The sequence below is a fragment of the Lonchura striata genome, chromosome Z, assembly GCF_046129695.1.
Source record: "Lonchura striata isolate bLonStr1 chromosome Z, bLonStr1.mat, whole genome shotgun sequence".
Lineage (NCBI taxonomy): Eukaryota > Metazoa > Chordata > Aves > Passeriformes > Estrildidae > Lonchura > Lonchura striata.
In genome coordinates, this window is record NC_134642.1 from 5,381,696 (window position 1) to 5,670,053 (window position 288,358).

The following is a 288,358-nucleotide window of genomic DNA, read 5'->3' on the forward strand; positions in this document are numbered from 1 at the left end:
TGTTTACAGCACTCCTGTAACATCCAACCCAAAATTCAAAGTCCCAAGGTGCATACACCAACCCTTGTGAAACATGCCATGAAAAAAAAAAGATGCTGAAGTTCCAGTACTTCAGAAGATACAGCAGATTCATGCAGATGGTTGCCATTTTCTATGACAAATAATTCTTACAACATCTGTATGCCACAAAAGTGGCTTCCCATCTACCTAGCAGGAATTCAAGTAGGATCAATTCACTTGCTTTGTGTGTAATGGCTGCACAAGCTGGAAAGATGTCTCGTCTTTTAAATCTCTCCAGATATGTGGTCAAACCAGGGGACATGGAAAAAGATTTGTTTCTTGCTAAATTAAAAAATCCTGCTGAGAATAAAAATATATACATTGTAAATTCAGTTTTTGAGTTCCTCATGTGACACAGCCTTCTTTAATCTGCTCTCATAGAGGTCTGTATTGCAGCTATACATCCCTTTGTCTAATCTTTTCTTGTGATGATCACCTTTTTCCTGCCTCATTCTCACTTAATATCCTTCTTTTTCAACACAGTAAAGCCAAACTTGTGCTTAAGGGTCTTTGCACTTGAGTAAACCATCTCAGTAAATAACTGCTTAACAACCAAGAGGAGAATCAGGCCTATTCCCCTCTAGCCTCGAACTTGTTTAAACCCTAGTCTGATGTTTTGTTCCAAGACCTTACACCATCCTTCCTCTATCTACACCCACACTCATTGGAAAATCAGCCTCTTCCCCAAGGATAGAAAAGGGCTATCTCAGTCCCTTAGGAGTCGAATCATGACCTTTTAAAAAAGTTAGAGGCCTTTCCTGCATGACACAATACCCTGGAGAGAGTACACACTTGGAATTGCATGAACTGTGCTTGCACTGCAGCCAGCCTTGCCAAGTGATTGCTAAATGGAACTCAGCATCCATGGCAGATGACTATCTACATCCTGCAAGCACCATCCCTCTGCAGTGAACCTGGGAGCTGGTGCAGCTTTGGAGACAAGTATTTGAGGCAAGGTTGATGTGCACACCACAGACTGAACACACTCCATTGTAAAACTACTCCTTGAATACAGCTGCAGCAGGTCCTCACCATGCTCTGAGACTTCCCATTCATTTCTTGGGTCTGGGCATTTTGATTGTCTCCAATGTTTGTGTCTGTTTCCACACAGGCTTATGGGAGCAACTCACTTGGTTATTGGATACCTTTCCTGTGAATCCTCACCACGAGTTTCAAGGAGGGCCTTCAAAGTGCTTCATGCCCTTACACAGAATGTCCTGATCCAGCCCAGGCTTAGGACAGCGAAGCATTTCTGTGCATCTGACTGGAAACACATCAACCTCAGTCTTTGGCTGACTGAAGACCACCCAGTGAGGCCTGCTGAGAAATGAGCAGAAAACGTGCCTGAGTATCATATCTTGCATGTTTTCCTCCTCTTCCCCCACAGAGGGCCAGTACTCACCACTTTAAGCCCCTCCAAGCCCTGAAATGCCATGGCAATCAGTCGGCACTGCAGCCCTTCCCACTCACATGGTCAGCCCTGCAAACCCCAAGAGAATAAACTGGAACAACTCTCTGGGAGAAAGACAACTCTGCTGCTATTCCTCCACCTACTCAAGTCCCTGCCACCAACTTTTGGCAGTTGTCTTCTAAATTTTTCCCTTGCTCCTTGTCCCTTAAGAATATAATTCAACTCCCAGAAAGACAATCACAAGCTTTAATTCAGTGAGAGGAAAGTTCCAGTTGTTTTTCTTAGATTACACACAGGATCTGATGATCTGGAAAACAAAGCCATTTTAGGGCCTCATTCAAATCAGAGAGTTCTCTCACTGTAGTCTATGTGAAATCGGATGTCAAGACACATAACTCATACTGAGAGACGAGAGGTTTCACTGTTTCTTAGGGGAATCCTTGACATACATTTATTTCTAAGATGGGCACCTAAATCCATTAACTATTATGGATTCACTCTGCATCTCTAGAGAGTACCAAACACAAATATGCCATTAAGGAAGGAAGTGTTTGCAGGAAAAGCATGGAAGTTCCTGTATGTTCCAGGCTGGGTGTCCAGACACGACTGTTAAAAGGACACAGCGCTCTGGAAAATCTGGTTTTCCATGCCCTCGACAAAGAACTCAAGAGTATTCATGTTATACCAGGTGAGAGCACAGAAATACTGAGAAATTTAAAAAGAGTTTGCAGCCCCAATACATACATCATTAGCTACAAAAGATAAAGGAGGAACCCTCTTGGCAGCTACTGACAAGACAGCAAGTTAAAGGTAAAGGAGGTGCAGGCATTCCCCTAAGTCTGTATCATAAGCAGTGAAATGTGAAATGTGAAAGAAGAATCAAAAATCTTCAGACAGAAGACCATCATTGTGCTACAGAAGTATCCAGACTGTTGTGAAAATTCAGGAAAGAACGGCATGAATTGGTTAATTTTGCAATAGAACATAAACTCCTACCATTCATCCCTAGTGTACAGTTAGGAGAAAGACAGTATTACACAAATTACGAAACATATTGCTAGTCCTGATCTATTTTAAATTTTCTTCATTATTACTTAAATTAAATGCAAGCTAAGAAGTTCAGAAATATTTCTTAATATGTTTTTGCCTCAGGAAGGTCATCTGCTGCAGGAGAATTTATTCCAATGGGGTTGATCAGTATCTAACAAACACACTGTTAGAACAATTTACCACTTTACATCCTGTACATCCTTCTCTTTCAGCCATCAGGTTCTCACTGTAACCAAACTGACCCTGGACAAATTACTATACTGTGGATAAAACAAAGTCTTAAAGCTACTGGAAGCAAGCAACCCTGTCCTAAAGCAAGTAATCCCAAATCCTACCTTCACTCAGGTATAATGTTCAATATTGAGACTGTAAAATTCTCTGAAGTAATTCTATTTCATATATTTTTTCAGAGGTATCCCGGCAGGGATACCTTGGTTATGGGCATTTCAGGTCTGCAGGAAGGAGCAGATGTGGCCTTCCAGTGAATACTGGGTATTATTTTTTGGTGAGCTGTTGAAGAATTTGTGGCCCTCAGGAACTGAAATACATTTGTACAGTCCTACAGATGTGCTGAAAGACTATCTGACATGACCCTGGAAGGAGAAAGGATAGCATGGGGCAAATCTTAATTTCAAACTTAATCTGAGAGACCTTGATCACTAAAACTGCTAACACATGACACACAGGCTGACACAAAATGTTCATTATGGACAAAAGATCTTGTACCACTTTCTCCCACTCTGGGGCCACAAACACTATCGAAAGAGGTGAAACATTTCTCTATGCCTCAGTTTCCTCCCTTGGGTCTTTCATCTGCCAGACTCTGTGGGAGTCACACTGAGATTCACAGCACTACACAGCTGAGGTTCTTGGCCAATTGGTATTTCTAGGAGAAGAGCAATCACAGGCATATTCAATGTGCATTCTTGCATTGTTCTGAAAACACACAGCTCCTTGCCAAACACAGCCATGGCAACTCATTACCAATAGCTGACATGGCCTTAGAAGGACTTACTCCTGAACTGAAGGAGAAAGCCCTTGAAACCCAGTTCAGGGGAACTCCATCGCTCCTGTCATAATTTGATAAGAGGTTGGGTCTCTGGTTTTGTGCTCACAAAAACTTGAGCTCCCTGGCTACAGAGGGCAACACACAACTTTCCCAGGCATTGTCCTGGGGAAGGCTGTGAGAAGATCAGAGAAAAGAATGATAAATAATTCTTATCTTCACTTGTGAAGATCTGTTGTTGTGAACACGTGGGATGTGTTATGGAGATTTGTTTACCAAAGGTGGTTTCTTGACTGGCCAGTGGTGATGGTATTTGGACTGCAGTTGTGGCTGTCAGTGGAAGTAATGTGTTTCTTACTAGGTACAGTATAATAAAAAGATTAATCAGCTTTCTGAGAATCATGGAGTCAATGATGGTTATTACCTGGCTGGGGGCCTGCAATGACACTAGACCTCAAGGACATTGAAAAATCCTTTCACTATGTGTGTAGCATGTGAAAACAGCAGAAAGAGGACCCCAGTCTCAGACAGCACCTCCAAGTTCTAGCATGGTGCAACCAGCAGTGTCTGGCACAACTCAGGTCAATGCCAGTGCATGGTAACAGGCTGTAAATGAAAGAAGAGATTTCTGAAATTCACTGACTACAGGTACAAAAGAACCCCCAGGTCCTTCTCTGGTATGTCCTGACCAGCTTCTTCTTTCTTTGTATCATTTTCTACTGCTGGGTGGGATTTTTTTTAACTTTCAGGACTCAAGAGAGGTCCTAAGGACATATCAAACAGCAGAACAGGCTCTCAGCCAAGTCTGAAGAGGAGACATCACACGTTTTGTGCTGCTGCTGCCTCAGGACTCTCTTAATCAAAGGAATAGGCCTGTCCACAGCAGACTGACCAGTGAGATTTGCAGCCAAGACCATTATGACCACAGATAGAGGAGCTGAATTTCTTATCTGCAGACAAAAAAAAAAAATGGGCATGACACAGAATATGGAAATTATGAGCCTAGAGGGCCAATTTCCTCTGCAGACAATAGTCTGTGAATCCTGTGGACCCACAGGTGCCACACCAGATTTCTCCACTATTTTGAGTGGAGAGTTTGGACACCCTGGATCCATCTAAAATGCTGCTGGGTACATTTGGTTAGGAATCTGAATCGCTCTCAAATTTTCTTTGAGAGTCTGCAACCAAAAATGGTAAAGTGACCACGTAAGAAGACAGTCTGAATCCGCTCAGGAGAACATCCCACAGCTTGTCATACATCACTTTCTGAGAAGAATAGACTCTAGTGCTTTGCCACAATTTAAAAATAAATCACAAAAATGTAATGTAAGTAGGCTCCCTAGAAATTATATACAATGGAATCAAAAATGTTTTAATTCACAGTGAACATCACCTGATCCTAATTATATTTGTCACTCAGGAATCTTCATTATGGAACAAAGGAATATTATGAAACAAACTGAAAGGTATTTAATAATGGTCATCTGATACCTGAAGTGCATTCTCCATGCCTTGCTCTTGCTGCACAGCTGATGCTCAGGGGCCAAAATCATTACTTCTAGTCAGCAATTTGAGGCAAGAAGTAGAACATATAACCTTTCAGGTATGGGGGAAGAGGAGGTCCTAAAGTCATTGTCTGTATCCTCAGAGTTCCTGATGGGATGTTTCCCACATGGCTTAGGTTCCCTGGCCAGAAAAGCCATACTCCTACTCCAGCAAGACCAAGAGAGGCATCTCACTGGATCAAGGATCCAGTGGCATAGGAGAGATGACATAAGGTCTGGTCCATTGGAGCTATTTGAACTCCTGAAAGAGCAGACATGCACCCTACCAAGCCATTCCTAATCAGAAAACAGGGACAGCGTGTAGTAGGAGAAGATCACTAGAGCCAGGAATGGCCTGTTTGCCTTTGCCATGGGCAGATTGCACAATATGCAATCAATATTCCATATTTGCCCAATTTGTGTCAGATGCCATGCATAATTCAGAAAACAGTGGTTCACCTGCTGTAAACAAAGGCAGAGTCATCCTGGGTACTGGAGCTAAAGCACTGGCATGGGGTACTGTGCAGTGTTCCAGAGCCAAGCTGCTCAACATTTCTGTGCTCTGTCCTCTGGCAGCAGGTGAACTCAGCGTGCTCAGAGCAGAGCACATGAGCAGGTGCAATGTGCACATCCCAACATGTGATGACACAGAAATGACTGGATAAAAGCTGTTCCTGGACCTCCACTTCCCTGAGCCAGCATGAACTGCAAGATGGTTAGCCCCTTGCTTGAGGCTGGTGTCCAGGGTGATCTTGGGCAGGTCACACATCCTATCCATTTCAGTCAACAAGGATATGTCTTCTGCTCATAAATCTAATCTGGTGGTATTGAGCACTCTGAGTCCTCCAGGAGACTCCTTGCCCACAAAGAGATAAGAGAGGCTGAAGTTTACCCTGGAGTCATGTATGTGTGTGTCTGTGTAATTTTTCCTGGTGCAAGACAACACTGAAGGCAGTTTGCATTTAGACTTCAATTGCCTTTGTGCTGCTTGCCTTTCTCCTCATACACCACCCCTCTCCAGGAGCCTGTAGGGAGTGATCTCCTGTGATGACACCACAGCCATCCCCAGCCTGCCAAGCCCTCTTTCCTGGAGTGCTGATTTGCACAAACCTGCATTTGCAGGGCCAGGAACTTTCAACAACCACTTGGGGAAATCTCTCCAGTCTTACTGTGATGAAGAGATGATGTCCCATGTGCTATATTTTCAGGACAGGAAATGGTTATTCAAAGGGAGCAAGATGGCAAGGCCCCATCTTTGTCCATCTGTGCCACGGAGTGACATAACATGATTGCAATCAGGGTTACAGAGCAGCACAAGATGGAGCAGTAGTTGCCAGTGGCATGGCTCCATTGAGCAGAATGCAGCAGCACACCACTGTAGCAGTGCCAAGGCCATGGACTGCTGTTCTATCATATCATATGTAATCTTACCATGCCACCTTGTTCACACATTTATCATGTTATGACATAAAACTACCCAATTCTTCTGCCCCTGTAATTTCACCGGGGAAGCATTAATACAACCTCACTCCTCTTTGGGCTAGAAACCAGGCTGATTTCCAGCCAAAATTTAGATGCTGGATTTGGAAACTGTTGCAGTGTTGGGAAAGACCATGACTTTCAAACTAGGTACTACTTCTAAAGGCTTGGCCAAATGTTTTGCTTAACTTTTGGGCATTTACGAGAGTAAGCAATGCCACCTACTGGCATACAAAAAGGAAAACTTAACTGCTCTGGTGGGTTGGTGTGATGGGAAGATCATAAGGGAGAAGGCTGTCAGGGTTCTTCAGATGACCTTTTGCAGCTGAAAGTGAGGCAGAGACCAGCAGGAGCTTTTCTCTTCACAAGTGTTACTTGATTAAGCTCAGTAGGAAACACTTAGAAGTTGGGTCCCTTGCTTTCACCATTTGAGAATGAATAATGAGCAAAGTAGCAACTAGACCTTGTGTTGATGTGGAGCCTGCATGCCAAGGCAGTCCCTGAACTTCCCCAGAAGGTGAACATGCAATGATTAGGTGAAAGTACACACTTGCCTAGCAATATTTGTGGATGAGTGCAAACAGGGCATAGGAGAAGCCTCTGAGAAAGGCAAGAATCTCATACAGTTTTAGGGACTGAAGAACCAGGACTTCATTTCAGACGGAGAAGTCATAAATGGAAATTTTAGGCAATGTCTCAAACATTTAATGGCTTGGTGGATGGGCAGGTGAGTAATTCCATTCTCATAATAACACAGATGCAGAGAGATTTGCAAATAATAGGCTTAGAACACATGAAGAGAAATAACAAAGGCTGTAATTAAACTACAGGATATCCTTGAGGCAACCACACTGTTTGTGTGGTTCCCCCCATCCTGTGTCCGCCATAAGGTGCACTGAGGTAAGCACTTACACAAGAGTTAATGCATCAGTGGAGAAAATTTCCAAGGAGTTGATTATTTCCCAGTCCAGCTCACTCTGACGTCCAAGGAGCAGAGGACACAAAACCCCAAGGAACTAATGCCAGGAGCCAAGCCAGAGATCAGCTGGTGTCAGTCTGTCCTCTGGCACAGCAAAGGAGAGTGCCAGTACTGAAGAAGCCGTGGCAGGGCAGACTCCCTACTCTTCCCTCAGCTGTGGCCATCCTGCTTTTCCATGACCCTGTTAAAGGTAACTCTGACCATTGTGTCAGCCCCTGTTGCAAGCCACAGACACCTCAGAGCCAGGCCTATGCTCCTGGCTGCACTCAAGAAGCACTTTCCCTTGGTTTGTCAAAGTTTCCTTTCCCCATCCTCCTTTATGCCCATGGCATGGATAGTCAAGTTGTAGCAGGGATATACACAAAGCCAGTATGTTAGCACAGGACAGGAAGGGGTCCTGCATTCCTAACTCTGACTCACTGGCTGAGTGAAAGCACACAAATATTTGTCCAGTTTCTGGTGCAAAAAAATGAGTGTAAGGTCTAGAAAAGGGTGTTATTCTTTGCCTATCTCCCATCCTCCAGGAGATGCTGCTCTCTGTCTCCTTAGTACATTATCACAGAACAGGGCTTTTGGTGGGTGTATTTAAACAAGTTACGCTGGTGCTGCACAACCATACCCTCTGACTGTGCCCCATGCTCAGAGACAGACAGCACCAGGCAGTTTGCAAAGATCTGAGACAACTACAGGCACACTGGGAAAGGGCTGCAGTGACCCTAGGGCTGTGACCAGATTGCTGCAGAGGTGACACACAGAGCACATTGGTGCTTGAACTCAGTGATCCTAGAACTCAGTGATCATGGAGGCTGTTTCCAATCCTAATGATCCTGTGATTCTGTGCCAGCTTCCCAGAAGACATATCTGCTTTTGTCTCTCTCAGTCAGAGGCTTGTCAGCACTGGCCACAGAATGCCAGAATTCCTGATGCCCCAAAGTCCTTCTGGGTTTCCACCATTCTTCCAGTGCCTTCAGGTCCCACTGCCTTCTGCTACTGTCACCAGTGGGGTGAGACTGTCAGAGCTGCCTAGAACATCTGGGCTAAGGCAGCAGACAATGATGATGTACTACCACCAACAGGTCTTTTTCCCAAAAGGTTTCCATATGGTGAGCACTGGGAGTACACAGCCTGAACAGCACTGCTTATGAAACCTCATGATCACAAACCTGTAAGGACTGCTCCATCTTTTGTGTTGGCTCCCCTGCCCCATAATCTCCTTGTCCACTTCTGGGCCCAGCCAATTGCACAGCTAGAATAATCAGTACAAGTGCTGCTAGGTCCATGGAAAATCCTTCTTGTTGCATTTTAGACATACAGAAGATCAAGCCTTGTGGCATCTTGCTAATGGCTGCTTGCATTGACGTGGAACAGGAAAAAGCCCTGAGGGGTTGCAAGCAGCGAACTCAGAAGTACATAAAGCAAAATAAAGCACTGAGCTGTGACAATGAGGTGGTGCCAGGGAAGCAAAACAGAGCAGCATGTGGTACAGGAGACCCCACCAGCTGCTGTCAGTCCTTGCAGTCGGTGTATCTTTGGCTGCCGGTGTACATTCTGCTCTTTCCTGCAAAATTAATTATAGAATTAAAACACCAGTACTCCATATGTGCAGGTTTTCTTCTTCCAGTACCCTGGCTGGATCCTGCCCTGTGTTTTTTCATAATTTTCCTGCCTGTCCTTAATAGGGGAAATCAATAAATGAGCACTGAAGTAAAACTGGCCCCAAGGAAAAACAGAGAAACACTGAGAGACCTCAGTGACTTAAAAGACAGAGTAACATATATGAGGTTGCATCATTTTACACAGTGCAGTGTCTTCAAATTATATGACAGCCATAATTTAATAAACTGCAATTTCAGTCAAGTGCATACAGATAGTTTGTTGTTGCTGAATTCCCTGTTCAGGTCTTGTTAATATTTTGTGATACTAGACCCTACATAAGTTAATAATAAATTAGAAAAGAGTACAATTAATTGCTGTTTAAGTGGCTGAGATTGAAGACATCTCTATAGAAGCATTCACCTTCTTCCCTACCACCTGTTCCTGAAATAATTAGTTGCAAAGGAAAAAAAAATAACAAGCAAACAAAAAAAAATACAGAATCTGAAAGAGTACAAGTCACAGCTTTGCTAAGAATTGCTTTATTTTCATGCCAGTTCAGTTCAAATTCATTTAAGCACCGGCTAAAATTACACTGAAGCAAAAGGAGTTGAAGTAATTCAGAATCAGCAGCCAGAATCATTGTAATACAATAATTTATCCATGACATGAAGTGGATTTAGACAGTGGTTTAGAAGAGACAAATTCATTTTCCTTCTCTGCCATAATATTTCCTGCATGGAGTATCACTCCTGGACATAATAGGATATGTACTTCACAGCCTAGTTGTTTTAACGCTACTTCAAGTAATTGTGGTGCAAGATGAACCATGCCTAAATGTACTGCTTCATCTCCAGTCCAGAGATGGACTGGGCATCCAACTTCAGTAATGTCATAAGTCACCTAAACCTAAATTAAAACAATATCATACAGAGAGTGCAGGTTAGCAGGGTGTTTGCATACTGCCAGGATAAGAAATAAAATAGTATAGTAGTAGAGAAAACCCAGACTAAGACCCTCGTGAGCAATGGAGACAGCATGACATCAGACACAAAAAACTCTCCATGGATGCAGGGGGAAGAGGAGCAGAAAGATCCCCCTTCTCCTTGCCCACAAGACAACCTGGCAGAGCTGTGGCTCACCTGGGCTGCAGCAGAGCCCTCCACTCAGCATCACCATCCAGGCCCTGGGTGATGTGCCTGGCACACACACCAGTCTCCAGCAAAAGCATTGACTCTCAACAGCATTTAGGCACAGGCTCCACACATTTAAACAACTGATAGCACGTTGTGGGTAACCCAAAATGTTGTTGTATTCCGTATCTATCTGTGCCCAAAAATTTTTAGTCTCTCTAAGACCCTGCAGGAAGGAAATGGAACAGGTGGAACAGGTGGAACCGGGTTGAGGGAGGGAGCTGGTATTGCAGGCACTTTAAAAATCTGCTTAGACAGGCAGCTTGGCTTCTTGTGCCCCATTAGTTCTGCTTTTTCACTTATTTTAACTCATATTTGTTCCTTACTGGTGAAAAAGGGATTGGCTGAAACTACAAATGGAGGCAGCTCATTTGAGAGCATTCTCCTTTAATTTGTCTAAAACCCAGACATAGCACTATGGGCATGAAACCCCAGACTATTTCCCCAGTATTACCTCTGCCCAGCTGCTGTGCTCAACAGCTCAGTCCACCAATTTTGTTCACCTGTGAGGCTTGCCAGTGTACTGCCTTGTTGGACTGATGTTTATGGATGTGTTAAGCTGCTGACAGACTGAGCACAGCACCTACTGCAGCTCAGGAACTCACTGGCAACACCTAAATAACTCCAGGAGGGATATGAAATCAGCTGCAAGCTATCAAGGATATGCTGCCCATGAAGAGACTCAAAATCATGCACCAAAAATCATGCATGCAGAGATGTCTCCAGACCTAACTGGCAAGCCATCCAGCCTTTACAAACAGCCAAGCATGGGCTCATGCTGATTGTTTCACCACCATGTATTTTTCCTGAATTTGGAAAAATATTTCAGTTATGATGCAAGAACAAGAAGTTCTTTTCCAAAGAACTGAATACATCAGTTCTTTGGGAAAAAAAAAAAAAAAAAAAAAACAAAACAAAAAAAAAAAAAAAAAAAAAAAACAAAAAACAAAAACCAAGGAATAATTAGTTCAACACAGTGCCAGCAGAAATAATATCACCTACATATTTTCATTGCTGAGGGCAAGCAGAATCTCAGGGTCATCCATCTGGAGCAAATTCATCCAAAGACCACAGTGGAGCCCAGAAAAAAATGTAATGTTCTGTTCTGGATATCAACACCAACTATTAAGAGCAGTTTTCCTGCCTCTGCAAAATCTCTGCACAGAGGCAAGGGGTAGGACAAGAATTGTGTTTCTGCACCCCATGTAAAGTAAACAAAGGGTGTAATAACTGTGTCTGTCCTTTAATGTCCATGAATAGGAACATCGAGAAAACTAGAATGGGCATTTGAGGCTAAAATCAAAGCAGATGCCTGGTACTGAGAAATGGTGAGAGCTCAATCTGTTTAGCTCTTCAAGAAATAACTAAATAGGCCATGACTGCACTGCAAAAACACCTCTGCAGGACAGAAAATTCTGGACAGGCTGTTTAATCAAGCAGAGAAAGGTACAATAGGAACCAACAGCTGGAAATTGAAGTCAGATATTTACAATGGTAAATACCTTACTTCAGTATCTGGAAATTAACCATTTGTGGGAGGTAACAGCAACATTTAGACCTCTTCTGGGAGTGCAAATCTTGCTTGGCTTATCCATTGTACTGACATGCACGATATTGAGGCAATAAAGGCAATGTAGAGCAAGTCCAAATGGTACCACAGCACCTCCATTGCACCTTCCCCACCTCTGATTTAATTCACATTAGACACCACAAGAAGTGAGTGAGGCTGGACTGTTCAGAAGCACCATTACCAGCAAGCTTCTCTTTAGCCATTACAGCCCATTGTAGCACTTTTCAGTTGTAGCATGATATTTCCCTTATGGGAATTCCTTGATTTCTCTTCTTACCTCCTCTTCTAAAATGATAGAACACATCCAGGAGCCCTGAAATATTATCCATGTTTTTTTTCCCTCATGGCTCTTGCTACGCTTTCCACACTTCTGCTCTTAGGAGAGCAAACCTTCATTCCCAGTTCAGCCCAAAAAAGTGAGAGAACGACACCTTCAGTTAATTTACATCTAAGTGAGCATTTGTCAGAGTAAAGAATAAAGGTCTTACTGTGCAGAATGGTTCCTATGGCAGCACTAATCAATAGTTGCTTGATGGATTGCCTGCCAGGAATCTTTCAGGCACATCATTTCAGCTGCTAGACTTTCTGCTTGCTCACTGCTTAACAAAATAAATAGACATGAATCATGATATTTAACATAAAGCTCCAACTCAAAATCAAAGCTGTTTAAAATGCACAGTGGTTTGCCCCACTCCATCCCTCTGTTCCTTTGCTCACAAACAATGCTAAGTCCCAGCTTTTCTGGAACAGGCACAAAGCTTGAATGATAACCTCTTCACCAAGGACTGCCTTTTCTTCTGCAATCAGTGATTGCATTCCCTATACAGCATTCCATTCCTCATTGCCTCCTGAAAAAGGAGACATTTGGAGACAAAAGAATGGAGATGTACGTCCATGTAGCTGATGGGAGGCTGGTATTTCACATATGGCTTTCTTAGCTGCTCTGATGCAATGGCACAAACTGTTCCTTCTGCTCCTGCACCAATTGTGCTACAAATCTGAAAGCACCCACCACTGAACTGTCTCCACATGCAACTGCATCAGATTTCAAAATATAAGAAGCAGCAAGGAGCCCAATTTTTCAGAAGCAAATGGCTTCTCAGTAATAATGAATAAGTGTTTGTCTCTCCAGAAGTTCCTATTTCTATTCAGAAACATAGTTTGTTTCAGATTTTTCTTAATCTGACTTTTAAATGGATAATGCTTTTCCTGAAACCCTGTACGCCTACAGACCACTAATAGCCTCAAAAAGGGTGAATAATCATAGCATCAACTTTTTTTGGCCAAAGAGCAACATCCAGCTCCATCTAGCAAGTTCTGCCCCCTCTTCTATCTTGCCAACCCCATCAACACCCTCTGGCACAACTTGATCAGGTGGGAAGCTTGAAGTGATGTAGGATGCATATTCAGGCTCTGAATAATGACTCATGTCTTGCTGCCACCAACACCAACAAAAGACTTCCAGGCCAAGGCTTGGGGCAAAGGATGGAGGTGTCACTGTTCCTCCCATCCTGCTTCACTTTCCCCCTGCAGTCTTTGTAAGCCTCCCCTCCTGCTCCCTTGTCCTCTGACAGCCAGGAAAACTTGTCATGCTCCTCCGATCCAGATTTTTTCATAGCACTGAGTTTGGTTCTTGCCCACTGCTCAGTCCTTCAGCCCATTCTGCCTTTCAAGCTCTCTAAAGGCAGATTTCCTTTGCCACTCTCCCAGAGCACCACAACCCCTTGGACTGTGACCAGTTTTTGTTTTCTGTCAGGACATTTTCAGTTCTGCTCTGGCCCATTTAAGGGGTTCCTGCCTTTTCCCCTCCCTCCCCATGGGCATCCATGGCTGTGGCCACCAATTTCTCATCCCTGCCATGCAGCCACCCAGAAGGGAGGTGAGCTCTTCATCTCCCTCTGGGGAGAATTGCTCACTACTGCTCTGATCCTTCTGACTCTTCCAGCAGCATTAGCAGAGCAGCACAGGCAAGTGCCAGGCAGGGATACTTGTTCTGTGAATGGTACAGATCACAGATTCCCCTCCCTGGCAGCTGAGTTTGGGGGAGATTTCCCAGTTCTGTGCCAGGCGACTGCCACTAGTGGGAGAGCTAACAGGGAGAAATCTGGGTGCTGAATGTTGGAGCATCAACAAGGATGAACCTCAGTAATCTGCACTCAGATGAGAGCAGATGTCTAAGAAAAACAGCACTGCAGCTGTGTACCCACAGAGAGAGTCCAGGTAGCTGGGAAATCCACAGGAGAATGATGGAGAGTGAGTTTGGTAGGAAAGAGGTGGTGCACCCTGTTGCAGCTCAGGATTTTGGAGCCTAGCACTACATGCTGGCATGCTGTGGGGCAGCAGAAGCACACAAGGTCTGGATGTTCCTTGGGCCATGCAGAGGGGCATGTCAGAGGGGAAATCTGACTTGGAAAAGTTAACGGGTTACAGACATAGCTCACTGCCATGAAGAAGCAAGAGGGACTTTCAGCTTGAAAGCTCTTCCTCTGCAACCCCACTTCACCTTCCTCCACTTATAAGGGAGGCACATGGAAAGCCAGTAAGAGCACAGCACTGGGAGATATCAGAACTATACACTGCTCACTGCTGCATGGAGTTCTTATTTTTGACAATGCTACACATACCTTATGGCAACACGGTGCATGAAGAGCACCTCTTTTCCAAGTGAAAAGCAGTTTAACTAGGCACAAGATGGGCCCCTTGAGAAATTTCCACCAGGGCTTTCCAAGCTCAAATGTGTGGGAACTACAGGGTGATGCTGTCTGGAGCAGGCTTTGCAAAAGCTGTGACTGCAGGAAAGCACACCGTGTAGTCAGCTAATCTGCTGTCATCATGCAATGAGAGATAAGTGCCAATAATAATAACCCCATCCAGTGCTTTGCAGACTGAGCAGTGCTGGCTCTATCACATTATCAACAAGGTCATTCCTAGCCACGGTATTAGGGATATTTCTTATTTGCATCACGCAAGGAAAAATCTTGCATTCAAAACATTTTGTTATAGTTTTGGAAAATCCTTCTGGTTCCAGTATTCTTGTCCCTCTTCTTCAGCTTAGCTGTCATCTAATATATTCATGTTTAATAATTTCTGTGTTAAAGACTTTAAATTATACATAAGAATTCAAAACCAAACAGAAGACCTTGAATATTTCATGTTAAAACTAAATGCTTTATGAATGCTTATAGAGTGAAATTAATAAGGAGACTGTGTCAATGCTGTATAATTTACATTGTGCTTAAGGAGAAAAACAGAAAGGCTCTAGGGCTTAGCTCTGTTTGAAGTTTTCTTACCTGGCAGGATAGAAGTGCTAGGGCAGAACTGCTAGGGCAGAGATAACCTCCACTTTCAATCAAAAGAGCTCCTATTTTTGTTTACTGTGAGTAAAATCAGCTCTAAGAACAGTTAAAAGTAACAACCATCTCATCAGAGGCAAATAATCACAGTGTTTCTTGTCTTTGTTTTCTCTCTTTCCTAACTATTTTGTCTACTAATCTTCATGCTCTGCAGCCAGTCAGTGCACCCTGACCCTACTAAAATGTAATGGCAAAAAGTCAAATAAACCTCCATCCCTGAATTTCAGTTTGGGCATAAATCTTTGGAACAAATCCACAGTCTGGAGGTATGGGAAGCCTACACATTGCTTAGCATAGCAGAACTCTGAACTCAGATGGTGACTGCAGCACAGGTGACCACAAACACATCTGTTGAGTTCTACTGCTCGCTTCAAAAATGGGGTTCTGCACTGAGCTGAGAGAGCTCTACCCAAAACAGAGGTGTTAATCAGAACTGCAGAGATTCAGCCAGCTGCTGAAGTCTTCCCTGATGACAATTCATAACTAAACAAGCTGAGAGCAATAATGAAGGATAAGACCAAGAAGGGATGATCTTCATAAAGGAGGTGAAGCTGTCAAAGTGCTGGAGGCAGCTAAAAAAGGAGTGTGACACAAAATGATTCATTGCTTTTTCTGGAATAGGGGAATTCACCTTCCAGATGTGCTCATAAATTCCTGTGTGACCCAGTTACTTAGGCTTTTTGTGCTTTGTTTTACCTGTAGAGGACATAGAGACAATAGCTCACAGAGAAGCTACAACATGATGTGGCCAGTTAGAACAAAAATAAAAGCACTAAGGGGCACAGCTAAGTAAAGAATTACATATTCCAATAACACCAGTAACACCAGCAGGCAGAACAGTAACAGCAAAAACCACAGTGGCATTATACCATTCAAGGTGAGACAGGGCAAGGACTACAGAAATTTATCAGGCCTCAAGGCATACATGCTGAGGAAATAGGGAATAAAAGGTAGGCACCTTCAACAAGAGGTACCTGAACAGAAAATAAGGGGTCACGGGCTTTTTTCCTCCCTTCTCATTTTAGCACCCTGTGGCAAAATCAGGTTTCCATGGAGTCAAATGGGAAACCTGAAAATTCCATTACTTGGTGCAGAATTTGGCTTTCTTCATCTTTTTAAAGCCATTTAGATGAGAGACAGAAAAGAGCCAATTAACAGGGGAGGTTTTTTGGGGTTTGGCACCCCAATGAATCAACATGCTTTTTTTCCAAAAATGCTCAATTTTCAGCTGATGAAAGCTAGGACATATTCTCTCTCTTTAACTTCTGGGAGCTGGGGTCAGTTGCTCCAACTGTGATTTCAGCAGCCAGAATTTTTAAGTCAAACTCCTTAAACGCTTGAATCAAGTGGATATTTAAACCCCTCAAATTCAAGGAATCAGCCTTGGTGAGTCAGAAGGAAAAGACTGCTCCTGTGATTGATCACATTAATGACTCAAAGCTCAAGTACACATTTGAACAAACTAAACTGTCCCCAGGGCTCATAAAACACCATGCCAGGTGTTTTGCATTGAAGTCATACCAGTCTCTGGAAGCCAAGCAGTTTGGAAAATATTTGGATTAATGTTTATTGGTATTGAATGTACACAGCCAAAGCCCCTGCCCTGAAGAGTTAAATAGTATAGGCAGAACTGGCAGGCACACATGCAGCTCTGGCCCTGGTCTGCTCCTGGGAAGCTGAAGGAGATAGGGAACCTCTCAGGCTCCTGGGCACAGAGGCACATCACAGTGCAGCTGTGCTGGAGCTGATAGCTAATAGGATATTACACACCCTTCTCTGTAATCATGAGAGGCTGGGCCCCAGACTGCACTGTCAGCACACAGGAACCCCTGCAGGACTTTTGCAGCTCCTTACACTTGGCAAAAGAGGCCCTGTCAGTCGTGCTGCACACTGAACTAAGCATCAAGACACGTTTGATGATTCACAAATGCAGCAAGAACTCAGAGGGCTGCAAAATACCTCCAGAGACTTGTTTGTGCCAAATTTCTTAAGTTTGAATTAGCTGAAGATGTGAATCAAATTGCTGTGGAATTTAAAAACGAGATTGAGATTTTATGTCATATCTCAAATATGAGGTATTTTGAAAAGGGAATTATCTCGTCTTGTCCTGGAAGCTACATGGAGGCCACCCTGCCTCTGAACTGGGAGAATTACACCAGTCTTCAGTGCAGTGCAGCTCATCCATTTTAAAACCAGAATTACCTCACTTGTGGTCCAGTCAACCCTTTGTGGTGACATCAAACATGGGAGTGGGGCAACCTTGACTCACAATGGAGCTCAGCTGTTATGTTCATAAAAATTGTCTCCACTGAATGCCATTGTGGGTTCAAAGGACAACTCAACTTACCTTCCCGACTGAATTTTGTGAAGCCCGAATAGAAACAAGAAACCAAATCAAAAGTGAGCAGGCAAGTCAGTGTAAACCAAGGGTGCCCACCAGGACAGGTAGATATATTCTGGGAACAATACAACAGTCTCCAGTCTTGACACACATGGCAGTGTAAACACTACAGCTATGAGATCTAAGCACCAGATTGATTAGAAATGTGATGTCTCAAAATCCCCACTTGCAATGCTTGTCAGCTGGATGGAGCCCAGTGCCCCAGGACAGAGAGAGGCAGAGCAGCTCACTGAAGTAAAGCCATACTCCAAGAGGAGCTGTTACAGATGGAGCTCCCAAGGAGACTGAAGCTGTACCAGAAGCATGACTTACTGGCTGACTGGGCCCTTCCCATCTACGGGCAAAAATTCCCTTTATATTGCCAAAGCCCAACATTTTGGTCTCTCAACCACCTTCACGGCATTCAGAGGGTTATGTACTCACCTGCAAGGGAACAAGCACCTGGGGATTATTATGTACCTTGAGCAGCTACCTCTGTGGCTTCACGCCTCTTCTCAGCTCCCAAAGTTGGATTTTCAGACCCCAGAAAGATCTAGTGAAGGATGGCCAAAAGACTAGCCTGAAAGGAGTTTGGAGAGAGAAAGAAAGCAGCAGAAAAGGAAAACACAGCTCTGTAAGGTTTCAATGTACCAAGTCCCCATCATCTGCCTACATTTTGCCCACACACCGTTTAATCAGCGTGCCAGGGAGCCTGGCTCCCTGCCAGTGGGAATGCGGATTCTGACAATTTGTCCAAAGTGCAGTCAGAAATTGCAGCTAAAAGGAAAGAGCGCTTCATTTTTTAATTCTGCGTGTGTATGTATATGGGCTTTCTTTCCCCCATCAAACAATTACAACCTCTGACTGCCGCCCACACTGCAGTTGCCTGAGAAACGCAGCGTGGGTACGGCTGTGGTAACAGGACTCGGGTTTTACACCATTCCTGCTATCATTGGCAGGCTGCAAGGCCCCCACAAAACTGTCCCAGCAGCTAGACATGGAAAATATTCCTGTCCCAGGCACAGACCACTGCAAATTTCCGCCAGGGTGAGCATCTCTAATGTCTTTATTACTCAGGTAATTATGCTGCTGATGGCACTGGCTCCATCCAGCCCTGTCTCAGTACTTGTACTTACAGGGTGCTCAGCACAGCTCAGCCCAGCATGGGATGGAACAGGAAGCAGAGCACACCAAGAGCTGAGTATCACACATGCACTTCTGACTGGACAGGAGCATTTTCCACACCCACCCTCACAGCAGCATCCCTGCCACTTCCTTGATCAAAATAATTTCTTCTCAAATGACACGGCACATGTCTGTGCCAAAGACTACACTCACAGCAAGTGTTCAACACATCTTGGTTTACAAGTCCTGACTGGAATTACCCTGAAAAGAAGAAGTGTACTTTTTTTTACGCCAGACATTTGGGCAGAGGAGAGGGTTGCCCAAGCTCACTAAAAATATTCACCTTCCAAAGAATTGATGTGGCATACCTACACTGCACTTCTGAGCGAGGTAGAGTAGAAAGATGATTTCTGGCTGAACAAAAAACATTTTCTCAGAGAGGAAGAAAGCAAACCATATCCACCCCCTTGAACACTTATTTTGAACAATCTTAGTATAGTGATGATGGAAAACAAGCTTCAGCAGCGTTTTGGGTTTTCTTTCTGTCCTTTCTGCAAAAACACGCCCCATCCAGCAGACAGTGTGCAGCCCCAGGGATGCTGCTGTCTTCCAAGCTACCAGGTGCAGGAAGGAATATCTACCTTGGCTAACTGAGAATTACCCCTGAAGGCCAGTGCAGAGCATGCTTTTGACACTATAGCAAGCCCTGACAGTATTCAAAATGCCTCTGCCAGCAATGGGGGAATAAGAACTTTTCACCCAAGAGCACTCTGGTAAAGGGAGTGGTTAGGCAGCCTTCACAAGCAGCTGGTCCTTTCCTATTAATGGATTGTCTTTTACAAGTGTAAATGAATTTGTGTACTGTTCAGTTGCCTCCCATGCTTTTTCTTTATAGTCTTGTTCAGTTTTTGTCTTTACGTCTGCCTTTCAAACAAGTCCTCTCCCTTTCAGCAAACCCTCCTTGCAATCTTCTTTTCCACAGAGTTTTCAGTCTTTGATGCTATATTCTGCTCTCTTCCGCAGATTTTCTGCTCTCTTCTACCATCTGCACATTTCTCCTACATTTAAGACTGTGCATCATAAAGATAAAGGTCCTTCAGTACCTTTACACATGCAAACAAGCAATTTTAGCTGAGGAAATAGTGCTTGTACACTATGAAAATCTTTCCCTGAGATTTTAACTCACAGACCTCTCTTTCCCAATATGCCATTTCTATGCTGTTTGCATTGTTGAGACTCATTTAGCTTGTGGTTTGTGGTCATTGGCATAATTCAAATATTGACAAACATTACTACAAGTGTCCTTGCAATGGTCAGTGTGTTGTGGCTGAAGCAAGTTAAGACTAGGTAGGAAATGTACTTTCCCTCAATGAAAGGGAAACCAAATAAAGAAAGAACCCCCCTCTGTTTAGATTGCAAGGTCAAGATGTAAGTGCTATAACAAAATTACAGGCTTTAGTGATTAAGTGACACACTCCTAAGGAACTGGTCAATCTATTAAGTAATCAATATCCCGATTATCAAACAAACACACCACTACTGCTAATCTGCAATTATATTATTTTCCACCCTATTACACACAATTACAAAAAGTGCTTATTTCACACTCTTAGATCTTATGAATAACATACATCAACTATGAACTTACAAAACCATCATTTTACCTCATTATATGACATATGACCACAATGGAACCTACCCCTCTGAAGCCTACCCTCTCACATCAAGTTTTTCAGACACAGTCCTCCTGAAGGGCAGATCAGGCTGCATATCAGCAATGCATCTGTAGGCACCTACACTCATCCTTTCAGAAGGTTCCCTCTCCTTTTGTTCTTTATCTTATTTTTTTGCTTTATTCACTACTGTTTCTATTTCCTGGAACAAGATTTTTGCCACTCTTGTGCTTCCCCTCCTCTGACCAGGTTCCTCCCTAAGACACACCCCTTGTTAATTCATCCTCACTGGCCAAATTCAACAAAACCAGTTCCAAAGTCTGAACTTCCCAAGGTTATTTTTGGTCAAACTTGGCCTTTTGTTACACCCTGCCTGGGAAGTGGGGACAAAAACAACCCCACAAACTTCCAGTTGATAACAGCAACATATTAGCTCCACATTCTCCAAGGCAAATGATACTACTTAGTCGTGATTCCTTCATCTGATCCCAGTTTAGCTCCTAGACTTTGCATCTTACTGCGAGGAGCAAGCCATCAAAACAAAAAAACTGTATCATTTACATGCTGATCCATCCAAAAGCTAGCTGTGGAATGGCACCAGAAAAAATGTCCTAAAAAGAATGTGACGACGACACAGAAAATCTGGCAAGGTAGATAGCTCTTCTGCAGCAATTCATGCTTTCTAGGATGGCCCTTTTTCTGGGAGAAATAGCTAGCATAGTGCCTAACTATAATTTGGCTAAACCAACCAAACCATGTGGCTAAACATCATTTAAGAAATATCAATTTAGTAGCAAACATGGAAAGAAACCAATGCAATGTGCAATGACCTAAAAAATGAAAACCTGGGTTATCACTATGTGATTTCTGTTCCAGCTCTATCTTAAAAGCCATTGGGTATTTTTGCCCTTACCTTGTAGATTAGGAGGCCACTGCAGTACATCAGTGCTCTGATGGGTAGGAACTGTCTTCTCATTTCCAATCTAGAGATAATCATGACAATTTCAGACCAAACTTTGGACTAAATCTCATTCTCATGTTACATTATTCATAAATACCCAAAAAAATGTGTAGCAGCTGTAGACTGTGGAGGTTTCTCCTGCATACACAAACTAGCCTTTTCAGTCTTCCTTGGCAATTATATTCTGTACTTGGAAACTTGAACTGAAAACGGACAATAAAGAGAATATAAATGCATTTGTCTTTCAGTTTGCACCTGTTCTGTCATTTTGTTCTAGCTCACTGCATTGTGAGAAACGTGATGTGACTAATGATTCCAGGTAGAAAAACCACCAGCAAATGCTCAGCGTTGATTCTGTCAGCTAGGAAGAAACAATAAGAAAAGATGTGGTGAGCAGTACTGACATTAACATTCAGACACAGTTAAAACATTCATTTGGGCTTAGAGGAGGCATTTAATACATCTTTGTAAAATACTCCCACCATCCTTACTACCACTTTGTTTAGTCTTTTCATTAAAAACATACTAATCCAGAAGCCTGCATTGGAAGAAAATAATCCCAAGGGCTTTGAAGCAGCCAGGATGGTACAACAGTGAAAAATCTGATACCCCAAGGCATAGTGTGGAAAAATCAATCAACAAACAAACAAACAAACACACAGAGCTATCTCAAGTGTGAAAGTCTTACCGTTTATCTAAAGGCAACATCCTGAGGAAAAATATAAAGAAACAGTCACCTCAAGGTTGTCAAACATTCACAGAAATCTTGGTTAAGAAACGTCTTCCTTATTATTGTTCCAAGTACAAGCTGCTAGCCCTGTCGTAAATTTTGGTCATGCCCCACCTGTGTTGGACACATCCTCTGTTTTAAATCTCGGGCATGCCCCACCTGCGTTGGGCACATCCTGTTGTAAATTTGGGCATGCCCCACCTGTGTTGGACACATCCTCTCCATCTGCCCTGTGACCCCCTCTCCACACAGCAGACTAACTTCCCATGTTGAGTTATGTCCAACACAAGAACTGCAAGGATAACACTGTTTGCTGTGTGTTGTAGAGTGTTTCTCTTTACTTTGGATAGGCATAGTTTCTTCACCACTCCCACCTCTGCCTTTTTACACTCCATCTTTTTTTTTTAGTGTCTGACTCTTTGGCCTTTCAGGGGCCCTTTCTTCCCATGTGCCATGTCAGCAGCAATTCCCAAACTCAACAATGACCTCCTCATATAAATGTTGAGATCAACTCCCAATCATTTCTGAACAGCTGTTTGCTGCAGCTTCACTCCTCTAATCCACATGCTGGTAAACACATTTTTAATCAATTAATTCTCCTGCTGCCTCTTCACAGCAAGCTGGCTACAAAGCTGGAAGGGATGCCACCTCTTGTACAGGTGCAGAAGAGAGAGAAATGTGCTCCAGCTGCCCTCACACAGCACTAATGTGCACAAATTGCCACTGGCTCCATTGGTTACCCCAACTGCAGGTCAGATCCAGACTGTAATGCACAAAGTACACATATGCTTCAGCTCAGGAAACCTTGAAACTAATGACTGCCAGGAGTCAGAAACAGGACAGTCAGCCACTGTAAAGCCACCTTTTTTCTGTTCTTATTTGCAGGAGCAACTGTCAGGGTTCAAATAAAAAACATTCAGCTGCAGAACTTGAAATACATTTGGTTTATTTCTTTCTAAAGTTTGTACATATACATATATCATTATACATATGTGAGATCCTTCAACAGGGTTGCTTGAGTTCAATGACAAAAATTATTGGGAAGCTTGCAGGCTCTTTGTTGCCCGTAAGCAACATTTATTCCAACTTATAAAAACACAGAGGAACAGAGTTATAGTCAGGAACATGGACACAAGAGAGAAATCTACTTTATATCTCACAGTTTCAATACATCAAAGGCAAATTATTTGTCTGTATACTGTAGGCTTACTTTATCAGCAATGATAAAATAGAAGAAAATATTTATATACAGTCACCTCAAGTGAAAAATAAAGCAATGTAAACTTAAATTCCAAAATATTATTTTAAATGATATAACAATATCCCCAAAAGTCCTTCTTCCAAGGGGAAGAGGACTGATTAAGTGCCTTCATTTATCAGGAAATGATCATTCTAGTACCAGATACATGAAGCAGATTAAGGGAGGGCATCCTGTGATACCTGTAGAAAAGAGTGACAACTCTGCTTCAGGAAAGCATCTCTGTGTAAGCAAGTATATGTTTGAGTCCTTATGGACATCAGCAGCACATGGAAAAATCTTCCCTGAACCAGGGCTTGACTTAAGTCTGCACAGCTCTGACTCCATCCACCTAGTATGCTTTTCTGGCCATGCCTATTCCCAGGGACAAAACACGGTGTCCTGATGGTAGGATGGTGTCAAACCTGAGATTATGACCTCCCCAAGAGTCAGAACAGCAAGTTCCATGCTGCTGGAAAAGATTTAACGGCTACCTCAATGTTGTTGCTTCACAGCAGACCAAGAAGTTACCACAAAGCGGTGAGACTGGGACTGTCTCTAGTGTATTACATGAAAAACACTCCAGCAATTCAGTGATTAGAGTAAACTGAATGCAAGGTTGCCAGAAAGGAAGTTCCTACACATCACAGAAGCAACTGAAGACCACCCAGAGGAAAGGTCTTGCAAGGACCATTGTCAGGTCCTGTAAGGTTAGTTCTGCACACAAGAGATGTATAAGGTGTATGTACACGCATGTGCAAAATGTTTTTCTGCATCACCACTGCTGAGAGTTACGCTTCCCATTGGCTACCAAACAACATTGACTAAAAATTCAGTCCTCTTTCTCAGCCTAAGGGAAAACAATAAAGCAACAGCTCAGGTGGAGGGTAAATGACATTTCTTAACCACAACTCTGAAACTGACAGTGCTCACCCACATATTCCCATCACCATGGAGGGTAGGAAACCCAAGGAAGAAGCCCAGTACCTAAATAAAAATTACAGGACTACAGGTTGCCCAGAGCAAAGTGACAGGGTGGTCTCCTTAATTTAATTCTGAGCTGCAGTTCATTCCCATCTCAGTTCTGCAAGGCGCAATCACTCTGGCTGTGATCCACAGAAGTGCAAAGGCTTCACTACTGAAGTTGCTCAAGTGCTTCAACCTAACTGCATGATAAAAACTCCAGGTACAAATCACACCCTCAGCTTTTGCTCTCTCTTTCTAAGAATAATGCAGATCATGCTCTTATTGTCCTTACTAGAATGCAATAGCTAGAATGCAATAGTAAAACTCACCAGGATTCCCTACATCGTTTTTCCTCAGACCAGAAACTTGTTAAAAGGTTGTTCAATGTTCTCAGAAGAAACCTCTGGAAGGCATAAGAGATGCCCAAGACAGATATTTCAGCCCTGCTGCTCTTCTCTTCCCTACTGATGAGCCACTCCTCTAGAAATTTGAACAGCTGTAGGAAAAAAAAAACCCTCACTACTGCTGTACAGCTGTATCTGTAGGAGACATCACAGGCACCTGTCCTTCTTGGACACTTTGCACATCATGTCCCTTTGCTGAATTTTCACAGAACAAGGTCAACATTTTCAGAAGTAAAGCTGTGTATTAGATCCCCAGAGCATGATTTTCAGAAGAAGTCAGCATGGATGCTCCTTGTACAGGCATCAGTTGATACAGACAGGGAGAAAGTCAGCCCAGTGTTAAACTAGCAGAAAATTCCACCCACGAGCTCTTGCTTAGACTCTCAAATACCTTGCTTTCAACATGCAAAACAGGCAGCCCCTGGTGGACACCACATGAAGATCAAGGCAGCTCAGAGTATACCTTAAATCTGCAAAAGCTCTGTTAGCTGTTTAACCTCATTTGAGAGCAATTAGAACAAGCATCCTAACAATGTTTGCAGCTGCTGAAGTGCTTTGACCAAGCAAGCCTCAGAAAAGAACAGCAGTTTCTGTACTGCTGAGCCACAGAAGCCATACTATACTTAGGAAATACACACATCTATAGGCATCACTTAAACATGTTCACCAAGTAATGTAAGTCTCAGTGTGTACCTCACACAGAGGAGTCATTTCAAAGTTTTTCAACAGCCAAAAAACTCTGTCCTTTTAGCCAAATTATAATTCTAGACTCAAGTAAGAGGACACAGTTGTTATGAATATGTACAAATTTTTAAAAAAACCCAACCACAACCCACCCTTGTTCTCATCCTACAGTCTTTCAGAATCTGACAGCTCTGAGTATGAGATTTTCATAAGTGTGTGAGTTAAGACTTATATTACCAGCAGAATTTGCCCTGTGTGGTGACATAGACTCAACTGCATTTATCTCCCTCTTCCCAGCAAGAGGCTAAGAGGAGTTGGAGGATTTTGTGTCAAACAAGTCTTCACGGCAGCTTAGCTAGTTGCTCTGTCACTACACCATGATACTCAACTGGCCCAAGATGAAACTTTGCCTGTTTAGACAAAAATTATCTTCTTGTGCTAGTCTCATTTAGGTGAGTTACAGACAGGATCACTGCTAGAGTGGCTACCAATTACAATTGTTTACGTCAGAGAAAAATCCTGCCCTTGTGGTCTGCTGCACTTTCAATGCTTGTATTGCTAAGTGATGTACCTTTATTGGTCCAAATAAACCTCTGGCCTGTACCCCAGCTGGTTCCTGGCTCGCTTTAAAAGCAGATGCCATGGGAGGTCCCTCACTGATTAAACATCTGTAACTTTTATGGAATAATTAAGTGTTCAAAGGCAGGCAAGAGAGAATGCCTTGGACTAGCCTAAATTTGCTCCTTCTGACCACAAGGGCAAGGTCAGGTCAATGGTCCAACCTTTATGAAAGTTTCTTGCTTGCATTTGGTAAGGGGTGGGCTCTAATAAATAATTAAAACCCAACCTTAATTCAGCTAATAAAATATTGGAGCAAGGGCCATTCTCTCAGGCAAGGCTGCGCCTGCTTCCTTTCAATGTTCCACTATATGTTGCCATCAGCAGAGCAGATATTCCCAGATGGCATCCAGACTGTTTCCAAGGACCTCTCCTCTCTCCTCTCATTTAAACCAGTCTTCTCACAAAGGGACTGTGGTAACCCTGGATAAGGGAACTGCTGTCACAAGGGAGAAAAGCAGCAAGTGCTAAAGACAGCTCCTCAAGCAGCACAGATTAGAGGGAAAAGAAAACCAGCATTTCTCATTACCTCCAACACCAAGGGCTGTGCTAGAGCTCACAGTCTCCAGCAGGTGACCAGCCACGGAGGGTGGCACTGGCTTTTTCAGACAGTATCATCATTGTCCTGTGCATTGATGCTCAGCTCAGGTGGTGGCATTTCTCTAAAGGCTGACAAAGCCTCTTCTTCTGGAGCTCAGGTCTCCACAGTGAAGCTCCAGGTGAAGCAATCTACTATTCTACACCTATGCTCTTGATGGGAGAGAGGAGAGGCTAGACATACTGCTTCTATATGCACTAAAAATATCCTTTAAAAAGCACAAGCTGCACACTAGCTTTTTCTGAGACAGCTTCTATGGTTCATCCCTCTAGGAAGCCTAGATACCAGATGCTGAGAACACATGCTGGTGACCAATGATAGTGCACAGACAAGAAATGTGAACTTCTTAACTGGCCCCTCAGAGCAGATGTGATGTCCCAGAGCCTGGGGAGAGCAATACTGGAGAAAATTTAAACAAGCAGCAGATTGTTTAAAATTGCTTGGCATCAGATGTGTATACTGCCTTTGAACCTGCAGAAGCAGCCAGTGTTTCCAACAACCTGGGTACTAGAAGAGTAGGAATGTTGCAAGTATCTGGTCTAAGTGTGGGAAGGGGCACTTTGCATCTCTGCAGCATACAACTAGAGGATCACAGCAGTCTAAAATTCGGTCTCACACCTCCCAGCTATAACTGTGGCTGGAAACTCAGGCTACCGACAAGCAGAGTGAAAAAGCTGTTCACAGGGCCATTCAATGCAGCACTGCTTCAGAGAAGGTTTTCTCAATCCAAGATGGGAGAGTCAAATTTTCTGAATTTCTGCAAGCATGGAAGGAAACAGACCTGTTATACAGAAGCAGCTGAGGTGCTAAGATGACAGACAAGAGCAGCTTGTCAGAAAAGGAGGAGGAGCTGTCAGACTAACTGCAATAAGACCAAAATTCATTTAAAAATGGAGAATGCAGACACAGTAAGCAGTAAGCCATCTGCAGAAAAAAGCCTTTCAATTTTCAAGAAGAACACTGCCATACAATGCCTCCGAGTAGCCTGATGATAAACCTGTCATCTCTGACTTCTTCCACTGCCATAACCACATCTTCACTGAATGGCCTACTCTAGTCAAGCAAGAACCTCATTTCCCCATTGGAGAAAGGCAAAAGATCCTTTTCAAGCCAGAGGAGCAACCAGCCTTGTTATCTGAAGGCACTGGAGCTGTGAAAAGTCACTGAACAATTCCAGTCCCTGGAGGTCTGTTAGGACAAAGTCCCCCTCAAAGCAGGGCAGTGCAGATCACAGACTGCAACCTGGGAGCAGGTAGGGTCAGAGGGAAAGTATTTTAGTGAGGAGCTGTTACTAGATATTTGAAAGTTTCTGGTAACCATTTACAAGTGACTGGCTACAGATGAAAAACTGAGTCGGCAACACAGCTGAAAAGCACTCCTGCAAAACTGATGCATTAATCACTCTGCTGGATGACTTATCTCTCTACATCAACTAAAGACACAACATAAATACTGGATTTAGAAGCTGTAATCATGTTCACTGGTTCATGGGTAATTTATCTGCAAGATGCAGACAAACACACAGCTAGCCCAGGGAGTCTCTTTTGCAGCCACTGATGAACAAAATCTATCTGAAACAGTCCCCTGCATCGTGCTGAATCATAGAGGAGAGTATGGTTTTGGCTTCAAGAGAGTATTTCACCTGCTTTGGTTGCTGGGTGGGGAGAGGGGAAAGCAGTTTTCCCCTTCTCCATCAGCCCTCTGCTGTCAGGTGCAGACTAGTGGGGCCTGTTCCTGTCTCTCCTTCTTTAGTTGGGGATAGCAGTTCAGCCCCAGAAGCCAGCAACACTTCAGAGCCAGGTGGGTCCTCCCAAAACCACTGTCTGCACCTTGAGAAAGGGGAAGTAAGGAGGTGTCAGCCTTAGCCTGCTCCCCTCTTTGGATTCCCACTCCCTACATGCAGGCAGAGGCTTCGCCTGAGCAATGATAGCTCACTAGAGCAGGGAGGGTGACAAGGAAGGATGACACCTCACTGCATCACCAATGCAAAGGCTCTCCCACATGCACACATGCTCATGGCGGCCAGCCAGTAACTCCTTACATGGAGCACACCCAGGAAACTGCGGGCTGCTCCAGTGATTTGCAGCTCAAGTCCCAGAGGCAGGCTGGAAACCAGCAGAATATCCTTACTTGCTGCAACCAGAGCTCCTGAGTCGCTGCAGTAAAGCACTGATCTCCCCTAAAGGCAAATGTTTCAGCAAAGAAAGGCAGGGTGCAGGGTACCACACTAAGCTAGCTACCTGGTCAGACTCGTAATGGTGCTATTCAAGGAAATGCACCACTCCAACCACCTGAGAACCTGCCCTATCCTTTATAGTGTCACCAGGAGGGAAAAAAATTACAGTACTGACTGGTAGATGAACCTATTTGCAAGGGAGGGCAGAAGTCTTAGACTTTTGCAACAGGATCACATTTTTTTTCTTGTTCTCCAAAGTGTGCATTTCTACACAGGAGCCTGGGATGCTTATAAATTGTAAAGCAACAAAGGAAAATGACATTAATTAAAACTGTAGCAGAAACTATAAATTCTGGATAAACTGACTTGCACACCTCAGCAGTCTCAGCAAGACTGCTCTAAGCTCAACAAATGTTTAAAGACCAAAAAATGCAGTGGAAAAATTGCATTTGATACACTCAGATGAGACCCCCCAAAAAATCCTATCCGTTTACAAGCATACAAGGAAATAGATAATAAATAATGAAAAAAACCAGTATTTTTGCAGTTCACTTTTTGATTTTTCCTATTGCTTCAAATCATCTTTTCTGCAATGACTTTGAAGAGGAATTACCCAGTTTCTGTGTCAAAGCTGGAAAACAGGAGTAATTTCTTTTTGAGCTCAGCAATTTAGCTGGAATTTTCGGCAATGAAAATACATTTAAAGCCAGAGAAGAAGAAAGTTAAATGTCACCTCTTTGCCTTTTGAAGCATTGCACTCCATAAACACAAGAGGTTTGCCAAGCATGTTCTAGTCTGCCTTTAAAAAGATCATCTACTCAAACCAACCCTGACAGCAAAGCAGGGCCATTTATATATCTGCACCTTTTTTGGGTTTTGTTTCTGCTGCACATATTCCTATTGGTATTTAAAATAATTCAAGTAATGATGTACTGGTTCTGGCCAGGATGGTGTTAATTCATGCAGTAGCCCAGCAGGAGCATGGCTTGGTCTTGATGGTTATTCCATACCACCTCCTGTCATTTTCCAGGAACCAGAGAAGATACCCCTTCTACGTCGGGGTATTGGGAAGCAAGTGGTTAGGTATCGTTGGGTTCTGCGTGGTGAGCATTCTTGAACACTCTGGTTTTAATACTGTTGCTGTTTACCATTCATTTTCTTATCTCATTGCCTTTTCCAGTAAATTGTTGTTACCTCAATCTGTGATCTTTGCCTTTTATGCCTCTAATTCTCCTCTCCAGCCCACTGCAAGGATGGGGAGGGGAAGGAGGGAGTGATCAAGGGCCATATCGTTTGAGAGTCTCAGTGAGAACACTAAATACCACTCCTTAATCATAACAGAGGTCAAGTTTTCTTCCCAAAGGTGCATTCAGCATTCCCCAACTGAATTTCTTCCTCTGTTCTGCTTGTTCCTTTTCAACCTCCAAACCATGACAAGCAGCTGCAGAGATCTGTGTTTATCTCCCCTCCATGAGCTGTTGATCTACCACTCTTAAGTACTCCAAACAATCCCTCCCAATGAGCACAATCATGCATCTCAGCTGAGTCTCCCCACACAATAAGCTGCACCACATAATGTTGGCTGCAGCAGCAGAAGACACCTCTCATCTTCAAGAAGAGAACTGAATGTTAACTCCACCTCAGTCAGAATGCACAACTTCTGAAACCCCAGCACTTAGGAAGCACTGCCAATTTCTCAGGACTCTGCAGCTTTTAGCAACGTTGTCAAGGTTAGGAGCCAACCTCCTGACTTTTAGCACAGAGCGGCCACTCTCAGTGGCAGATGCCAGATGGATGCGCATCACTTGTGAGAACAGTCTCATCTGGCTTTGCTGCCAGGCTGCAGCTGCAAGGATCAATTTGCCCCAAAACTTCACATTTGAGAGTGTAACATCATGGTTACAGCCAACAGTCAGCACAACACCAGAAAAGCTGCTGCTTTGGTGGTACTTGGTACTGGAGGCAAGTCATGCAGTGCCTGTTAAGGGCCTTTTCTCTTTAATCACTACTAGTTCTGCTCATTGGACTGGCAGGTCAATAAAACTAGATTAATTGACTTGGACCCTTAGGAAGCCTGACAGAACACACATCCACTCAGACAGCAATTTTTTTGATGTGTGGCACTTTGACTACTTGGGCTGAAAGCACCAGAGCATTTCTAAACAGTCCTTGCATGGATCTTGACATTTCTCTATGCATCAAGAATTGCATTCAACAAGAAGGCTGTCCTGTGCCAGGCATAACAGAATGAACAGCAAGAAGCAATTTTCAACTGGCCCTCAACATTATCTCCCAAGGCGCTCTGTGGTAAAGGCCAGTTTGGTAGTACTACTTCATACAGAGAAAAGCTGACACCAAATGGAAGAGACCTGTCCAAGCTCACCCTGTGGGCCAGTACAAAAATTGAGATTAAAACTCAGTAACAGAGCCATGACACTGCCCAGACAAGAGGGGCTAGGAAGCAGGAAAATTATTTCTATGTCATCTTTCTGTTGTCTGTGCCTGAAAACTGCTGGTCACTCCAAAGGTCTATGGCACAAACAGGGGTCTTTCAGGTATGGAAAGACCTACCCATGGTGGTCTCTCTCAGACATGTGCTCCCCTTGGAAAGCCTGGTACAGGGTATGCAGGAACTGTGAGCAGGCACCAGCCTCTTCCACCTATATATCAGCTAAAGAAGGAAAATGGAGAACTGAGGAGAATCCCATTCTGAAGAAAAAAGGCCAAGTGCTTTGTCACTATGAGAGGAATTGAAAGCAGCTCTCTGTGCACACCAACAAGGAAACCCCTTGAAGGGGAAGCAACAGGACACAATATATCATAAGGCTCTATATAGCAGCTAAGTGAGAGCGTATAGTTAAAAACTACACAGAGGCCCTTTGTCTTTAATATATATAATTAATATATAATGCTAATGGCTGACATCTACAGCAGCCTTCTCTGCAAATAAATGTGAAGCCCAGATAGCCATTCCAACTGGGTAATCCTTAATCTTCCTGACTGCAGAGACAGCATGGGTTTGGATGCCTTCCAGCCTGCAAACTCAGGAGAAGGCTCTCTGCTTGGAAGGAAGCAAACAAATTATTCCAATGCCGTCATCTCAGCATTGCCAGAGGTTTCCAGGTTTCATTCCTTTACACTCGTGAAGTGTCCAGGGTCAATGCAGTAACAAGAAGCAACAGTGACTATTTACTGTACCACCTGCTGCTAAGTACCAGTACCAACAAGCCCCATATTGTCAGGAAACTAGTGTTCCCAGCACCCTAGCCTCTAGTTAGCCTTCTGCAGCCGCATGTTTGCACAGCTTTTCTCACAGCTACAGCTCACATTCACAGCACTGCAGCACTTGTCCAGTTATTTTTCCCACCTACCACGTAAATAAAGTGACAAGTGACTTGAGAGATGAAAGCCACATGCCGATGGGAGGAGATAAATGGGGAGGAGACAGAATAAACGTCACAGCACTCTATCCCTTCCCCAGCTCCTTTAGAAACAGAATAACACAAAAAAGTCCCGATGCTTCAATTGCTAAATGATAAATTAACAAAGCAAAGCAAAGCAGGAGCAAAGACATCTCCCACAATCTGCACAGAAACAGCAAAATATACAATAGAAAATGTCACTAACACCCCATTCAGGCAGATGCACTTATTTTTTGTGAATGACAGGTTATTAAATGAAAAAATTTTGACCACCAATACTTTGCTGCATGGCTGTTCCCCTAGTTGTCATTTCCACCCTAAGTAATCTTCTGCTTAATGCTGAGTGTTTCTGGCCTGTAGTCCTTCCTCTCTGAGACATTGCGTTTCACCTTGGCACTAACTGGAGACTCCTGATTCAAAGAAGGACTTGAGTGGGATTTCTTCAGTCCTGGTGCGTCGTTCTCTCCTCCGCTCAACAGCTCCTTCACCCCTTCTTTCAGCAGGCCAACATAGATCTCATAGCGGTTTTTCTGGGAAATGAAAAGAAAAGCCCAATCAGTCTGGAAGAAACTCTGCAGGAGCACATGAGAGACCACTTAATGCTTTCTGCTTGAAAGCCAGGAGCTCGACATGTATGCAAACAATGGAGCCTAATGTGGATATGAACAACAGTGGCTAATGTAAATTAAACAAAGAGGATTTCAGGCAGACTGAGGGCTGGGGTGCTGTGTATAGAGGCACTCAGTTCTGCAGCACACAAATTCCGACGCTCTGAGGAGTGGTGGCTCCCATTCCAAGTAACACCACCAAACAAAAGCTTGCTACTTCAGTCATGTTGAGACCAAAGTGGTGCTCACACACACTGAGATCCAATGTGCCCAGGCACACATGGAGATAAAGTGCACTAAACTAAGGGACAATAGAAATCCTGCCCTGCAGCAATCCTCCACTCCCACCAGCAGGTCCTGCTTCTGCTGCTTTTCTTATCCATGGGGGAGAAAACCAAAGTAGGGTCTAAGTTCAGACTGTACTAGCACACGGGAGAATCTTCTAAAAGGCCAGACCTTGACAAAAAGGAGCAGATGAGAAGGCTATGACAGCAGCCTGGCATGTTTCTCTGCTACATCACTCACAGGGAATGGTGAAGGTTGCTGTCTGTCCAGCACTTTTCAACTTGTATTTTTCAACTGGAAAAAGTTCACTTTACTCTCCCCTCTGCCCATTTGTTCTATTCCTTGCCTGGAGCAGGGTTTTCCCTCTCCAACAGGAAGATTTCATTCTGTTTGTTACAACTGCACCATTTTCCAAAAAAACAATTCAGCAAGGAAGAAAATGAGGGTACAGTAACAGAAGACCCCTGAAGGGTCTCAAAACCAGATGTTGGAGCAGGAGGTCATGAAAATAGAGCAATCCACTTCATAGGATTTATTTAAAAACCTGCCCCTGATATATCCACTAAAGACATGGTGCAGGCATTGTAATTACAGTGATCTCAGTGTGCTGGGAGTCAGGAAGGTGGATGTAAATATCTGTACTGATTGTTAAATTGTATTTGAAAGTAGCAGAACAGCAGCCAAGCTATGATGTTCCTGACAAAGGAAAAAGTATTTAAGAAAACATTTTACATTTTCTAATAAAATAATAAAGTTCTGGTAAAAACATTTATTTAAGGGCAGGAAGTCAAAAAGCTTGGTAACTGCGTTGAAGTGTGAAATATAAAGGGGGAAAAAAAAAGAAGAAAATGTGACTGGCTTTTGAAAATCCTTTGAATAAACAAACCCCGATAGAGGAGAATCATAACAGAATCCTCCTACAAATTAAATAAATAAGTATTCCTATGACTTCCATATCTGGAGATGGAGCTCCACAACGTGAGAGACAAACACATGAAGCAGGTAAGATGTGTCATTTAATAAAAATGGAAATGGAGAAACGGCAAGAAGAACTCTGACGATGATGCACTGAGCTGATGGATGATTCATCACAAGATGAACCAGACGCTTCTGTAAAAGGCCAGCCAGCGCTCTCACAGCTTGGGAACAGCGCAATATCATGAAATGGAGAGGGGGGCTTTACTGTTGTACAGATTTATGCTTTTACTGGTCCAGTAAACACCACCAGAGTCTCAAGACTCGGCAATCCGAATGGAAATCCAGGACCTGCGTCTGTGCAAATGGCCATTTTTCCCTTTATTTCTATTATAATTAATCAACACATTTCTACTTTGAATTCAAGCACAACAAAGTTGGTCTTTCAGTGACCTGACATTTCAAGTTAGGTAAATGCTAGTGGAAATCTTGTCTTGAAAGAAATTAATTTGGAAATTTCTGTCAAGAAATAAAACTACATAAGTTGAAACCATTCAAAAACTTCTGCAAAATTATCGCTAAAGAATGAATGCACATAATAAGGAAGTATGAGGTAGCCACACATCAGTATTCTGGCTTCACCTCTTACTTGACAGCACTCAAAAGATCTTTCTATAATTATAAATTTTCTGCAATAAGCAACAATTTTTTGCAATCTGATGCAGTACTTTCTCAGAGAGAAGGTAATGAGAGCTGTTCTTTCCATGGTGTGTATATGCAAAGACACCATCAAAAACAAATGCTACTGGATGTATACCTGAACAAGGACCAGTTACCTCCTGGTTCACCTCCCCTCCATCTCATTGTCTTTTGTCAGGAACAAGAACGTAGGCATCACCAGTGTGTAAACAAAAACAAATTGTACAGAAAAGGAAAATGGCATCTTCCTTCCTGGTACAATGCTACCTTAGGGATGCACAGGCCCTTTGGGTGTGTTTCCCAAGATGTATCAGCATGGCCTTTTGTACACAGACACAAGGTTTAGGCTGCTGTCTCAGCCTGCAAGGGACAGTTAAAAAATCCTATCTCACATGCCCCTTGCCTTTTTCATTTAACCTCATGCAGCAAGCTCTTTCACCACTCCTATCAACCCTGACAGGGCATTGTTCTAAAGGGAAGCTTTCCATTCACAAAATTTCCATTCACAATTTTAATACAATTCAACATTTAGGTTTGGTTTGGGATTTTTACTGCCTCACAGAATAACAAAATAAATTGAGTTGGAAGGGGACCACAAGGATAACCAGTCCAATTCCTAGCCCTGCACAGGATCATCCACAAGAATCACACCATGTACCTGAGAGCATTGTCCAAATGCTTCTTGAACTCTTGTCAGGCTGGTGCTGTGATCATTTATTTCCCTGGGGACCCTGTGTCCAACCACCCTCTGGGTGAAGAAGAACCTCTCTCCAACGTCCAGCCTAAATCTCCCCTGACACAACTTCAGGCCATTCCCACACAGACAGATCAGTGCCTCTCCCTCCTCTTCCCCTCACAAGAAAGTTGTTGACTGCAATGAGGTCCCCCCTCCGTCCCTCTCCACCAGGCTGAACAAACCAAGGGACCTCAGCTGCTCCTCATAGGGATTCCCCTTAAGGCCCTCCATAATCTTCACTGCCCTCCTTTGGAGGCTTTGTGGTTTCATATCTTTCTTATACTGAGGGGCCCAAAACTGCACCCAGCACTTGAGGTGAGGCTGCCCCAGCTCAGAGCAGAGCAGGACAATCCCCTCTCTTGCCCAGCTGGTGATGCTGTGCCTGATGCACCCCAGGACAGAGCTGGCCCTCCTGGCTCCCAGGGCACTGCTGGCTCATGTTCAACTTGCCCTCGACCAGGACTCCCAGATCCCTTTCCATGGCACTGCTCTCCATTTCCTCATTCCCAGGTGGCCCACACACCCAGGGTTGCCACATCCCAGATGCAGAATCCAGCACTTTCCCTTGTTGAACTTCACACAGTTGGTGATTGCCCAGACCTCTGATTTGTGAAGGCCTCTCTGCAGGGCCTCCTTGCCTTCAAGGGAGTCAACAGTTTCTCTTGGTTCTGTATCATCTGAGAACTTGCTTAGTATCCCTTCCAGTCCTGTGTCCAAGTAATTTATGAAGATGTTCAAGAACACAGGGCTAAGGATGGAGCCCCCTGGAACCCCACTAGTGACAGGTCACACCAGTCTGATGTCACCCCATTCACTGTTGCCCTTTTTGACTGACCCATGAGCAGCTGCTCACCCACCACATGGTGTGTTTATCCATCTGTGGGCTGCACATTTTCTCCAGAAGGGTCCTGAGAGAGACAATATCAAAAGCTTTATGAAATAAAAGAAAGATTGCATTAACTGGCTTCTGTTGATTAACTAAGTGGGTTATCCTGTCATACAAGGAAACCAGGTTGGACAAGCCTGACTTTCCTCTCATGGAAAATGTGATGATGGTCCCAGTGTCCTCCAGGTGTTTTCCAGTACTCCCCAGAATAATTTTCTGCAATTTTACCAGGCACTGAAGTGAGACTGACAGACCTGTAGTTTCCAGTGACATCCTTTTTGCCCTTTTTGGAAATTGGGAAAACATTAGATAGTTTCCAGCCAATTGGGATCTATCCAGATTTTTCAAATATCATCAAGAGTAGTTTCATGATGACATCAGAAAACTGTTTGAGGTTTCTTGGATGAATCTCATTAGGCCCCATATATTTGCAGGGATCCACCTGGAACAGCTGATCCCACACAACTTCAAGGTTAGATGGAAGCTGCTCATTCTCATAGTCATGGTCCTTCTGCTCAGGGCACTGAGATCCCCCTGGTTTGCCACCCATATTGCAGACAGAGGCAAAAACTGCATTAAATACCTCTGCCTTGTCCATGTCCCTGTTTGTGAGATGACTATCTTAATCCTGTAAGAGGCTGATACTATTTCTACACTGCCTTTTGCCATTACTATATTTCAAAACACTCTTTTTATTGACACTCTTTTTAAAACACTCATTTTATCCCCCATAGTTCTGGCCAGATGCAACTGAAATTGAGATTTGGCTACATGAATTTTCTTGTTACAATGGTGAGAAGCACCTCTCTCTGTATTCTTCCCTTGCCACTTAACCTTGCTTCCACTCAGCATAAACCTTACTTTTTTGCCTTAGCTCCAGAAGATCTCGGTTAGCCTTCTGCCTCATCTGTTTGACTTCCAACATTTGGGAATTGCCTGCTTTCATGACCCTTGGAATGGTGTCTTGGTAGTTCAACATGGTCTGTGAAATCTGTGCTTACTGTGAAGGTAACACAGCAGAGCAAACCAGCACCCTGAATTACCATTTCTCCCATGTAACTGAAGCTGTTTCCACAACTTGGCTGCTTAGATGAGCACTCGTGCAGAGCTGATCACTAATCTGAACTGCACAGCTCAAATGCTGTTCAAGACTCTCACTCGTGAAGAGGACACCTTTTGTTTCCTGGGCTATACTGGTTCTGATTTGTACTGAGGTACCTGAGAAATATCCTTAAAAGATAAAGGATGTTATCCCTGATAAATTCACAGGAAACAAACAAAAAAAACCCACAACAATCTACTACCTCATCAATTTTTCTATAAACTTTTAACACTCCAGCCTACATTTCATCCTAACTCATCAAACTTCTCAAAGTGATAGAAAATAAACTTTATGTCAAGAACCCAAAGCTAAGAAAATGCTCGATCTTCCAAGTTTTACAAGATCCCCTCCAGAGAGAAAGTGTGTGGTTTACTCTACATCTGAGTTCTCTGTTCAAAACTAACTGACACTGTGCCATTGATCACAATCCTTTGATCTCTATTGTTCACCTCACTGTCAACTTCCTAATCCACTTAATCCACGACTACAAGGTCGTTAGAGGTAACAATGTCAGAATTCTTGTCAAAGTAAAGAACAAGCAACAACCACTGCTCTCCCCTCTTCCATCACACCGAATATCACATCATAAAAGACTATCATGTTGGTCAGATTATGATTCCTCCTTCATAACGCCATGCTGATGGACATTGCAACAGCAAAGTGAAACTCAACACAGTGGTCACACAGTGGTTAACTTTCTGCAAAAGCAAAAGTATGCAATGATTTAAGTCCAGGAGTAAAAAGAGTCCCTCTAACAGAAACTGGCAGCATGGGGCAGAAGGCTTACTTCAGCTCTGGAGGCTTGTACTGTGTTGCCTCCAGCATCAGCTCTGGTGGTCTCATCTGTCTTATCTGCTCTTCCTCTTTCTCAGACTATGTATTTTCCTTGCCAGGCAGTGCCTATTTAGAGTAGGATCCTTTCAGACCCAAGGCAACATTGACTTGCAGTCCTGGGGGAAAAAGCTCAAAGGTGTAGTCATAACAAATACCAGTCATCTGCTGGGTTGCCCATTCATTCCTACAGTCCTAAAACATGGCATTCACCATTATAGATAAAAGCTGCTGTCAGATACTTAAAACAATCCCCTAATGCATCTGCCTAAGTTGCATCACTCAACCCTGTGATCTTTATTCTACCATATTCCTTCTCATCCTGACATCCATTTCAACACAAACAGCTCTGATGAGGGAGGCATGCCTATGACAATAACTCCAGCACATCACTTCCTTCACAACCTACCAATGGAAGACAATTACCATTATCTGCATTCCTGCAGAACACAGTCATTCTTTAGAGACTGAGGTTCCAATACTCTAGGCAACACAGTTTTACAACATGAGACACTTTGTACATGAAGATCTTTAAATCTCTTAATCAAGAAGGACAGGAGTCTTATTTCTATCCTCCATGTTACAGACTGGGAGCTAAATTCACCAAGGAAGTTCTCACCAGAAAGAAGAACCATATCCCAGCATCTGCAATTGCTGTGACTTTTCTGCCTAGCAAGAACACACTTCCTGGGGAAGTAAAGTGAAAAATGCAAATATAAGACCATCCACACCTAAGAAGTAAAAGTAATAAGGTTTCCCACATATACCTCAAACTCCAGATAGTGGTCCTTCAGTTTGTAATCATCTACTTCCTTGCCTTTGAGCTTCTTGTCAGGAGGATAGGAGCGATGTTCAGCAAGCTCAGTGGAGATCTGCTTCAGCTTAGCTTCATGGGACTTCAGCTGTTCATCCTTCAGAAACACATTAGGCACTTAAGTGACAGAATCTAAAATATCCAGTCAGCAAAAAAAATTAGAAAGGTTCCTGTACAATAATACCTCATAGTTTCTTTTTCTTAGATTGGTAAGGTCTGCCATCCCAGAGCACTGCTACCAAAGGCACGCTCTCTCAAAGGCACTCAAAGTGGCCAAGCTTGCAGAAAAACTCAGCAGCTAGCAGATGCCACTGGGAAGGAGAGCAAACTTGTCATCCATTGCCTTGCTGTGAGCAACAGAAGCAGCTTGCTGCCGAGCAATACTGACAACATGACACTTTTGCTTTAACACTTCTTTTGTATATTAATTAAGACTGTTGTGTATGCAGACAAACTAAGGGCAGAATGAGACAGGTGAAGGCCCTGCCTCAGGTCATTACAATGTAAAAGGAATTCCTTTCAGGATAGAAAGTCATAGAGCCAGGGCCCCTCCTTCTATTTCTGCACTGCCAAAAGCTCTCTGGTGTGTGGTTTGTATTTGTTTAGAATAATACAATGCATTCAGAAGAGGAAGGGCTGTCCAGACCCCAAAAAGTATCTCATTTTGCTAAGCTGCTACCAGCTTTTATCCCACTGTGCAGTCAGAGAAAGTGAGGAGCTGCTACTCCCACTTTCTAGGCAATTTCCTTTATGATAATCCCAGGCCCACTCACTTCCTCCAGTCCATCTGTCAGCTAACCTTCCCTCATCTCAGGTTTCCATCTCCTGCAGGATGGCCTTCTGTCCATTTCTAGGCTTGGATCTGAAATCATGTTTGAATTAGGTAAGTCCAAAATAGACACATGATCATGCAGATATTGGTGAATTAGCCAAGAGGTAGTACCCAGGTGTAAGCACCTCACCTCAGAGGATGGAACAGCTGCCAGTGCTGTCCTTCAGTGGTGGGGTTCTGAGCACAGCCCACAGCTCAGATGAAGCCCACAGCTTCAAGCTTAGCTCAGAAATGCCTGCAATGCACTGAGTCACGCTGGGGACTGAGCATCTTGGCTCACTGAGCTGGAGCTGCGGAAAACAGCAGCAAGGGGGGAAACTTCTGAGACCCAACTAATCTTGTGTTTCAATTCTTTTGCAGGAGTACTGAAGAGAGAAACATGTGGGATAATTTGCCTCTGCCTAAACATGGTAGGGTTCTAAAGAAAGAATTTGCCAAAAATTCTTGTTGCTGTTAGTTACTACCCTAAATGTGCATGCTTGCTCATCAGTGCCCTCACTCTTTATGTTCTGCTGATTCCCTGGTCCCAGGGACATCCTGTGGTAGTGAGTTCTACAGCCTGATGACAGGAGGTCTTTGAGCAGCTATTAATACAGCACTTGTCATTTCCAGGGCACCAGCTTTGGAGCTTTTGTGTGTGCTGCGCATATTCAGAAAAAAAGAAAAAACGCAACACCCTAGTAGGTCTTTTCTAGACTGGTTGCTCCTTTATATATGGCTTTGTCATATCCCTCTTTGGCTGGACTAACCAAGATCATACACTGCTCTGCTTTTGAAAGAAAATCTGGTACAATGATCTTGCACAACCTGTCATCATGTCCAGCCTCTCTTCCTTACCCATGCTAGGTCCTCACTGCAACTCAACTTCTGGCTGGGCAGGAACAGACTGCTTTGAAGAAGTAGTGTCCATCATGATTCATCCCATAAAATCCTAAACATCAACCACAGGCATCTGACAATTTGTATTTTTTTTAATGAGAAACAGCCTGCTGGCAGGTTTTCCACAGTGACAGATGAAAGCAGACATGTTTCTACTTCCCTTTGAATTTATCTATTTTGAACACTTAACATTCTTCTGCTTGCCGAAAACAGCTTATCTTATTCCACTTTTCATGTCTCTCCTTCTTCAAGATACAAACCACAGGGTTGTGATCTATCATTTCCCTTTCCAGATTAAATGGAAACAGTGAGACTAGAAAACAACATGCTAAATGGAACAATCATACAGAACAACAAGTAAAAAAGTTTCCCTTGGTGACTGGAGGTAAATTATGGAAGCCTCATACTGTATTTTTAAAAAGGTATGCATGAGCAAAAACTAAAACCAAAAGGATGAAACAAGTTAGTATCATTTTTTTTACATAACATGCCTTAAACTTTAGCCCAGAACAAAACGTGCTAAGTCAGTAACCACGCTGTAAGAAGAAAGGCTACTGTCATGGAGAGAGAAAAAGCACAAGCAACCTAAAAACCCCACACCCTTAGAGAAACACAGATTTTGAGACAGTGGTTTCTAAGGATAGTTGCTAAGCTATGAAGACAGTAAAAAAAAAACAAAAAAAAAACAACCCAACAAATGCATTTAAGAAGCAATACAACATGGGCAAATAATTTTAAAAGCTACAGGAAGATGTCATGAAGTACAACCTCTGTCAATCTGATCAACACAATCAGTATCATGTTCCTGCCAATGCAGGAGGAATTCCAGGCAAGCATTGCATCTCCCAAAATACAAAAAGCTATGGGCACAAGCATCTGACACAGTCAGTCTGAGACAAGCAGAAAATACGTGTGTTTGTGCAAGAAGCAATAGAGCTGTGAAACTCCTTGCCATGGGATACTAAAAGCTTGTGTGATCACAAGGGAGAATGAAGAGATTAATGCAAGACACAGTTTATAAATATATATTATACAGGAAATTCCTGAGCTGATAAATGAAGTCTGGAAAATCTAGTTGGAGAAATATAATTGATTCTTGTCTGATGCATCAAAAGTTTTCACCTTTTATCAATTCAATATGCCAAAGACCAGGAATATGTCCACTTAATCTGAAATGAGTGGCTTTCATAAGCACTCAAATCCAAAAAAGCCTCATAAATCTGTATCTGAAATGTCCTCTGAGGGGCAATAAGCACAAGAATAAAATTCTTTATCTAATTCTTTATCTATTTTCTTCAGAAACATAGATCAGTTGTATTTGCTCCTCTTTCAAATCTTGCACGAGGAAATGACCAGAGATTTACTATGCAAGCCTTCTCCTCCTAGGACTGCTAGTGGCAACAGTTATAAAACAGTGACAAGGACCACCATCCAGTGTCCAGCCAGAAAGAGAAATCATCATCACCTACCCTCTATATAAAAATGTCTCACCTGAGATAGCTTTGTTGTGGTGGCTGGCAGGAGTGGGCGACTGAACTTCTTCTGAGAGCCAATGGCTGCTGGAAATGGTGGTGCAGAGAAGACAGCAGCCACACAGTTTATCTTGTTGATCCAGGTCTGCATTTCTTCTTGGCTCCTGAGGAAGCAACACATATTAAGCACTGCTGACTCAGCCTTATCTACCTATTTCCATCCCTTCTATAGTATTTTAAAAGTCAGAATAACCAAAACTAGACAATTCTTAAGAGTCTGCTCCATCTTCCTGCCTATGTTTGGAAGCAGTTAGTGCTAAGTAGCTCAGTCACAGGCTGGCTTGTGGTTTGGTCCATACCCCAGCACACATCTTTCCCTAATCCAATCCTAGTAACACAGCTGACAGAGTCAACTAATGCCCTTATTCAGACATATGTCCTAAGGTCTCAGCTGTGCTGGACACCAGAGATCTCTAGGAGGTTTAATATGGATCTCAGTAGAAAAGGGCTCAGAAGCAAAAGGCAGGTCATCTGTTATGTCTGGATATCACAGCATGAAAAACTTTATCAAATCATTCTTGTATTAAGTAGTAACTTTGTTTCTGACCACAGCATTCCTTCTAGAAAGACATCTGGCTAGGACTTGATGACATCAGGAGACAGACAATCCAAGGCTACCCTTGGTCATTTGCTTCAATGATTAATCATCCTGACAGTTATAAGTTTGTGCCTTGCTTCCAAATTGAATTTCCTGGAGCTTCAGCTTCTAGCTGCTGCATTTCGTTATGCCTCTCTCAGCTAGATTAAAAAGCCTCTTAAAACGTGATGTTTCTTTCTCATGCACTACTTGTGCACTGTAATCACATCATTACTTAATCATATTTCTGATCAAATAAACAGATTGAACCTCTTAAGCCTCTGCTTTAACCTGTCCAGGCAAGAATTTATTCATTTTTCAGCACTGCTTTCTCTCCTCAATAAGTAGCACAAGGAAAGCACTTACTGGGCTTGGAAAAGCAGGACTCTCCAATCTGCTGTTTTAAGCTTGAGGACATTGGGTTTCTTCTCATAGTCTGTTGCCTTGGATGCCAGCGCATGGTGCACACTAACCGCATTCTTCAGATCTTCCTCAGACAAAGCCTTTTCTGGCTTATATTCATCCTGCAGGAGATAGCAGGGGGAAAATTTAGGGCTTTTAATTTCTGCATGAACTATTCCTTTTTCCTTAGCCTAGGGAAAAAACCTTATTCCAGAGTTCAGAAATAGTAATAGAGTATATGAACTAAGTGCAACTTGACTTGTGGTTTCCACTATCCTTAACATGTTCTACTTTTTCTCTCTTTCTTTCTTTTTCTGTTTTGATGTCTTTCCAAGGGAGAGAAGTAGTTCTACTACCTGCGTGACAGGAAGAGATGTAAACAGGAAGTATTTGACTGTGACAACAGCTGTGGATTATTTGTCTTAATTTCAGGAATCCTTCATAATCAGCTCCCCAACTCCACTGCTCAGCTACTTGTGTTCTCAGCCTCTACTGCCTGATTTTAATTTTTCTCAACCAATTACCTTTGTAGGTCCTCCTAGGCAAGCCTCACACATCACGGAAGCCCCCTTACCATGTCCACAAAGAAAATTACAGCAAACTCCCTTACATCTCTCTGATGAGGGTCTAAAAATGGAAAGCACAGCTGTATCTGGGTTACTGACACAGTAACCATACCACTCCTAACACCAGATGACAAAAACAGGGACTCTTGTTTGCAAGCATCAGCCTGGAAGCAGTCTTTGATCTTCTCAGTGATGGAAGCAGGACAAGGGCATGATGTAGCCACAAATTCCATCCAAAGCCCACGTGACTATAAATGGCTTGGGAAAACCAGGAACTTTTTGAAAGAAAAGTGATTTTCTAGCAAGGCTGCATCACTTTTTTTCTGAAGGGCAGGCCAAAGCAGCCTGTAATTGACTCCATTTCTCTCCCTTAGTGTATCACAGAAATCAGTCTCACCTGCAATATGCACCAAGTGTGACATCTGCAAAGCAGTGAAATAACTCCCTGCAGGCATTGTAACTATTGATTCTGCACTTGAACACAATTTATGAGATGAGGTTTATCAGCAAACACAGTGCAGGACACAGAGTGTGTGCAGGGATTAGTACTAGCTTCAACATCCAGGGAGGCACCCACCTGAGAGAAGAGCTGGATAAAGTGCATGAAGTAATTTACAGAACTTTTCTGGCAGCACACCAAACAGGATTGCAGCCAGAGGAATCCATGCCACTGACAAAGGTATCTGAGCTTTCAGCCAGGCTGGTCTGGGGCTCTCCAGGTTGACTTTCAGTGGATAGGGAGTCACCAGATGTGGTGACCATCTCTTGGAAGGTGGGAGAAAACATCTTGCTCCTTTGCCTGTCTGGAATTTGTTATCTTGCATCCTTTCTGATGGAGGTCCTGCTAGTGCAGGCCCACAACTTCCCACACTGCTGCTCAGACAAAGAGGAAGCTACCCAGCAGTCCTGCCACACCACCACCTCTATCTGGAGCTAGGCAAGGGCACAACCCACCATGGGTATGGCAGGCCCAGCAGAAAGGCAGAGCATTACTGCACAGGTGACCAAAGGGCAGCCTCGAACCTGAAGATCTAAGGGGTGATATAAGGGGTTTATAAGGACTGGCAGTGAGCAAAGATAAATGTCCTTCCTCTCTCATAATTTGAGACTCAGTGATATTTGGAGGCATCTGTCTGTCTTGAAGGATTTTGTCTATGCCCACTTAGGGCATTTCATTAAACCTTTTTCAAGAAGTCTGGTATACTCTGTTTTGAAGATGGAGGAGGTAAGGCCTCAGATCAAGCCCCTTCCTGTAAGGGGTCAAAAGCTGATTTATTTGGTGGTAGTTTTGGGGGAAATGACTGGCTCTATTGTCCAGGAAGACTGGGAAAACCTCAGAGCCAGGAAATGAAATTAGACAGGCCTCAGACATATGATACTCTATTTTACCTTGTATTACTGCCTAGAGACAGTGTCAACTATCACTGACCTTGTTGTCTCCTAGCTTCCTCTGTGAGTTGCATCCAATGTCTGCAACTTACTCTGGTGACTAAACCTGTTTCAGAAGAAGTCCACATTTGGGCAGCCCCAGAAGCAGTTCTGGCTGATAAACCCTCCTTTCCAACAGAAAGCATTCATGGTAATCCTTGCTAATCCCACCAGATCAGTTGGCTGCAATCTACCTTGACAGCTGGGGCTCTGCCAGCTTCTCCAAAGGCTCTGATCAGCATACCGGAAATGTCTCTACATAGCTTGCCAGCCTCAGAGAAAGCATGCAAAGACATGAATGTGCTGCCAAAATTCCTTCTCCAAGGCCTTCAACTCTTTTTGACTGGTAGGGAATGCTAGGGGAGTAGGAACATCCATTTTTGCTTAAGCTGTCAAGGACAGTATATGCTGATGTGAGCCTTCAGGTTGAGCCGAAATGGAAGGCAGATCTCTAAAGTTAGACCTAGACAGTGGCAAGAAATATATGGAGCCAGAAAGAAACTATGATCTGTCTGTCAGATGAAGGCTGATGTGAGTGCTGCATACAATGCAAGGGCATGCTGAATTCATCCTTCTCAAACTCCTGGAGAATTACTTTACCACATCTCGATGACCCAGAGTCAGCGTATTTCTAAATACATTTTTGGTAAACCAGAGAATGACATTTGTCTTTTCTTATCAATCACTGTACCATACATGGGTATCTCCATGCAGCTGCATGTGACAGCTACAAGATTCTCTTTCAGAAAGTCTCACTACCAAACACTTTACATCAGTCTGGCCTTTTTCTATCTTTTTTTTTTTTTTTATTTTGAACACAGGAAATTTGACAAAATTTATATAAAAATATCCGAAGCCTGCAAGATTTTGAGGTGCCACATCAAAGAACAAAGATGTTGCAAACCTCACAGAAGAGTCCAAACAAAACATGGAGGTTTGTGTCGTGCACTGTTTGCCCAGAAGCAATTTCTAGAAGGGAAGCGAGGTCAGCCTTATGTCCCCTCCTTATAAGCTTCTCTTGTGTATGCACATCACATCCCATGTCAGTCTAGTGAACAGACATTCTGTCAAGCTGCTACTTTGCAATTTCCTCTTGCTATGAACAGAGGGCAGGAAATTAACCTTGGCCTGAGGATGCCCAGAGACACAGCCAATGTCCCTACCATGTCAAACTTCTTATTTTATATAATACTGCACAGGCATGTTTAGTTGGCTAATTGTGGACATTTCCACTGAGCTCCTCCAGTGCCCTCTGTGCTCACTAATTCAGAAACCATCTCTCCTAAATCACTTATTTAAGAACAAAACAATACACACCAGAGGAACTGGAGTAAGTCCAATGGGGAAAAAAAAGGTGGGCAGAGAGACAAGGCTGTCCAGAAAAATCCTCAGTAAATCTCGAGTGACCACCATTTACAAATCACTCTCATACATGGCCTTTGACAGCAAAACAAGGAGAATAGCAATGCAAACAGAGAGACAGCAGAATTGGGGTCACACTGCCCACTGGGGGATTCACAGCTGCTATGAACACTTAATATTTATATTACAATAGTGTATTGAGGGAACAGCTAAGTTACAAATGAACACAGAAAGCAATACTGCAGAGGTCTGTACGTGTGTTTGTGTGTACACAGCACCTGTACAGTGAGATTTCTCTTGATCCTGCTCGAATAGTGCAATGAAACCACCATCACAGATATCTCCACAGGTATAGAGGGACTGAGAGAAAAAGGACGTGCTTGTGAATGCACCCCGCCCTACTGCACTATGTCAGCTTCACCTTCTTAATAACCAGGAGAGAAGGAGAACTGAGACAAGGCAACCCTTTGACCAGGACTATTGCCAGGACTATTTTCAGAACTATGCACTTCTGCAAAGAAATCGAATTGTTCTAAAATGTTTCACTACTTCCTAAAATTAGGATAATTCAATCCCTACAGAAGGAAACAGCCTCTCACCAACCTTTATTATAACAACTTGGCCTAGCTGTGTATTTTTTAATGCTGGCATCTTCACCTTCTATGATACAACATCCCTAGCAGAGTAAAGTTTGAGTGCTGAAGGAAAGCCCTGGTGGACCCTCTGAAGCTGAAATCACAGGTGTTTTCACAGCTGCAGTATGTGGCTGAGCAGGGGCCAGAGGCACCCTGGGGAGGCTCACAGCTGCCCTGTCACTCTTGCAATGAGTTACCTCCCATCACAGTCTTCTCACAGCACAAAAGCAAAAGCCTTGCTTTGGCAGTGTGCTACATTTACATTCTGTAAATGAATTCAATGCAAGGGATGAATCCCATGCAAATGGGAAAATGCAGCTCTGCAGAATACTGCCCTGTAACCACTGAATTTAAGTGCTCTGACAAGTGCAAAATACACAGTTAACAAACAAATAAGAACACGAATTCCAACAATGCATTTTGTTCTGCAAAGATGCAGTCATATGTGAAATTACTCCCTGCTTCTGAAAGCATGGAGGGTAACAGGGTGAAGGGCAGCATTCTCTACAAAATTTGCATCCTATGTCAGCATCTCTACATTTTATTAAACAGAAAGCATTTTAAACTAATATGCCAGCAATACTCATAAAAATATTTAATTAAGGTGCTAAAATAGAGAGTAGTTCTTTCCCTTGAATACCAAATCAGAAATTAATTCTTTTATTACAAAAAAGGAGTCTTCTTCTTTCTCAGAGAATCATACAGTTTTTTCAGGTGAACATTAAAGATTACTTGTTTCAGAAACTGAAGCAGATGAATACACTTTGGTCAGAAAAGGGCAAGTACAAGCCTGCCATTAAGGCATTTTAGTAATACCTGAACGTGCTCCCAGCAAAAGGACTTGGGATTCAGCAGACTTGGTTTTAGTGTCTTGCACTGGCTCTGAGCATATCACATCCATATTTCAGCCCGAATCTTGTATACTGACTGCAGTTTTATCTGTTTCAAGATTTCAGCACCCTCAAAAATGTACTGCACCCCGAGCATTCCTCTTGTAAAACTCAGGCTATAATATCCTGATTCAAATCACTCTTTCTTCTCAAGAGACTATTGAGGTTGGCTCCAGTGAAACCAACAACTTCAGAAAGCCACAGCAGGGGAGGAGGAAACAGCAGTATGTACTTGCACTCCTGATAGTTACAAAATTATCAGTTTTTGAGTGAAAATGTAAAACAGCTTTCAAAGAAGTATACTTCTGCAATATAGGGCAGTCTGGACAAGCAGCACCTATTCCATGAATATTTCATCTATACTGGAGGGCAAAAAGCCTTAACAACCTACTTAGCTGCTGCCATTTATTTGATTTTGACAGTTCTCACTCATATGTTGCATTTTATGTTCTAACAGTGTAGTTAAAAATGTACTATAATATATTTAAGCTTGCAACAAAAGGCTTGAAGGATTTAATCTAACTTTTTTTTAGACATCTTGCTGTCAGGAAGCACATTTTGTTAGAAACCAGTCCTTTCTTGCTTTGTGGAAAAAAAGTATCCTTTTATCCTTCAATTTTGCAAAGGAACAGAAGCTGCAGATTCCTACCAAAGCCAAGCTGTTGTTCAATAGTTTTGCAGCTGGTCTTGCAGGCACTGCAGAAAAGCTTAATATGAAAAGGTGGGAAAGGAGGACAACCTTACAGAAGGGAAAGTCATATATACGAAATGCAAAATTAGAAGCAGCCTAGAGGAATGTGTGCACAGTGCAGAGAGGTGACACTGTCTTTGCTGGTGAAGCTGGCTGGTTTTTCTGCTGCGTGAGACAGCAGTGGCATATGCTGGAACCTACAGGGTGCACATGTGGATGTGGGCAGAGGAACTGAACTTGAAATTGTGAAAAGGGACAGGGTGTCAATGAGAGGATTCATGCCTGAATGTGTGTGTTAATAGGGTGGGGGTAGGGAGATCAGCCATGCTGTGCATCGGAGGGAAAGGAGCCTGGAGGTGCGCTAAGAGAGTGGAGAGGATGCATGCTGCTTTATCCCTCTTTTAATTAGTTTTCAAAAGACAGTGATTTCCCCTACCTTCTGCAAGTACAGGACTGTCCCCTTCAGCACAGCGTAAAAGGTTTTCCAGCCTCGTTTTCCCCGGGGAGCTGGAAAGAAAACAAATGAAAACCCATTTATATCAGATCCATTTTTATACTTTGTCTATGCTACGGGAGAGCTGTAGGACATGTTAGTCCTGTGTTAAACCTCCTTTGAACTATCTTTTTCAAAGGACAATGCAACTTAGCACTGCATGTCATAGTGCCTGCATGTACCTGCTGTGAGACACAGTAATACAACAACCCTGACGACAGTCCTGGACTGGATCAGAAAGGAACAGAAGCAATGCAAAAAGCAGGCCACAGAGAGACACAGAGATCCAATCTTTGTGCTCTTGAAGACAGGCAGACATTGCCCCTACACAACTACGCCTGAGCTCTGCACCACAGCAGTTTTCAGAAAGAAGCAGTCTTTCTATATGCCACAGCAGGCTGGCAGGAGCTGCTCAGAACCAGTGGGATACTACACAGAAAGCACTGTCTCCCCAGAGCATCATTCCCCTTTACTGCTGCTGCAGTCCCAAGGTGGCATTAAGAAAGGAGAAGGGTGCCAACCAAAATCATACGTAAAAACGCCCAACCCCACAAGAAAGCCGAAGTCAGTTAGAGGTTGAAGAACATAACAGAGACAACATATCTAGCCCATAAATTCCTAGAGACAAGCAGTGGCTGGGGGGGGGAAGTAAATTCAGCCTGAAGGCTGAAGGATCCAGTCTGGAATTCAGGTGTGACAGAGGGAGAGAATTATGTGCAAGCCCTACAGTCACCAGAGACCAGAAGCCTACATCTACACTCACTCCTCACCAAATATCCATATAGTGTATTACTGACACTATACTAAAATTAATACACACACAACTAAAGAATGACACTCAGAAAGGCACCCCATTCTGATCTGAAGACAGAAAGTGAAGATGAAGAGGTTACAAGTCCCTTGTCCCAGAGGTTAATAATTCTCATCTTGCAAAATGGGCCTTACTTCTAACTGGCATTTGTTCAGTTCAGTTTCCAGTCACTAGCCCCTGTTACACCTTTCTCCTCTAAGTGCCTAGAGTGCTTTAGCCCTTAGAACTAGGTTCCTGAAAAATACAGATGACCATTCTAGCACATCACTTAATGAGAAATCCCACACAAGTTAATCTCTGCCCTGCAAGGACTCCAACAGAAAATGAAACATGAAACATGAAAAAGTCTAAGAAACAAACAAACAAACAAAGTTTTATTAGCACCTGGAAAGCCAGAATGTAACTTTTTTTGAGGAAGGCAGACCTTTAAATTGTACAGGAACTTCTTAAAACATGGTCCTAATTGCATTACTCACAAAAGAGGTATCTCCAGAATGCCAGTGACCAGTATGCTAAATAATGAGCAATTCTGGTATTTATAATTAAAGAAATAATTTAATAAAGGCAACCAGATACAATTACTCATTAAGGTTGAATAAGATGTTTAATGAAGACTAGTCTATTTAGAGTATCCAGTCATCACAAAGAATTAGGTCAGCTTGATTTTGACACCTCTGTCTGAATCCAGTAGTCCAGCTGTGTGCTTCCATCTTGAAAATACTGACCTCCAACTGTACCTTCTAAAATAGACTAGCAAAACATGTGAACACCAAAGAGCTTAGCCGGAGAGAGACTGGCTGCTACTGGAAACCCATGATGAAGCCAGACTTTTGTCTTTGGGATTTAGCCTACCAATGTGAATCATGAGTAGGCAACCATCAACAGTTACTGGGGAAAACACAGATGCTCTGACTAACCTCAGCTTTTTCCAAGATCTATAGACAACAAATGAAGATATACAAACAACAAAACACACACAGGTGCATCAGAGGCCCTGGATGATTAGTGCAACACAAACAGAAGTAGGACAAAAAGGGAAGAAGGTAAGTAAGGGACACAGCAGGATTATTACAAGAAAGGGGCAGGGAGGAACTGCATACTAAAAAGCTGTCTGTTGCCAAAAGCTGCTACCCTTCACTGGATATGTGATCCATGGCTGGGAAAATAGGGAACAGCATCTTCTAAACAGAGGTAAAGAACAGCCTTTCTTTAAAGACAGACCCAGAGAGAAGGGGAGATCTGGAACAATCTGGTGTCACATAAGGAAAAGGAGAATTATCGTATTACTGCAGAACAGCTACTGTAATTCACTTGAAATTATTTTGTATCTGTAAACCACTATATTAAGGTTTTTTTAGCCCAAAAATTCACATTGCTTTGCTGTATCACATTATTTCTTATACTTATGCATTAGAGCTTCTGCAAATGGGACTGAACATTGCAAATTCTAGCATAACAGTGAGAGTGTGATAATGCAGTTGTGTTACCTGTTATTGCTGCTATTTCCCCTAATGAAGCACCACTATTTGCTTTGAGAAGTACATGGGTTCATTGGTAAGTGGCATTGTGAAGACATAACAAGAAAATAACATTAGAATTGAAAAATTACTCACTTTTCTTTCCATCCATATCTGCATGAATTTTCCGTGCCAGAAATCCAGTTTTATACACGGCAGCACTGGGGTCATGAGGGATGTCCAGGAACGGGTTATTTGAATTGCCAATTCGACTGACAGCCTTTGTCTGGTTGCCATTATCCTTTTCATCTGTACCATCCGAGTGAGATTTTTTTTTCTCTTCTTCATCCCTTAAAAAGCAGTGAAAATCAGGCATGAAGGACAGACTGACCAGCAAAGTTTCATTTTAGCAATTTTTGTCAAAATATACCTCTCTCTTTATAGGGGGCCATATTTAGGAAGAAATCTAGAAATATATCAAAATATAGACATATTATAGCAGAGCTTCAGTTCACCTACTTTACCAGCACAGGACACAGATTTTCAAAAAGCCCATTTCATTGTTGTCTCAAAAGATAAGACTTCAAGAGTATTCTGTGTCCTCCAACTTTGCCTATTTTTAATTCCATGCATTTGAGTGCTAAAATGGGAAATATATGCCTGCTGGGTTCAGCTGAAAAACCCCCAATTTTTTCATGAGCTTATATGTAAATGAAAAGAATTAGAGTACTACAGATCACTGTGGCTTACCCCTTAACTTAGCATATGAAACACAGACTCTACCTCTTTTTCTTTATTTTCCTCTGCAGACTAGCATAAAATTAGTAATTTAAAAATAAAAACGACACTAGGTGAATTATATCATCTTTACTTTGGAAACAAAATGCTGCTGAAAATGTTACTTATTAGGGCAATGTATTCCACAGAGCTCCTGGGGACAACAATGCAAGTCACAAGAATTGCCTGACTAATAAATACTTTTTGCTTGTCACAGGCAAAGGCTAGAAAGGACTAGGCAACCTGGAAAGTAAAGGGTGTCCATCACAAGAGTAGGACAACAGTTTTCAGAGAACAGGCCAGGTTACAGAGTAGCTCTTTATGCTTTGAAATCTGCATACAATCCCCTCCAGGTGCTTGGTGTGTCAGGGAGTATGAAGGCTGTCATTGGAAAGTCGTGGTAGCAACACCTCCTCAGACCAGCATCTGATTTAAATTTTTAAAAAATCATTTGAGCATAATGATGGTTAATACTGCCAGCCCACTGGGGGTGGACCTCAACTTGATGCATCTCACTGGCAGATGACTGGCAGAGAGAGCAAGTTCAAGCAGATCTTCCAAATGCATTTCTATGCTCAAAGGCACGTACTATGTGATGATTAGCAAGGCACACATCAATCCAGAACCTCCTTTAGGAATAAAGTGCTACCATGGCTGCTTATGGGAATGACCATTCAAAAATATGTCCTCCAAGACTGCAGGCTACAGACAAATCTATCTTATCCTCAGCTCTGCTGCTGTGGAAGCTTATTATCACCCTCTACAACTGCCTGAAAGGAGGTTTTAGCCAGGTGGGGGTTGGCCTTTTTTCCCAGGCAACCAGTGAATGATGAGAGGACATAGCCTCAAGCTGTGCCCAGAGAGTTTCATGCTGGACATCAGGAGAAATTTCATCACTGAAGGGTGGTTAAGCACTGGAACAAACTTCCCAAGGAGATGGTGGAGTCACCATTCCTTCAAGTGTTCAAGAAACAAATGGATGTGGCACTTGGTGAAAGGGTGATGTTCAGTTAAAGATTCCACTTGATGATCTTGTAAGTTTTTTCCAAACTAGATGATTCCAAAAAAAATTATTCTATGATTCTATGAAATGGTCTTTGGGGAAATAATTTAGTCTAAGGAGGTAAAAGGCTAAGAGGCTGGTCTGACAACAAGGAAAACAAATCCAGAAACATGGGGCTGAATCAGTGAATTCTGTAGTAGCAAGGAATGCTCTCAAGCATTTGATTTTGATCACCTCATAAAAAATTATAGAAATACAGTCAGGAGATGCACCATATCTTCATTATGTTGTCTTGCAAGGTCTCCTAATTAAGAGGAATTAAACTTTTACTTGAAGATCTGCTTCCTTCAAGGAAAAGCAGTCCTTGCATCTTTAGCCTACAGTGTGCTTTCCCACTCCAGCACATAAAGTTCTACAAAAATTTTTTATTAGCCAAAGCAGTAAGGACTTCTTCAAGTATGCTTTAATTGAAGCCCTCTCCCAGTTGAAAAGGTGTAGGTGTTTCTGACAATTTTGTTTGTCCCCACGCTACATGAGTCTACTCACTGGCTGCTGGTAAGTCTGAGCCACTGTGTGTTATATGTTCCTTAGATATATGTCCATTCCAGAAGCAAATTCTCTCAACATGACTCTGGGGCACTTAATCCAGACTAAAATCTCTCAAAGGGCATAAGCACACAGGTTGATTTGTCACACAGAAATGCCTTGTGAATTCTGGGATTTTAGCCAAGGACACAGCAGATTTCTCCTTGTCAGCAGAGATGAATTGCAGTAAAAGGCTTAACACTTTCTTGGAATAAACTATGTCCTTTGGAGCTATAGGAATGAATTACTGTACACTGATCAATTGTCCTGTGAGAATATACAAGTGCCCTTAACCAAGCAGCCACAGCAGTGTGATAAGCAATCCTGTGGGGGATCCTGGACACCACTAAGAGCTGGGAGCACTGCTCTTAAACTCAGCACTTCTAGGGTAGCTGCTAAAATAGGTATTCCTCAAAAGACATAGTGGAAAGGATAAAATAATATCTGCTGTCATAACTGCTGGGAGCACTGAACAAACCTTTAACTGGTCTTTTGTTCTATCACGAAAATGGGACTTTTTTGATACCCAGAAGCTTCATTTCTGAGAGCTGAGTGCTCTGACAAGATGCATGAGGGCAAGATGCACAAGTCTTCAAGAGGCAATGAAGGGAGACAGAGAGGCAGGAAGGACTCATTACAAACAGAATGTGGATGAAAACCAGGGGATCTGGGACTCATTTGCTCAAATGCTCAACTCCATGTTACTTCAGTGGTCAAACATAAGAAGAAAGCAAGATGATTTGGAGGAATGTCAAAATAGCAAAAAAAAAGTTCAGGTATTAGCTTTCCCTCAGGTATCTTCCAAAGCTGGCTGAATAGATAGGTCCCAAATACTGTTTATCAGGGATTTAACCATTGGAACTTACTTCTAACAAGCCTTTAGTGTACTTTTGCAAGAAAGAACTGTAGAAAATTCAAAGGGGGGGGGTCCTCTGGATACATAAATCTGAAAATTGATCTTTGTTTGAAACCCTAAAGTGTGGGGAGTGTGGCTACCTGCCCATTCTCAGATGGCGCTCACAGATCACCCATGTGCTGTAACATCCCCAGTGTGAAAGCCTCCAGTGATGTGGGATCACTCAGTGGTGATCTCTACACAGGTACGTTCAAAATCATGGATGTGGTGTCACACAGGCGTTAGCTCAGGTCCTTCTGAAGGGCAGGACCACTGCCTCTCTTTTCCATTTCATACAGGAAATAACACATTCCTTGTGCCTTTAGGGAGGGAAAAACCCACAACGGTTCCAAAACCTTTCAGTATGCAAACCACCATCATGAAGGTTCAAATTAGGCTTGCAGAAGTCTTAGGAGATTTTCTGCCCCTGATCAGCAGAGGAAAATCATTCCCTGCTCTGGGTCTGGAAGCAATTGTTCTGGTGACTCCTCCTCGATGACTGAAAAGGGTTGCTAGCTGCAAAACTTCTTTTAAGTCCCACTGTCCATTCATGGGAAATGGGATCCACAGTGTCTCTTCTCTGCAAGGTACTGGTGACAGGAAAAGGTTTACCATCTGTAGAGTTTCTCTAAGATTCTGTTTATGGCACATGATGTTTCCAAGGCCTCCCAAAACAAGAAGCTTCAGTTCCACTTCTGTAAGCTTGTCTCATTGAAAAAGGACCTAAAGAGAGAGCAGTCCTCTGGCTGCCCATGAGAACCAGCACACCAAACTCAGGACCTGCTTGTGCTATCACTTGCAGCCACAGCACTGAAACAGCAATGTTTTCCTTCCCAAATACATGATAACTGACAATTAGAAAGAGTTTGCCCCTTATTCTCAAACACATAGATGTGGAAAAAAACAGAAAATTCAGATGTTGTAATTTTGGTGAAGAAAAGCATCTTCTGCCTCTCCCATCAAGACTCTATAAAGGATGTCCCATTTCTGTCTTCTGCGAGAAAAGAACTATCCGATTCTCTCAGTAACAAAATTATTTCTGTACAATCTATGGTCTGATTTGAGGCTCTGCCTCAGAAAATTCTGAAATTACTGATCTGGAACAATTGTGGTCAAGCTCTTAATTTTTAAAACTCTGCTTAATCTCTGCATTTGTTCAAATAGCAACCTTATATGACACAGCAGAAGGTTGAGTTCATTTAAATATTGCAATTGAAAAAAAATTCAGGTTTGTAACATGCATCCATGAAACTAACAGCATCTGTATCAGGAAATTGACTTGAGACAAGTTTTGGTATCTTTCCCAGTGGGAGGAGGGAAGAAGGAGAACCAGGTTGAATACCACCTGACCCCATCCTAAAACCAATCAAGAAGTTGCAAGCAGGAACCATCCTAGAACTTGGGAGACAAAAGTTAATTCTAACAGGGAGAGATTTCTCAGTTTGACCTAGAAAAAGGTGAGCCCCAGCAGAGATGTCTTTTTAACTACCCTGATCTCAGCATCACAGTTTGATTTGGCAGCATCTCTTTTCCACCATCACTATCTGAATGACCTCTTTTGTTTAGGCTGAAAGGACATGATTTTTCAGTGTAGCCTAGATAAACAAAAAAAGAATACACTATGTCCCTGTAAACTTCTCTGGTTAGAGAAGTATGTAATTGGCTAGTTAAAAAACAAGTGATTCTCCTGAACTACACTGTTCTGCTGAGAGAAAGCTTTTGGGACACAATTGGCCCAAATGCAGCCATTTGGCTTTAGCAATTTTGTAAGCAGTACTTTGGGAATTCATATATTAATTCTAGATCACCTATTTTAAGATGATGATGTTTTTATTTCTATTACTTTCAACAGTAAAGACACAGTATTACAAAGGAAAACAAAAATGGCCACCATGACATTTCCATGTAGACATCATGCAAACAAAACATAATTTAGCTCTGGCACTTTTGTAATCAAATGGTTTTTTCTTTTTCAGCTTAAAGCTGACAATGATCAGTGTGAAAGCCAAAGAATGAAAAACACCTGAAACCTTGGGATATACTATTACAGACAATGTAGGGATGTTAGGACGCCAGGCAATCTCTTTCCCTCTATGGCTGGATCTCCTCTTCTTAACCCATTCCAGACAGAACAACCAGTTCAAAAAAACCTCCAATGAAAGAACTTCTGTACTTTATCCAGGCAAACCTGTGCCTTGGTTTAAATTCATAACCAACCTTTTTAAAGGTTGATTTCAAATTTCCCTTGTTTCAAATTTAAGCCCATCCACAATAGACATGAAGAACAGTTCACACCTTTGGGGCTTGCAGTGTGGAGCTGAAGTGTGCTGTCAAGATCCCACATTCACCAGACTAGTGTACATTTCAGGTCAGATCTCTTTATTTTACAGATTATGGTATGTGATTCACTTTTAACTTTGTGGAGAACTTGAACCAGGCATGACTGCAGAAGAAAAACTGTAATGCAATTCTCTCTTCACAGCTGTACTCATGCTTTCCTGTTCAAAAAGGATAAATGAACACTCCTACTGAAAGTCTCTGGAGAACATCTGCTGATTAAGGTGTCACTTCTCGTGATTACAAAATTGAAGTCAATAGTAGCCTTTTCTTTGCGTGGGCTTTGGATCAGACTGTAATTCTACTGGAAATGTACTGCAAACTGCATAAGATGATAACACACCTAGCTCACAGCTAGTAAGATAAGGATTGGATAGCAGTCCTTCCCCATCTTATGTTTCACCATTACCCTTTCCTGCCTATGGACTTACTGATAGCCATTAATCCACTAAATAATGTACTTCCAGAGTAGCTCTTAAACCTTTGCTTAGCTGATGAGCAAAGGATCCTCAAAGGATTTCTGGCTGGAGGAAAGGCATTCCTTCGAAATGCCAGCATTGCAGGAGAGCTTATACTGGGGTTTGCAGACCTATCTTCACCTTTGCCTCACCTCCTTCTTCTTAGCCTGCCAAGTGCACTATGGAAGCAAAGGAATAATCTTTGGAAGGGAGACAGGATTTTCTTTGGTCCCACCAGAACAAAACTGACTATGCTTCCTTCCTATTCAGCTTTCTTTGCAGATCACAACAGCAGAGCAAGAGATATATGTGCCTCCTCCCTCAAGCTCAGGCAGTCCCAGGGCTTCTTGGGGTTATTATTTTACGCCAACAACACATCTCTATAAAAATGAAGAGAAACATCTTCACACTTCCTCTTCCAGCCAGTACTCTCAGCTCTAAAGGTACTGACAATGCCCAAAACGAGCTTTGTTTTTCATCATGGAAATTAATTGTAACATTAGTCCTAGCTATGTGTCAATCTCAGATTGGAGCAGACAACTGGCATTCTGAGCATTTTCCTGTAAGAAAGTAGCTTTATATCCACTCAAAGCTTTATTTAAGAAAGAGTCTGAATTATCCCTCTTCAGCCTGCTTGGAATTTTCCCCCAAAGGACATGGACTAGACTATGTAAATATCAAAGCAGTTACCACCTATACAGGAGCAAGATCTCATAAATCACCTTGACTGAGGTTCATGGGAGCAGAGCCAGTCATGAGCCAGTTCCCACCTGGAGGCTGCCCAAGTGTATTAGACACGGTATAGTTTCTTGGCAAGAGCTGGACAAAAATTCTGACATTGAGAAAGTCACATAATGGATTCTGCTGGTTCTAAAGTACCTGTGACAGTGTCTGGCAAACAGCTTCAGTGTGACATGTAAGATTCACACAGCATGTTCCAGGTCCAAGACACAGTCTGTGAAAATGTCTCCCACCATGACTTTTAATGCTCATCAGAGATGGCACTTCTTGCTGATTCTCATTAAAAGCACACCTTCTTTACTACTCTGACACCACCTAACACATTTCTAAACTGGGGCAGCAATCCCACTTGGAACCAGCTGCCCTTGTGAGACTAAACACCCTAACAAGAAATTTGTTTGCAGATCATGAACTAAAAACAATGAAGATCAGAAGCCACTGGGCCTACAAGACCTATGGCAGTTGCTAGAAACTCTAGAACAAGAGGTGCAGGAACATGCATTCCAGACATACGCTGTTCCCAAGAAGGTGAGGTTTCAGATATGTAAATATGTGTAGGGAAATACCATTGTATAGCTGAAACATATATAAGACATCATTTTCCTATTTTATACCAAAATCCACTGTTCTGCAAGTGGCAAAATAAAGAGTAGACACTTCTGCACCTTCCTGGCATAACTAGACCACATGAAACCTAAGCACAGAGAAATGTCAGTTTAACACAATCAGAAACTGAAGCTTTTTCTTGTCTGCAGCATTTACATAGTTAACAAGTGTTATCCTGTCAAAAGCAACTAAGGATTGGAGGGAGTGATATCAGACTTTGTCCATTTATCATCTTTCACATTAGGTTGTTGTCAAGTTATGCATAGTTAATCAGGAGATAAACCAAGACAATAAACCAACAGCAGGAAACTCAATCCAAGAAGTGTGTTTCTATTCAGCAGTTCTGACACAATGAACAGAAAGATAAAGGGAGACGTCAACTTCTGTTTTATTTATGCAGCCATAGAACAACAGAGGATTTAATTTCTCTCTTTTCAGGCTGAAGTTTCCTACTAAATGAAATGTCCTCTTTCCTTACAAATGCAGTTGGCTCCTATTATTAACAACTCCCCTTGCTGGAGAAACAGATGATGCTGTATTGCCAGGTCATTCATTAGCAAGAAAGCAAACTCATTATGTACGTTGGCTATCTTCTACAGGTTTTGGAGCCCACACAGACGATGACACAGGACGTATAAACAGATTACTACACAGGTACTACTGTTAAACTTCTAATTTCTACAACAGAAGTATACTTACACTGCCCATTCCAACTTCTCATTCTTGATTGAATTGTAGAGGGCCTACAAAGGGAGAGAAATGAGATGGAATTATTGTTAGACCCCTCCTACACATACATTAATATGCTAAGGAAAGATACCCAGCTAATATCAGCAAGCAGGCGGTCTCTGATCAAGAAAGTCCTGTATCTGCTAATGGTAATGTGAAAATCTTCAGCCAGAAATTCCACCTAAGAAAAAAATACTGAATGTGTGTTTTGAGATTACAGTCATTTTTCTCAAGCAATATTTTGGGGTTTGTAATTTGTGCCTTTTTAAGAACATAGAATCATGAAATACCCATGGAAGGGACCTTAAAGACTATCTAGGTCCAACACTCCTGCCATGGGTAGAAATACCTTTCACTAGACCAGGTTACTCAGAGCCCCAGAATACTTCCAGTGATGGTCATGTACAGCTTCTGAGGGCAACCTGTTCCAGTGGTCACCACCCTCACAGTAAAGAATTTCTTCCTAACATATACTCTAAAGCTATTCTCTTTCAGTTTGAAGCCATGGCCCCTTGCCCTTTCCTTATATGCATTTGTAAAAACTACCTGTAGGCTGCCTTCAGGATCTGGAAGGCCACATTTAGATTGCTTTTACACCTTCTCTTTTCCAGGCTGAAAAAACCCAGTTCTTTCAACCTGTCTCCATAGGAAATGTGGTCCATCCACCTAATCACCTTGGTGTCCCTGTTCTGGACTCACTCCAGCAGTTCCATGTCCTGTCCCTGTGCTGGGACACCAGAGCAGAGCAGAGGGGCAGAATCCCCTCCCGTCCCTGCTGCCCACGCTGCTCTGGATGCAGCCCAGGACACCTTTGGCTTTCTGGAGAGCCCATAGCTGGGTCATGTCCAGCCTCTCACCCACAGCACCCCCAAGTCCTTCTCACAGGGCTGTTCTCCATCTGCTCATCCCCAGCCTGTGCTGATACCCAAGGGTTGGTCTGACCCAGGTGCAGCACCCTGAACTTGGTCTTGTTAAACCTCTTGAGATTCCCATGCACCTACTTTTTTATTTTAGCCAGGTTACTCTGGACACCATCTCATCCTTCAGCTGAGTTTCACCTGCAGATATCCCAAGGGTGCATCTGATCCCTTCATCCATGTCATTAATGAAGATATTAAATAGTACTGATCCCTGGTCAATGACATTGTGCCATTGACCATTACCTTCTGGATGTGACCATCCAACTACTTTCTTAGCTGTCTAACAGTCCATGCATAAAATCCATCTCTCTGCAATTAAGAGACAGGCATGTTGTGAGGAACTCGGTCTAAGGCTTTATAGAAGTTCAGATAAATGACATGTGTAGCCATTCCCTTGTCCACTAACATGGTCACTCCATCATTCAAGGCCACTGGGTTGGTCAGACAGGATTTGCCCTTGATGAAGCAGTGCTGGCTGTCTTGAATCCCTGTTCTCCATGTGCCAGAGCACAGCTTCTAGGAGGATCTGCTCCATGATATTCCCATCCAGGCAGTGAGGTTGGGAGGTTCCTGGTTGCCAGGGTTCTCCTTTCCACCCTTTTAAAAGATGGGTACCATGTTTCCCTTCTTCCAGTTACCTGGGACTTCACCAATACAATGGTGAATTCATGACTACAGTGACTTTACGAATACCATGGAGAGTGGCTTGACAACTACATCAGCCAATTCCTTCAGGACTCCGGGATACATCTCACTGGTTCTAACTGACTTAGGTACATTCTAGCTCCTCAGGTGGTAATGAACCTGAATTTTACTTAGTTTGCAAAAGCCACAGGACTATTGCATTGAAATTCAAAGTTCAGTCTGATTCCTGACAATCAATGAGACCTTTTGGTCAATAACTTTAATGGAGACTTTAATATTTCACCGTATGGGCCAATCTGTGAAAATTTGCCAGAATAGCTATCCAAAGTCCCTAAGCTTCACAGATGCCTGAATGCTTTCCCAGTCACACACCTAAACATAAAACATGATCCGTTTCTAAGTGCAAAACAGAAAATTAATGTTAAGCAACTTTTGTGCTTGAAAATCACTATCTGGGACTGCTGTCCACTAACACTGTTCCTCTTTCAATTCATAGAAAAGGTGCCCAGTAAGTTTGACACCAAAGGTAACAGTTCTGTTTTTGATACAAGCCTGCAAAGAAAAGGGTCTGAAACCTGACTTTAAAAAAAAACAAAAACAAAACAAAACAAAACAAAACAACACTGAACCCAGTTTCAGACAGTTGGGATGGATTTTTTTTTTTTTTTTTAAAGAAATTACATATATCAAGTGGATAAGTATGTCTTATTTCAGCCCTCCATGAGCTGATGTATACAACGGATAAACCCCTGGTATTACCAAGGTAATGGAGCTCTTCAAATAGGTCAGTTAACTCAAGTGAAGTATTTTGGTATGGAATGTCCCTGATTCTCACACGCATAATCTGCATTTGTAATTCACCTTATATACATAGCTAGATTTACTCCCTCTGGCACATAACTCCTACACAGCCTCAAAATATGTTAACGTGTAGAAGAACTGTTGATGCACATGATTAGCAAAAAGTAGCACATCAAGTATGAACAAGGCTGAAAATCACATACTATAATAGCTATGACATGATGCTCAACAGAAACGGTAACATTTAGATAGCCTTAATGCTGACCCAAACCAAAAATAATTTGGAAACTTAAGAGTTGAAATTAGTCTTCTGCATATGCCACAGCTGAATTCACATGAGCATATCCCACTCTTCATCCTGTCATCCACTGGCTCCTTTTTGGATCTGGAAGTCTTATTTGAAGATCCTTAATATTCAGCTCTGTGGAAATATGGCTTAACTGAACCATACACAAGCAGATCAAACATTATGGTATAATTCAAGCTGATGCTACACAGGCAGCAACTCTTGGCCACAATGTGCATAGAAGGTAGGTTTCTCAGACCAATACAACAGATATTAACACAAAGAACACTTAGGCCTCATCCTACTGACACTGAGCTAGCAAAGAGAGGTCCTCACCACTAACTCGAGCTTCAGTGTGCCCTTCAGAGAAATATGATTAAGTATTTCCAAGTCTGGAGTTTTCACTGTTTCTACAGATCCTATCTTCTCTAAAGTTGTGTAAGGCACTCTGAACCAAAGGCAAACAACCAAAGATGAACAGATGGGCATTTCTGACAATTTGTAGGCACTCGCTTAATTTTCAGGTGAAAGCTATCAAGAGATTTTAAGAGCACTCTGCAGAAAGAAAGCAAAAGAAAGAGTTAATATTTCTCCTGCCAGTTCAGCAGAATTAGACACAACACCATTTTTCTACACGAACCAAAGCTGATACTGGTTTCTGCAGTCACTGAGTATTTCTTACATGATTTGGCCAAAGCCCCTGTCTTATTCTTTGACTTGTTCTTTTCTTCCTGGTATGACTAAAATATTCTCTTATATTTTGAGCCAGAAAATTACTCCAAATACAAAGCGAAGCGGCTGCATACTTCCTCCAGCTTTTCATAACCAGTTATTTTTTTCCTCATCGAGCCCAATGTGTTTCAGAAACAGCAAAAACCTGGCTTGAGGAAACATTTGTTTCCCTCTGGCCAAAATGCCGACAAGATTGGGTCAAAACCTCTGAAAATTAACACCTGCCTTGTGCAGGTTTTTATGAGATTTCACTGCTAAGCACGTCTCTAGGGATCATTGCAGCCAAAGAGCAGAACACACAAAAGCAGCAGTCCAGATTGGTGCAGGGATAACAAATGCCCCAGGCTTGTGCCTTGTGAAAAGAGAGCTGTGTTTGTCCCAACCTTTACTAATAAGCCAGACATCATCTTCCTTCTTTAGGGAGTAACCGACAACAACCCAGTCATATGGCACACATCTGACCAAGGACATGGTGCCCCCCACAGACCATCAAACAGAGCCTGTCAAAAAGTTTCTTGTATTTACAAAACAGAAAGAAAACTATAGAGGGTATGCATAGCCCAGACAGCTGTATTCTGTAAACCTGTGCATGTTCTGTGTGTCTACCAGGCATGTTCACTGAGACCTCAGCAAGCAGACCTCTCCAGAGATGCAAACACACGAGTTCTCATGCCTGTTCCCCAACCTACCTCTCTGGCAGAGACTCTGGAGAGGCTGCACACTTGCTGCTGGACTCACCAGCCTTTCAGAGCTGCTGTATGTCACTTCTCCAAAACATTTTCTAATTTAACATTTTCCTGATGTCTGCCTGGGCTCTCATATGTTCCAGAGAAGGAAAATTTTTTCCTGCCGTGTTCTGTAACCAGAACTATACATGTACAGCAACCTGCTCCCTGATTTACCTCATGGCTATTCCCCAATGCCCTGATTCAGACAGTAGCTCTTTTCAATAGACATTTTTTCCGGAGTATGACTAAATCAAACAAACTTGGAGACAAGCACTTAAATTCTTCATGAAATTGCAACAAAGCTCACCAGAGATTATGGCATGGTCATGACTCTCACGGTACTTAGCTAGCTGCAAGGACAGATTTTATTAACTCATGTTTTCTCTCTGGGAAATGGAGAGAAAAAAAAAAAAGAGCTCTAATTTGAAGCACTGTTACAGATTGACAACAAAACAATCACCACTTCCTACCTGCTAGTCTGGGAAGTGTTTTGCAAATTTGCTGTGTAAGACAGAAACAAGAGGTTGATCCAGAGCAGTAAATGATAGAATGAATAATGCACAGAATGTCATCTTCCAAGCTGGACTGACACCAGTCCGGAAGTGGAAAGACCTTTTATCTCTTTTGTTACCCAAGGCTACTCTAAACAGGATCCAAACCCCCAGGTACCAACTACTCAGCAGTGTCTGACTTTAGTGCTTTGACTTTTTATCCCTGGTCCTTACAGCTTACAGCTTTCCCCTTTCTGGTAAGTGTTGATCTCTAGGTATATCACACCTCAGGCTCTGCAAGGCTATAAACTCCTTGGAGAAACAAGTGCAATTCTGAAGGAAGAATAAAAGAAATTGACTACTGCATAAGCAGAACAGCAGGCAAAATCCTAGGCACCTTCCTTGTTTTAACTCCAGTGCTGTCTCCTACAGTTCAAATCTGACCCTTAAAAGACTGAAGTATTAAAAAATGAGTTTCTTATGTGTTTGTGGGATTTGCTTGTATTTGTTCATAAACTAGGCAAGAAACACTTTCCTTTTTAAGTGGAAGGCTGTAACTAAAAAACTGCATAATTCCACCCCCATTTCCCCTTTGGTAAGCAAGTGGGTCCACAAAAACCCCAGATTTTCACAAACTCTAACTAGTTGGTACTTTTATTCCAATTGGAAAGAAAAGCAAAACTATGGAGAGCATGCTCCTGAAAAGTCTGGTTTATTTTACAAAGCTACCAAGGGTAAAAAGGTCATTCACCACCCTCATATTCCTCAAAATCTTGTCACATGCATGAACCACTGGACCTATTTAAAAAGGCTGCTCTTGTCACCTGCCGGCTGCCAGTGATGCTGTGAGTCAGCCTCTGCATGCAGAAGCAGAGCACAAAAGAAAGGCACAACCAGGTGTGTACGCAGGGACAAGGACATAGCAAATTACACAGATACTGAGAGTGGTAAATCATCTAAGTTATAGGTAAACACACGGCCCCCAGAGCCTGGCCACTAGGCTGCAAGATGCTTGAAGAGATCCCAGAGCACTGTACAATTCCTCCCCTTAAAAAGCAACATAGGGCTGGCTCTTGAAGAAAGCTGTTTGCACTAGCCCATGCAGAAAAGCCTGCCAAGAGGGAAAAGAATATACCACACATTTTTTACACCTGCGCCACGCACAGAAGAGGAGCCAGAAACACCTGCTGTGAACCGGTGAATAGGCAAAACCAAAACTAAGTTCATAGAGACAGCAGGGATGACCCAGACTGTCTTTTCCAGTTCTTGTCTTCCACAGTCTTTGTTTGCATCCAGCTCCTCCCTGATTTTTGGAGTCATTATTGGAGGAATGATCATCTGATCATTGCAGAGGATAGCCTGGGTGGCTTTTGATGCCCTCAGAACCGGGATGCACATGTGTTCTGAGCCAGGCCTTTGCCACACTTCCCTGCTGCCACTACCAGAAGCAGCCCTGCCTAGATACACTTCTTCACCTCCAGCTGATAATGGCATGGTTGACTTCAACAGCAAGGAAGCCCCAGAAACACCTGAGGGCAAAGACATGCCCAGTCTCTGCAGTCACAGCACCTCTCCCAATCACTCAGCACCCGCCCATTGGCTTTGCCCTTTGGAGCTGAGCAGTCAGATAGGCATCAGCTCTGGCTGCTGCCATATCTGCTTTACAGGAGGGAGAAAGAACAACAGAAGTAGCAGAACTCTACAAAAAATAAAACATGTTCTAGAGGCAACAGATACCAGACATTACAAATGTTTGCATGGAGACCTAATAGCTGTTAATGTGCTCATCCTTTGGACCAGGGCATAGCTCAGTACCACTGCCTTCTGCCAAGTCTGCATGCAGAGCTATATTGGTTGCTATATATCACTCGTAGCTTGCTGTTTAGATCACTATCTGAAGGCTGGCCCTCACTCAGAATACAAATCTACACTACTCCACCACCTGCTATTTGCCACCCTCCTTCAAAACCCAGATCTTGACATTTTCTCCTGTCCTCATACACAGATCTGTAACACCTGGCAAAGGGAGGATAAGGGTTCTGATCACTGAGTGCCTGTAGCTCATTGCCAGATTCAAAGCCCACACACCCTCTATTTCTCATGCATTTTCCCCTCTTCTGATGGGGATGCAGCAAGGATGCTAGAATAGTACCCCAAGAAGCCTGTACATTAGTGCATGGCATCACATGTCTGCTGATATTGCTCTCAATTTTAAATTCCACTGGTTTGTACAACAAACGTTCTTCTAACAAGCCAGCATACATTATTCATAGAACAGCACAGAGCTGTTCAGAAGCATATGGAACTGATGAATGCTGTTTTGGTGTAGGAGGAGATAGGGTTGATAGGAATGTTTTAGAGGGAAGGAAAGGAGATCATTTCACCCAGGGAATTTCAAGTGCGTCACCAACTGGAGGAGAACATTTAGAAGAGAAACTCCTCTGTTAAAAATCTGGTTTGTATGGAGAAGGAGGGGGAGGGGGAGAAAGAAAAAAAGGAAAGAAAGATTGTGCCAGATACATCATCATAACACAGAAAAGGATGGTTAGCTGTGGCTCCAGAGACCCAAGAAATTAATGCCACACAAGAAATGCATCCTCTGTATTAATACATACATCTTGCTTTAAAAGATTTTTTTTCTGCACTTCCTGAAGTGTTTAACCAGTGCTATCATAAAGGCAGCATATTGAATTATTACAGATAAATAGAGAAAAGGCTAGAGAAGTACTTCTTGATAGTGGAGCACCTCCACAGCCTATTTTTACACAGCCTATTTCAAACTGTTTTATTGGCCCTGTGCATTGGCAGGCAGGACAGGTGCAAAGTACTTGGCAATTCAGTCCCTGGCTGCAGGAAAAAAGTCTGTCAGAAAAAGAGACTACAGAGCATGCTGGGTCACAAGGATTGTCCTAAAATCCTTTGACTCACCTTGCATGTAGTCTGGACTTGAGCCTGCCCTCCACAGAACAATGGTACACAATTCACAATATCCTTTTCACAGGTTCTTCTGCTGGCCTAAAGCTTTGGTACCTGCCTATAATACACATTCAGGATGCATCCCCCTAGTGAAGCCTGTCCACAGAGAGGCACTGCCTGATGTGAGTCAAGGAGATAAAAGATACTTGGGCTACCTAGCTTCTCTGACACTGGCAGCAGGCAGACCTCATCTGCAGGCACCATGCTGGCGCTTTGTTCATACTAAAGCATGTGGATACATAATACTCTCTAGCTTACCAAAATAGGCTGAGTCATATAAGTGAAAAGTAAAAGAGGAGTATGTTTCTGAGGCACAAATGGTTTAAATCTATCTTCTGTCCAAAGTTAGCTGAAGCAGTCCCAGGAACAGGTCTTGAGCATTGTAATCACTTTATATGAGGAGCAGATAAAATACAATGCAGTCCAGACACAAAGAGGGAGACACACCCACAGAAATATGAAGTCTACAAACCAAACCTTACTTAAGACTGAGGAGATCTACATGGCATCAGTGTCCTGAAAAGCCCAGCTAGAACTGAAGACATTTCCTGAGAAGTGATGCACAAACACATATGCACAGTTACACTAATAAAAAGAGCTTTGCCACACTACAGATTAAAAACCTCCAGGTTCTTCCACCAACACAACAGTATCAAAGAGCCAAGGCTCAGTTATAAATTGGTTCGCTAAATCAGCAATGTCTTAGCAAAAAAAAAAAAAATAAAAAAATGGGCAAAGATCAGAAGGGGGAAAGGGGGAACAGAGAGATGGAAAGAACAGAACTGACCAAAATCACACACCAATCACTTGCAGAGCCAATTGTCATCTTATCAACCAGGCAAGCACCACTGAAGAGAATGCAGGGATCTTCTCAGCCCTCCATAACACAGCTTTTATGCATCTCAGATGCCCTACAGATACAAAAACCTTTGCTTGAAATAAAGAAACAGTAAAATAAACTGAAACGAAGCTGCAGTGTTCTTTCCATCATATTGAGATAGGCAGGAAAAGAAGTGGGTATCTCTCAAATAGCAACCTACATCACCTAAAAGGAAGAAAAGTAAATTACAAATGCCACAGAGGAATGAACACAGAGCTTTCATTACTGCAGTAGTTAACTGTGTCAGACACCATCCCTGGGAGAAAGTCCCTGCCCTGAGGACGCTACACCATGCATACAGAGTAGACACAAAGCCTGGGAGAGGAAGATATAGAGATTAAGTAATTCATCCAGTGTCAAAAGACTTGAGATTTTACCAAATGCAGGAGACTTTTCATGTACAAATCCTCCCACCAAATACCGTGCAATTATTCCCATGCTTAGGGTGAAAGTGATCACGAGAGCAGGGTCCCAGAGCACATGCAAGATGCAGCCTTTACTTTGACATTTGTTGAAGAAGCACATACTGCATCAGCAACAGCCTGAAAATGATGGCTGTGATATTTCTCTGCCCTAACTCAGTAATGCACTATTTCTTAGACACAATTTATAAGGTCCTGAAAACAGAGGCTCACTTAATTGAACTGAAAAAATACTTGACATTTATTTCTGTTTGCAAATCACCCTGTGATTTAAGTTACACAGCTCAGGCTCTAAAATGCCATACAACCTGTAAGCTAGCAGAGAGTGTTTTGCTAGGAACTACCGTGCAGCACTGGGGTCTTTTCACCATGGCAGAGCAGAGGTTTCTCACAGAACAGATAGGAGATTTAGGGAAGGCACACCACAGGAAGATCCATGCATGGTGCCTGCTTTGTATGCACATGGACGGACCCAAGGCATAGTTAAACGCTTGGTAGATGCTTTGAAATATTTCACCCTGATTCAGCACACCTTTGCAAATGGTTGTATCTTTTAATCCCAAGGTCAGAATCAACTGGCAGTAAGAATGAAATCAGAGGCTTATTTTTGTCACTGCATAAAGTTCATCTGACCCTTGGAGATAGGGAGCACCTTAGAGAGGGAGACAGGTCTTAAAACACTTGCCAGGAGTTCCTGGGTGCCTCTCCATTATTGTGTGGGTGAGAGGGATGAGGAAAAAAAAGAGATATTGCATGGCGTGGGGGCTGTTTGCTTAGGAACTGAATAACTGGGCTGGGCTGGGTGAGGAGATGCTGCACACAGTCACAGGGAATAGCCTGTGCTATCAACCATTACAATACATTAATGTATTCCTACAAATGCACAAGCAATGCCTTCCTAACAAATACTTGACAGCAGTATTTAATCACACATGCAATTTAGACAATATTTTCACCTAGCACCTACACCTACTAAACCACAGAGCTGCAGGTAAGGACTAAAAATTATTTTTCTATAGAAAACAATTCCTGTTAAACAAATAATCCCAAGGACATCACCTGCCAACTCTGGCACATTTCCCAAGAGTACAGCTCCAACCAGCACTGTCACTAGCAAGTTTTCCCTGTTTACTACTGCACCAAGCTCAGTGACAGGGCATTCAACTAAGACCTGATCATTATAACACCAGAGTTCTTTCACCTTCAGGTCTCTCCTCATATGCAGAGATTTTTTTTCATGACCTGACAGCAGTTTTCTGATCACTGCAGACCATCCAGAGCTCTTAACTCCTGCAAAGTGTAACCTTTTCCCAACACCAACCCCAAGCCTAAACAGGCAAAACACTACTAATATTTAGTCATTTACCTTGCTTTCTTTAGTAGAAAACTCGGAGGAGTTGGATATTTTCATAGATTTTGACCGATGGGACTGCCGCCAGAGAGATTCTTCTCGGGAGTATTTCACCGAACCTGTGGCTCTCACCCGGACTTTGCTGGTGCTCTGAACACTGTTAACTCCAATCATTTCCAAAAGTGAGGGGACGGGATAGGAAAGAAGAAAGCTAATGAAACTTCCCAATCCCCTGCAGAGGAACTGGAAAATGTCACGACTGGAGAGCCCAGGCTCAAGCAATCAGTGTTTGCTTAAAGCACACTAGGCTGTTTTCTCCAGCATCTTCAGGCACAGTGTATGGAGCCAGCCTGATTGTTCCAGGCATTGCTCACGTCACTGGATGGGAGAAAAAAAAAGAAAAAGAAAAGGAAGACGCTGATAGAAACTCCTCCCCTGCTCTGCTCTGCTCCCCTCTCCAGCATCAGCTCCCCCTTCACATACACACCAACAGTGAGAGGGAGAGAGGTGGAGAGAAAGATGCTGGTACAAATGCCAGCAGATCAAGCCAAGATATTATTTTCAGTTCATGCAGCCACAATTCCCTGCCTGCAATAGCCTGCCATGCTCATTACTGCCTGCAATAACAAAGAACGCTGTAAAAAGAGTCTTCAATCACCTGCCAGAAGCTACAGGATGTGAGAAATACTGATGGATTCTCAGAGCACTGAAGAAATGAGTGAAAACCTACAGCACCATAAAAAAGTACTGGCAAGCCCCAGAGAGACAAATCAGCAAATTTCCACAACTCACTATTTGCACTCACTAGCCAGAGTCCTTGGGGTGCCTTCCCAAAGTGCAAGAGAGAGCAAGACCACTTTCATACTCTTAAAGGGGCTTAGTGGAAAAGAAATTATTTTCCCAAGATGATCAGTGCAAACCAGCGTCAGAGGAGGTGTGAACAAGCACCTAGGAACTCATCTCCCCACTCAGCAGCCAGGAGAGCTGTATCCATACCCCCACACAGGCAAACCACATGCTCCAGTGGCTAACCCCACAAATGATGCAGCTCCCAAGTGGCACTCTGTTTCTCCCTCATGGTAAACCCATACAGCCTAGTGATGGGAGGGCTATTACCACTGCCAGAGGCACCATCCAACCACACGAGCCTGGCTCCAGAGGCTAGGCACGCTCTCTTTGCCTGGAACCACCTGCCTTCATGCAGGGGACAAGGGGAGGCCAATGCCAGAAGGAGCTAGTACTCTTACTGAGGGGTGGATGCACTAAATACAGGAAAAGAGAGACATTTACCTCAATGTTGCAAAAGCACCATCATTTCTGGCTCCTGGAGACCCAGAGTGCAGCAGACTGTGCATTGCCATGGAAACGTGCTCCAATGTGAGAGAGAGATTGCTCTGCTCTGCTCAACACAGGATCGTGGCAGCTGCAGACACACACTGGACAGGTGGAGCAGCTTGTGTGAGCAGCAAGGGAAAAGTGGACAGTGGGGACATTGTGCCAAACCCCGAAAAGGCAAACGGTGCAGAGGGTGCATGAGGAGCTGGAAGACTGCAGCAAGGCTAACACTAGGTTCAGCAACCTGCCCCATACCATCATACCACAGGCAAGGCAAGGACAGCAGCAGTGATGCTGGGTTGTGGAGGACATGAGGGCTCACATCCCATTCACACTGTCACACACAGAGCAAGTCTGCATGCAGGCAGCATTGAGGCAGCACTGCCCTGGCATGCTGACATGAATGTCCCATGCTGAGCTACTTCAGACAGCCAAAAACTGGGTGAAGAGGCTCCAGTCTCTATTCACATCTGAATCCTGTTCCATGTCTGCCAAGCCATGTGAAAGCAAAATGAGAGTTTTCATGCCCCATGTCATGTGCCCAACAGCACCCCAGGGTAAATAAGATGCATATAAATGGATGGACTTTCCCCTGGTTACATCTTCCCAGACTCTTACAATCAGAAATTTACATCCTTACAGGGCAACTGGCTAGACAGCCACATGATGGTCCTAGATCCATTTTGCTCACAAAAGATACTGCTGTCTCTCCAGTATGCAGCAGCCTTTCTAATAGCATTAACCCTTTGCTAATGTTGTTCCCAATGATGCTACAAGGTGTGTATCTTTCTCACAGACTGTAAAAGGTGTGGACCCTGCTGAAGGACAACAGTGGAACAGGGAACAGGTTACCTAAGTATCAACACAGAAACTGTCCCTGGGGTGGGAAACTTCTGATTCCTCACAGATTCTGCCTCCATTCTGCTTGAGGCACAAATACCTTCCCTTCTGGCCAACAAGAAAAATATATTTCCATTTCCACCCATTCAGATCTAGCAAGCCCATCACTACCTCTCCCATTAAGATCAAACCCAAAATGTGCCCCTTTTTTACAGAAATCTGTCATTGCTAGATGATAACTGAAAAGAACCTTTTTCTCGGCAATAATCATGCTCTGAGTTACTTCTGTCACTTCGCTGAAAAGATTTTATATTACTTAACCCATGTGAAATTATCCACTGCTTGTGTGAAAGCTTTTCAAAGAAAATCTCTTCTTAGAGGAAATTTGCACTGCAGTCAAACCGCTCCAGATGAGCTAAGCAGCAGGTCCTGACAGGTGCTACGTAAATGGCCACAAATCAGTCTCTATCCTAGCAGCCCCCTGCCTAGCAGATTATTCTTGCTCTCAGATTTATAGGGCCAACTCCCTAAGCACTCTCAACATATCAGAAATAATTATACTCCCTAAATATCACACACAGACCTAGGCCAGTATCAATTATACAGAGCAATTTTATTATTAAATACAAACTAGACTGAATCAAAGCAGTATTTCTTTTCTCTTGTGTTACCCACAGCACCATCACTGCTGCAGCAGTTCATCTAGCACTCTGAGCTGAATTTAGCAGATACTCAGGTAGAACAGCAACCTTACTTCAGAAAGGAACAAGTCTGTTTCTGCAGCAGTCCAAAACTCCAAGGATGTTCTTTCTTCAGTGTTTTCTGAGAAAATACTTCTCAGTTCACACTCTCCCAAAGAGAGCCTCCTGAGAGAACATATTTGAAGCCTTAAATATCTTCAGACTGAGGATTCAGTCTAGATTTCATCAGTGTCCCTGATTTTCATCTGCAAGTGATAATACAATCTTGTACTCCTTACTGAGCCAGTATTCTGTGTACACACTTACTGTTATTCTGGGGAAAGGCCATGCTTTGACACTAGAGAAGACCCACCATTTTAGAAATTAGTAGGCACATAGGATTGATTTACGTCTATAATTGAGCAACAGGAATTTCTAAGGGAAAAGTGTTTTGAGGGACAGAGGGATAGAAGGGATGTTTTTAAAGAGGGGCTGAAATAGCTGCACAGTATCAGAAAAATCAGAGGTCACCACAGCCAGGGAACTCTCCAAGTGTGTCAAGAATTCAGAATCTTCCTCTTGTTCAGAGGTCAAGTGGTAGGAAAGGGGTAGAATGTAAATATTCGTTTAGTCAGTGACACAACTGGGGTGACCAAAAGGACTGTGACCCTATATAGGGACCTTCCCTATCAGTTCCTCTAAGGAACAAACCATGAAACAGCAGGAAAATTTAAAAATTTGAGTCAAAACAAATGCAGAAGCAGAAAACCAGAGTTACTATTATTCCTTCCATCCTATCCTTTTAAAAGTATACAAAAGATTTTCTCTTGTCACAAGGCACTGTCAGACCCCATCACCCACAGAGGAAATGGGCAGCTGTTCCAATTTACCCTGAAATAAGCTCCTTCCCATCTGTTCCTCCCACCAGTCAAGTTTCCCTGGGAGGCAAAACATACTCAGTCCTTGCTTGGTCTTCCTAATGTCATTCAGCGAATCAACAACACAAGAAGAAAAACTGCAGAATTAAAAGTAAAATTCAATACTGGCTTTTGGGGTACAAACCTAAGGACCACATCACTGTATCTGAAGAACTCCAAAGTCCTCAAACAGAATCACAGGAATCCATTAGAATAATTTAGGCCTGATGTCAATAACAAATACAAACAACACAAGCTGACAAAATACATAAACACATGCATACCAATTACTTTAAATATATCCTCAAAAGCTAGTAACATATTTGTGCAGCACAGAAAGGCAGAACTACTTAATACTGCCACTAAATGCTGTTTGTTAAATAAACAACCATAATTAAATCTTTCCTTCATCCTTCATGTTTCCTTCTTTCATGGTTTTTTTTCCCTTCTCCCCACAACAGTAGAGAAGGGGAAAGTAAATTCTGATGGATAAGCTACTCTTATACAATGGCTACAGAACTAGGGCTTAAAACTGATCAACAGTAAAATTCCTGTAATATTCAGATAACAATTTCTGAGGTCTGCTGACTAGGGGGAGCTGACAATCAACATTAAATGTCTCCTGTGAACAGCAGAAATACTAGAGCAACCACTTAATTTCTACATTCACAAGCAACCAGGTCAACTGGAATCTTAGCAGAGTAACAGCTGGAATGATGGGAGAATTATGGATGACTGCATGAGGGCAACTGAACTATCTCTGGCTTAAGTTACATGAGAAGAAGGCAAAAAAGAGCATCCACAGCCAGCTGCTCATGGTCACCAGTCTTTACAACTGACTTTTTATATCAGTAAGCACCTAGAAGTGAGCAGAATGACAAAAACACAACGACTGGTGGAAGATCAAATAAATCTTGGTATCACTGTATCTCTGGGATCCACAGTGCATTTTGTGCCAAAAGAAACCACTCCTAAGGTAAGTCCCCTGCTTTAATGGAAACAAGCCATTGGATAATAACAGGGATGCAAAGAAATCATGCACCCTGTTATCCTGATCAGACTGCAAGTGATGTCTTCAGCCATCTTCATGTTCCTCACAGCAGATCTGAAAACAGCTGTTTCACAGAATAGCTGTTTTACTTCCTGGCAAAGCACTACAGTATCCAAGGGGAAAAGCTCCTCTTCTTGAGTTCCTCCTTTTAGGAATTATCATCTGCTGTCAACAAAGCTCACAGAAATTAAGTGAGCCATACAGTAGGCAGACTAACACAGACCACCAAGTTCCTTAACTTAAAGCTGACAAATGTAGTTACAGAAAAGAGAGAAAAGCGCAGCACTACAAAAAAATCCATAAAAGCATCAAAACCCTAAAATTCTGCATAGGTGTGACAGAAATCCACAGGAAAGTGATTAGAGAAGTGATGCAAAGTCTACAAACGATCTCAGATCCGCTGCAAACAATCTCTGCCTCCATCCCTGCAGTGAGCATGATTTGAGTCAACATCACTGAAACAAACCTCTCACCCTAGAGATCTGCATTAAAAACAAAAAAGGAAAAAAAAGAAAAACACCCACCCTCCTAGGCTTCTCTCTGACTCAAACAGCAAACACAACATCAAAAAAAAGGAAAAGAGGAAAAGGAAGGGTAGGACAAGGAAGTTGGGGATGAGAGGAAGAAGGTGAAGGAAGGAAGAAGGCAAAAGGATGAGGGCAAAAAGAAAGGGAAGGGGCATAATATGGAGAAGTGTGAGAAGAGACAGGGAGGAAGGAAATTGAAGCCACTCTAAGATCCACACAGGTTGTAAGTCAGTCCCAGGTGTGGCTGTAGGCATTGCACTATGGAGGAGGGGAAAACAGGCATAGACTTTGACATACCTTTTCTCCACAATTCCATATGCCTATGGAGTCATGTCCAGCTACCTTGCCCCAAAAGCAGATTAAATCCTTCCTACTTCTCTTGACACATTCCAGAACCCATCTGTCAACAGGGCAGAAAACTAGTATCTTGGATTTGCCCCATACTTGTACAAGGATCTTGTGAATACTTAATCGTCCAAGAAAGCATGACTTTGGAAGGAAACAAAATATTCCATTTAACATCACAGGAAAGGAGAAAAAAAAAATCCAAATTCAAGGAACAGCCTAATACTCTTTTTTGAAAGAAAACAGTGTAACTGGGTCAGAGAGAGAATAGTCCAATACTACTTGAAAAGTGTGGTGACAAGCAGAAGGAATACCAAAGATTTATTCAACAATAATCCTAAAGCTTGTGGAAGGAATGTTCTCTCTTCTTCTTCTTTTTTTTTTTTTTTTTTTTTAAATATGGTATAAATTATATTCGTACTCTTCCTTCCCTTGAGATGCAGCACAGAAGTTAAATTTCAAGCAGATCAGTGGGTGGAAGATCAAAGAATGTTTTTCAGAATTTGTTTTCTACCTACATGGAGGTGGGAGTAATAAGTCATAGGGACCAAAATGTATGTATGACATTGTATTAGAGAATTCCCAGTCTGAAAAGAGCCCAAAATTCCTCTTTTAACGTGGCAGAGTGCATCATTCCTGGAGACTACCAGTCTGTATCCTCCATACTTGACAGCTGACCTTCATCCTTGGGACCTGCAGTGCATTTCAGTCATAGCCAGAGACAAGCTGATGACCTTGGCTATCTAACAGGCTGGAGAAGTCAAATAATTCCCTTGTCTGATCAACCTGGACAAGACACTAGACAGCTTGCCTCCACAGATGAAAATTAACCCCTCAAATGTTCATTATGAGGCTGGTATTGAGCCACATAATGGCAGCCAGAAGCAATGGAAATTCTTAGCTGACTCTGCCTGAGTTTCATTCCTTGCTGACCCAAAAGCCTGGTAGGCCAGGTGAGACGTTTTGAATAACAATTGGGAAGTAAAGAGGTGAAAGGTTGAAGGAGCAAAAAATAATTCAGAGAAATGCAGGTTGTCAAAGCAGAACAGGTCCATCCTGAAATCAGCCTGCTTCCTAAAAAAAAGCAATCCCTTGTACCACCCCTAGATTATGCAGAGCAATCCTAATTCTTGGATCACCTTCAAAAAATGTTATGTTTTAAGACTTGTTTAAAGTTCTGCTTTCCCTGCTCAGAGACAGCTGGTATTAGGCTTCTGCTATTATAAGGCTTTCTTCAACTCAGATCTGGGTTTGACTTGAGAAAAAATATATAGATTATAGATTTTTCTTTTTATATGCACTGAGCTAAGTTCCTGAAATGCAAAAAGAAAATATATTTGCATTTCAACAGGGCAGGAAAGTGTCAGGAATCGCTGTAATTCAAGGGACAAAAGCAATACCCACACCATCATAACCTGGTCCAATTATCAGTTCTCCACTGGCATGCTTTAAATGGTTATTGCTCTTGAATAGGACAAATGACAACACCCAAAAACCCCCAAATTGAAGGAAACAAAGGTTATCATGGCAGGAAGGTTCTAAGCAAGGATGGAGAAGAGTGAAGACAAGCCAGGTGTTCCCTACAGTCACCTACAGTTCCCTATAGATCTGTGGCTCCTCTGAGAGCGAAAGCAAAGTATGCTTTCACAAGCAACTTTTTAAGACAAGGATTAACAATTTAATCCTGCATTCCCTGACTTTTATACTACCAGATTAGACTCTGTTGTCTTCTAGCATCTGAAAGGGGCCTTCTGTAACCAATCTTCTATTTCATACAGATAAAAATGCCCCAAAAATACTATTTCCAACAGAAGTATTTTTTATGAGAAAAAACTTTACTTTGGGGAAGAAACAAAGAGGCAGAGCTCTGTCTTATTCAGTGAAGCAAAGAAACTTGGTCCTCTCCTTCCTCTGCCCACTGCTGCAGGGTGTTGTAGCAGTCAATGTAGTCCTCCTGGGGCCATTCTGGCATGCTGTCACAGGCTCTCATTTCCCCAGCTTCATCAGGCTTCCCTCGAAGGTGGGAATTTCTTGCCAAAAAGCCACAAAGTGGATGAAGTACAGAGACTGCTGATGAGAGCAATTAGGGTACACACAGCAGTCCAATTAGTTTGAGTTCCTCTCCACAAAGGGGAGCTGAGGCTGTGCAGGGAGAAGTTAGCCACCTGATGCTCATTCTCTCTGCTAAATACCTGAAATGATTGGAATGGATGAAGTAAGATGCCAGTAATTCTCTTTAAATTGAGTATTTGCTTTGGATGGCTTTCAAAGGGAATTTAAAGAAAAGAAAGAGAGGGAGAGCAAGAGGAGGCAGAAAGACAGTGGCAAAAACACCCCGCAATTAAAGTGCAGGGAACTGACAGCAACATGAGATAAACCCTACTTTGCAGCTTCTATAGGAAATTACATATCCCAGGAATCCTAATCAAGAATTCAGATCATTTAGGAAATTAAGGAGGACGGGTTCTTCAGAAGAGTTCAGCACCAGCAACTCCAAGTTAATTTGGTCACTTCATTACAGTGCTTCTGCAGGAGATAAGGCCTACCCAAATAACAGTATTTGAGAAAAAGCAGATCTTTTATGAAGGATTGGCATCTTATCTCCACCAGCAGTGTCCCTGAAAGGATGAGTCTAGCCAAGTGCATCCCAGGTACCTCAGCATGATGGAGGTTCCCAGACAGTACAATAGGTCAGTGAAGAGCTAAGAGCTACCACCTCCTACCAGAAAACACACAGCCAGGTATGACTTCCCCCTTGATGTCATGGGGCATCACCACCACCAGTCAGCCCATGTCAGAGGTTGGGTGATGCCTATATGTCCATGAATGAGGTGTGCTGGATGCTGTAAATGCAGAGGACATTTACTTATGCAGGACAGCTGGTACTTTGCACACAGCCTAACAACAGAGTACTCCTCCCAGAACACTGCTAACAAAAGCAGGGATCCAATTCCTCAGTGATGCCTTCTTGCAGGTTCTCTGTGGACCACGGGAGACATTTTCTCTATTTACATATGAAAGGCCTTGTTAATGCTATCTTCCTGGAGTGGACTCCCATGCACCTTGTCTCAAGATGACAGGAGGAAAATATTGTGGCCAGCACCATGCCAGCACTTTATTTATGGGGACCACACTGCCCTCAGGCATTGAAGCAAGAATGTATGGCCAAAATTAGGCTCTTTCCAAGCCAATCTCCTCCTCATTCCAGAAAATCTTGTGAAGCCCAGCTCTGAACAAGGCTACAGTCACACAGTATAATTCCCTAGCATATAATTGTGAAGATGGTATCACTACAGAAGATTAAAGCTGGTGTGAGCATGTGAGAAATAAACCACTCCTACACTGTCATCATGAGGTTCTTGACACTGCCAAAATGTCAGACAGATTTTGTTTTCTTTCCAAGGAGGGAGATCCTAGCCATGGCTTCCCTTTCTACATATGTATGTGTGATGAATACTTGAATATTACAAGCAGACCCCATGAGGAGAAGTGCACTTTTAATCACAGTTTGGCGTACTTGTCTTTATGAGCCCCAACTGTAAAAGCAACCTCAGATCTGACTAAAGGAGGGAGGAAAAAGGCAATGATTCTTTGTGCAGACAGGTGTACAAAAGCAAAACCATGTTCAATGTTAAATGAACAGACAGCAAGATACAAGGTGAGGAAGATCACATTAGCATTTCTTATTTCTACTTTCAAACCAGAGTGAAATAATTTGTTGTCAAAGTACAACTAGTGACACACAGAGAGTCAGGTCATGAAGGCCTTGTGGTTTGTATGAAAAGTGTTCTCATTGTTGGAAAAAAACTTAATAAAACATAGAGATAGCTCCCCCATGGAGGTGAAAGAAAGGAGTAACTTGATCCAATGTCCGAAGTTTTCTGAGGCTGATCACACAAAAGTGTGTCCCTCCTCACGTGTTAATGTCTGGCCCCTGATGTGCTATTTTCCTATCTAGACAAAACACTCAGGGACACACTCCACACTCAGGGTGAAGGTGACATCTGACTGATGCCTGTCCACCAGCTGTCCTGGATAGCACAAGCATTTGCATTTGCTTGACTCTGGGAACTGGATCCACAATAAATGCTGCACAGAGCTTCACAAGCCCTGGAAGAACACTCAGCTCTCCACAGCCTTCCTTCCCCTCCACCACTGCTCAGCTTCACTCTGGGGCTCAGCAGAGTTGCAGAAGTTCATACAAGGGTGCAGCAGGGCCACGAGGAGAACATGGAGAAACTGCAGAGGCAGAAAAGCTCACTTGCTTCACCACATTAGGCACCAGTGGGTGCTCAGGACCTCACTCCCACAGGGATACACTGCCACCCTGTGGAAACCACTCTTCCTCTCCCAGACAGCTGGGCAAGGATGCAGGGAGAAGGCTTGCAACATCACCCATGCTCAGTAGATACACAGCTAATGCAGCAGCAAGCCACATGCACTTTGGTGCTGTGCTGAAGAGGTACAATGAATTTAATTTATTAAGACTAATGCAAAAATTTATTTCCGCTGATTCTTTCTAATCTCACATTTAGTGGCAGCATGGCTGCTGTGAAGTAGCACAATTACTTGTACTCACTCCACTCCCCTCCACCAATAAATTAAAAAACAAGGATTAGTTTATCAAATCTTCTTGGGTGCCAACTCTGTCCCAAAGACATCAAGGCATCACACAGAAAAGGGCAGAAAGCCCGAAGCAACATGGGACACCAACTCCAAACTTCTTCTGTCTGTCTACATCCAAAAGATCCTGAGCCCTGGTATTGCTTTGAGTGAAGAGTCAGACATCCCTAGCATTAGCAGGTGAGCACTAAACACAAAGGTACAACCCCAACTACATAATTCTGTGAGCAGGAAAACAAACAGCAGGTGAGCACCATTGGAAGTCTCTTGTCAGTACAGTCAGGTTATTTAAACAGGTTATTTAAAATAGTCTGGAGATCTATTCATTCAGTAAGGGCTGTAATTAGCCTGCAAATTAATCTCAGCACATCCTTCTATGGCAAACAGAGAAATGAGATTCCTTGGGGGAAAAAGTAATTTAAGTGTGGCTGTTGACAGATATACAAATTCAAAAATTAAAGACATTAAATCTAAAATTTCATATTCCCCATTGCTTAGTAAGAACTGAAGCAGGAGGGGCCAACAAAAATCTCCTTGAAAAAGATGAAGATGATGAAGAAATAACCAGCACTAAATGACAAATTCTGCTGCTTTCAACTATGCAGGTATATCTGTATTTCACAACGATCATGACACAAAATTTACACAAGAGATGGCAACTCATTTCGTTCGCTTCAACAGGCATTGGGTCAGCTCTCAGATGTGGCACCCTCTTATTTTTATTTCTATTACAAAAAAAAAAAAATTAAGAACTCCAGTGTATGCACACCTGTCTTCGTTTAAACAAAGTGCTGTTTCATGCTAGCAATCAGAATAAAAAGAAGCAAAACATTCTCATTATTACTGACAATAAAACAAGGTTTGTCCTGCTCAGCCTCTTCCCCCATTCTTCAGATTTAACTCCTGGCACAAACTTAATGAACAAAAGCTGAAGCAATGCAGCCTGTGCCAGATAGCACATTATAATCTGAAATTACATCTCCAGCTCTAATGCGAATACCCCAAAGCACCTTTGATGAAAAAACACACACGCCTTCCAGATTGTACACAGAGATCAGGCTTAGCCTTTAATGTATTCGCATTCAGAGCCAACTGGCTGCTTCTGTCTGCTGTAATCAGGAGACAGCACTCTGGGCTGGCATAACCACAGGAGTTTACAAAGCACACAGCTCTGGGGCGAGACCTGCTGCAGCTCAGTTTCACCTCTCTGTGCTGCAGAGTCTCCTTCACTATGAAGTGAAGGCAAGAGGGAAAACAAGAAAATAAACATTATATATATTGTGTATGTTCTGGAGGAGAAAGGTGCCCATCGCTTGTCATGTTTGACAATTAAGATTCAGAGATGGGTTTTGCTTTGAACCATCTTTCAGCAGAAATGAAACCCACATTCTGCAGTTAATTCCTTACCTTCAAGAGCCCTCTCGGGAAGTCTCTGCCATCATTCATCCCCTGGAGGTTAGCAACGAACTCTTGGCAGGTCATCTTTTTCCCAATGTTCTGAAAGGAGAGTCAGAGAAACACAACATCATATTCCTGCTGCTTTCCATAATGACAGGAACAAGCAACATCAGATTAAATGCATCTTCCTGCTCTCCCTTAAGCCCAAGGCAGGCAACACTAAGAACGCATTCATGAGATTACTCACAGATTAGCATCCTTGTATGCATATAGTTAGAAAAGGGGAAGTACTTTTGTACCCAAAGGCCCACATACAGCCCCCAAAAAAATCCCATCTTAATACTGGGGGTAATGAAGAGGATAATGATGAAGATCTCTGTTATTTGCATGGTCCTTATATCCCCATATCTTCAAAAGCTCTACCAGTCTCTGATGAAAAAGCTCTACTTAAATCTGCTGTGGGGCACCAGGAAACACCTGACTGAGGCCCTTTCTACACCCTTCTCTTACAATTTCATATGCCTCCTTTCAGTGGCAAGTGCCCTGAGCTGAAGTGTGGTGCCCAGATGTGGCCATTACCTTTTCTGATTCACAGGCTGAGGCTGCTTTGACATTTCTATAGGCTCACTCTCTTTTCTCTCTTCCTGTCTAAGCCTCAGACTGAAAGTTGCCCAAATAAGCCACAAACAGAAAGGAACAGTTTGGCTGTTCCTACATGTCTGTGTAGGAGCCTAACTATATCCAGAAGTTTGAGGCTGCCCTGAACTACTCTTGAATCCCTGCCTCCATCACCCCTCAGAAAAAGTGTCTGTACTCAGTCCCCCAGGAGCTAGAAGGCCCCTGCTTAGCATGCGGGGAGCCGTGTGAGTAGGCAACAATTATAACACTGCATTGATGAAAAAGGACACCAAAGACATCTGAGAAAAGGAAAGCAGCCTGAGGTGAGGTGTGAAATGCACTAGACAGAGAGGAAAATAGGGCTCTGTGATAGTCACGGTATCTTTGAGGATAGCACCACTCTCAGTCATGAGATGGAAGTGAAGACTTTTCTACTGTCAGGGCATGTTTTGTCTGTAGAAATACAACAGAAGAGCTCTCTGTGAGCTTTGTCTTCGGCTAGAAGCAAGAGCCCAAATTAAAACAGGACTGGAGCCCAAGCAAGGGCACCAGTTGGTAATACAGGCATTCGATGTTATGAGTTACATGACAGCTTAAAGTGCATATCCTCTATTGCCCTTCCATAATGTATGATCAGGAAAACCACCAAATCTTGGCCATCAGCCTCACCTTGCCAATAAGAACAGCCCACAGCCTGCAGCCAGCATAAACCCACAGAAAGAAGGCAAGCAGTAGCCCTGGAACAATTCATGGCTTCCCACAACAGGCTGGCTCCTGACAACAAGGCTGGAGCTGGTCTAGTAGATTTACAAGTGCTTTCTTTTCTCCCTGCAACTTCAGCCTACTTCTACTTATTTCCTCCAAGCAGCAGTTGGCAGATTTCCCATGCTGACCAAAGCCAACAGCAATGTGGCATTGCAGACAAATGTCTGTTTTGCTGCAGCATCAAAGCTAACATCTCCATACAGTGCCACAGAAGATATGCCTGGTGGTCTGGAGAGATTGAAGAGATCTCAAAACTCTCTAGCACCAATGTGAGTGATGACCTCTGTGCAGAGAAGCAAGCATGCATTTCCAAGACACACCTAGCAAAAACTGTTTAGTTACAAATAGAAGTGTGGCAAGACAGGAAACATAAAGGGGATTAAGAAGGAGTTTGTCTACAAGAGTTAAAGGCAAGTATGAACTGAAGGCAGAGCAGCTGCATAACAGCCCTACAAGCAGTGGAGCTGACTGTCAATTAGAAATGTCTGTGCTTATGATCAGTATGTCAGTAACAAATAGAGCTCAGTGTATAGACAAGCCCTGGGACTCATTTGCTTCTTGCTCTAGCAGGATCCTGGTAAGGATGGGGCAAAATGTTATCTTTGTTAGAAAACAGGCAATTAGGCGTATCTTGCAAGGGCTGCATTCCAAGTCAAAAACGCCAAACTTACCACCTGCGTGGAAAAATGCAAAGCAGTAAGAGAAAGACCAAAATTAGAGGAAATCGGAAGTGTTTGAGGGAACATGATGACACACCCACGGACATAATACAAGTAGGAGTCTGGCAAATACTGCAGCTGCATATACATAACAACACATTCAACTGCCAGTGGGATAAGCCTCCAAAGTTGCACACTGCAACAACCAGAGTCCACAGCAGCAATGATGGGTCAGAGCCAGATCCTTTATTCCAGTATCTACTGAAGACAGTATGGCCCAGTAAAGCATCACAGGGAGCAATGGGAATTGCTCTAAGGCTGATGCGTGACCATTATTTGATCTTTCTCCCTGGACTGTGAGGCCAGACAGACTGTAAAGCAGGAGCCCCAGGCTGCTCACCACTCTGGGGAGTGGGATACCTGTGCAGAAAGACTCAGGTGTCCTCAAGAGAAGCCAAGTGTGCTAAGAGACGAACTGCAGCACTCTCCTGTACACCCCACATCTGGTCACGTCACACATGACTTACAAGGATGGTTAAGCCTTCAGAGAAAAAAATTCTTCACAACTCCCTACCCCCTCTTGCTTCTACAACCTTCAGACAAAGGCATTCAATTAATGGGAGATGGGTCTCAGAACTCATTGTGAACACTCAAGCCTTAGTTTTATTACCTGCACCCCCACAGGGGCTAAGCAGCCCTTTGAGATAGATCCAGGATGTCTCCATGTCTTGCTGCCCAATCCAACACCCTTGATGCGTAAGAGTTCCCAACAGACACCCTCCTGGGAGAGCCTTTGCAAGTACCGTGGAGAGCCAGAGAGAAGCCCCAGAGCCATTTTGCTGAAGCTACTGCTTTTGCATACTATAATCCCATGCTCCCTGTGTTTTTATACACTCCATCCTAACTCCAGGGCAGAGGAAGACTCCCATCAGCATGGGAATACCTTGCATAGCAGGTGTATTGCACCATGGGTGCTGAAATACCCACCCTAAGGCTGCTGGCACCCTGCAGCAGTGTGACTAAGAGGACTCAAACCAGAATACCATTTCACCCAGGCAGGCAATGGGGAGAGGTGTGCAGCACAGGAATACAGGGCTCCCACTCAGCATGAGCACATCCCCCCTCCATTCTCTTAGCTCTGAGTACACCCATCATTTGTCTGTGCAAAACCCTGCTACCACCAGATCTGCCCCCTGCAACTAAATGCCCACAAACACCACTTTCCCTCTGTGACCTTCTTGAAATTTCTTCACCTCCCATCTCTAGTCTGCCTTCCCACAAGTTTGTACATACTGCAAAGAGGAAGCCAATCCCAAGCACAGCTTCCCCATCAGGGCCTGCTTCAGGAAGGACAGTAAGCACACCAGAAAGATGGCCCTGAGGTCAGGGAGTATGCTCAGACAGTATGGCAAATGCCAGGCAAAATGCCAGCTTACACATGGCTGATCAAGGCACGCTGGAAAGGCCTGCCCAAGACAACAGCCTGGGAGTGCAGTCTTCTCGCTGTTTGCTGTCTGCAGGGGCTTCAGAAGAAGGCACCAGCACAGGGACTGCCACAAGACTATCCAGCATGGCGTGGATAGGAGCAGTCTACACAAAGCTGTGCATACTCACATGGCCATGGAGGTCTGTGTTCAGCAGCATCATGGCACACGTGAGACAGTGAACTCCATCTGCAGAAAGAGAAATAACCAGTCACATGCAAAACCACATCTGGATCTTTAAGAAGCTGAAACTGAGACTCATAGACTAATTGAGTCTATTCCTTTCATAAGAATCTGTTTTATCAAGAAATATACATAATTAAATAAATTAACAATGAGGTTATCACACAGCTGCCAAACCATAACAGTCTTTCTTTCATCTTTTAGTAATTGTCAAAACTGTCTTGCAGCACCCATGGATGAGGCAAGCAAGACAGGAAATCATGCTATCACTCTTAGCTTCCTAATATCAATATTACAGTCTGAATCAACACCTTCTTCTTCATTTACTTCAGTGCAGAAAGGGAAAAGTAAAATACATTCGTTCTTGTGTAAGGAGTGGGTGCAGCAGGGCATTCTGGTTTTCTCCCCCTCTGGCTTACTACTCATTCAGAGCTCAATCAGACCTAATTTTGGAGAAATACAGTCAGATACTTATGCTGCCTTGGCTCCATGTTGGGTAGAGAGCACTGCAGGGGTTTCTAAGCTGGTTCTGTGGCCAAGGCCCTCAGCAATAAGTCAGATTCATAGAACCATAGAATAGAGCTGGAGGACTGAGAGACTGAAAAAAATTATTACTGTCTCAAAAAACTGGAATGTATGTGTAGAGGGAGCAGCTCTGCAGAAAATGGGATGGTACACTGCTCCACACCCCACTCTCTGGAGCCTCTAGTTCAGAACTGCCACCAATCACTGGCACACTGAAAGCAAAGCCCCACACTCTGCCCTGGAGCCCCAGCCAAACCCTGGAATGGCCAGATGACTGGAAGCACCCCAAGGGGTTGCTTGCCACAAGAAGCCAGAGCAGACCCCAGGACGTGTGGTTCTGTCCCTATTGTCTTTGGACACCAGGATCCAGGGCACTAGCTATATATTGGTTTTTGCTCTTTCTTTTTGCCTCTTTTTCCTCTTTCCTACTCCTAATTTCTGTTTTCTGAAATGAAATGGGTAATTAAGACTAGATGAGTAAGGTTTGCTAAGTCAATGCTCTGTGAAATGCTTTATTTTGATTGAATGTTTGTTTTAAATTCCTGCTTTTCTAGGGTTTGCTAGGAAAGTTTGGTTGTGAGCATTCTGGGAACTTTTTTCATGCTCTTCTTTGCACCCAACTCAGGAAAAAAGTAGTAGTACTAGTTGCAATAACCTTTCCAAGCAAGTTTAGAAGGCACCCTACAAGGATCATGGAGTTCAACTTGTGGCTCTGCACAAGATATTCCTACGAATCACACCATGTGCTTGAGAGCATTGTCCAAACACTTATTGAGCTTTGTTAGGCTGGTGTTGTGATTGCTTTTCTGGGGAGCCTGTTACAGTGTCCAACCACCCACTGGAAGAAGAACCTCTCTCTGATGTCCAACCTAAACTTCTGCTGACACAACTTTAAGGCATTCCCTCAGCTCCTGTCACTGTAACCACAGAGAAGAGATCAGTGCCTGCCCCTTCTCCTCCCCGTGTGAGGCAGCTGTAGACTGCAATGAGGTCTCCCCTCAGTTTCCTCCAGGCTCTGCAAACTATGCGATCTCACTGCTCCACATTTGGCTTCCTCTCTGGACCTTTCTCCATCTTTGTATCCTTTTTCAGGATACTCTCGTATAGGTTCATATCTTTCTTATATTGTGATGCCCAAACTTGAGCATAGTACTAAGATCCTGGGTTAAGTGTGCAGGATTCAAATGCTTACTCAGGGTCCAAAGTCGCAATATCCCTCTTGCAGTCTTGACTAGAGTAAGGCAGCCACATCATCAGGCAAGTCATTATTTCACTCTGGACTTGACGTACGTGTTCTACCTGACTGCCTACAGCGTCTTGAAGAAAGGCAACAGGCTGAGTATAGAGACAGCACAGGAGGAGATCCTGTCTTACTCCTAACTCTTTCCCTCCCCTGAATGACAGCCAATAAGCTGAAGAGGTCCAAAGTGCCCAAACATTATCTCACTGAAACAGGGGTAGGTCACAAAGTAAGGGGTAATGAGGTGTAGTGGTACTTCCAACTGTAGCAGCTCTTTCTCACACTTGAAACTAAAACTACAGCTGAACTGATAACTGCCTCCTCCTTCAGTATGTGATCAGCATGTGCTACAATCACAGGGCCACAAGGCTCTGCCAGCATGTCTGGCTGAACACAGCATTATGCCAACAGACAGTTTGTCCTCTTCTGCAATCCCAGTTTTCTCAGGTTTGATCTATGTGCTTGTTTGTTTCCATCATTTATTTCCAAACTGACTGAAAACATTGGCAAGGAGGAGCACTCTGACTGATGTTAGCTAGCTGAGATGAAACCATGCCAGGGTCTGGATACAGCACCCAAAATTCACCCCCACAACTGGCAAGAACTGGCATGCCTGATGCCAGTGCATGCAGATACAAGCACTGAATGGAGCACGGAAAGCGAACAGTCTCTCTTTCACCTGACACGGGACCTGCTCCTGTCCACATGAGTGCAGCTGGAGTACTATCACCCACACACCGAAGCCAGCGAGACCAGAAACCACAACTGAGGACAAATCTGAAGGTGCCACAATTGAGGATTTATACTGAGGACCTATTTCTATTGAACACCTTTCGTGCTGAGGGTTTTGATGCTTACCAGAAACAATCTCTAAATCTGAAGCTGTGTAGTCACTGTGGTACAGTGACCACACAGCTTCATTTTCCAGGCAAACAGCATATGTGTGTGCTGTTGAAAGTGAGAATTAAGGAAGACAGCAACAAGCAAAGAGCTCGGTATCAGAAACAAAGTTACCTTGAGAAGAAATGGCATTTGGGTTGCACTGGTAGTATCTGCTGGAGAAGTGGATTAAAACTCTCTCTCGTTCCTGAGTTTCTCCAATAAGTGAAAAGGCTTTAAAGAAACTCCTAAAAGAACAGTAGGGAAAAAAGTGAAAATAAGGTAATAAATCTCTTTTTGCTTCACACAGTACACAGAGCAAAGCACACATCACAGCAAGAAGTACATGAGCACACATTCAGTTCCAAGAAGCCTTTCCAGGAAATTGGGCTACCATTCTGCATGCAACTCCAACATTTTAGTAAATGAAAGATTTAAATTACAATTCGTCTCAGTCACTGAATATACAAAATAGTAAGTAATTCTCATTTGAAAGAGCTGTTCTTTTATTTTTTTTTTCTATGCGCAAGGGATTGGAACATGTGTGTTTTATGCATGATAAGATATCCAAGATGTTACTTATTCTCTTCTAATTTCCCACCACCCCTGCACCTTTTAACTTTACTCATTAGTACTGCGCTCCTAATCAGAAAAGCTACTCCAGTGGTGAAGTCAAGCAAGTGCACAGCACTCACAGCTAGCACCAAATGGTGGTCACTTATCAGAATGGCCAGGACCACATCAGCCGGGGAGGAGTTTGACTACTTGGACCTGCAGAAAATATCTGAGCAAAAGGGTAGAAGACTTGCAATATCTCCCACTGAGCTTCAACAACAGGAGGAGGCCCTGCTGAGGTTCTTGCTCAAGAGAGCCCAGGGTACAGGGCGGGTGCACATGTGGGCACACTCACTGGATACAGACAGCAAGTCTGTGCAGAGAGGTGGGGAGGACACACATCTACTTCTACATGACCAGACCTCCTCTTAACCACATTGCTGTTCTGCCCGCATAGAAAAATGCATCTCACAGCCAAAGATGACCTCCTATATTCACTTACCAGAATGCTTCCAAGAAAATACTGAAAACACAAAACTTCTGGATCTGAAGTAAGACATACAGAATGACTAACAGACAATTTTTAAACATCACATTAGACAGAAACTAACACCAGATGTGAGAGGAATGGAATATATTGCTGGAACATTCACATCTATCTAGTCTTGATGCACAAACTTTAATTTTTTTCTCTCTGATATAAGGTCAGAGATTGGCTGTACTTTCAACAATCTCACACCTACACAGAGTGTGATCTGCATGGTAGTACCTTAATTTCACATGTAATCCAGTTCAGAAGTAGATACAAGCGAATTTTGACAGGGTTTCTGACCTTCCTTACTTTGTGCTCCTGTCCTGGTTCTGGTCAGGACAGAGTTAATTTTTAATATAAGGGCTGACATTACTTCTGATCCTCTTGAAGGGACCTCCAAGTCATATTTACAAGTGAACAACATGTACTATTAGTAGAACTACAGAGGCCCCACCCAGGTTTCAGAAGAAAGGTTCAATCAGATCTACTGGACTGTGTTGCTCCAGTGCTCTGGCACATCAGACACACAAGAGTGTAAGGCTTTAGCTCACATTGGCACATGATGTACCCTGATACCACCAAGATATGTGGGGACAGAATCCATCTCTTTCTCGGTACCAAGGGGATCCCAAGCTGACAGGACAGGAAGGTGGAGAGAGCATGATTCAAAATGAATGGCAAAAGCATCCTACTGTGACTGGCCCAGAGGCCCTGTGCATCCTTAGCATAGGTTACCCAAAAAAGGGTATTTCAAGGACCCAAAAAGGCATTGTTAGGCTTTTTGGGATAGTTTCTGTGGAGACAGAGGCAATGAGACAGCTGAACACCTTGCTTGATGTCTCAGAGGACCCCTCTGTTCAGGGCCTGCTGAGGGCTGAAGAACAACAGGTACAATTGCTACTGCATCGCTGCTGCACCATCAACAATGCTGCATCACCTGGGACACTGTGACCCCAACCAGGAGATGATCTGTGAACTGGAGAGCCAGGGAGTGGTCAGCAAGGCTTGTTAACCCTTTAACAGTCCTACATGGTCAGTGTGTGAGCCCAGGAACCAACACATTATCATGGCCTGAATGAAGTCACACCACCACTTAGTGCCACTGTGCCCAACATGCTCGGACTTCAGTATGAGCTGGAGTCCAAAGCAGTGAGGTGGTGCCACCATCAACATTGCTAACATGCTGTTCCCAATTCCTTTAGCAGCAGGATGCAGGCCTCAATTTTTTAACTGGAGGGGTGTGACATACACCTGGAACTGACTTCCCCAGGGGTAGAAACAGAACCCTATTATTTATCCTGGACTAATCCAGACTGCACTGGAAAAAGAAGTGAGGAAAAGGGTGAGGTCCTAGAATACTTGCAACCTACTGACAACATGATCATGCAGGACAGCACAACAGGAGTTTTGAGAAAGGGGAGAAGGCAATACAAATTCTCCTGATGGCTGGTTTTGCCACACAGTGAAGTAAGATCAAAGGACCTGCCCAGAAAACTCAGTTTTTAGAAGTTAAATGACAAGATGGATGTCATCAGATTCCAAAGGACGTGGTCACTGGAACAGCACCTATGTCCCCACCAACTATCAAGAAGGAAACACAGGTTTTCCTAGGCACTGTGGGTTTTTGAAGGATGCATATTTCACATCACAGTCAGATTTTTAAAACCTCTCTATCAAGTGATACCAAAGAAGAATGATTTCAATCAGGGTCCTGAACAAGAATAAGATTTTGAACAAATTAAAGAGGAGACTGCTCATGCAGTTATCAGTCGGGACACTACAAGATGTAAAAAATATGCTCCACAGTGCAGCCGGGAAGAATGGTCCTTCTGGAAGTCACTACCAAAAGGGTAAATGTGAAGATTCGACAATGACCCCTGGTGTTCTGGAGTTGGGAATACAAACATTCCACCATACAAAGGATCTGAGACCAGCTACACCCCCACTGAAGCAGAGACATTGGCAACTTACGAAGGGGTTGGAGCTGCCTCAGAAGTGATTGGCACCGAAGCACAGCTCCTCCTGGTGCCCCAGCTGCCAGTGCTGGGCTGGATATTCAAAGAGAAAGTCCCTGCAACACATCATGCCACTGTGGAGTAACTGGACTACTCTGACCACACAGAAAGCTTGGATATGAAACTCCAATCACCCAGGGATCTCGGAAGTCATCTCTAATTGGCCTGAAGGTGAAAATTTCAGACTACCATCATCAGAGGAGGAGGGGGAGATGACACATGCTGAGGAGGCCCCACCATATACAATCAGCTACCTACAAATGAAAAAGCATACGATCTCTTTATTGACAGTCCCTTTTCTATCACAGGGACAAATCAAAACCAGAAAGCAGCCATAGATAGATATGACGAGTCACAGAAGCTACTGAAGGACAAGGTGGATCAAGTCAGGTTGCAGAGCTGAAAGCCATCTAGCTGGCTTTAGTATCACTGAACAAGAGAAATGGCCAGCAACCTACCTCTACACTGAGTCGTGGATAGCGGCAAATGCTGTGTTGGGGTGACAGGACTGACAGAAAAAGGCCAGTCAGCAGTGCAGATGGAAACTCATTTGGGCTGATGAAATGGCTGCCCTGGTGGAGAAGTTGGCTGTAGAAGAACATCATGAGATGCACATGTGCCCAAGAGTCAGGCTGCTGAAGAACACCGCAATGATGGAGAGGTGGATCAGGCTTCCAAGATTAAAGCGGCTCAGGTTAATCTGGACTGGCAATGTAAGAGCAAATTACTTCTGACTCAGTGGGCTCAAGATGCCTCAGGTCATCAGAGAAGAGACATGAAATACTTGTGGACTTGTGATCAAGGGGCAGACTTAGCCATGGACAACACCTCTCAGTTACCCATAACTGTGAAACATGCACTGCAATCAAGCAGGCCAAGCAGGTAAGGTGGTACGGTGGGTGATGGTTGAAACACAGATATGGGGCAGCCTGGCAAATTGGTTGCATCACACTGCTGCAAGTGCTTACAACGGTGGAAAAAAACACTGGGTGTCTGGAAATTAACCCTGTGCCCACACCAGGGCCCAAAACACCATCCTGGGCATGGAGATGCAACGTCTGTGGCAACATGGCATCCCAAAAAGAACTGAGCTGGAATAATAGGACTCATTTCAAAAGGAGCTCCACAGACACATGGGCCAGAGAGCACAGGATTGAGTGGGTATAACACATCCCCTATTATGCACCAGCCTCTGAGAAAATTGAACAGTACAATCAATGGACTGTTGAAAATGACATTGAAAGCAATGGGTGGGGAACCTTCAAACATGCGGATCTGCATTTAGCAAAGGCCGTCTCATTAGTAAATACAAGAGGCTCTACCAATCAAGCTGGTCCTGCCCAATCAAAATTACTATGCACTGTAGCAGGGGATGAAGTCCCTGTGGTATGACATAGAGAAACGTTTTAGGGAACACAATCAGGACTGGTCCCGCCTTTTCACAATGGCAAATCCATTCATGGGATTGGTTTTGCGCAAGGACCTGATGGCACTTGATAGGTAATGTAGAGGGACAGGGAAACATGAGGTGTACCCCAAGGGGATCAATTTTTGGGTGAGAATGGTCTGTAATGTTCAATTGTACCATACTGTTTGCTGAATGGCACTGCCACTGTATGCTGTAACCACTATGGAGAGTGAATATACACTGTTCCAGATATACCAGTCATGAGCTCCTGATGCAGACTGCAACCAGGTGAAAGCAAGCAGCCCTCTGGCCATGGAAAACATCTAGAGCAGATAGAACCCACAGTCATGGACTAAACAAACTCAACAGACATCTTGAAAGGACAGCCACTGACTACAGAAGTGATACTCATGCATTGTGTTTATATATACACACACAGACACATATATGTAGCTGGGAGGTGTAGTACCTGGACATGATGTAAGTGGTACAGCATAAGAGATGGAAAACATACTGATTCTGGCCAGGCCAGTTAATTTTTGCAGTAGTCAGGAGGAGTATGCCTAGGAGCCTGATGTTACTCTGTACCACCTCAGGTACAGGTTGTGAGGGAGAGGCGTTCCTTCTGGTCAGGTAGCATGGTGGAGCAGTCAGGGTATTGCTGGTCTCCACATGGTGACTGCCTGCATGTGAATGATTCACCTGTATTGTACACTCTCTTATTAATATTGCTACCCTTCGTTTTCTCATTTAATTTACTGTTTCCAATAAATTGTTCTTATGCCAACCCTAGATCTTTGCCATTTGTGCCTCCAGTTCTCCTCTCCAGATGCCCCACTGGGGGGGGTGGGGGGGAAGGGAGCAAGTGGCACATGTTCTGGAGTGTTTCAGTGGGAATACTGAACTGGGGAACACTGTTCCTAAATCCCCAACAGCTCCTAAGGCATATTTTAAGAATTAGAATCTTTCTGTCTCCTGCCCCAGACTGGGCTCTTTCCAGAAACACTCCCTGCCCATGCCAGGTACCACTGACCTACACCTTTTCCTCCACTGCAGCACATTTACCCCCTTGGAGGCTAATCTGGAGAGGAAATTAATGAAAGAATATTTGGTAAATAAACAAGACAGTTTCCTCACTCTCAGAGCACAATGCTACAGCCAAGGGTCACAGGGATTAGTTTGTGCCCACCAATGAACATAGAATACACTGAGCTGGAAGGCACCCAACAATGATCATTAAGTCCAACTTCTGGCTCTGCACGGAACACCCCTAAGAATCACACCATGTGCCTGAGAGTGCTGTCCAAACACTTCCTGAACTCTGTCAGGCTTGGTGGTGTGACCACTTCCTTGGGGAGCCTGTTCCAGTGCCCAATCCCCTGCTGTGTGCAGAACCTCTCTCTGACGTCCAGCCTAAGCATCCCCTGACACAACTTTAAGCCATTCCCTTGCATCCTGTCACAGGTCACCACAGAGAAGAGATCAGCCTGAGCCCCTCCTCTTCCACTTGTGAGAAAGCTGTAGACTGCAATGAGGTGTCTCTTCAATCTCCTTCAGGCTGAACAAATCATAGAACCTCAGCCACTTCTTTGGCTTCTCCACCAGGCACTTCATCATCTTAGCAGCCCTTTTCTGGATACCTTCTGGTAGCTTCGTATCTTTCTTATATTGAAGGGACCAGAACTGGCCCCAGCACTTGAGGTGAGGCCGCTCCAGTGTAGAACAGAGCAGGACAATCCCCTCTCTTGCCCAGCTGGTGATGCTGTGCCTGATGCACCCCAGGACAGAGCTGGCCCTCCTGGCTGCCAGGGCACTGCTGATCATGTTCAACTTGCCCTCCATAAGGACTCCCTGGTCCTTTTCCATGGTGCTGCTCTCTAGCAGCTCATGTCCCAGTCTATCCCAGGTGCAGAATCCAGCACTTGCCCTTGTTAAATTTCACAGAGTTGGTAGTTCCCCAGACCTATTGTTCATTAAAGCCTCCCTTTGACGGAGGACCTCTCTTCCTTTGAGGGAGTCAGTGGCTCCTCCTAATTTAGTATCATCAATCTTACTTATTATATGTTCAAGTTCTGTGTCCAAGTCATTTATAAAAATGATGAAGAGCACAAGCCTACGGATGGAGCCCTGTGGAACCCCACTAGTGGCAGGTCACACCAGTCTGATGTCACCCCATTCACTGTTGCCCTTTTTGACTGACCCTTGAGCCAGCTGCTCACCCACCACATGGTGTGTTTATCCAGCTGTGGGCTGGACATTTTCTCCAGAAGGGTCCTGAGAGAGACAATATCAAAAGCTTTACATAAATCAAAAAATATCACATCAACTGGGTTCCCTCTATCGTCTAAGTGTGTTACCATGTTTTAAAAGGAAATTTGGTTGGGTAAGCAGGACTTTTTCTTCATGAAGCTCTGGTGGTTGTGGCAAATCACTGCATTGTCTTTCAGGTATTTTTCAATACCTCCCAGAATAATTTTCTCCATTATTTTACCAGGCACTGAACTGCGACTGACAAGCCTATAGTTTCCAGGGTCATCCTTCTTGGCCTTCTTGAAGGTTAGACAGTTTCCAGTCAATTGGGACCTCTTCCGATGCCCAAGACCTACCAAAATCATGTGAGAGATCTCACAATGACATCAACCAGTTCTTCAAGTATTTCTGGATAAATATCACATGACCCCACAGACTTATGAGGATCCAGATGGAGCAAGAGATCCCACAGAACTTCAGGGTCAGCTGGGAGTTTATCATTCTCACAACCATGGTCCTTCAATGCACTGAGCCATTCTGCATTGCCTTTTTCTATTGACTTATTTTTAAAAAATATTTTTGTTGTCCCATACAAGTACTAGCAATGTTCAACTCCAGCTAAACTTTGTCAGCTGAAATTCAAATTTATACTCTTCCACATCACCTGACCTTTCTCACATTTGACAAACACCTTTTTTTTGTTAGTTCCAGAAGATCCCTGGTCATTCAAGTTAGCCTTCTGCCTTGTCTGGATTTGCCTGCTCCTGTGCCCTTAAGGAGGTGGTGACCAGTACTGATGGATTCCAGCACTTTTGAAAGCATTTTCCTAGGGAACCTTACAAACTAGTTCCCTGAGCAGCCTTAAGTCTGATCTCCCTATGTCCAGGGTTGGACTCAGAATGAACACTGAGAGGAGCTGGAGCAGCACCACATTCCCTCCTTCATCCTGCAGAGGCTGAAAGAGATGTACTCAGGAGGAGCACGGGCAACATGGATCCAGGGAGTGGACAGTGAAGGAACAACCCTTCCCAGTCTCAGACTTGTCACTGATGCTGCACTGATGCCTCCCACAGCTGCAAGGTAGCACAGATCTCAACAACCGCCCCTAAAATGCTCAATAAACCACAGCTTGTCAGTGAGCCAGCAACAACAGCACTGTTTCCTCTCATTCTCTGCCAAGTGTGAGGAAGCATGTCTCAGTTTTCCTCGGGCTTTGGGACAATTCTTTGTCCCCAGCTGCTGCTGCATGCTTAGGGCATGTTGCTGGCAATTACTGCAGCTACTTTTGAAACTTCAACAACCCCTTGGCTTGTTTAAGTCCTACATGAGCCTGGGCACATTTTAGAGAAAGTCCTAACTACTAATATTAACAGAAGATCTACAGGGAGCAGAGACCTCCTAAATACGTGCCACAAAGCAATTGTGTTGGATTTCACAATTTATAAGAAGGGCATATTTAACATCACACTTCAGGGGTGCTGAAACCTGAAGCTGAGCAACACCCCTCCCACTGCCCAGCAGCTCCCACCCCATGCTGAGCAGGTGCTCCAGCTTGGCTCCACTACCCCTGCCTCAGGACCAGGCAGTTCATGTTTGTGCAGGCATGCTCCACTTCCACCACCTTCAGAAAGCTTGACTTTGTGGGTGCCTTTCATCTGCTATGGTCTCATGGCACCAGACCCCTAGAAATGCATTTGTAAAGGAGCTAAGAAGTGCATGCACGCCCTCTAGATTTTCATTAGGAAAAAAATTTCCACTTAAGTAACCTCTGTCAAATGAGTTAAACTCATTTAAATCCCCTCAAACACCAGAACACCAGCAACTGCGCACTGCTACACACACTTAATGGTTTTGACTTCTGAGAAAAAAAGCACTGAAAAAAAAAAAAGTTGAGGTCTGATTCCAGTGTAAAAAGGAAAGAAAATGAAAGGGCTGGGTCTTCAAACACCCACACCAACAGTTATCAAACTCACTACAGCTTTTTCCACGTAGAAGCTTTTGCTGTTCTGCATATTTCTGGATTCCTCAGAGAGACACAGCGAGGGAAGCCGCCCAGCCACACCAAACCCTGGTCTTAGAGCACTGCAGCAAAGCTGGGTAAGCTCTAAAAGGCATCAGCCATAGAGTCTGTGTAGATCAGTTGTGAGCAACACTGTAATTCCTCACTAGCACCTGGCAGACTACAAGTCTGTGTTTTGCCAGTGACTGGACATTTTTCTCCACCTTCTCAAGGACCATCCTAGGCAGGTCCACTCATGTATTTCCCTCTCCACATGGCCATCACTCCAGTAGCACTAGAGTAGGGTAGCACACCAAGCCAAACAGAAGAAGAAAGTTCTGTCCCCAAAATACATCACAGTCCTATTCTCATCTTCTTATATCCCAAAAGGACAACCATGTAAATCAGGACAATACTGCAAACAGCACTGTTAATAAAATAAGAATATGAAGTCCATAAATGGAATTGTACCTGAGCGAACAGTCCAGGGTCATGCCTGTGAAGTCAAAAAATTTAAGATATTCTTCGGCCACAAGCTTGCTGAATTCATTGCTAAAGAAAAGCGAAGAAATAAGTAAAGGTTATCATTCAAGAGTGAACCCCTCCAGAATCATCAGTAAGAATGTGGCCAAGCACGTACTCATATCAGCACATACTTTTTACCCAAATGTTTTGCCACATCAGAGCGTTTGAACCTGTCCAGATGGTAGAGGCGCTTAGCCAGGCGCCTGGCTGCTTCCAAATTGCTGCTGCTGCCATTGCTGAGGTCGTGGCCAAGGGCTCCAGTGGCATCCTTCTCCTGAAGTTCATTGCTCCCCATGGCTGCACTGGAGTCTAACACCACATTCTGCAGGTCGACATTGCTGTGAGATTAAAAGAATATGGAAAGAAGAAAAGTAAGATTGCATTAGTGCTTCCTCTTATAACAGCAGGCAATTAACTGTACTGAGGCAAGAGGACAGAATGTAAGAAAATCCACTTAATTAAATGAGCAGTGTAGAACAGGGACATTCACTTAGCAGTCAGCAGAAGTTAAGGGTTTCTAACAAACATGGACTTTCCTTCTGACTGTGCTATCCTATCCTTAACTGGGGCTCACTTCAGAGAGAGCTCTTTGCTATTATCAGCCTACAGCTGCAACTGCACTAATGCTTCTTGCATTAGTATTTTTTTTAACCCAGTTGCTTGCTTGGCTTGAAGAGGCCTCTTTAAAAGCAGGAAATTAACCATTTTCCAGGAGAAATGCAGTGATTAAGCTAGGGTGATCAGCTGAGTCAGAACAAGTCCCTTCCTCATTCTTCCCCAGTTGTCCTGGAAACAAAACAACTTTAAATCTAAAATAATATCACCAGAACTCTCAGTGGCTTCTGTGTTGCCCATGAGCAGTGGACATCCCACAGGAATGCACTGCTAGAAAAAGTAGGATTTGGAGCAAGGAACCCAGTTTGGATTATGACAGACACAAACCATCCACGTCAGCCTGGAGAACTCCTTCCTTCCTTCCTTCCTACTCCCTCCTGGTGGCAATTATTTCCCTCACCTGCTCCTCAAAGTCAAAATGCTCAGCATGGTAGTCCCAGGGCACTTCAGATAAATCATGCACTTACAGATTCCTCCCACCTCTAGTACAATGGGAAAGCTCTGGCTGAGCTGTGTGCCTGCTTTGCTTCACCCATGAAAGAGGCAAGAGCCCACTGCACCAAAAAGTGCACTCCCAAGTACACATCCTTGCACAAAGGCAGACTTTTAACTTTAGAAGAGTTTTTCTTTGACACTGGCATGAAAATTTTTGCAAAATCTCAGCTCTGTGTATATGTGTGTGTGTGCACGTGACAGCATTTCTATTTTTATTTCTATATTTTTATACTATATAGAAATTCTTTTTACTAAAATGCCATTTACACAGGGATAATGAATGATCAGAAAGGGTCATGCACAGGACAGATATGAGTGGAATGAGTTAAAGATGACTTTGTGCACACAGCACTTTAAACAACATACCACAGCTTCACATACCACTGTAATTTTCAGACTTGACAAGCCATGGTTAAAACAACTGATCACTGTGCTCCAGTAACAATTGTCTAGCCATTTACTCAAATGTCTGCTAGCCACTCATTAACTCCTCACAGATGAGATTTCATATAAGGTGAGCTTAAAATAAAAAAAAAATTGTGTTCTGCATCACCTGCTTTCTACGTCTCTTCTCATCAATGGTTTAAGAGAAGGACATGTACAGAAAAGATTTGCCCATTTTACCTCTGTTTCCATTATTTCAGAGCTTCTACAACATCAGAAATATCACACATTCACCCTGTGAGTACAACTTCTTTATCAAGTATCTGGGCAAAACAGAAATCTAACCTGTCCCTGCAAGAACTGGGGATTTACACTGGTTTGCATTTATTTCAGTGTAAATAAAATGGTACTTTAACAAAAGGGAGTCAGCCTCAATGCCTAGTAGGAAATTAATACTGTAAATATAATTCCAACAACACTAATATTACTGGCCATCAGTTATCCTAGAAAATAAAAAAAGATAAAAAGCCCCTCCTGCCATCATTGTTGTGTAAAATGCCTCCTTGGCCCTATCCAAAACCACTAGCAAATGTCTGAAATTCTCTAAATTTGGCCTAAACCAAGCTCGTGAAGAAAGCAAATGACAGAGTACCCTGACACAAGCCCTGAGCAACACCTTGTCCATTCAAATCAGGCACAACTCATTCCAAATTCCCATCTCTAACAATTGACAAGAGCAAGGCATACTCAAGTGAGCTAACAAATCTACCGAGTCTTTAATGTAAAAATGTTGCTTCAAAAGCCATGCCAGCTCACAGAGCCTCCCCTCACTATACATCACAGTCCTCTTTCACCACTGCTCTTTATTAAAGGTAGTATTTATAGCCCTGAAAGATGGCCAAAGCTGACAAGAAACATCTGTACCCTGCTAGGAACCAGAGCACTACAAGATTCAACATTACCACAAACCACCAAAAGTTTAGAAAGGAAGTGCCAGCATCTGCAACTTAGTGAAATTAAGAGTACAGCACCTCCCAGCTTCTGCTTTGTCTCTAGGAGCCATGGCTGGGATAAGAAGGAGGAACACCCAGCAAGAAGGAGAGTGTTTTCTTTCCCCTGTTTGCCAAAACTAGTCCACAGGGCTGCATAAGAAAAACTATCTTCCAACTTTTCCATTCTAAAGCTTCATACTTTAAACCATACTTTAGATCCTTCAGATCAAAGGTGCCCATACATGCATTGAAGAATAAGGGATGCTTCCTTCTGCTATTCCAGTAGTTAATTCTGACAGTTGATTAGCTTATTACTTAGTACAAAGGGGGAGTAAGTAAGTACTTTTTGTACCTAGTACAAAAAGTAAGTACTAAGTGTGAGTATAAAAGTACAAGTACAAAAAGGCTGTCAAATCAATACAGGTTGTCTGTAACATAAGCCTCTTGTTCAGGGGAAATGACAAATTCTTAGCAGTAAAGTGAGACTTCAGTTCTCAAGTGGCCTTAGGTGGCTCAAAGACTCAGTGCTCCTGTCACTGAGGGCTTTGGAAATGCAGATGCCCTGTGCATGGCTACTGTGCAAGCTGCCTTCAGGGCAGGATATTTTAGCAGGGTCCAAGTGGTGTTGTTCTGGGAAAAGGCTGATGTCTCCTCTTACTTTCAATGCTTTCCAGGTTCATCATTTTCCCTTCACACCTCAGTTTACTAATCTGCTGAACTCAGTAACGCTTGCCTCCCCCTGTGCTTATAATGAATTCTAATCAAGAGCTAAGAGCAACCAAGGCTTAAAATAGGTCTCTCTTCTGTAGTCTATAGTTTCTACACATAAAGAATCCATAGCGGCATTACCATCAAAATAGTGCCAAGAAAGGGCTTTGTGATACAAAGCAAAACTGGGCATAGATTTCTCAGGCAGCTTTAGTCTTTATCACATAAAAATGAGAAACCTCCACTGAAAAACACAGGCTGAAAAATGTAATAGATTATACTCCCCCTAATCCTAGATTCAAGGCTAAAAGGGATTGCAATGATATTGCTGGTAAATGCCTGTCCAGCAATGGCCGCTGATTTTTACCCAGAGACACATTAATCTCTGCTATCAGAAAGCACAGAAAACAGAAGCTACAAAAAACCTCCAGACCTCTCTATTCTCACAGCACATCAGCTGTGGCCAGAAACCAGGTCTACAGACTGTGGTATTTCTGTCCCCAGCAATGCACTCCTGATGCATCCTTTCTCCTTCTGTCAAAGCATCTCCACACCCACACGGAATGCACAGAGGCTGTGACCACCATATCCAGCAGAAATTACAGGAATTCGATAAGCAGCTGCTGTGGTAAATGCCATACTTTCTAACAGCTCTCCAAGCTCATAGATAAAACACGTAAGCTGTAGACTCTAAGCTCTGCCAGGCTTTCCAGCTTTCCTGTAATACACCATAACTGCTAGGCATTTTGTTCTGTTTTATTCACTTATTCCAGTATACACCAGTTCTACAGCGAGTTAGCTCCCAATACCAAACTACCTCCATCTTGCCACGTTCAGCATTTAGCACACTTGATCTGTTTTCGAATATTCTAGATTCATTTACTGCCTCCATCTCCCATTCCAGATCCCACCAAAACTGAAACTCACAGTAAATGGCTGACTGAAGAATAGCTGCAATTTTCAGAGAAAACACAGCAAGGCCAGTAACATAACGATAATGATACAGGCATCTCATATCTCAGTGGTCTACCCTCCCAGCCAACTAAGCTTTAAGAGGAAACCTCAGCCTGTGTGTGAGTTTATGATGCTTTAAACTTTGGTATGCTCTTCATTTTGTAGCAAATCCATCGAGAAAAAACTCTCTTCTTCATCCCAAGGAAAAATGCCTATTAGCATTTTCCTTCATGGAGTACAGGCTCTGATCAATTGGCCCAGCTGCTAACAAAGAAGTGATGTTCAGAGTTGACACTGAGTGGCAGGATGCGACAACTCAGCCTAAGTGCTGTCCTCATCACAGCCACTTCAGTGATCCCAGCTTGCCGCTTTTTCCAGACTGATGCACAGCATATGCTCTGGGCACATGGACTCCCTTGATGCATATGTTCCTTCCCCAAGGAACACTAATTCATCTGGCATACATGTCTGTAGGGAGTGCACTGGTTGCACTAATTGCAGGGGAGCTTGGATTAAGACAGGGCTGGAACCTTCACAGACTTTTTAGAAATAGAGGAGGAGGGAACAGGAGGAAAACCAACCTTTTCTCTCAAATAAATGTGCATACCTTTAACATCAGCTTTACTCCAAGGCAAGCTGTGTCTGGCATTTGCTAGCAAAACCCATCAGAGCAAAATATTTTAAATGCTTTCACTCTGAGCCTTCTCCTCCTGGTTCTGAAACAGGACAGCATTCCATCCATAACCATCAACTCTGTCCATGAAAAGCATGCTCTAATACTACTTCAACAGCCTCTCATGTCAGGGACAAATCAGAAACAGTCAGGTGCCTGCCCCCACTCCTCCACTCCACCCTCTATGTCCTGCCCTACGGAAACAAATCCCTGGTCTGCAACCCTTCAGAGAGATGTGGCTGTTCAGTGAATGATATCCTTTCACATTTCAGAGCAGACCAGACATAACCAGTGGCACAGTGTGCATTTTGTTTAAAAGGACCTGAAAAGCTGTGCTTGAACAGTCCAGCTCTGAAAGGAACAGCCTCACTGAAGAAAGTGAAGAAACCCCGGCAGCAGTGGGATGTGATGACTCAGTTCCTGCTGCAAATGACCCGACCACACAAACGCGCTGGGAACAGCTGTGCTGCAGTTTTGCTCGAAACCAGCTTCTGCAGGGCCAAGAGAGAGTGAGCATAAAAGCACTTCAAGCAATGATTTACCTTGCCAGTTACCTTCAGCTCCAGGGCTCATCCAAGAGAGGATGTAGGAAGAGGAGAAAAATAATAAAAAAATAAAAATAATGCCCTTTTCTAGCAGATGATTCAGTGTGCTATTTTACTCCAAATGGTTCAAGCAGCTTTGAAGTCCCACGTACGGGTTCTCTTCAAAGACTTGCTTTGAAGTAGATCCCTCTTTGAGGACTGACACAGCTGCACTTTGCTGCAACTCAATTCAGTGGGTGTCTCACAAGCACAGCATCAGCCAGGACATACAAAGTGAGGACGGGATCCAAAAACCAGAGTAACCACCAAGCATCGATTAAAAAGCATTTCAGCCTTGTCAGATCATAGGGAGAGGAGCAAAAGTTAAAAATAATAATCCCTGTAATCCCCTATTGGCTATCAATAAAATACATATGCAAAGTCAATTTCATGGGCTGAAATACATACTGCTGCTCAAAAATAACTTCTTCTTTCTGGTAATAATTTGTGTTTTTCTTTCATTAAAATAATTCCTACTGATTGTAAAAAAGGGAGCTAGCAGCTAAAGCATTCAGAAAACACCATTTCTGTAGGCTTGTATACAGCAAATGCAATTGTCATTACAGGATCACAGCATTAGAACAAGAGGTCCCACCACATGCAGGGACAGGATTGCAGCCCTTCTGAAAGACAGCACATACGTTATTACACAGACATGCTGGCCTGCTGCCACCTGAAGTACAAATGTCTTGCTAAAAATACTTCAGGTTTGACTCCATTTTCACCTCAGGCTTCATACATTGCTATGGCATGGGTTAGTGTTTGCTAATGGACATTCAACACATTAATGTCACCATGCCTAGAAAGTGAAAACCTGGTCCTCACCACAAGGGATATCCAAAGGCTCCTCCCTGCAATGGATATTTCTGACACGCACAGACACATAGACAGGTCTCTTGAAAGCACTGGGATTGTCCCATATTCAGGATCTGATCCACCTGCCCCCAAAAAAATAAAGAACAGACCCAACAAATGCACTGCACACCCATGACCTTGCTCAGAAAACACTCAGCCCCTACATGTTCCAGGAACACTCAGGCTCTCACCTCAGAGCCCACCTGCTCCAGGTACTAAGAGCCACCATCCCTGTGTTCAGCACCCATCTGACCCTCATTCCCTAAAAGGCTCCTGCTGGGTTCTCCAGGACAGGATCAAAAGTGGGAAGACATCAGAGATTTTTTCCCCCCCATGCTTCGGCTTGTTTTAACTGTTGGGAGACTGGCTCAGGAAAAGCATATTAAACAGGCAACTGGTCCTCCCTGGCAAGGAGCAACACAGATGCATAAAAATACATGTGTTGACACCTTTTGGTTCAGGCTTCCCTGCAAATTTGCAGATGAAGCACTTGAGCACCGGCACTAGTATCACACAGGAGCTTTACACTGAAACCATGCAGCAAAATGAACCACCTGTCCTCAGAATAGTGAATAAAGAAAAAAAAACCACTAACCAACCCACAGCTCACCCAGCTGTGTTAGCAGGGAGTCTGCATGCCCTGTGTGCCCTGTTCTTCTCCACCGCTGCTGCAGCATCACATCCGAAGACACGCATGCCTCTCTATGCCATCCTGCCAGCTGCCAGGCTCCGTCTCTCTCTACCCCAGCACACACACAGAGGAAGAAGAGACTTAACTAACAATAACGTGTAGAGGGGCCTGACTAGCAGCCAGTCGTGGCTAATAGATGAGACAGCACGGCTGCACTTCGGGACCAGCTCAGAGCTGGCAGAGGTGCCTTAGTTTTGGTGAATCAAGCCTTCCTGACCTAAATGGCTTTGACTTTAATGGAGACGTGCCAACAGATGCCAGCTTAAAAGCTGAGCTGCTGACAGCTCTATACTGAGGAGCTTTGTGTAGCAAACTGATCAGCTGCTCCACTTTTTTTTTCCTTTTTCTCTTCTGTCTCTGTCAGCTCCTGGATTTTTGTTTTGTTTGTTTTATTTTCAGAGGAGGCTGGGAACTGAAGAGGCGAAAAGTCAGCAGCCCTTTTTTTCTGTAAAACAACAGTTTATTTAGGAACTAGAAGCAGCTTTACAAACTCTGACTAAACTGGTGCTCCAAGGACCTCACGAGCCAGAGCAAAGGCGAACTCTGTACAGCCTATCTCCAGAGCCCTGCTAAAGTGATGACACCTTCCTGGAGGGAATACCAAGGTGAACAGTATAGCATAATATTTTAGAAGTTATTAGGCTGTGAAATAACAAGGCAAATCTTCAGCTGTCAAAATGCCAGTGGTGTCAGAAATTCACCCTGTGAATTGTGCCACTCATCTTTACCTGGATTCAACATACACCCATGCCAGCATATTGTGGTTATCAGTGGCTAACCACAACTGACAGATGCATTAGCCCATGTGGTTAACGTAGAGCCCAGCAAATGAGCTCCAGTGCTTGTTTGCTTGCTCACCAACTGCAGATGCATTTGATGCATTTGCTTTTCTAGGACAATAACCAATTTCATCCCTCTGAATAACCTTTCTTATGCTGAGCATATGGTTGGCAGCAAATATGAAGTACCATGTCCCTGACTGATATATGTCTCCTAGGTCCCATATTCTGCCATGAGCTGAGGCATGTCTGAAGGTGAAAAAACATCCACTCAGAAAAATAGGGATTTCAGCAGATTTCACACTATATGAAAAAATTCAACTGAGTCTCAAAGCAAATCTTCAAAGTGAAAAAAAACTCTACCAGACCTCTATCAGACAGACTAATAAAATGAACGTATAAAGGTTACATGTTACATTCTTAAGTATTTAGTCTTGTAACTGTATTGAAAAATCAAATACAAGGTACTTCGGACAAAAACACCAGTGCACAAACTGAAAACCAAAATTGTAACTGGCATGCGGGTACTCAAAAACTGGGAGGAGATTTAGAGAATCAACTCGGACAGAGGAATCAAAACTGGATTTATTTGTCAACAACGCTTATTGTCTTAAAAAAGGAATAAGCAGAGCGCCAAATAAGAAACTGCTGGAAATGACCTATACAGAGAAGAAAAATATCCACCATGGGAACTACTACAAGAGGTCCCAACAATTAAAAGTAACCTGGTACCCATGGGAATTTCAGGCTACATTCTTGTAAATTTATTTTGAGAATCACCAGATTGCTTTAGGGAGTTTGTTTTCCTCCCCTCTTGAATACATATGCAACTAAATTTGTGTTTTCATCTCTAGGAAAAAAAAATAACAGGACTTGCAGAATTTGCTGAGCACCATGAGTTCTTTGAAGATGATGGCAGGTGGCAAATATTTAGCATTTCTGAGGATTAAGAGTTGCAATACACATTTTTTATATTCTCTCTGGATTTACAAAAATCTTGGGCAATGTCTTGCCAACATGGACAATGCTTCCCAAGACAACAGGAAAAGGCACTTATGACAGAAAAGAAATGCCGAAAGATTTTTGTTGTTGTTTTGTGGGTTTTTAAAAATTTCTTACTCTGACTGTAGCCTACAGGGGAAAGGGAATGGAAAACCTGCAGTAAAGTGTGCAGTAAAGCACTAAAAGAAGTCTAGTCCTTAAAGTCTGGAAGCACAGAGATCATCACAGAGATAATTTCACACTTCTCATTTAGTCACGCAGATGCTTTGTCTGTGGTATACAAAGAAAAGATAACTCCTTTTCCCCTCAAGAATATCTTACTGCTTTGGAAACTCATCCCTTTCGCCCCACTCTGACTTGGATCACCAATTTCAATCAACTTGCAAATGATTACACCCAGTCCAGGCAACACAAACTCAAGCTCAATGTTTAGTTAGCAGCTTGCTAACAATGTTGCTTACTGCCTCTAAAAGTAAGACTAGACTCCCACGCTGGAAGGCTGAGCCTTGCTCGCCTTGACACAGCATGGGAAGGGAGGAGTACAGCACCTGGAGCATGGGTGTGGCAGTGGGGACTGCATGCCTCTGCAAGGATAACAAACAGACAAGGGCATCAAACGCCGTCCAAGTGCAGCGTCCTTACTGTCGTTACAAAGCTTCATTACACTGGCAGCCTGCGGTTCAGCCTATTTCATGAGGATCCCATGGTGCCCTGACACCAGAAAGGCTGTCACTCGGCTCTGAAACCTCACACACTACCCTCCTCCCCCTGTTCTCCGACCCCCTCCTGTGGAAATTCAAGGCTATTTCAGCTGCAGATTTTTTTTCCCCCTCAGAGGGTTAATCACTACAGAATTACAGAATATTCTGCATTGGAAGGGCTACAAAAGGATCATTGACTCCAACTGTTAAGTGAACGGCCCGCAACAGAGATCAAACCCGCAATTTTGGCATTATTAGCGCCATGCTCTAACCAACGGAGCTTATCTCAGAGAACTGAAAGAGAATAAACTCCACCCCAAAGACACGAAGACTCCCAAAGGAAGGCAAGCTGCACGCTCTTCTCCCCCAGCCATCCCTCCTCCGCTGGCCAGGTACAAAGGGCGCCTAAGCTGTGCCAGGAAAGGGCTACTTGAAAAAGTAATCCTGCCTGCTCTGCAGGAAGACCCCGGAGCAGTTGACATTCCCCTACCCTAAGGAAGAATGGCAGGTGGCTGTCAAAGCAGGCAGGTCCATCACACAGCTCTTGCCAGGACTTACTGCGTTTAACCACGGCCAGCAGCTGACAGGGAGGACAGCATGAATGAAATCTTCAGACACCTAGGAGCTCATGGAACTCGCAGCCTGGAAGCCTCTAGTAATACTTTTTCCTCTTTTTTTTTTCAGTTCTGAAGGCATGTGACCGGCCCTCACATACCAGAGCTGACCCCTCCCAAAGCCAGCAATTTCCTAAGAGCGGAGAAGGATGTTACCCTCCCGCTAATTCATTAGGAGGCCAGGTTTCCTCGTACTTATGCATCAAAACCTGCAAAGTGGCACTTTGGGTCACTCCGGACAGGTGCAGAAGGGGCTGTGGTGCCCAGCTAACGCCAGGGCATGACCACAGGGAGCCCCGGCTCCTCTTTTCCCAACTGGCACACGGCTTTCAGTTTCCAGGTGAAAAACCACCGGCTCTTTACCCTCAAGTGAGCCATCCCCTTCTGTTCTGGGCCAGAAAGAACTGCTCGTGTTTCACACTGCTCCCCCATTAACCAGCGCTGGTACTTGGAAGCATGCTCCCTGCCCAGTCACTTTTTCTATCACCGAAATACCACGGCACAGAGCACTGCTGAGATTTTCGTTTCGGTTTTTGCTCCCTCGGGTTGGCAGCACCGTTCCCGGAAAAGGGCAGGGGTCTCATGCTCCTTGCTGTCCCGCACTGCCACACTACGCTGCTCTGCTCCCAAGCCCCCCGCACCCCAAACGCCCACCGCTTCCCTCTGCACTCGCCAGTCTCCACATGCCCACAGCAGCCCCCACCCCTCGGGGAGGGGCTTCTCCCGCCGCTCTCCCGCGGGCAGGGGCGGCGGAGCGCAGCCCCGGCCGGGCACGGCGGGGCGGGGGCTCGCCGCCCCAGCCCTCCTCCTCCGGCAGGGCTGGACCACTGCGGAGGGTGCCCCCGCTGCTCGGCAGCGCCAGGCAGGGAATCGCATGAGGGGAGGGAAATCCGCCAGAGGGACTGCAGCAGTAAGCACAACCGCAGGCTCAGGCACCGTAGGAAACGAGAGCTTCAGCAGCCGGCACAGAGGTGCCACACACGCATCGCACTAGGATTACACCAGGCGACAACCGCGCGTTCCAACTCCCTGAGCCGCAAGGGCTCAGGAGGCTCTGGTTCACCTGAGCATCACCACGACACACCGGCTTGACCCCTCTGCCAGAAACCTCCCGCCGGCCCCAGCACGCACACACTGCTTCTCACCCATGTGCTCCCAACACCGCGATTCCCCACTGGCTCCAGCAAAGTAGTACTCACGACCTGTCAGTCGGCTGTCAGTCACCACACAACATACACGCCTAGTGCAATACAACATGATATTGGAATACCGGAGGAGGAGGGTGGTGTTAGCTGTAAGATTATTGTTGGGAGGATTACTCTGTTGGCCATACTCCTGTCAAGCCATCCTTCCGTGGTGACATTCTCTACCTTAGGTGAGCCCTTGAGGCTTATCCCTGACAAACCAGAAACACTCTTTTTTCTTTTTTTCTGTTCTTCTGATTAAGTGAGGAAAAAATATTCAAATATCTACTGCTAATTTTTCAGTATGGCTGCAAATCTAAACTAAAATTAATTCCAAGTGAAATCTACATTAGACAGACACCGGATGTGACTCATCTAAGCATACCTTGTCTTTGTCATAATTTTTGTCCTGATGAGCCTTACTTGACAGTATCTTTTAAATACTAGTTGCTGCAACTGTGGGATAGCAGAATCTAGATCTGAATGTGCTGCTTGTTCTCCGATGTCCAGTTTTATGTCAGCCTTTGGTTTTGCTATAAGTAAGGAGCTGCAAGTCTTAGGACTGACCTCAGTTTCTAGCTCCATACAAATTATTGCAGATTAGCAGTCACTTATTGCCTATTGGCAGACACCATGCATGCACAAGATTTAAACATCTTTTTTACTGTATGATTAAGGGAAAAATATTTTAAACTCTAATGTCCTTCTGCCTGCTGTTTTAAGCGCAAATTGTACCTTAGTCCATAAAGTTAGCAAAACTACTTCTGCTCAAAGGACTTCTTTCATTTTAGCACAAAATAAATAAAACAGATAAAAGATCTCCCACCCTTACTCCCAGAAAAGCTCTAACTAAACTAGCCCCATCTACTGGAATAGTCCTAGGCCTCTTAGATAACATCCTGTCCCTGGAGGATGAAGACCAGAGGCATCTTTGTCACTCACAAGGTCCTTCACCACTTTGCAGGTGTGTTGCACCCTCACCACTCTGCTTTTAATTCAACTTCTTACTTTGTCTATGTCTGCCTTTCACTGTCCCCACTCTCCTGTAAGAAAAGTTTGCACATAGAGTGATTTTCTACAATTGTACAGTATTTTCTGACCAATCAGCCTAGTTTTTGCTTCTCATATGACTCTTTCTTTTAATAGGCTTTCTCACCTCTCCTTTTACTTAATCATAAATTATTAACACTTTTGTAATGCTCACTCCTCTTTCATGAAGTGCACAAATGAAAGAAGCTAACCTGTGAATGTGGTGGGAGCAAAATCTCATCCCAGCAGAAGTAATGTTCTAAAGTCCGACTGGCCTCAAGAGAGGAACTACTGTGCCCAAAGTCATATGTTTAACATCCAGATCACAAACTGCATTTGGACAACTCATTTGTGTCCACAAAGTGTTACCGCTCCGAATGTTGCTGCCAAAAAATTCAGGTAGGAACTGTAGCTGAACAAGGTTCATTTGGAACCAGTAAGTAACTCCTCCAGAGACAGATCCCAGAGATGTGATAATACCAGCCAGACTTTTATCAACACATCAGCATTACCTAATAAACCTTCATAATGTAAATTTGCACTCTTCTTATGAATGGCAGGTTTGGATGGCTCATTTCTCTATAGCAGTCACCCTGGAAATTATTCTCTAGAAAATTAGAAGTGTTAAAAGAGGCAAAACTACACTCTCTGACAGTACACTGAAGTAAAGAGAGGCTGGGGAAAGATCAGCAGGCACACAGAAAGCTCATCCACTACTTTTACCTTTCCAGATGAGGGACTTCTGTGACATCTCCTTTGAAGAGTGTTTCGTTTGCATCCCTTAAGCCATTGGCAATGCCTTCACCACATCCCTTCACCTCCCTGTCAGGCACATCTGTCTGCCCCACGGCTGATGTCCTATCTAAAAACTGTCCACCCTCCTTCATGCGCTGCTGGATCATGGGAGTGAGTGGTATCTCAAAGCTGAAGTAGCTATCAGGCTCCGAGTACAATGTGTCCAGAGATTCCGCACTGTAGTACAAAGATGCATTGTCTAGGATGTTTTCAAACTGTGAGCTGTACAGATCAGTGGAGATGTCAGAGTGCCTCTGCCCAAGGAAATCTTCGTATCCTCCTGTGGCGGCTTCCCCCTCCTCAACCATCCTGAAAATTAACCAGAAACAGCTCATTTCAGTTTTGGGGCAAGGTTCAGACTTTGGGCAATCCTTCTCACCTTCCACTTTTCTGAGCAGAAAGGTTAATGCAGTTAATGTTTTTTCCTTGCACTACCTCTCTTTATGCCAGCATCATTTCCCTCTCCAGGGACATAGAAAGAAACAATTTTCTGGGTAAAAGAAGAGGGCTGGGAGACATCCTAATATTATCTAACAGATCAGCTGCTTACATGCAAAAGAGAAAAGCACAGTGTGCAAGATCTGTCCTAGCACCAGTGCCAAGTCAGAGGCTGCACATGCTGGAGATGTGTATCCAGATGGAGCCTCTGCCCCTGAAGGATAATTAGCCATCTCTGCAGTCCTAGGACTGGGGTCTTCAGCAAAAAGCTGAAGGAGATCACTCCAAAATGCAAAGGGAAGCATGTGCAATTAAAAATATAGAGCCTGGGGAAACAGATTTGAAGGGAGAAGACTCAGCCTGCTGCTGATGCAAGGAAAGATATACCATTCCCCTGAAGAGTTTTCTTCTCTGCTGCACCAAATACTGTGGGGCTCCTCAACATGCCAGAGGGTAGCCAGCCCAAGTAATCCCATGCACTAGCCAAAGCAAAACTCCACAGATACAGAGGTGCAGAGGCAGGAAAGCCTCCCTTGCAGAGATGTTGTCTCAGCAGCACACACCTCTCCAGGTCAAAGTGGGCATGATTTGCTCAGAGCGCACCAGTGGAACCCTTTGTTTTGTAAGAGATATGCATCAGGAAAGAAAAGCAAGCAAATCAGGATGCAAAGCAGCACACCATTCTTGCAATATGTAATACTAAAATGATATAAAGATAGATAGATAGATAGATAGATAGATAGATAGATAGATAACACAGAAAGCACATACTGTATTTATCCTATGATCTACATAGCCTTAATGTCTTTATTATCCAACTATTCAGAGGTTGTCACATTTTTTGCACAAACTCTGAATGAAACCAGAAAATCTGCTCAGGTGCGTATGGCCAGGCCTGCATGCCAACTGTATTTAATTACACAGTGTCCTGTGTAATTTTCTCCTGGGAGAAAGCCTCCAAAAAGGGCCCTCCCCAGAAAGCAAACCCACATGGCCTGCCCCTCAATCAATTCAGGAAGAATTTCCTCTGAGAGAGGTGGAAAAAAACCTGTTTATTTAACAGGCAAAGCATTCCCCAGCACACAAAATGAACAACACCAGGGGACAAAACTCATCTGTCACTCTGAAGAGCTGACAGATTCAGAAAGTCTCTGCAGTGCGTGGTCACCCTGTTATCAGTCCCACCAGCCCTGGGGAAGGCTGCTGCCCACGGAAGGCCCTGGTGGGCCACAGAGTGCGAGCTCTCGGTGTTTCCCCGGGCACAGTCCAGAGCAGGGTCCAATGGATCCAAGAAAAGGGAAAGAAAACCAGTCCAGGGAAACTTGGGCTGCCTCAGCTCGCTGAACGAGCTAAACAGCAAAGGAGCGCGCTGTTCTGCCCTGTCTGTGCCCAGAGAGCACAGTGGAGTTCTGTGTCCAGCAGAGTGTGGAGAAGTGAGTGCAGGCTGGAAACAAACTCTGTGCTTCTTCTTCTCCCCACCTTCGCTCTCAGAGCCTGTCTTGAAGGCACAGAATAGAATATCCAGCATAAACAGATCATACACCTGGGGATATGAGCATCATAACATCACCCTAGGACACATGGCATGTCCAGATCCCAATTACACCTCCTAGAAATGCTTCATCACATGGACATCATCGTGCAAACAGCAAGACTTCTGATCTTTACATTTCAAAACCTGAGATGGACTGCAAACTTCAGTAGGATGATGTGAAGTGGCTTCAGTACCAACTTCAGGCATTAGCCAGTCAGCAGCTATGTATACCAGTACTGTAAACACCACACCACAGGCAGCAGACAAGTATTTGCTGCTTCTTATTAGCTCCTAAACAGGTAAGTACAAGCAACACGTCTAGACAAGAGAACCCCGGCCTCACCCCTGCTACCCTCTTAGCACCAGCTCACCTGTCCTGGCCTCTTGAAAGCACAGCCATCTCCTCCTCACCACAGTTCTTCCTGTCCTTCATAGAAACTTCATCCTTCCTACTTTCTTCAAGCAGTGGTAGAGGAGTGGCTCCAGAGGCAGCAGGTTCCAGCCTTGGGTCTTCACAGACCTCACTCCAGGCACTGTCTGGCAAGGAAGGCAAGCCTGGGGAGACCATTGGTGACACAGGGTGGCTGGATTTTTTGGGGAATGCCTTCCTCTCCACAGACACAGAGTCCAGCAGTGAATGCTTCTTTCTTTGCTGCTCCTCAGTTTTTTGCAGCCATAAGATCTCCACACCTTGAAATTCTACATGTTTACTCACAGCTGCCTCTTTAGCAAGCCTTCTCTCAGTACCTGTTTGCATTTTGCCTTGACTGTACTCTGAAAACTCCTCAAAACATGTCCCCCTCTCCACTCTGCTGACTGCTTCCAGGTTTGTCACAGATGGCTTGTGACAGCTTGGTTCCTGAGCTGTGTGGACCTCCTCTGCTTTATTACTTATGGCTTGTGAGGATTCAGATTGCTTTTCTCCAGTCCGTACTGAAGCCAGATCTTTCTCTATGATCAAATGCTTTTTTTCCTCAGCTGTTCGTTCAGATGGAAGAAGCATGTCTGAGAGTTTTTCTTGGCCTGCTGGAACTGGTTCTCTGGCTGCCTGCACATTTTGGCTGCCAGTAACACTCTTTTTTTCCATTTGAGTCTCTGAATCCAGAGAAGTATTTGCTCTTTCTTGCACCTTTGTTGCTTCTAACCGTCGAGAGATTTTCATACTCTCTGGCAGATTACTCGTGGGTTGCAAACCTTCTTCTGGGGTGTGAAGCTGCACTGCCCCTGCATCAGGCCTCGAATGATCAGCAGGAGCTGTGCACTGAGGAACAGGCCTGGTATGGTGGTGACTGTCCTGTCTTTCTGGACTGCGTGTCACAGGCTCGGCCGGGCACGTCAGTGGATACGATGGTGCTTGTCTGCTCGACTCTGCGGTGCCGTACTCTGGAAATTCATTGATGATGGTATGAGGAGGCAAACTGCTGCTTCCACGGCCACTACCTGCAAAATAAAAGGAGAGAGACCCTGGATTTATCTACCACAGGCACAAAGCAAAAAGTCTGATCTCTCTCCTGCTCTTAACAGAGTAACAATGCTCTCTCCAGCAGGCAAAATACTTCAGTTTTACTCGCTTCTGCTTTCACACTGCAGTTATCCAAAGCTGGTCCTTTTACACGGGAGTTTTTGGGCGGCCCTACTTTGGGAGTCTGCACTAGAGGAAGGAATGCCAGAAATGTCTGCTGCACTTCAGAAAAGGTCCAATGGCACGGGAACAGTCTGAGGCCTCAGGCCAGGCCACAGGCCTAAGAAAGCAGAGATTCAGATGTCTGACATCCACAGCATGCACCACCCCCGATGGTTTTACTTTAAAAAACCACTACACATGATGGTTTTACGTTTACAGGTAATTTCCACTTGTAAAGGTGAAACACCGGGAAGATAATCAGCCACACCCCTTATGTTCTACAGCCTTGACGAAACTAATTAGCTAAATTACAAAATAATTAATGAGCAATTCAACTTTCTGCCAGCACTACCCTCTTCCTTTAACAACTCAGGTAGCTGGAGGTCACGTTGCAGTGATGGATGCATACCAAGAAATTCACATTTTCTACGGCAGCAAATAGCTGCAGCAGAAAAACCTTGCTAACCCTCCCTTCGTTGTGCTTTTCCAACTGATGTAAACAAAGCAGGAGTAAAAATGGGTGGCCCCATTTTCCAAGCGTCAAGCACCCAGTGGCTCCCATTGTTTCGAGGTAACAGAGAACCAGCTGTCCGAAGGGACCTCAGGCATCACATAATGACAGATAATTGGCCACCTCATATCACAGCCCAAGGAGGAATTGAGCTTTTGGGGGGAAAAAAACCCAAAACAACAATTAAAAAGCCAATCATCAACAACGGCATTTGTCCACTCCTTTAGGAATAAAATTCAAACAAACAAACAAACAAAGAAACAAAAAACAACCTAAGTGCTTCTTGGAGTATAAGAGTATAAAAGGCTTGGAGAATAAAAGTGTTTCAAATCAAACTGCAGGGTAGCCAGACCTAAACACCTACTTTGAAAAGCATCAGGGTTGACAGTTCTGAAACCAGACACCGACGTGAATTTGAATGGTTTGGTCCCAAGGTGCATCTCTAGGTGCTGCATTGTAAACTGATCCCCATCTCTGCTCCAAGCAGACCAGCCACGGTCTCTTTCTGAGCAGAAGCCATGTAGCTGTGGTTAATGATAGACTGAGTTCAAAGTGAAAGAGAGGATAATCTAACACAGGTTCACAACTGCATTAATATGGCTACCTATATGCCAGTGGCTTGTTAAGGTAAGCAGAAGCTCACACCTGCCAGTATATCCCAGTATATCTAGCCACAGGGAAAATACCACACATTGGGCGTGGTGCAGGATCAAAGTGACATTCTTGGACCCTGCCAAGACTCAGAATCTTCCCCAGTGGGTTCTCCAAACGTCTCCATGCCATTGACTTAATCACTATATAATAAAAACTCAGCTTCATCTAGACAATTTGGTTGCTGTTCAGGACAGTGACTGGACAAAGCAGGGACCTTTTCTCTGCTGCAAAGTCCCAGGGAAATATAAGGAGCAAGGGTGCCCTGTCCACAATTGCATCACCAGCCCATCTTCATGGCAAGGTTTCCAAAACACAGGTGTGGGTGCACCCACAGTGCTTTTCCTAAGTGTCTGAAGCAGCAAACAGTCCCTTTGCACACAACTCCGCCACACAGCACTTACGTGCACCTCAAGCCCATAGTTTTCACAGCGAAGGCACTAGGCTGCCACTGTGGGACACTTCTACCAGGACAGACTCACATATGAAACTGATGCTCTGTGGTTACAATGTCCCTACACCTGCACCAGAGCAACCCCAGGCAACCAACCCCAAGCTGCTTTCCCAACCCACAGTCCTTCTCTAAAGCTTTAGTGCTCACTGCTCTGTCAGCACAGTCTAGAGGAGGGATTTCTTAGGAGAGGACTAATAGGGAACATGTCACTATAGATGCTAACATAAACCGTTCCTGGTGGACACATCCACCCACAGCAATGCTCAGTGTGTGCCCTCAGCACTGTGGGACAGCACTTGGTCAGGCCACTCTCTGGCTGCGCTGCATGAAGAAAGGGAATACACAGTGCCCCAAGAGCTGGGACCCCCCATGCCTCACTCCAACCCACACATCCCGCCTTGTTGGAAGGAAGCCTGGAGCCTCAGCCCTGGCCTCCTGTGGGGCTGGGAGGCAGCCAACATGCTCCGCAGGCCAAGCCCTAACAAGGCACCGCACACAGATCCTGCCAAGGGGCCAGGCTCGTCTCTGCTAATTGCTATCTTAGCTTCTGAACCAACACGAGGGAAACAGAGGGGGCCTTATTTCTTGTGGTGAATGCTAAACGCTCTGCTGCGTGTCCCTATCTGCCACCGACAGCCACTGCTGATGGTGGAAAGAAATCTTGAGCAAGTTTCTCATTTACTTCTCCTCCTGAACTTCATAGTCTGGCAAGCCCATCAGACTCCAGAAGAGATACAGATACAGAGCACATACCTGCACATGCAGGCACAGAGAGGTGTCCAGAGAGAGGGAGAGTGCTTACATGTATTCCCCTCTGCCACACCTGCAAGCTGTGCACCATCTGGGCAAGAGAGTAGCGCTATCACAGAAATTTAAGGACTTTTCTGAAGTGAGATGTCAGCAGCTCTCCTCTGGATGGACTACTGCTGCTGCTGCCGCTGCTGTATGCAAGCACAAGTCAGCGGGATTCTTGCCTTCATGCAGGAATATTGCCTAATCCTTTGTCTGACTGAAAAAAAAACCCTTCCTATATGACATCAAAGCAGTGTTTAGTTGCCATTACATAAGGTTCCACCATGCACATTACTGCCAAAGTCTCTGTTTTGTTCAGTAAACCACAACCAATCCACCACTTTCTCCCAAAATTCCAAAGTTTTTCCCTTTCCTCAGAGACCTATTTCAAGTACAAGAGCTAAGGGGAGCTTGAGCTCTTTAAGGGAAACTCCTCCCTTATTCCCATCCACCACCACAGCATCATGTCTTGCTGCAGCTACTGGCATATCCTGTCCAACCCCATCCCCCAATATGACTGCATTACAAACAAGGATAGAAAGACAACAACAAAAATTTAAGGACTGCACTGAAGATGCGCAGGGAAAAAAATACCCATCACCAAACAAACAAAGAAAGGACACACACTTGAAGGTAACACAAATTTCTACTTTGCATTGAAGGTGGTTTCTTTCAACAAATGAAAAAAAAAAAAAAAAAAAAAAAGAAAGAAAGAAATGGACAGGGAAAAAGCTAAAATAGAACGGGGGTGAGTGACTAGAAAACTGAGACCGGGCAAATATAACCTAACAGCATTTGGCAGCCTTTCTGATGACTAGACGTTAAAAGAATTAATGACTTAAATCAGACATAGATATGATATTTCATAGGTAAATAGCCATTCCATGTCAAGCAACCTTGTCTACAGCATAATAAAAGGAAATTCTAGGAAGCAAAACACAAGTTAAAAGCATAGACAGACATTTTGTTTACAGGTACATTTTAAAAAAGAATGGTGTGGTGTCTCTCTCTATACAGTATATATATATATATATATATTATATAGCTCGAGAAATTAGATATATTTGCTTGAACAGTCTCCTTACTCACAGAGGTTACTGTAGCTCCAGCAGTTACCCATTGGTCAAAGAAATAAAATGCAAAGATCATCAGTTTATCTATAGCGATACCAGCTAATTCAATTGCTGCTGTTCTAGTCAACTGGAATCAAAATAGTTTCAAATTTCCTGGCAGCTGCTGCCCTGCACTGCACACAATGATGTAAATGGATGCTTTCTGAGTATTATGAAACTGATGGGGGAACTGCAGTCTCATTCAGTCTATCGCAGGAGCTAAGGAGTCCACCTTGGCAGCTTGCAGGGGGAAAAAAAAAATTTCCTCCAGCAAGGCTGCCTGACGGCATGCCAGGGATACGTCTGTGCTTAGCTGCCGTTTTTGTAACTGCGTCCGTAAGGGGAGAATCAGGCAGAATGGCGATGCTGAGAGTCATGTGCTGGTTTCGGAATGCAGGATGCTTTATGGCATTTCAGCATTAGTGAGCTGGGAGCCTTCACTAAGCAGCCCAGTCATCCTGCATTTTATGTCTCTGCAGCTCCTTGCGCCGATCACAAGTAGCACGTGGGTGAGCTTGCATGCAGCATCGCATCAGTTATGCTTTCCTGGTATGCTTGCCACCATTTGTACAAGGCAAAATAAGGCAAGTAAAAAACAATGTATGCATTAAGACGAGATGAATCTCTAGGCGACAGAGTTTAATGAACAAATCACAGGATATATGGTATTGTATCACTACTGCAGCCTGCCAAAGAGGAGGGTTACACACATCTCCTTGTCCTGCACTGCATCATGTTACAACTTCTACAGTCACTAAAACTATTCCAACTGATAAAGCAGCCTGCTCCTGCTGAGATAGAGCAGCCGTCCCCTATAAAAGGGGAGGGATGCTGCACAGCCTCTGGCAGCCTTGTGCAGCAGCCCTTTTTCCAAATGATGTCATTCTCCATGCTGCGATAGGTCCCGCCTGGCCAGCGTAGCCAAAGCCAGGGGATTAACATAATGCAAACACGGGGCTTTTGTAACTGGACTGCAAACATCCACACCGGACTGGGCACAGGATTTTCTGCAGTTTGCAGGCTCTCCAGGCTTTTGGGCAGTTTGCTAGCTCCAAAAAGGAGAAGTGGAGCCAGGTCTTCATCCCGATCGAAAGTTACAGCAGCATTATGTAAAAACAAGTTGGTGGAAATGGGGAAGCTGAGTAAAAGTGAGAGGCAAACAGAGGGAAGAGGTTCGAGAGAGTTGCTTAGAAATAAATCCTGGTGAAATATGTCTGTGCCTTAACAAACATGCAGGAAAGGTAGAGGGGAATACAGGTATGGAAGAGCCCTTGCAGGAAAACTGACTGTCTTGGCTGAGATCCCTCACCCCAAAAAGAGACAACCTGAGGGACTCCCTGCTGTGGTCACTGGGAGGTTTGGCACAGCATACATAGGCTGTGTACTCTTTGCAATTCATGCCTGAACAGCCCAGTGGTGTGATAGCCAGTGGCTAAGGGTTACCCAGAAATGCAACAAATTGTTCAGGGAAGAAAGTAACCTCCTGCACACAGGCAGGGGCAGTGTGTTGCTAAGGAAATTGTACACCCACAGCTTCCTGCACAATGGAAGAGATTCACAAAAAGATACTGCCCACCACTGTTCTTGTGTAGTTCCCTAAATTCTGGGGGTTTTGGGCTACCAGAGACAGTGCTAGATGAAATTTCCATTTGGCATAGGACAACCATGCCCATGCTAGGTGAATCTGTGATGAATCTCTCTGCTAGCCAGTGCTGGAGTCTGGTAGGATATGATGATGATAAGTTGTCATTGGTTTGGAAAAGAGTGAGAAAAGCTACTAGGATAAGAACATAAATCCTGTGCATTTAGAAAACAATGACCATTTAGAAAGCATGTAAAATACATGGGTCACTTTGTGCCTCTTTGCGAATTTGTGTGGATTTTTTTTTTATAACTGCAGAAGTTCTAGCCCTATTCCTGATGGAAAGCTTTATGCAAGCAATACTGTGACTTGGTTACATATTTTTCCCCACAGGTTTTAACTACTTCCCAGTGGTAAGCAAGGTTTGGGACCTTTTGCATAACCCCAACTGCACTGAATTAAAGAGCCTGTACCTTTCCCCTGGTTGCAAGAAGCATGGCACCTTGCTGCAGTCACTCACAGGCCTACAGCAAGCTCAAAAGAGGACAAAGTCCAAAACTAACATGCAGCACGTGCTGAGAGGATTTAGTGTGAGGGATTATCCACTACAAATTGCTGTATGGGCCACAGATGGTCAGTGAGATAGCTCAGTCCCAAGAGTCATTACTCTGGAAAGCAAAATGGTAGAGTGGAACAACAGCTGCTAGCATGAGCAGTAACAGGAGGGAATACAAAGGGAGTATCTGGACTCGTTATCTTGACATAAAAGTGCAAGTGGGTCTTATGATATTTAATGCCCTTTTCTTCTTTGAAGTCCCACACTCTAGAATTATATGGCTGTGAGAATCTCAAGTTTTGATTTAAGACTTATGTTTGGAGAAGTCTGAAACCCAAAATGTAAACAACAGATCCAAAAAGAATCTGAAATTCTCTATTTTTCTGCTGCTGTGATTTAGAAAGGAAGCAGCTAACAGATTTTCTAAGTGTAGATACACACAAGCAAGAATTACTTCAAAAGCTCTGTAGGAGCCTTCACCTCAAGAAAAAACTTCTGAAGCAGTGACAACTCACAGCTGCTTAGACACTTTCAGCATCTACGACTTTAGAGCCTCTCCAAATCCACTTATAATTAAAGTTATATATTTAAAATACTGTATTTTTCACTAATCTTCTCAAAGCCCTTGGAAAGCTGCTTTGTGCAAGCAACAACGGCTTTAAAGATCCATTATTTGTAAGTACACATCTCAGAAACTCGATGTCTGTAGATCCAGAGACCAGGCACACCTGCAGAAAAGGATTTCCTTTACTAAATTTCAGAGTTTGGGACCAATTAGCCAAGCTGACAATAGTCTTGCTAGGCAGTTCTTAAAGCATCCCTAGGAGATGGATCTCAAGTTATGTGCCCAGCTAAAACAAAAATAGGACATGGAGGGACATGTGCATCTCCCAGGCTCCAGGTGTTTGCTGCTAAAGGTGCTGTTGAACATTGCCTAGTAACTTTTCAGCAGGCTTTTACAGCCAATGAGACTCCCTTCCTCCGGAAGCTGGAGAGAGTTAAATAAACAACACAGGGATCTAAGGCAGAAGGTATTTGTTAAACCAGTGAACTGTGAACAGGAAAAATACATGCTGTACTCTGTGTTACACTCTGTGAGTCCAATACCAGGCCAGAACTGCACCTACCCACATAATTTTATTTAAAAGCCTTCTCCTTGTGCATATCAACAGCAAGTTAATATGCATCATTTCCTTCAGAAAGCTCCAGAAATTAAGCAAGGCTACAGCACAATGTAGGGTTTGTGTTGATGTGCTGCAGATCTCACCAGATGATGGGACTGAGGCTGAGGAGAGGACATGGTGATAGTTAAAAATGCATCTGTGTCCCACTGTACCTGCCTGTAACAAGCAAAGTCAGCTGGCTGAACCTCTCCTGTTGTGCCCATTGATCTGGCTGCCCCATTTTCTGTCTGCCTGTTGGAAGGGGATGACTTGACTGCCTCCAGGAAAGTGTTGCTGAGTCTTGTCAGCTTCAGCTGAATTCAGCCTGTGCCACATGTGCTCAGAGCATCTGATATGGCCAGACACTGATAGACTGCCAGCATCACCAGGTCCCCAAATATTTGTGTGCTCACATCAGCATGGCTCTCAGCTTTGGTCAACAGTGCACAGACAAGGAGACATTTACTGCCTTAACTCTAGCATTTCATAACTTCTGAGTGCTTAATTCTGCACCTTTAAAAAACAATAAACAAATAGTCCATGTTTTAATGATTATTTGTACTAAACTCTTGGCCTTCAAACAACTCTGTTGTTTAGAAAGTTGAGGATGTGGTAATCTCCTCCCTACAGCTGTAGGTTATGATAACTTGAACTATCCAGCTTTCAAGTGAAGGTCACAAGACATTCAATTTCCTCCTGTGGCGCAAGGGACTTAGCGTAATGCCTTGTGCCCCCTTCAGTTTTCCTCCTCCCTGGACTGGAAACCCAGACATCCATCACACCACACCTGACAGCTCTGGAGCATGCCTCAGCTTCTTCCAGCCCCAGGAAGCAGGACTCAGAAACTAAGGGAGATAGCAGAAATAAAGGGAGACAGCAAGGCAGTTCCACCTCTCCACCTCTACAGCCAAGGTGCAGAGCACAATGCTGTCCTTCTGCACGAGCATTTACCTTTCCATGTGCACAATTCTAATCTGACAGCACTATAAGAGCTTGCTGCTCTTCAGAGCATCCAAAACGACCTGCTTTACTCCATGCTGAAGTTAAAGAGGAGCACTCAGCATAGCCAGTGAACATGCTGGTACCAAAGAGATAATCATTTCCCATAGTGCACAAACTCAACTGGAAAAGTACCTTCTTAGACAGTACTTCTGGAGACTTAAATTTAAAAAGTTAACCTTCTTCTTGCATCATTGCCAATCAGCAATGCCAAACATTGGGGGTATTTATGAGAAAACTATTGATTACACACTATGATTTAAAAACTCTTGGAGGACTTTCTGGCGTGTATGTCAGAAAATGCAGTGGGACACTAGAAACAACAACAAGAAGCTCATTAAGTCAAGTATGGACAACAGGATGATAGAATTTTAATTATAGGGGAGAGGGGTACCACAGGTCTGAGCTTTCTCCTTGTGTGTGTTCCTGGTAAGCGCTGCAGAACATCTGATGTGCCAATCTTTCACTGTAATTAAGCAAAATTAATGTGAAAATCAGGCAGTCCTCCAACCCTCAGAAAATGCAGTTTTGCACCTTTTAAGCAGAGCTGCAGAGGAAGATACCAGATCAGGGAGCCCAGACTTTGAGAATTGCCTGGAGATGGAAAGAGCAAGAGATGAAAATATGACAAGGGGTGGTGGTCCCTCAAAATGGAAAACAACAGGGTTGGAGCCCTGGACAAGACTACAATCAGCAGTCTGGGCTATCATGAGAACAACGTAATGAGTGCCTGTGGTCTCAGGGCAGTTCTTGCAGTGAGGACCAGGAAGGTGCCACTTCCCTGCAATGCGAGGGGGATGCAGCAGAGCTGGACATGCATGCCTTGAAGGAACAGAGCAAACAAGCAAGGCAGAGTCTGTGTCAGTGATGCTTACTTACTGGGATAATTTTCTTAAAGGTGTTTAAATCAGAAGCACAAGAACCCTGAAAAGGCTTTACCTTTACAAAATAGCAGCCATTGTGTCCTTCCTTTGCTCTCAGAAAAAAGTTCTAGATATTCTAAAGCAAAAGCAGTAATTTCTTCAACTGTGGTTCAGAACAGGTATGTTGCATGGGTCAAAGTATGTGTTTGATTTTCTTTCACGTGTCTGGCATTGTTTGACCCCTGCAATGGTGATTCAGCACACATTGCCAGGAGAAAATAAGCCTTTTTTTAGAATTGTTCTTTTGGTATTATTTTAGGGGGGGGTTGTTACAGTTTTTGCTGGCTTGAGCTTGCTGAGCACACAGATGAGCCCAAGAACTAGCATGAGACAATTGGTGGCAGTGTGTGTCTGGGACCATCTCTTTTGGCAGAAGCAAGATGTTAAATGAGCTCAATTGCCTCATGACACCTCACTGAACACAAAACAGCAAGTGACAGGCTCTCCAGAAAGCTATTTGTTTCACCAGGAATTCAGAACCAAGCTTCTTCAAGCAGCTGTTGGGAAAGACTAGATTTGCATAGCAACACAGGCAGTATTTGTACAGGACCTTTTTGCGAAGGATGAGATTAAACCTCTGGTACACAGGAGGGATGAAAGCTTCAGAGAAAAGATGCATCAGAGAAAAGACTGTTTATTAATCTTAAGAAGCTATTTTCTTCCTAACAACGGTCTTGGACTTATTTTTTCATATAACAAGAATTTTGGGATATTTGGCCTTTATGTTTATTTAAGGAATTATTTTGTAGTATCCCCCACTTTTTTCCCCAAGGAAGCACTTTAAAGACTAAGTAATGTGGCTGTGGCTTTTTTTTTTCTTTTTGGTATTTAAGTGTATTAATGGCAAAGTCACAAAAATCAGTCCTGTAGCACAGCCAAGCCTGAAGAAAAGTCTGCTCAATAGAGATTACTGTTTCCACAGCAGTTTCCAGAGGAGGAATGTATGTTTCCACATACAACAAGCGACCTTTTATGTCAGTGAGTCTGAGAAGAGGCCTTGTCCAACCCAGCTAAATTCAGTTTCTAAAAAACATTTTCTTTTGCTGGAAGGCAGAAGGCTGGGGTTTTGCCAGGGAAGGTGGCCAGGCTGTGCAGGGCCACGTGGACAAGTGTGGTGCATCCTCCCCGCACCCCCAGTGCGAGGGGTCTGCAGGGAAATGTGTGGTCTTGAACCCTTCCACAACAGGAGGGTCCCAGGGGCTTGGACCTGCTTCTGCTCCGAGTAATGCATCCCCAGCAGGAGGATGGACAATGGACTAGAGAGGAGGGGACCCAGACAAGAGGCATCATGCATTAAAGACAAGAGCACATTAGGGCATCAGTGATCACAAACATTCCAGATAAAATCAGACTGAAGACACGGAAGGAAAATGTTTTATGTGCTTTATTATCATTTGAATATAGTTGATGAGACACCTCTTATAAAGCCATCTAACTTTTTATCCTCCCCTCTCATCTGAAAATGACCAGCAGCTTCAACCTGGAAGGTAAAAATCAGCACGGAGCTTATTAACAAAAGTTGCCATCCCCCAAGTGGGTAAACAGAAGTGTTTGCCACAGTCTCCCCCAATTATTGTTGTTTTTTTGTGAATTGGCTTGTCTAATTGCAAGTGTTTTAGCACTTAGTCAAGACGTGTATCCTCAGCAGCATCAGCAGGGCTACAGTAACATGGCTGTGGCCAAAAGGGAAAGGATGAACCAGAAGGCAGCAGTAATTAAGTTGTTCAGCAGCTTATGTGCTACATTCCGTTTCTGAGGCCAGCAATGGCACGGGTCACCTGCTTTAGAGTAGATAAATTAAAGTTCAGCCTAACTGCCCCCAGTGACAAGTTGTTTTCTTGATCAAGTTTAAACACCAACATTTCTCCTGACCCTGCCCCTGTCACTCATTTGCTTGAAATATTTCATACTTTGACCCCTAAAAAGCATGTCTTCTTTCTTTTAAAGGAAACTTCAGAAAGTAACATGTTTATTTGGATTTTTGGTGGTGTTTTCTCCCTTCCCTTCTAACACAGAGTAGAAAGACTTTCAAGCATAGCTGCTTCCCCCAAAAGCATATGTCATGACATATTTGGCATACATCAAATCAAAAAAACTATTATTTGGTGTACAAAAGCCCTGAGTTTGCACTACTGTCCCCTCAGCCACCCTGTCCTCATTCACCTCCAGTAAATAAGCAGTTAAAAGCTGAAGAAAAAACCAGAAGGGTTTGACCACCATTTATCCATGGTGGTCAAACAACTTGTAAGAGAAGGAGGAGGATGCATTTGTCTGTGACAGCATGAGGCCAGTCTGGGTAAGCACAATGTCACCCAGCTTTTGGGTACAATTCACAAATGTTGTATGTTAACCACTGTTAAATATTCACAAACCCTCCTGTGAGGGTCCCTTGAAATCACTCTCATTTTGCTAATTGTTAGCCCCTAATGGTAGTTTCTCATTAATAAAGGAACAGGAGAAGATCCGGAAACAAGGCAAGATGGAGATCCAGAAAAAGGCAAGAAGCACAGGAAAAATACCGAGAATCAGGCACATAAGTCAATATATCTGGCTTACTCTTTGCCACCCTTTGTTTTAGAGCTCAATACTTAGCTTGGAATACCCATCATATTTGGTAATTTGTTTTGGTAATAACAGTGGATTCACTTGGATTTATTAGACATTGCATACTTTATTTAATACCAATCTCTGGATTTGTACCAATGCCTGCTGACAGTGCTCTCACACTGTGTCTTTCCAAGCAAGAAATGAGGTCATAATGATTCATGTACTAAACTGATACACATTTTGTGGCAATTTGGAAGAGTTTTTAAAATTCTAAATGAGGTAATTTTGGCTTGGGTTTTTTGAGGGTCTTTTTCTCTTTTTGGAAATCTGGAATTTTTCCACTTTGCAATTAGGATTTCCCAAGTGGAGACCAAACTTTATAAAATCCAGGAAGAAACTCAATTCTTCTTCTTTGTTGTTTATTATTATCATTACTATTATTAATATTTTTTTCCTTACTGAAGTTGAGAAGCATACGGAGTTTGTTTCTGAAGAAAGTGTTGCCCTTTTCTGGCAAGAAGGGAGTCCTCTTTAATTAAGTGACATTCCAGAAAGTTTGCAATTAGAAAGGATCAAGGTACAAAGAGAACAGCCTGAGGAAATGCTTCTTCAAAGAGGGCCGGGCTTGTTGATAATTTTGACAAGGCAAGACGCATAGCTACAATAACTACATTTATTTTATTCTAGGCTTGGGCTCTTAAAAGGTAGAAAATGCCTTACATTTACAAGAAGACAACACGAACAAGACAGATCCTTAGGCATAACATTAGATATTGCACCTGGACTTCTGGAATCACTGACTACAGAGGGCAGAGAAGTTCAGGTACCGCCTCAAGTATCTGAATTAAAATCTTACCTACCCCTACCTGTAGAAAGACCACAGAGTGCATTTCTGGAGGGATCTCCAGGCAGAAATGGCCATGTTTCAGCATGTGCAATTGCAGAACTTGTGGCTGAACAACTCCACTGCAGGGAAGCGCAGGGATTCCCTCTACCAATGTGTCTCCAGCACATGAGTCCCTGCTGTCACATCATGGTGGCCCACATGAGCCAGAAAGAAAGGCAGAAGTATAAGAGAGGGAACCACTGTCATTTTCTGGGGCCAAACCAGCAGGATCCTATGGTCCAGTGCTTGTGAAGAGCAGCACAGCACAGTGAGTGAGCCCTTGTGGGGTAATTAAAGGAGCAACTTCTGCAAAACCTTCCCAAGTGGCTTAAGAAGATTTTTTTTTTTTTACACAAAATAGTAATAAATAGCACTTACCCATTCCTGAAGGCTTCTCTTCTTCCAAGCCAAATAAAAATTCATATTTGGCCTTGGCAACATTCTGGGCATGAGCTGATATGTCATTATCCCACACAAGTGCTTCTGCCTACAGTAAAAATAAACAAAGCTTATATACCTTTTAGTGAAAAAACAGCAGAAGGAATATGAACTCCCTTCAGGCAGCATTTTTAAAGTATTAATTTCATTCTGTCACCACCAAAATCACCCAGAGTAGACCTGGGCCAACTCAGGGAACTTCTTCAGAGCTCACCCCTCTGTCATTGAACCCAAGAATTTCAGTATTAAGAACAAAAACCTAACAGATGTGAGAGCACCCTACCACTTTACCCACTTTTTAGCCAGCTTACCCACTGAAAGGCCAGCAGCACTGGCCAGCTATCTCAATAATACTGATTAGGGTTAAAAATATCAAGGGAATAGTATCAGAAATAGCAAATTTGAGTATGTATGTCATAAAACTGGAACCCATGGGAAAACCATAAATGGGGCAGGCTGTCTCTTTGAAAAGATAGTGGGGTAGAGAAAGTGAGGAGCAAGGACTACAACAAGGATGATTAAAAAGGGGAAGAAGGATAAGGTATGCAAACATGTCCTTAAGACAGGAGTACTGTCTAAGGGTCCCTGTTGGGCAGCCCATGCATGACCACAACTGTCTAGGTCAGGACAAGAGCCAAACTTGGTTTTACAACCATACCACACAAGTCAAACCTGCTTGTCTGGCCAGGAGGCAGGGAGGGGACACAGGGTGGTGATCCCAGTAAGCAGGGGAACACCTGGAGGGGTGAATGGACAGACAGATTGAGCAACTGGTTCTACCCAGGCCTGGTGCCCCCAGCACCTTCCCACTGCTCATTTCTTGTAAGAAACACTTTGACAGAGTAAAGGTCCAGTTTCTCAGAAGAGAGAAAGGCTGCAGGACTAAGATCAAAATACTTTTCTGAACACGTAGGGACAAAACAAATCTCTAAGCTAAAGCACATGCCGGCTATAAACTGTAGTGCAAAAACTATCTAGAGTCAGCATAAAGTTTCTTCCCAGCTGGGCAAGACGGAGCCCGTAATTCTTCTGTTTGAAGTGACAGATAAAATAAATCACTAACTCTGTAAATTCTTCAGTAAACTTTATATTCATATGAGGCAGTCAGTTGCTGTGGCATAGCAAGCCATAAAATAAATCACTAACTCTGTAAATTCTTCAGTAAACTTTATATTCATATGAGGCAGTCAGTTGCTGTGGCATAGCAAGCCATGGCATGGTTTACGTTGGTGAAAGCATTAGCTTACAAAAACACTCTTTAAAAAACAAAGTTAAATGGAACATTCTGTCCCCCAGGACAACAATAACTTTTATGCATTTTGATCAAATACCTCAGGATAAGCGTCAGATACAAACAGAAATTCAAAGTACAAGGGACACATAATTCATAGGAACACATAGTCATGGCTCTTTAATCAGACATGGATGGAATCACAAATCCATATATTCCTCCTAGGCCATCTGTCCAACAATTGTATTTTCTTCCAAGAGCACACTGATGTATAGTTATCTTCCCCATGCCCTAGAATGGTTTTGCTCCAGGTTCCCCTGGCCTTTTACACCGATTTCTTCTCCTTCCTTTCTGCACTGTGCCAGTTCTAAAAGGTTTAGTCCAAAACCACTCTGCCCTAAGTCGACAGCAGATCTTACATAGGGGTCTTGGACTAATTTATTTACCATTCACTAGGCATTCACTAGTCCAGCTACTCAGCATTAGGGCTTCCAGTACATTGATGCACGTGCTAACACATGCACGTGCTAACACCAGCCTACCCAATCCTTTGGTAAAGATGTGATGGAACAGATAAAGGGCTTTCTATCACAAAGACAACTATCACAAGCATGACAAAATGGAAGAAATCACCATGTGTGTACTGCCTGCATTCATTCACTGGCAGGGAGGCAGGAGGGGCTAGAAAAGGAATAGCTGGAGCCAGAGTACACAGGGGAAGGCTCTTTGTCTGCAACAGCTTAGACAGGAGTAGCTTACAAATCCAGACAAAAGTTCAGACTGCTCAGATGGATGTGAAGGGATGGTATGGCTAACAACTAGCTGGTGCCAAATCCCAGTGACAGATAAATGAAATGGAAAATAAAATTAACAGAACAGTCCAGTTCCTGAGCAGTAAGGAATTTCTGATCTATACCCCTCTGGGACACAGCTTCTCCATCCCTCAGCCTTGCTCTTTGAGATTTCGCAGACATCTGCTGCACTGAGCATCCCTGCCAGCAAACACGTGTTCCAAGGATCTCTATTGCCTGTACCTCACTGTAAAGCAAACAAGAAAACTCAAGCTCATAGTAATCTCTGCATAATCCAGTAACAGTCACAAGTAAATTGTAAAATGAATGGGGTTTCGGTGTATAGGCCATCATTTACCAGAGTTAAGTGCCTAAACAGAGGCTGCATGATCTTAGTCTTTGCATCTGAAAGGGGTAGTAACCTGATTGTCAGAACTGCTCAATGATGCTGATGAAAATTACAGATATTGGCTTGTGTATGGGAACAGCTGTATTTAACATCTATTTAGGTTGTCAGAGCACTGAAAGGATGTATAAAGAAAGTCCATATCCAGGCTTAAGGGTAAGTTTATCATATTTCATCCAAACAAGACATATTAAAAAAGAATGCAAGAGCAGGAAAGAATGAGGATGCTCTGAGGTCAAAGCTAGTTTTTAAGACTATTGCTTTACCAATGTCCAAATCAAGAGACAACATGTGTTCTCCTCTCCTTCTTTTGATCCACCACTCACCTAAGCTTTGCAGAAGTGAAAATGCCCTGAAACAAGGAGCCCAGAAATGGGCTGGACAAACATTCACGGTGCTTTCAAGTTCCATTAGCAAAGATTAAATACAAGCAAGATTGAAAGGGATATAAAACTCCTGCTTAAGCCTTCACTCTCAGCTCAAGGGCAAAGAAATCTGCATCCAGGTCAGCCATTTCATAATTGCTTCCCTCAGAGGGCTTTAACCACCACCTTTGAAGCATCTCATCTTTGTCACTGCTGAAGAGGGTGATGCTTAAGAGCACCAATCCCCTTAAATCAGCCCAGCTGAACATACATTTCTCATGAGCCATATACATATTATTTTTCAGTCCAGTGATGCTCTGTGCAGAGAGGCAGCAAGCTCCTACCCACTGGTGCATCACTCTTGCAGTGCTTTCCACCTGTTTGAACATGTTTGATCAAGCCTACTTCTCTAGGTCCATAGTTCTTGATCAGGAGTTAGGAAGGCTGCATTTGCCTCACAGTGAATTTTAGGTAACATTTATGAGGTTGCATTAGTTTGCACTTGGCAGTCCTCACCCCTCAGACCTCCTGCCAACACGCTGGACCAGTTTCTATTGACCTCACACAAGGCATTGACATGGGTCAACAGAGGTCCCACCTTGCTGGCCTTGTGTTTCATGCTTGGGGAACAGAGAGATTGTTTAAGATAAGCTTGTGGTGGTTTCAGGCCAGCACAGGAACGAAGCTGCTGAATCTGTGTCTCAGCACTGAACAGCAGCAGGATGCTAAGACCACAAGGTTCCTGCTACTCCAGCAGGAGCTGCCAAGGACAGATAAGTCAGCCCAGCAAGAATCACACACACTGCCTTTGCTCTGTTGTCTGGATCTGTGATTGGAGCAGCAGATCAGTATCTGCAGGGAGAAACTGTTCCCACAATTCACCCTTGAGAGGTGTCTTTAACTCCTGGTAAGAGCTGGGTGCTGCCTTTCCTCAAGCACAGTTTCTCTCTCTGGATGAATTTCATTTCAACTCGTAAGCTCGCCTCAAACTGCCCTCCAAAAATCCCAGTGGTTTGTACATAGGTAAAGTGAGTCATAAAAAGCTGAAGAAAATGCTTCTCCTTTCTCTACAAAAGAAAAGCACTAAAGCATCTTCTTTTGACTTTCACTGAGGTTCTGGTTGGGACCTTTTCTTGGGACCAGCTGGTTTTGTCTTGGGGCCTTTTTTTTTAATCATATTGTCTTGGGGTGAATGTTTCCTCCTAACTTGTCTCAAACCAGGATACATACCTACATGTCAGAGAGCTTTAACTGAAGCATATCAAACTCTTGCTATCTCACCACCATTTTCAGCTGAGCTGATAGGAAAGCTGAGCTTTGTCTCAGTGGAAGGGGATAACACTGTCCACAGCTGCTGTGACAAGCAAAGGGTCAGCCTGAGCACAAAGAACCAGTACGAACCCGTGCCTCCTGAAGCATTCACACTTAAGGTCATACATTTTCTCTGAAAATGTCTAATAAGGAGGAAGTATTCAAAGAAGCAGATAATTAAATGGCAACTTCCAGTCTGGAAATTTTCAGACTCCCTGAGAGGATGGATGTTGTTAAGACAGGCTCACTCCTTGCAGGAGACCTGGGAAAAGAGTGCTTGAGAAAAAGCAGAACAGGATGGCTGCTGAAGCATGAGTCTTCAGGAAGCAAGAGTCAGCCAAAATTCAGGACAGCAAGAGACCACCCATCCCTAAGGGGAAACATCAGCAGGAAGGGACCTAAGGACCATTCATGAAGAACTGTTAGCTGGGACAGAGAGGTGAAAGTGTCCCCAGGCATGGCTCCAAAGCTAAAACATATCATGAGGAAGCCCCAGTTTTACATGCTTTTGCATGTGCACAGCTCTGTTCCCCAGAGCTTCCTGCCTTCCCCCTCAGCCATACCACCACTGGATGTCAGCCCCCTGGCAGCAGGCAACAGCCCCTACACTGGAGCGACTTTTGGATGTTTCACTGAGGCTACTGGGGAAATGCTGCAGAGTATTGCCAGAAAGCAGAAAAAAGCCTTGGAGAATGCCTGTAAATCACTCTACTATGGAGAACTTCACAGCCACACCTGGACCGTTTCTAATCCCAGGCTGTGCTTGGTCTATTCTCATTGTTTCATCAACACCAGCAAAAAACTCAATTGCCTGTCAGCAGCCAAATACTCACTGCATCAAATACCCTGATACAGTGAGCATATGCTCTCAGCAGGAACGATGGACAGAAGGTTTCCACAGATTTTAAAACCTACAGCAAGTTGCAATGTCATGAGCAAGTCTTTACAGAACCCTGCATTGAGAGCTCTGCCTCTGCTGTCACATCATCCCTGACTGGCCAAGAGCTCAGCAAGCTTCACTGTTTTTGACAGGTCATACCAATGGTTCTAAAAAGACTATGCCTGTTGAGCTTGTCTTGAATCACTTTCCTATGGAGCACGATTAAATGCAGAAAGCTGACATTAAAATAAACTTGCCAACTGGTAAAACCTAGTGCACCAACATCACAGGAAGAGTGTGGGTGCTCACAGTAAAACCACTGGGTAGGCAAGGGTTATAGTGTTTAATTCCATGTGGCCTCATACAGCATAGCTGTGTTTTCCTTATACCTCCCCACACTAACACGTTTGCAATTCTTGAATTAAAGCATTAGTAAAATAGATTATCATTCAAAACAGGACTTTGCATGGCTTAATCTCAGCTGGAGTTGCTAAAACTTAATGCTAGTCAAGGTTTTGAATGAGAAGAAATCTAAGCCTGAGTTTTAAACTAATTCCTAACTATCAGGAGTTGCAGGGAGATGTATAGAAAACCAGAAGGTGGGGAGGAAAGAATGTGCTTGTGTGAGACCACTGCCTATAACTGTTTTCCAGCTATAAGAAGAAGAGAAGTCGGGATTTTAGAGAGGGTCACGTAAGATTTTTCAGCTGCAAGGCAACTGAGAGATGTGGCAGAGGTGCTTGCAGTGATAAGGGGTCTAAAAAAGCAAATTAAAATCAGTAATTCAGCACTTTTTTTTTTTAATGCAACAGCCAGAAAACAACAGAAGAAGGTATTGGGAGTCAGCACCACACCAAGGAGGACATGGTTCCTGGTACAGTTTGTAGTAAAAACCACCAACCACCTTGCAAAGCCATCTCACAGAAAACAAAATACTGAGGCACCTGATAAGGGTGAACAAGCTCAAGGGATACAAATCCCTAACACTATAGAAATCACATCCTTCTTATGAATCTCTAAGCTGACCTCTTCCTGAGCATCTGCTGATCTCCATGACCACATCCCATGCTCCTGGGATAAAGCAGCCTTGAATCCAAACTAGTGCAGTGAGTCCCCATTACCTGCTCACAAGGCTTTGGCATGGCCATGGACTGGACAGACCTCAGGCTTGGTACCATCCAGCCAGCTCCTCTTGAGTCCTCACCACATCACACCCCACAGCTTACCCCAGGGATTCACCAAAAGGCACCAGGGCACTGCAGGTTTCCTATGCCACTATTCCCAGCACTACAGGGTTTGTTCACTATGAGCAGCCTCACAGGGATCACTCAGGCTGGAGAGAGCAAACCTGAAAGGGTTCAGATACTATCAAAGCTGCTCTCCCTGCACAAAGGTAGACTTCACAGCTGCACAAAGGTAGACTTCACAGAAGTTCAGTGTCTGAAGAGATGCTCAGTTCAGAAATGAAGCAAAAGATTTTCTGCTTAGGAAAAAAACCTGGGAACAGTGATAAAAAAAAAAAAAACCAAATTAATGCCTTAGCAGCAGTATCAAGCAAGCAAAATTTGTTTCCAGTCTGGTCACCTTGTTTTAGACCTGCACTTGAGTTTTTCTCCCCTTAAAGAAATGTTGGCTTTGTTGTTTGAAGCAGTCACCTATTATAGAGAATTAAATGCTTTCTATTATGCAAAGGCTGATGCTGTCTGAGTTGTAACTGCATGGCTGTGAACAACATATTAATTTAAAGTCTGTATGATTACACTTTACCATTAAAGGTCACTCAGCATTTTGTATTTGTCAAGTCAGTGATTTTTGATGCATGCTGTATGGACCTCTGGATATCTACACATTATTTCTAAGGTATGTGCAAGAATCAAAACAAGTCCTCTGAGAAGAAGACTTTAACTCACTGCCTGAACTATTGTGTTCTTAGACATAACACACAGAGATGAAGAAAAACACCCAAAACTTTTACAAAGCTGCAGTGCAAGTATATTCCTGAGTTATGTCAAAGAGTATTGGAGTGGGCTGTGATTTAAGGAAAACTGTGCAAAGACAGGCTCTTATATCCAGGGAATTCAGTGATGCATGCAGTAGACATCCTTGCATTTACTGTTTTTGTTCAAGAATATTTAGCAAACTGACAGACTGCTTCACTTCAGCAGGTAGTGTGCTTCCATCATCTTCAGGTAAGTCAGATGGCAGGACAATGTTTAGACAGGCCACATGGATTTCTCCTCCATGGAAGCTAAAATCTGAATATACGTAAATGTCTTATGAGCCTACCAGAAGTTAGTTCTGTATCTTTAAACAACTAAATTATTTCCAAAACCTTAGCCAACATCTGCTGTCCCTTGAAACTTTACAGATGGTATCCTCTGCCATGTGCTGTACGTTCTTTATGTCCAGTTAAATATACACTGCTTTTATGGATGGAGGAATGGGGTATTGGCAGAGGTCATCTTAATTTTTCAAATCAATATTATAAATATAGTTTAAGGTAGTGTTCCCAAGTGATTAAAATAATTCCATTTCAGTGAATGGTTTAAAAAACTCAAAAAACAAGCCAACAAGCAAAAAACACCCCACACTCAGCCATCAGACCACTCCACACTGGAAGAATTAACATTTGCAAAGGTGTAAAAAATCTGCATTTTCTCTGTGGCAAGTACAAACTGTAGAACTACAACACAGCAACAGAGTATGCAAAAAGGGGTATGTATCTTAGACATAGCTTACTGATTCTGCATGATTATTTCATATCACATATTTAAATTAATTGTACAGTTTTCACTCAGCAGTTTTTCCCAAGCCTTACCCAGATTTAAGAGAAGTTTTTAGGAACAGAAATTTGACTGAAGTTTGATCTGAGCCATCTTACCTCTGGCACAATTAAGGCAGAAGTGAGAAAATACATCAACAAATTTCTCCTGAGGTGCAGGCGCTAGGGGACTAAAAATATTGTTGCAAGACTGTATGCTTGCTAAGAAAGTGCACCTTAAGGACTGCCAACATTGTTGGGAAGCTATGGCCCCTACAAGTGGTCAGAAGCCAACAGGCAGTTCCAGCTGTGGCAAGAAGGCAGAAGACATCAAAGATGTTACATCCCCCACAAGCAGCACAACACAGGCCAGCTGGCACTCGTGTCCCACTGGTGAGGAAATTAATGCCTCTTCTTTTTTCCTCATTAAGCCACAGCAAGTCTACAGACAAGACAGCTGACAACAATCAGAACTTCCTGGTAGTAGAATTTGTTCCTTCTTGAGAACAGGGCTTCCCTGGGAAGCATTCTTCTGTTAGCACTGACATGCAAATATATCCCAGGCTTAAGTGCATCTTGCCATCACACTTGGCATTCATTCAGCCTGGGAGATGCAGTTATTACTCAAATGACACTTTCCATTTGAAAACTGTTGTAAAAAAATAATGAGTACACTTTAAGCCACCTCTTCCACTGTGCCATTTCACACCAAAAAGAGAAAGCAAGCCCCATTCATGGCTTCTGCAAAAACAGAGGCTTGTATTATGTAATCTGTGCCATTATGTTGTTTTCTTACTGCTCCATCACAGTTTCAAGACAAGGGCCTCCTTTCAGTCACAGAATCAAAATACGCTGACTTGGAAGGGACCCATCATGATCATCAGGTCCAACTCCTGGTCCTGTGCAAGACCATCCTTTCAGCAAAAAGTTGTTGTGGCTATGACATGATGCTCTCAGCAAGCATGGCATGACCAGTGTGTTTCTGCTCTATCAGGCCATCCTCAGAAGCCAGCTCCAGCCTGGTTTCCTTTGGCTTAGCCCAGAAGTTGAAATACTGAAAATCTTTTGTGCAGTTAGTAAAGGGAGCCACACTCAGAGTGTGAGAGTGCTCACACTCTGATGGACACCTTGATCACTGATGGACAGCCTGATCCAGTGCCCAAACAGGTTTTTTTACTTACAGCATCCAGGAAGTACAGTCAATTCAGAAGCCATTCAACCTTCAAGGGCTAGATAATAGCCAAACTCCTCTGATTCCTGATTCAACCCTGTAGCAACCAAGCCCGCACCCAGAGGGCCAGGTCTCACTCCACCCTGCTTTTAAGTACCATCCGCAACCTGCCTTGCTCATCTCCATAATGAAGAGAATAAATGTTTGGATGCATTAGTATCACAGGAGTCTGTGGTCTCAAACAGAAGCTGGCAAAACAGAAAAAAACATCTCAGAGCAAGGAGGAGCTGCACTCAGAGGGTGCAGCTCCTGCATCTGGAAACATACTGTAGAAGGATACTTCAAACAGTGCCATTCCTGAGAAGAATGGAACACTTAAAACCAGAATGACAGTGTGAGGTGGACACTTCGAGCTGGTCTCAAACAGATTTTTCATCTAACAGAAGAAAATTATTTCTAACACACACAACCTCTGCTCCCCAACTTCACATCAGTACAAACAGGAAAATAAGGACTGTAAATAGTCTTTGTGATCATGGGGTTTGGCAGGCATCAATCCATTTAGGAAGTTTAGGACCTAAATTGCATAAGACCTAGATTTGTTTATCTGCAGATTTTCACTTTGCTGTATGGTGACTGCCCAGAGAAGCTCTCTAGCACACATCCCTCTTCTCAGCCAAACTTCCAAAGGGAAGAAGCCACACACAGTTTTACAGCCCACTAGGATGCAACGAACCACCCAGGTCAGACAGCAGGTCTTGGTGGGACAGGCAGATCAAGAAATCCCTGCTCCACCAGAAGCCAGCTCTCCCATCAGGGACCATTTGCAAGGAAATGTCCCTTCAGGGGCACTGGGTGGCCTGTGTCCCTGCTGAGCCCAGGAACATTACTCCCACTCACCACTTTGCTGGGTGAGCTCAGCAAGACTCTCACCAAACAGCTGTAGCAGCTGCTGCACCCTGGGGATCCTCAGCATTCACAACACAAAGCTGATCTGGAGCAGGATACTCTGACAGCCCCAATCTTTGAGTTCTGGCAGCAGTTCACAGGTTTTTCCAGCCTCAGCTGAAGAACAGCAGCTTGGCAGATGACTCCCCAGTACCCTGGGGACCCACCCACCTAATACTATCTCCTCCCTCCCCCTTTCTTGGGCTCCCTTCACTAGGCCACTACATTGTGCTACCTCTAAATTGCATTTAAATCAGCGCCCAGCAGTACCCCAGCCTCTTGCCCTCTCTCAAGACCCGTACAACCAAACAGAGATTCTCAAAAGAGAAACACAGGCCTCAGAGAAACACATGCTTGAGAAAAATCACTCCAGCCCTCAGGTCTGCCAGCCTGTCTCTCCTTGAAGCAGGGATGGTTTCAAGCAATCAGCTACTGTGCAAGCATAAAGACAGTTTATCAGCCATGGCCCAAGCACCCTTACTTAGTACTGGTGGCCTTGTGTGGTGTACAACTTGTGCTGCCTAAATGCTGAATCTTCCAGCACTTGTCTCAGAACACACGCATCAAGACAAGTGCTTGCAGAGATGCTCCATGGCACTCCTGCAGTGAGACTGCTCTCAGCCCACAAGAACCAAACCCCAATCCATATCTTATACCAAAGCTGCAAAATCAGTTGCCAGAGTTTCCTGGTGTGACGGGAAATAACAGAAAGGACTGTGTTGGTGTGGAGGCAGGGAGGGAAAGTATTCTGATCAACATCCATGTGCTTCAGCTATGCACTTTGACAACAGTAAAGAAGGATTTACTGAGGGAAAAAAAAAGCCACTAGCACGTTCATTAAAATCCTCACTGCTCTTTTCCTTCTCACTTTAATAGCACAGAGATCAAACTGAAAATTTAAAATTGGAAATAGTAAATCAAACAATCCACTTAAGCACAAATAGCTCAAGAGAAGCACTTTCACACAGGTCAGTTATGCAAGAATTTTCTATGTGGATTAAGAAGTCCTACATTTTTTTATTTCAAAACTTGTTTCAAATTTTGAAAACAGCAACCTGTAAATCTCCTGGATTTTTTTTTTTACCATCACCACTAGCACAAAGGATGTTCTCACACTCCCCAATGAACCAAGGTTCTAATTGAATGGGATCATTTGCACAGCGTCTCCTACATGGTTAACCTCACCCCTCTCCCATCCAAAGTATGCCCCAAAACCAACTCCTGTGTAAATCAACAGAGCTAGGACAGATTCACTGAGCATTAAACTGGTAACATCTGCTGAAACACATCAACTAAGGATATGACTGATGAAAAAGCATTTGGAGTAGAAAGGCTTCTTTCTACTAGCTAAACCAGAAAGGCTTGGGTGACTCTCAGCAGTCTATTCACAATTGCTTCAAACACTGGGTGTGCAACCTCCAGTTTCATTACAAATACTGTATTTGACATTCTGTGTTAATGCCCTGTCCACAGACAGAATTAAAGTGTGACTGAAGCTACAAAACTAAGAGTACTTGCAGTCGACTATTACACACCCAAAGCACTTCAATAACATATACATGTGCCTTTGCCTGACAATATACTAACCGGACCCTGTGGCAGACAGGTAATTGATGTTTATAGCATGTAAATGCTCACCTACATGGGAGTCAGCAACTTCAGTGCGTTTGTGTGAAGTTCAAACTCATTTCAACTATATGTTTATGCTCCCATTGAGAGGTGTAGCTCCAGTTCCCGGGAGCAAGGATGAAGATAGCACCTCCTTCTCAACTGCACAGGAGCACGCCTGTGTGGTTTAATATACTACAGTTTTACACTTTCGGTGAGATCATCTCAACTCTTGCCCTGAAAGTGCAATGCTACTCAGCCAAACGCTTTTCTGACAATGTCTTGTTTAATTCAAGAACTCAAGAGAGCCTGTCAGTGCAGCAGCAGGGTTGATTTGTTAGACAGACAAGTTACTTGGAGACACAAGCAAAACCAACTGCACGACGTGCAGGCTCGGGGTCCCAGCCCTGAGCGCAGCTGGTGTCTCTCGGGATCTAGCAGTTGCGAGCACAGAAGTGGGCTCCGAGCTTTTTTTCTCTTAGGGCACTGTGAAAAGGATTTTTGAAAAAGGAAGAAAAAATAAATTAAGAGGGGAAAAGGAAAACAACAAAAGGAAAGAGGAAAAAGGATAAGGGAAGAAGGAAGAAAGGGTAACAAAAATAAAATAGAAAGAAGAAAAAAAAAAGGGGGGGGTAAGAAAAAATGCAGAAGTAAGTGGGACAAAGTGCCTCAGCGTGAGGGCAAGCCCCGCACCCGCACGGGGATACGCCGCCCCTTACCGCACCGCCGGCTCCCTCCATCTCCCATCGCCGGCCGCGGAGGATCGCAGCCGCCCTCCCGCCGGGCCGCGCGGAGCCGGGCTGTGCTGTGCCGTGTGCCGAGCCGAGCCGAGCCGAGCCCGGCCCGCAGCGGAGCCGCGCAGCGCGGCGGCCCCGGCGCGGTGGGCGCGGAGCGGCGGGGCCGGGCCGGGCGGCGGGGCCGGGCCCGGCGGGGCGGGGCGGCCGGCAGGGCGGGCAGGGGACAGGGGGCGGGGTGGGCGCGATGAAGGGGAGGGGAGCCGGGGGAACCACGTGCTCCTCCAGAAGGTTTTTAAAATAAATAAATAAATATGAGGGAATGATTTCAGGATTAGCAAAGCAATGGAGTGAAAAGCACAAGCCGGACCGCGTGCCCGCTGCAGCGGCGCTGGGCAGGAACGCGAGCAAAGCCCGCGGGGGCTGGGACATGCCGTGCTCTGCTCTTAAATCCCCTCAGTGCGGCTCGCGGTTGCTGGGAGAGGAAAAAAAAAACAACCGACCAAAAACCCAAACAAACAAACAAAAGCAGACGCCTTTTCCAGCCCCGGGGCTTTCTCTCGCAGTTCTCCTTCGAAAAGCAGAAGAGCGCAGATGTCTTTGGAGTAACCCCATCTGAACACTCGAAACCGAATTTCCACTTTAGTTTGTGTTTTTTTCACAGTTCGCTGGAAGCTCTCTTGAACCGTCAGGTTTTAGAGCACTCACCCACATCATTAGAATTTCTCTAACTAGGACCTCTGAGCCTTGTTCCTTTAAGTAAAAGTGGGGTTTCCCTATCAAAAGCTGTGCTTTGGAACATACTCCCAAATCTCATTAGCCCAGTTAGAGGAGTTAACTGCACAAGTAGCTGACAGACTGCATAAAGAAGGATGTAAATTTCCGTAAATTCAGTATATCTGTGTTTTGTTCAGCAGCAGCCGAAAACTTCTTTGGTTTTAACTAATCAAATTTGAGGATAGGCTTTCTGGAACAATCTCTGAGGACCAGGAATCACTGAACACACTGTATGTTCGCTTCGTTCTGAGCATGGGTAAAAAAACCTGTGTGTTAGGTGAGGCAAGGTTGTTCTCTAATGCAGAGCTCTTCTGAAAGGCTTTGGACTGTGCTGATGGTAGAAGTGCATCACCGTGAAGTCACTGACATAATTGTGCCACACCCAGACAACAGCATCTCTGTGGCTGAGGAGACAGCCTAGCCCTGCCTTGTTCCCCACTGGCCTCACAGCTTAGTGCCAGAGCCACCCTTCCTGCCAGCACTGGGCAATCTCAGCTTTCCTTCAGACCCACAGCGGAACAAAAAATCCATTTACAACAGGATAAAAGTATTTCCAGGCATAAAGCTTAAAGCACCTTGGCCTAAAGCTTTCCCTGTTTGGCAGTAAGACAGGGGTAGCAGCACCATCTCTGGGCTTTTCCATCTTGTCCGGGGGTTCCATCCCGCGGCAGCTCCCTATGCTCTTCCCAACAGGACTGTGGCATGCAGAGTTTGCACTACTTCTCTTAGACTGAACCCACTATTTCTCACCACTTCCAGCTCCACGTTTACCCAAACAGTACTGCCCCTGCTTTACACCCATATCACCTGGCAGCAGATTGCACTGCTTCTGTCATCTGGGTGCCAGTGGCATACACTGTATTTCAGAAGGCATTCTGCTTTTTCCCCTCTTGTGGGGATGGCTGAGCGTCTCACCTGCTCCCCAGCACCACAAGCTGTCTTCAACCATCCATCCCAGGAGCAGCACAGGACCTGTCCCCTGCCCTGCTCAGCAGCACTCCAATACACTTGTTTCTGTCCTCTGGGAACAGGTGGGTGAAAACTTGTGTTTCCATCCCCAAGAGTCCTGAAGAGGTCTCTGTGATGCAGCTCCTCCATGCCCATCCGCTGTGGCTGAATTTCACCTACAGGGCTGGGGGATGTGCTGAAGGACTTCACCCCTCTCCCCCAGCCACAGCTGTGACGCCAAACATGTTTTGGCCTCGCCAGGGTTTTGTCCCATCTGTCAGACACCCTGGGGGCCCTGGGAGGCAGTGTGGGGGCACAGGCTGCAGATTCCCCATCTGTGCCACGTCTGAGACGGCTAATGCAGTGGAAAAAGGAACCACCCAGCGCCTGGAGTTGATGCACTCTGCCTGCCTCTTCCCTGACAGGCTGAGGTCATGCAACTGCAGGCCAGGAGGCAGCTGGGAGCAAAAGCAGGGCTGGAATCATAGCTGGTGATGTCCCTTGCGAGGCACATCCCCTGCCCTGGGCACCTAGGTGTCTGATGCAGCCGCTGCACTCAGTTTGGAGCTTCCCCCCCCTATTTGTGTTGAGAAAAAATTGACCTTTTCTCTCTTATCCAGGCATCTGGCCTGAGTCAGCCAGACATTTTGGCTGCCAGGAATATGCTGTGTGCCAAAGGACTGGAAGAGGAGAGCATTTGCCAGCCTGGGGCAGGATGGTCCTGCAATCCTCTGCTACATGGGCATCTAGCTCCTGGCTAACTTCACTGCAAAGGAGGGTGATGGAGTCCTGAAAATTGGCACAAACTGGTGTTACTTACACCACTGATCATTGTTTTTTGCAGAAGTGCCATATTAAATTCTAAAACATTTCTGTGAATGGGCAATTAGCAGAGAAATGTGGTGGGGTTACTACATTTGTGAAGGAAATCTGTATTTTTTTTATCCAAATGTTTGATATAAATTTCCAGGTAGTTATATTAAAACAAATAAAAGTCACCAAAAGCTGACACAAAACCTGGCAGCCTTCTAAGCAATTGCGAGATACATATCACAGTTAGATATCATTCTTAATTGTTAAAGAATTTAGTCATGAGCATACAGCATACTATAATACATGGTCAAAACTGCTTCTGGTCACAACACAGGGGTCATAGGACGCTTTCTCTCATCAGCAGGGAAGCACCTAAGTGGATACTACATGGATTGAGCATTGCTATGTCACTGCCTGTTCCAGCCAGATGGCACCAGTCTTTTCCCCTCTTCTAAGACAAAATTGTCTGGGTCAAAAATTCATAGCTGAAAATACCCTACCTCACTATGCCACCCCATAATGAAGAAAATAAATAAGAAGGAAAAATAAAAAAAGGAGTTTATTAAAATCAGTGTACTGCAAAGAGTAACCAATGCATCAACTCTGTTATTTTTTGCCAATAAAGTTGCTGTCTTGCGCATTATTCTCCTCTCACAGGGAAGCAGTACAGGAAACTCACTTCCAAATAATCTTTCCTTATTCAAAAGACAGAAAACCACAATAAGCAATCATCCAGGTACTCACCATAAAATTTCTCACAACATTGCATTTCAAATCAGAGAGAGTCTCTTTTGTCTTGAGGGAGAAGAAAGCTAGGGATATAAAAAAATAATATCATTTTAAAAGCCTAACCAGAAACACCACTATCTACAGATGGAAAGACAGAGTTAATAATTTACTGGATTTTCCTCATGTGTCTGGATTTTCTGGAAACAGCTGGGAAAACATTTTTTTTTCTGTTTTACTCAGAAAAACATAGTTACCATCACAACCAATTTTTTTTTCTGAATTAAAGGTGGAAAAGAAGCTGCAACACCACAAAGGAGAACAGCAAACTTGGAGTTGAGGTGCAGAGTAAGAAAAACAGCATGTGTAAAGATGGTAACCTTCCTATTAGCTTTTTTTAAGTTTAAAGTAGCCTTTTTTTGAAGTTTAAAGTAACCTTCTGTTTAGTATTTTTTTTCTATTCATTTTTTTTAAAGAGTCAGGTATAGTAAAACCCAGGGTGACAGCTACAGCATGAAATGGGTCAGTGGCTAGTTAGCCAGTTTCACTGTGAGAAGGTGTATGCTGCAAGCCACAACAGCATCACCATTCTTCACTTGGCTTTTCCCTCACAGGTTGTCAGATTTGTTTGGCCTCATACCCAGAGCTCCTGAAAACTTCCCTTTTATGGGTTAACTGACTCTTGTCCTGCTCCTTCACTCATGGACAATTCTCTAGAGTCTTGAGCCAGGAAACAATCCAGAGATTTTGATTCACCCTGTCCTCCATCTCACATTGTCATTGGGAGGAAAGGAAATGACCAACATTCCCTTCCCAGGGAGTCCTGTAACTACTCTGAATTAGACCATTTGATGGGAAATTTCAAATTTGTTATTCTATCCATCAGAGTTTGGAGATCTCCAATTTTATATTTACTTCCAACACTGGGTACTTCACAGTACCTTCCCTGCTGAGTGAGTATTTTAGAAATCTCCTTATTAGCCCAAGTCAAACTGAAGAACACAGAAAATCCTGCTGAATATCCCTGCTTTGGGAGGTTCTTGGTTACCTCATGGGTCTCTACTGTCCTCTCTTAATCTTAACCCTTATTCTTCGCCATGTCTAGCAAATCTGTTGCTTTGGCCTTCTCTTTAGAAAGAGCTGCAGGGTCTGAAATCAGCCCATCTGTAGGGAGTACAACCTTCTAAACAGGCTGCTGTCCCCTCCCCAGCAAACAGCCACAGCTCCTAGATGTCTGTATGGAACTGATGAACCCACAGCAGAGACAGGTCATTAAATATTTTCTTTGCCAACTCCCTCCAAAAGTGGCAGTCCAATGCAGCAATCATGGTGGAACCTAGGGGCCCTACTAAAAGTTTGCCAGAGTAAAGACCATGAGGAAGGGTTCCAGCCAGATTGATGTTGGCCATGCTCTTCCCAAGCATCTCCAAAAGTGACAGAGAAACAGTGGTTGTTCCAGGGCTACCAAGCCCTAGCAAGTCCTGCTCCTGCTGCTTCCCAGCACTGAGGGTACAACCTAACCTTCTCTCTGGATGGGGGAAAGCCCTCCATCCTGCTCCTGACAGGCCAACAAGAGGCCAGATCAGGGAATTCAGGATACTCCAGCAAGGGGAGCACTAACAGTGGAGGAAGGGAAAAGGAAATTTCAGCCAGCTCCCAGGAGCTCAGTGTTGTTTCTCTGTCTGGATCTTTGCCACGTTAGATCATTAGATGGAGCTTTCTAGGGATCAAATCACCAAGACTCTTTCCTTTCCCCCATCTTGCCACATAGAGGGTAAAGAACATAATCACATTTTGGTTTCTTTGCAATGTTATCCATATGGCATAGATAGATTTGGCATTGGGAGAATATAAGGGAAAGTTTCTTTCGCTGTGTCATGGTTTTAAGCCCAGATGGAAATTAAGCACCATGCCGCTGCTCACTCAGCCTCCTCCCCTCTCCTCCCTCTCCCCTGTGGAATGGGGAGAAGAATCAAATATCTATATGTTGAGATAAGAACACTTTAATAGTGAAAATAAAGGAAAATAAAATAATAACAATAAATAAAATGTTAATAAAAATAATCAAGTCATGTACAATGCTCACCACCCATTGACTGAGATAGACCTCCCCTTCCTGAAACCAGATCATCCACCCTTCCAGGTAACTCCCCCCAGTTCAAATACCTGGCATGATGTTTTTGTGTGGGACATCTCTTTGGTCAGTTCAGGTCACCTGTCCCGGCCATGCTCCCTCCCACTTTCATTTGAGTACTGCCTCCCTGGCAGAGCACAAGACAAACAAAAAATAGTCTTTGATTTAGGATAACCACAACTTGGCAAATAACAAACCATCAATGTGTTATCAACACCATTCTCATGCTGAATCAAAAACCAGCCCTCTAACAGCTACTGAGAAGAAATTAACCCTGCCCTAACTTAACAAGGACACACTGCCTTGTGCTGCAGAGCATGCATCATACCAGAATCATCAGCCCCACAGTCAATCTGGCAGGCACATCTCCTCCGGCTTTTTCCCAGAGGATACAGTGCCTAGTAGAAAAACAAGGGAATCATATAAGGAAAGAGACACCTTTCTTTCTCAGCCTTTCTTTCTTTCTGAAGCACTGAACCTTATGTTATCTGTTGAACCCAATTATCAAAGGCCATCACAAAATAAGAGAAAAACCTGTGCCTAAGCATGGCTACTCTTAGGAGTCTTCCACTCAGAGCCCCATTTGCCCTAGACTCACTGATTCCTTCTCCATCTCTACTTTGTGCCTGCATTTGCTAATCAGATGGATTCATTAGCAAAGTAGCACATCTAGTCTATCAACCACCAGAAAAAAGAATGTTTTGCATAAATATCAGCAGTGGCGTTCAAAGGTGCATTAAAACACACAGGTGAGGAGATGCTGTGTTTGAGCAGAAGATGAATGGTCCAGGTGGTCTTTTACCCTCCTGAACAGTATATGTGATTCTACAGAACATTATTTTTCTGTGGAAGCTTCAGGCAGTCTCACAGAAATCTTTCTGGTCTTGACTTCCAAAAGGAGGTGCCAAATACTGTAACTGAATGGTACGCTATCATCAAGGGAAGTATACATTTCAAGCCAAGATATGGTGGCTTTGTGGTTTTGGCTTCCTTAGACCCTGGCATATTCCTGTTGAGTCTCCTGTACAATTTTCCCTTTTTCATGAGTGTCTTCTTCATCCTGCTACAGATGGTTCAGATGACTGAGACTGCACATCAGATACAACGCCAGTGAGACATGAGGGGAAAAGAACATTTATTCAATGGCCCTTTTATTGGTAGGGTAGACAGCAGCTTTTTACAGGATTATCAGCATCTGGAAAACCCAAGTCAGAGAAGGACTGCTGCAGCTACAATTGTGTGTCACACTGACATGCAACAAGCAGAGCTGGGAAAACATAAAGCATAACACCCCACTCTCCTACCCAGAATGAGATAATTATGGCCTGCAACTCTGGCATGTTCATACAGCAGCCTCTGGCTGAAATGCTCCAGCCAAAAATGCAAACAGTGCTCTGAAGAAAAGTACTAACAAGATCACTTCCTCTGCTTAAACAAATCTGCAGTAGGTGTTGACAGCAGAGAGCTGGAAATGGATGGGCACATCCACATCCACGCCCAGCTCTGCCCAGGCAGTGAGCACGCATCAGTCACAAATGACAGGTGGGAAGTTAAATGGGGACAAGCCCGTTTCACTGGAGTGAGCCTAGCTAGTGTGAACAGATCATTATTGGCTTTGGTTAGCGCTGGAAGGCCTCAGCTGGCAGATCTCTCAGCAGATTTTCTAAACAAAGGAAAACACCATTCATTCCCACCGCAGAGGACAGGAGCCAAAACTGAAAAAGACTCGAGACAGAAGTATCGTGTGTCAGCCAGAGTGTGACACCAGAGACACCCACTCTGTGATGCAGCACCATGGTAACAACCATTGTCTGCGGTGCAGTGGGATGTATCACCAAGCATGGGGGTGTATGGTGTTTTCTTCTTCTCTGGCTGGTTTCTTGGGACAGCCTGCCACACAAGGCTGCTGCACAACCTACTGGGCTAATATCGGCCTGGAAGGGTCATTTGAAGGGATGGAAAGCCTTAGAAAAGCAACAGCCCTGAGGTGCCTGGGAGGACAGAGTAAGAAGGGAGGCATAGCTTTGCATCAAGAGACAGGGAGACTATGCCTGTGGAATCACAAACTGAATACGTGGATGGAAAACTGGCTACTGGGGAAGACTAACATCCTCTCTTCTCATGCAAATCTACAATTTCTTGCTCTTTTCCAAAGTTGATTCTCCAAAGTGGATTCAATTTCCACCAGACCCCCTTTCAAATTTTTCCTCCCTGTCTCTTCCCTCTCCAAAAATCAGTGTCAGCATGCATCCTCTAAATGTCGACTGTCTCCTGTACCACCTCATTTCCTCACAACCAGACTCAATCTCTTGCTCCCTATAGCCTTGGCTCCTACATCACTCAAACCCATACCCCAACACTGGAGCTCTCAGTTACCCTGGTCTCCTGCTCTGTAGTGCTGCTGCCCTGTTGGTGAAGAGTCCCAGGCTCACTGCCATACATCCCAACACTCACACTCCCTATCTCCTTAGTAATCATTTATCTTATTAATATTGCTCTTTCCCCAGCTAATTGTTAATTACCACCCTGCTGATGACTTGGAGCCAACACTTCATCAATGAGATGGGGGCACAAACTTGACATTTCATATTACTTGAAGCAGCAGGAAAGACATAGGAAGCTCCTACACACCCCACTCTCATTTGTTCCTACCATTTTGCAGTTGTGCCAAATGCCACATTTAACCAGGTGCACCCTTTGCAGACAGAATGCTCTAGCCAAGGAGCATCATTTTGCATTTCAACATTTTTTCCCTACCTTTTTTCCCCTCAAATTAGATGCTCTTATCACCTTTGCTCCCTCTTCTCTTTGCCTCAGCCTTACTCTTCCATCAGCAACTGGGTAAAGCAGCTCTCACCTGCTCACCTTGCTATAGCCTGCAGCATTAGCTTTCACCATTGCATGTATCTTCCTCTGTACCCCAGGTGCCTGCACTAAAAGTCAGAGTAGCTGCTATGCAGCATCTATCTCTCCCCTCCCCTTATTTCCAGAAAATCCTCACCAGGAATGCAGAAGGCATGAAAGGCAATACTCTAGCATGGATATTCAATTTCCTCCAAAGCAGGTTTTAGCTGAACATCTGAGGGTGTTGGTGGGCCTTGCCTGTCACTTATTGGTCTTTATCATCCACCACAACCATGTGGATCCAGCACCTACAGGTGGAACAGATGTGCTGCTCCTGACTTCCTCAAATCCAAAAATCCTTATTTATTTTGTTTCCAAAATCTTGATTATTTTCATCCTCTGCTATATTGACTTCTTACAATTCCATCTAGCCAGCTTAACAACTCCCTAATTATCTCAAGATCAATTCCAACACAAAAATCAGCCCAAAGGGAAAAAACTGCTCAGTTCTACAAGTATGTGTTCTAATCCTTCACAATTTTTTTTCCCATTTATATATTTTTAATTAGAATGCTAGATTTTGATAGCTAGGTACAGAAGCAACATGCTGTTTTATTTCTGTTCCTTGATGTCAGAATTAGTCTCTTCTGGCTTGAAGAACTTCCTGGAATCCTGTTTTCTGAGAGAAGCAGAAGATGAAGAAGCATGTATGGTGAGGAATGATAATTATCTGAGACAGTTGTGGGAGGTACAAGCTTCATTCAATGCCTGCTAGAATCAGTAGAAAGCTATCACTGCCTGCCTTGGCCTCTGAAGTCTCGCATGGTTCTTCCCAAGCTTTGGATTTTTAATGGCTGTCTTAAAAGTAAATTTTTGGTCTAATTCTAATCCTACTGAGCAAATTAAGCCTTCACTGCCTTAAGTACTAGTAGCAAACAGTCGGATGTGCTCAGGATAAGGCTGCAAGTGTGTTCAAGTATAAGACAAGCAATCTTAGTTACAGTTTTTCATACTGGCAGGCTTGTCTGAAGTCCAGGGTGCACACTCATGAGTTAATACTCCTTCACCACTTGTCAAAAATGCAAGCCCTAGCAATCTGACTTCCCAGATGAAACAACCGAGGCAGAGAAGTTAAATGACCCGATCAAACCACAGATGCATGGGAGTGTTACCCTCAATATGAAAAGGCTGCTCTTTGCATGGCAATAAACCAAACGTCTCCCAGCCAGGCGCCTCTCAGTCCCTATTAAACACACTACCCACTGCAGGTAGTCACAACCATTAAATTAGACAGACACACCACTACTTCATAAATCCAGGACCCAAAGGTCTTAGATCCACATTCACATTTTTAGCTGGTCAAGAACTGCGTTGAATGCATCTACATTTGTAGTGGCCACAAAATAGCCAGCCAGCCCAGCTGCCTCAGGAGTGAGCTTTGTGGAATGAGACGTCAGGAGGGCCTGAATTTCCCCAGGTTGCCTGGGCTTGTTGGAACTGGATGGAAAAAGAAGAGAATGATATTCTTGAGGCACTCAGGTTTGTTCTTCCATCTCCCTTCTTGAATGGGGAAAACCTTTCACTCAATGAGGTCAGATTAATAAACCTCACATTATGGACTTGAGTTTGAGGGGATTTTCCAAACTGGATGGAAGATTTTTGTCTCTCTTTGTAAGTCAGTATTTGTAAATGTGTTAGTGTCTCCCTTGATACCAAGAGAAGATCACTGTTTTCTGTAGGTAAAATATAAAGGCTCAGCTTTTTCAAAGACCTCATCCAGCAGTTCTTTTGATACACCTATGAAAAGCAAACAAATTTGTACTGGGTGTTAGCAAAAGCCAAAAGTATAATGGAAAATCCTTCTACTTTCCATTATGGGAATGTGATTATTGCTGAAGTAACTTATTTAAATAATGGCTTTGATCTCTAAAGAAAACAAACACTGCAGGCTTATGATGACACACAACTACCAAATCATCTGGTGGCATGACAGGAATAGTTTTTGCATTTCCTGCATTCTCCCTGCATTTCCTGCAGGGAATGCATTTTTTGAATGGAACATGTACATCACAAAGGTAGTATTTGTATTCAGGCTATGGACCTCAAGCCATACAGCTGCACTTGATGCAGCCTGAGGATTTGCAAGTACCTCAACAAGGGTTTCTTCTGGACATGAAAAATTCAAATACACAAGAAGACTCATTGTGTTATGTGCACTGAGGTAACTTGGCAAAAAAGATTGTAAAAGGACTTTTATACTCTTTAGGAAGCCATGTTTGAAATTAATAAAGCCAGAAGATCTTTGGGATCCAAGCACTATTTTACAAGACTTGGCAGGGGTTGGGCATAGATTCCAGCATTTTAATCTGGCTTAAGTATGTGGCTGCAGATCCAGGTGAGGAAGGTAGTGGAAGTGAAGAGAAGGATAAAATCTGCCTTAACGGCCACCACAATCATGGGTTTTCCTATAGATCAGAGCCCATGAAAGACCTGGCAGATTGTAGTATACACACCACACAACTCTACCTACAACTAATGGCTCTCAAGCCACCAAAATATTCTCTAAGACAAAACAAACCACCAGGCAGAAACTCCCTTTATGGACTGGAGTCATCTTTAGGATATGGCACTATGTATTTCAAATGGGATTGCAGTGGTAGACTGGAAAACCATGGGGAAAACTCTTATGATTGGAGTGTACTGGAGGATGAAAGCCGTCCTGAAAAGGAACACAGTGGAACGCTTTCAAAGACTAGAGCATGTTGCAGTAAATAAGGTACAGTATGGATCACCCAGAGCTATTAATGTAAGTACTGTGTACCCCATGAGAAAGAACTACATGTGGACAATGCTTGCTAGCATTGCTCCTTACCCCAAAATTTCACTGTTCAATTTAAGATATATTTTTTAGAAGTTGATGTTCAACTTCTAAAATGTTAATGACAAGGAAGCTAATAAAGGTGCTGTGGAAGGAAATACTTGGTACCGAGGTTCTGTGGTTCCCTCCTTGCCATATCCTGATGCCCACTGCCTTAGCTTCTCCCTCTAGTCCCAAAAGAAGGCAACATCACAGATGGGACCAACCCCATTCCTCTGTACTCAGTCATGCCCTTCAGCCACGAGGGTGTCTTCATCTCCTTTGCCCAGTCTGCTGAAGCTATACTGACAGCACTGCTGAACACTGAACCAAAATCCAGACTGGACAGGGAGTTTATATTCATCAAAAATACAAAAACAAATACTATAGATCTTAAAATAGAAACATATTCGTATAGTGTTTGCTCCCCCAAGGAGTCTGCTGTATTCATGGTTTTTGAGGTGCAGGCTTTCTCTTGACCAACACACAGGCAGCAACAATTTGATTCAACAGTTCTTGTTTTAGCCAGGTTTTCTGAGAAAACAAAAGCTTATGGGGTTATGCAACCTGTTATCTGTTTGTCCATCTGTCTGCTTCCCTTAGCATCTTTTGAACTGGTTAGCTAATTTCAAACAAATGAATGACAGAGGTTTCAGGGAAAATTAATTTAATGGAAATCAGCACTTTATTTATGCTTGTTCCAAGGCAAAGACAGGGAGAAGTCAAATCTCTTTGAGCAGCAGTCAGTATTGGCCAGAGATTTACTCATCTAGGTCTTTTTTTCCCTGCCAAAGGTATCCAGCAGGACACAAATGGAAGAAGGGAAATACTGACACAAGTGTAAAAGATATGCCCAGAAAAGGGAATCTGTAGGAAGAGAGACTTCACAAAATGTTGGCCAAAGTTCCTCATGATACATGTGCCCTGCCAGAAGGCAAACAAGACCATAGTTTGGTGTTTCAACACTAACAACACAATTGGTCCCTTTCAAATGCTGCCTGCTCTAACTAGAGAATTCCTTCATTCCCTCTGCTAGCAGAGAAAAGAGCTCTTGGTTACCAAAGGGCAGCTCTTTGGTGAACACCTGAGTTGCTGCTTCAACATCACAGACAAAAAAATAATTAAAAGATCAGCAGAGCTGAGTTATGGCACAGCATTCACTTTTTTTCGCCCTTCCCCAAGTCTATATCCATCCCAACGAGAAATCCATCATGGAATATAGATGGCAGAGCAGCATTCCAGTGTTTAATCTTGAAGCATCCTTAACTGTTTTGGTAACCATTCAAAATGTAGAAGGCTCAGAGAAAAAGGACTGGCTCTTGAAGGTAGCTGCCTGTTAGCAAACCACTGCAAAAATCTTTAGGTATAAATCCAAGTTACTTTCTCACAGAAATCAACATTATCTCAGACAAGATGTATGGGGGGATCCTGGAAACTCAAGTAGCTCAAAAACGTCACAGCTTTCTTTAGTCAGGAAAGAAAAGGCTACAAGCCATTAAGCATTACAGGATCTGAGGGTGATTAACAGGGATGGCAACACATGGGTAGATTACTTAGCATTTGGTCAAAGAGTTGACCAAGGTTTTACAGACTGGTATTTTTGGTCCCAAAGTGTCAAATAATGTCTCAGAGTAGGGGGCAGAGGTAGGGGGCTAGGTGCAGACTGAGGGGTATCTTTAGATTGATTTCCCATTGCCCTTGCATGCTGCATGGGCCATGTACATCTCACGGACTGTTACTCTGTAGTCCATATTTCAGAGGATAAAGATGCTAATATAGCCCATTCCACCTTTGTGAATGCATGAACACTATTTTAACCATCCCTATTATTTTTGAGCCTGGTTATCCTTCTTTCTCCCATGTAATCTTTTCAAATGTGTCACTGTCTTAACAAATGGAAAACATCTAATCTAAATTTCCCTTCCTGTAATTTCAGCCAGCTGCATTTATCTTAGGAGAGAGAACAGATTATACCTTTCTCTCCTGAAGCGCTCCTGTAATTACATGAACAAGGATCGTATGACCCCCAAGTTACCTCTTTAAATTAAAACAACCCTGGCTTTTTTTCAGCATTCCTTGTAAGTCCTGCTGCCTGTGTAACTTGTTTGTATTGAGACAGGCCTAGCAGCCAGATAAAGCACAAATGCAACAGTCCACCTTCTCATTAGACCCGAGCAGTGATTACTGAAGCTACTAAGTGTGAAGAAAATGTTCCATGCTTGTAGACTATAAATTTTTGGGACATGGAGCTAGAAATACCTAGATTCAAACTCAGGTTCTGCTGTTGCCAGTCTATCTGATCTTGGGGAAACTGAATCCCAGTTCACAGCACCTTCACTTGACAGACAGCTCTAGAAATAACAATTTGCTTTACTTAGCAAAGGATGACCAAAGTAATTTAAAAGTAATTTAAATCTGGAGATTGTGTAGGTGTTGTAAATTCTGGTGGAAGAGCTCACTGTTATGAAAGACTTCCAGGTAGACAGGTGTCCTCTTTTAGAAGTAATTTAATTTTTTTTTTTTTTTTTTTTTTTTTTTTAGTATTCCAGGTGTTTTTAAAAAATCAATGTTCTTCAAGAGGACTACATCAAACCATTGGGATATCAGTAGCTTCCAAGTAAACATGGGGAAGTTCAGGACTTCAGAATACCAGGAACCCCCTGGGTAAGTATTGATATTTGAAGCTCTCCAAGTGAATGATTAAACCAATTTGCCTAACGTTGCAGTGACCCACGAGTTTCCCAATATCAAGCCATCCAAGCCTGCTGGGAGGTTCCCTCCATAATAGGTGTATTCCTTCCTACAAGTTGATTACAATTAACAGAATCCTTTCCAGTGTAGGCTGTTGTTTTTATTCTTGTTTCACTGTAGGAGAGATTTACATGGAATCTCTAAAATCACTTACTGATGAGACGTTTTCTCCAGACTGGAACTTTCCATAAAATCACTTTCCCTCAGTTGTGCTAGCTGAGAGACCCCGTATCAAAGCTTCATACACATTTCCAAGCCTAAAAAAAGAAGGATTTGATTTGTTCTGGATTTAATACATTAAATTCTAAGAGATATGTCTCTTCAAAAGCATTCACAGAGAACACAGTTTCAGAGCATTTTCTGAAACTGTGTGGGCATATTAAAATACACCAACTTCATTCAACTCTTTATTGAAAGAATATGTCCCACATGAGTAGAGGTAAGAAAGCAAAAAGAAGCCTGTTTTTTTTTTTTCTTTTTTAAGGGGGTGGACACTGATGTAAATAAGCAATCCCCAGGTGAGTCAATGTGAAGAATGCAAACATTCTTCACATTGCACATCCACTCATTGCACTACAGCCACTCCTGTGTGATAGCTGGAGTGCTGAGGTTTAACCTCACAGCTCCTCAACTTAGTACCACTCTAGGGACTGCACTGAGGAGCATGGTGGCAGAACTTGTCTGTTCTGCTCCCAGTCTCCATTCTCTTACCCCACTGGGTTATTTAACTGAGCTGTACCCAGCTCAGCATGTTTAACCTGTGTTAACCATAGCTCACTCTCAGGTAGATTAAGCATTTCAGCCTTCAGCTCTGCCCTTTGCACAAACATGCAGATCAGAAGGACAGAGACAGGGCTGGCACCATGCTGGATAGATGCTGGGGTAGTTGACAAGTGCTGCTGCAAATTTGCCCTGTGTGATTAGCACCAACCTAAGCAGCTCATTACCCTAAAGATCAGTAGTGCCTCCTGAATTTTGGCAAAAGACATATAGCAGGGAACCTCTCATATTGCAACACCAAGAAAAGCAAGTCTTTTAAGGCTTGAGGGAAGAGAAACCAAGGCAGAAACAGACTCCTATTATCAGTGTTCATTTCAATGCAACTTCAGGCAACTTCTCTTTCAGGAAGCCTTGAAAGAGGTTATTTACAGAGAGTGGAAGAAGGAATAACTTTTCCAGGCAAGTGGGACAAGGCTGTTTTTATACAAGAAAGAGATGTTTATCTAAGCAATGCATCAATAATTAGGAGAGGTGAGCCTCTGGAGTTACTGAGCCTTGCTTACAAATCTCACTATTTTTGGCTTTTCGTTTTTAAAAAATCTTCTAGGAGAATGTTTAGAAGTGCAGCCATCAGGGAGTTCCTTTCATTAACACAGGCATTGGGATTTTCGCTGCAGGCTGCATGGGTCAGTGTCATTAGTAGTATTACTGGTATTACAGTGGGTCACAGATAAAGAACAAAATCCCTAGAAATGAGATGCTTGCTATGTGCCAGCACAGGTGGATCTCCACCCAGCTCGATGAGTCTCACAGTAAATGAGCAGTGCTGTCCTGAGGCTTGGGGCAGTGCAAGGGTCAGTCACACCCTCCACACACACATTTGTTATGCCTGCAAAAGACTGTGTCTTTCCTCCACCTGTGGGCAGGGCATGGCATGGCATCACACTGCAAGGTAAGAAGCTGCCTTCTCCAGTCAGCCGCCTTACACTGGACTCCCTCTTCCTTTATAAAAATCTGAGGCAAGGGGCGTTTTTGCTTGATTCTTTTATGACATAAGGCCTCAGAAAGATTAGGAGGTTAGGAGGCATGATATTGGTCCTCAGATGAAACCACTCAGGCTTTCTCCAAGTTAAATATGGTCAGGTCTCCGTAGAAGACAGAAAACATAAAACCAAGGAATGGTGGGGTGGCTCTTAAATAATGATCTGTGGTACCTGGTTTTACCTGCTTTCATACAAGAGATGTTAGAGCCTGAACAATATTTAGCTCCCATCTTACTTCTTTTCAAGAAAACATGGTTTCAGAATCATGTCCAGGAGTAGAAAGACAAATTACTTGTTGGTAGAACTGCCTTATTAAGGTTTAAAGCTTAACACGCTTCAGTAATTTCAGAGCTAATGGGAGGTTAACAAAGCTTGGGGAGAAGGATGTACTGCTGATAGTGGACAAAAACAAAGCACAATTTACATGCCACAAGGACTTTTGGCACAACTCCTATGATAAGGAAGAAATTAATAAAGCAAACACAGCAACTGTGCTGAGACCAGCTCCAACTGGGTAAAAAGTAATCCTGGCAGAGGGAGACAGGGACCACTGACTCACAGCCCATGAAATAAAGAAACTTACTGACTGAATAGAAATCTGCACATGTGAGCTAATTATTGTGACAAGAGAGATAATAATTTAAGCAGCAGAAGGTATAATACTAATTAATAAGAGAACTGTGTAAATTGTAGCCAATGAACTGTGATTTCTTTACTTGCTAAACTGTACAACTGGTGTAAAATTTTGATGACTGGGGAGCCAGCCTTTTGGGGGTCACCACCTAGCTCATACTTTGCACAAACTAGAATAAAGAAATAGAAATACCTTGTCTCAGTGGTATGTTGGTGCTGCATTTGAGACAAGAAGGATACAAGTGCAACTTTGGCTAAATCCTAGAGAAAATCTCACTCTGCTTCCAGAAGAAAGCTTGTCATACACATAGAGGAGAAGCAAGTAAGAGAAGCCTGTCAAGAGTTTTAACTGAGGAGAAATTATCTAAGTGATTTATCAGCATTGTTTAAGGTCTTAATTTTATTAGGGAAATGCTAATTGAGCTAGCTAGTACCTGTGAAGTAAAAAGTCAACCAGCTAGATCTTCCTCATGTAAGCCTCTGTCTCATGTTGAATCCTCTCAATGCTCTTTGTAGCAAAGGCCTCCCAGTTCTCAGCTGCATTGTGCTTTAAATATCTATAGTGTGAGAAGCTCCCTTATGTCATCCCATCTGTGAAGACATGCAAGCAGAGCATTCATTTTTTTCCCAATTAACTAAAAATGGATTTACTAAAAGGACTATTTCACTCTCAGCTTTTAAAAATATCATTTTCAAAGGCCAAGTAGATATTCTGAGAGGAAAAAAATGCAATTAGAGTGGTCAAATAATAAGCATAAACAATTAATACCATTTTAAAATATTGCAATATTTTGGACCTGTTGACAGGGAAGAGATTTTTAATATATATAATTCAGAAGTTTTGAATAAAACTATTTGTACAAAAACAAATGGAGGATTTCAGTGTGTGTGTGTATTGTCTTTAACGGGAATCATGACCTTCTTCTGGAATCATTAAACTTTTACAAATTTCCCAGGAAATAAAAATAAAGGAAAAATCCAGTAATGAAGTGTGTAAGAAACAGACCTCCTTAAAAAAGAACAGGGAACATATATGAATTCTTTCTTTTGAGCTTAATTCAAATGGACATAGTGGTCTGCTACCAGGTTTGTGCTATGGCCACTTGAAAGAGGAGCAGAGAGCATTTTGATACAGTAGAATTTATCTCCTTCAAGATTTGATGTAAGCATTGACACAAAATGTCATGATGACACGCATCAGACTTAAGTGCTTTAAAAATCCTCAAGCAGTATGAAGCAGCTTGCTAATTCCCTTCCACATAGCCATAAGCACCTGCTTTGCCCTTTTTCTTTCAACTGTGCAGCTCTGGAAGACAATCTCTCAGCCAGGCCAAGCTGATGCTCCATGTTGGCGTGGTCAGGGAATGTGTTAAACCTCAGCACAAGGCATGTGGAGTGGATAAATCCAGAGGGAAGAACACAGAGAGACAAAGTGCTGCATTGTTGTTCTGCTGCCTTCTCCAGCAAAGCAAAAACACAGAACCAGTTTTTTCTGTGCTCATTCACTGCCTGGTAGGGCACCTGCATATGACTCTGGTTCAACCATGTCCCCAGGCCCTAGGAACAAAGAACACTGACGTGACTCTTACCCCTGCTAAACACAAAGATGACATTGGTTCTTTCTGGCATTCTAATCAGTTCTACACAATAAATATTTATACATAATACAGATTGTTTTAATGAGATGAGGAATGCATACTGGCTAAGAGAAACAGGGAAGAAAATACCAAGTTTGCTAAGTTGTTATCCACATTTTCATATGGAACAGCTGAGCGGATGGAAACCAGAGGATATTTACATGTTCTGGCATACTGGGAACATACCAAGAGGCTGCATTACATTCAGGAATGTTGCCTTGTGTGCATAGCAGGAAACCACTTGTTGCTTGCTCACACAGCAGCAGATTGAGAGAGAGGAAGGGAAGCACACTGTATGAGATTTGTGAAAACCTAACAGCAAAGAGCCTGTGTCTAACAAACTAAACAAGCTTGCTGGACACCTTTCTCAAACCTATGAACAGCATAGCACTATGTAATGGAAATCCTCCTGCTACTGAAAGAAAATGCACAGTGTGTTACACCCTCCTGTAGTTTTGAAAACTGCCTTTCTGAGAAAGGAATTCAAGCTGAAAGATTTATGGAGAAGTAGAAGGAAATGTCCTTGTTTTATCATTTATTCAATAGCAAACTGGAAGCTGTGATTTGCTGGAAGCAAATAGGAACATCCCCCTAGCTAAGCAACAGGTATTGTGTTTTCTCCTTTTCCAAAACTATGAGTTTGCATCACAAAGGAATTTTAAGCTGCTTTTGAAAGCATTAAAGATTTTGGTGCTTTTTTTCCATTACCACCATCTCACATGGAGTATAACCCCTATCCACACCTTGCCCACATTCACAAGACACATACAGATGAGATTAAAAGTGTTTCCTGTTCCCTGGGAAAATGAGAATGGATGAAAATGTTTCATGCAGGGATTACAACATGCACAAATCACCTTCTTACATTTTGTGTCCATGGAGCTTTGGCTTCCAATAGAAAGAATTTTTTTAATAAACCTCTTGTACTTGGGTAGCTCTGTCAGTCACAGCTAAATTGAACATAGCACATAATTCTTGAATTCACTACCAAACTAAAGACATCCCATCACAAACAGGATACTATTCAGTATGAGTTCTCCCACAAGATTAACAGTGTCATTCCCAGATGTTCAGTACCATCTGTGAGCTGTCTGTGAAGCACAGCTCCCATTCACCATTCTGTGTATTGGTAGACAGCCTTTTGAGTGGCTGGCAGGAGTTGGAGCTACAATCCTCTCTCTTCACCACTGTCTCTGCCTCATCCACATAGAAACACAGAGATACCCATGGACTTCTAGAAGAATATGAACGAGAACATACCAGGAAGTATAGCAAACCCAAATTCCAGGCAAAATCTCAGAGCTGAAAGAACAGTCTTCTCAATAAATTTTCTCTTAGTCACTTCCTTGACTACAGTTTTCTCAAACTTACTTGCTGTATAAAATCATTCATTGACTTGTTTCAGGGAATCATTTCAGGCCTTCATTGAATTCCAGCACAGTTTTGTACATTTTAACTCTGCACTGTTTAGAACTGTTATGATCAATTATGAAAATCATGACCACCCTTCTACTCCCCGACTATACAAAAATAAATATAAAACCAAAGCTTCTTCTTGGCTGTTCAGGTTAGCAAGACCAAACCTGCTTTTTAACACTACTCACTTCAAATCCTGACTTGTGTGAACTTTACTGATGAGAAAGCAAACACAGAAAATGTTCAAACAATAAAAATAAAATCTCTTAGACATGTGAAGGAATATTCCACTACAATATAATTATGAAGAGCATTACTTCAACCATATAATGAAATAATCAATGGAGAAGCTTAAATATTTTGGAATTTGACATCTCATCCTTTTCTTCAGCTGAAACACAATTTTTCATAAGTGAAAAAAAGCCCTTTGATGTTAAACCAATTTTAAACTGGCAACAACTGTGTCAGTAATCACACTTCATATCATTCCGTGATTATGTGATTCTGCTGTAGAAATTCCGAGACTTATTTCATGCCATATTGCAAAAAATCTACAACAAATGTAACCACTTGCAAAATAATATATAACATATACACAATGTAGATACTTCATTTTTTTCCACAATACTCTTTTAATATGTTAGAACAACTTTTTCAATCTTATTTTAATTTAGACAATCTTTCTTCCTGAATTTGTCATTAACAAAATGAAAATTTTTTTATTGTGAGAAGAAGCATAAAAGCTCCATAGGCCTGAATTCATAATTGCTCTTATCACATTTAATTCCATGCAGAGTCTCTTAAAATAAATTATTTGGTGTAGAAGAAGGAAAGTGCTGCCTCCATTAAGAGGAATCCTAAAAGATGACTTGTAAGTTTAGGTAGTCTTCCATAAAGTGTCCTTTCCTAGGAGCTGATTTGTCTCCCAAGGCAGAACTCTAGATTGCATTGGTAGCTGGAGAAATTTTATCTTTACCCTGAGAAAATACAGTCTCAGCAACAAATTTCATCCTTGGTAACTGTGTGGTTGGAAGAAATATGCAACTGAGCCCAGAGCTGTAGCCAGGTGGGAATTCCTGTTGCTGTGCACCGCTGGCACCTCTGGTTTCACCCAAAAGAATGCCACAAAAGAGTGCCGTGCTACTTTCTTATGGAGGAGAACTGCTGATGAAGGATTTGTATCTGCACAATTTTAAGTTTGATTCTGCAGAGGATCAGCGTGATCAATTTGAAGTTTGATCCTGGGGTGTGGGTGATTTTACTGAGTGATTTGCCCCAGGGCAGCCTGTGAGGAACAGGTCTCCTCAAGCAGCTAGGATACTTTTTATTGTATTCAGGTACCTGGGCATAGGCACAGATACCACATTTCAGCCACCCATGCCGGGTAATTGATAAACGAGCAACACTCAGCTGTTGCCTCTACTTACAGCTAAGGAATGGTTAATTTTTTTTCTCAGTAGCTATTACAGGGCTGTGTTTTGGATTTGGAATAAGATTGCTGTTGATAACACACTGATGGCTTGGCTTTTTGCCAAGTCGTGTTTATCCTACGTCAAGGACTTTTTTTCCCCCTTTCTCTCATGCTCCGCCAAGAAGGCGGCACGCAAATGAACGTGGGAGCGAGCGCGGCCGGGACCGGAGACCCGAACTGACCAAGGGGATGTCCCGCACACAAACACCGTGCCGGGTGTCTGAACTGCGGGGAGTAGCCTGGGAGGGCGAGTGATCTGTTTTCAGGGCGGATGACCTGGTTTCGGCGAGGGCTCTCTGGTCAGTGTGTGGTGAGCAACCGCACTGTTGCGCTTGTTGTTGCTTCAATTATTAATCTCTTCTTACGTCCAAACACAACTTTTAATTCGATTCTCCTCCGCATTCCACCGATGTGGGAAAGGGAGGAGCGGGGGGAAGCTGAGCGGCGACCTGCTTGACTTCCAGCAGAGCTTAAACCACAGCGGCGGTGCCTTCCGCATCCCGCTCCATCCTCCGGCGGCGCGGTGCGCAGGCGGCGGGGCGGGCTGCAGGGCGGGCACAGCGGCGCCGCCGCCCCCGGGGTGTCCGTGTCCGTGTCGGTGTCCGTGTCGGTGCCCGTGTCGGTGTCCGTGCCCGTGTCGGTGTCCGTGTCGGTGTCGGTGCCCGTGCCGGTGTCCGGATGCTGCCGCCGGCGCTGCTCCGCCGCCCGCTCGCCGCCGCCGCCCGCCTGGCCCCGCCGCGCCCCGGCCCGCAGGTAGCGCGGGGGGCGGGCGGGGCCGCTGCCTCCGTGCGGGGCTTGTCGCGACTCCGTCCGCCGGGCCCTGCCGGGGTGCTGCGGGACCCTTTGGGATCCGTCCCCGAGTCCGGGATGGGTTCGGCTGGAACAGCCTGCTGCGGTCAGCGAGCCCGGCGCTGTGAGCCTGACCGTGGCACCGCGGCTCCACCGCGTCCCTGGGCAGCCCATTCCGATGTCCCAGCACCCCCTCTGTAAAGAATTTCTTCCTGAGGTCCGATCTGAACCTTTCCCGCTGTAGCTTGAGATTATGTCCTCTTATCCTGTCACTGTCTTCGGCCTGCAAAGAAATGCTGACCCCCACCTGGTTATACCCTCCTTTCAGGCAGCTGTAGGGGGTGATAAGGTCCCCCCCTGAGCCTCTTTTTCTCCAGGCTAAACACCCCCAGCTCCCTCAGCTCCTCCTCACAGGACTTGTGCTCCAGACCCTTCACCACTGCCCTTCTCTGGAACACAAGGGGTCCTGTAGTGTCCCAGTGTCTGTCGAAGCAGCAGAAAGCTTCAGGCCATCTCATTTCCCAAAGAAATCCAGTGTGGAATGGGTCACTCCTGCAGGCTCCATACTCAGTAAGGATCCTGCAAAGGCTCCTGGCAGCTCCAAGGAGCTGTGATTCATGGCAGCCAGTACTGGATGTGTCAGCTGCAAAACGCCACTAAGGAAAACAAAGCCTTTGATTTTCACTTTCTGTATTCAGTGACCTGGAAGTGCAGCCAGGCAGGAGGGGTCAGGCTCTTCTAGGTAACAAGTGACAGAATTAGAGGACGTGGCCTCAAATTGCCTAAACTAGGAGAGGTTTAGATTGGATATTAGGAGAAATTTATTTGCTGAAAGGGTTGTAAAGCTCTGAAACAGGGATGAATGGTGGAGTCACCACCCCTGGAAGTGTTTGAAAACAGATCTGTCACTAAAGAGTATGGTTTAGGGGTGGACATGGCACATCTGGATTCATAGTGGACGGGAAGATCTTAAAGTAATTTATAAATATAAACAGTTCTTTTCTGTGGCTTGAGTTGCATGGTGCTCATGCCTGCAGATTCTTGTGAAATAGGACATGTCCAGAATCCATCCTGTAGCTGCCTCTGTGCAAACATGGGCTAAGGCCAAAGCCGTGTTTTGGCCCTGATTTTTCATGTTTTATTTGAGAGGTGAGTAGCATGTTCCAGGTTATTGAGGCAGCTGCAAAAGTACACTTAGTCTGGGACTCCCAAAGGACTTTATCTAATATGAACAGAAAACCTGTTCTTGATCAGCCCTTGGGAAGCAGCCAATAAAGGGCTAGGAGGTGGACTTAAGCAATCTTGTGTTTGAATGAATCACTGTTTCCTAAGTGTTGGTATCTTTTTCTTTCATTTGCCAGTCATTTGTAATTTGCTAGTATTGGTATATGATTGTCAGTAGAAAAGCAGTAGCATGAGTTGGTTGGGTAAGCACAACACAGGCAGATGTTGGTATTGCTTCCCCTTTGGAATCTCAGCAGCCTTGCTTTTGAATAATGTGTTTAGCCAAATTCATCTTGCTGCTGACTTCCTGAGGAAGACGTTGAGAAAAGGAAAAACTTGCTTTGTTGTGAGCTAATAATTAAACATTACAGTCTGTTCCATTGCCAAAAGGAGTGGCAGCAAATAATGCTTTTGTGGTGGACGTCATGAAGTACCCCTTGCCCAACCTGCAGTAACAGATCCTTCTGTAGTATTGCACTAATTAAAAAAAGAAAAAAAAATAGAATACAACTTTCTGGCTTGAGAATTATTTTTACTAGTTTTTTCTTACTGTTTTCTTTCAGGTACGCCTTTCTACAGGGCCCAGACAAAATAACAGCATTTTCTATGAAATTCGCACATATGATATTAAGCCAGCAAAGATGAAGGAGTTTTTGGAAATGGTCAACAAGTACTTCCACTTTCGCACTGCTCACTCGGAGCTGGTGGGATTCTGGTACTCGGAGCTGGGAGCGATGAACAAGGTGTTCCACATTTGGAAGTACGGTACGGTCAGCACCCCTTCGCACTGCTCTGCTCTCCCTGTGTCCCCTGCCTCCTTGGCAAGAAGGTGAGGGGAGTGCTTGCCTGGCTTCTATTTGTTGCTCTCATTGTAAGGAGGTGCCCCCAAAACCTTGCTCCTCTACTGCTTAGTGACAAGAAGGCTTCAGAGCTTGTCAGGACAATGTTGATGCGTTGTGATGAGAAAGTTACAAATGTTCTTGAACAGCAGTCTCTGTTCAGAACAGGTATAATAGAGGAACTGTGGCAGAGTGTTTAATTCATGGTAAATATTTTTAACTTAGGGTCAGTTCCACAAATGTCTTGAAACTTTTAAAATTAATGGAAAAAAAGGAAATATGCACACATAGCAGTGTTTATATGTATGTATGATTGTTCTTGTATTTTAGCTCAGAGTACAAATCCCTCCCATAAAAAAATGAGTATGCACTTTGCATGCTTAAACTCCTTGTAGGAGGTAGGAAGTCACTGCACCAGGTCTGACTTCTCAGGCATGTAGAGTGTTTTTGTTGCAGCTTTAACCTTGCTAGCAATATGGTTTTTGCAGTATGATCAACTCTGTATCTTGTTGGAGTTGGTGCTGACAAGGAAGGTTCAGGTAAGCCAAAAAAAGCTACTATTATGCTAAAAACTAGGTGTGCTGGCTGTGCTTTTTGTAGAGCCCAAGGGAAGTGATACATGTGTTGTAGAGAAGTAGGAAGGCACACTGGTGTAATTCCCCTTGAACACCTGCTGCAGTCCAGGTGCATCTACATGTTGAGACAGTGTGCTCAGGGAAGTCCAGTGTGGTCACAGTACCTGTTTAGATTAAAGGATCAGCCCTTTTGTTTTGGAGGGATGAATTGTGGAATCAGAGAATTGTTTGATTCCTCTCAACCACGTCGCTCAGGGCCACATCCAGCCTGGCCTCTTAACACCTCTAGGGATTGGGCATCCACAGCTTCTCTAAGCAATCTGCTCCAGTGCCTCAGCATTCTCACAGTTAAGAATCTCTTTATTATATCTAATCTAAATCTTGCTCCATTCCAGACAGTATTTAAAGCCAGGCTGGGTGGAGCTCTGTGTGGCAGGTGTCCCTGCACATGGGTGGGGGGTTGAAACTAGGTGATGTTTAGAGGTCCCTTCCAATCCAAACCATCCTGTGTTTTTAAATTTCCCTTTTGCCAGTTTAATGCCATTCCCTCTTGTCCTATCACTACATGCCCTTATAAAAAGTGCCTCTCTAGCTGTCTTACAGGCTCACTTTAGGTAGAGGAGTGCTCTTGTAAGGTCTCCCTGGAGACTTCTCTTCTTCAGGCTGAATAGCCCAAACTCTTCCTGCCTGTCTTCACAAGAGAGGTGCTTGAGCACTTGGATCATCTTGGTCACCTCCTCTGATGTCAGTCATTCTTCCCTCATCCACCAAAGCTGTAACTCAGTCTCAGGAGGTGAAAATTAGTTAGGCACAATTTGCCCTTAGTGGAGCCATGCTGGCTGTCATTAAACACCTCATGGCCTTCCATGAGCCTTGGCATAGTTTCCATAAGGATCTGCACCTTGATCTGGCCAGGCAGAGGTGAGACTGACCAAGCTCTGACCAACTTCTGCAGTTCTTCTTCTGTTCCTTTTTAAAAACGAGCTGCCATAACTTCTCAAATACAATGTGGCTTAGTCACTTCTCCTGACAGTTTCCTCAGGACCCATGAATGTATCTCATTGAGTCCCACTGATTTGTGCACTTTCACATCCCTTGGGTGGTCTCACACCGGGATTTTTCCTACATCAGGTTCTTCACTCTCACAGTCCCTTCCTTTGCTTTCTGTGACTTGTGTGGTCAGGCTGGAGCACTTGCCAGTGCAGACCAAGGCAAAAAAGAGCATTGAGTACCTCAACGTTTTTCATGACCTTGGCAGCCATGTCTTTCTTTTCCTTCGAGAGAGGACCATTCATTTGTCAATATTTTGAGTTCTCTTGCATTTATAAATTGTCCTGCTTCTCAGAACATTTTAGTCTTGGCTATTGTTACTATCTCTAAATTAAAAAAAAAAAAAAAAAATTAAAAATCTATGGGAAACCTTTAAAATGCAAAACTAAGAGAAAACCTTTTGTTTCCTAACAGTGTTTTACATGTCTAATTGTGGTGGTTCCTCTCCCCACCCTGAGACCACACTATAATCTGAGAAATGAACAAACTTTACAACATCCTTCCTCCTTGATTCATCAGATCCCTGCTTACATAATTTCTATATTTACCTCTTCATCCCAAGATACTGATATTCTCAAGGTTCTTTCCATTCTCAGATGCTGGCTTTTTCTTTTGTAATATTGGGGGCTGCCTACATAAATATATTGCTTAAGATGCACTGCAGCCTAAGCAGTTGAAATTCACACTCTTAATTAAGTTGATTTGTTTTCCATTCAGAAAAAAAAAAAAAAAAGAAGAAATGGTTTAACTTTTGGGCATTTAACATTTTTTTTTGTAACTGAACACACAAACATTAATTCTACACTTTTCATGTCACCTTATATAAGCCAAAGCACATTTATTAATTTTTTTCTTCGTAGGTTGTTACTTCTGATTTTTTTTCCACTTCATTTCCATATCCACTGTGCTTTCTCCAAATCTTATCCTTGGTAACTGTTGCCACATGCAGTAGTCCCTGAAATTGCTATGCGTAAACCTTTTTAAACAGTAAAATTGCGTAACTTATTTTAACACTTTTGTAAACTTTCTTGGAAAATTTCATTTGACTTGAATCCATTTTAATCTGAGAGCTAAGGCAGATTTTAAATAAAGTTTTGCAGAATTTAGAGGAAATTTACCACATCTGCTTTGAGCTAATATGATGTCTAAAAATACCAGTTTCAAAATCAGATAAGTGTAGTTTGCAATTACACATTTTGATTGAGTCTGACGTGACATCATGTGTATTTTTCTATGTTTTTTTTTCCTTCCTCACAGATAATTTTGCCCACAGAACAGCAGTCCGGCATGCACTAGCAAATGACAAAGACTGGCAGGGAAAATTCATCTCTGCAGCTCTCCCCTTGGTAGAGAAGCAGCACAATGAGGTCGCTTATCTGGTGCCCTGGTGTCAGCTCGGGAAGCCTTCAAAGGAAGGGGGTGAGCTTATCTTTTTTTTTTTGATTAAAGTTACTGCCAGTAACAAAAAATGGCTTAAAGTTTAAACCAGGTACTGCACCGTTTTATGACGCTTCACGTAACAAACGTACATACGTGCACCCATGTGGAAAAGGTGACATGGTGAGGCACAGGGTTTTTCAAAAGGATTTTACATTAACATACATCAATAACTGTCTAAAGCACTGGTCATCAAGTTGTTAATGATCAGGATTGTGATTTGCTAAATGAATATACAAAACAGCAATGCCATAGTAGCGGTGAGAGCAGTCATCCCGGACTTCCTTTGTCTATCCATCAGTGAGAGGGCATTTCCTGGATGATCATTGTTCTCTTTCACAGAGATTTTCCTCTTATCAATTTACTTTGATGTTACTGCTTCTTTCACACAAAGTTTAAAAGATTCCCTACTTTTTTAAAGATATATGAAAGTCAAACATAAGGATCTGCTCCTTGATCTTGCCAGCTACAGAGGTGAGACTGAGCTGTAGATTGTGCAGTTCTTCCGTCACTTTTTGTAACAATCATAAGTTAGGTGTAGAAGCCATGTCTCTTTGTATTTTCATTCTCTCTGTAGCAAATTTGATCTTAGTAATATTGACTGTTCCCCAATTTATGAACATAAGCAGGCTTTCTTGCATGAAGTGAGAGGGAACAGACTTTGCTTCAGCCCTCAGCAAATATATAACTACAGTAAACTTTGTTCTTTATTTCCTTTATTCAGGATTCGGAATTTTTTGCTGCTGGTGTTGAATTTGAAAGCAGTCCAGTTTTCTCTAAAATCTGGAGAGACAACTTCAAACACTATTGTATTTTATCTCCAGACCGTTGCTGGAGAGTGACACCAGACACTGCCAAGTAGCAAGTGTCTGGCTTTCCATTACTGTGTCAACAATTGTGATCTGAAGTAACTACCTGAACAGAAAGAAGAAAAGTGACTTTTAGCAGGACTGGAGTTTTTTTGGTGAATTATGCCATTTATTAACAAATAAGGGAGGTCACTTGGCACAGCAGAGGTGCTAAACTTGTCCTGCTTTCTTGGTTATGCTGCCAGATCTTACTGTGCCCAACTGCCAGGAGTCAAAGGAGTTTGTAATGTCATAAACCACTTCAATACCAGAAAACATCTTCTGTCTTAGAAAAGACATCCGGCATTGCTCAAGGAGACACCCAAATCCCTCAAACAAGTATGACCACTTACGGTGTCTGCAAAGTAGTCTGAATGTCCCAAAGTCTCCATGCAGCATTGAAAATTGCAAAGTTGGGCTTTGTGAGAAGCCTTCTGTTCTTCAGGGCCCTGGTACTTAGACTTACACTTGAACTAACTATTCTTAGTGAGCTTGTGCTCTTGTGAGCCTTGGAAAGGTGTGAGTTCTCATGCTTGTTGGGAGGGGCAGTTTCCTGCTGTCCCCAAATGACAGGGAAACATCATATTGGTCTCACAACAAATACACTGTGGCCATGAGACATGGATCAAGATCTGGAGCATTAATCTGTATTTCCTTCCTTGTAGCAGTGTTTGCCTTTTCTTCTAGGTGTATATGAATGGGTTACTTTCCAGATGAAGCCTGGTGGGCCAGCATTGTGGGGTGAAGCATTTCGAGCTGCAATCAATGCTCACATCAACACAGGATATACCAAGCTGATTGGTGTTTTCCACACAGAATATGGATTACTTAACACAGGTACTCATCAATTTCTGATGCAGACTTCGGCATAGGAAGGGGCAGAGGCAGAGAGGCAAGCCACCGTCCTGGATCAGGACTGGCCAGGATTGCCGAAAATGTTGGTGTGGATCACTGAAGTCCCATAAACAGCACTTGAACCCAGCTTTGTGTATTGGGTTATAGACTTAAACCAATTGCCCCAGTCTTAAAAGACTCTCAGATCTGATATTAAACCATGCAATGGCTCAGTAAAAGATCATCCCACCACTGGCATGCCTGGAGAATTGTTTCTGATAACTGCAAGGCATGTAACAGATGAAGGCAGATTGCTAGGACTTAGAGTATGTGTTGTATTGCAGCATAGAAGTACTCAGCTGACTTTATTTATACTTTCTCAGTCCATGTGTTGTGGTGGAATGAGAGCCCAGATCACCGGGCAGCAGGAAGACACAGTGCCCATGAAGATGCCAGAGTTGTAGCAGCTGGTAAGACATGATGAATCTGGAGAACTCACTTGTGTTATCTGCATTCCTGCTGAGAAAAGTATTACTTTTCATTGGAATACCGTCTTAATTAAACATGTATTTAATTTTAGTGCGCGACAGTGTCAGATTCTTGGAGTCCCAGCAAAATGTGCTTCTGATTCCTCTGCAATGCTCACCACTGAAGTAATCTTCTTTTAAAGGATGTAATGGATGGCAGAAGAGACAAGCTGGAAGTGCTGTCAGCAAGTGACATGGACCCCCATACCCTCATGAGCTGAGCTGTTTTTCAGTTGACAAAAAATGGATGCAAAGTGCTGATCCACTAGCAGTATAAATCAGCATTCTGATACCAATTGTTAAATACAAGTTTATGGTGATGTTCCTACATCTCCAGGACAAAGAACTTGAGCCATATCATGACACAAACTATGCTTCAGCAACCTTCTGTTTTAATCCCTAAGCTCTTCATAATTTTTTGCATAGCTAGATCACTTACTGAACTTAGAAAGTTAAGTGCTCTTGTCCAACATTCCAGCCAGGGATGGTATCATTTTTATAACATACTTTGATGCCTCTTATAATTATCATGTCTTAGTTATTCCATACAGTTTTAAGAAGGAAAGCTCCCACATTTATGTTTTAATCAGACTTCTCACTGGCATGCTTTGTATTAATTCTGAGCAACATCAGTGTTGCTGGAATTGCACTTAAATGCAACAGTGGGGCTGATTAGGTAGTGTATCCTAATGAGTTCTGCCATTAGACTTTTTACATAATAACTTGTTATGGCTCATTTCAGCCTTTTCCTTTTTTGTTCATTAAACACTGCCTTAAAACTGTCAGTTATCCACACAAGCTTTGGCTTGGGTATTTTAATATTTGTTTAAGGTGCTAAAGGTGATTAGGCCTTCTTGTCCAATTGTGCCATCAGAATCGATTTACATGTGCTGTCATTCTTTGTAATACTTTTTGTCAGACTGTTGAAAGCTAAATAAATGAGCATAAAGCATTAATTCTTATGGCTCAAGCTCTTACTCTTTTTAAACTATGAAATGATAAATCTCATTCTCCAAGTACAGTATTCGTTTTGCAGTATTCATTTTTGGCCAACAATAAATTGCTTTAGAACCAGTAAGGTAGAGTGAATAGCAGTAGGGCAGAGGGCTGAGAAGTCAAACTTCTATTTTGTATACAGTGGTACAGAGCACCCTCTTCTGCAATTTATAGGTATTGACTGTAAATTGCAGAGCACCTGGGGGGATTTTCTGCATGTTAATCATGGATCTGCAATGAGCAATTGAGTACTGAAGTGCCTTAGCACAGTTTGCCTAATGATTATTGCTTCTTTAAAGTACATAAAGATCTTACAGAAAGCACTAAAACAAATTCTGGCCATTCTGTTTGTGTCCAAGCGGGTGCATGGGAGGTGGCTGCTGTAGTTAAGGGAGCGTGCCAGGTCCCAGCTGCTATATCCATGTCTTCATACATTGCTCCCTCCAACAAAGCCATGTTTAGCATTCTCAGGGTGGAACAAACACTGCTTCAGAGACCCCTGTCTTACATTTTACAAATCAACTTTTTAAGAGCTGATGAACCAGTATATTGTTCAGAACATTGCCTTGTAACAGTTCTTTCAAAGGAAGATTTTTCTTTACTAACAAAAACATGGGCTGAAAAGTGGGGAAAGTTAAAAATACTTTTTTGAATGCAAGAATTGTTTCACTGGCTTTTTTTTAATTAAAACTGTTTTCTGTAACACCAGCACTGAGAGTAAAGAACATCAAGATGTCAGAGGTGTGCATAAAGCAAGTGAGGTGACAGCTGGACACTAGATCAGACCAGAAAACCCAGGAAATTCAGAGGCCTAGGCAATCATTAGCCACATGAAGTTCAAAGTGCCAGATTCTGTGCCAATTAATTAGGCAAAGCATCACCAGCTGGGCAAGAGAGGGGATTGTCCTACTCTGCTCTGAGCTGGGGCAGCCTCACCTCGAGTGCTGGGGGCAGGTTTGGGTGCCACTGATGCTTTTTGGGACTACCTAAAAACAGAGGCCAGACAAAATTAAAAGGAATAAAAAGCAGTTATGTTTATTGAAGAGCCTTCAGATACATTTCAGGCAGATGAAATTCATCTGGTGGCTACCTCCCCCTGGCCTGCCACCAGGGGCTACACCCAAAAATGGGTGACAGGTCACAGGGCTTTCATACTTTTATAAGTTCGTCCATTTGCAGATTGGGGGTTAATCTTCCAATTACAGGTGATGAAGTCATTTACCCCAAATTTGCTCCCCCCCAACTCATTTTTCTTTACATTTCTTAGGGGCTGAAAGAGTAAGGGGTCTATTGTAAATGCAGGCAAACCCAATGGAAATAAATGACAATGTCTGACTCAATTCAGAAGCCTGAATGATTTATTATAACTACACTAAAATACAATAATATACTATATAAAAGGAGGATATTGAAACTACATACTACTTTCTTTGACTCTAACACAACTCGTGACCCTCTCTGAGAGCCCAGCCCCAGGTGGGTTGGATTGGCCATCAGGCTCAATCAAACCTCACCAGAATCCAACCAAGCAATCACCCCAGGTAAACAATTCTCCAAACACACTCCACATGGGAAAAACAAGGAGCAGAAATAGAAATTGTTTTCTCCTTCATTTCTCTCTGTGCACCTCTATGAAAAATCCTGAGAGGGAGAGAAATGTGCTTGCCACAGGGGTCCTTGATTCCCAGGCCTGGAAAGGTATTGTTTTGTCTGATGAAAATGACACTCTATATGGAGTTTATACATTAAAGAATTAGAGTATTACAAATATATGAAAAATTAAAAAGCTAAAATTCTAAGGCATCATTACAGTGAAAAAAATGTATTAAGCCATTAGAGGGGGTCAACAAAGATGATGAAGGACCCTGAGGGGAAGCTGAATGAGGAGCATCTGAGGTACCTGGGTTTGTTCAGCCTGGAGGAGATTGAAGGGAGTCCCCATTGCAGTTACAAATTCCTCCTAAGGGGAAAAGGAGGGGCAGACAGTGATCTTGGCTCTCTGTCACCCAGTGACAGGACCTCAGAGAAGGGCCTGAAGTTGTGTCAAGGGAGGTTTAGCCGTAACAGGCTGTCCATGGAAGTGATCACAGCACCAGCCCTGACAGAGTTCAAGAAATGTTTGGACAGTGCTCTTAGGCATATGGTGTGATTCTTAGGGATGATGTTGTGCAGGGCCAGGAATGGGACCTGATGATCCTTTAGGGGCTCTTCCAACTCAGTATATTCTGTGATGCTGAGAAATTTTAATTTGCTTTTTATCTCAGGATGAGTTTTCCTGATGAGTGCAACTTCAGGAATTGTTTAGATACCGGAACTTGGTTGATGGTGATGCTGTCGGCACTAGCAGACAAGATTTCAGTATCAGTCTGTCCTTGAGCAGTCACACTGTTACTCTGCTTTCATTTGTAAACTGCTGTTCAAAGTCAACCAAGTGCATAGGGTGTTTTTAGCAAGGAGGAGCAGCTTGCATATCTTTAATAAAAATTCAGAGGCTGGTACTTAAGTCGGGATTTAAACATCTGGAGAAGCTCCTTATGCTTTGCAGTCGGATTTGACCAATCACTTGCTAGAGACCTTTTTATTTACTAACTTTAAGTTTAATGCAGCACTTACCTTTATATCTTGCATCTCCTCATTTACCTAAAAATAGTAAATCTACTCCATACTTGTTTTTAGAGCTACTGAAATCTCATGCATCAAAGTTAACAACAAAATAAAACCAGGCAAAACTAAAAGCTTTCAGCAGTGCTCCTTGAAATAGCAAATGAAAAAATTACACTTGTGAAGACCAATGGTGCTATAACAACTTTATTTTTTACTTAATACAAGGCAATTAGAGTGCCTTTTAATACTTCACATAACAGATATTAGCAAATACAAATATATATACTTTTTTTTTGCTTTTAATGAAAATGTCCATTTAAGGATTTAACTTAGAAATTTCAGTTGTGAAATCTCTCTAGATTTTTGCAAAGTTAACAGATATTCCAGTGCAAAAATAGATCCCATTACAGATAGCATAAAGTGCTTGGAACAAAGGACCAACTATAATTCAGGAAGTAAAGATAAGCACAACAGTGGTTGTTTAACCATGGGGAAAATACAACTCCTTACTGAAATACAAATGTACTACAAAGAGGGATGCAACATGTCAATAGTACTGAAGTTTAAAATAAATTAACACCTCAGTGTAGTTTCATTATCAAAAGTGGTTCATATAATGTGTATGACTCTAGAGTGATTTCTCCTCAACACATACTTGAGTAAATAAAAATTAGTGGCTGTCTGAACATATTCCATAACCAGTCTTCATGCCAGTGTTGCATTATGCTGTCTGTTCAGTACAAACAATGCAGATCAGAGCTGTGAAGTATTTTGGTTAATATCCACATTTACTGCAATATTTTGTTCACAGATAGCAGATCCTGTAAGCATGACAGTCATGGGGCAATAGAAATCAAGAATCTTTTGGGTGGGCTAAGGAAAGTATATTACCACGTGACTGTTGTTTCCTGATACATGAATAATTTAACTGAGCAGTTACCAAGAGCAAACCACTGCCCTTTCAGGACCAAATCTGAATCCTCCTAGAACTCGTTCTAGCTCTTCATGCACTAATTTGGTGCAGTGCAAAACATTAGCCCTTCACTTTAGCAATGTAATGCTGATTTCTAACAGCGACTTTTAGCAGTGGCAAGCCTCCAGGACATGCTACTTGTTTAATTTAATGGACACTGCATACTTGGAGCCTGTTTTGGAGTAGTCACGGCTGTAGCTCTGCTGTTTCTGCACCTGGAAGTCTGGTGTACTCATCACCCTGTAACTCATCCCCATAGAGTGATGATGTCATAAAGGTAATAACAAAGCATGTTTTAAGTGAGGTATACCAATCCCCTTTACACTCCTTTTCTCAATCCCCTTAGCAATGAATTATACAGATAAAAAAAAAAAAAAAAAGTATGAAAAAGGCACTTCAGCAGAGCCTGTACTAAGCTCTTACTTTACCTGAAGGCAGGACACAGAGGGACAAGGAACTTGGTTTAACTGTGTTTTTTAAAAATGATTAGTTGGTCAGTGTTACCAAGTATACTTGGAAATATGTAATTAATGTTCTTCAGGCTCATGCCAGCCTTTTTAGTATTTGCTGGGCTGCTATGGTGACTCACAGAAGAAAATAATCCATGATTGATTCATGGAGTAGCATCAAAACTAGTGCAGAACCTCTGTGGGTACTTAAGGCAGAGGCATGGCATACAGGAACAGCTCAGGAACTGCAGTTGTGTTCAAACCACATTACTGAACCAATTTTCAAATGTAAAAGCAACACAGGGGGGCCTAAAAGCGTACTCTCCCATGACCGTTGTACAATGTGAACAAGACTGTTGTTCTTACTAAATAATTTCCCCTCTAATATTAGTCTGGCTTCGTAAAACCTGCAAAAAATTGACTGATGAACTGTAGCACTATTATCTTGAACTCTCTTGTTTTTCAGAGGGATTTTTTACTGAAACAGTTGTTTGTCACATGTATAATAAGGGTGTATACTCCAGTTAGGGATCACCTAATGACTGAAACTACACTGCACAACAGAAGCAGAAACTTACACATTAATGTTATACCAGTTTCCAAACAGGAAAATTTTAGGTGAACAACTTGCAGTTGTTTGCAGATAGCAGCTGATTGCTAGAATCTGGAACATGGTCAGATCATGAATGCAGCTATCCACCACATGGATAGAAAGAGAGCATAGCATTACAGGCATAATGTAAAGAAATATTGTGGCTACAAAGATCAACTGAAAGCATTTTCAATCCCTAATTATGCTACCTACCTATTTAAAGTCATAAATAATACTGTTAAAAAAAAAAAAAAATCTACATCTCATTTCTAGTTTTATCTGGCAAAGCCAGAAACAGCAACATGCTTGTGCTAAGCAGAAATTCCAGATGTTGGGTACCTTTCTGGTGCAAAGCAGGGGTTAAAGAGCAGGTATTACAAATCTGAGTGACAGCTCATGATTTAGAATTTGCTCTTGGCATTAGCAGCTTGTACAACTACTGGGTTTGCTGCTGTGGTCCAAACCCTATGTCTGCTTCTCACCCACTTCTTTTTACTAGATGGTCATGCAGCTGCAACAGTACCTCAGAGGAGCAGGAAAGTACTTAACTGCACAACCACCTAGTCAGAGTATGTTGTTGTTTGTGATGCTGGTGGGACAATCATGCATTTGGAGGGTTCACAGTTCTGCGTATCACCACTTGCTGATGAAGATGTGTGGCTATGATGGCCTCTTGCCATCCCACCTGCACAGTACTGCTTTGTGGCCTCAGCTTTGTCACCACTGACCTACCTCAGCCTAGAGAAAGCCAGCTTGTCAGGTAAGTTTTTACAACCTAGGGCTACAACACTGGTGGTGCCTTTTCTTGCCACGGACTGTTTTGGTGCATTCATTGCCAGCAATGGATATAGCACCAGCCCATTCCCACTCCTGACATGAATGTTCTAAAGACTAAAACATACATGTCCTAAATGTCTGTAAATAACCACTGGCCATGATTTCTCAATGAATTATTTTAGCAACCCTAATAAAAACATACTGTACAGAACCAGTTACAATATAGTTGAAAGCCCACAGCATCTCGTGGGTGCTTTACCACAGCTTCAGAGTTATACTGTAATGAGCAAAGTTCAAGTCTTTCACTGGAGAACAGTACAAGACGACTCCATGAGGCACTGCCCCTGTAAAGGAATTGTTTTCATTGCATTGAATTGCATTGCATTGAATGGTTATCAGTAGAGTGTCCAGTTGCTTTTCCTCTAGCTTCTTTGGGAGTATCCTATCCCGGGAAAAGGAAGTTTGCATTCTGCTCATCATCTCTTTGACAAAATTGGCTCACACGCAACTTTCTTTTACCTTCTCATCTTGCAGGAAGGAGTTAAGGATTGCAATGTCCACCACAGTCTGGTTTTTGTGCAATGACAGGTCCTTAGTATGGTCGTCATCACTTTGGTCCTTAGCAAAATTTACAAAAACCTACAAGAAAAAATGGCCATATCAAACACCACCATAGTATTTTATGAATTAATGGCATTTTAAGCACTAGATATCCTGAAATAGTCCCGAGATTCATTTCTCTACTTTGTTTAAATGCCCATATAAGATAGGTCAATTAAATTGGAAGATGGACTCCTACCTCTGCAAAAGAAGCTTTTGGCATCCAGGCTACTAAAAACTTACTTGGTCAAGCGTGGTCTGAGAAACAGAGTAGTCTTCTATGTGGAGTCTCTTCTTGTTCTGGGAGAGAATACTGAATATTTTGGCCAGGGAGGATGGTGAAGAGGGAAGCTGGTACTGCAGCATATTCCGATGTTTTTCCTTTAGGACACTTCCAGGGAAGGCATGCCCAAAGAACTCCTCAACAGGCTTTAAGTCTGGGTTTGCCCCTGCAATTCTCACCACTATGGTGTAGCCATCTCCAAACCTGCAAACAAAAATGTCAGTACAAGAGTTAAGCACTTCTGAAATACAAGTGATGCTAAAAATTCAGCAGCATTTTCTATAGTCAGAATAGCAATGGAAAAGCTGCATGAGGAACTAGGCCTAACTGTATCTTCCTAAAAATGCAAACTCTGTGGTGTAAGCAAAAAAACAAACAAACAAAAAACCAAAAAACAACAACAACAAAAAAAAGAAAGAAAAAACAAAAAAAACCCAAACAAACAAACAAAAAAAACCCCACCCCAAAAACCTACCTGTTTTTTAGGTGCTGGACACTGCCCAGACACCTGAATCTCCCATTGACCATTATTGCCATTCGAGTGCACAGGGCTTCACATTCTTCCATGCTGCAGGCAGAAATAACTTCATTAGTACTGCAAACAGCACTGAAGGGCAGAGCAGAAAGGCTGAGCTCAGTATCCAGCCCAGGCAGATGTAAAAGTCAAGGTATGGCACAAGTGGGCTGCTACTTACCTGTGAGATGTAAGCACCACTGATCTCCCCTCCTTGATTATACTCAGAGCACAGTTCCACAAGAAGCGACGTGCTTTGGGATCCATCCCTGTTGTTGGCTCATCCTACAAAAGGTATACAAAGAACACATTATGCTTCTACATTCTAATGTAAAATACATCATCTTTGAAATGGCCTGTCCATTCCTGATTATGGAAACATTGAAAATAAGCAAATAATTTATGCACCGGATTTTTAATTAGTCTTCATTTCAACATGTTTTTCTGTTTTTCTATTTTTCAATAAAAATATTGATGAGCAAAGGTTGCAGACTCACCAGGAACACCACAGGTGGCCCTCCAATGAGAGCAATGGCTGTGGAAAGCTTGCGTCTGTTCCCTCCACTGTAATTCCCAGCATATTTTTCTCCGTATTTCACAAGGCCTAGTTTCCGAATTGCCCACTCACCAACCTAGGACAGACAGCACAACACCAATAAGCATAGCAACATCTGCACAAAGAGATTTTTCTTACAAGTTTTGGTTTCAAAAGCAGCTTTCAGAAGGGCCACTCATCTGAGGATCTAATGGCATGGAAACGGGTTTTGAAACACCCTGTGCACCTCTGGATCGGGATATATGTAACCCTGTCCCCAGGAGGCCTAAAAAAATCAAACAGGCATGAATGTGGCATCCACTGAGCCACATTAACCAACAGTTTCATGCTCTTAGCAGCACCAGCCTCAGTGAGCTTTCCTATTACTGTGGGTTTACAGTAGGGACATGGACACTGCTGACCCACAGCCCTCACACCGTGGTGCATCTTAGCCCTTTGGATAGACGGAATTTCATTTGCTGTTCAGAAGTGTCCCTAATAGTGCCAGCAGGCAAGCATTGTTGCCCTGCAGTGTGTTATGGGGAAGGGATTCAGCTACTAGTCGAATCACACCCAGAACTGAGTCCCCTCTTATATGGAGCTGGTGAGAACATCACACGGCAGCAATCTTAGAAGGAGATTTCAGTTTCCACCCATCACATCTACCCTCACAGAAGGATTCCAGCTACTTGGACATACCCTAGATATCATTTACCTAGAGCACTCAGGTCTCATACAGTAAAAACTCTTTAATTCCAGGAAACAGAACTGCCTAAAGACTGTTAGTGTCACCTCACATCTGAATGCTGAAATAGCAGCATTTTAATGATGCACCACGATCAACTGGAAAGCTTTTAAAACTCAGCACAAAGCTTCTGCTAAGCTGTAGAGTGTTTTTTTCTGGGAACATTAAAGAATTAACACTTAACAGCAAGTGAGGTTTTGCATGACCTGCAGATCCACAGCCCTTAAATTCTTAAAGAAAAAAGTTGTTCAGTGGAGAAGAGCATTCACTATGAGAACACAGGACCCAAATTATCTGCCCTTCCATTTAGTACATTTTTCCAGGCAACACTGAAAAAACAAGGGAACTCGTGGGTTTCCCTGAAGGAAAGGGGGACAGATTTCACCATACAAAATCTCCAACAGCTTCACATCATGGCATTACATGAGTTGCAGGGAGGATGCATGCAAGCAAGAACTTGCAAATTGGTCACTGGGGTATGTCCTGTGGTGTTTCTTTTACCTTGCAGACTTCTTTCTCTGGAACACCTCTCAGGAGTGCAAAGAACTCCAAGTGCTCTCGCCCTGTCATCAGTTCATTAACAGCATCAAACTGTGGGCAGTAGCCCATGTTCTGATGGACTTCTTGGATGTTGGACAAGATACTGTAAAAGAAAAAAGCCTTTGTTAGGATTTCATGAGCATATGCTGCTATTTTAGATGTTAAAACAGTGTGAAACAGTGTTTTTGGAATTACTGAACTAACAAAAATACAGGATCATAGAAGTCCATTTTGAACAAGTTGATTTTTATCTCTCTCCTTTTTCCCCTCCTTTTTATTATAAAATGATACTTAAACTTGGAAGAGCCGTTACAGCAATGACTACCAAACTAAATCAATTTTCCTAAGCCACTGACATACTTTACCAGACTCAAACAAGGGCTGAAACAGATGCCAGGAGTTGTGAACAGGAAAAGTGGAAGAGAGTTTTAATGTTTTGAGAGTTTTGAAAAAAAAGCTGTTAAAACTAGAGGAGAAAGCAGAGAAAATATGCACTGTGTTTCACCTGTTTCCTTTGAGGAAAGCTTCTCCTCCCGTCACATCTGTATCACCAGTTAGCATCTTAAAAGTAGATGACTTGCCAGCACCGTTTACTCCCAGGAGTCCAAAACACTGGGGATATAAATGAGCACAGTGTATTTGAGAACAGGATCCAACTGCATCATTTTCAGTACTGGCAAGATGGGAAGAAGCAAACTTGACCTTCAGAACAGCTAGAGGGACTCTTAAGTCAATTTCTAGGAAAAAAAAAAGTTCTTGCTTTTATTTAGGCTGGGAAGATGAACAAACTGTGATGTCACCTTGATACACAGTCACTGCAGTTCATCTTTGCCAAACCTCGCATACTGGAGTTTGGCTTCTGGTCCCAGACACTGAGAGTTAAGTATCTTCTTCAAAGGCAGAGACACATAGAACCAGAAACTGCTTCAGCTTCTCCTTTCCTGTGGTGCAATTTGAACATTTCTCTGGTTTTGATCTTATTCTACCCTGTCTTGTGGTTCCTAAATACTGCATTAATAGCAAAATAATGCATTTAACAAATAAGCTTACCTCCCCAGGGGGGATTCCAACACAGATCCTGTCAACTGCTGGCTTTCTCTTCATTCTGTAAATCTGAAGCCATAAGAAAAAAGAATGAGAAGGACACTGCCAAAAAATTCTAATCAGAGCTTTACATCTGCAGTACTCCCAACTTGATCCAGTTTTGAACCCACTAAATTCCTCTGATAAGGCACACTGAACTGCATAGTTTTGTGTCAACAAGTACCAATTCAGAAGTTCTGTCACCTTGGTTAGCTCCTTGATTTCCAAAATGTCACTCTGTCCTCCTCCACTTATTATCCTCTGCCTCTCTCTGGTTACATCCTCATCTTCATCATTCACAGGAGGCAGCTTGGCATAGACAGGCCTGAAGAAAGCAACATGATAAAGCCTTAGCAGAAAATGACATGGCCTTCATAGGTAATATTCTCCCCATTTCATAGGTGACACCAACGAAAACTTCACCTGCCTGTAGCAGCGCAATAGAGAAGACAACCTACCTGGGTTTGATGAAGAACCTGTACTGGATGAGCACTGTGATGAGAAAAAACACCACACCTTCTACTGCCATGGCAAAGAGGTTCCTTCCCACCAGGTCCCATGACAGAGGGGACACAAAACGATTCTCTCCTGCCAATAGGAGATTAAAAGCACAATCACTTTTCCAGAGCAAGGGCAGCAGGCTAGCATTTCTTCCAGCAGAGCTCACCAAGTTGGGCACTGGGACAATTGGTGATCAGCCAGCTGCAGGAGGGAAGGGTTAGACCACACAGGGGGCCAGCTGGGGCTGCATGCACATTTTTTACTGTAGCAAAGTTGGGACTAAGGCCCAGATAATTCAGTCTGCCAAAGAGATAGCCCAACTTTCCAAAAGGGTAGTGAAGCACGGAAATACTATGACTCAGATCTGACATCTGCATGCCAGAAAAAAAACCATCCAACTTTCCAGAACCTCAGCCACTCCTTAGACTAGGCCTAATGACATCCATACCATTGTCTTTATGCATTTTTATTTAATGCTCTCAGCTCTAAACTCTTTGGATCTATCTACCAGTTTCTCTTAGCAAGAGTGGAAGGCTATGACTTGCCATGTTTGACCAGGTCTGTGCTGCAAATTGTGCACTTTGAGTTCCTGAAAAGTTAGATGAGCTTGTCTGGAGCCGACTCTAGATTTCTCTGATCCTTTTGCCTGTGTGAAACACAATTTCACTTACCAAATCTCTCCAGAGCATCAGCCATAGCCTGGTTTTTCACCATGTCAATGAGTCCCCGGCCCAGGCAGAAGTGGGGGAAGATGAGGAAGACAGACTTCAGGATGTCATTGATGTCCTTCAGTTGCTGTTAAGAAAAAATTCAAGTGCCCGTGAGCCAGCTGAGCAAAAAGCAGCCACCACCTTCCAAGAGTGGCCCATATTGTCACTAACCCCTCCTTCCCTTTCCCAACACTGCAACCCCACAAAAATTAGAAATGTTCTCCCAAGAGCCAGGGCCCCGGCTCCTCCAGATAGTCAGTGTTGTTGTGTTGTTCACAATGCTATTAACACAAGCAAACTGCAATTAAAGGTTTTTCCAAACACTCACAGTCTAAAAGGCAGTGTCTGCAAACAATGATATGCAAAAAGGCCGTTGGCTGAGGACACAGGGAAGTTTAACTTGAACAGGCTGGTTATGTCAGTGGCTCTAGGGAGTTCCCCCCATCCCATATTGGCAGCTCTAATACTTTTCCTTTTTTGTCTTCCAGCTGGCTTAGTCCATGGATTGAACTGATAGCACCCTGAGTTCCTGTTCTGCCAGGTACTCATCTCTGAGCATGTACTCATTTTTACTGAGCTAGAACAGGCTTTGTAACAAAAGGAACCATCATGAAGGACTGTGCCCTTATGCCCACAGGAAGAGGCACAATGAACAACTCCCATGGTGTCTCCTGAGCCTCCTCCCAACAAGGAACATTTCACACCACTGTGGGTCAAACAGACATTTTGTGCTGTCTACAAGTATGAGAGGAAGTTGTACTTTCCCCAGGAGGCATCTGGTGCTGAAAAACTGAAGTGAAGTGCATAAGCTCTCCAACATGGCTAGAGAGGTTATCTACAATATGAGGCAAAATTTAGGGCAACTAAATGGTTGGGTGATTAAATGGCCTTTGTAGATGGAAAATGCCCTCATTAAGAACATACAAAAAATTCTATTTGAACGTAAGAAAATTACAATTTTTTTTTCATCCTAAGAATGACTGAAAAGTGGAAAAAGTCATCCAGAGAGACTGTGGAGTCTCTCTCTGAAAATGTTAAATACTAATGGCCCTGAGCAACCTGTTCTTAGTGGTTTGACCTTGGCCCCGCACTATGAAAAAACAGGCCAAGCAAACCCTGCTGCAGCTGATCCTTCTCCAAGGTTGGACTAGACAATCTCAGGAGCTCCTTCCCCACCTTAACTATTCTGTGAACCTTTCTACAGGGGGCTTTAATGCATTTCCACCAGAACCTGTGTTTACACTGCTGCTGAAGCTAATGTGTACAAGGTCTAGTTTTTCTGGAGATCTGACTACTCAAGGCACCATGGAACCAGACTGCAGCAGCACAAGACAGTGAGGAGCCTCTGAAAAAACATACATTGTCAGTGAAGAGCTCCAGGACAAAGGTGGCCACGCTCCCATTGATGCCAATGAAGAGATTCACACTGGTCAGCACAACGTAGGCCGTGCTGGGGATTTTGAACACAAAGGAGGCTGGATACATGAGAGGGGTGATGGACCACCTGGCAAGAGAAAAGGCAGCAGCATCAGGTAAGGATTGTCCAAGTCTAAGGGCCTCCCAGTTGTCCTCTGATAAGAAATTCCTTACCCATAGAGAAACAGAAGGAGAGCCAGCACAGGCAAGTTGGAGGAGGATACATAGGACTTCTGTTGGAAGCAGACGAAGATGATGACAACTAGTGTGGCTGGAACAATGTAGTTGCACTGGAAGGTGAAAAAACATGACTTTAGATTTCTTTTCAGATTATATAAAAAAAATGAGGGGTGTTTCTCTGCTCTATTCCAATAGTTTTCAAAACATTTCAGTGTTCCCAAAGCTGTTTTCAATGGGAGACTCTTAAAAGTGTCATATGTGTGAACCATAATAGAGTACATATGAATTCACATTTCTTGGTCCCTCTAGAAGCAGTCAGGAGACTCTCAGAGGTTTCAGATGCCACGGGTTGAGAAAACTTGCTTTGGACAGAGCAGAACAAGGGGCTACACAAGCAAACACTTTTAGGCAAGTATTTTAGAGTGACATAATAAATGCTAATGATTGAGCTTATGGTTGTCCTTCCATCCTCTGTTGTATTCCTTGATCCACTGAGATGAAGCACTGCACCATGAGACTAAACACAAAAGTCATAGTCACATTTGTTATTCACTGAAATAACGTGGTGCCCACTGGAACAAACTGCACTGTGCACTTCAAGACACCCTGGAAAAACAGAACAGAGGATAGTTTAGCCCAGGCTAAGTCCTTACCATATCCCACACAAAGTTGGCCAGCCAGTAGACCACAGGCCTCACACCACTGATGAACTGCAAATGTTTAGCCTTGCTGACACGTTCCTGAATAAGGAAAACCACAAAGCTGGCAGGAACAAAGGACATGGCAAAGATCACACAGATGGACACAAGGACATCCACAGAGGTGGTCATCCTGGATAAAAAAAGGAAAAAAGCAAATTGTTTGTATGCTGGTACTGGCTCCTTTGAGAAGAAATGAAGCAGCTCATGCAGGGCAAGGCAGAAATTATTTCTTCTTCTGCTGTCATTATTCTGTCTTCATACTCAGAATCCTGAGTAAAGAATTGCCATGCAAGATTCTCTTAACTGCACAGCTCTTCTCCAACCATATAGCAAAGGAAACATACACAGTCTGTTGGCATCTCAAGTGCAGCATCACAACCTGCAGACTGGTTAATAACTTCAGCACAATAGACTGCTTATTACCACCACTTTGTTTCCCACATAATCAATTTCCAGGGGTTGTTGGAGTTTGTCTTTTCTTGGTGTTGATTCAGAGTTGAGAACTATCTGCCCATTATCTGCCACTGTTTTATGGATAGAAGGACATATATGCACACAGATAACAAGTTCTGACTCTGATCGTACTGGGAGTAGACTAGTCAATGCCTCATTGAAGTTAACCCTGTGCATTACTGTGTGCCCCCCAGCTTGAGACAGTGGGCAAAATGCAACAGGACCTATTAGTGGTTCCTAATCAAATGCTGGGGACAAAAGAATGACCTTATTTATGGTCAGACACCTTTCTGAAGGTGGCTGAAAGGGATTTTCTAGAGTTACAGAAGGTCTGATTTGTGAAACGTACTGGTTCTTAAGAACTGCAGCTTCCAGAGACTCCAGGACAGAGGAAGTTTGTACAGCAGAGCTGTTCAACAGCAAGTTCTCAGCAGAACAAATTGCCCAGACCAGAGGAAATAAGTCCTGCATGTTAAGAGCCTAAATGGCACAGGCTACTGAGTGGATCCAAAACCTCCCATGTTGCCTGTTTGCAGACATCAGCAATAAGCCCAAACCCATCCATATTCATGTCACAACTTACAGAGCTACTTCAGAGAGCTGCTGCTTGGTGAGGTTCAGTGGGTGGTTGAAGGCAGTGATCCCATAAGCACTGGGATTTTCACCCTGCTGGAGGTTGGCCCGAAGGATGGCATTGTTGATCACATTCAGGAAGGATGCAATGGCATGCCAGCCCTTGTTGTTAAACCACACCTACAAGAAACCACATCAGCATCAGGAAGGCACCAGGTACACCAGCTACCCAAAAGCTTCCTAAGCCCTGCAGAACATCCCTTCCTCTGTTCAGGGCTTATTTTTTTCCACATCATTCCAGCTAGCTTGCTGAGGGGCTGAACACACAGTTTAATCAGTAAACACAAGAGGCTGCTGGAAGCTATCACTGGTCCAGCGCTGAACTCTTTTTGGTATTTAGGCCTAGACTCCACACAAGAAACATATTTTGAGGAAGCCCATATAAAACTACAAGCTACATTTATTCTACTAGCAAATACAGAAAACTCTGGTCTACGAAGTTTTCCAAGACAAACTGCTGTGACTCCAAGTCACCAGAGCTTCAAATATCAGACACAGAAATGAGGATTAGTTAATTTACCTTCACATTGTTCTTTGTATCCAGGCCTTTCATGAAACTTGATAAACTGTTGAGAAATCGATCCCCAGAACTCCCCTGCAAACAGCAAAGAGACAGTTACTTCCCCTCTAAGAATACCTTTATTCATGCTCTGAGGTCTAGCAGAGACTACACAATGTTTTTCACAGCTCTGACAGTTTTCTGCCAACTCAACAGCCTCTACCCACCAAACTGGAGGTGATAAGAAGGCTGAGTAACTGTGGTTTCCCTTCACCCTTTCCCTTTCTGTAGTCTGACTGGTAAGAAGGGTCAGTCTTATGCCTGCTTTTTCCCCAGCAAAACATATTAACCAAAGTTGCATGCAACCTTCAGAGACATTGCAGCCTGCAGGCTGGCAGTCTCAGAGGAAAACAGTGGCCCAAATTCTCTTCTGAGCCAGGGCAGAATCAGCACAGGAAGGTTCAACTGAGGATTTGAAAATGGCAGCAACCACAAGACAGCCCACCCTGTCCTGCCACAAAACATTCAGATGTCTGCAATCCCCACTGGCTTGCAGATGGTGCTGGGCAGAACCCACATCAGCAACATGGGCTGGATAAGCTTTAGCTGAGTGTGCTTCAAACCTTCTGATACTCCCAGACAGCAGCCTGGGAGATCTCAGAGGTAGTGGGGACAAGTCAGTGGACACAGCTAACATACACATACTTCTCATTTTATGGCTTCCAAGTCATCTCCAAGTGACAAGACTCAGTATTTACTGCATCCTGGGCTTATGGGGGAAAACTGCTCACCTGGGCCAGTTCCAAAATTTTCTTCACTTGTTTAATGGCATCAGTGACTTCATGACTTGGAGGAAGCACGAGAGAACTGCTGGCTCCCAAGGAAAAGCCACCATACCTGGAAGTTCAGATGGAAAGTGATGCTAAAACATGACCATTCATGGACCTCCACAAAATGCTACTCCTTATCCCTCCTCCATGTCTGTGTTTCCTCTTCCTGCAGTACACCCAAGGCTAGCACTCTCCACTCTTATATGAAGGGATAACTTTTATTCTCCTACATGGCTGCTTAGCCATGAAGCCTTCTACTCTTTGTTTCTGGGGTTAAATACTCATATCATTATTTGCTCATCATGCTGTCGAAAGGCAGCTATTCTCTACTCCAGCAAAGCAGGACAACCCTGCTACCCTGGCTTGGAAGAATAGCACCTCACAGAATAGAGTACTAGCATGCTGGTCATGCAAATCTTTTCAAGACTGCTCTCTGCATAATGCAGACATACTGTCCAGTGTTCTGGGGTTGTCCCAGCTTATTGTTAAACATCTTCCACCAATATCTGGCAGTTAAGAGTCCTATAACACCAACTCAAAGCAGGGTGCATGTGTTCTGCTAAAACTATGGTCAAAGTTTAGTGGACATATACAAGCTAACGAAAATGCAGTAACTCACCTGAATTCATTCACCCAGATTTTATTCTTTAAGCTGCAGAGAGAAAAAAGAGTTGATATATAATACACAGAATCAGAGCAGAGACAGACCTAACAAAGCTGCAGGCACATGGCTGGGGAAGAGTGCAATAGCCTCTCACATCCTCTTCGGTGTAATCCCTAGGCTTCCCCCATAATCTGCCTATGAGGGTCAGCACACAATCACACACAGAGCAGAAACATCACTTGAGCTGAGGATTTGGCTCACTACTGAATAGTTTGGGCTGCCCAGGTTTATTTGCCTGATTTGTGCATCACCCATAGAGCAAGCAGTGTTTGTCAGGGAGGGAAGGGGGAGTGTTCAGTAGTTACCTTTTCCCAATGATCTGCGCATAGGTCTTCACCAGGTAGTCTGATATATTGCGGCCTGTCAGGTTCTGGAGGATGTCTGCTGTGTCTTGCTCACGCTGGCGTCACCAGTGGAAACACAGATAAGTGGTCATCAGAAAACACAGGTTCTGAGTGGAATAAATCTTGTACAATGCTGCATGCAAGAATCACACCTAGCCACTCTGCTCCACTGCAGGACCACTGAGCTCCCTCCTACCTGTGGGGGTGGCAGGCCGCCTGCACCAGGGGGGCATACAGGCAGCATCTTCTTGATCTTCTCACTGCTACACTGGCAAGATGGGGAAGGATTCTGCATGCTCCAGTTGCCTTTCAGGAAGATGTCCAGTACTGACTCTGGGACTGAAGCTGTGGTCCATTCCTTCTGCCCCACAGTGCAAGGAGTGTCCCTGTGTTTGGAAAGAACCAAGAAAAAAGCAGTTTTTAAGACAAATATGATGGCCTTTGCTTACAAGAGATTTAAAGATCACACTCCACAGTCCCAGAAGAGGCAGTGTGTTTCTCAAAGGAGCATGACCTCACAGAGACAAACAGCTCAGAGCAATAGATCAGACTCTGCAGCTTTTAACAGATCCCACTACCAAAGAAACTGAGGCTGGCCAACACTGTAGGGCCAGACACTCACCCCTTTGCAGTATAATTAAATGATTTCTTTCACTCCAAGCAGGTACACTGTCCAGAGTTCAGGGAGCATCTGGAAAATGTGCTTAGTTACATGGTTTAGTTAAAATAGTCCTCTGAGGAGCAGATAGTTGGACTCAATGATTCTCATGTGTCTCTCCCAACCCAAGATATCCTATGATTTTAAGATCACAGCAGACAATCTTCTTGTATAACTCCTTGGATATATTTCTGCCTTTGGGGCACTAAAACTGCTCTTCCCAAGGCAGCAGTGTGCAGCTTTTTCCCCATAGTCCATTGAGTGGAATAGCTCAGCTTTCATGCCTCTTATGAAGGATGCAGCTTACTTTGCACCACTGGCCATTATGTCAGACACCTTGCCTCCCTCCCCATCATCGTGTGAACGTGAGCTGCAGATCTTCTGGACACACCATCATGGACTCTTGGAGTGTATAGCTCTTCTACATTTTCAGACTAGATCTTCAGTGACTTGCCCAAGGCCATGCACTAAGTCAGGTGGCAGAGTTAGGAAACAACAAACGCTGTCTGGCTCTCCACTCCTTCTGCTGGTGTTTGTGGGGTGCTAACTCAGGTTTCTAATGCAGCTGGAAACAAAGGATTGTGGAGTGGGAATAGCTACAGTCAACAACATCCTGCAACATAAATAGGTCCTTTACCATGTTTGGGACCAAACAGTAACTTGAGTCATTTGCTCTCTCCTTTCCATCTCTACCAGCAAGGACTTGCACTTAAACCTCAACTTCCTCACCAGACTGAGGGCTGGCAACTTTTAAACATGTTCTGAGCAGAAAAACTAAACATAATTGCAGCTGTTTTGGCTTAAATTCTGTTCTGCCATGCATTACTAAGTCAGCTAGAGCTACCAGGGATGTGCTTCCTGTTCCAGTTCTACTTACGGGATGGAATGTCCCTGCATACAGCGTGTCCCAAGCCCCGGCTTATCAAGAAGGGCATCCAAAAGCTTGTGAGTGCCTGCATCTTCTGGAGCATCATTGCTATGGCAACAACAGAAAAACACTATAAATCAGCATGATGACAAGCAAACAGAAAAAGAAGCAACAGAGCAAGTCCAAGAGCACAGTGAAAGATGTGGGCGGGAATTTGCCCTTGAAGAATGCTTGGCCTAAGAGCACACACACATGCCAAGTCTTTGTACACAGTATTATTAGGAGAGTCATTGCACCATTTAGAAATGGATATGGCCTTGCCTCTACTTAGAGCTGGCATTTAAAGGTCAAAGAAGAGGACACAACAACTCTTTTTGTAAATGTGCTTCTGAGATTAGCACAAAACCCAAAACAACCTGTTAAGGAACTCAGTAACTCAAGTTCACAAATAAGATAATTCATAGGCCAGACAAAACATACCTAATAAAAGTGTACTGCTCATCATACATCCAGGGTTGCAATTCCAGGCTGGGATACTTCCCAAAAGGAGGAACAATCAGGCTGAACATGAGAGCAATACACACAAAGACAGCTGGCAGCACAATCTGAAATTGTAAGAAAAAACACATCCTTTTTATAAGCAAATGTTTCCAGAGGCACCAGGAGTTACATATGATTCAATTATTGGAATTTTCCAAGTTTCCCAGGGATACCTTTGCTATTCACACCAAAGCAGTTCTAGACACCAATGCAAGATCGATCTTGGCATTCAGTCAGGGAATTCACTTTGCTCATGTTGGAGGCTGCAGAGGATTTAGCTGCAAATGCTATTCTCAAGGGAAAAATTACATTCTGCTGTGCAAGAATAGTGTAATCGCATGGTTTATCATGCAACTCCTTTCACTTGCACAGGAAAGTGGTTCACTTCTGCCCCTATGTGCAGCAAATGCTAATTTTGGTTATCTGCATTCCCCTGAGGTTTTTAGCCCACCATCAACTCGGACTGCAACACACAGTCCAGAGCTGTCCCTGATGAGGGACTTTGCTCATGTTGGAGGCTCTCACCTGGGCAAAAAAACCCTTCCGGCTTCTTTTGGCAATGAGCATCCTCTTCCACAACAAAGCCATGAACTGCTGCTGGGTGAGCTTCCAGCCCTTCATTTGGTAGGAGCCTTTCCCATCCACACCACTGAGAAGGTCTGTCTCTCTGGATTCTGCTAGCAAGAAGAAATGACCGTCATTCAAAAGTTCAGAGATGCTCTCTGTGCTGAAGACACACAGTGATGGCTGGAGCAGCCACTCTCACTCACCAAAAAAACCCAAACATAGTCAGCAGCAATAACAACAGAAATTTACATGAATGTATTTTCTTCCTTATGTCTGAGCTTTGAATGGGAGGACTGAGCAGGCTGTGCATCCTGCACTGCTCACTATTTCTAAAGGCAAATACCACTCTTTTAGCAGACTCAGCTATCAGATCTGCAGTACTCATAACATGAAAGAGCATACACAGAAAGAAAACAGGCTTGAACCCCAGCAATACCTGGATCTATGTCTGAGTCATTAGGCTCAAATGCATCATCTTCTGTAAACGGACGAAGGCAGCTCTGTCTGTCTCCAAACACACGTCTGTTCCTTCTGGCTGGCAATGTACCATCTGAAAATAATGCAGTTATGGTTAGCTGAACTGCTTCAGTTAATCTCCAGCCATCCCCAGAAAAAACAAAGCAATATAATTTTCATTTTACACATCTTTCATTTGCAAACTGAAGGACTGATTTGGAGTGACTTCAGTGCAGGTAAAAACAAAAGCAAGACTGTAATTCTGCAATAGGTCAGGTTTTATGCACTATGCTTTCTGTGATGTCCCAGAAGCTTCTTCTTGTGTACTTGACACCTTTCTGGTTTTTCTCCCAGGAGAGCAGGTTGCTCTCATTGTAAGAAAAATGTCACTGTCCACATGGTAGTCATGTGGCTACCCAAAGTGCAATTTGCTCTTATGAGCACTCAGTGCAGTGGTCTGCTCTCAGAAAGTAATTTGGACCCTGCTATGGTCTGATGTGTCAGGAGCTCTTCAGAGCAGACAACAGTGACAGTCAAGTAATTTGCAATATACTCAAACAACAGAAACTCTTCACTATTACAAAATAAATATGCTACTAACTGAGTAAATTAACCTTTACAGCACATAAAATCATGCACTAAATACACTAAATCCAGCTACTTCAGGTCATTAAAAATCCTAGGACAGAAGAGCTTCAGTTCAGTTTCAATCAGGCTCTGTCATACCTTGGTATGTGTCACTTCTGTAGGGAATAACTACACTCACCTGAGGTTTCAGCATCCACACCGCTATCATCAGCCACTTTCAGGAAGATCTGAAAAGGAATGATAAGTCTCAGTGAAAATCAAAAGAGGATAGATATTGTAGGTACTGCTTCAGAAGATGCCATGTGAGACTGGCAGGTGCTACGAGAGAACTGAGGATACTGAGTTTATCCTCTGCATGACGGAGATATGAACTTTGTGGCTTCTCTCCAGTTTCCAGGAGCCAGACTGCTACCAGCTGTTCCCCCTTTCCAATATAGGTTCTCAGGCCATCTCAAACATAAGCTCTTTCCTGTGTCTCAGAAGCAGACCTAGTAACTAAAATTGGTGAATCTCGTATTTCCCAAAGTCTAACAGCTATTGCTTGAATAGGCACCTTCACAGAGCTTGATTCATGGACTCTCCTAACCCAGAAATAACCCATTTTCAAATTGCAGATAACAACCAAGGTCTTCACAGCTAGGTGGGACCTAGAGGGCAACCTCAGTTAAGTGAGAACACCACTGTTTCAGTTTCCCTTATCATTCTTTAAAAATAAACAAAGATTCTACAGAGATAATGTGTTTGATACTTCTGTGATAAAAGAGAGAGACTTGGAAGCTGGAACACAGACACATAGAACAAACCCTGAAACCATAAAAATCCCCTGACAAGGTCATATGTCTAAATTGTTTGCATAATGTATGTATCTAATACTGAAATGTATGTTTTCAGTTAAATGAAACATGAAGCATATTAAAAATAACAGAGATATTAGCAGCAAAATCAGGGGCCAACCTACACATGATATCGCAGCAAAGTGCAGACGAACACACATGACCTGTCCTTGCTTGTCCGTACCACATCTCAATTTTTATTGCACATCTCTATGAGCACACTCTTACACAGGGCAGAAGACAATCCATTTTGGAGAGGAATGCAAAGCTGCCTGTTCTGTCAATTTTTACAGGAAGCAATAAGGCTTCATCTCATTCTTAATTTTGACATGATTCCTTCTGCCTAGTTTAAGACAAACAAGAATCAGCAGCTCACTAACCTCCTCCAGGGTGGTTTCCGAGATGCCATAGCTGGAAATGCCAAGATCAGAAAGACGGTCATCAATTTCATGGAACAGCTCCACAAAAGCTCCTTCTTTAGCAGCTTTGTATGGCAAGACATAGGTTAATTCATGACCTATGTCCTCCACCAGTCTTGCCTCAGAAACATGTTTTGTAATGAGATTTGAAATTGCAGACACATCTACAAAAAACAAATGTAAAAGATAGTTCTGTTTTGGTTACTGCTCATTATGTGGAAAAAAGAGCTCAGCCTTAAAAATCCTGCCAGAAGAAAAGAACAAATAGGAGATCTCTGGAAAGAAGATCATTTCCATTAAGTACCATTTCTTTTTAATTTTATAAAAGCCTGACTATACTTTTTATGTGCAGAACTTGGGAGTACTTGTACATGCTGCTGGAAGACCTGCAAAAAAATCACTGATGTACAGCTCACCAACATTTTATACTGCTAACAGGCCACACAACTACATAATATTTGCTTATTATATCTCAGGACAGCTTGAATTCAAAATGGCTCACTCAAGAAATGCATTCCAATATTTAAAATACCATCACTGTGAATTTAATAATTTCCCCAAGACTGTAGCTACATAGGAGCAACAGTATTAAGGAAACTGTCCAGTGCCAGCTATAGAGCAATGTCAACTGGGATTCAATCTTAAATATTTTTCCTCACCTATTGTCAATGTGTCACTTTCATGGTCACTGCCAAGGCCAGCATCAGAGCTGCTCTGGGAGACACTGTCATCCTGGTCACAAAAGAGAAGACAAACATTATTTCCTGCTGTTTATTCAAAATGGGGCCCAGCAGATGCTACATGCTAAGTAAATCCAGCTAGATGCTGCAGATGGTGACATAGCACAGCAAAAGGCTAATGGATATAAAAGTGAGTGTTACTAAAGTATACTTCACTTATTTTTATATCTCTCTGATCAGCTTGAGACTACTAGTATGGAAAGAAACTGTAATGGGGATGTATATCTCACACAACAGTTTAACCAGACATGGTCTGGCACAGTACCCACCAGGCAAATAACACTTTTATCAAAGAACAAGGGATTTTCCTTTGAGGCATTCTACCATAGGAAATCTTAGCTGCTGCTTCCAAAAAGCCTAAGATTTCATGAAGAAAGAATAAACATGAGCAGAAAAGGCCAGCTGTACCTTTTTCAGATAGGAAACTGTGCTGCTGCTGTTTCGGCAGGAGCTCAGAGAAGAATCTACATCCTTTTTGACCAGGGTCAAATAATAGCCTGTTCCCAGCTGGTTCTTCAGGAAGAGGGAAGAGCCAACACAGCAGAGCTTGCCATGAGAAATGATGGCAATCCGGTCCCCCAGAATGTCTGCCTCATCCATGTGGTGTGTGGAGAGAATGATGGTGCGACCTGGAAGAGAGCAAGAAAGATGTGGCTGCAAGTCAAACAAACCTGTGCTGCCACACCAGAGCCACAATCATCTGCATCTTGCCGTGAAGCTGGATGGGAGGTTGATGCCACAATTTTGTCTCCTTTGAACAAGGAGTATGGAGAAGATTCACAACTGCTGTCATGGGTTTATTCTCCCCACTGTCTGCTGGTTCTTTTCATGCTCAGCAAAGGCAGGTTTAATTTCATGTCTGCAAGGCTGGTTGCATGAAGCAGAACAGGACATTGCTGAACACCAAGGGTCATTTTCTGATTTACCTGCCCTCCATCATAACCCAGTAAAAAAAGTTTGTTCATAAATTCTGACATGAATAGGAGGAGAAAGATATACAGACAAGAGATCTGAGCATCCTTGTCCTGCATGATCTTTGTTAATTCCTTGGTGCAGCCAACAATAAATTTGCAAAGACACATTGCTATTTCGAGAACAGTCAAGAATCAGATTGATTTTTTTTGCCTTCCACAATACATTTATTAAGAGTAAAGAAGAAGATGACATGCCTTGCCGATACTTCAGAAGCAGTTCCCATATTCCTCTGCGAGAATAAGGATCCACCCCAGCTGTAGGCTCATCCAGAATGACAACCTTGGAGCCACCAACAAAAGCTAAGGCAACAGAGAGCTTCCTCTGCATGCCACCTGTGAGCCACAAGAAGAAAGAGGTGTTCAGGCTGATGCAGAGATGAGTGGAACAGCAATACTTGCAGTATGGTGAATAATAAGCTCTCTGAGAGAAAGCAGAGTGAGGAGAATAAGTACTGCTGCTGTTTCAGGCCTTCAGGGTCCCACAACTTTCTGGACAGTGGATAATTCATCTGGATAGTTTTTCCTCAGCAGAGTCAAACTCTCCTCCTACTGCAGGGAACCACACCTTGCATGCCCTTCCCTAACTGAATTATACTGTCTCAGCACCAGGGGTAGCAAATTGCCAGCTTGGAGGCCAGAGCGTATTTGGGGATCTGGAACACAGGTCTCCAGAGCTTGCACTGGAGAAAAAAGTCCCCATGAGATTCCCCTTCCATGGAAGTGCTCCAGAGGCAAAAACAAGGAATTATATTGCATTCCTCAGTACTAAAGTCAACTGTGGTCATCTGCTCTCCCTCCCTGAAGTCAAATGTGCAGTCTGTACTGATACTTAAGTAAGACAAAGGCATGTCAGTCCCTCTAGCATCTGGCACAGACTGACACAGGAATTCTTCCCCTGCTGAACAAAGGAAAAGGGCACTCCAGGTCACCAACTGAAGGGGCAGAAGTCAGCATAAGGAATGCATGTTTAGTTCACAAACAGCAAGAGACTTGTAGACCATGGTCCCAAGCTACTCTCACCTAAACTCATAACCCCCAAATATATTAGTAAGCTTTGGACAACACACAGCAAATGCAGCTGAACCACACCGTGATGGAAAAAAATACAAAATACTCTGAGAAAGTCAGAGACTTGTTATGGCCATTAGATAGCTTAAGACTGTGCAAGATTGTGATGTTTACTAAAATGCACTGATTAGGTATTTATATAAATAACTGACTTATAGTAGTCTATATATAATTGCAGGAGCCCATCAAGGTCTATAACACAGCATCTGCAAAAGCCAGTGGAATGTTTCTGAGGCAGAGAAATGTGGAAGATCTGAACCTACCAGAGAGCTTGCTTGTCCTAGCTTTCAGTTTGTGAGGCAAACCAACATCTGTCGCCATCTGCTCCATCTCCTCTTTCACCTTCTTTTCTGGCAGCCCTTTGAGCCGAGCATAGAACCAGATGTGCTCCTCTACAGTCAGCCTAGGGAACAAATACAGCTTCAGGGCAGAGTTGAAAGCACCATATTGGGATTCGTCCCTTTTATGAGCATTACTGTAGGCATTTCTGTTTTCTCAGGAAAACATATTTTAAGGCTGAGGCTTCAGGAAGGAGTCACAGACTGGGTGCACTCAGTTTGGGCCTGACTTCAGGGTGTGGCTCTATTCAGCACCTATGTAAGTAATCCTTTTTTAAGGGTGCTTGACAGTACCACAAACAACCCGAATCACTAGGCACCCAGGAAACACTTGGCTAGCTGAGTGGAGTACATTATTAACAGACATGAAAGATGAAAGTGTAAGCTCTTGCTGATCACTCCCAGGCACTTAGGAATGTGCTAATGAACAGAATGTTCCTGCACCAGTCCCACACCACCCCACTGTCTCGCACCATGCACACACAGAAGGGGGACTGTAAAGCCAATGCCCACTGCTGTACCCTAGAGAACCCAAACATCTGTTGGATAGCACAAGTTCTGTGTCTCCCAGATGATACTCACAAGTCAAACAGCACATTGTGTTGTGGACATACACCCAGGTTCTGCCTGATGGTGCTAAGCTCAGAGCGGATATCTTTGCCCAGGATGAAGGCTGTACCCGAAGTTGGGGGGAACAAGCCAGTCAAAATGGACCTGAAAGAAAAATAGAACAGATCAGCAGGTTCCGCACTAGGAAATGGTGGAAAGCTGAATTAAGAGGAGGTGGAAACCCTGGGGAATCCCATATCAAGAAAGTAGCCTGAAAAACATCTCACTAATGGATTTCAAATAAATCAAATCAGCTCCATTGGTATCAAAGAGCACCCACATGGCTGCTCGAAGGAAAGATTTTTTTTCCTCTAAAAGCTTCCTGTTCTTTCAATACCAACTTCCTTTCTTTCACTGGTAAGTCAGAACCACATCATGGGGTTACTACAAAATGTTGCCTACAGATTCATTTGACCCAGCCTCAACCTGAACCCCTTGTGGCTCCAAACTCCTTTATCTGTAAGGCAGCACCACAAGTAGACTATATCAGCAGAGGCACTCTAGTCTGCACCAGCTTGCACACTGCAGTCCTATGGCTACCTCTACTATATGGATAGGAGTTGCATATTCAGTCACTTCCTTACTGTCTTAAATCATAATTTTGTTCTTACATGGTAGTGGTTTTCCCTGCTCCATTATGTCCCAGAAAGGAGGTGATTTGTCCTTCATAGAAGTTAAGCGTGAGACCATCTACAGCAACTTTCTTGCCATCACGGTAAACCTTGACCAGGTTCTGGATGGAAACACCAAGACTCAGATGCACCGGCTCTTCTTCCTTGCAGACTGGAAGAAAACACAAAGCAGAGAAATATGATAGGTTTGAACAGAAATTGCATGGGAGTTTTAATAGACATCATATTCCCCCAAGCCTGTGAAGGAATGAGCTATATGAAGAACGGACCACTTTCTTCCTCAGAGAGAGGAATCTTCCACAGAATTTGTCATTTAGCTATTTTCTCTCTCCTGGGCTAATATGGGAGCTGGAGATCTCCAGTTTTATCAGACTCAGCAAAAATACAAGGACTTCTCAACTGCATGAGCCTGGAGTACCCAGCTGCACTCAAGTGGGCAAAGTATTTTGGGTTTACCTGGATGCACCCACCTGATCAACAACACCCAAAGTGTGATAACAAAAGGGTGACCAATTTCACCTATCCATTCCAGTACTGCTCCTGTTGTCCTTGGACTCTCATTCAGAAAAAGGCAGACCTTAACACTACTTCAGAAAGGCTCTGTGTTCAGCACTTACCTTCTGAAGACCCCTTCTGGTCAAGATGGGGCTGCTGCCTGTCCTGTGATTCCTCCCCAAACCAGTATGATTTTGTGAAAGGAAAGTACCAGGGTCTGGGAATCCCATACTGGCCTAAAAACAAAAGCATTACATGAGACTGAGTGCATCTGTCCCTTTTCTTTAATTAGCTTTCAGGACAAGAAGGGAAGTACTCCACCCACAGTAAACCTCCAGACAAAGCAGGACGAAGGAGAAATATTTCTATATGAAGACACTACAGACTCTGGGTAAGAGATATCTAACTTCACTTTAGGGTTAAAAACCCTATGCTGAAAGGTACTTAAGAGCACATGTGGTACTGACACTCAAATCCTCTCTTGCAGCACCATGAACTTAAGAGGAGGGAAAAAGTGAAGTACAGCAAAGCTTCTGGAGCTAAATCAGCCCAGAATGGGGTCATGCTTCTGTGCTGGGCAACATTCACTGCTAGCAGCAAGCAACAACCTTGCTCTGATGCTGGTTCTGCTCTATGACCTTTACATAGCTCTGCTTAAAAATGGGCAAAATTTGCACCCTACCAAGTGAAAAGGACAAAAGGATTTATTTAAGAGCCTTAAGATATGATTTTCCCTCAGAAGTACACCTCACCTGGGAAGACAGATTCAATGTACCAGGTCATGACTCCATACAGGAAGGTATCGAACATCATCATGACGGCTGATGTGGTGATGCTAAAGCCATCTTCTTCCAATGGGCTCTCAAAGAAGTTGTCCCACTGAACACCAACTCCTTGCTCCTCAAACAGGGCAAAGTACTCACAACCAAAACCAAAGGCTACTGGAGACAGCAGGCTCTGAAAATGGGAGGCATGAACATACACTGAGTTTTTTTACATATACTCTCAAACTAGCCATCTCAGCTGTAGCACAAGAATAAGGGACATTGTCATATGAAAAGTCCAAGTTCCACAGACTATCACTGTATTTGCAGATACAGAGTGGCAGATTTGGTCTAGGTTCCAAGAGGCCCGAAATCTCTACTGGACCTCCACCCAGAATTGTTAGTTTCTGTATCGTCTTTCCCTTACGCTTTGGATTTTCCTGCAAGGGAACAGGTTGCCACGTCACCCTTCTCCAGACAGCTGTGCAGAGGAAAGGCAGGTGGTTCCTTCAGTGTGCACATTTGGTTGTACAGAGATCAAGGCAGCTTAGTCCAGCTGCATTACCCACTACCAAAGGCAACAAAACCCTCCCAGCAGCTTCTACCAGGTTTAGTAAACCCTTTTATCAAGCCCAGCCCTGTTAGACTCTTACACTGAAAATTAACTTCCCATTGCTACTTCCCCCCTTCTAACCATGTCCAGGTGCTGAGTGCCCTAGTGGTGGTGAGCCAGTGCCCAGGAAAGTTTCATCAAAACTCACTGCAAAAATCTTGAGTGAGAAGCTGATGTGGTCCTGCCAGGCAACACACAGCACATAAGGCAGGTAGAGCGTGAAGTAGACAATGCCCCCACAGGCAGCTGCCAGGTTGGCCCTGGAGAAGACGGTGCTGATGAGGAAGCACTGGATGATGGTCACAACACCGAAGATCGAGAGGAAAATGAATACCACACTAGGATCGCTGTAAGGCAGCAGATTCCCCATCTGGCAAGAGAACAACAAGTGCATAAGGTTTTGAAAGGACTCTCCAAGGCACCTCTGTTACAGGCAGCTCTGCAGAGCTGCTGCTCAGGGGAGGCAGGGCTTCCTGCAATTTGCACAACAGCCTTCCCAGAAGTGAGGCAGTAGCAGAGGCATCTTTTCAAGAGAACTGAATCCACAACATCTGCTCCTACTGTTTTCAGCCACACAGTCCTTTTGTTCCAAAATCTTGTTCCCAAAAAGCAACTGGTCAACAAGACATGCCCAACAAACTCCTCCCCAGTGTGTCAGTGGAGACCACTGCTTAGCAGGCTCTAAAGGCTCTAGAATCTGCTGCCACAGGCCAAACCAGGCAACTCACCTTCAGGATCAGCACCAGCAGTCCTGCACTCATCAGGAGAGGGACAAGGCTGCTAATGAACCAGCTTAACCACAGGATGCCATTGTTAAGTCCCATAATCCTCATTGTTTCTTTCAGCCGGGCTTCCTTCTCATACACAATGCCCTTAATTATCACAGCCACTGAGTAGATCCAAGCTAGTGTCATGAAGAGAGGCATGGAGCGGCTCATGACACGCATGAATCTGTGAAAATGAAGGAAAGAAGCCAGGATGACCAAGTGAGAAACATTACTGCAACTTCAGATACCACTTCAAGAGCTAGCAGAGCATGGTGACAGCTAAGGCTTCACTGCACAAAGTAGCTGATGTGCAAAGCCTGACAGGATCCTTGTCTCACCATGAGGTGAGGTGGATGGGTTTAGAGCATATCACCAGTTAGGAGTGAGAGCTGGAGCTGCAATTGTCACTCAGTGGAAGAATGGGTGCAAAGATCTGCCTTGCCTAGGGACTGCTCTCAATTGCCCTCTTTCCCCTCTCCTGTGCCTACCTGTCTGATTTTTCCCAGTGATATTTTTTGCTTGCATCAGGTGTGAGGATATGGTCACACCTCAGGAAGGTGCTGTGTATGTTCAGCTCCAGTACTCACAGTCCCTCTCCCAGGCAGGATTCCGCAAGTCTTTACATGTTATAAATCCTCCATGTGGGTGCCCTAATTCTAGGGATTAGGAACACTATGGAGATTGCCTCCTCACTGATAACTGGGACAAAAACTGTGCCTGAGGAGTGACAAAATCCCATGCCTCCCAAGCTCCTCCTCCTGGGACTTTTTGAAGCAGCCTGCATACATACATGTCATCCACATAACATGGGTAGGGCATCTGCTGCACATAAACTCCTGTCTTCTTCTCCGTGCCTGTCTGAACTCTGATGATGGCCTGTTCTACCACATCCTGCAGGTAGACAAAGCCTCCCCAGACATAGCGCATGTCCTCAAAGGGGTCAGCACGGGGACCAGGATCCCAGTACCTGCACCAAGGGAACAAGACCTTTCCATTAGAAATCCTCCTCGCCTCGTCCTTTGTAAGAAATTGATCATACGGCACATTTCAGGGCTCACCCATCCTTGATCTTGTTGGTCCTTTCCACATTATCAATGTCCATGCGTATCTTGTATTTCACATGTTGAGGAAGGTCTGTGCTTTCAGGAACTATTCCAGTGAAGACTATGCCAGCCCAGAACCTCCTTTCATCCAGAAGTTCCAAGGATTTGTTAATGAGCCGGACTTCTGTGGGCACAGGCTCCAGTTTGTCCAGGTTGACACACTAGACAGAGATAGAATTGGAAGCATTTATGGGATACAGTGCCAAATCATAATGTACTTTGTTCAGTTGTGGGGTGGAGGGAAAGAAGCAAACACTCCAAGGGCAACGTCATGCCCAAAAAAAAGACACCAGCATCAGACTATTTTGCAATGGTTTGCTGTAGCCCAGCAAGTTGAAAGAGTTGCCATTGCTTCCTGCTTGTCAGTCACCTACCAAACATGTATCACTGAGAAATACCCCAGCAAAGACACTTTCTGTACAAGAGGTTAGCTAGCACTGCAGTATTACCAACAGGAACTCATCCAAGTATCAGTTTCCATAAATAGTCTTACTTAGTCTGTTACCAACAAATCAAGTATTATTCAAAGCCTCTAAACATCAATGGAGTGACCTGAAGATTTTGGATCAGGCCCTTAACAAGCCGTGGCCTGTTTCTCTTTGCACTCATCTCCCAGAATGAGGATGAGGCAAAAAGTAGAACTAATTTTGTTCCCTCAGTTTGAAGCAGCTGCTAGCTTCACCACAACCCCCAGCTAAACCCCAGACTGAAGTATGAGCTGCTACACTGCTGGAGACAGCTGCAGATTTCAGTCAGTAACAGAAGAGCAGGAAACCACACAAAGTCACAAAAGCAAAAACTTAAAAACAAGGCCTTCAGTTAGATTCCTACATCCTGGTTGTATCCAGAAAATGGATGGAGGAACACCTGTCTTCCCTTTTCAGAACACCCAACTGCATGAGTGGAGATCAAGCTGCTGCCCTCCCCCAGAGCCTTGCCTACAATAACAGGATCTCACCTCCATGAAGCGGGAGATGGTCTGGATAGCCCGGTCTGTCTCATTGAAGGCATCCACCCAGGTGTACACAGAGCCATTTTCTGTCTCAAAGTCCTCTGGACTGTTTGACAGGAAACGGGCAACATCCTCCACTGTCCAGTTGGAAGCTGGCAAGTGCAGGTCCCAGAGGGCTTTGCCTTTCAGCAACGTCTGCAGGTGTTTTATTTTCAAAGAAGAAATAGTTGTGAGAAGTAATGTTAGATTCCTCTTTCATAGCGAAGACAAGCACTACAAGGAAAACAGCTGTTAAAAAGGTGCAGGTGGAGGCCCTCTGTCATACTGAGGGGATCAGCACAGTCCTTGCCCTCAACTTCCCTTTGAGAGGTACAGCTACACCACGTTGGTGTGTTTTGCAGGCTGGCTGTCTGCCTCCAAGTCCTGCCACCCCTCTCCCAAGGAGAGGGCAGCAGAGAGCCATGCACAGCTCTGCACCCCACACACAAACCTGGCAAGAGGGAGGGAGGTGCCGGCTCAGCAGAAATGCATTTGCCCAGTATTGGGTGCCTAGCTCTACTCACTTCTCCCAGAAAAATCTCACCTCCTGGCTGGGATGGAGAGCGACTGAGGCACGGCTGAAGGCTCAACAGTCACTGTGCTGAGCAGAAATACCACCACCAAAGGCCAGGTGATTTTTGTATTTTGCTTTTGTGCCATCAGGGCTAGCTGAAGCAGCCCTGTACAGCCACGATGTCCAGCCTTTGTCCTCCTGTCTGGGACAGTGCTTTCTTCACCTGGTTTAACTGCTAGCTTTCTGAGGACAGGCTACTGTATGCACAGTGCCTCGTACAAATGTACTGAAGCAGAAAACAGTCCACTGGGCAGATGATATAAGGCCAGGCAGGAAGGGAACAGGGATTGTAAATTATATAGTTGAACTGAAGTCAGTGAGATAAAACAAAAAACCTTCACAAGAGAGGAAACTGCAAAAATCCTTATGATTAAGAACAGGAAGTGGATTTTTTTGCCACAACAAAAATGAAAGAGAGGTAAAGCGCTTCCCCATACTCTGTTACCAGCAAGCCAGAAAGTAGTGGGTCATACAAAAACAACTTTGCAAACTGGAGAAACAGAACAGACCAAGCTAGCAAAGGAAAACATACAAAAAGGAAATCCAAGCACACAGGAATTGGATGTGCTGTGCTCTCTTCTCCTCTGGTCTCCATGGTTAACTTCTGCTACCATGTATGCAGGGAAATGGCTCAACCTCATCTTGTTTAAGTCCAGCATTAAAGCTCCTTAACCCTAGGGGCACGTGCTGCTCTTCCTGAAGTTTACATTAGCACATTAGCATCAAGCTAGAAGTGGCAGAGATGGGCAAGCAAAGCACTTTCCCTCAGCAGGAAGAAATACACCAAACAGATTGTACAACTCAGAGAGCTGAGAGGTGATGGCCAGTCAACCCAGAGACATGGCAACTGGAGGGGATGCTCCCTGGGAGCTGCCAAGGCACTGACAATGAAGAAATCCTGATTGTGTGAATGTCAACGGGTGACAACAAAGGGGTTGCTGTTACTACACCAGTACAGAAAAGACCAGATTGCTGGGAAGATAAATAATTGACTACCAGAGGCAACAGCATTAACATAAAATATAAAACCATAAAAGCCCAGGGCTCAATAAAGTAAAAAAAAAAAAAAAAAAAAAAAAAAAAAAAAAAAAAAAAAAAAAAAAAAACACCAAAATTCGGTTTTCAGAGGACATCACTGCAAATCAATGTTTTGGACCTCAACTTTCTGCCTGAGCTTTGTAACAATCTGTTCAACTGTCTCTGGTGCTCCAGTATGTCATGTTGATGAAGAAGTACAACAGGCCAGGTCACAGATTATTCAGCAGAGCATTACAATGGGATAAAAAAGGAATTAATTTCAAGGTTTATACAGCCTGGGGAGGTGTCTGTACACAAGAAGGTGCACTGAGATACCCAACCAAGTATGTTGCAGAGACAGCTGGAAAAACTACTCCACAGTGGTCCCTCTGTTTCTTCATGCTACTTTTACATCACTGTGCTTACAAAGACATCAGCACAGGGTGCAAAGATCCACCCCCCAGATCTGCACCTGAGCAACCATGGTGATGTGCTCATGACAAAACATTACATGCTGTGGACAAAACATTACATTTTGCAACAGAGGCAGATTAGAACTGGGTGTTAAATGTGCACTGCTCCTGTTTGCAGGAGACTGTTCCATGAAGGAAGGAATGCCAAGCATAATGCAAGATCAGTACAATCAAGATCTCTTTCAAGATGAGGTCCCATCCATAGTATTTATCTGCCCAATTCAGCACTGAAGCACCATTTAAAAGAAATACTTCATCACTTATTGCAAAAAACAACAGCAATGGTTCTGGCAAGGACAGCATACTGACCCGAATTAGATCCATTTCCTGACTACTTTCCATAAATGTCCAAATCTTTGGGCTTATCTCCTCCCACATTCCCCCGAGGTCACGAAACACACCCAGCTCCTGGAATGTCCTGTTCACCTGTCACAAAGAGGAGAGGAAGGTTATTTCCAAAAGCTGGCAGAGGCCCATCATGAGCTGAGAGGGTGTATTGAGCATTCAACAGTAAGCACATGAGAGGTGAGAGATGAGGGAGGCTGTGCTTTTGCAGGCAACCCTTCCTAGATTTGTGTTTGGGTCCAATTTAACTAGAGAGGATCAGCTGCACAGCCAGAGGACACAGCTAATGCTACATTATCAGAGGACAGGGTTAGAGTTACCTCAGACATGACCTTCCTTACAGCTGGCGTATCTGGAGTGAACAAGATCTTCCCAATCAGCAAGGGTTTCAGAGCCCTCCAGATAATCCTGGAAAGCGGGCTGGATTCCAGGTTCTTCATTAGCTCATTGCAGTAGGGTGCTGAAGAAGAGCACAAAGGTGAGTGGCTGAACAGCACAGCAACAACTGCAGAGGACATAGAGCTTCCAGAACAATCAAAGCTGAAAGCGCAGCGTTTTTTCAGACACAAACCCCCTCCTTTATTGCAAAGCTCCACAAAAAGCTCCTTTTAGCCCAAGCCTGCACAGTTTGCCCAGTGAACAAGAAGCAACCAGGTAGCTTCCAACACTAAGCCACAGTACTAGTTCTGCAACACTCCCACAAACCCAAAGCAGAGCACAAACAAAATTTGTCCAGAAAAAGACAGATTTTCAGAGGCTGCATGTGACTGTGCTCCCTCTCCCACTAAAGCACGTCCACTGCACAGGTTTCTGTGTACTCTACACAGTAGGTAGGTAGCAGGTCCTTGGGAGTCTCTGCAAGTTGATAACTGGCCTTAAGGGCATAGGCAGGATAATGTGTATGCCTTTCTGAAACAGCAGTGAATATGTCCCTCAGGACCACCTACTTTAATCTCTGGAAGTTTGGAAAACACTAGCAATGACAATCATGAAGTAGGTGGGACCTCAGACCATGCCATTGTTACACTTACTTGTGGAGTTATCATAGAAGTTAATAAAATCATCTTCAGTGCTGTTGCCTCCGAACAGTGCTTTGTAATTGTTATCCTCATACCAGTTGAGGGATTTAATTTTGAGCCCTCCACCTTCAGGATGGCCACACACGATGCGTGACACAGCCTGATAGATCTGTGTAGAGGAGTTTGAGGCATTCACATTGGTCAGGAACATCACCTCTTGCCTCATGTCACTCCAGCTCTTCATGCTCAGCAGCTGGAGGGGAAGGGCAGAGAAAAGAATGGAAGCAAGTATGGAACTGGATTAGTAAAAGAGTTCTTCCCATGCGCCTTCAAACCACAGAACAGATTTTTCAACAGATGAGAATCCCCTTGAACACAACATCAAGGGTGAGAACCAGAGAAAACATTTCCCCACCACCACAATGGAAGACTGCAGAGGGAAGTCTCTTCAGTGCAAGTATTTGGAATGTATCCTTGCCAAGTTCTTTACTCTTGAGTTTTCTACTCCAGTGGCGCTTCCTGGCCTCCCTGCCTTCTAACACGGGAGCTGCTTGTCCCCCTGGTTGCACAATGGCTTACATTCCAGAGGAGTACCCTCACAAGGACAGGTGGGGTGGGGTACATCGAGTCAGAATAGGAACTAAAGGAACACCACCAAGTGACTGCAGCTCATGGGTCACAAACTGGCTGAGCCACAGGCCAGCCACTGTCACCTGGCACAATTCCATCAAACCTCCACTGATTTACAGCAGGCAGCCAGTTTGACCTCCCAGATTGGCATCACTTATTCCTGCCCCAGAAACTCCTTGCCCCATTGTCAACAGCATTCCCAGAATATCCTTTAAAACAAGCCCAGCTGCAGCCAGGAGCCTGAATCACAGCATAAGCTTTGCACAGCAAGGAGCCTTCTGCTGGCCAGCTGATCTGACATCAGCCCTGAGGTGACAACATTCAACCAGCCAGGACAACTAGTACCTCCACACTCATTTGAGTGGCATAAGCCAGACAATATGCCTGCAATGAGCAAAAACACCCTGGCCTCAGCCTGAGACACTCACTGCAGTCATGCTGCCATACTTGGGCATGGCCAAGCTCACCACCACAGGAAAAGCAACCCACCTGCATGAGCACTAGTTTCATGCTACACTGGAGTGCAGTGCTTTCAGACCCCCCTATCTTGAGAGGTCAGAACATCATCTGTTTGATGATGACAGTAAGTGGATGTTAAGTAGAAAAAAGGCAAGAATCCAGGATACTTCCTCTAATAAATAACCTTCCAGCTTCCATTTATTTTCAGCTCAGGGAACTTCTATTTCCTAACTCTCAATGACTTTCTTCCATGGTAAACTCCTAGACTTTAAAACATCCACAAGTATTTAACATCCAATATCACAGGAAACAACATCTCTCTCCTTCTCTGGCTTTGGTTAGCTCCATTTAGTGTCATGTGGTTTTGTTTTTTGTTTTTACTGCAAGAGACAGTGAGCATTCAATCCCTATCTCTTTTTCATGTGCCACTCAACTCTGTAGGTCTTTGTCACATCCCCAACTCATCTCTTTTGCAAGCTGAACAGTCTCAGCCTGTTCCCTTGTTCCTTTTGTGAAAGCCATTATACTTCTAAATGTCCTAACTGGTCTTCTCTGAACTTTTTTCCAGTTATGCTATCCCTTTTCAGAGAACAAGAATCTAGATCTGTGTCCTGTATCAAAGGGTTTTGTATAGTATCATGGTAAAATGCTACAGGTAGTTCTTTAGCCCTTTTTAAGTATTTTCTAGAATTTTATCTGGTTTCTTGACTCCCACTGAAGTATCAGATGGCATTAACTTGGATGTTCTTACTGTGATCTCCAGAAAGGCAGTTGCACTTAACAGGGTTAGCAATGCTGCTGAGACACATCTTTATAACTGTTCATCAACTGCATCTCAGAAAGAACTTCAAATGCTGTGCTCCAACTACCCTATCTCAGAGACAATAAGAGAGTCAAAGACCATCTGCCACTTTTGCTCACAGTGCATTGGTCTATCACCTTTGTTTAAATAAATGCAGATAATCAAAGTCTAAGGCAGCTGGTAAATCAGCCAGCAACAATGCTGAAAGCAGCAGTGTGCTGGAACAACCAATCGAAGTTCACCCAAGGAAAACACACTCAAGACTCTTTGGCCTTACAGTGGGAGGTAAACTTGACCCTTTGTATGACCCATTTGTGCATGTTTTAAAAGTGTCAACATCTGGAGAAAAATTCTTGATGCTAAACAACAGCTACTACGTGTCACCTATACAAGGAGCCTCTATTTTCAGACGCCTAAGAGCACATGACACACTGATATAATGGAAGACAGCTGTGAGAACAGCAAAAGTCTGAGTACAAATGTCCAGATTGACTGATTCAAGTGTACTTTCATTTCCTTGGTACTCACTGGTGCCTTTGCCTGCAGCCTGGTGCCAATCAATACGGCTCCAGGTTCAGGGTGACCTATAAGACACCAGCATCATGGAACATGAATGAAAACTGTCACACAGCCAGTTTTGTTTGTTACATGCAGATGTTTGGATTTGATGATTCCTCACCCAAAAGGCCAAGGCTGCATATCACGTGTGACAATTTGAGTGTGCAGTTCAAAGGGATGCCTCAGGGAGTTTTTGGTATCTTAGCTAAAATAGCTCATTTTTGCTCAGCAAAAAGGCAGCTGCTTCAGCTAAAGTACCATAAACTCCCTAACATGATAAGCAAAGGTACTTAAATACATGACATATGGAGTACTAACCATCTTAAAGAGGTATTGCATTTGCAAACACTTTTCTACAAATTATTTTGAAACAGCTTGAGCAAGGAACTTTGTTTCATCTTTGGCACCAGCATCTTCGCAATTTACATGCAGAGCTGATTTTTTTTACAGCTCTGGAAGCAAATAAGTCAAATGTGAAGGGTTACTAAGCTATTTCTTCTTCCAGACATCAGACTTGGCTCCCTAAGTGTATCTAAATAGTTGTCCTTGTTCTTGGTGCTTAATCTGCCCTCCTAGAAGTTGATTTAAAGAGTCCAAGGACACAGATCCAATCAATCCCCATACTCTGAGACAAATATTTTGTTCAGACCATTTTCTAATTAAAATTCCCTGCTAGAAAGGCTCCTACACATGGCACAAACAATAGTTCTCTCCGCCCCCTCAAGCTGCTGCCCTTTGAAACAAGGGAGCAAGTCCCTCCTTTTCACATAGAAATCCGCCTGACAGACAATAAGAAGTAACTTTCGGTCAAGCCATCTGGAGCAGCTCATGCTGTACACAGAGCAAAATGCTGCCTTTGTTTGCACAGCAGGGCAGAATAAAAGGTAGTCATGCCCAAAACAGCTGCCAAGCAAAAGGCACGTTACCCTGGGACGTTTTCGGCCACATCAGCAAACTGAGTATCACGTGGTTTCCATTATTTTTATCCCAGACAAGAAGAAAAGCCAAGCTTAAATGACGTAACAGGAAACAGCTGTACTCAAACTCCGAAGGGCAGCCTCCCTGCTAGCAGCAAAAGCTCTTCCACGGTCCTGACTGAAGCTGGTCCTGGAATCGTTTTAATTTCAGTGTGAAGGGAGCTGCTCAGCAGGCTGCAGGACGCGGGGAGGGGTGCGTGCCAGGAATTGTTGGCTGGCAGGCGCAGGCTCCCAGCAGCTGCCCCTCCGTGGGAGTGAGGCGCAGGCTAACCTGGAGTGACCCGTTCTTGTGCATGCTCCCAGGGGTTACTGCCGTTCACGGCGCTGAGCTCTCTAGCTCTGATGCAAAGACGGAAGACTAGCAAAGGGAGGAGGAGGCGGAGGCATTGTTTAGCTTAGATGGAGGTGGCGGCACTGTTTAGCTTAGATGGTTGTGATTTCTGCTCCAGGGAGAGAATGTTTTTGACTAATAGCAGCACTTCAAAGAGCCAGACAAAAGAACTAGGATAAGTTTCTGGCTCAACACCCACCCCCTACCCCCCCAGATTTGGACTTCTGATTCAAACTTAGGTACAGAGGACTTTTTTTCTTAATCCAGAATTTCACCGGCAAAAACAAATACTTGCAAGTCTCTAGAATGTCAATTTGACTGTGCAAATCGCCAGGTTTTTTTAATGTTGTGATGTCATTGTGCTGAGTGCCCCACAAGACTGGAAAACAATCTCTGGCCTAAAAAGCAAGATACATAAAGAAGAAACCATTGCAAACTGCTATTAATTTAAATTATAACAGCCACAGCACCTTTTCCACATGCCATACTCTCACTGCACACAAAACCCAGTAGATACAACCAATTAATAATCCTGATGTGGACAGGCAACTGGATGGGAAAAAATAGAAAGGAAAGCCTCAAAATGTAGTCTGTCAGGCACTACCTGGCAGCAGATGTACTGCAAGCCCAACCGCTGTGCCAATGCTGAGAAGACAAAACACTACCAAAAATGTCCTAATTCCTGTTATGGCATTTGTAACTTGAAGTGCCAAGAGGTTGCGAAGTGCATGCTGCCTGCACACAGGGAAAACAGCTGTAGGATGGGGAAAAGTTTCAAAACAAGCCAGGGATTTGACTGTAAGTTGCTTCTTGTACTCGATCACAGACTAAGATAGCAACCATGTGTTCTCCTGACACAAAGGCTTGTCTTACCTCTTTAACAAGCTTCCCAAAGCTCGCTCTCAAAGTTTCCACAGTTTCTGACAGATCCCACAAGGAGGAATTGAAAGAAAGTTGTCTCTGCAGGAAGAGAGAAAAGGAAACAAGAAGTTACTGTAAAGCACAAATAAAGAAATTAAACTCTTGTAAACATTCTTGCATCGAGCAGTTAGGACTGTTTACATTGGTGGGGAAGATGGAGCTGGCTTTCTGTGTAATGTTGAACTTAAAATACCATGGGCTTCTGCACCCTGCAATGTGATAGGATTGCCCCTTTCTCTTCTCACAGGCTAGGTACACAGATACCATAATCTGTATACCAAACCAAACCATACCAACAAAATGTTAAATGCATGCACATACATTTACACTGCAAAGAATGACTTGCATTCCAGGTCACAAAACAAGCACAGTCTACAGGACAGCATGAGAAATCCTCCAAGCCAGTGCTAAGGGGATGGAAAGTCAGTACAGGAGAGGAAAAGACAATTTGGTGGGCACAAGTCTTCAGTAAGACTACACAGACACAAAGATACTCAGATACAAAGGACCCCTACTGCAGTGCACATTATCACTAAAGTCCTCCCATCAGGCCTTGACGTTCTTTGTCCAAATCAAGGGTGTATTTTAAAACGGCTTCCAGGAAATAGCTGGCATTCACTGTCACCAAAGAGCAAGGCTGACAGGCTTCCAGAATTGGAAAGCATAGCTTTCAGGAAACTACTCGCTCTAGCAGGAAGTCACACTGAAAACAACTCCTTGGTTCCAATTGCTCTACATGTAACTGGTGGCCTGGAGCTTGGTTTTTGGGGCTATTTCCTTTTTATTCACATATCTGGATTATCTTGCATGGAAAACATTTGGGCACAATCCTTGTTTCAAGGGAATGATGATTAAAATAAACTCCTAATTTTTGTATTAGTAGCTCCACGTTGCAGCATTTGAAAGCATACTAAAGCTACAGCACTGCAACACACAGATGAACAGTCAAGGCCCTTGATTTTAGCACATATCTTTTGAGCTGAATCTCTTCCTTTTCACATCTTTCCTGGGGCAGTTTCTGGAAATAAAGCCTGGAGGTTTTCACTTGTTCTGCTTGATCTGCTGGAGACGAGTAAGACCTGGTCAGTGCCAGCTATTGTAAATGAGCACTCTTCTGGTGATCTGCTGGGATGTTTAAAACTCATTTTTTGACTGCACAGTTACTTTTTGCTCCAAAGCCAGTTTCAAATTCAGGGAGGATTTTCTAACCTCTATGGATCTGTACTAAATGCAGTCCTTAAAGTTTGGATAAATAAAAACATATCATATAGGAGAAAAGCACTTAAATATCCCACAGGCTTAGAGCTTCAAGACATATTTCAAGAAATTTAGCCAGAAAATACCAAAGCTACTTATCTGCTCTACCACTACAACTTTAGCAGTAAGATGAGGTAGAAAGTTCCAGGTTCATGCATAACAAGAGATATGTTTGTTAAGCTCCATAAACCTCATCAATCACAGATTTGGGTTCACTGCATTCAGAGGTGATTCAGGGGCACGGAAGATGAGGAAAAGTTTTCTGAAGATACTAATTGGTTCAGAACAGTGAAAAGTCAAAATCCAATTGCAAAGGATTAGTGAACATCCTCCTACTGACACACTGTTACAAAGTGCCATAAAAAATTCAGCACTACAAGGTAAAGTACATAGGGAAAAGACAGTTCTACCTTAAGATACTCCTTGTATGGCCTTGAATTAGCTAATGCCACTCAAAAAGAGAGATCTTAGAAATACAGTGATAAAACAGACCAACATCAACATAATTCCACAATGCAATCCTGATTCTCAAGTCCTATGTGCAATTTTATCCTTTCACACCACAGCACCCTGACTTTTCTTTCCTAACAAATTCATATCACTTCAAGATCATTTCTCACCAGAACTTGCAATATGGAGGAAATTTTACTCTCTCTACCCCTCAAAACCCACTTAGGAAGCCTCTCCTAAGTCATGACCAGAGACAATAACAAAAGATCAGTCACAAGGGCCAGTCTTCTTTGAACAGATGAACATGTCATTAATTTCCCTGTAATATACATCTTTGTAGTGACTCACTAAGTAGTTAATTATATTAATAAGAAACCTCTAGGTAGATCCAGGAAGACTGCTCCTCCTGTGGGACTGTCTTTAGCAGGTATCCACACTACATCTAGGAGCTGGGGAGGGCATGACTCATTTACTGGAAATGTGCTGCAAAAACATCACCTGTCTGTTCTAGGCACACTGTGGAAAGACAAATATCTAGCAGGTTTTGAACACAACCTGCCCTCTACAATTACTATGGTAGTAGCTAACAAGTCACTAAATTTGTCTTTTGGGGCAGCCAACATCATAGTACTCTTGCAGTACTGAGCGCACTGAGGGGGACTCTGTGTGCTTGTATGGGCATGCTACAAGATTTACTCTAGTGACAAATACTTAAGATGGCTACAGTTGAAGAAAAAGCCTTGAAAAGATTCACATGAGACTTATGGGGGACAGACAAATCTGATTTAACATACATGAGAATGCATGGGTTTGAAGAGTTGGGAAGTCAAAACATTCAGCCAAAATTCAGCCTGCATCATACAGCTGACTGTTTCTCCTTAATGAAGATGACTCTGCCACATTTGCTTTGAAATAGTTATTACAACTTTATACTGATCTTACCAGAAACTTTCCACTGGCCTCTGCAGAAAAATCACATGCTTTAAGTTTCTGCTCTTGTTTCCTGAAAGTGGAAGTCTCAAACCTCTGCTGCTTAAAAGGATGATATCATTGTGCTTAAATGAAAAAGCTCTCAAAAGACCAAAGAAAGCTACTAATTCAGTTGCAGCACATATTTACATTAGGAGACCTTTTCTAAAAACCATTTTGCAACTGCAATGCATTTATTGTCTAATACTTAGTTCATGCTGACCATTTGACAAAATACCACCCATATTACGGAGGGAGAAAGAAACAATTGGATTTTCATGTGCTCACCCACAGTCTTTCAAGGACCACTAGTGGACAAGCCACAGCATATTTATGGCTTATGACAGATCCATACCACTGGAAGTGAGTAAGGCAAAGTCCTTATTACACAGTGCTGTCTAAGAGATGAAATCCCACAGGAACAATGTGAATTATCATTTAACCTTTCCCTGCCAAATCACATTCAAAACTGGGGAGATTTGCAGAGGGCTATACAAACGGGTACTTCTATGATATAAGACAGTCAGAAATGTCCCACTGGACTGTGTGCCAATGGCTGGGAGCTTACTGCCATTGCTCTTGTTAGCCTTCCCCAAACTGTGTAGTTCCTCTATGGGACAAGTGCTGGCCTACCACAAGGAGAAAGCCAGGAAGGAAATTTGCGTGCATGCAGTCATATGTAATATGCAGTCATATCTCAAACCAGCTTCTCCTGCCAGTCTCACTCAGCCAGTGCAAGGCAAGCCTCAAAAAGAGATCCTTATGTGTCCATAAGGAGCTTGTACAACATGTCCTATAGTATTGTTGGTCAAAAGGCTTCAGAGAATGGATGACGATTAAGACAAGGGCCATGGAATAGGGAATTTGACTTTTTGAAACACTTCTTCCATCCAGAGGAGTGAACACTCAGAGAAGAAGGAAAGTTGATCCTCCACCTTGATGCCCCATGATCACACTCAGATTTTTGGCTGGGTTTTGATCTGAACAGCCTGCCTCAAGCAGGTTCTTATCTGAAAAAGAGTAAGGACACTAACCTCCCTGCCATACCTCCATGAGCTTGGCTCTGTTTTTGCATCCTACAGAACAGGCTAAATTCAAGTAATACAAAAGATCAGCAATAGAGCTAGCATCCTAGTGTGAAAGCTTAGCTAGACGTTCTTGTTTTAACTGCATCACTGCCCTTTGGGCAGCACTCAGGATGTTCTGGATAGAACTGAGGAGCAGGTATGTAAAACATCTATGCTTTGCTTTTCTTTTTATAAAAACAGTGCTGTGACATTTAGAGGTCATGCATTTCCTCATGTATGCACTTTAATTTATTTTTTAAAACCTCGATCTGTCCATAATTTGCTAGTAATTACGGCATTTTTGAGAGCTACTCAGAACACTTAACATTTCCCAGAGGCTACAAATGCACACACATTTTAAGCCAGCAGAACTGAGTGTTATCATGAGGGTCTCAGCCCACAGACTCACTCCCTGATCATAGGGCTCTCAATCCTGCACTCTCCCCTTCATGTTTTAGCATAAATATTTGTGAAAACATACAATCAGGTCAATAACTTTTAATCAGGATCAATTCCATGATGACATTTACTGCATCATCTTGCAGAGGGAATAATAAAAAGGAATGCAGGCAGAAAAAAAAAACAAGAAAAAAGTCAGGCTAAGTCATAGGCATTAAGACATTTCAAGAAACAATAGCCACTTAACTTCCCAGATACCAGATTACAATTCAAGCCCTTGGTGTTGAATTTACAGAGCTCTTGCCCACAGTTGCAAGCCCATGTATTAACCTTCTTGTACTAAGAAGCTGCTTCTTCATAATCATAAAATAGTGCAACCAGTGAAGCCCATGTCCAATGACACAAGCTAAAAGTCTCCAAATTGCTGTTGCACCTGCATTTGACTTGGCCCTTACTTTGCTTACTGAAATGCCTTGCTGTGAAGTACATCAAAGGGATTCAGAAAAAAAATTAGTATACTGACAAATTGCTGGCATTGGTTTACAGACTCTGTAGTAGATACAGAGCATGCTATCTTCGGGTACATGTCCAAGATTTGACACACAATGCCTTCAATAAGCTGTGTCAAAAGCCTCCTTTGTTCATGAGCAGAAAGTTCCCTCTTTGCTCAAGGATGTTACTGCAGGTCAGGGCAGTTTTTAGCCTCTAAAGACACTAAGTTTCAAATGTGTTTTTTGTGATCCTACAGTTAATTAATCATTTTGTCAGGCCACATTGAAGCCAGTTAGTTTTTGTTTCACTCACTGATGCATTACAGCATCTTAACTACCGGGTACACTGTGACACATTTCTGAGGAAAACTGTGGACCTTTAGCAGACAACAATACACAGCAGGTTTAGAACTGCTGGGTTCTGGACTCCAGCTTTTTTCCTCTTGAAGACAAGATCATGAGCCAGCTTCTCAGAAGCCCCCCAAAACTGCACGTAATGTCTTAAATCTATACTGCTGTTGCCAAGGGGCACAAAGTGGCTTGTGTTTCCTTTCACCAACAAACAATATAGACCTAAGAACACAGACACTCAGCAGCTGCTTCTGTCAGCTAAGCTGCAGAAGCCTCCATAAATAAGAAAAGCAAGTCTGAGTCTCCACTGGGCCTAGAAAACCAATTCCAAGTGGTGCAATAGTGTTTCTGAATGGTTAAAAATAGCTATTTTCAACCCCCTCAGACTCCAAAATTCTAGCATCTTTGAATGGTTTAAAATAAAATATGCATATATGTGCATATACACATACAACTGAAGACAAGAAACAAGTTATAGCGAGTCCTCTCCAAACAACCCATCTCTGTTAAAATTTTAGTGCTGTTACCCCATCTCTTATTGCTTATGGTCTGTCTTTGCTCTTCCAGCAGCAAAGACAAAGTGCAGATGGAGGACACGTGCAAAACAGAAATGGAGCTGTGGAGAGAAGATGTCACTGACCACTACATAATGTGCAAAAGAGTAATATGATTCCAGGACTTGATAATAACTCTCTTTGACTGGGGACAAAGCCAAGCAACAAGTACATGACTGTGAATACTGAAAAGCTCATCAAATCTGAAAACTCACACAGTAGACAATAGAATATTTGTTTTAGTGGGTAACAGAGTTGGTTCTGTGGTCCTTTTTTCACTCTACTGTCATTTTCAGCATTGAATTCCTCAAACTTCCATATTTTAACAGATATTGCAGATCTGTAGCAAAACATCATTGGATTTTCCGAGATCCAAGTCTGGTCAGGCCTCCAGTCACCCTGAAAATAATGTATTTTCTTGAAGTTCAATGAATTCCTTCCCCCGTAGCCATTGCATTAGTTAATTTTTGAAATGGGACTTTAAAACTTGATTCTGCTTCATATGATTTAAATCCGCTTAAATGTTGTGGCCTGCCAGTGGCTAGAAACTTCTGTACTCAGTGGTCCCATGCTAAGAGCAGAGGGCTGTAGTTTTAGTGCTCAGCAAAAGCCAGGCTTATATTTGGGCTCATTCCAGCCAAGATACAACATTTGACTAAAACACAGAGACAACCAAGAGCCTGTTTGTTACTATGCAGCATAAAGACTTCCCTCTTGACAAACTGAACTGCAGACCACACACACTTATGCTGTGCAAGTAGCAGACTGAACAGGAAGGGTAAGAATGGTGGAAAGAAGCATGTTGTTCATGCCCCCATGACAAAGACCAACCATCTTTCTCCTTTCTAACTGCCTCTGAGCAGCTCTGGAAATGCAGGGATGAGCTCCGAGACTGAAAGACATGGAAAACATCACTGTGTCAATGACAGACTCTCACTGGTGGTGCGACCAGCGAACTCACCTGAAGAGGCTTCAAAGGATTCAGGTTAGCACGTAAGGCTTGCTCAGTTGCATGGAGTTTTTCCTTTGACAAGGTGCAAATGAAGGGTTCAGAGTCCATGGCTGCCGTGCGATTTTGGATCATTAGAAATTCAGATGACCTTGAGCCATTGCAGAGATCTTGCAGTCGCATTCGATAACCAGACACAATGACCTATGAAAGTGGGAAAAACATGTAAGCCTGCCTTCATCTAATTCTTCAACAAAAAAAATTGGTTATTGCACAGACAAAGCAAGCTATTCATAACATTTCCAGATAGAGGTGAGGGGGCATTCTTCTCTACAGGTTGAGCAGCCCTGATTCATATGCAACCCAGTTCCAAGAAAAACCCTTCCCTGCTTGGGAAGGGTTCTTCTCTCCAGAACATGGGAGAGAAGTCCTGGGGGAGGCAGGTTGCTCTTCACTCTCCCACAGATATGCACAAAGCAGCCATGATCCTATCCTCCACAGCAGCCATTTCCTCCAACCAAGGGTACATGCATTGCCTAATGCCCAGTCTTCTGGGAAATGAGCCACAGAGTAAAAAACAAGGCTTGTGACCAGACATAAGTCTGGCAAATCTATGTGAAGGGCAAAACCCCTATGTCCCAAACTACGTATCTGCCAGCCACATTTTCTATGCAGTAATGATTCAGAATCATCTCCCTTAACTCTGAAATATCTACTCACTAACTGCTGAGACAAACATTTTGCAGTGTTTTTGAGCAGATAATGTATCAGCAAAAAAAGTTATCTTACTGGCTGCAACACATGAGATAAGATCCCAGAGTCTTCCTTCACAGGCATATTTTTCTTAAGGTAATGGTTTCCTTAACAATAATGCTTCCTAATCCACATGCAATCACATTATTAACAAAATTGATAAAATCCCTCCGAGTTATTACCAGACTGTTTCAGACCTGATAAACAAATTCTTTTGGTTAAGGTCAGTTACCAATTTCATGTTTGCTGAACAACAAAGTCCAGTCCAAAAAGCTGTGTATTTCTCAAAGGTGACAAACAAGGAAAAATCCAGAATCTACTGTTGGAAAGTAACTTTTGTTTGCCTTGGGGCTAGACAGATAGAACCATTTTACTGTAAATGCACAGGTAACAAAGCCATAGACTTAATTTCTTCTGTCATTTCATAAGACCCGGTGTGCATTGCCCAACTTACAACAACAACTAAAGAGTACCTATCTACATTCCAGAAGAGTTAGTAGCTCCTGAACCAGGCTGGTAAATCTGAAATTTTTTGTCTGTCAAAACCAAAGTGGTATGCACAATCTGGGGAAAAAAAGTGCATTACATTCAGTAAATAAGGAAAAGCAACTGACAGAAAAGAGAAGGGATTTTTAATGTAATACTCATGCAACCTTTAACTTTGGTCTGCATCCATATGCCAAAAATCATATCTTTAAATGCCAGATAGCTCTCAAATAAAAAAGATTTGCCTTTTGAAAATTTGGGATGCTTTTTTTTCTTGCCAGTGGAGATACTACTACAAGTGTTATAGCCATGCTGAAAAGGAGATATTTGTGGGGCACTGAAATAACACAAGCTTCCCTGGGTGGACATATAGAAAATCCAGTGTCTCCCAGTGCCCTGGCGTTCACTCACAAAAAATGAAGGTGATCAACCTGCCACCATTCAGAAAGTGTCCACCTCTTTCACCTAGATTTTATGCTCTTTTGGTGAGAAACTGCCCTTTTCAATCACTGAAACCTTAGAAAAAACACTCTGCCTACACACACTGAGTCTCACCAAGTCTGCAAGTTCTCTTGCAGTCATCTGAACCCATGGTGTCTTCAGCAGGCAAAAATACATCCTAAATGACAGGTTTAGTCCCCTAAGGACTCTGAAAATGCCAGGCTCATGCCTGAAAGTAGTCATAGGTAACTGTTCTGTCCTTATATGTAATATAATTCTCTCCTTGGGACTTTTCCTGCTCCATGAAATAGAGATTTGATCCAATCAGAATATGCACTAGCCATTAATATTTACTCTTCACTGATAGTCAATTCATCATGCTGGAGCACTGGCCCAGGACCTCACTGTGCCTTCAATTTTTCAGCGGGACAGGACCTATTCCTGCCTCCAAGCCACACAAGAGCTGTCTGGCCACACCTGGACAACAGCAGCATACCAAGCTTGATTACACAGCTGCCTGCCCACTGCTGACCCAGGCACCTTCCAAATCCCACACCCTTCTGAGCACAACCTGCCAGGACTGGAAAAACACAAGGAGGAGCCACTCAGCCCCAGGAAGCAACATGCCCATCAAGGCAAGGCTTCGGTTGCTTTTATCTGATTCCACTAATTTTAGTATGCGAGATACACAGCCCTGCTGGACATGCTGGAGTGCTGTCATTACAGTAACAACAGTGAACAATCCCATCTCCTTGGAGCCTTCAGTTCCTTACTTGATTGCACAGCAGAACTTCTGGCCTCACTGAATGACCCCAGGACACCAACAGACTGCAGAAGCATGTTTTTGTTTTTGCTGTGAAAGGCTGGCATACTCTGGATAGGCCCTTTTACTGTATGAAATCTGAATGAAGCTGTGACCCACTCATTCAGAGACCTAACAAATACTGCCTATTAATCCTGAAGTCATTAGGCAGCTCAGCAGTGAGGTCAGATCTTCAAGCCAGATCTCCAGCAAAATCAAAGACATCTGTTTTGTGAGTCAGATAAAGTCATTCAGCAAGAAGGGAGAGGTCTGCATCTCTAGCTACCATCTATATTAGAAAAGTGCTGACAGAAAATTTGGTGGGCCACTGCTCTGCTCCGCAGCTTAACATCCTGGTGCTCAGATTAGCTCTTCTTGCCATCCCTCAGCACAGAATGCTGTTATGACTTAGCAGCATCACTCCCAACACTTTAGCAGAATCAGCTCAAGAATTACACAAGAACACAGCTTGAAGCATTCAAGGAAGAACAAGGTGACTGACCAGTCTTTCACCACCTTTCAGACACATTTTGTAGATAAAAGCTAAGCTTTGTTCTTCCTTCCATTTCCCTATACAATCAATACAGCACAGCAGTCACACAATGTACACTGAGGTTTCTTGCCTTTTTTGCCTGCTCTTTGAAAATATTTCTGCCTCTCCACTAGCTCAGTGAGAATGGTAAGAATGCTGTTGCTGCAGTCTTCCTGTTACCCTCCCAGAATCATCTGTAGCATGATTCTGTCTTAATGTAATTAGTTTCAAGTAAAACCTGAAGACTTGCCGCCTAAAATGGGTAAAAAATTTTTCTCTGCTTTACATTTTTTAGCGGAATGTATGCCTAACTTGAAGGATAACTTATCAAACTGTACTAAAACAGATGGCTTGAAAGAATTCACTGAAGAACAAGGCAATGTGTGCAAAGAGGGACAGCATCTATAACTACAGGAAAACAAAGACTAAAAGGACAATTAATCCATTCCACTTCAATGAAAAGATCTGATATGGAGTTAAGGATCAAAACAGATTTCTTCCTCCTTTTGTATACCATCTTTTGCATTCTTTCAAGAGAATCCTGGGTCTTCCTTTGAAGTCTGTTCTGACTTCTGCATTAAGAAAGGATGCTGGTGGACTAATTCATCAACCCTAGCAAAAAATGTGTTACAAATTTGACAATACCAGCCATCGCAAGACAAGGCTCTAGCCCACTGCCTATGTTTATGACTACAGTCACAGAGCACTCAGAATAGCAGGACTCTCATACTATGTAATTTACAATGTGTCTTTCTTGATGTGTTGGCCACAAACCTAAAAGTAGAGCTCCTTTTGCTGAACCGGAATGTAAGGCAGAGCAAGACCTAGAAGCCCTGCTCCAGCCCAAGCTGAGTGGCTGAAAACAATCAGAGCTAGCAGCTTAATGTTTTACTTTCATTTAAAATAAAAAAGAGGAAGGAAGAAATTCAGTTTAGCCTGAGGGTACTATTCTTTTATGCAGGTGAAAACATTTACTTATGGGTTCCCAGTGTCCTTTTACAACTTAAAATCAAATAAGACAGTAAATTGAGGGCAAGAGGGAAGACAGAAGCAGGGAATACATTTCCCTGTCTTTCCACAGCACCTAGCACAGAGGGGTCCAGCACTGTGGATCTTGGCATTACAGCTAAACACACAATAGACAAGCATTATGTTAGGAGCTGAAAGTACTCTTTACCTGCTGGAGGTTGACCCCTGCATCCAGTAGCTCCTCTATGGCAGATGATGGCATGGACACATTATGATGGAGGAAGTCAGAGAATGTCTCATTGTCAACCAGGAAATCCCGAAGTTTCAAGTCTGGAAAATGACAAAACAAGCAAAATTCTGGTCACAGCAGAACCAAAAGGAAACTCACGTGAGAGCACTGAACAGGAAAAGTCAAGCTGACAAATAGGGGAGAGGGAATTACACAAACCATAGTGCAAAGGAAGAGGAGCTGCTGTGGCAGGCTTCAGAAATCCATGTTGTCTTGGTCTCAAATAAAACCCCAAACCAACAACAAAAAAAGCAATCAACCTTCAAAAACAACTCCCATTAACACCATTACTTCATGTCAATTTGCTCATACATACACAAAAGCAAGGCACAGCACGTTGCTCCACTTATCTGAAAGCTACTACAGCATTAGCACTTAATCCCTGTGTTATTACTGAACATGGGACTGAGCTGGTGCATGGACCACTAAGGGATTTACTAGCCTTTAGTTATATAAATTAACAGTTGATGTACTCTATAATTAATTTCAAAGTCTGACATAGGCAGACACACAGGTATGATATAGAATCACCAATCTCGGAAACAATCTCAGCTACTTGGAATCAAAAATACATTTACTACTTCTCAATCAGTATTCCAGTTCTTGAATTTGTGCCTACATCACAGCAAAGGGGAACCATCTGGAAATTATAATCCAAGCACACTACTGAAGTCCATAAAACTGGACCTTCAGAAGCTGATGCTGAGAGCTAACATTGGTTTGAGTTGTTTTCTTGGGTTTTGTATGCTAGTTTGGTTTTTTGTGGTTTTTGTTGTTGTATTTGTTTGGTTTTGGGTTCTTTTTTTTGTGGTTTGGTTGGGGTTTTTTGGGGGTTTGTTTTTTTTTTTTTTTTTTGCATGGGGGGGTCAAGCAGTTTTAGTAGTTTTGGTCTGCTTTTTGTTGTTGCTATTTCCTTTAAGAGAGAGAGAGGACAATTCTATCTCCACAATGCTTAAACAAGTGATGAGCAAAGCACATAGGCCAGGAGGAGGTGACCAAGTCCTGTGGGATTTACCAGAGTGAAATTTCCAGACTGAGGTACAACAGCAAGCTAGCTGTCATGCTGTATTTTCTACTTTAGGGTTTGCTGCAACCCAGAGTAAATAGTAGAAAACAATGAGTTTAAAGAGGAAGTAATGATATGGAAGAACCAGGGGCTTGTACCTTTCCCCTCCTACAGGGGACAGCTGTAACACCTCCTCTGCAGGACGGGTTCTTGGATTAGACTCGGTTTTTTGTTTTGTTTGTTTGGGGTTTTTTTTGTTTGGTTTGTTTTGGGGTTAGTTTTGAGTTTGGGGTTGTTGTTTTGGTTTGATTTTTTTGTTTGTGTTTTGTTTTTTGGCTGTTTTTGGTTTTTTTTAAGAATTTATTTTACTGTTGTTTCGCTTTGGTTTAGCTTGGATAGGTGATACTGCTACTAATGGGCCCCATAAAGGAAAAGTCTGGTATGCACTCGGGGTGCCAGGGGAGGTGACAGGAGACCTGGTGGTCCGGGTGCCACTTCTGCCTCCCAGGCTGATCCTGCTGGAGGAGCAGGCGAGCGGAGGAACCACGCGCTCTGCTCCTGCGGCACGAAGTACACGGGGTTACTGACGGTCATTGCTCCTTCATCTACATATCCAGTTACAAATTCCCCGTTGCCTTTTTGTTCCACACGAAAAAGTCAATCACCCGCCTCAGCTGAGGCAAGGCGGAGGTTACTATGGGGCAAAAGCGTCTCCCTCGCCTTCCTCTCTCCCACACAGCAGGACCACTCATGAATACGCGGTGTGCAAACACGCCACTTGAACCCCGCGAGCAAAATCCACCATCACCTCCACTCCCTGCCCGGGAAAAGGCTGGGAAAAGATCTGGCTCCTGCAATAACATAAAACCGCCCTTCTCTCTTTCCAGCAGAGGCTAAAGCACCCTGCCTCACCGCAAGCAGAGGAAAAACTTCCCCCACCCTGATTCCTTGGTTACTTCCTACATGTGCCAAAATCCCTAAACACTTCTGCAGCTTGTTTATTTTTTGGTGAGATCATCAACTGTTCAGAAAGTCAGATGGACAAAGGGGAGCCTGACTGAAGGCACACTGGCATGCAGAGATCAGATGTTTGCAAGCTTTTAATTGAATCTGCCCCTACTTAAGATATTTTTCAAGCTTCTCTTAAAGGGCCACATGCCTTATGGAAAAAAAGAAAGGGAAAAAAAAAAGAGGTAGCCAAGCAATAATTCTTCCACTTTTCTGTTTCCTCAGCAATGTGTTGCTTTTTGGCTTGGGTAGTCAGTTTTATCTGGGTTTGGCTTTGAGGTTTTCTGCTATATGGAGGCATGATTTTCCTGGTTTGGGACATATTCTATAGGCAATTGCAGGAATACAACCTGAACTGCACTAAGATTCCTGCTGACCTGCCTGTAATCATTAGGGGGAGTAACAAAGAGTTGTCATCTTTCACAGCTGTAATTAACCAGCCCAGCATTAGCAGAATATTTATCCCCTGCCTTTTGTGTCATGCCAAGCATTTTCAGATTCACTTAGCACTAGAATTTGCTGAAAATCAATGCTGTCTTCCAAGGAACTCCTACAAATGAAAGTTTTCATCATCATTTGGAGTGAACCATGAAGGAAATAGAACAAGGTTACCATAACTGTGGGGCAGTGTTTGGCTTCCAGACAGCTGCTGATGAAGCCATGATCACCAGCCAAGGCCACACGTGAAAACTCTGCGACACCAAGGGACCAAATCCCAATACCACGATCCTGCCTGCAGTGCCCCAAGCACACAGCCAGTCTTTTGTACCACGCATTTTCTCCCCCACCCCATCTGGTCCTACTTCCAAGACTTGTGGGTCAGTGTCTTATGCAATCCCTCTCAGTTATGGAAGCATGCCTAACAGCTTGCACATGAAATGACAGAAAGCACCAAACACTGCAATGCATCTAAATTCTTCCTCTGGATACCTTAAAAGTCAAGATTTAACAGAGGTTTCCTCTTGAAAACAGTCTTTCCCACCCAAGATGACTGCTTGCCCACTAGGGCCTAAGGAAATAAAAGAGCATTACTTAGAAAAAACCCTCCAAAAATAGAAAATAAAAGAAACAGGCAAGTCTTCTGAAGGCTAATACCAAGGATACCTAATAATGCAAACACTTGGAGTGGAAGAATACATTTTACCACTGTGGGTCTGCTACTGCAATATTTTCCTGCCATAAAAATTTAGACACACTATCAAGTTACTCAAATACATGAGACAAAACTGCAGCTCAACTTGCATGTCTCCTCTCTTGCTTGAGAGTGGCTAAGCATCATTACAGTCAGCCACTGCAAGCTGGAGGGCACAGGACAAACTGGAGACCAATCTCTCCATGTACTTGACGTGGACATGGAGCCTTTCCTTGCCCTCCCCCTTCATCTTCAACCCAAGGGAGCTGCAGCCCTGCAGGCTCCCACACCCCTGGCACAGAGTTCATCCTCCTGGCTGAAACCAGAGGCCTCAGCAAGCAAGCCAAGTCCTAGGCACAAATAAGGAGATAAACTTGAGGTCAGACTGAACAAACATGCTCAAAAGACTGTCAAAACTGATGTGAACCATCTTGCTGATTCAGTGGTGGAATAGTCAGCAGAAATAATACTGAGACAGATTTTCACCATGGCAGATAAGTTTTGCAGTTTCAGTCCTGACATCAAGGGAGCAACAACAAAGAACAGACTTTTGCTTATAACCCCAAAACCAGCAGGTCTAGCAGGGCTGAAACGCCTTGGTTGTAATTAGCTCCAGTTTGGGCACAGTATGGCAATGCAACAGGAGACCATCCCCATGCACATGAAACAAGCAGAAGAGATGTCTATATCCCATGTGCGACAGGGAGAAAGATCCTTTGCATGGCCACATAAGGAAGCTCCCAGCACAACTGAGAACTCCCAGAGCTGAAGGTTTTGTGCCTTAAGCACAAGGTGTCCCATCCTCTCTGAACTCACCATCAGGATTAAACAATCATACACAGCAGCATTTCACGGGTATTGTTTTCACAGAAGGCACAGCTGTCCTTCATTTCCAACAGTTCAAGCACACCTTGGGGGCTGTCTTCTGGGCATCAAAACCAGAAAATCTTGGATGTTCATACCACAGAGCATCTCCTACTGTAACACCATATTGCATCATATGATTTACATTTTATTGACAACCTAACCTTTTCCAGACCCTTCATGCCTGGGCACAGTAGTAGGCCAGTAGTCCCTGCTTAAGAATCAAATCTTTGTGACAAAAAAACCCAAAAAACAAACAAACAAAAAGCCCCCCCAAAACAAACAACAACAAAAAACCCCCAAACCAAACAAAACAAAACATTCCCAAAATGTATTCAAAGAACTCAAGACAATCACATGAATTAGGGAAGAAAGACAACCTCTATGCTTGCTATATTACTGACTAAAATGAACATCAAAATAAAAATATGCATTATAAAAAATAGCAAATCAGCACTATGTGGGGGTCTCTGGTTCCATGCAGACCAGAGCTGAACACTGACTGTGCAGTGAAGGAAGATTCTGTGGTCTGAAAGCCACAGGGTTTTATTTTCCTCATTCCATAAACACATCCCCAGTTACTTTCAAAAGCTCAAAAGGGTGGTCAAAGTGGAATAAAAGCCATAGCTGAGTACTTTAATTTGCTGATCTTACTACAAGTATGATTGTAACAGGTCCCATAGTACTGGGAAGACCCATAGGCAAGTGAAAAAAGAGAAAAGCTTTTAGAGGCAGGTTATAGGACAAGACTCTATCACACTTCTCTCTTTTTTTTCTTTCACTGAGAAGCACAGAGGTCTCGTACTTTCCTCCAGAAACTTAATGGTGCAGTGGCTTTTAAAATTAAACAGCAGGGCAGGAAAACAGAACCCCACAGAAATTGTGCCTGTGTTTTTCATATCCTGAACACTGCATTCTGAAAATAAAAGGCATGCAAATGGAATTCAATGTTATCTCAATCCACTGTAGAGTACAAAGCTTACCAGGCTTCATGTTAATTTGTGGGGATTCTGTCCACAGGGTTTGTGCCCATCATCTAAAATATATCAGGTTTTCAGACACTTTAAAGCTACCAAGCTCAATGAAAACACTGTGACAGTCAGATCTACTTCCCAGTTTCACCTACCTTAACTCCCTATAAAAAAATGAATGAAGCAAAGGGGAGAAGTAGCTTCATACCTTAAGTTAATTCAGCAGCTATGAGGAAAGCAGGGCAATATGCCTGATCTATAGACATGGCTTTTTGTCATCAGGAGTCTTCTCTATAACAGATTAAACATGCATTCTTTATATCCACTGCAGTTGGGGAGACTTGCAAGCCTTTGGCTAAGCCTGTATTCATCATAGCCAAATATCAACACAACACAGAAGCTGGTATGAAATTCTGACCCTTATTTATTACCATAAAGATTGTTCATAGGGCAACCCAATTGTTTTTGTAACAGCAACTAGGTGTCACAGCAAGATGAAACAGTAAGATAAGATGAAGCATGAGACATTTTAGTTCATTCTTTAGCATCAGCAAGGTTCCACAAGTGCTCAAAGGAGACCAAAAAAGATAATTGGGTTCCCAGCTCAGCATCTGTCTCCACTAATTAACAGAAGGAGCATAGCAAGGAAGAATGCCAAGCAAGCAAACATGGTCCTTTCTTGTCCCTGTTCAAAGACTTCAGATTCACAGCTCCCCATGAAGGTAAAACTCCACTTCTACAGGAAGGGAAGGCACAGCTGGCTGTCATGTCTGTGCAAAACTGTGCCCAGGTGTGACTGGAGAACAAGGTCACAAGGCACGATAATCACACAAGCCTGCTTCACCCAGGACACTGCTGCTTCACTGATCACATTTCCAGCAACAGGAGATTTGGACACCCATAGAGGTGCTGAAGCTGAGACAAACAGCCGAAGTTCCAGCTCTAGCAGCTGAGAGCATTTACTGGTAGCACACGTGACCACTACAAACATTCTAGCTAGACACTGTCTTTTAAGAAACCCTCACATGGTGAGATGACCAGGGCAGGCAAATCAAATGCTGCCACAGAATTACCTTGTACACTGGAAGTCTGTATTAATTTTTCATTATCTGGGAAGTATTCCTCTTGAATTGGTGACAGGTGCACTTGAACACCTGGACTGATTTTCATACTCATTACCTATCACTGTGATTTATCGACAAAAGATGTCTGAAGCTACTTCTCACAAAATTAAAAATGGGCTCTCAAATAATTTCAACAGCAGAACCAAAGACTGAATGACTTGTAATTACATGACTATCCAGAGTAAATTGATCATCCAGAACAAACAGCAATCTCCTAATGGTGAACCATGCTACAGCACTGTACCAATGACCCTGATTGACAATGTGAAAAGCAAACTTTTTGCAGTGCTGGGCAAGGTAACAAGTTTTCATCTGCCTTCATTATACTCCTAACCTTGGACAACACATCCAAAAAGCATGATAAAGTAGTATTTTTTAAGATTTTTGGTCCTGATTTTTTTTTAGTACTTACTATGTTTTAATTATTCTTTTCCTCTGGGGCAGCTTTCCCACTGTGAGGTGAGGACAGCTCTCAGAGCTGCCTGTGTACCTGTTAATGCTGGCAAGAGCTAAACTGGCTTTTGAAAAAGTTGGACAGCCATACTTTGATTTGTTTACAAAAAAATCAAGCAGCTCAGCAGGCCTATTATGCAGAATCAACTAGTGTGAAAATACAAGCCTAATTTGCTCACAGTCAAAGTGCTATTCCCTCTGCAGCCATGGCCTGACCCGTTTTACAGCAAGCTACAGCTCTCTGCACTGAAAGCCATCACACATCAAACAGTGCTGCCTCTGCAGACACTAGATAATACCAAAGTGAACACCCCATTAACCAGGGTCCATCATCTTCGTATATCTGCCATGCCAAATGGTGCTGTGAGTAAAGAGGAGGCAGCCTGCCATCCATCTCCAGCATCTAGAGTCACTCCTGAGAGAAAAGGAAATGCTGTGCAACAGGCCCAGGTCTTCCCTCTCATATTGGGACTGTGACATCAGGACCACCTCTATTCCTCTCTAAGTCATGATTTTTGCTTGGAAGAGCTTTAAATATAGTCCAGAACAATTACTCTGGCAGAAAGCACAGCTCTCAGCATGTACTGACACACACACATAAACCATCCCTCAGCTAGCCTTCATCGACTTCAGGCATGCAGAGCCCATTAAGCCAAGATCCCACCTCTGCCCTGCATGGGAAGCCAGCAGCAAACACGAGGCTAACACATCCCTTTGTGCAGCTGTTTTGTGCAAAAGCCATCAGGCCCTCTTTCTATATGACACACATGGCAAGAGAAAGACTCTGCATCAGAAAACCAAGACACAAAGCACAGAGGCAAAATCCTCAGGCTGGTCACCACAGCCCTGCCAGCAAACACAGCCTGCAAAGCTCCTGCCTAAGGAGGGGCACACCCAACCACATCCCTAAACCCCACATTATGTCTCAGAACAGATATTCTTAAGACTTTCCCCGTTGCAAGGCAAATTCTGTTATCTGCACAGACAACCATGAAATAGAGTTTGCCAATGAAAAAAGCATAAAGAAATTATACAGCCATCTAACAGAGCAAAAAAATTAGCAGGCTTAGGACTTCACCCCAGGAATATGTATGCTTTCAGAAGTAAATTCTGAGCAGAGGTTCAAATTGTATGGCATTATAACTGGTTGAAAATTCTCCTGCTAATGTTCACAAAATGAGTACAAATTTTCTTAGCCTTTCAACTGGCTCATCAGTCACAGAGATGACAGATCAAAGATGTGAAAATATAAAATACTTCATTATTACAACAAAATTATTTTCAGGAGTGGTAAAGCAAACATTCAGGGATGGTATAAACTATGGAGAAGGCCCTCTAAAGATCAAACCCAGCTCAGGGCAAGATAGGTCCTTCTACAGAGGCAGGAAGTAATTCTTTGCTGTTAAGACTGGATTTTCACTGCACTAGGAATATTATGCCCTGGATAATATACAGGTTTTAGATGTTTCAAAACATTAACTCATAAAGTAAAATATATTAAAAAACCCCAAGCAATAGAGAGACTGAAAACCAAATGCCTTGGTCACATCCAGTCACATACTACATGTCACCACAATTCTAATGGCAAATATAAGCACACAAGGAATAGTGCCATGGCACTATGCTATTAAAAATGCATTGAGCTAAGCAGAAGTTGAAAGAGTAAGCTGTGACCAATGAGGACACTGTCCAGAAATCCTTGTACTTTAGCAAGTGACTGTAAATGTAGTAGAAATTCAAATCACAGGAAAAGGCAGGGCTGGACATTTTAATCAAAGGACCATTAGTAACAGCAGAAGTGTTTTCATAAGCTGGCTATGTAAGCATGCATCCATGAGACTGCTAGTTCAAATGCAACCAGAAGACACTTATATGAGAATCATTTGCTCCCCAAAACAAGCAGGCAGAACATTTCCAGCAGTATTTTCCTACTTGAAAATTATCACAGCACCACCTATCCAGTTTGAAGAGTTTCTCCCATTAAACTGGCATGGGTAATGATGAGCCTTAAGCAAAACAGCAGGCAGAGCTTTCCAGGATCAAAGCACCCTGACTGTCCTGCACTTGTACTTGTTCCTCCTTACACAGAAAGGCAGATGAGAAGAGAAAAAGCAACCCCTCCCTTGGGTGTGAAGGCTCGTCCTGTCAGATATGTGTTCCTCTTACTTGTCACAAATTCGGGGAACCTGACTGACATCTGACTTATTCTAAAGTTTAGCTAAAGCCCAAGTCTGCAGTCAGCAGATCACAGTAGCTCTTACTTTTTCTGTGTTAAGGAAGACCTGACACTTCTGGATTTAGTGCCAAGTCCTAACGCTCCTTTATCCAACACACTGCAGCATAAGCCACCTTCAGAACAAAGAGTAAAGCCAATCAAAAAATGCTGAAGATTAACAAGCTAATAATTACACTGTATTTAGCTTAACCAGAAAAATTGTCTACTTCCACTGAAAATATATCTACATCTAAATTATTTCAACCTCCCATAATTGCTCCCTACATTTCTATTTAGTTGGTCACTGCAAAGTTACCCTTACGGATAGTTGTTTAGGTTTGCTTGAGTATCAAGTCCAACAGAAGGAAATAAAACCCTCAAACTTCAGCAGTAAATAAAAGATTATGTTTTCTCTGCCTAGTTTAGGGTAACCTTTGCAACTATTCAAGCCCTTCACTACTGGAAATCAGACTGTTGAGCAACAGCACTTCAAAATAATTGAAGAACTTTCTCAATCTTTGGGAAAGACCGAAAAGCAGATGCTTAGTAAATAATAATTGCCCAAATTCACACAAAGTTTTAGCTGGAAATCATGTCTCTCACATTCTAAGTGTGACACCATACTACATTACACCAGGATGGTCCCAACAGACCGCGCCTTGGTATTTTCAGGAGCTCATCCTCCCAGCTGGTTTTCTACTGGACCATCAATAAACTAACCAGTCCTTCCCTTTGGTTCTGACATAACGTGGCTGGCTGAAAATACACCCTGGAGCATTTGCACCACTCTGCTTTACACAGAGGACTGGATTACTTCTAGGCACAGAGAAGAGCAGTGCCTCCTGGTACTTTAGGAACCTGATTCTGTGTACCAGATCAGAAAGCACTGCAACTACCTGAAGAAAATGGCATATGTGCACATTATTTCTATGGATACATTAGTAAAATTCCTTGCACTTTAAGGAGATAGGCTGCTGACCATGTTGTCACACAGTTGTACCTTTGCTACAATGAAAATTGTTGGGACAATGGACTTCCATGTCCACATCAGGTCTCAAGTGTCAAATCAACTTTTTTTTTTTTTCTCCCTACTGTTCTGAAGTAGCTTTTTTGTTGGGCAGGCAGCAGTGCTGCTTTCCTAAGGGGGTGGCTGGCACAATCCAGAACAGGCTCACACTTCAGATATTGCTATCTTTGCAGTAAGCTGTCTTTGCCCCATCAGCAAATCTCCTTCTGGAACATATCTATGCCCAGTCAGCTTCAGATATGGTCCAATTATGTTTCAGCTGCAGTTGTTAGAATAGATAGAGAACTATAAGGAAAAGATCTCCAAATATGTAATGGTTTATGCTTATTAAGTTCTGACTGTCTGTGGTTATGTATACCTTCTGACCATGTCAAGAAACACATATCTAAATACTACCTCAGGTAGTATGTTCCTCTAAATATACATTTAGAAGAACAGGAAGGTTCAAGAAAGGGTAAAAAAACCACAAAACACCAAAACTCACAGGAAGGGTCTTATTTAAAATACTTTTAAAGGGTCTTTTACTGCACCATTCTTAAAACTAAAGCTAAATTATAAAGGGAAGGAAACTCTAGCTGTTTACAGAGGATGTGTGTCACAGAACAGCACGAATCTCCCCCACAGATAGCACACAGAGTGCTGCCAGGTCAGCATAAAAAAAAAGCTAGGGCAGGATCTTCAGCTAATACATGAGCTACATTCCACTAAGTTTTCAAACACACACCAATTTTTTATCAGCTGAGAATTCCTGATACAAAGGCTCAAGCAATATGCAGTTTTAACAAACTCTTGTTAATTATTGACACTTAATAAATACATAAACCTATGCCTATTTTTTTAAGTTCTGCAGCTGTTGCATTTAATTCAATTGATTTTCCAGAATTTTGAAATCAAAACATATAAAAGTATAAACATAAAACCCATAAAGTGAATTAAAAATGCATTTCAAAAAATTCACAACTACTACTATATAAAACACAGCAACAGCAAAAATCTCTAGGGTTGAAAGTGGAGAATGTCACATTTTAATAAAGCTGCAAATAAATTCAGCAACAGGTGGCAGAATATTTTAGTCAGGATCCTGCTATTAACGATCACTTATTTTATGACCAAAAATATTTAAATAGAACATGAAAGACTGCCCAAAAATTGAACTGTCATGGATTTTCAAAAAAATTCAGATCAAGCAATGTTCTGTCCTCTTGCCTGTGTAAAAAAGACTTGATATACCATCAACATTTTTTAAAAGCCATCAGCTTTTATTGCATCCTGACTGCATTGAAAACTGCCACATCCTACTGTGTTTGAGAATGAGGGCAGCTGTTTATTTATTTAGCTCACAGAAATGCTGTAAAATTAGGTAATAAGTGTTTGTAATACATACTGAAGATAAAATGTATTATTACGAGAGACAGCTCCAAAGCTGAATATTAACTTCAGAGATATGGGAGGTCAGACCCAAATTAGGCACTCTGGCCTCAGTACCAATCAAACACAGAAGGGTACAGGTTTTTTTTCCAAATGGGGCAATTTCATAATCTCCACTCTCATGAGAGCTCAGGCCCATGGAAATCCCCTGAGAAAGCTGAACTTTTCATCAGATAACAGTGTTACATATTTCCTAGGGGAGTGCTAACACTAAGCTCAATGTGGAAAGTCTCAATCCTGCTGTCTCAACCAACCTCAGAATGTAGCTTAAATAAACCCAATGCAATCTTCCACAAATTAGGCATTTCTTAAGATTCTGAGATTAGAAGTCAGTGAAAAGAAACAGAATTTGCCAGAGTGGAAAACAGAAAATAAATTCAAATTGAAGCTGAAACAGCCTAAGTTTTGGCAACATAGTCCTGATATTAACAAGGTGTACTGACAAGGCTACATACAATGGGGGAAATAATAGCAAAGTGTGAGAGGTTTAACTGTTCACTTCATGCAACTGTTCACTCATTTGCTGGTTTAAAATAAAAGTCAGCATTGACAGACAACACTGACAAGGCTGAAGACTAAATAAAACACCCAGAACTTTTAAAGTTCTCTGTAGCACATACTAATACTAGTTACTGGTAAGCACAGTAAGCAATTTTTGTTTTCTTCATCATTGTGTCTTTATCTAGACAATTTAAGAAAGATAAAGGCGCAAGAAATTAAGAAATTGCAATCTGCTATCTACCAGAATAACTCTGTTGCTAATTGTAGTTATGGGTGCTGTTGACTCCCTTACACACAATGAGACCATTAAGTGGCACCATACTGACAGTGCAGCCTTATGCCAACAAGCTTGCAGTTTTCCTTGTGTTTTTTACAGATTTCACACAATCTTCTGCAACAGGATTCTCAGAAATGTTTTTCTCAAGCTCCTGCCACCTGGTATATTTCAAACACTACAGCAAGGCCAGATTTAATGTACTCTGCGTATGTTTTTTTCAGTTCCCCATTCAATGAGATTTCAGTCTTGCTCTATCACATCCATACATATCTACCTAGAATCCAAGCTGGCATAATTCTAAACATCTGTCTTCAAAAGTAACTCTGTACAAAGGAAGTTCAGACCAAAAGAAGGCATTAAAGCCCAGTTCTACAGAATCAGAATGCAGCAATACACATTATGTCAACCTCTAAGCAAAGTCACATAGTAACAACTGTTCATGAACAGTCCCATGCAAAACAAGTATGATTCTCAGGGAAACAGACTTTAAAGTACAGCAAATCTTTGTACCTTAACCTCTATCAAGATAAATTTATTAGTTTTATCACATCCTTGGCTTCCAAATAATAAGGAAAGCAGAAGGAGGCTCTATTGAAAGTGATAATACCGTATCTAGTTATATTGTAGTTACAGGTTGCTATTCTCTGAATTATGCAAATATCACGTCACCTAACTAATTAAAGCTATATACCTAACCGCCCAATAAAAAACCTTGGGCCAATGCTGCAAGAAGAAGTTGTGGTATTCACATACCCTCTGAACAGAGAGATACTTAACTATCTCAGGATTTCTCCTGAGAGAACCTGTGAGAGAAGCAGAGAAAAGATAATCAAAACAATTCTTATCTCATTCACTGTTTGTGCCCATGTGGAATGCAGTCTGGAGATTGTTTACCCAAGGTGATTACTTGATTAAATTCTAGTGATTAGTATTTTGAATTGATTGACCAATTAAATCCACATGTGTGTCTCAGGAGAGAGTCACGGGTTTTCTAGTTAGTTAGTGATAGTTCTTGTTAGTGTAATATAGTGTAATAAAGTCATAATATAATATAGTATGATAAAGTAATTAATTAGCCTTGGAAATCATTGGAGTTCAGACATCATTCTTCCTGAGTCGAGGATTCCAGCACCGATAAGAAGGCTTCTCTACTTTTGCCTATCTCTTGACTGTCAGCCTCCCAGTTTTAGTTGAGAACAGAAAAAAATAACACACCAGTTGGATTCACAGAGACACTTTGCTCACAACCTGTAGCAATGGACTTAAAGTGCCCTTCCAAGAATGTTTTGGAAATGTTTTTCCAGAAGATCTGCAGTTGCCTAAACAATTTCCATTTACTTAAAAAAATAAACTCCAAGAATTTTCATGTCTATGCCTGTTCAGCAGCACAGAGATTTGAAGAAAAACTTAATAATGCAAATGTAGAAAAACTTGCCATGTGTACCTGAATCTTCTACCCAATCAACAATTATAATCTTCATGCAACCAAGTACCCAGTATTGGCCACTTCTTCCACTTGCTCATTGTGACAGGCTGCTTCTGACCACACCAGAAACCACAGTGGTTCCCACACAGTCCAGAATTCCCCTTCCTGGAGGGATGCCCTGGGCCAGGAGGCAGTAGCAGCCAGGAATGCCCTAGGGAGCTCTGCTGAGGGCTAGTGCAAGGTAACTGCTACTGAATATACAAAGGTAAATTATCCTTCCTACCCACCCCAATAAATCAAGACCTCTCTACTGATACCACAGGGCAGCATTTTTGGCACTTGTTTCTCCTGGCCTAAAGGAAAGGCAAGGACCTGAATGTCACTGTGGAGCACACTACCAGAGAACTCAGGTGCACATCTGCATGCAGCAACAGGAATGCCACCCTGCCACAGATGGTGTTTGCAGGTGTTTCTGGGTGTGAAGGCCACCTCGACATATGGTTTGCTAGTCTTCATTCTAGCCTAGCTGGTTTTTGTTAGGATTCTTCCCAAAGGAAGTCAGGGAGGAAAGCAGTCTAATTAGGCAGGTGTAAGCAGGTATAAAAATCAATCTGAATGTTTAGCTTGAGGGTGTGGGTTCAATTTTGTTAGGGAAGAGACACTGAGGAGGGAGTTAGCCATCACCTTAATGTCACCTAGCAGATAATGTCCGACATCCTGTTTCCCTGAGCACCCTGTAATCATACAGTGATACAAAAGCCACCAGATGGCTTCTCCAAAGGCTCTTCTTTAGCCCAAGCCTCTACCATCCTTTGCCTGTTAAGAAAAAAAAAAAGCACTAATAGCACTGACCAGACAGGCCACAAACTCCTTCAGTGTCGACATCTCTGTGTGCAGCAGAGTGCAACATCAGCAAAGAATGCCACCCAGCTGATGTTTGTCTCTTCTGCCACAAGCAATACTAATCCAGCAAAAAAACTGGGACAGGCAGGGCACATGTGGAATAACAGCCTGAGATCTGATGCAATTTCTTAGGCGATGTTTGTTTCCCTCTGCCTATTTCATTGCTCCATTTTGTTTAGTTGGGTTGCCTTCAAGAAAAATAGAAACGTGCCCTTTGGGATCACTGAAAACTAAGAGCAATGCAGTAAATGCTAGCCAGTTTGGCTTATATCTGCAACTTTTAGCAGCAACCAAAGAAGATGGCTTTAATTAAAGCTATTAATTTATTACCCTGTGGCACTGCAGAACAAAGTATTTTGGAGTCCTGTAGACAGAAGGAAGAAATAAAGAAAATGTGCCTTAGAGTCAATAGCGAGCTGTATCTCCATCTTTCAAAACAGGAGAAAAGCTTATTTCCTGCAATCACTTAACCTGATGAAATGGCACTGAGGCCAGCTGCAAATTCAGTGCCTGCAAGCAGCAACCCAAACCTACTGCACCTAACAATCCCAGCAGCCTTGTTGTGTTCTTGAAAGTGCCGTCACCAAGGTCTTTGGCTCTCTGTACTGATTTGCACTCTGCCTTATCACGAGTGTTAAAGACCTTGGTGACATTGCTGGACAGACATGTAACAAGTGGGACAGAGAGGGCACCTGGCACCTGCGTGCAAAATTGATTGTGTTACGGTATGTGTGTGCCTGCACGTAGATTCCACTGCTTGGGGCTTGCAGGAAGCAGCCACACAACAGCAGAGCCCAAAGAGCATGGCAGCTGCATGTGCTGAACTCCATCACACCACCACTTAGCACTTCATCCTGGCATCCTGGCCAAAAAAGGTACTACAAGAAGCAACACTGGACTGTTCCCTACGGATAACACCTTCCTCTCCAACAGATAGATCTCTGCTGTTCCTCCTCAAACTCCTCCACAAACAGCCCTGTTAGGAGGAATTACCTCCCACCTTCTCAAGAAGTGCCCAAGAGACACAAAAACGAATGGATAGTGTGTCCTGAACAAAAATGTAAGGTAGGACATGAAGGTTAACAAATACACAGACACACTCATACCTGTGCAAGCAATGTGAGCCATCTTAAGTAGGTCTCTCATCCCCAAGGTTCAGCTCATACCTAACTTCAGATCAGATGACTAAGAGTCACACCTTGAACATTAGTTTGTGAGGGTTGTTTCAAAGAAGGTTCAAGCAAAAGGACTTTGGCAAATGCCCTCTGAACAGATTCAGACATCAGAAGCCAGATATAGACATGAATGCTCTCCATGACTAGCATTAGCTCCAATTTGCAATGAGAGATCAACTCCTGGAAGCCTGTATCAGAATCATCAGGCAGTAGTGGGAAGAGTGTGTGAGTGGAGAAAGGAGCTACAGAAATTCCAACAAAGTCCATGTCACACACCAAGGAGCCCATTGCCCATTCCACTGGGGAAGTTGCAAAGGTGCACCTGTCTGCACCACCAATTCACACAGCTTCAGGTCCAGGCCAGAGTTAAACCATACAGGATATTACATTTTCATTTATTAGCTTATTGATAATTAGCCCTCCTGTTACTGAGGGAAACACATGATTAGAGACAATGCTTTCAGGCTGGGTGGTGCACCTACATCTGACACCCACTACTGTTTCCTTAGGTTCCCAGAGTCACTAGAAGAAATGCCCCCGAGTAAAGAGGATTTGCATCTTTCACACCTCATTGTCAACAGCAACTGAGAGTTGACCTTCCTTGCACAGGAATCTAAGCACTGCTAAGTATAAATACATGAGTGCTTCCAAAATCACAGGATGCTGTTTCATGCATGCTGTCAAAGAATGAATCACACAGCCAAGGAGTGGACAGCATGATCCACCAAGCTGGATGGCTTTTTAAATTAGCATGAGAAAGACAAACAGGCCTTGTTCTCCAAAAGCCTAACCAACAATGGACATTCTGTCATTCTAATGACACAGAGGCTTGCTTTTTTGATTAGACATTTGAAATATTTTATTACAGAAATATAGTCTGTGATGACTGGGTCTGAGGCTTGTTTTTACAGTCAGTCCACTAGTCTTTACAGTAAAGAGAAAACATGAGCCTTCTGACTTTGAACTTGTACAGCACTCCATATGCAAAGCTCTTCCTGGAATCACTCCTCCCCCTCAGACCTTCCCAGCAGCAAAAGCTTCAGTTTATGGCTTTGATAGTGTTCTTGTAAATGCCCATGTCTGACATCCACTGCATGTATCAATACAAAACACCAGATCAGGATCTACTGTCTTTGGAAGCGTTAACTTGTCAATGCAAGTGTAAAAGTAGTAGTGTTCAAGAGTAAAATGCTACTACTAGAAGTGTAAAACAAGTAACAACAATATCTGTCATTCTGATGGAGAGAGTTTGCTCCCAGCAAATCAAACCAAACAGTTGAAGATATCCATGAAAACAACATCAAACTTCTCCTTGGTAAACAGTCAACTCATTTTGGCTCTGTTCATTATGTGTCCATCTCTGCACAAAGGGTTCACACTGTATGCTCTCCCTTCTGAAGCTGCTCCAGATTTAGGTAAAAGCATGAGGAAGCCACTCACCAGTGCTCTGAGTAGAAAGAGAGAAGGCCTGGTGGTATGGATACTGAGCTCCTCAGCAAGGAGGCATGTCCTTTATACACAAGTATGAACTGATGGTCAGAGTCAGTAGACTCCATGGTATTATATGCAGATGTGATCACATCAGAATTCTGCACAGTCCTGAAGAGGACAGAGGGGGATTAAATATCCAAGACAAATACCTTGCACAGTCCATCCATGTCTGTACATACATTCAGCACATACCTGCCAACCTGTCACTAACAGTGCATGTTATTCCAAGGTGACCTGCAATGTACTGAGCAACACAGAAAAGAATGTAAAAACATCACCTCGGCTTTAAGTGTGCTCAGCACACATCAGACTATGTGACACTATTCACATCATACCATCTCAGATACTTTTCTCCCTGCCTGAGAAATATTTTCAGCCTGCCTGAGCCATTCTCAAACGATGAGAACTAAGAACTATTGCTGTGAAACCAAGGGCAATTTTCACAAAACACCAAAATACCACCTATGTCCAAAGAGCTCTATACATGCTGCATAAAGATTGTGGGTGAAGATCCTCAATGACTGTGATCCCTTTTCTATTTCCCTGCTGCATGTATTTCTAAACTGTTACTTTCCATCACTTCCACTAGCCACAATCCACACAAACACATCAGCCAAGATAGATAGTCTTTCAGAGAAGAACATGCCAAAAAACTTCTACAAGGTGCCACATCAGAGAGACCTGTCAACAGCAAGAGGTACACCACGTTTCCTGAGACTGGACAGAGCTCTTCCATGTCCCAGATCTGCTGCAAGCTTCCCATGTGATTTTACACTAGGCACTCATTCACCTGGACAGGACAGGAGAGCACAACGTCTTTTCATACAAGGTAAAAATTGGAGGATTCTAATTATCATCGGAAACAGGGCAGTGAAAACAGACAGTTTTATTTTGTACCCTGACAGACAATCTCAGAGAGTATACCTCACCCAAGTCATATAGGGACAAAAAATCCCCCTCCAAAACCATACACAAGAAGGGAAATGGCTATTTCATTGTCAGATAATAATCAGGTTTGAGTTTGCAAATTGGAGGCCAACATCAGTTTTTCCCCATCTGTGTTCTTCCAGCACACTTCCCTCTGGAGCTCAGGGGGTAGAATACTAAATTGTAGCTACATTGTGTTCACTGCTTCACAAAATATCAAAATAACTAGTGCTTTCCAAAAAGACACACTACTTCAGCTCCTTTGAGAAAACAAGCACTTAGACTAACTTCAGTGCGCCCAGGATCGCAGTTTCACATCCAATACAGCTGCTGTTCTTGGCATTACACACCACGCCTTTTTTTCTTCCACCAAATAAATTTAGGAGCACACAAAGCTCTGACACAGGAGAGGCTTAAGGTACTTCTGCAGGATTGGAAAAACCTTGATAAACTGTAAATTATAATCCTGCACGTTCATATTATGGCATGTTCCTGAAATTTACATGGAATTAACCAGGCCAGAAATACCAGATATATTGACTCTTTATATCAGGCTGTTACCTAAGCCAGAGGAATTTCCCAGCTTGCGTAGTTTTCCCAGGACCATCTGGATATCCTCTATGCTTGTGTCCTGCTGGCTGTACAGCAGTAACCTCCTGGCATCCGAGAACAGGCGGGAAACACTGCAGGAAAACAGAAAAACAACCAACAGTCATCAGCTCTGTGAGCCACCATCCACAGATACATACCAATTCCAAACTTTAATCTCCATTAATTATGTCACCCCAGCACAAAAACCCTTTCCTCAATGACTACCCTGTGACAATCCAAGAAGCCTAATACAGTATGTCTGCTAATGCAAGGTCAATCTAAGTTACACTGAACATCATGCATTTGAAAGCATTTGAAAGTTTTTAGGATGGAGATGTAGAGGGCTTCCTGCTGCCTATAAACTGCTGCTTCTTAGAAGCACAGTAATTCAAGAATACCCTTGCTCCTTTCAAATGCTTTTCCAGATTGCAGATGCATTATGCTCTGCACTAAGACTATCTTTCCTGACACCTTGAATGTAGCAAGTAAGGCAAGGTATAGAAAAGCTGGCCATAAACTGTGCCTCTTGCATCATGTTATCCAGTAATAAGTAATAAACATCAGGGAGTATTCCCTACACCTGTTCACTGCCTCTGTGCTGTTCAGAGGTACATTAACCAGAAAAAAAGATGCTTTGAAAAAGGAGCATCTTAAAAAGTCTTACTATTTTTGGGTCAAATTCTGAGCTCACATAAGAGAATGGACTCAGTCCTTATCCACAAGAAGCTTTTCATTCACCAAGAGATTCAGGTACTTGGACTTGGGAATTCTGCACACCTACCAGCTGCCTGCTAGCCCCTATGAACTTGGCAGATGAAGAATCTGGTACTTCAGAGATGGTAGAAACTGCAAAACCCTCACATATTGTAAGATTGCACAACTGGTAGGTGACTCCCAAATATCCCTTTCTACTATGTTTCCCCAAGAACAGAGATGAGGCAAAAGCAGACAGACTCACATGGAGGCATTGAAGTTTCCAACAATACCAGGGGATTCCCCAGGGGTTGGATAGCGGAAACATGGGTTGTTGGCATTGCAGATGATCCCCTGTATCCACGGCAAGGTTCCTGCTGAAGGCATAGCTTTATTTGGAAAGTGACCTAGAATAGAAACACAGGAGTTAGGAGACAAACACATGATACAATCCTCTAATACACAGCACTGTATTTGAAGAGGAGTGCTAACCCTGCACTGGTTATTGACTCAAGGTGCCTATGAAAGAGCAGAACAGCCAACACTAAGAAGTATTGAGCTTGTATTAGACTCTCCACACTGCTCTTTCAAATCTTCTTGCTGAAGTCTAAACCTTTCCACTAAAGAACTAGTGAAGTCACAGTCCAGAATTTACATCTTGTTGAAGAAGAAAGCAGTAGCAAACTACTCATGGCAGATCTCCACCAGTATGCCACTTGTGAATCCCATACCCCCCAATGACTGGGAAAGAAAAGCCTCCCTTGTACAATCCTGGACCTTACATAAGCTGTCAGGCTGCTTTTTGCAACGAGTTTGCTTCCTCAACCCCACATTAGGGAAGGGATCCTGGAGGAAGATTATGCCCCTTCCTCAGTATCTTAAAGCTCAGGATGCTGAGGATCAGATGCCCAGCCCCTCCTCTCTGGTGCCCAGCATGCAATCCCTCAGGGGGCTGGCTCCCTACCTCCACACACCCAAAGGAGGTAACAAAGCCCAAGAAAGAAGTATCAAAGATGTAAAATTACAGCAAGATGGATTCATATGGATGGCTGAAGGAAGATGGGAATCTTACCAACCCTCCCTGAAGAAAGCCAAGGACTCTGCAGGAGAAGGGTTAAGGAAACAAAGTTTATTCTTTCCAGTACCCAGTTCTCTGTGCTCCTAGTTCTCTGCTTAAAAGAAGAGCTATTTACCTGACCTGACTTTACTTTCATTTTGCCCTTTTGTTCTTCTTGGCTGAGAGGCTTCCGGTGAAGTAGGAGGAGGGATAAAGAGAAAAATGCTAAGACTTTCAGATTCATCTTGTAAAATTTCCCAGAGAATCATCTTCTCTGTCCTCCATGCCTTTAGTTTTACGTTGTTAGTAACTCAAAGAAAATGTTCAGAGCAATGCCAAAAGAGGAATGGCACACAAGAGTTTATGGTAACCTTTTAGACATAGTGATGCATGTAACACCAGTTTCTCCTAGAGTAAAGCAGGAATCTGTTGGTTTTAAATCAGATAAGATACACACAAAACAGTGCAACAGCACATAATTTTCAATTAGATTGCTGCAAACACCTAGCTTTTCAGAATATATTAGTAACATCTTGTCAGATTCTCTCCCTCCCACCAAAAAAGTGCATTTTGAATACTTTGAAGGGTCACAGAAACAGATAAGTTCTACACAACACAAGACAGCACTAGCACTCTGGCCCAACAGAAATCTAATATGCCTTCTCTCACTGGCCTGCTGAAAGCCACATAACTATCACTTCAAAGTTAATTGTTCCTTCACATTTCAAGAGAAAACTTCCTTATACCAAGCTAGGCCATTAGAAACAAGAAACCCTGACAACAGTCCAACCCTTGGTTCTTCTCCAGGAAGACAAGAAGGGAAAGAAAGCCAAAAATTTTACTTGTTTGTTGAAAAAGACTAGCATTAAAATACTGAGGCTATGTGGAAGCTACAAAGCACTTTCACACAGCTCTGTTACTGCTATCACCAGGCATTACTGCTATCACCTACAAGTGATTTCATAACAGCATACAACACTGCCACTACAGATAACAATCCTAATTCCCTTAAGGCATCCACAGGGTTGCCAAAAAGTTTGCCATCAACCCAAAAGCCTTCTATGTCTGCTCACAGTTCAGCAAAAACTGCTTCACTTCATAACACATCCACATCTGACAGCGTAAGTGAACATTCAGTGAAACCAATCCAGACAACACAATTCAGAAATTCAAAGATTCTCCTCATAAAAGAGAATTAGTCATAGAAGTGAATTAAAAGTTACCAGATGCCCTGTGCTCTATAACTGCTGAGGACAATGTAAGAAGGTGGACAAAGCAGTAATAGTCAACATAAATGGGAAAAGGATTGCAGGTGAAAGACTCAAACCTATGCTCATGACACCATATGTGCCAGGCTACTGACTAGCAAGACCAAGTTGAGTAGTTCTACAAAATCACAGCTCTTGCTAGGTTTCAGTTTATATACATCCCTGCCATACCCAAAATTAATTACCACTGTGGTTGCTAGTTATTTATAAAAGCTGAGTGGAGTGCTAATTGCTTCTCTTCAGCTTCATGTCTATATTGCAGGTATCTCTCCTAATGTCACCATAACGTTCAGTCAGAAGAAGCAGTTCAAATTCCATGTAAAGTATGAGATTTAACTTAGGGAAGTTTTAACTATGCTGTTGAGTGCTGAAAAAAAGCAAGTTAGGCAGTATATGGGATCAGCAGAGTCCAAAGTGTAATGGGAAACTGCAAACACAAACACCTCAGCTTTAAAAGATACCAACTTGAACACCCAGCAAACAGCACAAAATGCCCCAGACACTGCAAAGACAGGATAAGTGCTGTAAAAGGGAGTTATTTCCTTATTTCAAGAAAGAAACACTTCAGAGGGCCCTTCGGAAACATGTTTTGCTAACCCTTAAACCTTACCTTGCAGTAATCAGGCTAAGGAAAAAAAAAACAAAGAGCTTTCCCACAGTTAATTGCAGTATGAAGCTGTCACCAAACACAGTAAAACAGCATCATTTTGCTAGTAAACAAGTCATGCTTGCTAAATCAAATGGCAACCAAAGAGGCCTATATATAGTAATTTAAAAAAAAACAAACTTCCTTTGAAAGAAAAGCAGAAATGTGCACATTTAGGGTGCAAAGAGAAAAGTAGAATTGCTTTTTTGTCAGCAGAGCTGACACTGTAATAGTTTGAAGGAATGGAATCACTCTTGCGCTCTTTAATGTGATACATTAATGCATTTTACTACCTGGAAACAAGATTGCTTTCTTAGAGATCTTAGAACACTATATTCTTTTATGCTAAGTCACACACAGATCAAAAAAGAAAAATAAGACTTGGGCTCTGTGCAGGTTTTACAGATATTGCAGAACTGTACAGCAAATTCTCAGGTAATATAAATACAAAATGAGAAATAGCAAGAAAAAGAGCAGCAACCTACAGTCCTGGAGCAACATCATCAGTAAACTTCAGTTCCCAAGGTGGAAGCAAAGGAGTTATTAAGCCCTCCCACATATTTCTGACTGAAATAGGGAACCACTGCTCTCTGCATCTTGCCAGCTGCATTATTGCATTCTAACCATGAAACAAAAAGCATTCTGGGTGCAGCTGCTGTGTTTGGTACTTACATTCATGCTGCTCATAGGGCGGATATGAAAGTCTTACAGAGATCAGGATGAAGAAGATAAACAGAGGCCAGGCAATTTCGACCAGCAGCTGGAACTGGAAACAATAAAGGCAAAGTATTAAGACATCATACTCAAAATAAAGGTCAGACCAGAAGTTCTAGGACAATCCAGTTGTAAGCCAAAACAGTTTTGTAAGCACTGTCTCACTTTGCTCTGCCTACGATGCCAGGATCAAGAAGTTTGTTAGTCTTGCTTCAGAGGATAATCTGCAAAGAACTACAATTTTTTTCTCATTCACCGTGCCAGTTATTCAACTAAAATGGATGTGCTAAAGGGCTATTTTTGGCTTCTTTTTATATCTTTCTGTCCCCTGACTGAAAGAAGCCTCCCAATTAATATTTCTAGAAATGAGCTGAATTTTTCATCCAATATTTTGAGGCAGCGGGTACTTACATCCCACTCTCACAGCAGACCATTAAGCTTCTACCCCAACACATCAGGCATGGAAATTGTGCTGATGCATGCTACACCAACTCTTTCAGTACTGCAGAATGTATTGGTATCTAGAAAGCAGAGCTACTAAGATTAGGCTCATATCTAGTCTGTTTTTTTCTAATTTATGTTTTTTTCCTGAAGGTAGGCAGCACCCACTAGTGCAGGTCATCCGCAGAAAGGCAGTGAATATCAGGTAAATAAATAAAGAACTCAAGTTATTTGGAGGGACAAGACAATAAGAAGAAAAAGCCTGCTATTAAATATACAACATTTCTTAGACAAAGAATTGAAGTGCAGAAAAATTCACTGAGCTGTGTCACATCCCACGGAAGATGTGGACAAAAGCAAGTCTCCAGCCTAGATCTTCCAAGACACAAGCTGAAGTTTCCCAGACTTGAGCTTCAGTATCCACATCCCTACTTTCCCACTCCAGAAAGATTATATTAACATGTATTTTCAGTAAGCTATGAGACAAGCAAAACCTGAAAGCTTTTTATGCTGCTATTTCACATGTTTCTCATCTATTACCAGTAGCAGAACAGAGTGTTTTCTCGGTCAAATGAAGAAAAGTATTTTCCACTTCTTTCCTGAAAAACTTAGTCTTTTCTAATAAGAGGTCTACATCATTCTCCTTAAAAGCCAGAATGTAAGACCTGCAACCTAGTGGGAGGCAGTATCCCCACCCACAGACATGTTTTTCCATCTTCCATCATTAACAGCTGAAACTGGATTCTTAATACTCAGCACAAGGCACTCTATGCAAACTTTGAGGTGAGAGACTTCTAGGTAACTCCTGTAACTCAACATAAGCACACACTGTAAAAACACAGCATTAAAACAAAGGCCACTTGATCCAGCAGAGGAAATTATGTAGGATGGCTTTTCACAGATACCCTTCATAGCTGACATCAAACAGCAAATGGCACCCCTATCTAAGAGGAATAAGAATTGAGCAAAAGTCTTCCAGGCACTCCTGGTAACAATGCCAATCTCTGCAAGATAACTCTGGGATATTGTTACCCATTGGATTCTGAGATTAGCTCAGCTGGTTAGAGCATGGTGCTAATAATTCCAAAGTTGCCAACATAATCCCCACGAGGGCCATTTACTTAAGAGCTGGGCTTGATGATGCTTTCAGCACAGAATATTGTCATCTGTTATTGTCATGCACACACTGTACAACTACTGGGTGAGAAACTCCACTGAGACCACAGTAACAGAGGTGCCAGGAAGATGCCTCAGTATCTCTGGGGCATAAACAATTAACGATGTAATGGCAGCACACACTCAGCCATTAACATTGACAGCCTGCTTCCACCTGCATTAAACAGTGCTCTGGCTTCCAGAGATCACTGTTTAGACGAGGACACTGACAACTTCCTATTTCTGTTTTCAGGATACTCTTATAGCGGCTGCCAGGACGGCATAGCTGGACTTTTCCTCCACTTGATAGAAAAGTGCCTATGAAACCAGGACTAGTCCATTCCATCTTCCAGCAGCAATGGTCATGCTTTAGCACATGTCACAGCCCTCTGCCACCCTGGCTGAAGGCAAGCAGCATGCACCCCAAGCATCTACTGCTACACTATTGAACAGTGTCAGCTGAGCTTGTGGAGGCTTCCTGGGGTGACCAATGCAGACAGATAGCCTCTCACAGCCCTGCAACTGCTACAGAGCCAATGAGAAATGCTGCCCTTGAGCTCAAGCCCTGGCTTGCTCAGAGAATATCAGCCCCAGCCGCCCCACACTGGGGCGGACAGCAGTGCCCAAGCAGCCCTGTTGCTGAAGGGGGGGACAGGGCCACCTGCACACACAGGTCCTCTTCTGCAGGCCTGGTTACACAGTCACAAAGGTAACCACAACTGGGCTGCATGCACAACACACCTCACTTGGCACATCAACAGGCTGGGGAGGATAGAAAAAGGGGCAGGTGCACCTTTACAGCTGAAGGAAGGCATCACCACAGGCACCAAAATGCTGCATTGTGAGAGACAGCTGGCAACTGCTGCACCAGAGGCTTGCACAAGATCAGAGTGTCAGGAGCACATCAGTAGAGACTCCTCAGCAAGTCTCTTGTGCTGCTTGCTCCTAAAGGTCAGTAGGTTCCTTCCCCTACTGCTTCCTGACCCTGCTGTGACAGCACTTTTCATCCACTCTGGCCTCTCTAGGCACAGACACAAAGATACTAAAAGGGAACATGTCCCACTGAGATTCATTCTAAGCAGATACTGAAAAACTAAGTCTCCTCTGCCACTTTTGTGCTGCAATGACCAGCCTGGTAAATAATGAAATGAACATTCAAGCACCCAACCCCTCACCTATCCCCCTGCTCCATCTGGAGTTGAAGAAGGAACATCCCATTTGCACACAGCAGGTGAAATCGGCTAGGAACAAATTTGTCCCAATTTTACCAAGGTTAATCCGTAAAGCATGCCAAATTTATACCAGTTGCCTGATTCAGGATGCCATTAAACACTGAGTTCTGCGTTGTGTCAACAGGAAGTCTGTTGAGCAAGAACTAAATAGACTATCACCCCATCCCACTGTCAACTCCCCTTCCCACCTTTATGATCCAGTTTCAGTGTTAGCTACCAGAAGCTAACCAGTCTCTCCAAGCAAGTTTGAGGTGTCTCCTCATTTGCAGGAAAGCAGGGAGAGAAAGGTTTTTACACAGTGACCCCTGAACATGATTTTTCTTTCCTCTCTCCCTGTGAGCTCCTTCCCCCCACTTCAGTGATGCTGGAAGCTATCCAGTACAAAGTACCACTTGAACTGCACACATTAGGGTGAGCTTTGAACCCAGGTTTCGCAATGCAGCCCAAACTCACAGCAGCCAGCAAGGCGGTTCAGTGGGAAGCCAAGGCTAGCCCACATTTTTTGTGAGAAGGGTAAGGATCAAACTATTTCTAGGCTACACCTTCAGTAAGTACAAATGGGAGAGAGCCTTCATCAGCACAACCCAAGGACAACGGCCTCCTAACAGGAAAGCAAAGAGAGAAAGAACTGTGCAGCTGTGATAACAGCATGGTAAGAGATGTTCTGCTCCTTCTCTGCCATTTCCTGTTAAGAGGGCTTTTCCTCCTGACATCTTCTCATCCCAAATGAGAACCATTAATGAGAAAACTGCTGCATAACTGAGGAGCCCCACAAAAACAAGCCATCTCTCAAGCCTTCATTACAAATTGACTAATAATCAGTGTGGAATAGAGATTATGAGCAGTTTCATGCCCTCTGGGGTACTTGATGGGAAACCAGTAGAGCAGATCTGTAGATACTTACCCGTCAGAAGGTACCAAGAAATAGCTGAGCAGATCCAGAATGGTTACTCTGCTGTGTTTCTCTGGCACCCTTGAAGAATATGAATGCACCTCTGCTGCCCAGTAAACCTATAGCTACCTTGACATGACACACATGCTAAACACCAAACTTTTACCTGATACAACACTGGGACTGCTCAGCCTGGAGAAACACTCTTTAAAACTACCTCAAATTAGGTTATAGCAAGGTTGTTCTCTTCTCCCAGGGGACTAGTAACAGGACCAGAGGACATATCCTCTAGACATTTCAGGAGTCAGGTCAGACATCAGGAACAGTTTTTTCACTGCAAGGGTGAAAAGGGCAGGCATTTGGACAGGCTGCCCAGAGGTGGCAGAGTTGCTGTCCCTAGAAGTGTTCAAAAAATAACTGGGCATGGCATTTAGTGGTAGAGTTTAGCTGGCATGGTGGTGTTCAGACAAAGGCTGGATTTTATGATTTTGGAGGTCTTTTCCAGTCTTAATGTCTCTATGATCTATTATCTTCAGAAGATCCTGGCAAAAACATATCAAACCATCATTCCCACTGTAAAATTCAGCTCCCCTGAAATAGCCTCCTGGTTTATCTAGTTTAGACATCACTCCAGAAAATCCCACAACATTCTAGAATTCCCCTACTTTCTAAAGGCAGTCTGGTAACCTGCAAAATTTAGACCTCTAGTAGCAGGATAGGAAGAGTATTTTTAGCTCTTAGGGCCTAGGTTACATGGGCAATTGCTGAGATGAGACAACCTTAAGGAGCCACAGCCAGCTTTGAGACTACTTCCCCAGCTTCATTTGTAACATTTTTCTAAACTAGGAGACTGTTCACAAGGCCAGGATATAACGCACATTCAGAGAGCAGACAGGCTCACTCCTTGCAGTTGACACAATCCATGACCCCTCTGGTGGGCAGTCCTATCCTGGAAGATCAAGCTCCATAAAGGGCAAAAACACACAAAACAAAAACTTTGTCATCATTGGCAGCTATGTTTATATACAAGAAAAGACAGAGGTGGTGAGCCCCTTGTCTGTTTTATTTAACAGTGGACTAATTCCAGCTCTGAATTCACTGGACCCAAGTCCTGTAGAAACAAGCCTCAGACACCTCAGTGAAGACTTCAGGGACTGTGACCATTACCAGTGGTAAATATGATAGGCTTTCCTCTCTTGTGACACTGAGTTCCTAAAACAACCCAAGCAGCTGGCAAGCATCCTGACATTTGAAAGGTTCAGAAAGCTTATCAGAGACCACTTTCCACTCACCACTTCATTAATTCGTGTTCCTTTTGCATTCCCTACTGATACCTCCTCAAGGTCAGATCCTCTGAACAAGTCTGCACAAATCACACCCTTGTCCAACACAGGTATTCCCTAAACCCCCATGCTTTCTCAGACTTTTAGCTGCTTGCAAGAGGTACAGCATCCTATGAGGTCTCAATCTAAAGGCAAAAGAATTTCAAGAACACCATACTGGATCCACACTCCTGTGTCCTTTTTATCACAAGGAGAAATTCTTCTTATGTATTGTCTATTTTTAACACGTAGATTTCCACACTGTTAACAGATGGTGAGGACAGCATTTTCAGCCACTCAGAACACACCTTGGCAGAAGAACATCAGTTGCCTGGGTCTACCCTCATGCCAGTGCAAGAATATGTTTCACACCATCCACTTAATCTATATCTTCTGTTGTAAAGTTACATAGCAGGTTTGGGATACTCGCAATTATTAAAGTGACTGGACATGTCTGCTATTGTCTCTGCCACTTCTGCCATGAGGAAGTGGCAGGATTTTGTTGTCATTGTTGCAGCTTGCAGCATTCAAAAGGTTTTAGACTCATGGGTGCATCCTTGCAGCCTGGCAATGCCTCACCCACAGAGCAGAGCAGGTCACAGCACAGGTTTTCATTTCACATCTTTGTTGCTGCACACAGCAGTCATGCACCCTCCTTGCCTGATCTGTACTCAAACACACTCTCACACTGGAAATCAGGACAGAAGTATTGAGCACCTTCAAGCCCTCTGGTTTCTGTCCACCCACCACTCTATCCAGTTTGAATACAGTCTTTCCAAAGCCAGACCAATTGCTCAGGCAGGGATCATTAGAGGAGGAACATTAAGTAAGGTACAGGATGTTTGCCAGTTTTTCTTGAAAAGCTGTATAGGCTTGAAAGCTACAAGATGGTAACTTAAGATCTCAAAACACCCTTGGGCTAATACTTACAGTCTGTCTTCTTCTGTACGTGAAGTTCTTCCATAGCAGCAATCCCAGCTGCGTCCAGAAAGCCATCTTCCTTCAGCAAAGCCTAGAAGCTCTCTTTGTGTAGCAGCAGCAGTCCACAGTACAGATGTTGTGGCCAGGCATTAACTAGCGAAAGAAAAGAAAAACAGGAAAAAAAGTTGGAAGGGGAAAGTTCTGTCATTCAAAACAGAAAAGGCAACAAGACAGGGAAAGACAAGAAGCTGTACTCTGTGACCCTGCAGTGCCTCCGTGGAACACCCCACTGCCTTCTTTCTTACCCTATTCTCTCCAACCAAGTCTCATGGGTCTCAGTAAGCTCAGATTTAGACTCACTTTTTCTCATCTCAGAGCTCCAAAGCACAAAAAGAGGTTTGCTATATAATTTTCTTATTTTCTGCCTCAGAAATTCCAAGTGCAAGGACAGCTCAGAGTGAGAATAAGTAACAGGCTTTGAAAAACTATTTAAATATCCTTCTGACTAAGTCTGAACCATACAATTCAACCTTTTTCCTTAAAGCCTCTTTCCATATTCACTTTTATAATGGTGAAAAGCTGTCTGTCAAATTAGGAAAACCTTTGTTTGAAGTCCAATCAACACCATTTGTAGGAGAAAGTGCTGTGCATTTAACAGGCAAGGGAGAAATGCCCATTCCCATGAAGGTAAGTAACTAAGAAGGATGATAGGGTTGTTAACATTTAAATGAAGTGAAAAAAAAATTGTTGTTGAGTCTGTGTTCAAGTCTTGTAACCACCTGGCCTCCAACACTGTTGTGCATTAAATGTGTGTCTTGCTACAGTACAAGAGCACAGAGGATTAAAAAATATTAATAATTTTTAAAAATTAATCTCTTTGGTGGCAATTAATAAGAACATAGTATAGTACCATTCCAACAAGGCTCAATCTTAAAGCTCTACGGTGAGCTTTCACTATATTAGTTAAATGTCATGAAACCATTTTCCCAGAATTAATTCAGCATATCTTAATTTACTTCCAAGTTTTAAGGCCACTTCAAATTAAGAGCAGTTGAATCTTGAGTAAGTGTCTGCACAGGAACTTAGTTAAACCACATTAAATTAATTCTGATTCATGTACCTGAATACACTTTGCTGATAGAATCAGCATTAAGAGGAAAACTAGCAGTTGATTCAAACATACAGCAAGAGAATCACTCTTTCCAATACCTGCTAAATTTGGAACACACATACTTTTGAATCTGATGTCTCACACAACAGTAACCTAGCCTTAAGATTCAGAGTTGCATGTCTGATTGCAAACTGCATTGAAACGATTACCAAAAATTTGTAAATGTCCTAGGAACACAAGGCTTCCTTGGGAAATTCTCTGGCCAGACCTACATTGGAGTAACATTAGATAAAAAGTTAAGGATGTGAGCTTTGAGGTGATGAACAATTTTCATCTTTAAGTAACATCCAAAAGTAAATTCCATTACTACAATGACTTGCAGACTAAAAACTTCTCTTAATAATGTAGGTCTGTGTTACAAAAAAAAATTCTCTAACATGACTAACAAAAATAAACCTGTGACACTGAGTTCTGTAGGCGATTACACAGTAGTATCACAACAGGACAACAGTGCTTCTTAACACCAGTACAGAGAACCAAAGAGGAGTAATAGATGCATACAAAACCTTACAAACTAAACCTCACAGCAGCAGCAGAGCATGCAGTCAGCACAGTCTCAATAACTTCTGCCAGATGCTGCTCTAACTCGCTGACAGACCTCCACAGATGCACCTTCACAGAGTCGTGCCCAGCTCGTCAGGCAGGACAGCCATCCTTCCCTGCCCAGTGCATCCTGCTGGGTGAAGCACCCTGACACTAACACACGGCAGATCCATGCACATCTGGCTGGTAAACCATGACTTACCAGGAATATGTAGCAAAAGGTATTGGGCATGCTACTGGCACACCCACAGCAGGGAAAAACCCGAGGACAAATCCTGGCTGATGACTGCATCCATGCTCACAGACCCAAAGCACCCCTCTGCTTACAGCCTTGGATATGGGGGGGTAGGGGGGTCTTTGAAGCACCTCCTCTTGATGCCAATATTACATATCTAAAGCTGCAGTCAACCTAGCAACACAGCTAAGTAGGGAATATTGTTACCTCTTCTTTGTACTACCTCTACTCTTAAGTTTCTGAATATTATTTCAGGGATTTAGCAATACTTTTACTTACTCTAAAGGGGAACCTGGATTACTTCTCACATAGTACACAAGCACTTACTGACCACTAATACGGTACAAAAGTCTTTTTAAGAACACTAAGATAATTGCTCTTTTAATGCATTTTCCCACAAGGATACTGGTACTGGTCTGCGGGTCACAGACCTCCATTTGATTTTTTTGTGCTCTCCACCATGCCACAAAATCTTTGCTGCCCGAGTCTAATCCTGCAGCCATTGCACAATTTTGGCATACAGAAGCAGAGGACTGGAAGGGACTGTATAGCCTTCTAACAGTCACGGGTAGTTATGCAATAGCTGTTTTTTATCTTCAGAAGGGTGTTCAGAGTACCCACTCCATACTTCATTCCCATGCCCCCAATAGTGTTAAATCTCTGCAAAAAAACCCTAACTTCCACTGTTTTCCAGAAATTAAAGCTAAACACCAAAACCCATAAGAATGAAGTGCCTCAAGAAGCGTACAAGAAGTATCACATGGAGAGTCAAAGGGACTTTTGGTATTCTCATCAATGGAATTAGATCCTATTCCTGCACCTTAATATCCTGCACAGAGGCAAAACAGAAGTTCAATCAATTTGTGGAATGACTGAACCCAAATCAAAGGGTACCCAAATCAAAGGGTAGCTGGTTTAATGCAGATCAGTGAAAATTCAGATACTGATCCCTTGCAACTGCAGTCAGTCCACAGGATCCAGAGCATGGAAATACTGCTTTATAGATTACCTCATGTCAGCAAACTGTAGCGAGCTAAAGGCATGTATTTTATCATTTAACTCATCTCAGCTGACCAGCCAGAAGCATGCACAGCTAGGAAGACTCAGCTGTGCCACCTGCTTGAACTTCAGCTTTCTAAGCTAAACTTTACTGGGAAGAAAACAAATGATCTGGCCTGCTCTGCCTGGACAAAAGTTTTAACTGACATAAAAATACTGACTTTTAATGACTGTCCAGATGTAGGCATACCAGCTAAATCTCTGCATTAATGTAGGGCATGGAGCCTAACAGTGGGCTAATCAAGAATGGAAGTGCACCTGAGCCTGAAGAGTATCCAGTTCTTCCAGCCATGCTTGGGTGACAGCTGCAATGACACTGTATGCCCCAGTCAGTATGTGTTACAGACTGATGAATAGGTTTGTTAGTAGTCACCTGTGATTTTCATCCACAGAAGCTGATATACTTGGTTCATTGCTGACACAAGGTTCACTTGAATAACTAATCCATCAGAAAGCACTCAGCAAACTAATACCAGGGGAAAGTGGCTGAGCATCCTTTCAGATGTTCTTCCAGCTCGCAATAGGCAAGAACTGTAAGCAGAGACTCAGATAACTGATGAACCCAACACTTCCAACTTGGTTAGAGCTGAAGTCCCACTTTATCACCACTTCAGACCAGTTTGGTAAGTTCAACATAGCTGGGAAATACAACTCGCCATTTAGTACTGCCGTGCCAAAACTCTGTTAGTTTCCAATGATGGATTTTATGTCTCACCTGTGTAAAATTTTGAGCCAACAGCAGCTATCAATGACCACACCTAACACTCATCCAGAACTGCCTGAAGCAGAAATACTACTTTCTGTCTAGAGTAAGAAAAGCTGCAGGGATCCATCCCCATAGCATTAGTTTTCCTGTGATATGAAGTACCACAGTACAACACCCAACCACACAATTAAAGCACAGATTACACACACTTGTCCCATGGTCTGTCTTTGCAGAAGACTCCCTCCATTTTGCCCTGCTGCAGAAGTCCTGAACAGCCTCCCGACATACACAGCTGCAGTTTTATCTCATTTTCTGCAATTCAGAAAATTACTCAAGAGAAAGTTAGGGTACAGGGCAACCTCTGAAAATAATGACAATGAAACACATCCTTTGGCCAGCCCTTTCTCTCTAGAAAGGGTGCTAGCTGCTCTTTCAAAGTAGAATGGCTGTTGATAAGTCCATTAGTTGGTAGACCAACAGTCTCCAGACTTAATCCCTCTTAAATAAATAATAATAAATGCTAATAAATTCATTTATTGCTAATAAATAATCCCTCCCTTTTTACAGCTGTAGATTTAGAGAGTAAAATGTGGCAGAAAATCAGTTCTCCACCCCCTTGCCTGTTGTCTGTACTAAGTAAACATAAAATAGCCTTCAAAAGCAGCTTTCTGCAAACAATGCAGCTGTTTGCTTTCTTTGGGTAGGCAAAAAAACCTTTCCCCTAGAGAAAAAAAATCACTATTTCAAGAGGGAACAAAGTGAACTTACCAAACCTTATGAGACTGGAACATTTCAGGGTTCTGGCAAGACACTATAGACTATTTAAACAAAGTCCTTGTCAGCAGAGCTAAAAAGCTTTCACCAGTTGATGGAATGCTCAGTGGACTCCATGAAATAAGCTAGCAGCCCCCATCCTTTAAGCCACATTTTCCTTATCACAGAAGCTACCACCACTGGCAATTCTCCACAGAACAAGTGGCCATGGAGAGTACAAATCTAACAGCTACACATGATGCCCTCATGAGCTACAGGAGCCATCACTTTCCTTTCTCACAAGCAGACATGATCTAGCACTTCTGCTTCCTGCCCCAGACAAAAAATTGGTACATCTGCTTAACTCCAATAGATCTTGTCTATACAAGTCAAATGAGACTCAGTTTGGAAGAAGCAACTAAAACATAAACATTGGATTTCTGCAGGATTATAGTCCTCTTTATGAACACTGATAAATATCTTGACATTTAATTTCTTTTAGGTAGTGTCAAGCTGCATTTTGTGGAGGAAACAATACCATGAGCCATGTGATTTCTGCAAATCCTAGAGTCAGAGTCCTCCAGTGATCTGTATGCCATCAGTGGCGAGCAGATCCCTCTCAGGATTGTGGGATGAAGGCAGATCAGAAGTGCCTCACTCATGAACTGACATTCTGATTGTGCTGGTTTTGCCCTAATTGGTATTTGGTGAGGAGGGAAGAAGCCAATCACAGAAGTGATTTTCTAAGTGAAGCTGCTAAAGAGTTTCCTCTGTGCCAAAACCACTCAGTAACTAGCTTTGAAAACTGACAGTTGATTAAACCACTAGAAAGCTGAATACGCCTCCATGAACACGCATGTTAAAGACGAACAAAGCCCAAGAAAAATCTCTCTTCTGGTTTGCAGAGAGAGTTCTTCCCCGCTCCTGGCTGGGTGAGGGAGGGGAGGCCACAGGCTGAGGCCATGGCCGTGCTGTTCACATCTCGTCCCCACAGTGTGGCCACCGCGCTGTGTCCTGTGTCCGAGGCCAGAGGCAGCCCTGCAGCTGGAAATGAACACCCAGCCCATCCTGACACAGCCCCAGTGCTGAAAATCCATCACTGCCATTGCCTCGGCTGCCGCCCGGCAGGGATCGCTCAGCAGGCCCCGGGTGAGATACCGACCCTTCCAATGCATAAATAAGACTTGCAGACCTTTAATCCTCCCTCCAGTGAGAGAAAAGGACAGAGTCAAGACACACAGAGGAACAACATGAAGACATCAAGGTTAATGAAGAAAGAGTCAAGTCCCAGATAGAAGGAGAATGAGAATATGGCTTAAACTTGGGTTGAAATCCTCTTGTAAGGCTACGGAGAGGAAAGTAAATGATACATCAGACTCTTTTTCCAATAACTCGTTGTAAAGTATGTGGAGATGACACGTTCAAAGATACGAGCCAAGGCATCTATGCTAAAGCAAGCAGATTTTGAAGTAGTGGTGATCCCATGAGAAGTTTGAACAGAGAGAGGAGTGATGAAGACCCTCTTCCCCCAGGGAAAGAAGAAGACCTCTGCTCCCAGAGATGAAGACAATCTCAGAGATAAAGAGAACCTTTGCTCTTGAACAGCTCATCTTTAAAATAGTACCCCATAAGTTGGCATGGCCCCTAAACGCAGCTGTGGGAAAGCTGTGAAAGATGGGAGTGATTTCACAATTGCAGATTCCCATGGGTCTGCTATTCATGGAAATTAAAAGCTACAAGAGAACTGCTTCTGGTGGAGAAGCCTCCATGGCATGGCAAGGGAAACTCTTTTCCCTAAGTGAACTGAAGAAAGACTATTCTAGAAGTAGTTCTAGAACAGAACTGACTTAGAAATCCCAAGTTTTTTCTCTTTACATTGTCAGTGAGAAAGAAAAGAGGGTGTATGGAGGTGGAGGGAGGAGAACTGTTCTAAAGGTTTTATTCTCATTATTCTTTTTTTAGTTATTGTTAATAAAGCTTTCTTTATACCCTTTTAAAGTTCTGAGCCTGTTTTGCCTTCCTCCTAATCCTATCTCACAGCAAGAAATGAGTAAGTATATTCTAGTGGGTGCACTAACAGTTGGCCAGCACTGAACCCACCACATTAATTGGTGCATTGGCCAGGAAATCTTAAATTGGTCAACCAAAACCACTACACTGATCTACACAAGACAAACCACCAGAGGACTAGTGGCCTGGATGGGCATTAGTGTAGCAGAGGTGCAATTAAGTCTAGAGTCTAGAACCAAGTCCCCAGATCAGGTTCTAGAGCCTTGGCCACTTCTCAGCTGAACACCAGGATTTCCCTTCTTCCGCACAGTAACTAGAAGGAGAAAAACAGTATTGATCCCAATTATGTTAAGATTAGGCCACATAAAGAGCAGCTGTGGACAAATGCAAGCAATTTTTGTCCTGTTGCTAGAGATGTAATTGGACATAAAATCCCCAGCAGGCAGTGGAAGCAGGCAATTAATAAAGCACCAAAAGTGATGTCCATTCTGTGACCTAAAGTCACAGTAAGCTTGCAAAACTGGCATTCCCATCACTAAAACTTCCAAGCAGCCAAAAAACTTATGACATCTACTGGAGCTCTAGGAAAGAGGGGAAACAGCCCCCTGAACAATAACAATTTCACACAAATAACAGTACCAATCTTTTAAAGTAATCCTTTAACCCAAGAGCCCGGAATATTTTGCAAAAAAGTGCCATAAAAAGCATTAGCAGCACAGAGTTCAGTCAACTCACCTAAGGCCACAAGCAAGCAAAAGCAGAGATTAGAATGAAACCATCAGATCCTACACGTCCACCTCCTGGCTTAAGCACTGCTGGAGTCTGTAGCAAACACAACCAGTGCAGGATCAGCAGTGGAGGTGTGAGCTTTGGACCTATGGGCTCTTGCCTGGGACACAGGATCGTTATCACTGGAGGCACAGGGACACTAAAAGCTGCTCTTTCATAACCTCACCATAGAGGACATTTCTGTCCCTTTTGCCAAATGGATAAGGGACACAAAGTCTTCTATTGCACCTAAAGAGCTCTTCAGTGAGAAGTGCTTTCCTCTTAAAAATCACCCAGGTCATGTCACAGAGTTTACAGCAATTCCTTGTTCCTACCAATGTGATTGGAGAGCTTCTGGGTAAAGCACACAAGAATTTGATTAGGATGACAAACAACAATATTTTAGTGGCAGCTCTTGGCAAGATCCTCTACTGGTTTACTTCTCACACTGACTACCTGGCCTTGGGTTATGGAGTGAACAGATTCCAGTTTTGTTCTCCAGTGCTTACTAATACTGAAGGCAACCAGTAAATTACTTTCAACATAGCCATCCAACTGAATTTGTTTTCCCTCCTTGAGGAGCATATAAAATTTGGTAAAACCAACATTTAAAGGGCAATGCCAAAATACCAGGAATCTGATGATGCAGGCTTATAGATTACCTCTAGCAACTTGCCACCTCTGGTCAAAGACACAGAGCCCCCCATTCATCAACAGAACCCTTGCAACAGCATACACACAGCTACAAAACACTGAATAAATAATTTCACATTATTATTTAAGGGGGCTCCAACCTCACAGGATATTGGAGACAACCAAAGAAAAATGACTCCTTTCAGCACAGGCCAACAATAAAATACTTGTTCACAACCTGCTTGAACTGCTGCTATGAAAACAACTAGTGACAGAACTCAAGCCCAGTGTTAGGCTGTATTTGCTGCACTAGGTACTACACAGAAGAGCAAGCCTGGATCTTGCTCTGACATGACTGATGGTCACACAATGTCATGTCAGGAGCAGCAATCTGGCTTCCCAGATCTTTGGGCAAAATGGCAAGGGGCTTCTAAAGTTATTTAGCCTTGGGATGAGAATTGAGCAAATGGCTATTTTGTAAGTCAGTATATTATGTGCTGAGTTCTTCTGAATGCTCCACTATGAACAGATGAGCAGATGATGATTTAGGCCCAAAATTAATACAATGAACACTGACATTCCTGGTCCTAAACTGTTCAGAGTATCTAACTTGCCTCTTCTGTCAAAGCCAAACTCCTAGGATATATTTCTGAGACACTGGTGGGCCTATCCTTTCCAATCGGGAAAAAAAAAAAAAAAAAAAATCACACGAAACTTCATCACAGAGGAAAACACTAGCTTGCAAACTGCTCCATTATAAAGACTGGACTACATTTTTCAGAGCCCTCAGTGTCTCCTTAAAATATCTACGCACATGCACATTTTCAAAAAATGGCTGCTGCTTTACAACCTTCCCTTGTGACACAACATGCAGAGTAATTTTGAAAATTTTAATTTTTGAAATTTTGAAAAACCTGTCAAAGGTCAGCAATATCTGCCTATCAGAATGACCACAACAACTGGCTCTCATTACTTCTAGCATGCTTGATGAAAACAAGCACAACTCCAATGCAATGGAAGATGTCAAGTCTGTATGCACCATAGCTGGACTTACCGTAAAGAATCCACATGCAAGGGACTGTGGTATGCACTTAGGCAAGAGGATTGCTTAAGTGTCAAGTATAATACACAAGATGAAATGCAGTCATCTATTTTACAAAAAAAAAAAAAAAAAAAGCCAACAGCTTCCACTAGAAGGTTGTGAAATACATGAAGCATTTCAACTTCCTACATTACACTGAGTGTCCACTACTTTGCTTGTGGAAGAAAAAAAGGGCAAGAATATATCCATTTTAAGGCAAAAACAAACACAAAATGTGATTTGCTCTATCACGGCCAATGTCCAAGAATCCATAGTCCATATTAGCAGATTTTTTTTTTTTTTTGGCTCTCACAGAATGGCTTTTTTTTAGTGGAATGTAGAAATAATAGAACATCCTGCTAAAATAATAATTGCGACATTTGAGCTCAATTCATGGCATTAGGCTTTGCTCTTTGAGTATAGTATCATCAGCACAGTTTGCAAAAAGCTGTGCTACACAATCCCAGTCACTTTTCCCATCCATTTTTTGACACATCCCGTTGAAGGATAATATAATTGCAACTAGGAAACAGGGGTAAAGAAATTCACATTGCAAAAGGTACCTTTCTGCTTGGCAGCAATCACAAAGGGGAGAAGGAAGACACAGCCTCCCTAAGAAAGCAGCTTTTCCCAAAAGAAATCCACATGTTCAGACAATGTTAGGAGAGAAACACTTTCAACCACCACCCCTTCCACAGAACATTCTGGTCACTGAATTATTTACACTGATCAGATACCTGCTTTTAAAAAGCACAACAGTGACAGGTGCTCCATGATCCTACTGCAGAGTCACTGAAGCATCTGGCATATTTCTGTCTTCTACTGAGCAAAGTTATGAAGCCTTGTACCTTTGTCATCACATTCGTAAGGACTTTTCTGGAAAGAAGTCATTTCCGCTACATCTTGCTTTTGGAATTTGTTGTTTATCTTGGGACAAGACAAGGACACTAAAGGTGTTCAGTACAAGATTAAACTGTAGTTTAAGTGTATGCCTGTCCTACAACATCAAAAGAAATTGTAGTGTTATCTTCCTCTCTATCTTTGCCATTTGGGAACATCATGCCATCAACCAGCATGTTTTCAGCAACAGAGCAGAACACAACATTGCTTATAGTGTAGAGAACATCACAGTGGTGCCTTCAAGATTCAGAGGCAAAAAGAATAAGCTGTCTGTTAAACTTGATATCTACACAACTGCACTGATATCTGTGCACAGCTATAAGTAACAGCAAACAAAACAAAAATATCCCTGAACTATGCAGAAAAACATCAGCCAAGAAAAAGCCTCTAGCACAATGAAAGGAAATGGCATTGACGAAAGAAAGCAATAAACCAGCAAAGTCAGTATTTAGCAGCCATTGTCAGCTTGAGCAGAGTTGTCTGCAAAGCCTACAAGACCACCTTGGCTCCCACATAGCTACCATCCAACTGTGCTGATATGGGAGATGGTAATCCACTAAAGTGATAAGGAGATACCCAAGTACTTTTGAGATCAGTTTGTGTCAGATCAATCTATGAAGACTAATGAATTTATGATCAATCTTGGCAACCCATACAGACCTCAATAAACACTTATCTCTAAAGTTATTCATAGAAGAATATGAAAATAGCTGGCACACATGATAAGGCAGCCCACATACCTGCTGAGTCAGGTATGTGGCACAGGGCTGTGGCACAGGGCTGTTAGCTCGGAGCACTGCCAGAAAGCATGTGACAATCTTCCCATTTTGCCTGATCCAAAGAGCAAACAGTTGTTACTCACATTTTCTATTCTTCAGCTCCAGTAGCACCCCTACCACTGAAGAGTCAATTCTTAGGTGAGCATGGCAGTTAAAGCCATGCAAAGCAGGCTAATATACGCCTAATTCAACATCATGCTCAGACATACCCAGGAAGGAAGGATGAGAGAATCTGTGCAAGTCCTAAACTCCATCTCACAATTCAGAAGTTTCACAAATTTCAGGATGGAGCTCCATTAGTTTGCTCCTAAAGCTTCAGTGGACTAAGCACAGAGCTAAAGAGCTGTGATCAACTAAATTTCAACCAAATGAATCCAAACAAGCAAGCAAGTGCAGAAGTAGAATGAAGTGGGAAAAGCAATATGCTTACAAGAGAGCAAGATGAGCAAAAAGAAATTTTTCAAGTTTTTTATAGCACAGGATCCAAAACATACATTTTTTACATTAAGTTTAGAATATCCTTAACGGTGTTGAGAAAGTTCCACTTGCACCAAAGCACACTGCAACAGAGAATCCCATTTTGCAATTATATCTGGTTTTGTATACATGAATGTAATTGGGAGAATAGCTGTAGAGATGAATATTAAGAGTATGTCACAACAACATAAAAGAACATGTCTGATGGCAGACAGGTGATTCTATTAGTTTGCTAAAAGAAAGAACCTAGTCCAGATCTCTTCAAACACAGAAAAAAAAAGTCTTATTGATTACTTTAGCATGAATATTTAAATATAAATTTGAGAGAAATGGGAAGTAAAGCAGTAAGAACTGCTACTCTGATTTAATAGGGTAAGGAATAATTACGATATCTAAAATACCTTAAGACAAATTAAATAAAAAGCATTTTTCTCATTCACAGAATAAAAATACAAATGAAGGATCCATTAAATTAAGTTTATTAAATATAAACATCAAATGCAGAGGAAGAGTAGATTTTAATTTTGGCTCCTATACTAGTACCACAAATAAATATCCATGGATCTGCATTCAGAAAAGCTCAGTGCAGCTTTATTGTTTGAATGAGGAGAGTTCTGGGGTTTTTTAAACCATTCAAGTTTGGACCTAACTGTTTTTATTGCACTCATAGCCAAACTCCTGTTGCAGGAACATAATTAAAATAACTGGACGAGAAAAAAAAGCCAACAATAGATCCCCAAGCTATCAATATACTCCTCATTAATACAGCTCTCAAAGAACATTTATGATAACTTGCTTGTTTCTTTTTAAGGCACAAAAATTCAACTGTAAAAGCAGGCATATCTCTAAAAACATTGGACTTAAGCACAGCTTGCTGGCACTAGAAACAGAGCCTGAAGTCTTTACAAAAAAGATGTGTTACATCCTGAATGTGAGAAAAAGCACACTTTAACTTCTACCATACAGAATATAAACTTTGGTTATGCCATTACTAGAACAATAATGAAAGTAGGTGAGAGGAAGCAGTCATCACAAGAAGGGCAGAGGTGCTGGGATCCAAGTTTTCCTGGTCCCTAGCCTTGCTTTTGTCACCTACATCACCAAAACTGCTACTAGTGGCTTAAGACCTTCCATGTGGCTTAATTTTGACCTTTATTAATCTAACTAGTACTATGCTAACGAATATTGGCTGCATGGCTTGCTTGCTCCCAGGAACAGCCACTCATTTGGAAACAGACTAATAAACTGCACGTTGTTTCCAAGAGTCAAGCAAGTAGAGTGCTAACAGGTTTTGGCCACCTGTCTTCCACACAACCCTGCCTGCTACTTGCTATAAAGGAAACCAGATCCCCAGACCTAAGTCTGAACTGTGTGGTAAAAGGCTCAAACTCTGTTCTTTCACAGAGAACAGCCTTGCTATCTAGCCCAAGTCAGAACAGTATTAGAAAGGCTTTGTGCTCTCTTTTTTCTGTCCAACTCCAATTGTTCTCTAACAAAGTCAGCATAGCACAAACCAAGACCATTGCATTAAGCAGAACTCTGCTAAGCAACACTCCTCCAGAAAAATAACAGAAGAGGAAAAAGGTCAGCTTGTATGCGGATACTTATGGCATTCAAACTGACATGCATTTTTATTATCTATGATCAAGCTTTTTTGCTAATAACCCATGAATAAAGATCTGAATGCTTCCATTTTTCCTACAGTGCTAGCCTGCTGTGTCAGGAAAGCTGCATCAACAGTTTTCCATCCTACTCTGTCTGTCTCTTGGTCCTTGAAGCGAGCAAAAATACTTTTTCTCCACACCAAAAAATGCTAAAAAAGACAGGACTAGCTTTGCTGCCAAGTATTTTAAAGAAAGGGAACAGGGTACTTCAGGTACTCCATTCAGTGGTTTTAGTCATGGTATTTCTTCTGAATTATCTGTATTACTTTTGTGTACCCAACACAAGCAAGACATGCAGTTACAGAATAAGACATTTTAACTTTTGGGGTTTTCAGTGGTGATCATCTTTTAAACACTAGAAGCAGAGTTTTACCATGGTAATTTTTATCTACACTCTTAGTATCAGCAACTGCAGATGTGCATGCTCATCAACTACACTAAAAAAGTTTTTACCATTCATAATTCAAATTCTTAGCTGGCATAAATATGAAATAATCTTAGGAAGAGTGAATTTTTTCCATCCCAGACCTGAAGAAAGCAGACAGAGTCCCCAGCAGCCTCAGACAATCAAGGAAAACCAAGCTTATACATAAAATGTGTTTTAGTAAACATGGTAAACCCTGACTCTAGCTCCTCTCACAGGAGTCATCAAGAATAACCAGCAAAAGAGAAATACGATGATGTTTGGTCAGCCATGGCCTCTGGACTTATTTCAGGATTTGGTGTGCTGCCCAGCCTAGAAGACCTACAAAAACACTGAGGGTGCCTGCTTCAAGGTTACTCAAACAAAGTGGTAGTTTGGGTCCCTCTCTGCTCCCTTCTGTCATCATCTCTGTGCTGGCACCAGTGCTCACAAAGCCACGAGAAGACTCTGAACACAGGATGCTGGGGTGAAAAAAACAAAACCACCATGCAAAAAGAGGAGAGTTTGTTTTCAATTACTCATCCTGGGTTGGTGAACTCCAGTGCCTGCACAAAGGATGAAACAGACATAGAGAGAAAAGAATAGGTAGACCAGGGGAAATGAAGCCAGTCCATTACTAGCTGACTAGCAACCTTCAATTACTCTGGATTAAAGTGCTGGAGAAACCACACCCTAAGAAATACTGTGCCTGCATGCTGCAATGCACATAATAAACACTAGCAGAGCTGATTGTATTTGGCCACAGATGGATGAGCTCAGTACCAATCCTCCTTCTGCTCTGCCTTTGTGAGTCTAACTCTGCCAGGTGAACTCAATGCTGAGAGAACAGCCTTGCAGAGATGTAGGCAAGGGAAGAATTCCTTCCTAAATGTGTGTATTACACTTGATTAACAGGTGAGAATGCTTCAACACAGAATCTGCATAGAAGATCTGCTGTTACTTTGTTTAAGTCACTATGGCTTATTCCTGAACGATATATACCAAATCTGGTATCAGATCAAGTAAGTCTCTGATCACATCAATACAGCACTGAGTGACGTTTGAGTTTGAAAAAAAAATAGCATTACAAAAAAGATTTACTAACAGCTGCCTATGGCACACTGATTTATAAATGTGCCTCAGCCTCTGTGTGTGAAGAGACAATTACAAAACTTTCAACATACTTTCTCACACTGCTCTGCGGCTCTGTTCAGAGGAAATTTGGAACTAATAGCCAGAAGATTCCCATGACTTCTGGAAAACACTAAAATCTTATATATAGCTGCACCCAAGGTGTTTATTTCACATAACTATCATATGGCAACATGTCCTTCAGCAGCAACTTATTGGAGGAAAGTTACTGTAAATAGTTGCGGGCTAGCTGCTGGATTATTACTCTCTAATGCCAAATTATAGCAAAATGTGATTTCTTGTAGCCCAGACATCAGCTAGTAACCCCTTCAGAACACCTACAATAAGCTAAAAAAACATTGTATTTTATTATTTAATGCTAAATATTCTCAACAGGTTCAACGTAAATTCTACTATGCAACACTTGTGTTCCATGCGGCCAAATTTATAGGGCCATCCTTTTTATTAAGGGTTGACTTCTAATTTTAACCATAATCAGCCCCACTAAATTATGATTACAAGAAACAATGTCATGAGTAAAGGCATTAAGCTCCTGCCCATACCAGATATAGACTGTGTCACACAACTCACTTTTACATAAATTAAAATTCAAATGTGCACAATGATGACCCACCAACATCATTTTTAGCTGTTACATCAGTAAAACACTGCAGAGACCCAGGTACTGCCCCTTTAGCTTAATATCCTACTGTGTCATCACAGAATCACACACTGATTTGAGTGATAGAAAAGTGCCAGCATATGTTGCCATTCTCACTTGTAAGAGTCAAGCTGTGCCACAAGCACCAAGCACAAAAAGCATTTGCATTGAATGTTTGCTACCATGACCCCCTTTCAAAACTGAGCAAGACTGCTCCATTACAACAGCCTTTCGACAGCAGGCTTGACCATCTGTTGTTAATGGACCATCCCCAAGACGTGGCTCTTCTCTACAGTACAAGGAGCAACTAATTTTCAAAGGTGAAAATATTTTTTAATGCATTAATCCATAGCAGTAATTAAAAAAAAAAAAATGTTCAACCCATTCTTAGGCTTTAATCTAGATGTTTCACCGAGGTGTATTCCAACACATTTGAAATCAGCTTTGATTCTTTAAGTATGTTTTTGTACAGACTTTAAAATTTCCCAGGCCAACAACTTGGGGGAAAGGGGGCACTTCTGGTTAAAACTAGGAAAAACTAGGATTTAATAAGAACTTTTAATTCAGAATCCGAGTATCTTTCCAGACATGTTTTAAGCATCTGGGCTGCTGTGCAGCTCGTCTTTTGTAACAACAGCCTGATGATAGGTTGCAATGCAGCACTCCAGACTTCGCAACAGTCTGGCACGCAGCAGCACAATTTGTTGCATATAACTGAGCCTCCTTCCCATCACAAAGGCAGCCACATCGATTTTTTTTTATTTTTACACTCCCCCCCATCCCAAGGCCCTCCCCTTATCCCACCCCCGCGACTTTACAGGATTCACGTAGGAGTGAAGGGGATGAACCACCCACCACCCCCCCGTTATCTTCTAGCACCCATCGGGAGAGGCAGCGGTAAGGTGAGCCACCCTCCGTGAGCGCTGCCAAGTCAGAGTCGCCTCACTCAGGATAAGCTAAAATAAAACAACTATTTTTCAAAAATTAAGCACAGTCAACCACGCCCCTCACACACACACACACAAAAACACTATCAGCCCCTCTCCGATGCACCGCCACGCCGTAAACCATCCTCCGAGCCGCGCTGCCGGCACGGAGAGCGGCACCACGTCGGAAGACGAAACCCCAAAGCAATAAGAAATTAAACAGAAAAACACCAAAACAATAACAGAGCGCGCGCACACACACACACACACACACACACACACACACACACACACACACACACACACACACACACACACACACACACACACACACACATACCCCACCACCACTCATTTGCGTTCCCCTCTAGCTTTGTGCCCGTTCCAGGAGGAGCGAAGCCTCCCCGACAGCCGCCCGGGGTGCGTTCCCCCCACCCCGCCTACCTGCCCGGCCGGCAGCCGCCGAGGGTGCCGAGGGTGCCGAGGGTGCCGAGGGGAGCCGCCGAGGGTGCCGAGGGTGCCGAGGGGAGGTGCCGAGGGTGCCGAGGGGAGCCGCCGCCGCTCCGCGATCCCCTCCGGCTCCGGCTCCGGCTCCGGCCCCGCTCCGGCCCCGCCGCGCTGCCGGGCGCCCCCGCCCCGCAGCGCCCTTTATAGGGGCGGCGCGGAGCTGCCCGGCCCAGCCCGCCCCTTGCACGGCCGGGGCCGCCCCGCACGCCGCTTTCCTCCTCCCTCCGGGGTCTTCTGGCTGTCGCTTGTCTTTCTCTTTTCTCTTTCCTTCCTTCTTTTTCTCCTCTCCTCTCCTCCCCGCTTTTGTCTTTTTCTTTCCCCTCGGCAGCGGCGGCTCCTAGGGAGGCTGGGGGAGTGCGCGGCGATTTGCATGTGGGCGTGCTCGGTGCAGCCAAAAACAAACCGGGTGTCCGCCCCGGCGCCACGCGGCGGGACGCGCTCCGTGGGTTAGCCGCGTTCGCCGGTTTTTTGGGAAGCTCCGCGCTCCCAGGTGCGCCGAGAGGCATCCCAGCCCCTCGCGTTGCCTCCCGCGCCGGCCCCTAGGGCGTCTCTTCTCGGGGATCTTAGGAAGAAAGAGCAGAAAGCCGGGCGCGGAGTTACCTGCGATGCGAGCGTGGTCCAGCCGCCCACCGGCTGTGAGTGTCTCCAGGGCTGCACCGCTCCCCCCATCTCCTGAGCTGAGCCGGTACAAGCTGGGCACAGATCCGTCCTCATCTGTACAGCTGCAAAGGTACTGAGTGTACCAAGAGTGGTGGTCTAAAAGGTATCGGTCAGTAGTAAACAGCTTCAACAGGACCAGACGTCCTGTACTCCATGTGACTTTCAGCAATAAAGGAACTGTGAAAAGTAACACTTAAATAGGCACAAATGAGGATGAATTCAGTTGTGTCAGTTTATGGAGAAATTTACAGCTATTCACAAACTTTATAAAAACAAATATCAATTTATTTTTAACAGTTCACAGTGAGCAAGCTGACTTGTTCCAAATACAAAATCTGTGAGTGAGTGTGTTTTGTTTACCAGAGAAATGGCCTGGTCTTAGCAACATTGTCTGGTTGCTGAAGGTGTCCTCCAACATTAAGTCCTCCTGTAGAAATCATCCATCATGCAAACCCTTCCAATTTTTCACTTGTTACATGTCAGGAGCCCTGTAAAATCATGCAGTGCAATTTGTGAAAGTATAGCAGTGCAATTTCAAGGCATAAAATGTTCTGTGAATGAAAGCAAGTAATGCACAAAAGGCAGGTTCCCTCTACAGACATAATGCACTGCCATTTCTCTTCTGCAGTGAAGTGGTTGATGTTTTCGTTCATGCTGTTAATGCTTTGCCTTATTGTGAGCAATCTGGATGACATGGTTACTGAGGGAACCGTATCTTCAGGTTTCCCGGCTTTTATTTCCATGCTCAGACTACTACCATGGTATTTTTTCAAGTGGTGCAAAAATACAAATACCTGAAAGCAAATTCCAGAGAGCTCAGGCAGATTGTAATCTGACATAATGCACTGGAGTATCACAGATAGCAGTAAATATTCAAATGAATAATGCAGACCCTTCTACACTGAAGAAAAGATGACGTTCATTTTCGCTGTGACCCTAGCTCCTTCCCTTAGTGCCTGTGTTTCAACATCTCACAAATGGGCTAAGGGCAGGACAAAACAAAAACGTTCCTGATTCTGACCATGGTTTCCCCAGTGTAACTGCTTCATAATGTGACTGACTTCAACAGATTCATTCTGTTTGTACCTTCATCTGGTGGTAAAACTGAAATAAAAACAAGGACTTTATTTAGTGTATAAATGCAGCTGTGTGTTTTCCACCATATGCTAGAGCATTGCATTTTACACATTTCCAAACATTGCTGGATTGTAGTTTTAAATTCTAAACCAAAGAATTTCTGCATGGTTAGTCAGAACACAGGGAGAAAGAGCACATTGAGTTTACAATCAACAAAGCGTTAAGCCTCATCCCACAGAAAAAGGAGTTTGAAAGAGAGGTTGTATTGGATGCAATTTTTTAAGAAATAGTGATTGAACTTCAGTGGAAACAGCTCTGTCAATACTGAAGACCTGACAATTGCTCTGCTATTGGTATCTATTTAAATCTAGGTTCCTCTAAGGAAAGTGTGAATTCCCAAAATTCTGGTAGTTGGTGCCAACGGTTAAAACATTTGAACAACATTTTCCAATAAGACAGCTAATATACAGCTGTTTATGAGAAGTTAATGGAGCATTTGATTTATTTTGTTCTGTTAAAATACATGTAGCATGGTGGAAAATCCTTGCGCACCGCTGGATATCATTTCCCCAGTTCTGCTTCTCCTTGTGGCATGGCAGTGATGTGAGGTCAGTGGGGGACAAGCATTGATAAATGGTACAAGAAGGATGACAGGGGAAGGGGCACAGATCTAATGAGCAGGCTGTACAAAGTCAATAGCCACGCTGCAAATAGTTTCTAAGAATAACTATTCTTACGTTTGAGTAGTTTGAGATCTCAGGGCAGACGAGCACATGTGACTCCTATGGATTTCTTAAAGACATTTGTACTTCCCAGCTCTTTCATGCACAGCAAATATTCTGGCTTCTGTCTCCTGTGGAAGGTATGATAGGTCTTTGCAAATAAAGCAGTCTCATGTGTGACTTCCTGCTTAATTTAATATATTGATGGCTAAGATAAATTTCAACTACTGATTCAGATACAGAGAGGAAAAAGGCAGACATAAACAAACACTTAGGGAAAGACCTTTGTCCTTCCTTCCCAAGCTCAAGTTAAGCACCTCTCCTCCTACCCCTTTCTGGTCTCGATATCCCTTGCTTTCAAATAGGTGTTAGGATCAGCCTCTTTCCCCCAGTTCTTTCTGTGAGGCACTGGGCAAAATGGACAGTTGGGGTCAGTTTGTAATGGTTCTTTCTGCTGTTCCTTGCTTCTTACTCATTTTCCTCCACTGCTTCTTGCCTTACTATTCCACTGTTTCACAGTGAGTCCTCTGTGTGCCACAGCTCCCTACAGGGTGTCCTTTCTTTGGCGTGGTGTGGCTCTTTCCAAGACGGTGTCTCTTCCTTCCATGTGTCTCCTACACTTTGTCCATTTCTCAGATATCACATTTTCTCCAGTGTCTCCTGTCCTATGGGCTGCTCTTTTTTAAAATATGTTTGAGCAGAAATGCCATGTGCTTCTTTCACCTAGCTGAGGTTTAGGCATGCAGCGGGTTTTCTTCATCCCTTTCAAACACCTGACAGCAGCTGTAACTGGCACAGAGGAATTAATGGTCTCTTCCCTTGCAGCTTCCAAAACTAAAGGCCTGCCAGTTATGCCCAATATGCAGTTCACATGACATGCACTTTCAGATGAGACCTGATCCTTTTTCCTAAAGCTTTTTCCTCTCCTTCAACCCATTCTCTCATTGCATTGGCTTTGAAGAAGCAGCCCACAGTAGGGTCCAAGGCTGGGTGGAAGGGAGGGCTGCAGACTGGCAAAGGGGCTGTTAGCTGCACCAGTTACTGAGAGGTCAGAGGACATGTAAATTGCTGTTCATGGAAAAGATATTATGTAGTGTAATAAAGGGGTACAACTGAAAAATAGGAAAACACGCTGTGTTCTCACAGGAGGAAGTGAGGAGGAAGTTGTTTCATTGTACTTGTAACTTCTACAAGGCAAAACACAACATTGTCAACTCTGAAAGACTGATGTTTCCTAATGTCAGAATACTACAGAAGACTGTGGGCTTAGACAAGCACACTAAGAAATGTCTTGGTATAAACCAAAGGTTTCTATGATAGGTTTCAGTAATAAAGAAAGCCACAGTTTAATAGCTGTCAGCTCTTAAGATATTTCATCTGGAAATCCAAGTTCTTTTTAGCCCTAGATGATCCAGTTTGAACTAAATTAAAGAACCAGAAAAGACAGCAGATCAGCAATTCTTCCATAAAAAAAAAATATTTTTCAAAGAACTTTGCTCACCTCTTTTTTTTTTTTTTTACTTGGCATTCTTGTTGCAGAAACACTGCTTCAAGATTCCTCACTCTTATCTTGGGACACACACTGAAGATTATTCTGTATTTTAAGCAGCTGTTTTGTCTCGGTTTGAAATATCTGAGTCATAGGATGGTGACAGATTTTATAAGATCTTCTTGGAAACAATTACTTATAGAAATTACTTAATTACTTTTAGAAAAAAGTAATTGCATTGTTATTACTGTATAGAAACCTAGGCTGTCCCTGAACATCCTAGCTTTGATTTATATTACCTAGCGTGGGAGTGTTAGTCACTCCAGCCTGGTTTACAGCCCAGTGAGTACAAGCAGCTACAACATGCTGTTTACTGCAACTTTCCATGCACACTTTTCTTCCCTTCCTTTTTACAGAAGAAAGTAGGAAAGAGTTGCTGTTTACTTACTGCACCTGCAAAGAAACAGAAGGTTTAAGTACACCTTTTGCTCTGCCCTGCCGTGGGAAAGCTTTGAAGTGCTTATCTGTGCCATGTGAAGAAGTGAATCTGGGAAGTTGCTACCTCCCAATCAAAGAATATTGCAGGCCTGTCCCAGTGCCTGACAGGGACAAAAGTGCTTGTGCTCATCCTCTCTGTCTTTCAAGATAAACACAGGCTTCAAACTGACAGCACTCATTAATAAGATGGTTCTAAGTCCTTTAAATAAAATATAAATATATTGTAGCTCAAATATGAACAAGCCACAGTTTAAGCAATTACTAGAAACAGTTCTTAATGTTATCTTGTGTTTGAGAAGGGTGATTTAAAAGCAATTTCTCATGTGGTTAGTTTCCAGATGACTGATGTTGTTTTAAGAAGAGAGACCGTCATCACAAGCCTTGCTTTGTAATTTGTCACAAACACTTAACATTAATAGGAGTGAAATTCCAGCTGCAGTTAGCTATATAAAGTAGGGTGTTGTGAAGCTCACTGTTAACAAAATTACTGCTTTTTAGATGTAAAATATACATACAGCAAAATACTTAGGTGGTAAAAATGCCTTGACTTTGACAGAAATAAACTGATTTTTCCAACTCTGGACCTAACCTATAATTTGAGGAGCAAGGAAAATATGTAGAGTTGCCAATTAAAATGCTGGTAGTTTATGTTAGGTAGCAATTTAAATTTGATATGAAGTTTTTGATCTTCTCAGTTCTCCAGGTGTATACTTCATACTGGCATACAGCATGAAAGTATTTTTAATGTTTCACCCTTCCTCTGTGCAATTGTGTATCTTCTAAAAGTTAGCCCAAGACAGGACTTCCGTAGAAATATTTCAGTGTGCATTACACATGCATTTCCAGACAGGGATATGGGAATATGCTGGCCTGTGTGAGCCAGAGTTTCTATGCCAGCCATGGGACTGAATGGACAGCTATGCAGAATGTGAAAGTTCAATGGGAAATGCTTCAAAAATTCTGCACTTTATCTCCCATTATAAATTTATATGCTAATAACATCACCAGTGCATGGAACAAGAAAGAAAAAAATTCATACCAAAACAGAAATGAAGCCTAAGAGATATAGAAGCTGATCAAATGCAACGAAAGCCAAATAAAAGTATGCAATATGTTTTCATCCAACCTCAGTTTAGGTACTGATGGGTGAATCTTCATGGATTATCCAGGATATAACCTTCATCAAATTAAGCCCCTAAGATGTAAGTTAAAATGGTCAATTACTAAAACTTCCTTGAGGTCAGCCAAATGTAATGCCAGATCAGCTGCATTACTTTAGTTTCTTAAACCTAAACCTATTAAAAAAAAAAGTCTCAAAATTTGCCTCTTTAATATCCTTCATCAATTGTTATGGAACTCAGTGCAACTTTTTCCTGATAATGACTCCTACAGTGAGTTTGTTACTACAGAAGTTTCAGCTTATTATATAAACAGCATAAATTCGAGTAGCCCAGTTAAGTCAGTGAAGATATGCACCTGGGATTTTGACTGCATGTGCTGACTGTGGACTTAATTGGAGATAAAATTAGTCCCTGATTAACAAAACTTCTTTCACTCACAGCTTTTGAGCTGCAGGCAACAACGTTCAGTGCAAATCTTAGTAGCAAGGGGATAAGCTTTAGGAAATGATGTTTTCCTTCACTAGATAACGACATTCCAGAAGGGAAGAAAATGCACCATCACGTGCTCAAAACCAGCCTGTGAACCAGAAGGAAAGACAGGATGGAGCTAGTCTGTAAGCATACTGCTTGCTTCAGCACCAGCATGACCAGAGGCCATGAGGGAGTGTGCTATCCCTCACCTCTGGTCTTAAAAGTTATACTTAGAGCAAGCCATCCTCAGGCCCAGGAAGGTTTTTGCCTAATCTTGCTGCATAACACAAGCCAAAGAGCCTCATGGCCTCCACAAAAGCAAAGCTGTGCTTTTAGGGTCTCCAGCAGCTTCCCCAGCTCACACTGTGTCTCTCCTGGGGCTGGAAGAGTGCCTCAGACCTTCTGAGAGCATCTCACACAATTGCAGAATGAGTCGGGCAGGAAGGCCCCAGTGGATGTCATCTAGTCCAACCTCCCTTGCCCCAGCAGGGTTCCCTCGAGCTGTCACTCAGAAATGTCTGCAGATGACATCTGAATGCCTCGACTGAAGGAGTACCTTCTCTGTACAACCTGTATAACCTGTGCCTGTGTTTAAAAGAAGGGAGGATAAAGGCTTCTTGTCTAGTGTAAACTACAGTGCCCTCAAAAAAGGAGTCACCCTTTCTTGCTGTTGGCAAAACCATAGCCTCCTGTTCTCCCATCTCCTTGCCTCTACTGAGCTCATGAGTACTCTGTATTACTGAGCATTTCTGAATCCATTCTTACAAGCAAGGATTTGCTTTCCAGGAGGCAAGAAACATCTCCTTTATACTTTCTTTTTACAGAGAAAGGACTGAGGTTTTGCCTCTGTTCTCTTTAAACACCTGGAGAAACATATTCAGAAAGTGAGCCTCAGGGGTGTTACTTCAAATCTTGAGTTTCCTCAAGCATCAAGAATAATCCATAATGCAGAATGAAGGATCTCTATTCAAACCCAAATTTTTCCAGAGCTGCTTAGAACTGCCAGTCAAATTCCACACTTAGAGACCTTTAGTCTGCTCTGTAGAGCCTAATTTCTTTTTCTCTTGATTGCTTTTCCAGCTTGATTACCCAGATTGGGGTTTGCTGGCGCTGTTGTTGTACAGATATTTGTTGCACAAATCAGGCAGTTTTTGAGTTCTGCCAGCTGTTACATTTTGGGCCATTGAAATATCTGTACTTTCTGAACATTTCCAGCACTTTTATTAAGGCAGTCAGTTTGACCTCTACATTTTTTAGCTGCATGCAGGCATCTGGGGCTGGATCTTGGGTGTAGATAGCTTGCTCTGGAGACACAGTCCTGTTTTTGGCCTCAGAATGAGCCCGTTCCTGCTTCTGCTCATTTTGTCATTAGATGAAGAACAGGTATCTCTCTCTGTGTCTCTTAACTATTGATCTAGCATCATCTTCAGCAAAAGGACAAAGAATTTAGTCTTCCCTAGTGCACCCTCACTCCTCCCATCCATTACTGTGGCATCTCATTAGGTGGTTGGAGAGACTAATGCTCTTGCTGCCTTTAACCTGCCCCCAGTGTTGTTGCCAGAGTCTGTGCAGACACTAGTCAATGTATCAACAAACTCCCAGGGGATTCATGGACTCACAATCTAGCATGCCTTTCCACAGAGGCTCCAGTGCCTAAGCTATGTCCTTTACATTCTTGGCCAGTTTCCCTCTTTATACCATGACATGCCCAAGGCAGTTAAATGCTGCCTTGCGATTGTTCAGCATCCAAACTCACTGACTTAAGTATCCAGATCTTGTCCCCCCTTTGGAAGATGTTCTTTCTGTTTCTCTCCATTTTATAAGGCCTCCTTCTCACTTTGCTGCTTCTGCTTCAGCATATTCTCACCGGCCCCTGTTTGGACAAGGACAAAACAATCAGCTTCCTCAATCATTCTCTCCAGCTGCAAATGCTCCTAGGCATGCTAGATGGACCTTCCACAAAGAGTAATAATTCTGGGTTTCTTATTTCTCATATCAGCTGTTTCCTCCATTTCTTAAGCATCAGAGTATCATGCATAATTGTACAGGATTTAGCTATCTTTACTGACTCTACTACCTTAAAGGGAAAAAAATAATCAGGTCTTTTTTTCCTCCAAGTCAGGCTCTACTAGGTCAGGGATCTCCCAGGCAGCCATTAAAATATTTTCTTTTTCTTGAGAAAAGCAATGTCTTCAGCATTATCCTTATCAGAATTACAGAGCAAGGAGATAACTATCTGTTTTTCTTGATAGCTGTAAAAACTTGTTCACTTTCTTACTGTGCATTCAGTGAAGAAGTTTATTACAATTGCTGTATTCTGTGAGTGTCTGTCCAGGCTGCTTCCTGAGCTGCTTATTAGTATTGACATTTATATCTCTCTAAAAGTGTTTATGATCAGGGACAACCTTTTTGACTAAGATTTCCAGGACTTCTCTTTAGTGGTGGGTAATCTACTGAATCAGTATAGCCTGCCAGGAAGAAATCTGCAGTGAAAATCATTCCTAGCAATCAGCCCAAAACTATTAGTTTTCAAAAGAGATATATAAAGGAATGGAAGGAATGAGAAAACTAGGTATATAATGTTAAAAGAAGGGGATGCATACTGTACAGAAATATGCAATACAAGTTTTATTTGTATGGTATCATAAAAAGCTCTCCCAAGATTAGCTATAATATATTCTAGGTTTTGGCATATTTTACTTTCTTTATTAAAATCAATGAAATTGATTGATTGATTGTCCTGGAAATATTACCAGGACAAATTTTTGGAATCCAAGTGCCACTAACACTGTTATCTCATAAGAAGCTATGATCAAGGAAACTATATATGAAACATATATAATCTAATTTCTGTAAAAATATCTTTTTCCATTAGTACCCTTAAAACTTTACATCATATGTTGTGCTGATCTTAGAGAGATATGGAGTTAACATAGCTTTGTATAGCTTCAAATATAACTTAAGTGTTCACACACGTATTTAAGACATGGTTGCGATCACTTTTAGGAATTTGTTAGTTGGACTTTATACATCTTCCATTCCTACAGGATTCTATTCTATTCCCTCTAAACATACACTCTTCTGATTAAATGGGTGTTAATTCAGTAGTTTAACTTCAGATACAGATGTTTTTCATAGAGTATCTTTCATGTTGAATCAGGCCCAACTGGTTGTTATTCATTTTCTTTTCCCCATTCCATTACCACATTTTGGTCATAAAAAGACAAGAAGCTACATGGATTCCTGTTAAAATACAGAATGGTTCTCATTTGCAATAAATGTTTATCATCCACAATTTTCTTCTACAGAAGTTCAGACTTCTTCAGATTCAACCTGCTACTCATTGGGCTAAATGTGTTTCTCTCAGGATAAAAAGATTCTATGCAGTTCACCTGCATGTTTTGCAGTCCCTTTAGCACAAAAAGGCAAGGCAGTTCACTGACTCTGGAAAGTAAACTAAGGCTGGATTTTAAATGCTGCAAGTGATTTTAGTCCTCAATTAAGCACTTGTCCGAATTTCTGCCACTTCAAAAAATCCATTTGGAGTTACAGGTTCAGAATTTCACTCTTGATCTCCAAGACCACTTTGGAAATGTTTGAGTCTGGACACTGGAGTTTCATTTCTGTGCTGTTTTCAGTTCCAGTTAAAGATTTTATGAGCCTCTCACAGATGAGTAGCTTTGAACCAACAATCACTAGAATTTCTTTGGGACACTCTAGAGTTACAGCTCTGGAGCCACAATGTCTCACATTCTTTTGTCTTCTACACGCTGTACTGAATGATTAGGGTGCTGTTCAAAGGTAATATTAATGATCCATTTATATAAGTTCTGTATATATTATGAATAACTCTCTGATAGCAGAAGGCTTATGCAATACAGTTTAGACATAAAAGCACATAATACTGCATAATAATACTGTGCCCAGAATAGATTGCTGTATATAAGATCATATATGATGATCTCATATACAATGTGATTTGTAGGGTGTTACAGCTAGGAAACCTCAGGCTGCATGGATAGAACAAAAGTTGTAGAAATAACTGGGGACAGGTTTTGCTGTCCCCCAAACTAGCCTCTAAAGATGGAAGATGGGTTTTCCAGCAAAGTAAGAACGAAAAAATGAACAGTGAAATTCTGCTATCTACAGAATGATAATAAAAAAAGTTCTTACCTTAAACTCAGGTATAAAAGGACTCCATTTTCTCCACTTTCTTTGCTCCTTCCTTCCACTGCTGCTGCTGCCAGGGTTTCAATGGAATTTAAAACAAACAAGAAAATCTAGGAAGAGCTAGAAAGAACATGAGACAGCAAATGGGAAACACATTAAGAGGCAGAAACTCTTCATTTTTATATCAGCCACAGATCAGAGCTTTCAGAGAATAACTGCCAATGTTTTTTATCAGTTCTGTCTAATTATCTGGTTCTTCATTAGTTTGTTTTATGTGGACACATAGAAACAGTATTGATTGGTGGATACAGTGTGACCCTGCCTACACAGGAAAAAAACTCCTTCCAGAGGAAAAAATATGTATATATTTTTTTTTTTTGCCAAGAGTTTCTTTGGGTCATTTTTCAAGTAGAACTGAGCATCCTCTATTCATTCAGCAGTTTGGCCCCAGTGAAGGTATGTCCCTGAAGGCTGCAGCTGGATTATAGCCCTTCTTAAAGACTGCCTCTGTGACAAATGGACTGCAACTACCACAGAATGACAGTAAGATGCAGGAATCCATCTTGACTTATACTATTATCTTTATTTTATACCTTTAATTCCCCCATCAACCCATGGCAATTTTTTACCATTGTGCTCTAAGAAAATTTGGCTAACTACTCTATTAGAAATAAGTTTATGTTTAGCTGATCCTACTTTGGAAAAACAAGGTGGAAAAAAATCACTTCTTAAGGGGTCTTCCCACCCTGTCTTTCCATATTATTATCCCTGCAAAGGAACAGAGTGTAACTATGAAGTACACCTGCACACTGCTATATCACAATCACACTCAGCTGCACATGCTGCCACAAGGGAGCTGGAGGAGGTGTCAAACTGAGTATGGCATGATGGTTGTATGCCCTGTTCTCACAGGAAAATATACAGTAAAAAAATTGCTTGAAAGGGGACCAGCAGTCAGGACTTCTGTGTCAGCTCCTCCTTTTGCACGGTATCTATAACCTGGGAATGTCAGAGTAAATCTACTGTTTGCTGTCACTGCTATCAAAGCTTTATGCAAGCTGCTGTGTTTCAGGTTAAAATTCTCCAGCAGTACCAGGATTTACTGGCTCCCCCACCAACTAGAACTTATTCTAGAGACTTGAATGATCCAGTGCTGTACACAGGTGCTCTTCCTGTTTTGATAGTTGACCTGCTGTGCACAAAAAACAATTTGATGTATGGAATTCATCTGTTTGGTATTAGCAAGTAATAGAAGTTAAACATGCCTCTTTGTCAATTCAGTTCCACAGTCTTGGCCACTTACAATTCTAGACAATATCCTCACTGACCAATTTTCTGGCACATATCTAAGATTTGAGAACATGTAGTCTTGGATGTCTAAATTGTTCACTGAGGAAAGTGAAGAAAAAGGAAGGCATATTTTATGAAAAACAGCAACTGTCCCTAAGATTAGTTCACTTGGTTAGAACATGGTAGAGTGGTAATAACAAAAAGATTTGTGGGTCCAGTCCCCATATGGGCCATTTACTTAAAAGAGTTGGACTTGATTAACCCTTTTAGCTCAGAATCTTCTGTGAAGCAAACTCTAGTTTTTAACCTCTGTCTTCAAATAATAATAGTAACATATATTGCACTAAACTACATATTCCCTTACACATTCTGAGTTATCACAGCTGCATGAAAATCCTGCATACACTTATTTTACCTATACTTTACTGAGAACCTCAAAACCCTGGTTCTTCCAGCTTTTTGTTCCTAGGACTGATTTTCAGACATCCAGTTTTTGTATTTGCATCTTTTCACTTAAAGTCCCTGGCACCTCCTGAGTGCATGGAAGCTGCCGGCAGCTAAGTTCTGACTTGCTGTTTGTATTCTGTGGAGTTTTGGCAGCAGTGGTACAGAGCAGATGGCAGGCTTTTCTCCTTTCTTTAAGATGCACTGACCAGCTTGACGCCGTGGATGGCCATGGAACAGAGACTGAATGCAGCCAGAATAGGAGAGGGGGGCTGGGGAGCAGCACAAAAGTGACCCAACTTTGACACTTCACAAATCACTGTCACTCACCTCTGAGTCAAGTTCCTCCCTACTGCTCTGGATGAGAGAAGTGATTCTGTGATATCAATGGAGACTAGCTACAAAGTCAAGTTTTGATCAGCTCTGTAAAAACACAAATAAATGACAGGACAAAAACCAGCCTTTATCTTTCCTACAGAATGAAGTTCAAATTCAGTTGCTAAATCACTAGTAAACTTCATATCATCTTTTCATATATTCATGCATCAAAATGACAGTATTTTCTTCTAATTCAAAGTAACAGTTTCATCAGCTGCAATACTACCATATAGATCTGCATGAGAGAACATGGGCCTCATATACATGCATTAAAGGGAAAAACTTTACAAATTCTCTGTCAAACCAATCTAAGTGAAAAGCTTCCTTCTGCCACATAAAAATGACATCTAAATCCTGCATGCCTATGGCTGCAGAACAATATTAGCTATGATTAGAAATTAATCTGTCATAGCAATGTTTGTGCTTCTAAAATTTTCACAAGCTGAATTAATTACATTAATTACATGTTTAATGAGTCTTAAATCGATGACTCCTCATCTGTTGGTCTTATTGCAACTATTCAAATTATCTGGAGCACCTTGTTTTATCTCTTTGTTCTTTGACAAGTCTGGTTTCTGAACCATCAAATCAATATTTATCTTGAGGAAAAATGTAGTACCAAAGGAAATATCAACAAGCTTCCATGTGAACAGAGAGAGAATAATTAATGTGATTTATTGTTTAAGCCAGTTCAGCCCTCACCCTCCCTTATTCTTTCCTCCTACCTTTATCCCTACAAAATGAACTTGATTTTTGCCTATGCTTAGCCTGTAGAAACATCCCTCACTAGTTAATAGCAGCACACAAAGGTGGAGTCTGTGAAAGGATAAACCAGGGTTTATCATTCCAGACAAGTGTGAAAGCCTGGCTTATGTACATGGGGAGTTTGCTTTTTGAAGTCAGCAAATCACTGTATTTCTGGGACAGGCTGCAAATATGTCTTAATTACTGCAAGACATTCCTCCATTTCCATAGACCATTATACTACTGGTTTAAACACAGACTTAGAGTTTGTCAACACAAGGAGGCTACGTCTTAGTAAGGAAGAAAGTTAATTTACAGCTGAATACTATTCTTTTGTGGACACACGCAATGTGCATGGAATAAACTAGTGTTCATTCAAGCTTTAAGTGAATATTTGTTCAGGATTCAACCCCTGAAGACTATTCAGTTCAATGTAGATCAGACTTGTGAGAGATCTAGTGAAGACTGATCAGCTGAAAACTCTGAAATACCCACTTTTTGAAAAGTGATGGAAAAAGCTAGAAGAAAACCATAGGATTCCTTCGAAGTTATGGTTATAGTAGTCCATAGTAATCCACAGTAATCCATAGTAATTTGCAGTTTGCCAAACAGCTGGCTGGTTAACTGCTTGGAAGTTAACTTCTAAGTAGTCTAGGCAAAGGCCCTTGCCTTTGCCTCACAGAAAAACAGGCACACATGAAGTGCATTTTGCTGTTAGGCAGCTGTTAACAGAACCATTACATTTCCAAAAGGAATATGAAGCCATCCAAAATGAAGCTTCATTTCCTTTTCCATGCTGCAAAATTAATTTGCCTTCTATCATCCCTTTCCTAAAACCAGGATTTCTTTGTCAACTAAACTCTTCTGGTCTGGCTCTTCTATATTCAGCTTAATTGTTCTACCCATGAGCTCTTCTCTTTTCTATCCAATTTGATGTCCCATCCTTTCTGACTTAACAGGCAGTTAAACCTTCCTGAAGCATTACAGAATAAGACATATACTCAGTGGGAAGTGGATAATTCAAAGCCATGGCAGCATGGTCTGAAAATATCTCTCTTTCCTGTTTTATCAGTTACAGGTTTGGAATCATGAGGACAATGGTCTGACAGCTTCAAAATATGCAGATTCAGATTTCATAAACACTTTGCACTTGGGGCTGCCTTTCTGAGCGATTTGTAAGTAATAAAAGGTAAAGCTTGAGCTCTCTTGCCAACACTACACTGTGATTAGTGCAAATTCTTAAAGAGTCCCACATAGACCCCCTGTGATTCTGGGATTTGCATAAACATTGAGATGCAAAATGACAGAAAAAACTGTCTGATGATATAAATGACAATAAATTTAATCTGATTTCTTCTGCCAGGAAGGTTTAGGTGAGCCCTAGGCACAGTACAGATGCCCTAACAGTGTGTTTAAGAAGATAGGTTTTGGTCTACTCTTTACAAAGACCCTCAGTCCCCTACACCAGTACTCCTGAAAAGAAACTAAAAACAAACAAACAAACAAACATAAAAAAAACCCCACCAAAGCCAACACTTTGCCCAGACTAAAAAAGGGAAATTTAAAAATAATGTGAAGAGAAAGTTCCAAATAGCTTACAGGAAGAAATGAAATTATTTGTCCCTTCTGCACATGCACTTGGACAAGGCCATTGTTTATGACAGCAGAGGTGGTGCAGGTGGAGTTTGGAACTGCAAATCTTTCTTCTCTTCTCACAGAGATTTCATGTACTGATGCACTACAAAACTCAGAGGGCAACAAAGGCTCCACTGTAGCAGACAAAACTAAAAAATGCTGCTGTTCTTGGGGGGGATTTTTTGCTTATTTTTAACAGCCATTTTTGTTTTTATTCTCACAATGACTAAGTAGACAGGCTAAGTAGCCTGTTGAATGCTTTCTAGAATGGGTGAAGACATGCAAAGCAAAGCAAATTAATTTTTTTCTGTTCGGTGTATGTATGGAACAAAAAATGTTATGCTGTTAAATGCAAAACATTACTGTAACAAAAGGTTTGGGCATCACTTAATTCAAGATGGCCCTATGACCTAGAACTGGACAGAACCTCTCTTACAAGGTGTATGGCTACTACTGAAACAAAAATATGGCCCTCTGTCAGTGAAGAATCATCCTGACAGACAACCTTTGTAATCAATGTTACTCAAATTTCTAGCCAGGATTCAATATCCTTCACTATATGTGGGAATCAGAGAAAAAAGCTTCACAGAATAACAGAATAAGCAGAGTTGGAAGAGACCCTCAAGAATCATTGCAACTTCTGCCCCTGCACAGGACCATCCCCAAGAACCACACCCTGTGATCAACAGCATTGTCTTAACACTTCTGGAACTCTGTCAGGGTTGGTGCTGTGATCATTTCCATGGAGAGCCTGTTCCAGTGCACAACCACCCACAGGGTGAAGAACCATTTGCCTGATATCCAGATTAAACTTCAGGCCATTCTCTCAGGTCCTGTCACTGGGCACCAGAGACACAATATCAGTGTCTGCCCCTCCTCTTCCCCTCACAAGGAAGTTTTATCAGTTTCTTCCTTCAGGCATGTTGAGGTGAAGCACATAATAGGCACATCTTCACAAAACCCTTCCATTCTCTTCTTTTCAGGAGGAGGATTTTGCCCTACATTCCACAAATTTCCAGGTGACTCCAAGGGGGACACAGCTCTAAAGGCTGCTTGTGCACTTTACCATAACTTTTCCTAGCATGCTAGAGGCCAATTCAGAGAACTACTTTGGTAGCAAGTGAAGAATGTAAAAAAAACACTTATGAATAGAGAACTTCAACATTGTTTATTAAATAGGACCACAGTATGCAATTCAGCAGCAAAACACAGACTTCTTGCATCCATTTGTGTTGATATATTTGGTATTAATATCAGGCCTATAAAAATGTATATACTTCACCTTTCTTTTAATGCCACTGACATCAGCACATAGGACAATTCTAGCCAAGATCCACATCCTGCATCTGAACTACATCAAGCACCATATTTAAGATTCCTATCATGAGGTAATGTAAAGGCAAGAATAATGTGTATCCCCCCGAACATCAACTGAATAGAAAGAGGATACATTAAACCTACATGGTGTTTCTGTGGCATGGCCCCTCTACCTTCATTTCATCTATGCTATATTTCCTTTAGGAATAGCTGAACTAGTACAATTCGTGGTAAAGTGTGCTGAACTGTGAGGATTTCACACTGAAATTATGTGAATTATTTCAGATTACTGAAATCAGGGGAACAAAAAGAAGGCTTGAGACTGCTTGATAAGATCTGTATTGCATTTTAGGCCATGGGATAAATTAAAAGAGCAGAGGTTCAGCCACATGATGCAGAATTTTATTCAGGTCAACACTAAAATGTCCAATTTATATTTTTAAATGGCTATCAGAAGAAAGAAAATTACCCACACATTTCCAACTCCTAGGTAGATGCATTTATTGTTTACTACCCAGAATTCTCAGCCAGTTGGGGTTGGAAAGCCAGGTTTTAGACTCAAGAAGAGGCTTTCAGTTACTGCTAACAGGTAGCCATACAAAAAAATAAGAGAACAGCATTTCTCACACAGAAAGAATTGCTATTTACATAGTGCCCAGAGCATGCTACAGGCTCCTAAGGGAAATCTAAATAACAAACATATGATGTAAAGCAATAATCCTGCTCTTACTCTAATAAAAATGAATGTGCTTGCTTCCCTAGGCACAGGGCTGGTCTCCACATTCGTTTTGCTACTGAAGCAGCCATGTGTTTTTAAATTGCTATGCTGCAGAGGTTTGTTTTGTTTTATTTTCTTTTGGTATTAAACCTCTCAGCTCCTCATCCACAGAATGGGAAAAGATTATTGAGTTCAGCACAGTTCTTGAAGTCAAAAAGAGTTACTTCTCCAATAGGAGGGCTTTTGTTCAGAGCACAAGGCTGTTTAGACAGTGTAGATCTGTGAGCTGTAGGGAACAGTTAGTGCCAGAGAAATTAGCTTGTTCTTTGTGCTCATCAGTGTATGGAAAAATAAAAGCTACATAGTATTAATAGAAGAATTATTTAAAAGGTAAGACACATCCATAACCAAGCTTCTGCAGTCCACAGTTATTTCAGACCTGTACAGGGCCAATGATTGACAAACCCCAAACAGCAGCAGGGCGTGACCAAAAGATATTCTTTGAATGCTCTTGAAATTAAATGCAAGTGCATGCATGTGTGCTTGCAGGTTTTCAATCTGTACCATCAGTGTACACACTGCAGGACAGTCTGAGCATTTAAAGCAAATTTAAAGGGAGCTCAGTTGAGAAAAGTACCCAGATTTCTTGCATCTATAGAGAAATGTTCACCACTTAGTTTAATCATATGTTGGACATCCATTTGAAAACAAAGAAATAAGACAGCTCAATTTTTCTGAGAGAGGAAACTTACGTTACAACAACTTCCACTTATCTTCTTTTTGCCTTCACATTCTTCATGATAATTAATTTTATTATTTTACCTCCATACTGATGCAAAAACATTTATTATAATTTCATTTATTACATGTGATAGTTACCACAATACATTTCAATGTTTGTACTATAGTAATGCATAAGATTTCCAGTTAGTAGTCACGTACTGTGTAAGCACCAAATATCAAGACACTTATTGCTGCATATAAGAATTTTTCGCATATCTGAAGCACTGTGTTTGCAGACAGTGAACTTTTTAAAAAAAATAAATCACTTTAGCTCCATACCCAGCCTCATATATTCAATAAATCATTTTAGAAATCTATTTATAAGGTCCCAGTTACATGACTGAAGTCTTAATTTCAGCCCGGAGAGGCTAATGGGGATATTCCTGCTAATGGGGAAAAAAATCCATTTGAGATAAGACTGTGTCATTCTAGTTCCTAATGCTTAACTCCTAATTCTGAAAAGGAAGCTGAAAATGAAGACTTAAAGATCCTAACTGCTGTGTTTACTGCACAGGACTTCATGAGGTATACTATACTATCATTATACTACATGAGGTATAATTGGAGTTCTTGCCTTTGTAAGCCAGATAATGAATATTCCACTAAACAGGGCTCCAAATACATTTGCAAGGAAACTGAATTGGAAATCTGTGCTATTTTTAAAGACAATGCCGTTTACAATAAAATTCCAGCTCAACTGGCTTGATTTCCAAGCTGTTGAGACATGTCCAGTCTTGTCAGAAACATCACAGAGGCATGAGCTTTCTACCATCCAGTATAAGATATCCTTCTCAAGAATAGCCCTGCTACATTTTAAGCCGTTCAAATTAGAAATGTAAACCCATCTTAAAATACAGTAGGAGGGGAATTATGTTTGAAAGTGCTGTGTGTCTACTTGCTTTTCAGGCCAACCCTGTGAGACAGATTAGGAGATGCACTTGCCTGAAGCACAACATTTTCCACTGCTGCAGTCTGGGATTTCTAGCTAAAAGTCTGAGTCACCACTGAAGTCACACAAGGAGGGACAAAGATCTGGAGGGACAGAGAATAAGGGCAGATGAAAAGGATGCACAAAAAGTACAAACACTCAAAAGCACAGACCCAGAAGACCATCCATGACAGGCAGGGTCTTTTGAAAGAGAATACAATACTAGCTCTGGTACACTCCAAAAGAATGTTTTATTTACAACAATTTTAGCTTGTAATTCTGTCCTCTCAAGTATGCTGACACTTCTTTTAAAGTATGAAGACTATTTCTTCACTGGTATGCATGCAAATCTACAGCTACTACAAAATTCAGGAAACAATAAAATTGTGTGAATAATTGTAAATAATATAATCTCATTTTCCCACCAGGAACACAAAAATTACAGCTTTGGTAAACTTTTTATTCATGAGGAAGTCAGAAGATTCACTTTTATGTTTAATGGTCCCCCAGACAGTTCAGTACTTAGTAAACAGCAATTGTGCAGTTTCCCTTAAATATCCCTGAAGTGAAAGAAAACAAATGCAGGTGGAAAATCTACATCAACAGCTGTGGGCAATGCACGGGGAGGGGGAGGGGAAAACAACATCAGAGACTGTAAAGCTGATAGAATGGTTACATTCCTACCACATCTCTTCATTTCCTATAGCAAATCAAAATATTTCTCCTCATTGTATTTGTGCCTTTATGCAGCATTGGGATGACCAGTAAACATCTTCATCCAGAAACCTGGTAACAACAGAGTCCTGAGAGAAGAGAGAGAAAGGCAGACAGAAGCCAATCAGTGCTTTAGAAGTGGAGAGAAGAAAGTCTGTAAAGGGACAATGGGTGGGATTTCAGTGAAAAACACACAAAAAATAAACAAACAAAACAAACCCCACAAGTGAGAGAAAAAACATAAGCATTTATAGTAAATCACAAAGCTGCTTCTAAGATTCAGAAGACATTCTTCCTCTTTACTGCATTTCACATTTCTGTCCAAATATCATGGTTTCTGAAAGTATATGCTACAGCTTAAATAGCTAAATAGGAGTAATCTGTACCTCATGAAAGAATAAAAATATTCCTTCATTTCTTTTGTAAGTGTTTAATGACAAACTGTACTTTGTGCATTTCCTTTATGGAGTGGTATACAAAAACCATTAATGTGAATTACGTTAAGAATGCTTGCATTAAATTAAATTAAATTTCGGTTTTGTCTCTTCTAGACCAAGGGAGAATTGTTGTGTTATGCTTTGAGAACTTATCCTTCTGTTAATAAAGTTAAAAATAAAAGAAGTAATTACAGTGTCAGAAATATCTACAAACACTCCTGAAACTGAGCTAGAACTGACTATGGATAATTTGTATCTTCAGTTCACAGGCCTCATCACCTTTATCATTTTTTATAGCATAGTCCTTGAAACACAGGTAGGAACATAAGTCGTGTGTTGTAACTACATACAATACAAAAGAACAAACTCCTCACCTGATTTTCCTGGCTAATGACTACAGGGTAAATTTATGGAAATAATACAAAAAGCCAAGCTGAGACTGGGTAAGTTTTACCTAGAGGAACCACATATTTAAACCTCCTCGAGCACAAAATTCAACCCAGCTGCAGGATTCAAGTCTGATCTCAGTAAACACATTACAGTGTACTTATTTTAGCTCCTTTAAACATTGCTGTGCATGCCTCATCACTGTGGTTTTAACACTGTAGAGATATCCAGCTCTTAGAGAGCGAGCAAACATTTCAGTTTGCTCCTAGAAAAGTCCTCAGAAAAGTATTCTTTTTACTGTTTTCTCCATCTTATACTGCAAGCTCAGAAAAGAATAGCTTGGTGTCGGTCTGGAGATTTTGTAAGTCTCTTTTGAACACTTTAGGTTGATCCAAGATCAAAATTCTCAGTAGAAGTAATCCTTTCATGCTAAAACCCATTCAGTATTGCTGCAAGCTTTGTGCCCAACAGAAGACTCATTCAGGCAGCGTTACCACTGGGACTACTGAAAATTACTTTGCAAGGTAACTGTGGTGCAGGACGGGCTTGCCTTGCGATTTTGCTTGCAGCGTTTGAGGGCAATGCAGAGCATGGTTTACAGGATCGGAGGAAAGCGAGCGGCGCACGCCCTGCGGCAGTGACCGGCAGTAACCCCGCTCGGCGAGCGGCGAAAACACCTCCTCCCCTTGCCAGCCTTCGGGACGGGCGAGCTGCGGGTTATCCGCGGGGCGAGTCCCGCAACACACGACCTCCCGCCCGCAGAACAGAGGGTGGTGGTCGGGGAGCCGAGCTGCGGAATGGAACACGCCCCGGGTGCTGCGGCGCGGCTGGAGCGACTCCGCCACCTGCGAGGCTTCCCGGGGACAGGCTGCGGGCCGGGGCGCTCGGGGTGCGGGGCCGGGGAGCAGGCGGAGGGGCCGCAGGCTCTCGGGCAGGCTGGCCGGCAGTAACCCCGCCGGCAGCGCCGCCGCCAAGTGGGTGAGAGGGAACTCGGAGTCAGCGCCCGCGGGAAGCGCTTCCCCCGCCCCGCCCGCCGCGCTGCCGGCAGGAAACCGGGGGGGCAGGGCACAGACAGACGGGCGAGCTGCGGAACAGGGGTGCTGGCAGGGTAGCACACAGCAGCCAGCCCCCCGAGTTCTGCCGGACCCTCTCCCCTCCCCAAACGCCTCGCCCATAGGGAAATAAAAAGTGGTTGTTGCGTGCGGTAGCTGGGGAGAAGGAGGTGGGCGGGCCGGCGCTCCGCGCCTGTCCTTTCCTGCCCCCAGCCGCCCCAGCCGCTGGGTTGGGGGCGAGGGGTGCACAGGGAGCCCCCGGGCTAAAGGAAGCACTGCTCTGCTTGCACCAGTCTCCCACCAGGACCCCCTCTCCGGAGACCTGCCGCCGGTCCGCGCTGCCACGTCCCTGTCGGACACAAGTCACGATTCGGTCACACGAGCCGCTCAAACCCAGACCCAGACGCAACCCCAGCCTGCGGGAGCCTGTGCCGAGCCTGGCACCAGCTGCGGCTGCCTTTCCTTTATGAGCCACCCTGCTCAGACCTTTATTACTAGCAGTAAGGTTGTATTTAGTAACGTTAGTAAATTATTGGTATTTGAACAGATTTTCATCTCTGAGGTGACAGAGACAAGACAAACGGCGTCTCTTTAGACTTACTTTTTAGTTGTTTATAATCTCGCTTAAGGAGCTTTGGGTAATTCATGCTGCTGCTAACCCAGACAGGCTCTGACCTCCATGTTAGTTTCCAGCATGTGAAAAAGAGTCATCAGCTCTCCTATACATATAATAGTGTGCATACGTATAATTATGTGTATAATCAACATCTTAGGTGCTAGACTTCTTAGTCCTAAGTATCTTCCCAGTGGACTGTGGTTAGGGACCTAAAACCATTCTGGGACCAAGAACCATTCTGGTGCCCTGGGCCAGCTGCTGTGCTGTGGCAGGGCCAAGCAGCAGAGCTGTGAGTGGGGCGATGCAGCATCCTGCCCGGGGCAGGACCGCAGCCCTCCAGCTGGGCAGCTGCCTGTTCTCTAATCAGCCACAACTTGAAATCCCACAGGGACGCTAATAAATCTCCAGCTTTTTTTGCTCTCTTTCTTCAAACACCACTGTAGGGGGCACTTGTTCTGTAAAATATTAGAAGGAGAGTGGCTACTGACAATAGTGGCATGGCACAGGTGCTGTAACAGAGACAGGCTTGCACCATCGCACGGTCTGTTTTCATCTCCTCTCCCTCCTCTGGAATCTAATTCCTACTAAGTGTGAATAACTTACTGAGCTATTTCAAGCTTCAAATGGTACTACAGTTTGCAGACCACAAAAGGCACTGGTGTTTGATAGTTTTTGAGCTTTGGGTATATCAAGAGACAGAAGAGAGTAATTATTATACCCAAACAAAAACACAGTGCCAGGAAATCTGCAGGTGCTTTACAGCTGTACATAAAGCTATGTGAGTGAAAATCTTGGTGGATTCTACATCACCACTTCTGCCTTTTGTAAACACAACATATAAGATATTTGTGGGCAGATTTCATCTGGAAACATGCATTTGGCTGCATATTAGGCCTTTTTCTGATTTAACTATGTGTCTTAAACTGAGTAGGTATGGTGACAGTAAAAATATGTAGAAAACATCCTGCCATTACCCAATAGAGGAGGTTTCTAAATCTGTGTATTAATTGCATCTATGTGAATTCCTTCCATCTTCTGCTTTCAGTGCAGAGAGATCGTCTCCTTATTTCAAAGGCTGACATGACTGTGTTTCTTCTATAATGAAAATTCACTGTGCACTTGGCTTTTTTCATTCCTGGGTCTACTAGTCTTCTTTGCAGATGCCTCAGAAACAATTGCTCCTGGTACTATGCCAGTCCTAAGGAAGATAAATGTGTTTAACCTCACAGACCAAAGCGCTCTCCTGCAACCTGAACATGCTGAAACAAAACACTGCTGCCGCAGAGGACAACACAGGGGGCTGCAAGTATATTTTAGGAGATGAGGAAAAACAAATTTGGCATGAACCTTCAAATTGTTCAGGAAAGAATATTATTTCAAAACCCATATCTTTTTGCAGGAATTTGGACAATGGCATTCCTAAAAGCATACCAGTTCTGTCTTACAGCACCCTCAGAAGTGCTAGATACCTCACAGAACAATTTGAAAGTAAGTTCTGGATTGAAATGTTTACAATCCATTTTCCCTAAACTCAAGCAGGTGGTGTTAAATTCAGTCCAAAATGGTAAACAGCAGACATTTTAGGATTTTATTTCAGAATGCTGGTTCAGAATTCAGTTTACAGAAAACTTTTCCAAGCGTTCACCTTGCTTTGCTCTCTGAATATGCGGTTAAATTTTTACCAAAGCCAGTAAGAGAGGAGTCGATCTCACCCAATTTACTCCTGAAAATCTCAGTTATTAGGAAGCTGAATACCAGTAAAGTTGCAATCTAACTTTACTGTTAGGACCTGTTATCCCTGTTACACAGTAAAATCTTGTCCTGACCTCTCCCATTAAAATTAGACCCTCCATTAAGTATGTTTAGTTAAAGCACAGCTTTGTTTTCATGACCTTAAGATGGATCATGCCTCACTGCAGCTTCTTAAGTGTCACGCTGCTGATTTTGCCTTCTGTCAAATTTACTTTTTTTCTGCTGTGGCTTTTCCCACTGTTTTGACTTCTGGAAGGCCACTGGAACATAAGGATGATCTACTCACATGCCTGCCCTTTATGTTGATAACTGAGTTAGGTAGCCACAGAAGAATATTTGGAAAAGCATGAGAAAGGAAGGTAAGCATGAAAAAAGAGTCACAGAATGGAAATAAAATATATCTGGCAACTTAGAAGTGCTAGATTATAGGCCTAATCCTCATACCCTGTTGAGCTCTGCTCACTGCTTTATGGGAAGAGAGAGTGCAACTCTTTTCATATCCTCCCAGCCATGCAGCTACCTAGTGCTCAGTGGGGACTGAGCTGCATGGGAAATCTGGCAGTTTCATTTCTCTGGAGCTTTTTAGTGCTGAGCTGTTAAAAAAAATCTGTCCTACATAATGTAAATGTATTCAGCAACACAGCACATTATTCTTGGTGAAGTCATATGGGTACTAGGCTGAAAATTTGCCTCTAATTTGCTCCGAGTATACTGCCTGCTTTCAAACACAAGGTGAATGACTTATTGTAACCCCAGATTGGTTTCAACACCAAGTGATTAAGCCGTGACATGGAGACAAAGTAAATTAAGGAAGTGGTTTCACAGAACAGGCTGACACATGACAGGCACAAAACTAATTTTGTAGCAAAAGAGGGGTGAGTCATGCATCTGCTACATGTGCTTTGGTTAAATTCTTGCAGATCTGTATCTCTTGTACACACAAAAACATGAGGAAAGGGGCTAAGCTTTCACATCATGCTTGTGTGTAACAATACTAGTGTAGCAATATCTACTTTCTCCTCATTGAACTAGCAGATGAAACTGAACATCTTTCTTACCTTAGGAGAGCTATTACTTTCTCCTCTGCTGCTGCTTTCTCACCCCAGCTCCCTTTTGTTTAGAGAGCTGTATCTCCAAAATCATGACAACTTTGCAGTGGCTCAGCAGGCCAACACTTTTCTTTTATGGTCATCTGTCATATCCCAGAATTTACATGGATTCCTTATCTTTTATAATTTCAAAAAATGAGATCCAGATTACAAAACCACACCCTGGTCAGCTCAGGTGAGCAGATTCACCACCACTAGTTGACAGATTTAACCCATATCCCTAGTGAACTGCTGGTGAAGGAATAAAAATAGGTAGAGGTAGTTCCATTCTGGAGAGATGCAACACTGTCATCTTGTTGTTTGTTATGAATAGATGAAGTCTGATACAAATAGGTGGAGTCTGGTG

At 43.0% G+C, this 288,358-nt stretch overlaps 3 protein-coding genes across 12 annotated transcripts; 1 reads left to right on the plus strand and 2 right to left on the minus strand.

The window, feature by feature from the left end:
• Positions 1-23,028: 23,028 nt before the first annotated feature.
• Positions 23,029-142,233, minus strand: PSD3 (pleckstrin and Sec7 domain containing 3). Of its 8 annotated transcripts, none has more exons than XM_021534826.3 (16): positions 142,113-142,229; positions 126,565-126,673; positions 112,758-113,826; positions 110,343-110,723; positions 97,491-97,697; positions 97,306-97,386; positions 88,211-88,323; positions 85,379-85,437; positions 81,732-81,821; positions 59,745-59,788; positions 51,800-51,993; positions 49,319-49,389; positions 43,275-43,432; positions 42,291-42,435; positions 39,042-39,185; positions 23,029-32,742 (listed from the first exon to the last, which is right to left on the minus strand). In XM_021534826.3, exons 1-16 carry the CDS (start codon positions 142,113-142,115, stop codon positions 32,530-32,532), a joined length of 3,081 nt encoding a protein of 1,026 aa, XP_021390501.2. In that variant the 5' UTR covers positions 142,116-142,229; the 3' UTR covers positions 23,029-32,529. The 8 variants fall into 8 exon arrangements, with proteins under 8 accessions (XP_021390501.2, XP_021390499.2, XP_021390504.2 ...); XM_021534824.3 differs by lacking the exon at positions 142,113-142,229 and adding an exon at positions 138,816-138,945; XM_021534829.3 differs by lacking the exon at positions 126,565-126,673 and having other exon boundaries at positions 142,113-142,233.
• Positions 142,234-159,737: 17,504 nt separating this feature from the next.
• Positions 159,738-168,679, plus strand: NIPSNAP3A (nipsnap homolog 3A). Of its 2 annotated transcripts, XM_077789973.1 has the most exons (7): positions 160,279-160,353; positions 161,427-161,432; positions 162,177-162,378; positions 165,335-165,496; positions 167,050-167,199; positions 167,580-167,666; positions 167,777-168,679. In XM_077789973.1, exons 1-7 carry the CDS (start codon positions 160,279-160,281, stop codon positions 167,851-167,853), a joined length of 759 nt encoding a protein of 252 aa, XP_077646099.1. In that variant the 3' UTR covers positions 167,854-168,679. The 2 variants fall into 2 exon arrangements, with proteins under 2 accessions (XP_021390506.2, XP_077646099.1); XM_021534831.3 differs by lacking the exons at positions 160,279-160,353; positions 161,427-161,432 and adding an exon at positions 159,738-159,910.
• A 2,832-nt stretch (positions 168,680-171,511) lies between these two features.
• On the minus strand, positions 171,512-263,563 carry ABCA1 (ATP binding cassette subfamily A member 1). 2 transcript variants are annotated; one of them, XM_021534836.2, is made up of 50 exons: positions 263,438-263,563; positions 247,103-247,246; positions 241,089-241,182; positions 237,711-237,852; positions 236,723-236,844; positions 218,153-218,274; positions 213,974-214,165; positions 207,427-207,513; positions 202,809-203,049; positions 202,098-202,237; positions 201,742-201,858; positions 199,336-199,524; positions 198,333-198,538; positions 198,065-198,241; positions 197,236-197,458; positions 196,656-196,877; positions 195,883-196,087; positions 195,253-195,366; positions 194,615-194,786; positions 193,977-194,108; positions 193,320-193,459; positions 192,184-192,321; positions 191,423-191,643; positions 190,934-191,006; positions 190,236-190,438; positions 189,201-189,249; positions 188,415-188,528; positions 187,937-188,088; positions 187,352-187,476; positions 186,881-186,979; positions 185,542-185,731; positions 185,307-185,401; positions 184,957-184,989; positions 184,299-184,404; positions 183,529-183,603; positions 182,959-183,128; positions 181,875-182,052; positions 181,216-181,331; positions 180,985-181,129; positions 179,587-179,710; positions 178,873-179,002; positions 178,619-178,739; positions 178,382-178,444; positions 177,837-177,943; positions 177,293-177,434; positions 176,009-176,143; positions 175,693-175,796; positions 175,473-175,565; positions 174,958-175,201; positions 171,512-174,753 (listed from the first exon to the last, which is right to left on the minus strand). In XM_021534836.2, exons 2-50 carry the CDS (start codon positions 247,166-247,168, stop codon positions 174,613-174,615), a joined length of 6,789 nt encoding a protein of 2,262 aa, XP_021390511.2. In that variant the 5' UTR covers positions 247,169-247,246; positions 263,438-263,563; the 3' UTR covers positions 171,512-174,612. The 2 variants fall into 2 exon arrangements, with proteins under 2 accessions (XP_021390511.2, XP_021390509.2); XM_021534834.2 differs by lacking the exon at positions 263,438-263,563 and adding an exon at positions 254,306-254,582.
• Between the last annotated feature and the right edge of the window lie 24,795 nt (positions 263,564-288,358).

Bases quoted from the DNA above. Each gene is read 5' to 3' on its own strand.
- PSD3 (XM_021534824.3), bottom strand. From the start codon at position 138,836: ATGGAGGGAGCCGGCGGTGCG. The intron at 110,724-112,757 runs GTGAGCTGGTGC...GTTAATTTTCAG, and splicing joins CTTTCAAGAGGCCAGGACAG to GATGGTTGAGGAGGGGGAAG. The intron at 32,743-39,041 runs GTATATGTGGGA...TTCATTTCCCAG, and splicing joins ACCACTATCTGGAGTTTGAG to AAAAACCGCTATGAGATCTA.
- NIPSNAP3A (XM_077789973.1), top strand. From the start codon at position 160,279: ATGCTGCCGCCGGCGCTGCTCCGCCGCCCGCTCGCCGCCGCCGCCCGC. The intron at 162,379-165,334 runs GTACGGTCAGCA...CCTTCCTCACAG, and splicing joins GTTCCACATTTGGAAGTACG to ATAATTTTGCCCACAGAACA. The intron at 167,667-167,776 runs GTAAGACATGAT...ATTTAATTTTAG, and splicing joins TGCCAGAGTTGTAGCAGCTG to TGCGCGACAGTGTCAGATTC.
- ABCA1 (XM_021534836.2), bottom strand. From the start codon at position 247,168: ATGGCTTTCTGGACGCAGCTGGGATTGCTGCTATGGAAGAACTTCACG. The intron at 196,878-197,235 runs GTGAGTTGCCTG...TTCTCTTGCCAG, and splicing joins TGCTGGTGCTGATCCTGAAG to ATGGGGAATCTGCTGCCTTA. The intron at 185,732-186,880 runs GTAAGTAGAACT...TTCCAAACACAG, and splicing joins ATGCAGGGACATTCCATCCC to GGACACTCCTTGCACTGTGG.